The sequence below is a fragment of the Ochotona princeps genome, chromosome 3 (assembly GCF_030435755.1).
Source record: "Ochotona princeps isolate mOchPri1 chromosome 3, mOchPri1.hap1, whole genome shotgun sequence".
In the NCBI taxonomy this organism is placed as follows: Eukaryota; Metazoa; Chordata; class Mammalia; order Lagomorpha; family Ochotonidae; genus Ochotona; species Ochotona princeps.
Genome location: NC_080834.1, coordinates 71,740,981 through 72,029,338, shown reverse-complemented (window position 1 = coordinate 72,029,338; position 288,358 = coordinate 71,740,981). Strand labels below are relative to the sequence as shown.

General features: G+C 37.6%; 1 protein-coding gene across 4 annotated transcripts; it reads left to right on the top strand.

Annotated features, from left to right (window-relative positions):
- The first annotated feature begins 64,159 nt into the window (after positions 1–64,159).
- On the top strand, positions 64,160–260,516 carry CBLB (Cbl proto-oncogene B). 4 transcript variants are annotated; one of them, XM_058661828.1, is made up of 19 exons: positions 64,160–64,358; positions 65,612–65,794; positions 79,347–79,597; positions 150,553–150,699; positions 173,164–173,320; positions 179,490–179,611; positions 184,750–184,887; positions 188,340–188,427; positions 189,468–189,599; positions 209,041–209,244; positions 225,854–226,039; positions 227,101–227,466; positions 237,685–237,779; positions 243,588–243,734; positions 247,881–247,978; positions 248,097–248,228; positions 250,454–250,594; positions 257,108–257,227; positions 259,843–260,516. In XM_058661828.1, the coding sequence occupies exons 2-19, from the start codon at positions 65,627–65,629 to the stop codon at positions 260,100–260,102; spliced, it is 2,952 nt and encodes a 983-aa protein (XP_058517811.1). In that variant the 5' UTR covers positions 64,160–64,358; positions 65,612–65,626; the 3' UTR covers positions 260,103–260,516. The 4 variants fall into 4 exon arrangements, with proteins under 4 accessions (XP_058517811.1, XP_004593273.2, XP_004593274.2 ...); XM_004593216.4 differs by lacking the exon at positions 64,160–64,358 and adding an exon at positions 64,365–64,650; XM_004593217.4 differs by lacking the exons at positions 64,160–64,358; positions 248,097–248,228 and adding an exon at positions 64,518–64,650.
- The last annotated feature ends 27,842 nt before the right edge of the window (positions 260,517–288,358 follow it).

Sequence of the window (288,358 nt, the reverse complement as noted above, 5' to 3'; positions counted from 1 at the left end):
GATATTACTTCAAAGGTCTGCCAGGACTTACAGAGATCACCAGTACCAAACAAGGTTTTCTATTAGGGAGATTTCTTGCCAGTATGTAACATAGATTCTGAGTTATAATCACTCATGAGTCACTTTTTCAACATCCTAGAGCAAAGAGCTTTTGGACAAAGGGAAAAATCCCTGTATTCTATCACAGCCAACTAAGCCTCGTCCATTCCTTGCCCTTTCCTGCACAGAGCTCCATTCCTGCGTCCTGCTACACTCCAGGTCAGGGATTAATCTCAGTTATCCAGATTGCTGAAGCAGCTCTTTGCAACGTGATTTGTGGGCAAAGGAAAATGAATGCTTTCCTTTTGGGATCCTTCATCAACTGTCCCAAAGTTCTGACATCTAGAAGGATAGAGTGGGAGTGCTCTGGCTTCAGGGAGTATTCAAATGAGATTCCTGTGCTGAAGAAACTGGGGAAGATTGTCAAAGCAGAACTGAAAAATAGGAATTCTTGGCCTCCTTAGTTGGAATTGTGACTTAGTATGAGCAGTTGCACTTCTGAACTTAAATTACCCCTGAATATGTACCAGAGGCTTGGGTAATCTCACTAGCCGTAAACTGTGTGTTCCTAACTGTGAAGGAAGACTGGACAGAGACAAGGAACCTAGCCAATGGCTTGTTTTATGGCTACTTTTGGATTGGTACTCTTTTTCACTTAGTGACTATGAGGAAGTACTGGAAGTACTTGTGTGGTATGATTTCCCAATCTTTCAGTGATAAAATTCTATGAAGTCAAACTTTATAATTCATTGTTCTTTGGAAATATCTACACTTGCAATCTGATACTGCTAGAATGAAACACTGGGATAAAAGATCCCAATGAGAAAGAGACATTTCTTAATTGTATGAGTGATTTGAAAGTTTTGAAATCTCACTATGACATTATTTGGGAGAGGCAAGTCTTAATTTATTAACACTCTGATTATAATATATGTGGTAGGCATTTGATCCAAGGATTAAAACATTGCTTGGGTATTCTGATATCGCAGGTACAATTCTCATTCAGCTTCCAATGAATTACCTTCCCTTCCTTGGGAAGATAACAGGTGAGTTCTCAGGTGTTTGGGTTTCTGCCACCCCCATGGGAGCTCCAAACAATATTCTAGGCTCCTGTCTCTGGCATGATCAAGCCCTGGATATTTCAGATATTTGAAAAGTAAAGTAAGAGATGGGAGATCTATCTTTCAAATAAAATAAAACCTGACAAAGAAATTTAAAAGTGTATCAGGTGTGGCTTGAGGAATTTGTCTTCATTCAAAATAATGAAAATGCTTTGCAATTAGATAAAGATAATGATGGTACAACATTGTGAATGTAATAAATACCACTGCACTATTCATTTTATTATATTCTTAGGTTTATTATCATTTTCAAAATGAAAATATTATTGCCTTAGTAACTTTGTATAATAGATGTTCAAAAGTCATTGAAATTAAAATAACAGTAAGCTTCTGCCAGTTTTTTTTAACTTCATGTGGAAAATTTAATATGTAGTAGAGATATCTTCCTAAATCAATGGAGGTAAAAACTAATACACACACACGAAAGAAAGAAAAAAACCTGATACAGTCCAAACCTGCTAAAATACCTTCAAATGGGTGGCACAGGAATTACCCAGCAATTTCCTAATTGATTAAGAGAACACCAACGCTCTAGTATCCACTAGTGCTCAAAGAACCAGGGTAGGTGTAAGGCAGACTGGGCTCAGTCTCAGCACTCACTGAACCATGCAAGAGTTGGGTCTGGGGGTCAGCAAGGGGTGGTTGGGCTATAGCACCCAACAGTCAGAGCCAGAATGGGTGTGGGTCGGTCAGGCAAGGCAGCTGTTTCTGCCAGGACAGGAGGTGGGCCAAGGATCTATGGGCATGCATGGTATCTGCCACTGAGAGGTGACCTGCTAGAGAAGTTTGGGAAACTCCTCTGTCAGTTCACAGTCCATTCGAGTGAGCACAAGAATCAAGACCAGGAGCAGCCCAGACCAGATCAGGTTATAGTACCTAATGGTATACATGCTGGTCAGGTCTGAGAGGCAGGTCATGCTGGGCCAGTTTTTCCAACTGGCAAATCTAAGAACCAGGAAGAGGTGCGGAACAGGTTGGGATGGGCCACAACACCAGCCAGTTCACATTAGGGCTGGCACTGGGGGCTGGCCATACTCAGCTAAACTGTAGCACGCACCAGCATGAGCTGAAACTGGATCAAGCCAGGCCAGGGTATAGCACCTGCTGGCAAATGCTGAGGTGAGGAAGGTCAGGCCAGTCTGTGCCACAGCATCTACCAGCAGGGGCAGGGGCGTTGGGAAGGGAAGCCCAGTATGTGACAATAAAGACTCCCTTGCTGGGCCATTGCTCCTGCTGGTGCATGTGAGAACTGAAACTAGGTACAGAGCAAGCTAAGCAGGAATACAACACCCATTGGCCAGCCTGTGAGCTGGTTTAGGGGAAGAGCCAGGCTGGACTAAGTAACTATCCACTGGTGCTTGCATGAGCCTTAAGTGCAAGCTGGTTCGGCTCTGCTGCAACATCAGCTGCCAAATGCTGGGAATAGGGGCAATTCCTGTCAAGCTAAACTGCAGAACCACCTTGAAAGTACATGATCCAGGGCTGGGGGGTGGGCCTATTAGGGAAACTGTGTGCACCTGTCTGATAAATTGCAGCTCTTATCAGTGAGCATTAGAAACAGGGCTGGAGGTAGACCTGGCTAGACAGGCAGTAACACCTTCCAGCATAAATGTGGGCTGGATAGTGGGGTCGGTTGGACTGAGCTAGGCTGAAACAACCACTGGTGTACAAAAGCTGAATGTGATACAAGACAGACTGGATAAGTCTATTACACATACCATCATGCACAGGAACTGGGACTGAGGGCGGGCCTTGTGGGGATTATTGTGGGTTGCATCAACTGGGCTGTAGTTCCCACTGGTTTACATGAGGGTCAAGCGTGTGGTGCATAGGTTTGAGCTAGGCCACAGCATCTGTTTGTTTGCATAAGAGATGAGGCTAGAGACAGCACTGACCCAGAAACTGCAACCACCAGTGTGTGTATAGCCTGATGTGGGTGACAGAATGAGCCAAACTCCATACTGGCTAGCACACATAGGAGTCAAGTCTGTGTTCATCTCAGGCAAGGTTTCTTTGGAGACTCCTCCACCCCAACTGAACTGCTGGATTCAAAACGCCAACAAAGGGGAGAATTGCAGGATTTGTGGTCTGACCGTGGAATGCATCTGTCAGAACTAGGATTCCTCAGGTGCTTAAGACAGTGTAGTGGATGGCATGCCCAGATGAACATGGGGTATATGTCAGTCCATTGGGACCTGCAGAGAAAAACTAGTGCTGTAGCAGAGAATGGAGAACAGAACAAATTGGACAACTACACCAGCCAAACACTGATAGCAAGTAGCTGGGTGACTTTCGAGTGGACATGTCTGCCAATGATCCTTGAAAAGATATCCTCATCCTTGGAGTGAAGGAATCAACAAAATTTCAGAAATTAAAAAAACAAAATGTGCTACATCGGGGACCCGAGGATGACATCAGGTGGCTGCACCGGCTACTGATGAGGTTAGAATGCTGGGTGCAGCTTTCCCCCTTCTTTTTTCCCTTCTCCCAGACCCATGAAAAAGAACATTGGAAACAATGGTCTCATCCACTTTCCCTATTCTTCAACCCTTGCCACCCAGGTCGGTAGTCCACATGGGCATAAATCCTTCTCAACTATGTAGACATCATCAAAAATAACACCTTTTAAAAAGACAGAGAGAGAGTGATCACAATGGAGAATGTCTTCCTGTAGGTCCTTGCTGTAATAAGGAGGAGTCATGGAACACTTAAAAACCCAGGACACTTATGAAAACCTCAATATCTCTCCTTCTCTCTTTCCAAGAGGCACCTCACCTCATGGCCCTCTACCAGAGGAAACTGCCCCCTCCTTCTTCTTCCCATGTTCACCTTTTCACTTCGCAAATAAAACTGTCTGCAATTGATTCTTGGCTTTTTATTTCTATACTAAGCTAAGGAAAGAACCCACTGAGCATTGCCAGCAACAAAAATGAACTTTCTGGGCAATGATAATGGGACTATAGCCCACACCTTACTTGGGAAAAAAGCCAAATAGACAAAAGATTGAAATGTTTAAAAAAAATAGGAGCACAGCAGCACTAAAAGAAAGCTTTGAGGTCAAGAAACTCTTGCTAACTATGATTCAAACTCCAGGGGCCATTTTAAAAATGATTGACAAATTTCTCATCGCAAAAAATGAAGCTTTTTCTGGAAGGCATATACACACTGTGAACAGGACCAAAAAGGCAGAAGACAAATTGGTGGGATGGGTGGGAGGGCAGAATGCCCATATCTTGTATTACAAATGGCTAATTCCCATAACCTTTAAAGAGTTTCTAGGAGAAAAGATATAAGCCAATAACCTTTGGAAGTATGCAAATGGATCATTCACAAAAATATTAATCCACATGGCCCTTAAGTTATGAAAAGACTCTTAACTTTTCTCATACATAAGGCTAAAATTTGGTACAACTCTTGTGTTCCTTTAATGGTGCTAGTGTAACAGAGTGCCACAGAATGGCTGATTTTGAAAATAAAAATTTATATTCTTACTTTTCTGAAGGCTAGGAACTCTATGGTCAAAACACTAGCAGAACTTGTTTCTTCTAAATCTTCTCTTCTTGGCTTCAGGTGGCCATCATTTCTTCCTTGTTTCTTCACATACTCATCCCTCATCTGTGTCTATGCCCTAAGTTTTCCTCCTTTGAGGACATTACCTCTTAACTACATCTTCAAAGGCCCTCTCTGAAAATAGTCAGATTTTGAGGTGGGGGTTGCAGTTTTAGCACATAGATTTTATGTAACAAATTGAATCCATAGCAACTGTTTTAGAAAAAAATCTAGAAATAACTATCAAAAAGCATTACCTTTAATGTGCAATTTCACTGTGAAAACTATTGTGCAGTTAGTCTTGCCTACACATATGAAATGATTTATGTATGGGGATATTCACTACAGCCTGGCTGGATAAACTGTGATTTATCTATGCAGTGTACTATGGTGCAACTGTAAGAAAGAACAAGAAGCTCTCTATGCACAGCGAAATGGAGATCCCCACGACTTAAGAAGTAAAAAATTGGAAGACATGAAATAGTGTTATCTCCCATTACTTACATAGCATTAATACATTCATATTTGTTTTATATTTGCAAAAGGAATCTCCAAAAGCTGAACAAGTACAAAATAACAACAAAATAAAATTTATTACTAACAGAGGTGTAACAGAGACCCAAAATAGGGGAAGCTGAAGTGGATGTTTCTGTTTTGTAGAGAAGCAAATTTCTCTTTCCATATGCTTAACACTCCATTAGGTAACAACATCAACAAAAGGCAAGCAAAAAACAATAGTAATAATAAAGAGCAGAAAAGCAATAAGTAAACAAAAACCAACACAACTACTATAAAAGGCTTTACACAATAATCAGTTCCCAGAGTGACATTCTTACACCTGTAGATTACAGGTTTGCACTCTGTATACTAATTATCACAGGTTAGGAAAAAAATGATGTTTGAATTTTTTCACACTGGTTTATTTCATCATGCACATGGTTTTCAATTGCATCCACTTATCTGCAAAAAAAAAAAAAAAAACCCAAGATTTCGTTCCTTTTACACCTGAGTGATATTCCATAGCATAAATGTACCACATTTTCTTTATCCAGTCATGCATTGATGAGCATCTGGGTTGATTCCATTTTTTGGCGACTGTGAATTGAGTTACTATAAACATAAGGGTGCAGATTACTCTCTCATTTGCTGATTTCTTTTTCTTTCTTTTGCTTTTTGGATAAATTCCCAGGAATGGGATGGCTGGGCCATATGGTACATCTATATTCAGATATCTGAGGAACCTGGTTACTATTATCCCTAGGTTACATTTGTCTCTACATCCTCACTAACACATTTGGTTTTAGATTTTTGGATGATAGCCATTCTAACTAGGGTGAGGTAGAACCTCATTGTGGTTTTAATTTGCATTTCCTTGACAGCTATTGAATTTGAGCATCGTGTATCTATTCACCATTCAAATTTTATCTTTTGAGAAATGTCTGTTTATGTCTTCTGCCGATTTCTTGACTAGATTATAGGCTTTGTTGTTACTGAGTTTCTTAAAATTTGTGGTTCCTGAATTAATTCTCGATAAATTTGTGGTTCCTAAATTAATCCTCAATTAGTTATATAGTTTGTAAATATTTTCTCCTATTCTGTTGGCTTTCTCTTCACTTTGTTGGTGGTTTCCTTTGTGGTATATGAGTTGTTCATTTTAAAAAGGTTGGTGAAATGGGCAAATTTTACTTTAGTAACAACATATTGGGCCTGGCACAGTTGCCTAGATGCTGAAGTCCTTGCCTTGCAGGTACCGGGATCCCACAAAGGCACCAGTTCTTATCCCGGCAGCGCTGCTTCCCATCCAGCTCCCTGCTGGTGGCCTGGGAAAGCAGTCAAAGATGACCCAAAGTCTTGGGACTCTGCACTCATGTGGGAGACCTGGAAAAGGCTCCTGGCTTCTGGCTTCGGATTAGCTCAGCTTCAGCTGTTGTGACCACTTGGGGAGTGAATCAACAGATGTGGAGTGGTCCTCTCTGTCTCTCCTCCTATCTATATATCTGACTTTCCAATTTCAAAAAAGCATATCAAAAAAACTATTTTTGATATTTATGCTTTTCAGTGTCTTTAATTTTTTCTATAGTTCACCAGTGTTCAGTGTAGAGGGTTATATACTCAACAAGATGTGTGAAAAAGTAGTGTCTAATGTTAAATCCAACCTTAAGCACAACATCTGTCAGTTTGCTTTTCTGAAGAGATTTCTTTGGTATTTTTGCAAACATCATTTTCTGTGTCTCATTTTGAGCCCTAGTTCTTATTGTCACTTTTGTCATTAATCATGCCCATAGGCACCAGCGCAGTCATAGAATTTGCACATTTGTTTTTCCAACACATAGGTCATGGGTTACAGAGGTAAAGAAGAAAAAGATAAGTTTTACATGAAGTAATAAGAGCCAAGAGACTTTATCCAGACATGGTTAACTCAAAATAGACAGGTCCTTAAGCAAATAAGGAATGTCTTCCAAATCAGGAAGACACTGTATGAGTCAGGGCATTTTGGAAGAAAATTACAGGAACTCAATGCAAAGTAGCACTTCAAGGAAGGAGGGCACAGGGGAAGCTGCCTGGGGTAACAGCAGAACTGGTTTTAGTGTCTGTTAGGGCTACACTTGCTACTTCTGTGTTAACTTCAGTTCTGTGTGTGTATGGCTGTTAAATTGAAAACAAAATGTTCTAATATATCTTTTAGCTAGTAAAATGTTGGAGAAACTCTATTGCACATTCAGTTTCAAACCTAATGGCAGCAAAAGAAAATACTGTAATTGACTTAGATGGTATCTCGCTCCCATCCTACGTTCTAAAGTGCAAAGCCTGTGATATGCAGCTTCCAAAGTGAAGACGCAGAAGAAATTCCTTAGGAACAATGGCACTGCTCAAGCTATGCTCAGCACACTCCTATGCTTCCTACACATGGATGTTGGTTGATATTATGGCAGCTCCATTTGTCATTCAACTCCCTAATGGCATAGACAAAGCAGCCAAAGACAGCCCAAGTAGCTGGGCCCCTGTTATTCACATGGAAGATCTAAAGGAGGCTTCTGGTTCCTGGCTGGTGGGTCCTGTCTCCTGGTTCCTGATTTCTGACTTTGCCCTGGCCCAACCTTCACCATTGTGGAAATGAAGCAGATGATAAAAAATGTCTCTCTGTCCTCTTTGTCTCTCTATGTGTTTCTCTTTCAAACAAATAAAATCATTTTAGAAATAAATAGCACGATCTTCAACATCAAACAGGGGTTGCCTCAGACACTAACTCCATACTTCAAGTGCCTTATCTCCTTTGTTTCTTACATCATTTCCAGGAGATAAGCATTGTTTTCACTGCATTATCTCCATTCAAATTCAGGTGATTTTCTATTTGCCATTAGCACCTAGTTCTCATAAGATGGTTTCTCATTTTTGCATTCCCAATTATCAATGCTTTTCCAAGAGGATCTGCTGATTAGAATTCAAAATCCATACATTTCTGATGTAAGAGCAACAGCACTGGAACAATCTCTAGGGCCTTGTGTGTTGTCATATGTCTATTTATATCTCTTTGATTTAATAATAAAGCCACAAACTTCTCTAGTCCTTCTGAGGATCAAAATTGAGAATCTTGGGAACCACTATGATAATCAATTGGTTAATCCTCCACTGGCAAGTGCCTGGATCCCTTAAGGGTGCTAGTTCAAGTCCCAGTTATCCAATTCACATCCAACTCTCTGCTTAAGATAAAACAGTGAAGGATGGCCCAGAACCCTGCAATCCTGTGCCCACATGGGAGACGTGGATGAAAGTCCTGGTTCCTCAACAACCAGGATCCCTGAGCGGTCCGCAGAAACAGAAGAACAGTAAACTTCCTTTGGGACTAGGGAGAGGAGCTTTCTCTGGTCCTTGTCTGCTTCCAATTTTGGGTTCCCACCCTCTCTCGTAATAACCATCAGGAGCGCTCCAGAAACCCCTCAAAACAAACAAACAAACAAACAAAACTAGAATAGATAGAGAACAACTAGGAAAGCTTAGAAACAGACAGGAAACGGTCATTCGGGATGCACTTATAACTCACTGGGTGGGACACAAAGATTAGTTACTCCTCACTGGGGTATGGAAGATTTCTCTGCACACCCCTCCTAAACATGCTCACCTAAACTGTTGACATATATCCTGTTAGAATTATAGAGTTAGACCACCTGAAAAACAGCCAGGTTCAGCAAAATCATGCTTCAATGCTATAAAATGCTAAATACTAACATTAAAATAGACAAGAGACAGCTGAATAACAATCTATAGCCATTTTAAGGTATATAGAACATGGTTGAATATAAGCCAAAATTGAAATGTCTATGAAGAAGTCACAGGTTGTGGATGAGAACCTGCATTTTCCTATTAACATATGGGTTAATCAATACCATGCCAATTAATGCCACAATGTTGTAAATGGTTGTAAATATTTTGTTGGGGCTTTTAATTGATTGGGATGATACTCTGCCGGCTCTACCTTCAGACCACAGATGGTCTCACCAAGAAGCCATTGAACTTACCAGAACAATAAGATGCTGGACTTTATGCTTGGTAAATACCTCCAATGAAAGAATGTCAACTGAATTTGAACTATGGAAATGCAACAAGGTGGAGCAATCCACCGTGTGGGGGGGAGGGTGTGGGGAGGGGCGGGGGGAATCCCAGTGCATACAAAATGTATCACATAATGCAATGAAATTAATTTAAAAAAATGAAATGCAATAAAAATATGTTTAAAAAAATAAAAAAATAACAAACAAACAAAAACAACAACAAAAAAAGAAAATGTAGGGTGTAGGTTCCAATGAAATTAGCAGTCGTCATGATTTGACCTATTAGTATATACTAGCTAATAAACTGGCTAATTGGTGTTTCTCCCTAAAAAAAAAAAGAAAGTCCTGGTTCCTAACTCTGGATGTGCCAGCTATGTTCACTGTAGCCATTTGGGTTTGGGTAAGGTGAACCAGTGGATAAAGATCTTTCTCCAGTTGTCTGTCCTTCCCTCTATTATTCTGACTTTCCAATAAAAACAACTAACCCTTTTTATTATTATATTTTGGCAATATTTACATTGTTAATTAGGGTAAAAAGGTACAAGGGCTATAGAAAAGTGGGTAAGACCACTATTTCCCTATTGTTTCCTTTGTATGTCTGAGGTAAAAGGAATATTGAGGGAGAAGCCCCACCCAGTCCCCCACCCATCCCAGGTCCCGGATGTAGAGCATGCTCTGAGATCCTTGCTCAAGTAGTTTTGATAGTTCACCAGTTACGAATCGCTGCCAGTCTCGCCACTCCAGGCACGATGAGGCTGTGGAAGAATCCACTAATTGACATAGTCCATCATAGAGTCTCCATTTGTCCAGTATTTCACTGCCAACATATAGCTGAGGTGGCTGATTAGCCTGTTCTATCTTCCGTCTTTTCTTGGTTAAGGTTCTGAGTCTGCCATTTCGATTGGGGGGATCCCCAAAGAAACTTTGAGGTGTTCCCAGGCCAGATTCCTATATGTACTAGCAAGTACAGGACCCGGCACAGTCCATCACCCTGATCAGCTGGTTGTTCCAACTGCTGGGTTGGTTCTGTTTTCAGCCCCGACTTCCACTGGAATCAATGGGTGTCGCACCTCTCTCCTCCCTTCAATGAAACAGATCTGAAGAGGGAGAAACCACAAATTTCCTCTGCTAAAAATATCTGCACACCTTGCTTCAATTAAGAGATCATTAAGGTTGGAATCCTTACTGAGAATTTCTATTACTCTTATTTTTTTATAAAATTATATTTACTTGGGCTTGGAGCAATAGCCCAGTAGCTAAAATCCTTGCCTTGCAAGTGCTGGGATCCCGTATGGGCACTGGTCCATATCCCAGCGTCCCACTTCCAATTCAGCTTCCTGCTTGTGGCCTGGGAAAACAGTCAAGGATGGCCCCAAGCTTTGGGACTCTGGCTCCACATGGAGACCTGGAGGAGGTTCTGGGCTCCTGGATTCAGATCAGCGCAGCTCTGGCCATTGTGACCACTTGAGGAGTGAATCAGCAGACAGATGATCTTCCTCTCTGTCTCTCCTCCTCTCTGTATATCTGCCTTTCCAAAAGCAATTAAAGTAAATCTTTAAAACTATTTTTAAAAACTACATTTATGTCTGTCTGCATGTATATATGCATGTATTTAGAAAGTGGAGAAACACAGAAACAAAAAGTGAGAAATCCTTCATCCGCTGGTTCATTCCCAATGACCCTAACAGCCAGTTCTGTGCCAGGCTGAAGCCAGAGCCCCATCCTGTCTTCTACAAGAGTTTCAGGCTCCCAAGTACTTCAGCCATTTTGTACTGCCTTCTCAGGTGCATTTCCTTAAAATTAGATCTGTAGTAAAGGAACTAGTGCTCCATTACTGGATGCTGCTGTTGCAAGCCACAGCCTGCCCAACCCCCTGCACCGTGATGTTGGTCCTTACTCTTTTTCTGCTGCATGTGGAAGCCTGGGGATTAAGCCTACGTAGTGAGTGCATGAGCCTCTGCTGCTTTATTTCATTTTTGGAAGTGGAAGGTAATGACTGTTAAAGGAAGAGGAATGTGAGGAGCCTAAAGACATTAACACTGAACTTTCACTACATAATGATTCTTCCCAAACCTATATCATTCAAGCTTCTTTTCAAAGACTGTATTTTATGTCCATATCCCTCATGTATTCACTGTCTACCTCTATAATGCCAAGCTATGATTACTGAGCCTGTAGTGATGAAGTACCTATCACTTACATAAATTCACACAAATAAACTGTGGGGAATGGATTTTGTTTTCCAATCTATTTCTTGTTAGATGTAAGTCTGAATGAGGTAAAAGGTAATATATTCAGTTACATGTAAGGATCCTAGTAACACTGCCTTCAAATAACTCACATATGTAAACATACACAATCACACACACAATCTATCAACATAGGAGTCAAGTCATAAAAATATTGCATTGATTAATAACACAAAACAATTTTGTGGCACATAATAGCATGGAGTAATGGATTAACTCATATTGTTGTTCTTTTATTAGTTATACAGTGATAGAGGGTTTGGCCCTGTAAATAAAATTTAGTGCTATTTCATAGCCTTAAGGTATAGATTCACATTTCAAAAATTTTACTTACTACCTAAAATATTGACTAACTCTGCTACAAATGGTTGACAGTAGAAATATCAATCAATTAATGTGAGATGCAAAACACAAATTATAATGCAAATTCACTATAGAATAAACATCTTCCACTACAATTTTCAAATAAAAGTTCTACCAAATTATGCATAAAATTTCACTGAATCAGTTGCTCTGTACAGATGGTAGCACATAGCAACTAGCCAAAGTTTCTATTAATCTTTTTTAATTAACTTTTTATTTTTCAATATCTGTTTGTTACTTTTGTACTATTATGAGTCATGTATTAGGGTCAAGTACTTGTTCTGATAGTTAAAATGCCTACAATTTGGGTGATAGTGCCTGAGTTTGAGATCTGGGTGGGCTCCTAGTTCCAGCTTCTTGCAAAGGCACCCCCTGAGAGACAGCAAGTGATGGCCTAATTACTTGGATCCCTGCCAGTTACATGGGAGACCCATATTGAATTTCTGGCTCCCAGATTTGACCTGGCCCTGCACCAGCTACCGAGAGCATTTGGAAAGTGAACTAGGAAATAGGAGCCCTCCATCTGTCTCTTTTCCCGTTTCTGTCTTTGTCTTTCTCCCCGCATCTTTAAGAAGTCATCTAGTAATCTGTAAGTTAGCAATCACTCAATTTGTTTCACCCTCATTTCGACTATGTATTGCAGTCTTATTTGGAACCATGAGATTTTCACAAAACCCACTGTCAAAAAGCCTTGAAGCCTTGTTAATCTGTTTTATTTTGGGTATTTTATTATATACAAAGGTAAAAATTCTAATAAGTATCTGTTTCACACATTACTTTTAAAATATTTATTTATTTTGTTGCATAGTCGGATATACAGAGAGGAGGAGAGACAGAGACGAAGATCTTCTGTCCATTGATTCTCTTCTCAAGTGGCCACAATGGCTAGAGCTGAGCCAATTTGAAGCCAGGAGCTAAGAACCTCTTCTGAGTCTCCCACATGGGTTCAGGGTCCCAAGACAGTGAGCCGTCCCTGACTGTTTTCTCAGGCCACAAGAAGGGAGCTGAATGGGAAGTGGGGTCTCCGGGATATAGACTGATGCCCATATGAGATCTCGACAAGTGCAAGGCGAAGACTTTAGCCACTAGGCCACGGGGCGGGGCCCTCACTGATAAGATGTACTGACACACATTTAAGTTTTCTGTTCTCTGACCATATTTCTCTTCTCTGAATTAGTATTCAAAGTGATACTGGTTAGAATTTATTGAGGAATCTTTGTAAAGTAAATCATCTTCCTTCTGTGTTTCATGATACTGTCATCACCTCTCTACCACAGATAGCATAATAAAGCTAGGGAGGGATTAAGTAACTTGCACAGGGGCCTTCAGATCATAAACAGAACAGCCAGGGTTTTAAACTCTAACAGTCAAACTCATGTTTTCAACATTATATGAAATCATTTGTCAACAGGGGGAAAAAAAAACAGGATTGAGAATGAAAGCTCAAAACAGCTGCATCTTTTCCCAAAACAAGGTATTTATTTTCATTTTTTTTCCAATCCTAACAAAACTTGGCTTATACCACTTTGTTTTCTACGTTAATCTGTAAACATAAGAAATCAGCATTTTGAAACCATAGTGTAGTTTTAGGTCATAGCTTAGCACCTATTCAGCCCACAGGAATATGAAGCTTTATTAGATTTTCAGCCCTTTCCCTTCTCCCTCATTTCTTTGCAATCCAGCAAGACAAATTTTAGCAAAGGAGAAGGCTCAGAATTATCCCCAGGGAAAGCAACCAAAGGTAGGTGAGGAAGGAGGAGAAATGCTTGGGATCATTTTTTATTAGCTTTGAAATCTGAAGAGAAGAAGCAGCAAAATATAGGAGGATGTGTATAATATTAAGAAAAGCAAAAGGCAGATAATTCTGGATATATTAGCCCGTGAAATGCATAAACCACGCAGCTCATGTCAACTTTTTTTTTGGGGGGGTGGGATTTTGCGGTGGGAGAGATGCAACTTGTTCTCCTCCCCTATCACTCATTCTCTCACTTCATCTTGTAAACCATGACTTGTAGCTGGTATTTCTTCTGCAGAATTCATTAAGCAGTACATGGGCGTCTTTGTTGCTACTATTCTTTTGAACCCCTTCACTTGATGTGTCCTACAGCAATGTTTGGTGAAACACCTTCTATCTCTTTAGTAAATAAGAAAACACTGTAAGACTTTACTTGAAATTTTTCTACACTTTGCTCAAATGTTTAAGAGGCATGTTTCAAATCCTTTGTACCAATAAACACCATGCCTTCTACTTTCACTTCTTCACAAACACTCCAGAGTGTTCCATAAAGCTCTTACAAGCACACATTACCTCAGCCTTCATGACTACAGTAATACCTCTTCTTTTTGATTCACCAGAACAATGAGAAGTAGCTAATGAGGGAAAAGCACACTGGAGCCATAACGATTAGTACAAACGCTAGACAGTATTGCATGATTTCTCAGAATTACACTTTAGATAGTCATGTGTAAAATAATCCTATAGTTCTTGTCCCTGGCCTACCTCTTTTTTGGAGTCCCTTACTTGTTGATTTGCATATGTCTCGAACAATTCTGATTTCCCTAGAGTTTTTCCCGCTTCTATTTTCTCTCAAGCTATTAGGTCTCCTGCACTCTATCTTGTTTGCTTATCTTCACCTCCATCTGCTTATCTGACTAACTCTCCAATTTCTCTTGGTTTCTTTACACTCTTATTTCTCTGCTGACAAAACTTAAAAAAAAACAAGCAAGGCTGCATTAATGCTAAAATACACGTCTTTGTTCCTATAGCCAAGCCTTAAGCACCTATACAGAAAATATCACATGTCCCAAACTACTTTCCCAAAATACTTTCTTCTGCACACCATTTCAAATCTCAGGTGGCTCATCTGTGCCAGCAGTTAGAGTTTTTATTTGTCCTTGGACATTTCCCTCTTCCATTTCTATCAATGATCATTTCAGATCCCAGTCTCTCTTAAGTTCCACGATCAATCCCCACAACCTTGTTTTTTAGCAGAAGTTCTTGTTTACAGTTGTACTAAAACTGTTGAAGCGTTCAGCTCAGAGCCTTCTCAGTCTCCAAGCTCCAAGCATGCAAATCTGCTTATACGCAAGCCTGAACTCTTTTTCCCAAGAAACTAAGACTTCAATAGTTTCCCACGTGTTTTAAACCAATCCCTGGACTGTGCCCTCTGTCACCTCCCTTGGATATCTATCTTACCCTGCCTTATCTCTTACTTCTTACATCTTACTTCCAGGTAGAGCAAGTTGCTCCCTCTCAATTTGCTGCCCTCTGAACTCTTAAATAGACTTTTCTTCTCTGTTAGTAACAAATGTCATGTTAATGCAACATCTCTAAGTACCATCTGTATTTCTGCTTTCTCACCCAAACATCTCAAAAGATTAGTTTGTTTCTATTTCTACTGTCATGCATGTAGTCATTCATACATAGTACCAACAATTATTTCCCATCACAACCCAATAAAACCAATCACCGAGACTGCTTTTTCACCATACTTACGCACAAATATTCTCTAGCAAATCAGACTTTTTGTTTTACGTATTCAGTCCATCTTTTTAAAATCAAACAGAGAAACCTAAGAGTTTCGAGTTGATAGGCTTCCTTTGCACTTCATTCCTCAACTTAAACTTCCACATACCTCCTAGTCAATTCCATTCTATCTCATTGAACATTACTCCTCTGATCACTTAAAATTATTCCCAAAAGCTGGGTTGTTGAGTTCATTCTTCACACTCCATGCACTTGTATTGGACCTCATCATACTCATGATTTTAACTACCTAGATATGACTTGATATTGATGCTCCAAAATATCCTTTGGATTTTGAGCTTTTATAGACTACTGGGTGCCAAATACCTCCATTTTGGTGATTTAACACCCTCTCTAAAATTAAGATGTTTTTAACTCACACTATCCTCTGGCTAAATCAACCTATCTTCTCTCTCTGAATGAACTCTTCTAAAATCTTTGATAGAAGTATGGACTCTTCCATCTATTTTGTCACTCACATTGTAAAAAATAATTTCTTCAACCTTACTTTTTGATCTAAAGCATATTCTACATATTCTACTGGCTTGACCAACACAACTTTTCTACCTTCTTTCTTGATTTATGCAAATTTGAAACATACAGTATCTTTAAAATGATTTATTACACAAAGCATCATATCTGGTTCCAAGATTAGCCTCCTCAAGTTCACATTCCATATTACTATTCTTGCTTATAACATCATTGTCTCCTCCTTGCTCATAAGCAAAAGACAAAAATGCAAAATTGGTACACAATGTACTTCATAGCCTGTTTTCTAGCCATTCCTGCTTTTGTTTTTGGACTTCCACTCATGGTTCAGCAATTTTGGTGAAGTGTCCTAGGTATCATTTGTTTTAAGACCCTTTGTCTTCTGAGATCTCTCTTCTTCATTTCAAATGCCTACTACCTTTGCCTGACCCATTTCTGCACAGTACTGTCAAAAATCCTCCTTCTAGGAAGACCTTCCACCTCCATTTCCACATTCTGAATAGAGTTCAGCAAAGAGCCCCCTCATGAAGCCCCCTCCTTGAACTTACTTTGCTGTGAATATCTCCTCTCTGTACCATGCCATTTTGGAGAGAAAGGGCAAGAGTTTCCCAGAACCTATAATGTGGAATAATGGACCCTAAACCAGTATTTTTAGAAATTGGAAAAACAGAAACTTATTATTCCAAGAACAACTTTGATGTATGAAACAACCTAGAAAAATCCTTTATGAATATCTTTCTCTATAGCTGAATTCACTGTGTGGTTTTAGACAAACATATCATTATTCCTGCCGATAATCATCATGGATAATATGAATAGAATTGTGCTGAGACTTTATTCATTTCCTCTGGGAAAGCTGCTTGTTGCAACAGCTGGCACCTATAAAATCAGTGATGGAATTACCTTTTAAGTTAAGTAATATGTAGAAGACTGCACATCAAGTGCTAGTATAGTCATGCAAAGGATTGAGCTGCTTGTGACATTCATTCCCCAAAGTGCCAGCTCCAGTCCTAGCTGTTCCACAGCCTAAGGAGCTTCCTGCTAAAGTGCTTAGCAAGATGCTTAGATCCATACCAGCATGTGGGAGACCAGCATGGAGTTCCTGGCTTGCGGCTTCATTCTGGCCCAAATCTTGCTTTTGCAGCCATTTGGAGACTGAACTAGACAATGTAAACATCTGTCTCACTCTATTTTTCTGATGGTCTGCTTTTAAATAAGTCAATCAATAAATTGTTTTTGAAAAAAAGCACAACTTGGGCCACACCCAGTAGCGTGGTGGCTAAATCCTTGCCTTGCATGTATTGGGATCCCGTATTGGTGTTGGTTAGTATCTCAGCTGCTCTGTTTCCCATCCAGCTCCCTGCTTGTGGCCTGCGAAAGCAGTACAGGATGGTCCAAAGCCTTGGGACACTGCACCCACATGGGAGACCGAGAGCAAGTCCCTGGCTTCAGATCAGCTCAGCTCTGGCTGTTGCAGCTACTTGGGAACTGAACTAGCAGACTAGAAGTTCTTCCTTTTTCTCCTTCTCTTCATAAATCTGACTTTACAATATAAATAAATACACAACTCACTTAAAGGTTAGTTGCTGGGATCTTATAGCTTAATTCTGAACCCAACTTTTTCCTCAAGATTAAACTTCTGATTTAAGTAATTTCCTTCATTTTTTTTTCTTGCCCACTGATGACATTTGGACTATTTCAGATACAATAGTATGAGTAACAAATCACAAACACTGAAATAACTGATGAATCTATAAATTAGCTGTGTGGTATGGAGATACCCTGCCCAGGGATAACATGGATAGAAATCAGACAGTTTATGTCAGTGGCAAAACATTGGATATCCTTTAAATAAAGGCGAAATAGCCACAAAAGACCTCTATGAAATTAATGATGATTGATAGGGGCAGGACCTGAATTTAAAGATTAATAGGTATGTCTCTTGAGTGATGTCAACCTGAGCAATACAAAATCATCAAAATCTGTTTCTTGAACTTAATAGCTGTCTTAAGGTTATTTAAACTTTCAATTTCAATTTTAAATTATAAGACTTCCTCTAGCAGCAAAGACACCTGCACTATTCATTACCAGAAAACTCATAATATTTTAAACAATTAAAATGCTGATTATATAAATAGATAGACATTTCCTCTGGTATTACCACATAGCACACAAGATTCTTGGATTTCACTTTATTTATTGCTTAACAGTGGAAAATCATCTGTAGATTCATTTATCTTTGTCAAATATAAAGCCTACAAAAATATAAGATGAATTAAATTTTATCTGTCCTATAGGTCATGAGACCCAACTATAATTATTTGTCAGGATATAATTTATTTATAAGCATTTTAGAACAGTGCTCTGTACCTTGAGAAAAGTCTAAAAAGTAAGTTGGAGGTAAGGAGCATTCCAAGATTTGAGGATTATTTTTGTCAATCTAGCTGGTAACATTAAAACATTTGAATCTTTATTTGAGGAGTGAAAATCTTTAAGGGACCAGGGCATTTTAGCACCTTGAACTTTCTCTGGCATTTAGAATTTCTCTCAGGAGGAAGGGGGTGGTGGCTTTTATGTTTTACTGTTTCCAAAGGTGCTTGGGATGTCATATGACAAGGGCTCACAAATCCTCAGCTTTCCAGCATTTTGCCTCTGCCTTGACAGATTGTTAAGTACATGAGACTTCATGCACTTCCTTAAAAATATCCCAATATTTATCAACTACTAATTTGCTTTTTGTATCTGTCCTTCCAAAATTTTAAGATGCCCAAATTTTTAAGATGCCTAAACTCATCTGTTCAGTGGTGGTTTTCTTCTATTATCATAGGTTATTAATGAGGATTTAGCTTTTATTATGAAAAAACGAGGCAGAAACAGGTTCTAGAAAATTTTCTAAAGGTTCAGTTGAGACAAATTAGTAGGTAAGTTTCCCTAGTGGCTTTCTAAAAGAATATAAACAAATACTAGTTTACCTGAGAGGTGAATTTAGCATTTTACTTATTGGGTAATGTTTCAGATTTTGGACTTTTCTTTTGTATATTTGCCAGTCAATTTAAACAGCAACAACACATTCGATTGATTTGAATATAGCTAAGCTTAAACAGTAGTAAATTATTTGGCTTTAAAAAAAAAAAAAACAGGGAAACAGCAACCATCCTCTGCTTATAAGTGATTTAAGTGGAAAGAACAAACGATAATGAACTCATTTTAGTATATATTTTTTTAACATGACAAATGTTAGTTTCAAAGCTTCTCTGAGAAAGATTAAGATCACTTTAAACTGAACAGAGGAGAACTACTCCTCAGCGAGCACTCCTGACCTTACAAGGCCATGGGAAATGTGCGGAGGTAAGCCTTTTCCTGAGGTGTCATCTCCTCTGTGGACAGATGGGGAGCGGTTGCCAAGGGACGTTTCCATTCTCATGGTCAGGCCGGCTGTCTGGAAAACTAGTCATGCTCCACTTAGTAATGCCAGCGTTTCTTCCTCTTCCTGTAAATAAAGGGTATACGAGTAGGGAACACTCATTCACAAAAAAGGAATAGAATCTGTATCCTGTGGGAAAAATCCATTTATAGAATTGTCTAAAAATATGTATTTAGGCAGGTCAAATGATATTTTGCAACATGACTGCAGTGACCATTGAGTCTGAATGCTGGCTTTAGGCAAGCATGCCTGAAGCAGGAGTCATTCCCAAGTCCTGGGAAACGGACGGCCAAAGAGATAAATTGCTTAATGGCAATCATTTTTTTGTATTTAATTAAAACTGGTTCTCCCAGGCAGAACTTATGATATCAATGAAACTTTAAAAAGTAATAATCTACTTCATATTCCTCATTGATGACATTATGTCCATGATCTAGGATTTCAGGTAATAGGCATTTTAATTTAGCTTATCACTTCATGACTTATTTAATAGGTCATAAAAGCCACCACACAAGATAAAAACTAGACATTGCAGGAGAAATCCAGGTCATAGAGCTGATTAGACTAAGTTAACTGGAAAACTGACCATTTCTGAGCTCTGATTGTTAACCTGGAGCAGGAAGAAGGTCCCGTCACAGTCAAAAAGGGCCCTGAGAGATTGGGCACAGATGGAGTGTAAGGTTCACATTCGTTAGACGCAAGTGTCAGTTTCACATCATTGCTCTTCATCTCACACTCTCTCACACACACATATACGTGCTGAATGATCTTCAGCAAAATTTAATATGTTTAAACTAAACTTTAAGTTTAAAATTATTAGTAAAAACAACTCTTGAGGGCTTTTTTTTTTTACTATTATTACGAGTTTGGCTCTAGGTTCTGATTCCGTGGATATTATCTTTAGCTCTATCAATTGTGAAGAAAAAATTTTGCTTGTGTTCCAGAGGAAGATTTCCAGGTTCGATCAAGTCATATCGGAACCACAAATTTTCCACAGTTTTATTATCTAAAAATAACAGATCTTTTAGCTCGTGTGTATTTTTAGCTATGTGTCATACAGGAGATCTCATGTTCCATCCCACAGAGAGAACCTACATCTAACTGAAGGGTGGAAATGGAAGTGGCAGACAGTAGCTGCTGTTTCTTCCAAGGAATGACGTCTCTGTGGGGACAGAGGTGTGCTATCAACTCCCCTCTTTACCTCCCCTGAGCTTCATATTCCCAAGGCCTTCCTACTATACAACTGTTTTGTTTTCATTTTTGGTTTCTTTCCTTTTTTTTTTTTTTTAACTAAAATGCTGGTGGAATTTCAGATGATAACAAAGGAAGGAGGGGAAAACTTTATGGTAAATAACATATTTTCAGTGTCCTAATGGAAAACAAAACAGAAATTTATTCTCACAAGGAAGTCCACTTATAAGCATCATCCCAGCCAATACCTGAATTTATTTGGCTTACCCTTCCTGATAAGTATTTTTATTATAATAAAATGCTCTCCAGCAAAGTCTCTTTTGACTAATCCTCTCTCTCTCTCTCTCTCTCTCTCTCTCTCTCTCTCTCTCTCTCTCTCTCTCTCTCTCCCCTCCTTACATACACACACACACACACACACACATATATACATGTACTTTTTTCAGGAAAAATTATTCCACCAAGTTTCTTGGGTATGTTTTTCTTCCACAATGCACTTTCCTAAAAATAAGTCACAAATTCTGAACTCTCGAAAACAATGGATTTCAAGCATGCGATGAAGGAATCTTAACTAATGTTTATAATGACCGTTTTTGAATGGATTGGAAAAAATAAATGCTTTCATGCACAATATAAATCCTTGCTTTTGTCCCAACTCAGAAAAGTGGAGAGATCTTCTGTCAATAGAGAGGTAAGATCCTGCCTTTTCTCACTGTCCTGGTCATTTGGAAGTGTCTGGGTGATGGAGATGAGTGGGAAGGTGATATGTGACAGCAGGCCAAGGAAAGAAGAGCCCCACAATAGCCAGCTTCAGTAGTAGAACACAGGGGCCAACTAGCCACCATGGCAGCTGAGCCAAGGCTTGATTGCAAAGTTCGCTGCAAAGAGTAACTTTGTTGTATAAGGTTTTTCTGTGGTCTAGTGGTGAGGAAGAAGAATACTGAATTTTACCAGCTCTGATTTCTACTTTTGGAACAGATTTTCTGAGGGGGTATAATCTATTTATTCTAGGAGTTTTGTTCTTAATATTTGTGTTGATTATGAGTGTACTTAGATGACAAAATCCTCATTTATCTTCTCTTACGTGCATTTATTGGTGTTTATACTCAATTTGATTGTGGTTTATAGCTTTTGTTTACATCCCTGAGGAACACAGGCCTTTCTACTTACTATATGTACAATTGCTTATTTAGTATAAGATTAAACTTGTGATTGATTATAAAGTAAGTGGGAAGCATATCATTGCAAAATTGCACAGCTGGTTACATTGCCACCATGACATTGACATCCCATATGGGCACTCTATGAGCTTGTTGCAGCCAATTGGTGAGTGAACCAGCAAATGGAACACCTCACTCTCTGTATCTCTAGTTCCATATAACTATCTTTCAAATAAATAAATATATTTTTAAAATATCAAAAGAAAAATTGTAAGAGAGCAGGAGGAAATGTTGAAGGAAGGGTGAAAAGCATCATTATGTTCTTGAAGTTGTGCATATAAAAAAAATTTTTTTTTAATTTATTATTATTGGAAAGCCGGATATACACAGAGGAGGAGAGACAGAGAGGAAGATCTTCCGTCCGATGTTTCACTCCCCAAGTGAGCCGCAATGGGCCAGTGCTGTGCCAATCCGATGCCGGGAACCAGGAACCTCTTCCAGGTCTCCCACACGGGTGCAGGGTCCCAAAGCATTGGGCTGTCCTCAACTGCTTTCCCAGGCCACAAGCAGAGAGCTGGATGGGAAGTGGGGCTGCCGGGATTAGAACCGGCGCCCATATGGGATCCTGGTGCGTTCAAGGCGAGGACTTTAGCCACTAGGCCACGCCGCTGGGCCCATATGAAATTTTTTTAAAGTGTGTTTTTTTTTGTGTAAATAAACAACATTTTAAATTAAACTAAAATAATATAAATGCAGATTTAACTGAACAGGAAAACACTAAATGTAATTATCCCATTTCTATGAGATATCTCCTAACATTCTCCAGTGTAATCCCTAGTTACACTCAAATGTCAACATTTAGTAGCTCTGGCATCGGTATGCCTAAGCAATTGCTTTGCTATATAAAATCTCTTCAGTTATGAGAGTTATTAATTGTTGCTTGAGTGTGATAGTAATATTCCCACTAATTATAGACAAATTTTATACCAACTGACAAAGTAACACAACAGATAGGTAGAGCTAATTCTATGGGACAGTCTGACCAGCAGTTAAGTCCCCAGTTGGGATACCCAAAACCCAGCTCAGATGTGCTGAGTTCCAGTCCTTACTTTGCTGATTATTCTAGCTTCTGGCTAATGTATGCCCTGAGAGGAAGTGTGTGATGGTGTAAGTGACTGGATACTTGTCACCCAGGCAGTGGGCCTGGATTGGGTTCTTTGCTCCTATCTTTTCATTGTAGGCATTTGTGGCTGAGTTAGCAGATAGATCTCACATTGCCTTTCTGTGTTCCATCATTCTTCCTCTCAAGTAAGTTTATTAAAAAAAATTCTCAGTTCTATCTAGTAAAGTAAGGTTTAGAAACCCATTGTCCCTGAGAAAAGAATGTACTGCTTCACATGGGTGAACACTGATGCTAACATTTGGAGAGAGTAAGATCTGCAATCCAGGCACATAGTGAATTATCTGCCTCCCATCTAGCTGCACACAGAGCTCAGGAAGAAAAGCCACCTGTGCTCAATAACCTTGAACATACTGATGTTCCTCCTGAGGGGGAACAGATACAAATCAATGCAAGTTAGATTCCCACATCTACAAGAATAGCATAAATCATTGCCTTTTCCAAGGAAAGGAACAAACAAGAGGTCAGAGAACCGTGGCTGGTCTCTGAAAAATGTTGGGGAGGGCTGAAGTTCCTGTTTTCAGAGCAAAATATAGAAGAGTGAAAAGATGTTGTGCCTTTAAATGATAAACTGATAATATTTGTCAGATTAATCTTCTTTTATACCATGAATTGAATACAATTTTTAAAATTATAATCCTACTTAATCATGGATCTTATTTTACGATCTTAAGAGTGTTGTTCTTTGTTTCTTTCCAGGATGTTTTCATGGGTGATTTATTCCTTTATCTTGACAAACCTAGTTTGACAGATTAAATGCAAAAGTACCCTTGAACAAAGCAAGATATTTCAGAAGGTCAACAAGTATGTAAACCATTTCAATACACAATGGGAAGTGATGAGGTTTCAAGGGGATGGTGATACTTGTGACTAAGCAGTTGCTTAGACACTGAGGTGCCTGGGCTTGAATGCAGGTTCTGCGCCAGAGTCCAACAAGTAGCTCAAGTGCTTGAATTCCCATCACACATGTGGCAAACCCAAATCAAACCTTTTGTTTCAGCCGTTTCAAATATTTAGGCGTGAATCAATCATGGGAGCTCATTTATTTTTCTGCCAGTCTCTGTCAAATAGGTTTAAGAGAAAGAGAGAGCAAGGGGGGGGGGATAGAGAGAGAGAGAGAGAGAGAGAGATTCAAGGGAGGGAGGAGGGGAGGGAACAAGTGAAGAGACAACAAACAACAGAATGGGAGAAAATCTTTCCAAGCTATGCAACAGATAGGGGACTAATATCCAGGATTTACAAAGAGCTTCAGAAATCCAATGACAGTAACACAAACAGCCCTGTAAAGAAATGGAAAAAGAAAATTAGCATGCATTTTTCGAAAGAAGAAATTCAAATGACTAATAATAGACTCATGAAGAACTGCTCAGGCTCTCTAGCTATTACAGAAATACTAATAAAAACCACATTGGGGACCCAGCACAGTAGCCTAGCGGTTAAAGTCCTAGCCTTGAACACGCCAGCCCCACTTCCCATCTATCTCCCTGCTTGCAGCTTGGGAAAGCAGTCAAGGACGGCCCCAAGTCTTGGGACCCTGCACCCGTGTGGAAGATCCAGAAGAAGTTCCTGGCTCCTGACTTCAGATTGGCTCAGCTCCAGCTGTTGCGGCCAATTCGGGAGTGAATCAACGGATGGAAGATCTTCCTCTCTGTCTCTCTTGCCCTCTGTATATCTGATTTTGCAATAAAATTTGTATATCTGACTTTGCAATAAAAATAAAATAAATTCTTAGAAGAAAACACACTAGCATTAGAACTAACTCCAATGAGAATGGTTTACATTCATAAATCTACTAACAACACCCTCTGGAGTGGATGTGGAGAGGAAAGTACCCAACTTCACTATTGATGGCAGTGTACGCTGGTGCAGCCACAATGAAAATCAGTATGGAGAGTGCTTAGAGAACAGAAAATTGATTTCCCATATGACCCAGCTATCTCATTCCTGGGAATACATCCAAAGGAAGTTAAATCTGCTTATGAGAAAGTGACCTGCAATCTTATATTTACAGCAGCTGAATCCACTATAGTGAGACATGGAAACGAGGCAGATGCCTGTCAAAAGAGGACTGGGTAAAAACTGTTTCATCTACTCCGTGGACTATTACACAGCCATTAAAAGGAAAGAAATTCTATCATTTGCAACCAAATGGTCCCAAGTGGACATGATTATGCTCACTGAAATATGCCAATCCCAAAAGGACAAATTTCGTATATTCTTTCTGATATAGCTGAACAAGTATATACATACATATTCTTATTATATATATATATGTAAATATATATATTCACAGGTGAACTATATAATGGAAACTAGCATATCAGGAAGTGAAGATACTCCCAATGAAGCTGTTAAATATACTTCCACAATAGGTTACTCAGTCTTCTACCTTTGTCAATACGTAGAATGCCATGATGCACTTGAAAATGTTGGTCTTGTAACTGCTAATAAAGGACTATTTTGTGATAATATGGGGAGAAATGGTGGGATGATAAAATGGGGAGAGAATCCCTATACCTACAAGACTATATCATGGAGAATAATTAAAACTTCAAAAAACTGTAAAAAAAAAAAAGTATTGAAGGAAGCATAGGTGTTGAACAGACAATCAATAAGAGGAAAAAAAAAAAAAAGAAAACATTCTAGGAAGGTGGAGCCTTTCTACCCACAAGTATGGAAAAGCGACTCTATTTCAGGAAGTTTCCAGTTATACAAATGGTTTGCCTGGAATTTAAGGCACATGGAAAGGATGAATTTCTTCTTCTGCCTCAATTACCACCTTGCCACTTCCTTCCTAGGATAGCACTTCAGACTTACATAACAAATTACTTGTGGAACCCTATTCACCCTCAAGACAAAATTGAAAATGGAAATGAGGCTACAGTTTGCTTTAACATTTTTACTTCACTTCCACCAAAACAAAAACATGCTAGGAGGTTATGATTTACTATTAAGATTCTCCTTTGATGTCTGTCTTTACTAAAAAGATGCTTTGCTTCATATATATCTGCACATGGAGACATCACTGGGAGACACTTGGGCCTGCAAAACAGGCACCTGGTGTCTTAGCCACATCATGCCCAGTTGCATCGAGAGTTCAGGGGAAAAAAAATACAATCAACACCATTTACACTTTCTTGTGTTTAGGTCAGTTTTTCCCATATGCAAAACTGAAATTATTGACTGTTACACTTAACCCTGGATATTGAAAAAGTTGCCCGTAAGAAAATATTTATCCAAGTATGCTAAAAACTCCATGAAATCAAAACAGAAATGTTCTCATTAAGAAAAGCCGATATCATGGATGTACTCTGCCAGAGAATGCAGACTATGTATGGGAAGCAAGACAAAATTGGATAAGAGAAAATCAGGCAAGGTCTTGCTTGTTTGGAGACTTGAACCCTTCACAAATCCTTTGAAGGAAGCAACATCATTATATCTGTGCCTGAAAAAAAAAATCCAAGAGGAACAAAGTTTAAGGGGAAATACCGAGAATACAGAGAATAATTATTAAGTTAGTTTCATATTCACAGAAATACATTGTTGGAACTCTAAACTCAAATTAACAGGAGAGAGGAGGTACAGATTTCATAGAAGTCTAGAGGTCAGTTTGATAGGAGGGTGTTCATAAAGATGGAATAACAGGACAGTAAAGGGGAGAGATTGCTAAGATTAGAAACCCCAATAGTAAAATGGATTGATGAGGTAGGGATTGAGGGAAAACACTGAAATTAATTTTAGGCATTTTTAGAATAAAGTCTCTCTGGAACAGTGAGATCACAGTTCTTTGGAATATTTTCAAAGCTACCAAAAATGTTTTAGGAGTGGATCTGACTTTTCTAAAACTGACAAAATTGTCTTAGAATTGAGGCTGCTTTGTAAAATACATTTGGTGTGTAAAATGCTCTTTCTTTGCCATTTTCTTTTTTAAAAGTATGATGGTAATTCAGTTTTTGTGGAATTTTCTATAATTTTAATATAATTAGTTACTGTCAGCCCATGTTGAGGCAATTTGGTATAAAGTAAAGATTAGGAAAGATGGGAATGCTTAGGCAATCAAAAGCAAGAGTTAGGAAGGCTGAACTCAGAAAATAAAGGGACAAATCCTTAACAGAAGCGTAGACTATTCTATTCAGATAGCTACTTTCTTCTAATTTGCTTGAACAAATGCCGAAGAAATTTTTATTTTGTTAAATCTCAGATAATATTTCCAGTGAAATATTTTTTGATGCTTTAGCATATATTCACAGTGAGATAAAAATTTCCTTATTTAAGATTCATCACCCTTTTTGTAGACTCTAAAATAAAGCTTTAAATTATAGAACTGTGTTGTCTCAAATATATAAATAAGTAAAATAGTTGATCTTTTAATGTTTTATGAGATAATGAATTTTCATGATATTATCCTCAAGAATTGTCTGAAAATTACTAAGAATATTAAATTGTAATTATCTAGATGACTAAATATGGAGTCTTTAAAAATAAGTAATTAAATCTGCTTTAGATTTTTGTTTCATGCAGTCAAGATCAACAATAGCTGAAGTTAAGCTATTCAGATCAAGGAAGCATTGCATTTTTCAAAATAATAAAATTATGCTTCAGGCTTTTTACTTGTTGTTATTTTTTCCATATTGAGCAATCGTTGATATTCCAGGAGGCCTATGTTTTGGTATCACGAGAGATGGAATGAAGTTTATCTAAATGTCAACTAACCTAAAAGCAGAGAACAAGGACCCGGCGGCGTGGCCTAGCAGCTAAAGTCCTTGCCTTAAACGTGCCAGGATCCCATAGGGCGTCTGTTCTAATCCCGGCAGCCCCACTTCCCATCCAGCTCCCTGCTTGTGGCCTGGGAAAGCAGTTGAGGACAGACCAAAGCATTGGGCCCCTGCACCTGTGTGGGAGACCTGGAAGAGGTTCCTGGTTCCCGGCTTTGGATTGGCGCAGCACCGGCCATTGTTGTCACTTGGAGAGTGAATCATCGGATGGAAGATCTTCCTCTCTGTCTCTCCTCCTCTATGTATATCTGACTTTGTAATACAAAATAAATAAATCTTAAAAAAAAAAAAAAGCAGAGAACAAGTAGAAGATACGATATGGGAATCTGGCGTCAAGATTTTTTTAAAAGGTTTATTTACTTATCTGAAAGGTAGAGTTACAGAGGTCTAGGGGAGGAACAGAAAGAAGAGATGGGGAAAGAGAGAGACAGCACAACAAGAGAGCAATCTTTCAGTCACTGGTTCACTCCCAAATGGCTATAGTGGCTGGATTGAACCAAGCTAAATCTGGGATCCTGAGCTTCTTCCATGTCTCCCACATGGGTTCAGGGCCCAGGCATTTGGGCCATTGTCAGCTGCTTTCCAAAGGCTACTCACAGGAAGCTGAATTAGAAGAGAAACAGCCAGGATGCCAGCACTACAGGTGGCAGTTTTACTTTCCATACCATAATTCCTTCTCCCATCTAGCAAAGGTTTAGGACTAGATAAAGATTTCTCCAGAAAAAGAGAATAAATACATATGTTCTCTGTTTTTTTAACTCAATTTTAAGAATATTGGATATTTAGATAAACTTCACCATATCCCTCTCTATAAAATCTTACAATTCTCTTACACACTGAATTTTTATAAATATATTGGAACTAAAAATGGCAGGTAACTTATTCTGAACTCACAGGTTCAAAGTAAAATAATTATTTAGATGTCATATGACAACCATTTGCAAAAGTAGTAAATTTTGCACTGAATATATATATGCATATATACATATAATTTGTTAAAGGCATTTGAATACATATCCTTATGATAATACATAAGAAAAATGTCAAATAAAGGTAAATGACCTACTCATAAAATGGTCTAAATACAAAATAATATATAGAAACAGCTATATATCTATGCACCCACCTACTCTTTTTTTAGCACAAAAGTGAGCACATCATAATTCTATTCAGTAGTTTGTTCCCCTTTAAAGTGTCTTAACATTGTGTTAATGAATAAGGACTATTTTTACTTTTTTGTCATGGAACAAACATGATGCTCCATTTTATGAATGGGTTATTGTTTTAGAAACATGTTTTTCACTAAATATTATACAGGGATTATTAAGAGATATACTAGGTTTTGAAGAATGAAGAGCAGAAAATTCTACCTACTTCCAAGTCAGTCTCAATTCTATTTCACTAATTCAAAGAATTTTATGTGTACCAGAGGATTTCCTCAAATGTGAAGGGGTCTCAGATGCTGTGCCCTACTTCGGGGAGTCTGTATCTTGAGACCTTAAGCCTTTCAAATACCTAGATTTTTGACATCTTAAGTGGAAAAAGTCAGCTTAGTTCAAAAAAGGATATTTGCTCCCTCTTTATATTTAATCCATACTTTAAAATATTTTGTGCTGGACATATATTTACTTGATAATGCCTTCATAAAAGTAGTAATAAAATACAGAGCTTTAAAAGGATTGCAAGGTCAGAGAAAATTCCTGATCAGAGTTAAGTTCCTCTGTGTGACCATTCACACAACTCACAGATACCAGCTCCAGGCCTGTTGCTTAATTATCTGGAATTCTTGAGTCAGGAAGTAAATTCCTCAGATAAATATTCAGTGGGGATTTAATTTGTCCTTCTCAACTTCTTATTTGAAGACCATCGGCAGAAGTTTCCTTACCAAAATGGATCTTGGAGGAAGAACTGATCTCAACATTTGCTCTGCTCATAAGCTAGTATATCATGAATCCAGTCAACACCCACTATGAGAGCTCACAAAACAGTGTGAACAGCAGAGTGTAAATTCTTGCTCTACCCTGGCCTTTCCTGAGAAGGCTCTCAAACTGACTCCGAAGGATCAGACTCCAGAAGCCTGGACGAACATGTAGCCCACACCTAGAAATTAGTAACCTTGGAAGTCTTGCAGGACTTTGTTTTTCTCACACAATGCTTTCCACTTTAGTTCACCTCTCTACTCAGAGAGTTAATCATTTAACAGCATTTTAACTGAAAAATCTCACTAAATCTTTATAGTGTATACTCTGTTTTGAAGGGCTACAGATGGAGAAAATGAATTTAGTGTATCTACCAGTATGCTTTATTTTGAAGAAGAGGATATGCCTAAGCTAATCATGAATCAATATATTTCATGCTGGAAATGGGTTGCCTTCTCATTTAACACAGCCTCCAAACTTATATCTTGTTGCATGTCAATGCTATTGGATATTTTTTTTTTCTTTCCTGAACATGCAGTTACACACTAGAATGGGAGCGTTACATCATGACACCTGAGACAGACCTCAGGTTCGTTACTCTTTCTGTGACTATGCCTTTGATTCACTTCAGTCAGCTCGTACAGAACACTGCAATTGATTATTAAAAATGTGTTCTATTGACCATGATGTTTTGACGTTTAGCATGATGTTTGGTATGAAAAACGTTCCTTAAGGCTTATTTGTCAAATGAGTAAATGTATCAAAGTTGAAGCTGAAGGAGTAAGAACAGTCCCATACAGGGATATATGAGCAGGCAGAGAGTAACAGTCATGTGGGATAGTCGTCAAGATAATTACTCCAAAAATGTGTTTGTATTAGTGGTAGTCTGACGCATAACTGTGAGTGAACCTCTATAGAGTCGCCCGGATGTGACAATGTGATAGATAGTAATTCAGGGAGATGGATTATGAACCAGAAAACAGGATATTTTTGAGAGAAAAAATGTGTTAGAAAGAACAGTTGGAGAAGGAATATAAATGTACTTTATCACAGATTGTTTCACAAGCATTAACATGCAAGATGGTAAGATGATATTTAAAGAATGTATAATCCTATGTGTCATGTGTGTTTCTGAGCTTCTTTTTAAACTAACGGCTTTCCTGGAAAAAAAAAGTATAAAATAACAATGAAATGATAAAAAATCACATACAGAAAAATATGCAAGGAGCGATGGAAGAGAAACATTTCAAAGCAGAAACAGTATATTTGTTGAGAGACTTTAGGGTAATATTTTACACATGTTAGCATTTTCTAAAATTTTATTTAACAAGTATGTATTGCATTAATTATTTGCAAAGCTTTTTTTCTTGCACTTGTAGCACATAGTTCCCATAGCAATTGAATAGGTTACAAATGTGTTTCTTCAACCTTAAACATTGAATTTTAAATACAAGGCTATATAACCTAAAGAATTGTCAATGCCAAAAATCAAATAGAGTATTATATCCTTATGATGACCTAATTATTATATTATCAAACATATGAATTATGTTAAAGTACTAGACAGAAAAGGCTGGCGTTTTTCCATTTATGTGTAACAAATGTCTCTAGAACCTATAAAACAAAAAATGATGACTAAGAGTTCTCATCTATTCTTTTCCATCTACAATTGCACAACACTTACATGTTTCCCTAAACCCAGAACACAGACACACATACTGTTAACACCATGCGTGAATTCAGTGCTAGTTTTGAAAACAGAGAAAGTATATAAATGCTGGTTATTTGGGAAAATAAACTGTTACCCATACCCATACTCTGAGTGGCAGATATTTCTATTAATATATTTATGCGTACATATGCATTCAGGAACTAAAAAATATCATAAAATATATAGTTTTTCTGTTTTTATGAAAAATGTTTAGGACATTAAGATTTTCAGAAGTACCAAAACTTTTGATTTTGTCCATTATAGGAAGCTTTAAATAAAATTCCAAACACTTAAATAAAAGGAATAGCTGTCAGCTCTGGTCATTATACCACAAAATCAGAGATGACTATAATTTTAGGCAAACATAAACTGAAAGATGCCCTAACTGAAACTGATAGAATAGTGCTCATTGCTAAAATACTAGAGCATCAATTAAAAGAATGTTCTTCCTTTGAATTAGTCTTTAATCATTGAGTTTCCATTATGAGCATTTATTTTAAAAAGAATTTAAAATATAATAGCTTCTATAATGTATTCTCTGGTGTCAACCACAAAAATTAATGGAGGTTCACAAAGGAACTTCATCTAAGTAATGTTTTCCAAATGCAAAGAAGAAAGCATGTTTTCAAAAATTTATTTTAGAGATTGGTAAGAAAGTTTGTACATAGCAATATATCCTAAGAAGCCCATAGGAAAAAAAATCACAATTTCCTCTTAGTTTATATGATATGATATGAATTTTATTAAAACACTATTATGATACTTCTTAATACTAGAGTAGTAAATGACAAATGAACTACTGAATTTTAGTTTCTTAACATCATAAAATTTTGTTTCTTACACATGTAATAGTCTTATTCTGGTGTTTGTTGTCACTACATAGGTAGCTTTCCTCTATGTAATGATTCAAGAATTCTTCTATGTCTCTTCATCCCTTAAGATCTTGAGATCATGGTCAATCAGAAAAAAAAGGGCAAAAAGAAGACAAACATCAGTGCTTTGTAAATACAGGTATTTCTATCATGTGAAGAGCCCAACCAACTCTTCTGCTTCAGATAATTTTAACCTAAGAATAAATAAATAAGGAAAGAGTTTACTGTCTTCTTGATAGTCAGGGTTAGAGTAAATGAATGGACTACTCTTAATAATTGAAAAACATATATTGGAATTACTAAAAAATTCAAAAATGATAAAGATACAATATAATCTTTAGAAGATGCTTAAGATAATATGCACATACTAAAACACAATTAATACTTATTGCCCTTTACACATTGTTATCTTTCATTCTATAATTGATGTTTCAATCAAATTAAGTATTTTGATTAAGACAACATGTAGTTTTAATAGCGAACCAACCAGGTTTACATTCTATTGCATTCAACAAACAACACACGCTATTGAAACTTAATGAGTAAGGCTGCCATTTTTTTTCCCACGTAACAAGACGTCTAAGAAAGCAGTTTAGACTGTTGGAGCTCGTATCGTCAATTCTCAAGGCCCCTGTTATTTGTTTCCTCACTAACTGCAACATACAGTCTTTTATTCTCATGGTTGCAAGACTAATCTCATGCCTCTAGTCATCACATCTTGCCTGGGCAAAAAGCAGTGAGACACGCATGTAGTGAAAGTGCTTTGTTTAGCAAGCTGTACATTTTTGAAAGAACATCCTACTTGAGTCTCCTCCTGCATGTCACGGCCCAGATTTGGTTAGATAATTATTTACATACATAATTGCTTCAAACAAAAATCAATCTCCAGGAGAAACAGGATTAACCTAGTAGTGATGTATTTCAGTAGATAAAAACCAAATCTAACATGTTTTCAGCTCCTTTGTAAGTTTCATTTTAGCATTAAGTCACGAGCCTGCAGTAAAGATTCCTGAGTGAGAATAACATGCTTTTCTTTATTCAAATACAGTTGACCTTTACTATGGCATACATTTCACACAAATAAGTTTATTCCCATTTTTAAAGACTTACTTATTTACTTGAAAGGCAGAAACACACAGAGAAGAAGAGGAAGTGATGTCAGAGGCTGGGCCAGACTACAGCCAGGAGCCAGGAACTTCATCTAGGTCTCTCTTATGAGTGCAGGGTCCCTCCCACTTGGGTCTGCTTTTGCTGCTTTTCTCAGGTGCATTATCAGAAAGCTCGATCAGAAGTGGAGCAGCCAGAACGCCACAAAAGGGCGCTGGCAGAGGCTTTACTTGCTGTGTCACAAAGTCAGCCCCTTTATTGTCATTTTTATGCTTTACTGAAAAATCTAAATTAACTCAGATATCACTTTGCTAAATTAAAAGTTTTGGTCCAATGAAACCTTAAGCTTTATTTGTATGTGAAATACTCTATCAATCCTGAACTGAGTTTTACTGCTTTGAATAGTAGTCTTAATTTGATCAAAATGTTTTGATACGTTATATGTGCTAGGCAATCTGCTTTGAAAAATTTCAGTGGTTCTTACTGGAACTTATTTTGGCTCTGATTGCTTTTATTAACTATGTGCCCAAATGTTTACAACATAGTAACTGGCATTAGCATAGAAATATTCATATAAAAAGAAATGCATTATTCCATTTTCACTTTTCTCTTTTCCTTCGTTTTTTACATATACTCCAGGAAATTAGAACAGATTAGTCTTAAATCTCATAGAATTTTCTTTGAAAACTTTCAAAGAAAAAAACATATGTTCTGTCGTACAAATTTGGAAAACAATACTGGGTGAAGATTTTGTTAAACTGTATATGGAAATTAATGAAAAAGATACAGGGTTTTTTTTTTTAGATTTATTTATCTTTATTGGAAAAGTAGATCAGATTTACAGACAGAAGGAGAAATAGAATGATCTTCCATCCACTGGTTCACTCCCCAGATGGACACAACAGCTGGAGCTGAGCTGATTGGGAACCAAAGCCAGGAAACAAGAAATTCTTCCAGGTCTTCTATTTGGATGCAAGGTCCAAAGGCATTGGTTGGCTCATCCTCAACTGTTTTCCCTAGCCATAAACAGGAAGCTGGATTGCAAACCCCGGTCTCCCAAGGATTAACTCCACAGCTTAGCTTGTTTCTCAGAGCATAACAGGATTGGTAATTTTGGCCTGATACATCTAGCCACTGGCTTAACCGCAAGTTCCTGCTTCCTATTTGTCAAGTTATCTGCCAAGGGATTGGATAAAACTCAAGGGATTTAGGGTGGCCACTACAGGGAGGAACTCGAGGATTTAGGGTGGTCCCTTGAGGACTGGATAAACACCGGGAGGAGCTAGGGAGAGTATAAAAGAAAGCCTGGAGTTGCAATAAAGATGAATCTGTCATCGATCGGCATTCGGTGTACTGTGTGTTGTCTTGTGTTGTCTCTCTGCGTTGTCTTGTGTTGTAACCCTAGTCCCTCCGCTCGGCTTGGGGTACGTGGCGACGAGGGCATTGCCAACACTGGATGGGAAGCAGAGCATCCATCATACAAACCAGCACCCATATGAGATTCTGGGACTTGCAACGTGAGGATTTCGCCATTGAGCCATTGCACTCGGCCCAGAAGATACAATTTTGAGATGATTCCTACATTTAGAGTGTAAACACTGACCAACTGTAGCCAGCAGTGTCTGGCTGCTCCACTTCTGATCCAGCTCGCTGCTCACAGGAGAACAGTGGAGAATGTTTTTGTCATTGGGCCTCTATATCTACGAAGGAGAGCTAGAGGAAGCTACAGGCTCCTGACTTTAAATTTGCTTAGCTCTGGCTTTTGCCAGAGAACCATGATGAAAGAGAGAACTGTGGATGGAAGTTCTCTTTTTCTCTCTGTGTCTCTCCTTCTCTCTAAAAGTTTGCTTTGCAAATGAAAACAAAATATAAAAACAAAACAAATTTTATAAAATGGTTTCCCTGGGCAATTACAAAAAAAGTTTTAAAATAAAGCAAGATTTATTTTGACCAGTAAGAGTAATATTTATTCCCTTTTGGTTTTTAGATAAAATTATTTATTCACTGAGAATATACAAACACGTATTAACTAGCTTTAGGTAAAATTTCAGGAAACATTTCATTTTTTATTCATATCTGATTACTCTTATTATAGATGCTGTCAAAAACTTTTCCTTATAAATAATATTTATCATTCTAAATGTGATTAAGTAAGAATCCCAGAATTATGAAACTTGGTCATGAAATCAACTGAAGTTCATCCAGGTTTTGATCGAATATTCATTATTTTAAGTCATTCTGCATATAAACTAGACCATGTACTTATTTGTTAGTCTTCTACATCCATATACCTGAACAATAGTAGCATAATATTAATATTTTTAAAGCATTTTCAATATGCTAATTACCCCCATTTAATCCACAGTACCATTATTTCAGATTAAGTGATCAAGGCTAGGAGAACTAAAACTTGACCACAGCATATAAACAGCATAATCAGGATTTAAACACATGCAGAAAGCCAATAGCACTTCTATTTAGTGTATATAATTTATTAATATAATTCACCTTAGATCAGGAGAGGAGAGTGTTAAGAAATACACCTTGTGATTTCTAAATGTTTTTTTTTCTGTCAAGAAAGAAAAGAGTTCAAACAGAATTATGATCAGAGAAAAGTGATTATTTTTTCAAAGATAGATAGATAATATTCTCACTGGTTATTTGAGATTTTAATCAGAGTTTACACTGTGATGCCTGTATTCTTATAAAAATCAGCAGAGTACATCATAAAAACTGTTCAGAAGATATAAAAGTGTGTTAGTGTAGTCAATAGCTTTTCTAATCGTGTGACTTTGATAGCATTCCAGATTCTGGAGGCAGGATAATAGCATACGGAAGAGAATTAAACAGCACAGGTAAGATGTTTATCAGTTCGACAAGCTAAAGAGAAATCATTTTTTTCCTGGTTCCCAGGAGTCTGGGTCTCACCCTACCAAATTTGAAGATTTGTCCTAAAACATACAGGATCTAGAAGTCACATCAGGTATTCCCATGAGTTTGTGGGGGTTTGTTGCAAAATCCTCTATCATAAGGGGGCCACTTTAGCTGGTACTAAGGCAGCTTATATGCCAATAACTTTTGTTGTAGACCTTGACCTGTAGAAACAATTTTGTAAGGTTGGGTTGTTTTCCCGTGTTACCAAAATGGTGAAAACCTGAATGCTTTGTGTCAAGAGTTGTTTGTTCACTTAGGATCTGTGACATTAAGCTCAATCCCCTTTTGACTTAACTTCATCACTTCTGACTCAGAGTCTTCCAAACTGGTATTTTCTGTCCTGTGAAGGTCAAAACACAAGCAGTAAAATATCAAACAGACATACTGCAGCTGCACCAGACACATTCTATATACATTTGGAACAAGAGAGTTGGGGAGAGACTATCAAAGATGTATGGTAAATTATTTCCCAAAGTGGCTCAAAACTTTGGATTCTTCTTGTGTTGGTTTTTTGTTTGTTTGTTTGTTTGTTGGCAATTTAAAGAGAAATTAAATTCAATAGAAATAGAATAATTAAGGAAAAAGCTCCTTGAAGTAGAATGAGAATGTAAACTTTCTGAGTTCTACTTTGGAATTCACTGGGTTACTTTACTTGAAAAACTGAATTTAAGTTTACTCATTTTAAGAGTTAAGTTCATGTAAAAGTTATTCATAAAATTATTTTTTAAAGATTTATTTATTTTTATTGCAAAGTCAGATATACAGACAGGAAGAGAGACAGAGAGGAAGATCTTCCTTCTGATGATTCACTCCCCAAGTGGCCTAAACAGCCATAGCTATGCTGATCTGAAGCCAGGACTTAGAAGCTTCTTCCAGGTCTCCCACGCGGCTGCCGGGTCCCAAGGCTTTGGGCCATCCTTGACTGCTTTCCCAGGCCACAAGCAGGGAGCTGGATGGGGAGCAGGACCGCCAGGACACAAACGGCACCCACATTGGATGCCAGTGTGTGCAAGGCAAGAACTTTTAGCTGCTAGCCTACCACACTTTGCCCAAAGATTCTATTTTTAAATTGCCTGGAGTGTCAGAGCAATAGTAATGCTCAATAATGGCTACCCTCTCCAGTATAACAGTTATTAGATACAAGTGACTTTCAAGTGTGAATTTCAGTGAATCAAAATTAAGTAAAAGTTCCTGAATTGCATCAGCCACTTTTCCAGTGTGCATTAACCATGAGGCTGTGTCTACCATCACAGAGAGCCAACAAGAGAAATCATTTTCATCCCTGCCAAAATTCCCATAGGACTGATAGAGTGAAAACAGCATGGGATGTAAATTTAGACAGAGCTTAGTCTGTAGCTTCATCTTTGCTTATCAGCTGATTCCTATAACTTAGCCACAATGCAGTTTTTAATATAGAGATAACATTTCCTACTGTGTGTCATTTTTGTTAGGCTTAAATGTTGTGACATTCTTAGCTCAAGGAAAGTCCAGTTTGGAAACACAGCACTGGGAGAAGATCAGAAGCATACGCGCTGGGCTAAGAAGAACCCAGTTGAACCCCAGGTTTATAATTACTAGCTGTGTGATTTTTGGCAAACTGCTTAATTTTCTGAACATCAGTTCCTTTAGGTTGGGATTATAAAACCTAACTCCAAGGAATGTTGTAAATATTAGAGAATTAGCTGAGAAAACACAAGAAAAGTATTTCCTACTACTTATGAATCCATAAACCAGTGCTAGGGAAACTTTTTTTTTTTTTTGCCAAGCACCATTTGGATATTTGCAACATTTACAAACAAAATTATCATAAAAATTAGCCTGATATAGATGAATTGAATTTCAAGATCTGTCAGCAGTTGTCATGATAGAAGCAGACACAACAATTTCAAGGGCCGTACATAACCCCTAGGCTAAACATTCCCTTATCCAAATAAATTTAGCTCATGTTACAACTCAGAGCCTTGAGTCAACCCAAGGCAAATTTGTTACTATAAAATAATTTCCATAAATCAAAATATAGAAACCTTAAAAGACCACCAAATAAATGAATAATGATAGAAATAGCCATAATGGTTATTGTTATTAAGGAATGAGATAGTTGAGCAATTCAATTCAGCTGTTGTCAAAATAAGGTATTTTGCCTCATAATTAAGTGATCCTTATTGTTCACAACACTTTTTAGTAAGTTATCTTAATGGGGCCTAGCACAACCGCTCAGTAGTTGGGTCCTTGCCTTGTATGCGCCACAGGGATCCCATATGGGCACCAGTTTTGTGTCCTAGCTGCTCCATTTCCCATTCAGCTCCCTGCTTGTAGTCTGGGAGAGTGGTTGAGGATCCCGCACCCACGTGGGAGATCCAGAAGCTTTTGGTTCCTGGCTCCAGCTCAGGCTGCTATGGTCACTTGGGTGTGAGGCAGCAGATGGATCTTTCTCTCCCTCTTTTCTTCTCTCTGTAAATCCGTCTTTCCAAGACAAAATAAAAAATGAAATTTTAGAGAAAGATAAATTATCTTAGCGATTGTACACTAAATGAGAATGAATTCATAACTAAATGTCAAATTAATGGTAAAAAAAAAGTTTGATTTGTGTTTTATTTTCACCTTTTAATGAATAATTTTTTTTTTACTATATACCAAAGCATTCATGTGTATTGGGTTATTCCCACCTCACAAGTTTGAGAGATGACATTCATGCTTTCGTTCATGACCATAGAGTCAAACTTTAAAATGTCACAAAGATGGAATTATTTTATTTTTAAACACTTTTATGGATGTACATTATATACTACAGAAAGTATTATAGTGATTTTCAACTCAAGGAGTGTTCAGAGCTAAAAACTTCTAAAAAATATTTGTCTTCATTGATTTATTTTTCAGTTTGCCACCATGATTTTCATATCTATAGATTCTTTATAAGTGAGATTAAAACTTCATATTCTGTACTTCCACATTCTCATTTTAATCTAAAAATAGTTTCTACTTTACACAGTATGAATTTTACTATTCACACTGACATGTGTGTATTGCATAAAAACATTGGCTTGGAGTAATAGAATATAGAAAGAATACTTCATGTGAAGCAGTGAATATTTGTTTAGTAAACAATCTTATTGCAAGGGTTATGGAGAATGAATATTTTAAAAAGGAGATTAATGCTGATTTAAAGATAGAGAAGTATTCCTGTTTGGTCTAGTGCTTAGGAATCAAATTCAGATGCCTGCATCCCACATCAGAGCATCTGTGTCCAAGCCTCATTTCTGCTCTGAATTCTACCTGCTGGTGCACATGCTGGGAGACAGCATGTGATGGCACTCAGGTAAGAGATCCAGCTTCACCTTGGTCCAGGCTCGGCTGTGACAGGAGTCGGGGGAGTGACATAGAGGTCAGGAGCTCTCCGTGCCTGTGTGTCCATCTCTCTTCCTCTCAAACAGGTAAAATAAATAAAGATTATTTAAAAGAATGTGAATGGGCCCGGCGGCGTGGCCTAGCGGCTAAAGTCCTCGCCTTGAAAGCCCCGGGATCCCATATGGGCGCCGGTTCTAATCCCGGCAGCTCCACTTCCCATCCAGCTCCCTGCTTGTGGCCTGGGAAGAAAGTCGAGGACGGCCCGAGGATTTGGGACCCTGCACCCGCGTGGGAGACCTGGAAGGAGGTTCCTGGTTCCCGGCTTCGGATTGGCACAGCACCGGCCCGTTGCAGCCACTTGGGGAGTGAATCATCGGACGGAAGATCTTCCTCTCTGTCTCTCCTCCTCTCTGTATATCTGGCTTTCCAATAATAATAAAATCTTAAAAAAAAAAAGAATGTGAATGATCTTATAATAAAATGTGTACTATTGTAGAGTATATAATTATTAAAGTAATAAAAAGTAATATTAAGAAAAAAATTGTGTTAAAAATTCTAAATTATCATTTTCTTATTGACCACATGGAAGTGTATACCTTAGCACACTGTGTTACTGTAGCTGTACTGCAGCTCTGAAGTGTTATGAACGCTCATGCCCAACAACAGCATTTCCCAAAAAAGCACTGAGATAGAAAAGAATCAGTGCAGCAAAAACCAACTCAAGGCTTTTCAGGTTTATTATTTTCTCTATTTTTAATTTCGATAAAGTTTAACTTTCCTCAGACTCTGATTAGTTTATGGATTGCATATTATTTTCACATATAGGGAAATACAAAATTTTGAGCCCAGCACAGTAGCCTAGTGGCTAAAATCCTTGCCTTACTTGCAGCAGGATCCCATGTGAGCACTGCTTCATATCCCAGCTACACCACTTCCATCCAGCTCCCTGCTTGTGGCCTGAGAAAGCAGTTGAGGACAGTCCAAAGCCTTGGGACCCTGCACCCACATGGAAGACCTAGGGGAGGCTCCGAGCTCCTGGCTTCAGCCTTGGCCGTTGTAGCCACTTGGGGAATGAATCAGCAGGTGGGAGATCTTTCTCTCTGTATCTCTTTCTCCTTGTTTATCTGCTTTTCCAACAACAACAAAAAATTAACAAGTGTTTAGAGTCATCATAATCAGATCATCATTTTAAAATCCTGCTCTCATTGTTTCCATTTTAGAAAGAAAAAAAGTGTAGTATTTCAAAAGACAAAGAATACAGACTTTAATAAATAAATATTATTTGGGGCTAATTTTTTAAAGGATATGAAAGAAGTAAAATAAAATCATATAATATTTAAGGAGACATTCACCCTTCATAGATTAAAGCTACCTAGGAAAATAAAGAAGAAAATGCAGAAAGCAATTTATTAAACACACATATCCAATGCATACCATTTGTGTCCAAAGCCCTGCTGTTAAACATTGTAGTCTACAGAATGATGAGTGAGAGAATTCCACACCTAAGATGGTCTAAAAAAGAAAAAAATATTGTGAATTTCAACAACTATGAAATGCAATATTTGCAAGAGCTGATGTGAGTAAGATATGTCTGGCTGGAAGAATAAAGCAAGATAGTAAAGGCAGGGCCTGGCGCAATAGCGTAGTGGTTAAAGTCCTCGCCTTGCACATCCGGGATCCCATATGGGCGCCGGTTCTAACCTCGGCAGCCCCACTTCCCATCCAGCTCCCTGCTTGTGGCCTGGGAAAGCAGTCAAGGACGGCCCAAAGCCTTGGGACCCTGCACCTGTGTGGCAGACCCAGAAGAGCTCCTAGCTTCAGATTGGCTCAGTTCCAGCTGTTGTGGTCACTTGGGGAGTGAACCATCAGACGGAAGATCTTTCTCTCTGTCTCTCCTCCTCTCTGTATATCTGCCTTTCAATAAAAAAAAGAAATCTTTAAAAAAAATAGTGAAGGCAGTAGAATGTGTGACTTCACAACAAAAAGTATATGCAAAAGTATCACAGAAAAGTCCTCGATGTGTCAAATCAAAGACATGCCTTGCATAACCCAAATATTTCATGTGAACAGAATAGAGATAACTGGGAAAATGTTCACTGAATGAAGAGTCAAGAGAACTTGAATTGTGGATATTACATTATATAGAGTTGGGATTCTATAATCACGGGTAGCAGGAGCAGCAGAAGCAGTGCTTTTGGAAGAGCAGAAGGAAGACTGATTTAGCTGTTAAACCCAGTTGCGTGTTTTTGCTGTGGCCTAAAGATGAAATGTATGGAGGAACCAGCAACAATAACCTTAACAAGGATTATGGGAAATATGCTTCTGGAGTATCTAGCAAATCTTCATGTATTTAGTAATGAACTTAGTACGGAAGACAAATGGAAGCCCTGACGACCTGGCATGTGGGGATTAGAGCTTCTGGTAATACTATCAGGATTAGGAATTCACATAAATGAGTTTGGGAGTGAATTTATGAGACAAAATTAATTTACTTCCACCCTTATAAGATAATACTATTTATTATCTTGAATATTGTTAACATCATTATTTTCTTAAATATTGAGATAAAGTGATATGCTGTTTTGTACTAGAAACTGAGCTCAGTGAGGGGCATAAAATGTTGCCCACAGAGAAAACAAGATCTGCTGAGGCATAGGGGTGTGCTGTTTCATAACAGGGACAAATATGGAACAGATGTGATGAGCTCTGTATATAAAGGGATTTATACTTGAGATAATAATAGAAAAAAAGGGTCCTAAGTGATGCCAACCAAAGGGGCTCTCAAAAGGAAATCGACAGGACAGAGAGCCCAATAGCGGGGAGCAGCCAAAGTCGCAACATGGAGCTTGGTGAATGTGCTACAAACCAACCAACATCTGTACTAGCACACCTTGAGGAAAAGTGAGAAATGGAAAGACGGCTTCATGGCTGAAACAGAAGGAGAGGGAAGAGGAGGATCGTTGAGAAAGGGCGAAAGCACCCAGGGTCATCTCATTTATGATCAAGAGTCTGTTTTTGGTTTTTGTTTTTGTTTTTGTTTTTTTTTAGAAGCAATGGGATAACTCTAACCTTTTAAGTTCAGTCCAGTGTGGTAATAGTGGGAGACAGGAATGAAGTGAAACTGTTTATAAATATTTCAAACGTGAAACTGTGTGTGTGTGAGAACTGGATGTTGCCTATTGGGATAAGGAGAAGGTAGGGTCAGGTAATGTCTAGATTTTGTATTATTCAACAGGATAGATGTAATGAGCATCAATAGCAAAGTTGGACCCCAGTTTGTTCTGCACAAAAGGAGGAAATAATGAGCTCAGGTTGTGCACATATGCTGCTTAAGGTACCTGGAGGATTTTGAAATAGATCGATCCACTGCTATTAAAAACAAAGAATGGAAATTTCTGATATTGATCAAAGGTGGAGACAAATACTTGAAAGTAACTGGTAGAGAAGGGGTAGTTGAGCAGGAATCCTAAGACAAAACGCAGGAAGAGATGAGGGAGAGCAAAGGCAAAACTTGAAGAGATAGCTATGTGAGGAAATAGAAGGAAGATATTTGGGGGATGGAGGCAGGAAAAGAACAAGCACAGAGCTGGCAGAAGCATCTCGTGAACCACCCTGGAGTTTCATGAAGACTTAATGATCTATCCTGTTGAACCATAATCCCTGTTATTCATTTAATGCTATGCCCAGCATAAAGATATACAGACATGTCTTTGGATGTCTTCTGAACTCCCTTTCCCTACCTCACTAATGTGGTGCCTCTCCTTTCTTCTCTCTCTCTCTCGTCCTGTTAGATAGTATAAGGTAAATGGCTATTGAAATTATTCTTTGCAATCCTTAATAATAGGCTTATGTTTCAAATAACAGATTTTTGCTATTGTATTGAGATCTAAAAGAAATAAAAGTAAGTGAAAATTATCTTTGGCATCAAGTGTTAAGAAACGATAACTGTTGTTTGTCTGAACTTATCTTGAGATACATTGGCACGGGGCCAGCTTAACTTTACAATGGACAGTATCAGCAACCATAACAACAAAATCACAGGCTAACTGAAAACTATAAAAGGATATTTGCTGTATTGTTCTTGCCCTTGGAATGCTCCTTCTTTTCCTGTTTTGCTGCAGCCATAGGATGTCAGCTCAGATTTACTGTCATTGTTGTCATCTGGCCAATGAATATCATGAAATGCGGAAGGCGTTTTAACCTTCATTGAGTCCACGGAGCAGGCAGTCAGAAGTCCGGCTCCTCAGAGAGGGTATCAGATTGGCTGAGTGTTCTTGGAATACAAATGGGACCGTGAAGATTGTTGTTTTTCCTACAAGAGAAATGAGCCCATCAAAATAGCTTTGGGTTTCTTAGAAAAGTTATGACCTCAAAGAAATACTGTTTGCTTTCTATAAATTTTCAACATTGTTCTACTTACTTAGGTAACATTCTGAATTTCTGTAAGAAATATTTTTCCCTAAAATAACTAAGTTATTTTACTACAACACATTCTCATTCATTCATGTACATATTATTTATGCTTGCTTTCCTGCTTCAGTAGATGAATCAGTTGGTTCCAACAACAACAACAAAAATATGGCCTGCAAAACCTAAAAAAATTTCTGTTTGGCCTGTCACAGAAAACATTTGCAGACACCTAGCACAGGTTAAGATTACGTGGTCATTTTGAGTTCAACAATTAGAGAACATCATTCTGAAAGATGACATTTAACTGATACTTATCTAGATGGAGTCAAGTGTGAAAAATTGAATGGGAGGAATAAGCAAATGAAAAGATTTAAATAGTGTGGGTAAAGAATAGTAATTACAACAGATGAATTGTGAAACATACATATGATGGGGTGTTTTGTAGGTGATCCTAGAAATGAAAGGTTTTCCTTTAAGTGAGACGTGAAGCTGGGGAAAATTTGAGAGGTTGGTGTGATGTAGTATAAGTTACGTTTTATTGGAACTATTTTTTGCTGCTCTGCTGAGAGCATGGCATAGGAAGGCAAGGGAGATCCATTAAGGGGCTAATGGTTTGTCAATAGTGGGTGGCAGTTTCTTGGGCTCAATGGTTAATAGCAGAGATGGAGACAAAGAATGAAATTGGAATTAGTTTTGCAGGTAGAATTTCCATCATTCTTAAATACCTTTCTTAACTCTTTGCATGGGTCTGTTCACGAAGAATTCCTAAATACCTTTCTCAACTATCTGCATGCATTGCAATTCTGTTCAATAACAGGGAGATCGCACAAGGGAAAGGGCATTTGAAAGTCCGTGGTATCAATGGTAACTGTTTTGGTCCTTTACCATTTATATGGAAACATCAAGTAGAATTTTTAATATATGATTATGCAATTGCTGGAAGGCAGCTGAAAATATTCAGAATAGATCTTTGGATAATATTTAAAGCCAAGAAAAAAATTAATGAGTTATGGAGAAGATCAGGGAGGACTGGATAGTTCCAAGATCACAGATCAACTTCAAGCAGAGAATGCAGAAGATCACAAGAAGGAACAGATGGTGAGACAGAAGCAAAAGAGAAAAAGTGTCTTCCAGGAATTGCGATGTGGTGAAAATAATACTCTAATGTCTACAACTATCTACATTTCAACATCATATGAAATTGAAAATGAATATGGTTGAGTGACTAGTTAAAAGCAATAATCCCTAGAGTGAATGCTAAACTCAGATATTCTTATTCATCTCACATTAAAAAAATCTTGAAATCTGAAATATCTGGAGTAAATAGTTGTTTTTTGGTCTAGTCCTTACCTTTCAGCTCTACAATCATCCATTCAACCTCATGACTCTCATAACTGTGGAATGGAATGATGACACAAGCTACCAAGCTTAACACTTTACTTGAAGTGTTGGATCAGAGAAACTTTACATAGGGGAGATTAGTTGTGAAAGAAAAGTTGAAAAGCTATGACTGCCTCTAGCTACCTTGCTACTGTAGCAGAGAGAGGATCGTTAAATTTAGATTCAATGTGGTGGCAGCATGAAAGATATTTGAGCTATTGGAAATCCATTTGGGCCTGAGGACAAAAACCACAATATTCCATACCTCTCTGCAATTATTTTCTTAAGGTGGGTTTTTTACGATTTGAATTCCAAACTTTCACAGTAAAATATTTTGTTTTAATTGTGTTTTTATACCAGCATAGCATAGTTTCATTGATATATAGACATACAAATATTAAGTGAAATTAAGAAGTATTTAATAACATTCTGATTTTAAATTAAGCAGTTTAACTGTTGTACAAGGAAGAAGTAAAGGTTTTTTTTTTTAAATTTCTCCTCCTATAAAACTCAAAAGATACTTTCTGCAGAAAGCACTTTGGCCAAAATTGTTAACTTTGGAAACATCAGCACTTCTAGAAAATGAATCATTTAATGATTTATTTTTAAGTTAGGATAATTTTGTCTTTGCCTATCCCCTTTATTTTAATATTTTGGTGACTAGAAAGCTAAATACATCAGAACAATATTCTGATATTTGTAGTTTCCTTTCTATATCTAATCTTCAATATTTATTGTAATACTTGACTTTATTCCTTCCCTTGCTACTCCTTGAAATACTACTTAGTCTTTAGTCTAGTTGCTTGGTATAATTCTTTTGTATCATTAGCTTGAAAATAAACTTTTGAACTTATTTTGAAAAGTTACAGTTTTTATGACAATTGAAATAATCAGTGTTCCCTTGTGATAATAAATAATTATTTTGCTCCTGAAAATTTAGCTTCTATTTTTGTTTGCTGTGAGGGAAGATAATTAGAAGTATGATTCCTCTGTTTTGTGGAGGCGGAAGCAGGATTTCCAACTATTCTTCATTTCGCTGAAATCAGAATGATAAATCTGACTTCAGTACCAACTGTAATAGTGTCCATCACCTTACTGACATTTCATTTTTCATTTCCTTTCTGAAATGACTAACACTGTTACTGTGGGAAAATAATCCACTATTTACTGGGATAGCCTTAAAGTCAAAGGTGCTGAATTTTAGCACTTCATACAGTCTTCGGTGCCTGTGATTCAAGCCGCTGAATTGTCTGATTCTTACCTACTATACTATCTTACACATCCAACGTCTCTTTATCTCAGCAACTTTCATGAATCTGGTTTATGGTGCTAAGCAGGATAAGCCCCATTGAAACCCATGACCACTGATTGCTATAGTTAACTTTAGACATTACATCCTTTTTATTACCCCTTCTACTATGTCGTTAGGGAATTTAAAAAATATTTATATATGCATATATTTATAAATATATAAAGACATCTATTTTGTGTCTGAAAGACAGAATAACAGAGAGGGAGAGCTGGATGGGGGAGAGAGAGGGAAAGAATTTTTAGTATGCTGGTTCACTCTCAAGTGGCTGTAATGGCTAGGGTTGGACCAGGCCAAATCCAAAGAGTGAGGTATTTCATTCTAGTCTTCAACATGGGTGACAGTGGCCAAGTACGTGGACAATCTTCTGCTGCTTTCTCAGCCTTATTATCAAAGAGCTGGATCTGATTTGGTGCAGCTTGAACCAGTGTTCATCACAGGCAAAATAAAATAGAATAAAAAGCAAAAACTGTGACACAATACCAGCCCCTGCCGAAAATTGTTATTATTGTAAGTTTCTCTGATTTTTTTCTGACATAATCTGAGCCGGGTTTGTTGTTTTGAGGTATAGAGTTATTCATCACATTTATATGGACATACTGCAGTTTCTTTCCATCTGAGCATTCCTCCTCAATTGTCCACTATTTGGATTGATCTAGCATTTATGGACTACTAATGTTCGCACATGGTGCTTTAATGGCTACATTTCACTCCTTTTCTATTTTTAATGTGAATTTTATGATACAAGCATCATTAAACTCCCATGGGAATGAATTTCACCCTATTTAGTCCATTTCAGACTTCAAGTAAGCATTTTTGTTTCCACAATGATAAGCTTCTTTATCTTATCAAGAATTACGTTTTGGAAGCTGTTATGTATGAAAGATGCAAATCTAAGATATACAAGTTAAACAATGTTCTCAACTCCTGACTCAGCACCTTTTAATGTACATGTTGTACATAAAGTTGTAATGAACTTTTTTCTATTGATTTTTCTATCCCTTATTAAAATTTATCCTTTCATAATACCTTAAGCAATATGTTGAGCCGTTTTTAATAAGCTTATTCATTCCAGGCATTAGCTAAATGCCATCAGATGTGAAAAGAATTTGAAGGGTCTTTCTTTGATCCTAGCAAAAAGATCTTTTAAGGGAAATCTGACAGTTTCTTAGATTTGGGCTTGTTACTATAGTAAATGATTATATATATTACTAAAGTTTTCTTTTATGTGTAGTTGCATGCATACTAACTGTCAGGTAATGAGAAAGTGAGTAACTGCAATTGATCAACAGGCGGGTAAAAAAAAAATCCCTGAATTAACATCTTGGGGGGAATTTACCTAAGTTTAAACAAATAAATGAACCAATGGATAATAACAATGGTATAGGAGGCAGCCTTAATAAACATAGTTTCTAAGTGACCAAATCCAAATATTTACTAGAATTGGACTCCATTTATTAAAATATATATCTGACTATAGTAATTTCTTTGTTTTAATTCTGAAAGTTATATTTAATTATTCTCATTTTATTTGAAAGGCAAAGAGACAGAAACCGATGGAGATAGATGGTTCATCCGCTGGTTCACTTCCCAAATGTCTGCAAATCCCAAGACAGGGTCAGGATGAAGGCATCAGAGCAGCACTGATCCTGGTCTCCCACGTGAGTGGCAGGGCCCAAGTACTTCGGCAATCATCTCCTGGGCACACACTAGCAGGAAGCTGGATTGGAAGCAGAAGAACCAGAGTTCAAACTAGGCACTCAAATAAGGAATTCAAGCATTCCAAGTAGCAATTTAACCGCTATAACAAATTCCCAATGAATCACAAAATTAAAAGAGATACAAACCCATCAGAGGAAAGCCAGAGGAGAAACATCAGAAGGTGAAAGGACAGAAAGCAAGTAACTTGAATACTACCTCAGGAATCTAAGGCTATTTATTCTTAAGAATAGTGTGGTCAAGGAACAACGTGCTGTCATATTAATGTACTGTGAACAGCTTTCTAACAAAAGAAAGATTACATTTTCTTTATAGCACCAAGTTGCAGAATTCAGGTCACTGAAGTACTTCTAAGTACATACATTTTAACCTTTAGTAGGGAAATTTTTTCTTCTCATAATCAGAAGTGCCTAAGATGGAGTGAAATAGTCATAGTATGTTTAAGCAAAGGCTATTTTTGTATCACAAATTGGGGTTTTATTTGGAATCGAAGCAAATCTTGCTAACATAGACATTTTATTGAATCCTAAAATATTTAGCCATATGTCAATAGACATTGTAACGTAAATGAAAGTAAAAAATCCTTGAAAAAGACTTACTTGTAAATCAAAATATTGTCAAACCTAGTTGTATAAAACCTAACAGCCCCAAATCTGTTCTACATCTTGACTTTCCTTCACGACACTGTGCCACTTGGGCATATACTTTCAGTGTGTGCACCTTATGGTGACTAGAATACTTTGTTTTTCAACATAAAACTCTTCCATGAAGCATACTCAAGCATCTTGGTGTAGAGATATGAATTCCAGGTTGGGAAGTTACTTGCTTTTTGACTCTTACTCCCTCTGAAGTACCAATTCAGCTTTGATTCATATTTCTTTTGTTCTCTGAATTAACTTGCCCTTTTGCAGTAACTTGTATATAATGTTATAGAATACCATGTTACCCATCCCAAACACTAATTAATCAAGCCAAATGATTATGTAGGGATATTTCTATGGTATAGACTCTGATCATTATTTAAGAGGTCCAATCTTGACTTCAAAGTGCCTCTATACAGCTCTCTAATAGTTGTACATACAAGTCATGTCATGAAATGCAAACGGATTGTGACAAATTTTATATAATTTTTTCTAGTTCTTTAGGTGCTTAGGTTTTACTATTAGAAGATAAAGATGATTGGGCCCGGCGGCGTGGCCTAGCGGCTAAAGTCCTCGCCTTGAAAGCCCCGGGATCCCATATGGGCGCCAGTTCTAATCCCGGCAGCTCCACTTCCCATCCAGCTCCCTGCTTGTGCTTTGGGACCCTGCACCCGCGTGGGAGACCTGGAAGGGGTTCCTGGTCCCAGCATCGGATCGGCGCATACCGGCCCGTTGCGGCTCACTTGGGGAGTGAAACATCGGATGGAAGATCTTCCTCTCTGTCTCTCCTCCTCTCTGTATATCCGGCTTTCCAATAACAATAAAATCTTTAAAAAAAAAAAAAAGAAGATAAGGATGACCTTAGTGAAGTCATTGTGTATTTATATACTTTGTCTCTCAATAGTTAGCCTACCTTGCTCACCTTGTGAGGGAGTCTGGAATTGCTTGTCATATAAAATAATTCTAGTCCATGAGTTTACAATATTGTAAACTGTGGGCTGGTCCAAGTGCAGTGGTGCTTACAACTAATTGATCACAATATTGTAAACTGTGCTATTTCATTTATTCCATTGCTTAACTTGTACGTTGTTTTTCCATACAATATAATCCATGAATGATTATATTGTGGTTACCATAGTAATGTTACAATATTTCAGATAACTTTGTGCTTCTTCGGCGTTTTTTTTTTTTAAGCACTTCTCATGAAACACCTTACATTATAATGATGAAATGGCTTTTTTTGTCTTGTGAGATTTTTGAAGTGAAATTTATTTAATTTTTGTGCAAATAGTACTATTATACACATTTTGAGTGTCTTACTTGTACTCTATCACATTCCATGCCCTATTTAATTTTTAGTAAACTATTTACTTGTATTTGTGGGTAAAATGAATAGGTGCAGATAAACATAGAAAAACAATTGTTTAATTTTCTTTTTGAATATTCAATTCAATCTAATATGCAGTTATATTCAGTCATACTTAAGACTTTATACATTACGTATCTGATGTCCATCCTTTTAATTTCTTCTCACTACTGGAGTTGTACATTTTTTTCAAATCCTACACTGCTCAAACCTAAACCAGATCAAGAACCTTCTAAAAAGTGCCCTTGATGCTGACTTTTCATTTCTGCATTTTTTAATATTACAAAATGATAATAACAAGTATCACGAATATTGGGTTTTAAATTCACCTTTTCCTTCTATTTTTAATTCACCTTTTCTATCTGTAATCTTTAAAAATTGCCCTTTGACTACAAAATACGCAATTAAATTTTGTAAAGAAAATTCAAACTTTCTTATGATTCAATATTTATTGTTTGTTAAGTTTTGTCACTTTCAGGGTAAACTATCTTAGTATCTTAACAATCTTCTCTTGGAGCAGATAATGTATGATTTATTGTATTTCCTATATGTATTGTATCTGCCAGTTTTTAAATCTTACCTTTGAACTTGCAGTTCCTTTCCTCAATATCCATGAAGTACGACCTTAACTTTCTCGCCCATATTAAACACAGTTTTTCCAACTTATATATTAAGCCCTACAATCATATGTTTAAACTATGCACATGTTGAACAATCTAGTATACCTCGATATTTCTTTTATAATAGAAACTCAATACACAGTAAATTATGTTAATTTTTCTTTACAATATGGTTTACTTTTGCATTTGTAATTATAATTCCCTAACAGCATTTATTTTCAAGAGTATTCAATCCTAAAAAATGCTTGTGAAAATTTTCTTCTCAAATTCATAGGATGGACCAAATACTGCACCATATGCTTTAGCGTTGAAAAGGCTGAGGTCAAGTTATTTAGAGGAATTTAAAAAGATGCTTGCTTGAAGAGGAGTAGCTATGCTGGCATCTCAAACATTTGGTTATTTTTAGTTCTTTCAGGAAATACATCATTTCATGCAAGAAGTACCTTACACCTGACCCAGAGCAACGACTACGTGTCTATTTTTTTCTTATATACACTGATACAATAGTGAGATTGTTTATGCTTTAAAAGGCAAGAAAGGAATAATATAACCAAGTGAAAACGTAGGATATTGAAAAGTTGTGTTTTGTATATTTTTTTGTTGATGCGCTTATTTGTAACTGGAAAAAGACAGTCAAGAAATCTAGCAACAGGGAAGAACTGAAGTGATTATTTTCCACAAAAAAATTGTATGTGCCTTTTCCTTTTCTACTGTTGTTTTAGGTCACTCTTCCTGTGACATTCAGATCAATGACAGTGACATTGACATTCGACATTGACTTTCAAATCAAACAATTCTGTCATTTATCCATTTAATTGCATTAAAGAATCACTGTTCACAATTTTGATTGCTTTCTGAGCAATTTTATTGTAACCTGGGAAAATAATATGGAGAATTGAAAAGGGGTCATCTAGAAAGCAGGCATAGGGGAACAGAAAAGGAGGAAATCAGTTATTTCCCTCACTTTAGTTCCTTTCAAAAGTTCCCTTCCAAACTGTTGTCTTTCATATTCAAATTCATTTTTTTGTTTATATTGAATACAACTAGCTTGTAAGAAAGACATTGACTTACTGTAAGACTGTATTTCTTAGCTGAATATTTATGGATTGTTCTTTTCATTATATGGAAAATGTAAGCTTATTTTTCTCTTGTCACTCTTGTCCAATTTCATTAAATTATGTTTAAAAGATATCTGGTGTGAGTATTTCACATAACGATTAAGACACCACCTGGAATGTCTGTTTTTTTCTCATTCCGGCTCCATGTTTGGTTCCAGTTTCCTGCTAACCTGCACTCTGGGAAGTAGTAGCTAATGGCTCAAGTGGGTAAGTCTTTGCCAGCCATTTATAGAAGATCTGTTTGAGTTGAAGACTTCTGGTTGTGTCCTGGTACAGTCCTGGCTGTTTTGGGATTTGGGGAGTGAGCCACTGGATGGGGACCTATGTCTGTTGAGTTAAATAGTAAGTACAGGGCCCGGTGCCGTGGTCTAGTGGCTAAAGTCCTCACCTTGAAGGTGCTGGGATCCCATAGGAGTGCCAGTTCTAATCCCAGCAGCTCCATTTCCCATTAAGCTCCCTGCTTGTGGCCTGGGAAAGCTGTCGAGGATGGCCCAAAGCTTTGGGACCCTGCTCCCGCGTGGGAGACCTGGAAAGAAGTTCCTGGCTCCTGGCTTCGGATAGGCGCAGCACCGGCCATTGCGGCTCACTTGGGGAGTGAATCATCGGAAGGAATATCTTTCTCTCTGTCTCTCCTCCTCTCTGTATATCTGACTTTGTAATAAAAATAAAATAAATCTAAAAAAAAGTAAGTAAAAAAAATTCCCTATCAATTCCAAAGGTTAATTATCTGTCTGAAACCATTTTGATCTTTCTGCTAACTAAAAATAGACAGTTTGTTCTATTCCATAAGCAAAATGAAAACAGGATATGACGGAGGGCACAGAAACATCTGCATAGTGGACTAAGTGACTTACTATTGAGGAAATATTTGGCTAATTGAGGGTTAATATAATTAAGATGATGAGTCCTACTCAATCCTGCCCCTGACGTGAAATATTACTCAACAAAGACATTCTGTTTCCTCCAACTAAAATGTCAACTGTTTTGGAAAAGAAAACATTTAAACTTTACATGCTTGCTTCTGTGTGAAAATTTATGGCAATACTGCAAGAAGCAGTGGGGGATTAGAAAGAGGAAGGGGCGGCATCAGAGCTTGCCTAGGAACAAAGCAAAAATGGAGCAGCATCTGAATGGGTTGGTGATAGAGTGGGTGAGCTCTGATGCTAAAGAGCATGAAGAGCTCAGAACAAGTTTGAAATCTGCTAGGTGAAGCAGGCTGAGTCATGTCAGCCGTGTGTGTGTGTGTGTGTGTGTGTGTGTCCTGTGGATGTTTTCCTATGGAGCCGTGTAAGGGGCAGCATTATGAAATGAGAAAGGAGTGCTTAGAATGGAAGCCATTTGAAATGAGCAGCTGACTTTTTTCACATCCAGGTCCAGCCTGATATATTGTAGTCAGATTAAACGTCAATTGCAATGTCCTGACTGCTGGAGCAAATTAAAAAAGACTTTTAGATATGAATTTACCATCATTGATTTTTTTTAACTTTTCTCAGTGAATATATAAAATCATATGTTGGGGCCCGGTGGCATGGCCTAGCGGCTAAAGTCCTCGCCTTGAACGCACAGGGATCCCATATGGGCGCTGGTTCTAATCCCGGCAGCTCCACTTCCCATCCAGCTCCCTGCTTGTGGCCTGGGAAAGCAGTTGAGGACGGCCCAATGCATTGGGACCCTGCACCCGCGTGGGAGACCTGGAAGAGGTTCCAGGTTCCCGGCTTCGGATCGGCGCGCATCGCCCCTTTGCGGCTCACTTGGGGAGTGAATCATCGGACGGAAGATCTTCCCCTCTGTCTCTCCTCCTCTCTGTACATCTGACTTTGTAATAAAATGAATAAATCTTTAAAAAAAAAAACCCATATGTTGGACTGAGAAAACTGGGGCTTGACAGTATCATTTTGATACCTCAACATGCAGCATCCAGTATATAATTAAAATAAATTTTACCAATAAACACATACCTTTGGTCACAGATCAAGAAATTAAAATGAGGACTAACTGCTGCTGCCTGCAATGGCATGGACAGAGTTGGAGATATAGGTGACATGCAATTGAGAAAGTAAGAAATGAGACAGACACAGACAAAGGCTAGAAAAGCAGTGGGACAGAGGGAAGGCCCCTCTCTAAGGAGGGAGGCAAATTCAGGTGGCTCGCTGTCTCAACCTTTGATTCACCTGCTTGGAGAATCAGATTACAGGACTAGACATAGCACAAATTTGATAGTTAACCATATTGATATTAACCAGCTTATGTTGGATGAACAGGAAGCAACAGCACTAACCAAACTCAGAAGTAAGCACATGACTGTCTCAGAATGTCTTAAAGAACACAGTTTTGGGTCCCGGTGCAATAGCGTAGTGATTAAAGTCCTTGCCTTTACACGTGCTGGGATCCCATATGGGCACTGGTTCTAATCCCAGCAGCCCCATTTCCCATTCAGCTCCCAGCTTGTGGCCCGGGAAAGCAGTTGGGGATAGCCCAAAGCCTTGGGACCCTGCACCGTGTGGGAGACCTGGAAGAGGTTCCTGGATCCTGGCTTCAGATTGGTTCAGCTCCAGCTATTGTGGTCGTTTGGGGAGTGAGCCATCAGACGAAGATCTTCCTCTCTCCTCCTCTCCTCCTCTCTGTATATCTGCCTTTGCCATTTAAAAAACAAAAACACAGTTTTGTATCCTTGGGCCATTGCGCAACTGTGGACCTTTGCCGTAGGCTTTGACTTTGGTCTGGGACTTTAGCCTACTTGCAGACCATTGTCCACAAACTTTGACCTCAGTCTCAGTAGGTGTTCTGGCTGTTTCATTAAAAAAAAAAAAAGTTTTTCAATTATTATTATTTTATTTTGATGATCTGTACATAGTTGATTAGACCACAGAGGGTCAAGAGCTACAGGAAAATGGGAGACCATTGTCAACCATCCCAGGGTTCCCGATGTGGGTAATGCTCTGAGGTCTCTGCTCAAGTGGTTTTGCTAAGTTTAACAGTTCTGAATTGCTGCCAATCTCACCATTCCAAGAACGATGAAATCTTTACAGAATCCACTGACTGATACAGTTCACCTAAGAGTCTCCATTTGCCTGGATTTTCACTGCCAACGCCTGGCTGCAGTAGTTGGTAAATGTGTTCTGTCCTCTGTCCTCTGTTGAGGTACCAGGTGTTCTGTGCAGGCTCCAATGGACTGCCATATCCTCCGTGTGCACCTGGATATGCTGTTCACTGCTCCTACTGAGCCACTGAGGAGGCTCAGCTTTGACACGTGGATTCAATGGTCAGACCATGGATCTTGCACTTCTCTTCGTGGTTGGGGTTCTTCACTTCTGATACAACACCCTGCTAATGTTCTTGCAGCAGAAGATGGCCCAAGTACTTGGAATACTGCAGAAATCTGGAAGACACTGATGAAGTTTCTCTACTATCTTCTGCTTGACTCTGCCCAGAGTGTTGTGATCATTTGGAGAGAGAATGAATGGGTGAAAGGTCTCTTTGTCTCTCCCTCTCTATAAATCTTTAAAAATAAATAATCTTTTTTTTTAAAAGAAGTTAAAATAGCATTACTAGCCTACAGTGTTGTCCTGTGGATGTCTTGTATTACTAAATGTCATCTTATGAGGTAATATTGATCTTTAGGTTATTACTGCTTCATGTTTTATGAAAGGGAAATGCAAGAGTTAGCTAGCAAATAGGCTATGCAAGTAAAGACAAAATGAAATGCCATCCAGTTTCTTACTTTTGTTAACTTCCTTTTTCTTTTCTGCACCAAACTGTACATCTACAGAGTTACTTGTACCTAATGGTTTTGGGTCTGAGTCTTTCACTCATCTGTAAGAATGTATTCCATGAATATTTTAAATCAATATTTCTTTTGAGCAAGTTTATTTCCCATTTCATATTAGTCTCTAAAAAAGAAAGTTTGCTGTAGAATAAATATACATATCACTGAAATATATCTACCATATGTCCTACATAAAAGTATATTTAATTTCATAAAGTATCACAACTAATAATATAAATTTTTCACACACCCACATGTATGTGAACTCTCATAGACACACAGAACCAAAGAGGATAAATTATTTTTCTGGGTTTACATTATTTTGACATGGTTTTTCAGTGGAAATAACTGCACTCCACTGATTTCCAGTTTATCACATGCTACTGGATTCTGTTTGAATCTGTATTCTGTGTGGTTTGTTTTCCTTGGCATACTGATCCTCAGGGCTCAACTACTATAGAATGAGTTTTTGAGAATTCCTTCTATTTTGGGGGTATTTAAGAAAAAAATTTAAATGTTTGGTGGAATTTAGCAATGAGACATTTGGTACAGGGATCTTCTTTGAGGGGAGTCTGTCTTGATTGATTCTTCTTACTATTTTTTCACAATTCAAGAGTGGTAAAGTACATGTGTCTAGGAATTTGATCACTTTTTTTAGGTTATCACATTCATTACCATATAATTGCTTATAATAATTTCTAACAATTCTTTGTGTTTCTGAGATGTCAATTTTAATGCTTTACCTTTTCATTTCTAATTTTCAATTCTCAATCATCGGAGCTTTGTCTTTCTGAAGAATTGTGTTTTTCTAGTCTGTATCTCATGTATTTCTGGTTTGTGTTCAATTCTTTTTTTTTAATATTTGTTTTTTGTTTTTGTTTTTGTTTTTATTGGAAAGTCAGATGTATAGAGAGGAAGAGAGACAAAGATCTTCCATCCAATGATTCACTCCCCAATTGACCACAGCGGCCAGTGCTATGCCGATCTGAAGACGGGATCCAGGAACCTCTTCCAGGTCTCCCACATGGGTGCAGGGTCCCAAGGCTTTAGGCCATCCTCGACTGCTTTCCCAGGCCACAAGCAGGGAGCTGGATGGGAAGTGGAGCTGCCAGGATTAGAATCAGTGCCCATATGGGATTCCAGGGCATTCAAGAGGAGGACTTTAGCCACTAGGTCATGCCGCCAGGCCCTGAGTTCGATTCTTAGGTCAATTCTCTCCATATCCTAAATAATCTTCCATTGGGGTCCAATTAAGCATCACTCATTTGTCGATTTTGCTAAACCTGTGATACAAGATTTGAATAACCTAATGATAATGCATATCTACTTTTCTAAAAATGCCTTAAATTGTCCTTCTGAAAACAAATCATTTTCTCTGTCCATGTTAGATTTCTTTTCATGTTCTTGTGTTAGTAGCTCAGGCTTTTATCCAGGTGATAAGGATAGATAGAGAATATTTTTGACTCAATCATTTCCAGCACATCTCACATTCCTATAATTAACAGTAACTAATAAATCAAATAATCAGTGGTTCTCCATTTCAGCTGCTAACTCAAACTACCTAGGGAACTTTAAAAGTAATCCAGATCAATTAAAATTTAATGCTTGTCTGCCAATTGGTTACCCTACCTTTGTTAATCTCCCCTAATTCATTATCAATCTGCTCATAAAGTGAACATTTTGAAGAAAAAGTGTTGCAAAGTCATCTCTTTGTCTCCTCTGAGACTTCTTATTGAAAACGGTACTGGGGCCTAATGCGGTCCTCACTTGCATGTGCCAGGATCCCAAATGAGCGCCTGTTCTTATCCCAGCAGCCTCACTTCCCATCCAGCTCCCTGCTTGTGGCCTGGAAAAGCAGTTGAGGACAGTCCAGTCTTGGGACCCTGCAGCCATGTGGGAGACCTTCTTTCTGGAAGAGACTTCTGCCTCCTGGCTCCTGGCTTTGCATCAGCTCAGCCGCAGCAGTTGTGGCCACGTAGATGATTCAATGGAGAGAAGATCTTCCTCTCTGTCTCTCCTCTTCTCTGTATATCTGATTTTTCAATAAAAATAAATATATGTTAAAAACTTTTTAAAAAGAAAATGGGGTTGAATCTAAGATTTTTAGTTGAGCTCATGAGATTTCATTTGAAATTGCTCATCATTTGCTACTTTTTGGCACTTGCTGATCATTCTCTGCTTTCCAAGGACAAAAACCAAGTATTCTTTGTTTTTTTTTGTTTTTATTAATTACATTTCATTATGTGACACAGTTTTATAGGCACTGGGATTCCCTCCACCCCTCCCCACACCCTCCCCCCATGGTGGATTTCTCCACCTTGTTGCATTACCACAATTCAAGTTCACATGAGATTCTTTCATTGAAAGCATATACCAAGCATAGAGTCCAGAATCTTCTTGTCCAGATAAGTTCAACGGCTTGTTGGGGAGACCATTTCTGGTCTGAAGACAGAGCCAGCCGAGTATCATCCCGATCAATTAAAAGCCCCAACATCAGCAACAAGTTATAACGTTATGGAATTAATTGACATAGTATTGCGTAACCAATATGTTTAAAAAAATGCAAGTCCTTTACCACATTCTGTGACTTCTTCATTGACATTTCAATTTTAGTTTATATACAACCGGGTTCTACACACCTTAAAATGGCTTTAGATTACTATTCAGCTATCTCGTGTCTATTTTCATTATAGTGTTTACCATTTTATAGCATTGAAGCATAAGTTTGCTGAACCTGGCAGTTTTTCGGGTAGTTTAGACTGGCTTATAACTCTTAACAAGACATATGTCAACAGTTTAGGTGAACAGTTTTAGGAGGGGTGTGCAGAGAAATCTTCAATACCCTAGTGAGGAGTAACTAATCTTTGTGTCCCACCTAGTAAGGTATAAGTGAATCCACGCTGACCGTTTTATTCTCTGTTCTTACATGCATGTTTTCTTTCTATTACTGGACAGAACGATCAGCTTGTGGCTAGCTGTTAATCATGGATAGCATATATGTCTTCGATTAGTTATTCCTTTTCTTAGGCTGCATTGGCTGCTTAAGTTTCTCACAGTGACTTCTGCCTAGAAAAACCATTGCTTTAACCATTTGAGTTTATAATGATCTCCTTATGTGTCTGCTTTCTCTTTGGGAACAATGACTGGTGCTTAATCATCTTTGTGCTTCCTGCTGTCCAGCATAATGGTTGGCATACATTAGATACACAAAACAGGCTTCTTGTTTAAGTGAATGAATGAGCTGTTAGACATCACAGCTGAAAAATGAAGATTAATGCTTAATAGATTTTGCATCAAGATATAACAGATGCAGATAATTTTTGTATCCTAAGTTTGGGAATTGAAGAGTAGACTGAGTATATTAGATCTACAGCGACATTGTTAAGTTATTCCTGTAGGTAGCTTTCTTCTTTTGATTAGTGAATTAATTTTATAAATTTTTTTATCTTAATTTGACTTCCAGAGTAGAAATATTAATATATATCAGGTCACATTATTATTAGTCTGATTGACAGCTAATGTCTCACACTAAGAAATGGTTTTTACATTGCAAATTAATCCCTTATGAATTTACTACCTATTACTTCCTGTTAAAAGACAGAAAAAAAAGTTGGCTTTTCCAGATATGTTAGATCGAGGAATAGGATAAGTACCAAGATCTCATTCAGCATTAAAAATTCTGAATTTCAAATTTCAATTGAGAAATAAGATTGTAATATTGCATTAATTAGTTATAAAAGTGCTTAAGAACTGTAGTGAAATTGGTCATTAATTCATATTTATCACCTTCACACAAATTTATGAGGAATAAGAAACGTATTTTTCCACATCAAATCATGTCAGGAAAACATGGAAACTGCCCCGTAAATGTGAATAATATGACAGAGGAATGAAGGATTACATAACTAGATCAACGTAGATGGTTTTTTCAGTTTTCAAGTAGCCACATGCAACACTTTGTTATAAAACCTTATTTTTACAAAGAATGGCTACCAAATAAATCATCACATGGAAAAATGCAAAGGAATCAGTTATTCAGAGAAAGAAAATCACAATGAAGTGACTTTGAAAATATCATTAATTGTTTTTAGGTATAATTGTTTAATCTGAAAGAAATGTTAGGATAGAGATCTTATTGGGGATTTCCTAACAATTTTGCTCATTCTACACCAAGTGAAATTGATTGTTTAGAATTACTGAGCACACATGTTGTAAAATTAATAGCATATAATTCATTATACATATACACATATGCATGTGATAAACTTTAGAGGATATGTGTCTAGTAATGGTAGTCACTATTTTTTGCACTAATGATTCTTTAAACCTAGAAGTGAGGATATTATGTAAATCTGATCGAGATTTCTCTAATTGCTCCAAATTTTTATTATTTTATATCATTTGCCTTTGGATCTGTGTTTTTTCTTCCAGGAGTGAACTATTAGTCATAAGGTTAATTCTTGTAATATGATGAGTGTGACAATGTTTGCCAGTTTTTTCCTAGATTTATTCATACTTCTCTCTTGAGATAGAGAAAGAGAGAGAGAGAGAGAGAGAGAGAGAGAGAGAGAGAAACCCTTCAGTTTTTCAGTTGGTTATGTTAGTTCCCAGATTAAAAAGCACATTAACTTTCAAATTTTTGTACCAAATTTGGCCAGGAGTTTGAGTTCTGGCATTGAGCTGTTTCAGAGAAATACTTATGAGAGTTCTCAAGGATCTGTATAAAGAAAATTGACTCAGCTGGAAGTTTGCTTTGCTCTTCTGATTTTCCTCATAGTCTTTAGACTCAAAATCATTGGTGAAGGCTGAAGTGCCAACTGCCATCTTAAAATATGAAACTGCTCTGAGGGTAGATGTGAGTTGTTGGTTTGGCACAGAAGAAATAGAAAATTGGGTACTCAAGCCTCCATGCCTACCTGTAATTCTTCTCTTTACACATCTCCCTCTAGGAAAAATAAGGCTTTGTTTACTTAAAGTCATTGATAATTTTGCTGTTAATGTTAAGCAAGGATTCCAGTTGAGTCTAGGGTTTAGAGATGGTTTATATCTGATGAGTCCATGAGCCAAGCTTCCACAACTGCCAACTACAAGAGTGTGATATTAGGGGTGAATGGAAATGTAGTCCCCTGGATAAATAATGACTTGGTCATCACAGACATGAGTAATTCTTCTTGCTCTATTTTTCTATAACCTGTGAATTTCCTGCCATGTTCTTTCTTGGGAATTAGCATTTTGTATTGCGGTACTCTGTGTGTGTGTGTGTGTGTGTGTTAGAACGGACATTGTAAATCTTCCTGGCATGACTTACATGCAGACTTATTGTAGGAAAAGTAAAATCTCACTTGTAGTTGTGAATGAAATGAATTCAGCACTATGCAGAAACAGGAGCAGGTTCATATTTCCTTACACAGTGAATTCACTCATTCAGTAAACAAATTTTAGCTTTCTGGGGCCAAATAAATTGTGGGAAAACTTTGTTATTAAATCAACTCACGTCCAATATCACTGGGGTCCTTTGTACAGTTGGACAGAGTAGAGGAAAAGAAAAATGAAATAAATCATGGTACAATATTGCTGTCCAAAGAATCATCTTGTTTTCTTTTTTCTTTATCTTTTAAAATTTACTGTGTTTAAAGTCAGTAATATAATCTGCACTTTCTTATATCACACTGGGTTGTTGTATGCACATCAATGCCAAATATTACAAGGGTTCACTGGTGCCTATATAAAATTTCTTAAGTATGCTTGCCATGGAGTCTCCCAGTAGTTACTAGGAGTTCAGAGGGGGCTCTCAAATTTGCGAATGATTTGTTTGCTCACATGGTTCACTTACTGGCCAAGTTGGCAATGCAAGATGTCTTATGTAGGACTCTCACTGTTTTACTCTTCAGAAGCTTGCAGTAGAACACTGCTCCAGTAAGGAAGTCATGAGCAAGTTTTGGCTTGGTTACAAATATTCATCCTTTCAAATTATGCTGAATTTACTTTGTACCATGCTGGAGATTCACTTGCTCTGTAGAGATGAGGAGATCATTTCTTATCCTAGCTTTTCTTAGCTTAAAGTACTATTGCTTATGACTGAGTATCAGAGTATTTCTTATATGCATTTTATTTTTTAGCAATGATTACATGGTTGATTAGGGTGAGAAGGATTGAGGCGTAGGGAAAATTGGGTGAACTCATTGCTTCCAAATTTGCTATTTCTTGTTTTTCCTGGGAGAAGGGGAGAGACAAAGGGGGAAGCCACTCATGACTTTCCACACATCCCAGTACCCAGGGATGAGGAACCACCACCTCATATCAACCCAGAGTGTTCACGCTCTACTAATAGTGCCTCAGCATGGATTGTTTCATTGTACACTATCTTTGGTGTCTCCATTGAAGGAACCTGCATTATGAAGTTTTCACCCCAGGCATTCCTGTTCTTGCTAATAGCTCACAGGTAGGGCCTTGTGCCATTAGTTCATCACACTTAACTAAACTCTTAATCCTAATTTGTGCTCAACTGGGTTCCCTATAACACCAAAACAGAACTTGGTGCCTAGATGTTTTTGACAAAAGTATTAGAGAATGAAACTGTACAAGCTTCAAGGTATTTGCATATAAAAAACGATACAAAACACATACACATATATAACAATACATCAAAAAAACAGGTAAAAATTATGATTCATTTTGATATGCTTAATACATAGGAATATCAGTTGCTTATTAATATTTCTTTCTGTTACAAAAAATGGAGACAGCACATGCTGTAACATGTATTTATTCCACATTGCTCAGATATGAATGACTAACATGTTTCTGTTAAAAACGCTAGGTTATAACATGCTGCAAATCTTCTATATATAGTTTCTGTGTATTTTGATTTATTTAAAAGGTGACCTTGAAAGATTTTTTTCACGTTTCTAGTCTCCCTCTAATACATATAGTTACTATTGCCCTATGAAAGGGAGATACGGATGGGTGGGGGAAGAAGCCTGCTCTTTTGTAGATAAACAGTGTGAACACAAGGAACTAAAATTATTGGCATATGAATAATGACAAGGAAACAAAATTACTTCCTGAATTGCATGTTACCACCTGACTCGTTGCAAACAATATATTTTGTCTGCTACAACAAATGCAATTCTAACCCTCTGAATTTAGGAGCAGAGCATGCTCATAAGAACCTGTTATCTGTAACAGTAATAATCAATGAAATGGTTATTTGCTAGAGAGTGGTTGGGATCATTGCCACATATTTTATCATGTTAAGAAAAAAAAGAGAGACTAGAATACAATTTAAAAAATGATACAAAATACCACATTTAGGAAGCAACAGACTAGCTTATTCAAACTTCTCAACTGTAGTGGAAAGTTGCAAAGTAAAAAATTCAGAACAAATGTTAAATGGGGGGGGGGCTGCTTAAAGTCAACAGAAAGAAAGCATTCATTTAATCCATGATCTTGTTGAAAGAAAGCTCACAACACAGTAGCTTTTTCCATTTAAGATTAGCCAGATGTGGGCCTTTTAATATGGACACGGAGAAGGATTAACATTATTAGGAGAGAATGGTAGGTACAAAAGGCTGCTTTTTAAAAACAGAGACAATTCTAAGCAAAGCGAAGGTGACTCAGACAAAACACAAAAAGCAGGACATATAGTACCAATCCTCATTAATGATGGCGTTTGACCAGCGTTGTCAACCATTTCCATTAGCCTGTCTGAGCTGTAGTTCCTCTAGAAGTGACAGTAAAAGGCAACCGCTCAGAAATTCAAGAAGTTTCTTTTGGCAATCAAGGGTTACCTATAGCTTACTCTAGTATGAGGTCTATACTCTTTCAAGCTCCGTGACTGCTCCTGTACAGCCGAAAGAGCCAACTTCTGAGACCTGTTTGGCCGCTATCCTAGGTAAAAGTTTGGTAGCCCTAGGGAGAAGAATTTCTTCAGCCTCAGAACCGCCCAGAGTCGGGAAGCAACACCCAGTCATCCAGCCACTACTCTGTTGCTATGAAACAAAAGAGGAGGAAGGTGAGCGAAGCAGGAAGTCCCGCCTTGTAGTTCCAGTCAGTTTGGGCTCCCGCTCCTTATGCTCACGCCCACCTGCCCGCCCTTTATTGGTTAGTTCCTAGGTGCCTTTCAGTTCTTCTTCCCTTTCCCTTTCCCACTTTCGTTCCTAGGGCAGTCCAGGCGCTCTTCTCGCCGAGTCCCCTTCGGTCTGGGACCCGCAGCGAGCGGGCCTACCTTCCTTTGGGGCCATTGTGTACTGTGGAAGACGTGGACGGGGCGGTAGCGCGAGGAGGGCGGGCCACGCCCGCCCATTGGCTCCGCCCGCTGTCGGGCTGTGCGCCGTCGCGCGAGATTGGCGGAGAGGCCGGCGGCCCCGCCCCCGGCCCCGCCCCGCGGCTGGGTCTCTGTGTATGCTCCCAGGGGTGGGGTGGCTAGCGAGTGGTGTCCTCCTCCGGCTAGTGCCGCGCCGTCGTCCTGGGGCCTCCCCGAGAGTCGGGCGGGCGGGGAGCGCGCGTGTGGATTTGTCTGGACGGTAACTGTCGTGTCCTCACGTCTCGGTGGCCGGCGCTCCGGACCGCTGCTCTCTTCGGGAGCGTGCTGTTCTACGGGGGTGGTCACACACTCCCTGCCCAAGCGCCCCGGCTGTGTGCGTGGAGAGGGGCGCGCGCACAGGCGCGTGTCGGGACGGCCACGGCGCCCAGAGGCTAGGAGCCAAGGGGGACACCGGGGAGCCTCGCGGGCAGCCAGGCACGGGCCACGGACGGACAGGGAACAGCCCCGGCTTCCAGCTGCTCTTGCCGCCGCCGTCCTCCGCGCCAACTGGGGTATTTAAAGACCGGGACCCGGGCGGGCCGCGAGGGAGGAGGAGGCGGCGAGGGAGGGCAGGAGTGGCGCCGCTGGGATGGAGAGGCAGCCGGGCGCGCAGCTGGACGCTGGGCGCTGCAGCCGCGAGGGAACACTTTGTCCTCGCTTGGTCTGCCGGCCTCCCCCGGCCGCCGATGGAGCGGCCGAGACGGGGCCTGAGCGGGGAGGGGGCGCAGATGTCCTGAAACAAAGCTTGGGCTCGCCCCCGGCTGGGCTGTCGCCGCTGAGCCTCCGGGCACCCAGAGAAGTGAATTCTGCTCTTGTCAGTTTTCCCACCTTCTCTTTTCTAACAGGCTGTTTGTGGGCTTCTTTTGGCTCTTGGGAAATAAGTACTTACAGCGTTGTTAGCAGGAGCTGCATGTTCCTGCACCGTCCTGGGTAGTTTTAACCGGGGGAGGGGATGGTATCTAATCTCCTACGCCGTTGTGGATCACAGACGTGTCCTCTTTGCTAGTGGAAAATAATCTTTATGTTTATATAACTTGGCGAGCCCCAGATGAGTGAAAGGGAGGCTTCCCGGTGAGACTTCCAAATGTATTGTAGGGGTTGCCGTTGTGCCAGTACTTTGAGTTCCGATGAAGGCGGACAGGAGAACAGTGTTGGGAACTAGTAGGAGGAGACCTATTTAAAGTTGTCTTTTTGTTGCAAGTTGGGTGTTAGTTAAGCCTTAGTCTTTGAAATAGGAGGAGGCATCTTTCACTCAGTGTTCTGAAGACCAGGCTAGCATCATTGCACCAAAGTTTACTGTATGTGGAGATGGAGAGTGTTAAATGTACACACTTAACCGATAAGTTGTGTCTGGGACTGTGATCTTGTTCCTTTTGGAGGGGGAAGTGCCGAGTGCAGCTTAGCCTGTGCAGTTTTCCACTGGGTATTTTCCTACCCTACTAACTTTTCTTCTTTTGAATCTGCTTCTCAAAGGACTTGAGATTCCAGATGGCAAATTCTATGAATGGCAGAAACCCTGGCGGTCGCGGAGGAAACCCCCGGAAAGGACGAATTTTGGGCATTATTGATGCCATTCAGGATGCCGTGGGACCCCCTAAGCAAGCGGCTGCAGATCGCAGGACTGTGGAGAAAACTTGGAAGCTGATGGACAAAGTGGTAAGTTCAGCACTGTGCGGCCCGGTCCTCTTCACCCTGAATGTGGTTTCTCTAGATTTCCGCAGTCTGTTAATTATTTAAGTATTGCTCTGGAAACAGTGTTGGGGTTTGTGTTAACCACGTTTTCTTACTTCCACTCTGCTTTGAGAAGTTGGATTTAGATCCCCATTTAACCTTTTGCCTAACTTTTCAAGGTTCGGAGTTCTTTATAAGTCAAGATATGCAAAGTTTTCACCATTGGTTGCTTTTTCTGGGTGTATGGCCCTCATGTAGTTTGGAAGTATTTGTCCTGGCTTATGTGAGATGGTGTTGCCCTTAGATAATAGGAGAAGACAGACAAATCATTTAAGAAATGTCTCAAATATAACACTCGTAACAACCACATGTTTCATGCTGACCCTATTTTCTAGGGGAAAGAACCACATCACCCTTTAGTAAGCAAATAGTATTTCAGAGTTTCCACCTGCATGTTAGAGAATTCATGTTCATTAAAAAACTTTATTGTTGATAGTAGAGCTACAGTGTCTTTTATCTACTATTCCATTTTGAAACAGGAAACCTTTTTGATTGCACATTGTTTATTGTGAAAGGAAAATTTATGCTGGGGGTGCTGGGGCTGAGACTATCAGAAGCTTCTGTGGTTTCTACATGTTGCTTTCAGATTAATTCTAATTTCACAAGAAGAAATCAAGCAGGTTGCCAGTACTCAGAGGAGGCCAGTTAAAAATGGAACATGAGTACCTTCCAATGATCTACTGTAAAACTGTAGCTGTCCATATCAAGGACGGTTATGAAATAAATGTGATTAATGTATAGTCTGTTCTTTGCAAAAGTAGGCACTATTTTGCATATACTGGTAAATCTTTGCAATGTTTTGTGGCTTTATTTCATTGAAATTTGGAGCTCATTATAAATGTAGTCGAGGCTAATTTCTTGGCCTTTGTGTAACTGTAGCAGTGGAAGTTTTGGCAAGTGTTCTGTAAAAGATGGGCCAGGGCCCCAAGAGAACACATGGTAGCGTTCACCTTTGCTTTAGCTTGTTGCTGTGTGCAGAGTACAGGAAGGTGACAAGATTTACTCCTTTCATTTATCTTTATGAAAAGAGCAAAGAGATAAATGATGGGCCTGATATTCCATGGTCAGTGGTATAAGGCCAACATATTTCTGCCAGATAAATATCCTTCCTTAGCTTTTGGCTTCAGTGTGACCTATTTAAGCTTATGCCAGTTTATTCAAATTGTTATGTTCAAGTGCTGCAGACAGAATGATGTCATAGTGTCATAACATTGTAGCTGCTGCTTGGGGTCAGGTTTTGAGTTCAGCACTGGATACTTAGGAATGAGGAGTATGTGATTTGTAAAAGTATGTATGTTTGGCAGGCACAATACTAGCTCTCTGCCTTCTGGAGAGTATGAACTTGAAGGCCATTCTCATTTTTCTAATTCTGAGGTTGGGCTAAGAGAAGGAATTCAGAATTTTTCTTTAATGCATCTACACTATAGCTGGGCAACAAATGGATCAGATTCTACAGAGATGATCTTCCCTTCCATTCCCACTCTTGGAGTCGACAAACATTTTACTTTTATGACAGTGTTAGAAGTTCAAATCAAAATAATTTATATAAGGAAATGGTTAGTGTTATTAGAAAGTCATTATTTTTGCAGCATTAAAAATCTACATGATTTTGGTCTATAATTTGCTATGAATCTAAGTTTTAGCCACTGTTAATGATTTCACCATGAGTTATGGTAAAATGGATGGTTATTCGGTAGTTAAGCTTCTGCCATTATTTATCATATTAATCTTTTTGGAGGTTTGGGTTTAAACTTTCTGGTTGAGAAACTTGACTCACAAAGAAGTCTGTCATGCAGAGTCTCTACTTAGTGGGATGTGGGTGTGGAAGTTGGCAAGGTGCGTTGCTCTGGTGTTTCCTATTTGTCTGCTGTATTTGTCCAGTAATGGAAATGACTGTGTTGTCAGTGCATCTGTAGGCTTTGTGGAGAAAAATCACATAATTATTATAAAAGAGTTCAGCCTGTTTGTTTCTCTATCATATAGTAATGGAAAGGAGTTGGTAATTACTGTTGGCCAAGTCGGTTTTTGCAGCAGCATCCCCCATGTGTTTATCTTTTATTACTTGTCAGTTGTGAAGAAAGTGGTTTGTAATATCAACACTGTCCTGGTGATTACATCATAAAGTTTGTTGTTAGTCTAAAAGTTAACCCCTTGATACATTCCCTGTTTTTGAAAATATTGCAGTGCCTCAGTTTAAATTATGAACAACAGAAAATAACTACTTTCAAGTGTAATTGTTAAGGAAAAGGCTGGGTTAAGTATGTACCAAGCATAGCTTTCTTTAGAAGCCTTTTGGCAAAACAGATCCTCAGATAAAGGGTGAATGAAATCTTCAAGTTCAATATGTCTTAACTACTTACAGGATAAATTATTTTGCAGGACATAATTAAGCAGTCTTAGACTATAAAGGAAATGTAAAGGAAATACCTGGTATATTTGTAATTTCACCATGCATGGCCTCAAGGATTTAAAATGATAAACTGAGAGCGGCAACAACTATTTCTTCCGATTTTGAGGAGCTGGCTGGTTCTGCAGTGTCACTGAGAGTATGGGAGTAACTGCTTAGTGTGTGCTGTCTAAGATGTAGTATGTTTTTTACTGTTAATGCAGCACATATATTGAAAAATGGAATGGTAGCCTATTCTTAGGCATTCCGCTCAGATTTCCTTTGGCCTAACTGTTTATGTCAAAAGTCAGTGGCTGACCCAAGCAATACAATGATGGAACTATTATTAGTGAGCGTAGATCTTGGCTCAGATATAGTTATGATGAAGTATGGAATATGTTTCATAGCTGTTGCAATGGACAAGATTTCTGGATAAGTTTAATAATGCATTTACTAAGCACTACTATGTTCCTAAGTGCTTGATCCTGAAGATGTGTAACTAGACAAAAGGTAACACTGCCTTTGACCTGTCAAGGAGCACAGAGAAAAGCCTTGGAGCCAGGCGTGTAGATAGGTGATGACCAGACAGTATGGAAGGGGCTGGAACGCAGACCCAAAGTACAGTGGAAGCAAAGTAGAGAACACCCACCTTGTGCTTCTGCCACTGCTCAAAGTTCTCTCTGTGAATTAACGTTGGACGTTGCATTTCAGGAACAACATTCTGAAGTTCTTCTTGGAAATACTGAGGTGAGGGTAAGGAAATGACTGCTAATCAGTGTGGTCAGGTTGATAATTTATTGATGTGAGGTTCCTGAGTGTGGTTTTCACCAAGAGAAGAAACAGTCTACCATCTAATAGACGCAAAGTGTACTGAGTATACATGGATGCTTAGGGCATTAGGAAATAATTAACTGACAGTAAAGAGCAAGCAAGTTGAGGACCTGCCTATGTTTTTGTCTTGCTATCCTTGTCATTTAGTTGAACTTACATTACTGAAAGAATTTTAAAAGCATTTAAAAAGGATGATGCCAAATAACTCTTTCCTGCCTATTACCTAAAGTACATTCAGTACACTTGTGAAGCTTGAAGTATAATTCATTCACTAACTTTATAATATCATTGTAAGTATAATGCAGTTAAAGGTCTTTCAATCAAAAAAGCTTGGGTCATATACAACTGTTACAAAAAGAACAGATTTTTAGAAAATTAAATTCTTTTTGTTTCTGAAAAATTTCTGTATGGAGTGCAACTTCGGTTTTGAACTACGTTTGTTCGTATTTGTTGGTTTTGAGACACTCACCTTCTGAGGCCCCTGAAACTGAGAGTATCATTTATTGCAGTTGTTCTTTTCCACATGTTTCTTTTTCTAGTTGAAATTGTTGTGATTAAACAGAATAATAGGCCCTCATGGAATTGGATAAAAAAATACTACTTTAAAAATGTCAAGACAATTTTAATTAGTACTGAATTAAAGATTGGATTTGTGTTGAAACAAATGAAGTATCCTGAAGTTTGGCACTTGTTACTTCTAGGGTAAGATATCTTTTAAACCAAATAACAAAAAATTTAAGGAAATCCTACAGTTACTTTCATTTATTCAGGGGTACTTAATAAAGTTAATGGAAAAGGGAATGAAAAGGTTAGTTTATTTAGGTGCAAAAATGATGTATATAAATGTGGGGAGGCTTCCGAATGTTCATTAAAGCATGTATTATGAAAAAAAAATTTATGCCCAGGTTTCAATTTCTTTTTTTGTTCACAAATAAGCATATTTTATTTCACTTGCAATGAACTTTCTAAAGTTTGCTTGTGTAATGGGAGCTTTCTTTCATCAGCAATATTTTAAGTCTTACACAATTTTTTACTGTGTAGATTTTGAATCAAATTTTTGTTTTTAAAATATTTTACGTGCTGTGTGTTGACTTGGTCATTCATTATTAAATCCCAACAGTAGAAAGGCTTATTTGTAAGTAACAGTGTCACATAGTAGAATGTAATAAATGTTGTAATTTGGTATGAATTAAGTGATATGATACTGTACATGGCGCATGTGAATTTTGCCTGCTAGTAGTGAAAAGCTTGTATAGGCTGAGGAATGGAAGGGGTGCAATCAGACTCTTTAGAGGCAGCTCTGATTCTAGGGATGTGGAGGAAATGTTAGGGTGAAGAGATAATGGGAGATTGTCAGTTGAGGGAGGATTGAGTGAGAGATGGTTAGAGGAGGCCTTTGCTGCTCTGTTGAGCCCTTTGGTGGGCAGACAAATGTTGAAGGCTGTGCTTTACTGTATTTTTCTCGGACACTTGTATGTTGAATTAAAAGTGATCAGTGTAAAAGCAGTAATGCTTATGAAGATGAATTAGAATAGTCTGAGAAATAATGAAAGAATGGTGTGCATCATTGATAACAGGCAGCAAGTGTTGTTTTGAGTGTGGGAGGCATATTGGATTGTAAACTCGCAGGCCTTGGTGACCTTTCAGAGTTAGAGGATGAAGGAGAAGGTGAAGTGAAAGTGACCTTGAGGTTTTAAGCCTGATTGATTCAAAAGGCAGTGATGCCCTTAATGAGATAGGGAACCTAGGAAGGGAAAGAGGAAGCTTGGGGTTTGTGTACGATGTTTGTTTTTGAACTTGCTGACTTCAAACAAGCAGGAGTGATATTGAAGTCAGAAAATTGTGTGTACAGTTCAAGGAGACTTTGATAGGTATGAATTTGGTAGATGTGTTCATCTCAAGTCATCACAAAGCAGAGAGCTAAGAGAAAAAAGAGGATTAGATTTTGGGGGTATAGGGATGTACTTAGATGACAGACAAGGTGAGAGAATTTTGCCATTAATGAGAGAAATAGGAAAAACAATTAGGGAATACTGATTTCCCGGATAGAATGTATTTCCAGTTCTGGTATGACATAATCCAAAGGGAGAAAATCCAGTAAGGTGAAGGTCATTGATTTTAATGATTTCAGAATTTTTTTTTCCATCTGAAAGGCAGAAAGAGGTAGAAAGAAATCTTCTGTGTGCTGTTTCCCTCTCAGCATGCAGTCTCTGGACATAGGGCAGGCTGAAGTCAGGAGCCAGAATGTCCGTCTGTGTCTTCCATGTGGATGGCAGGGACCCGATAAGCCTTCATCTGTTGCCTCTCAGGATGCACATTAACAGAAAGCTGAAATTGGGAGGAAAGCTGGAAGGTGCACCCAGATATTGCTAAGTGGGATGTAGGCATCCCAAATGGTGTCTTAAACTTTTAGATAATCTCTTGACCTTTGCAGAATAGTTTTCACTTGTGATGGGCCTATATTAAAATAGTATACAGATCATGCCAGGTACAGTGGCGCTCAGCTAATCCTTTGCCTCAAGCACTAGGATCCCGTATGAGCTCTGGTTCTAATCCGGCAGCTCTACTTCCCATCCAGCTCCCTGCTTGTGGCCTGGGAAAGCAGTTGAGGACTTGAGGACCACCCAAGGCTTTTGGACCCTGCACGCCTGTGGGAGACCCAGAGGAAGCTCCAGACTCCTGGCTTCGGTTCAGCTCAGATCTTTTTCTCTGTCTCTTCTGCTGTCTGTAAATCTGATTTTCCAACAGAAATGAATACATCTTTTGAAATGGAAAAAAAGAGAAAAATGTATTTGTAGATTACTGTTTTTTCCGCTTGTTAGCAGAAAATGCATGCTTAAAATATGTGGCTACATTTTATAGTCTTAATGTTTTACTACTGAAATAATTATTATCCTTATTTGTGCTATCTTAAATAGAAGTGAAGACAGTTATTAATATTCTACCCATTAAAATATTGGAACCGCCTGTGCCTAAGTCTTCCTGAGAATGTCCTGGGTGTGAAGAAGCCAACAGGTTCTTTGTCAGCTGAAAATGATACTGACCTGTGTTTAGCTTCATTTCTTATCTTCTTGTACAAAGCAGTGCAGACTTTTAGAACTTTATGAGCTAGAAGAACTTTTAAAAAATCACGATTCCCAGCCATGTGGCTGGCACTTCTAGTCTAATTTTCATATCTTTGCAAGCCTTTGGGGGATTTTTCCTGGTTGTGATAGAGTATAAACTATGGAAGAAATACTAGAAGTGCGTGGTGACTGATTTCTTGGCACTGTTCAGAAGATTCTATATTCCCTCTTATAAGAACTGTGGTAACTTAATGAGGTTTCCTGAAGGAAAAACCTGATGAAGACTGGTGATTTACTTGATTCTAGCGTCTACATTCGTAGTATGAAGTGAGCCCAATGCATTGTTCATAGAATGATACTCTGCTTCCCTCCTTCCATGGGAAGTAAATTAAGAGGACATTTCCTTTGTGAATTTGGTACCGTCAAATTCTTATTTCAGTTTTGTATGCATTTTAGGTAGGATTATTCAGTGTAGCTGTGGATACACATTTGTAATATATTCAGTGTGAGAGATTTGTATCCTTATCCTGTTCTCTCTCTTTCCTCTTTATTCTCCCCTCTATCAAATGTGTATTGCCTATCCAGTGGCAGGAAAGCCCTGTGTTAGGTGATGGAGGTATACTAGTGAGGAAGATAAAAAATACACTCACCTTAAAGGAAGTTGCATTGTAATTTTGAGGAACGATAGAAAACAGAGGAATACACAGCTCATGTTTTAAATCAGCTACTTGATGTATTAGTTGTCTTTACATCAGATTGCCAGTGAAAACTGAAGGAATTGGCTGCTTTTTTCAAACTGTATCACAATTAATATACGAGACTTATATAACCAGCTTTATGAGCTTTGTTTTGACTAAATTACATAGTTTTCCATTATTTTATTTTTATATTTTTATACTCATACATTCAATTATTTGCTGAGTTAGAACAGAAAGAACACTAGTAACTCTTACGTGGTTTTTATTATAACGACACACTTTTTTGTAACTGCTATAGGAGATCTGTTCTGACATTCATAGGAGCAGGACTAGGATTTCCATACTATTGTTTAAAATCAGATTTTTTTGATTGTGTAACTTGATTCATATAACTGAATGCTCCACAAAGTGAGTTGTACTTTAGAATGAAAGTCTTTTATAGTATAGGCACGCTTTGTTAATGTTGAAATTGTTACTAATTTTGCTACAACTTCTTTCATATGTTTCAGGGACTGGCTTGAACCTGACTTCCCAGGAATGTTAATCTAATATTTCTTTGGTACCTTTGGCTGGCGATTGTATTTAAGGCAGGGATATTCTAAGAATAGTTAGTTTCTGTGGAAATTTTTGTATAGTAATAGTACATTCCCTTTTTATATTTGTGTCTTTGATGTGCTGGAATATGTGTATTTATGTATATGAATGTATAGTCACATATTTATTAAAATCTGTATATTATGCATATACTAAGCATTTTGAAGAATGTATGTGGATTAATGCAGACTGTATTACCCAGAGAGTCTGCATATGTGCCTTTGTACACATTAAGTAAGTATGAAAGTTGTCCTGTTCTGGTGTGGAAAATGTACCTGATTTTCAGTCTGATGCTTCAGGGATCTGAACAGTTATCCTAACTAGGTGCTGTTAGCGTATTTTCTAATTCATGTATCACATTGAGGAACTTAATCTGGGTGATTTCCAGGGTCCTTGTTGGTACTATAAAATTCTTCAAGTTAGTGGCTGTATTGAAGTTTTTGCCATGATACCAGTACTAAATATTTTCCTTTCAGTCCAAAAGATAATAGTAACATTCCTAATAAACAAAAAACTATAATTGCAATTGGTGCTGCAACATCATGATTATGTAATATAACTACAACGGTTTTCCTTGTGAAAGCTATTTTATATTGGGATAAACTTTGATTCTAGGAAATAACAGATACTTCAAGAAGAGGTGTAAATCATTTGAATCAAACTTGAACCTTGTAGCAAACATGGTATTTGTACTTAATATGCTGTTTTTAGAAAAGCAGCTCTTCTTTTTGTAGCTTTCTTTTGTAGCTCCTTGCACATGGCAGGCATTCAATAAATATTTACTGAATGGAATGAATTTGACCTGTTCAGCAGTTGTGATATTGGTGTAGGGATATTCATTTTTGGTAGGAGCTGTGGTGATTCACAGGGCTTAATAGTAATCAAACTGCTGAGCTGTGCACACCCAGTGGCATGCAGTAATTTATGTGTTTTTTAAAAGATTTATTTATTTTTATTGCAAAGTCAGATATACAGAGAGAAGGATAGACAGAGAGGAAGATTTCCCGTCCAATGATTCACTCCCCAAGTGAACACAACAGCCGGTGCTGCACCGATCCGAAGCCAGGAACCAGGAACCTCTTCCGGGTCTCCCGCGCGGGTGCAGGGTCCCAAAGCATTGGGCCGTCCTCAACTGCTTTCCCAGGCCACAAGCAGGGAGCTGGATGGGAAGTGGAGCTTCCGGGATTAGAACCGGTGCGCATATGGGATTCCGGGGCATTCAAGGCGAGGACTTTAGCTGCTAGGCCATGCTGCCGGGCCCATTACGTTGCAGGTCACGCTTTCCAAATGCAAGTTTAGAAAGCAGTATTGTGTGTCTGTACAGTTTTAATGGAAGGACTCCTCTTGGGTCCTACTGGAATGATTATTTTGCCTCTCTCAGTGCAGTTCAGTCTTTGGGGCCTCTTAAGTCTTCGCATTTCCTTTTCTGTGGAATATTCCTTTTGACAAGTGCAGGTATGTTTTTCTTCTCATTCTATAGGTATGAATGAGCTGCTCCCCCGCCCCAACATTTTGTATTTTCCTCCATCACAACCCTAAATTCTCCTGTCATTTTTTTCCTTAACCACTTATCATTCTCACTCCACAAGTCCTTGAGGGCACGACTATGATTTGTTCCTTTATGTCTTCTTCAAGGCATGAAACTGTCTGAGGCATAAACATTTGTTGAATTAATAAATGGTCTTGGAGTTCACGTAAATTCACAAATGGAATAAAACGAAAAAAATGAGAATGACTTTAGAAGGGATTATTCATTATCTGCTTAATTCTAATTAAATTGAATAGAGTTGAAAAGTGGTTCAGTTGGAGATTGGGATGATGCAGACTCTTGTGTGGGATTAAGGCTTTTTTAATCGTCTCTTAATCTTGTAGCTCTCAGTTTCTTTATCTGGAAGTGGATGGATTGAGTGGGATCCTTACTAAGATTCCCTTAGAGCAGGAATAATTTAGCACATAAGTTAATTATAGGGAATGGTTCTCTGTTGCCAGACATCTTAAGACAAAAAGTGTGGTCTAATCATCTATAACTTCCTAGCACTAAACTCAGTACTTGCGATATAAAAGTTATTGAAATCATTTTACCCAGCACAGCACTAAATTTCCACATGGAATTTTACAGTTTTATTATAAAACAAGTCAGAAGTAGCAGTGAATTTTGGGCCAACATCCTGTTGTAGACTGTTAAGCCCGCTGCCTGTGATGCCTGAATCCAAGTGGGTACTGTTTCCAGTTCTGGATGCTCCACTTCTGAGCCATCTCTTTGCTAATGCACCTTGGAAGGCAGTGGAAGATGGCTCATTAACCTGTGCGCTGGCACCCACAACTCAGTGGAGTTTCAGGCTTCTGGCTCAGCCTGATGTAGGCCTGGCTGTTGCAGATACATGAGAGCGAACTAGCAGATAGAAGATTTAGTGTGCTTTCTCTCTCTCTCTTTGCACACTTCAAATAAATAAAAATGAGTCTTAAAGAAAATAGTGAATTGTTGAAAGTGTTGAGAGCACTTTATGAAAGAACAGTTATTACAAATATCTGAAAAAAACCTGAATTTTGTTTTGGATTTATCAGTTCAAATATTGACTAGCAGAGGAAATGATTTTGAAGTTGTTTGATCATCTAACAACAAGTTAATAATTTATTAGTCTGTAATATGTTTTACCAGCTTTTATGTTGGTGGCATTAAATTGTACATATTTTAGGATATTAGTGGAAATATCCTTGAAATTTCTTTTTAATTGTAATTGTATCTTTTGGTTTAAAGAACTGAAATGCTACATCCTTTTTATTTCAACCAGTATTTGTTAAAACCTTGGCGTGTTTAGAATTTTATTTGTCTTTAGTGTAGAATCAACTTCTGATGATATCATGTATCAAAAAATAAAAAATGTGAAAGGGTCTGTCAGATGTTTGAACTATTCTTTCATAGGGTTTGGTTTAGTTAATGGAGGAGATGCCATTTTGGATTTTCAGTAAATTTTTTGGAGATCAAAATAATATTGTTACATTTAAATTAAACCTATGCCTATGGATTATTAACTGATTGTTTATAGAATTCAATCATGAAAATCAAATGAAACTGCAATCAAATTATTTTAGTAACATTTCATGTGTTTATGTGTTTTTTCCTTCAGAAGCAGGCAATTCATGCATTTATTTATTGATGATATACTATGTGCTTAACAATTCTGTTTAAGCACTGTATAGAAAGAGAAAAATGATATGCTGAAGTCCTGGATTAATATCAGAAGTGAGCGAGTTCCTTATTGTGGCTTAGTGGGTTGAGACGCAGCCTACTGTGTCTGCAGTGTATCTGAGAAGGCAGTGGAAGATGACCTGAGTTAATTCTGCTTAGTCTCCTGGCTTTCACCTCACCCAATGCTAGCTATTGTGAGCTTTTGAGGGAGTGAATTTTAAGGGCTGCTTAAAACAAGTGAGATCCTGAGTCTGAGGGTATGTTTTTTCATTTGTTGTTTGAGTCATTGTGTTTGTTGTACTTGAAATTAGGGTTGTTCAACTGTGTGTTGTGGTCCCTAGTGTTATTAGTGTCTAAGGGGAGATCCGTATTCTATGGAACTTCACCCTTAAGAGATATCACTCTAGAGATAAATAATAAAGAAAAATGCAGATGTAAAAACTAGGTAACAATTTTTTAGAGAAAATTTCACAACATATTGTAATTTGTAAAAGCTGATAAATATGCAAGTATCAGTGAAATATTCTAGAGTCAATTTTGACTGTACATTTTATGCATGTTCTGTCATTCTTATCTGTTTTCTGAGCTGGATCCTGTAAGACACATTGGAATTTTCAGATTAAGTTGAACCTTTAGTACTGTGTGCACTTAAAATACCCTTAAAGATTTTCTTTGTTCAATCATTTTTTTAATTTAAACTTTTAATTTTGTCATTCATTTTCAAATTTTGTGGTACAATTTCATAGGGTCTAGGAATTCCTTACCCTCTCCCCAAATTGCCAACTCCCAACTGATCTTCCCCATATTATTAAAATAGTATAGTCCTTCGTAAGCAGTCATACGTCCATCAGTCTGTTATTCAATGTGCATGACATTGGTGATACAGACATTGCCAGGTAGTCCAGACATATCCAACAGTTTCATTTGGAGTCCATTGTTGATTTGGAAGTAGAGATGCATACTGCATTGTATCTTCATATCTGGATATGATAGTTTCCAATACACCGTCACTGTATTTTCCCTCAAGCGAGAAGCCATGAAACAGATTCAACAACAGGAATGAAGGAATCAAGTTAAAAGAAGAAAATCACAGCAACATGGAGTTAAACAACATGCTACTGAATAACCAATGTATCGATGAAGAAATGAAAACAAAACAAAAGCTTCTTGGGTAAAATGTTGCTACTCTATGATCTCCGAGTCAATGAAGAATTTACTAAGAGAAAATAAACTATTTGGGAGAAATTAATATAAAAACAAAATATCGAAACACATGGGTTGCAGCAAAAATTGTATGGAAAGGGCTTTCGATCAATTTTGAATAAATTAAGCATGTTGCATATTTGAGGCATTTGGATATGCATAAGCAGTGCACCCTAAATTAGCATATTCCATTATCTTCCATTATTGCTTTTTAAAATTCAATCCAATTGTGCGAGGGCATTTTCAGTGTATACACCATTGCTGTTAGCTGTAGTGCTTGTGCTTTGTAGTGGGAGTCTGGACTGGCACCCTTTGACCTTCTTCCCATTTTCTCCATCCCTTTCCCCAGTTTACCATCTTTCTCCTCTCTTGTCTGTTTATGTGACTTACTGTTTTTAGGTCCACGTGTAAGATCATATAGCAGTTTTTGTTCTGTATCTGGTTTATTTCACTTTTAGTGCAACTGCCCATGAAGATTTTGCTATTTACAGAAGTGACCGCATTCCTCACGTTACCTTCCTCTAAATCTATGCTATGTGTGTCTTCAAGTCAACTTCCCATTAATCATGCTGCAGGCATGTCCATTTCTGTGCCTATATCTTGCTCTTAAAAATTTTGTGAACAATAAAGTAAGGATGAAGTTCTTACAGGGCAGGAGGCTGCTCTTTGCCAAGCTGTTTCCATATCCACCTTTTTATACATACTGTGTATGCTGTAGAGTATGGTTCCAAGTGATTAAATTAAAATTAATTTTATGATTCCTTAAAACCAAGTTGAAGGGTTAAATGAGGTAGGCTTTTGCTTTGTGGCTGTTTCATGCTAAACATTAGAAATAGATGCAGTTTAATTATTGCTATTATTATTATTATTAATATTATTGCTAGCAGAAGGTTTTTTCAGTTCTGCAGGCAGCCCTGAACGCCCCAGTGGTTGGCTGGCACCTGACGGTATGACTGAACCGTTAGATCTCACATGTTCATAGGCATGGGAGACTGTGTGGGGGTGGAATTGAAAGGCTGGTTCTGACCTGATACCCATTTACTACTTAATAACTTAGTTATTAAAATTATACCTCTTTGTATTAGTCTCCTGAGGGTAAGGAAAATACATCAAAACATTAATTAAACTCTGAGTTTGATATAGTAAAATAATGTTGAAATGTGAGGAGTAACAAACAGAAAGAGTCCATTTCCTAATTTTTATTAAAGAGAAAATACAGGCAGTGGTGTAGTGTGATTAGTTCCCTGGACTTCTGGTAATCTATGTGCAGATGGATGTTTTAGAACAGAGAATTAAAACTTTAGTGATTTGAAAGTGAGTATGGACATTCCAAACAGAAAAAGGATTCAACTGTGTTAACTGCTTTCCAGTTCTTTGTAAATCGGAGGTAGTACTTTAAGGCCATAATGGAAAATAACGAGATAATATAAAATTTTATAAATTCTTTATCCTCTGTGAAAGAAAGGATTGGAATTCAGATAAACAACTTTATTTTTTTCTTTGTTTGTAGGTGAGACTGTGCCAAAATCCCAAACTTCAGTTGAAAAACAGCCCACCGTATATTCTTGATATTTTGCCTGATACATACCAACATTTGCGACTTATCTTGAGTAAATATGATGACAACCAGAAACTTGCCCAACTCAGTGAGAATGAATATTTTAAAATCTACATTGACAGTCTAATGAAAAAATCAAAACGGGCAATCAGGCTCTTTAAAGAAGGGAAGGAGCGGATGTACGAAGAGCAGTCACAAGACAGGTGAGGATGTTTCTGCCTCTTTTCTTTTCCCTCGGTGTTAAGGTCATTAATGATTCATAGTTAAAGTAAATGTCACCATTATTTTCATGAAAATGTTACTCATTTTGTGTGTTGACTTTTCAAGTTATTTAATTCTTTCATGTATTATTTCTTGATGGCTGTAACTAGTTCATGGAAAATGTTATTTTTAAAATGATTTATTCTAGATTTGCTTTTCTCCCTTTGCAGATTTACTTATTTATTTGTTTGTTTGAAAGAGGGAGGGATATGAAACTGTGTCACATAATACAATGTAATTAATGAATTAAAAATAATAAATAAATAAAAAAATAATCTATACTATCTACAGTTAATGAAATCTTACCCACTCATAGAAAAGTTGATGCATTAACAACACTTTTGATAAATTACTACTATTATTACTGGAGCTAAGAATCTTTTTTGGATAAACTCATCAGGACATATTTTCAGAAAAAAATAATGTTAAAATTTCTTTATTCTTAACATCAAGCAAGGTAGTATATGAATATGGCTACTGATATTAAAAATGTCATTCAAAATTGCAAAAAAAAAAAAAAAGAAAGAAAGAGGGAGGGAAAGAGAGGTGAGACAGAGACAGAGAGAAAGCTGGAACCTGCTGGCTTCCTCCCACCATGACTTTTAATAGCCAGAGCTAGGCCAGGCAGCAGCCAGGAGCTTGGAACTTCATTTGGGGCTCTCACAGCTATGGTAGGAACCAGGTGTCCGGGCCATCTTTAGCTGCAGTCCCAGGCACATTAGCAGGGAGCTGGATCTGAAGCAGAACAACAGGACTCGAAACCATTTCTCATTTGGGGTGCTGCTGTTGAAAGCTGTGGCTTATCCAGCTCCATACGAACATTAAAATCACAGAAAATCACATAGAAACAGTTCCAAATTCTTCTTTTCCAGCTTAAATCTCACCTATTCACATGTTGAAATATCTTACTGTATTTGTTACAGTATATGAATAGTGCTACTGTATTCTGTAGAGCCTGAATCAGATAAGTACATAGATACATGACCACTGTTTATTTGCCATCTTAAATGAACAGTTATAAGGATGTTAATATATTTTGTTGACCGAAGTCACTGTTAGGCTTCAGTCTTTGTATTACCTGATTCTGTGGTTCATACATGCATTACAGTATTGTATAAAATAGCTTCACTCTCCTAAAAATGCATTGGACTCTTTTCTTCTTGAACCACCTTCTGAGAAGTGGAGTCCTGAACTATTATTTTATTTATTTCTGTTTTTAACTGTTGCTATAGTTTTGTCCTTGTTGCATTGTTACATACCTGGATTCATATAATCTGTAGCTTTTTCGAATAAATTTTTTACTTTGCAATATAAATTTAAGATTCTAATTTCACTTTTGATAACTTGTTTCCAAATGCTAATCTATAATACTGCATTGTATGATTGTTCTACAGATTCTTCTTACATAGTGAAGTGTATCTGAATTGCTTCCATTTTTGGTAGTTATGTATAAAGCTGCTATAAATACTCAGGTGCAGGTTTTGTGTGGACTTAATCTTTCAGCTTGTATGAGTAAATACCTAGGACTATGGTTGCTGGATTACATGATGTACTCGGGTTTAGCTTTGTATGGAAGTCCTGGACTATCTTCCAAAATGATTATACCATTTTTTATTCCCGTCAGTGACGGATGGGAAGTTTTGGTGCTTCGCATCTAAACTAAGATTTAGTGTTCCATACAGTGACTGTGAGGATTGTAGACCAGGATAGGCAATGTACCTTTTATCCCCATACTTTGTTAAGTAGGAATTGGAGGGGAGTAACACAGCTTGAAGTAATACCAGCTGAGTCTGCATTTGAGAGCCGGGATTCTTGTTTTAGACTGGTTAATGTTATTTCGCTGTATAAATATTAAGCACCGTGATCTGTCTTAAAAAACAAAGATGATAGTTTTCCATTCATGAGCTGTTTATATTCTAAAAATATAATCTACATATTCAGATATTCAATAAATATAACATGTTTGTTCATTGACAGTGGCAATATGAATACATATTCATAAGAATATTCATGAATAACACTGTATTCCTTGAATATATTGCATATACTCTATTAAGTGTATTCAATGAATAAATATATTGGCTGACAGTCTATTTCATAAGGTAATTAGACATTTAGACATTAGACATTTAATGGCATAATGTAGTAGTTATATTGAATTTTAGATTAATACATTTCCCTGGATTTTAGTTTCCTCCTATGTAGGAAAGCCTCTTAGGAAAGCATTGTTTCAGGTAGGAAGAGCAAGCCACCTTTAGTCCAGCATAAGTTATAGCATAGAAAACTCAGTTTACCAGGCATGTATACATTCTAAAATTGTTTGTAAATACTGCTCAAATATTCAGAGCATAAATAGCCATCATGTTTATGAGAAATCCTAACATACTTCTAGAAGTTTAACCAGTTAATATAACTTTTAGCTTATCATTTAATGTTTTTGAACCACAGTTTATAGCTCTTAAAGATGGAGAACCTTCTGCTTGCCATTTAATTTTAAGGCACTAAAACTCTGAAACTCCCAGCTGGAATTTGGATTGTCCTAATTTACTAGAAGTAAGGTAGGAAAGTGTAATAGTGATTATTTAGTCTTACAGACTTTTCCAGAATAGCGGACATGTTGATGTTACAACTATATATTCCACTTTGTAGTTCTGCGATTGATGTAGTAAAACTAAGTTGCTTTACAGATGTCTTTATAATTCTAATTAAATTTAGTAGGCCTGAAATTCCTCCTGATCCAACTAGGTCATTCATTAATTTTCAGGTTTTTTTTTTTTTAGGCCATGAGGACATTGACAAGGTGTATGACTTCTTAGTATGAAGATTTGAGTGCATACCGAGTTTTATTTCAGTGTAGTAATATGTGGTGTGGCAGATTTCTGCTTTACATTTTCAATAGAAAATGAATACATTGTAACTTGGTAGATGTTTTGTGATTATTTCATTTAGTTAATTTTGCCTTTTGGTGAGGAAGCATTTCCCAGAAAACTAGCATTCGTTTTGGTTCTGATAATAATAAGAGTCCCTAAGTCTGGACTAATGCAGGCTTATCACAAGTGAGGCACCTCGCTACCTTCTTTATGTTCTCTTCTGCGTTGCAAATTTGAAAGTAAATTTTATTCAATCTCCTAAATTCAATCTTAAAACAGAACTTATTTGGTTGTACAGCATATCATCTGTGTCCAACTGTAGGGTATTGGCCAGCTGTGTTTTTGCACAATTTAAGTCTGATAAATGTCTAATTGTAATTGGTGATACCCGTCTTGGTACACCGTAATAAAAATACATACTTTCATTATATTTTCTCTAGTAGTAATATATTTTTTACACATTGGCTTCTAAGTTACATTAGATTTCTAAGCCTAAAGTATACTGTTAGGCATGGAACTCTGGGGCAGTTTGCTCTGTAGAACGTGAAAGAACTTCCTAAGTGTTTTCATGATAGCTATACAGTGTAGTATAGGTTCTGTAAAATGACTCCACTGCATATATGTGACGTCTTGATTATTGAAGCTACCTCAAGTTGTTGAAGATAATACAGTCTTTGGTCCTGCAAATAGGTCATCAGGGATCTTGGTATTATTATTAGCTTTAAATTGAAGTACATTGGTAGTAGAAGTAGTTGGTTGGAATACATTGACTAAACCAGTGCTGCTTACACTGATTCTGTACTTTATTAAAGAAAATTGCTGTATGAGTACAAAGAGCAAAATGTTTAAGTTTTCCTGCATTTCTGTTCTGTTGAAATAACTTCTTTGTGGGTTTTTTTTAATGTAGTAGTAAATGAGGAAAATGTTTAGGTATTCTGTGATATCTGAAACGTTGACTGTTTTGGTTGAGAAAGAATGAGTGGCTTGGACTTGTAAAGTAATTTTGCATAAATGTAGCAAGTATTCCAATTAGTAGAAAAATTAAAAAATAAATGACGATGCATATTTAGTTGCTTAGAACTTGTGTGTGAAGAGGAGAGAGACATTATAATTAGATTTACTCACTAAGAAGATACCCAGAGTGAAGGAAATGCCTCTTGCTTTGAGAATGCATAGAGTAATGATTTCCAGGGGAAGAAAGGCATTAGGCAACTGCATGCCTGCGTTGTAAACCTTCTCTTGTGTCACTCTTTCTAAGGTTTTTTTTTTTTTTCCCTTCTGTTTTTCGTTGTTCTCTACAAACAGTTGGACCTCACACTGACTCAAATACTTCTCCAACTGTGTATCCAAACCATTCTAAGTTGTCAATTTTGGGTAGATAAATTGAGTGAGTTCTGGTAGGGAGAAAGTTCACATGTCATTGTATGGGGAGTGATCAGAAGACAGTTTGAAGCACAGAGAAAAGGAAACACAGTATGTCACTTTGCATAAAGTCACAGGGGCAGAAGGAAAAATGAAGTAATTACTGCTGGAAAGTATACTGGGGGAAGGTGTCTTTGTTCTGTTATTTGGCATTGTTTTCAGCTGACCATTTTACTAGTAAAATAATTCTACTGTTGGAAGAGTATGTATTAATCAGAGGCCTGTGGAAGGCCTGGTGGTGATGGAGAGTGTTTCCTAGAAGAGCCAGAAATGCAGGCCTAATAATATTCAGGTTTTCCCCATTTCTGTGAGCGGGGTACTACTTCCCATCTTGCCTTCCCACAGTCCGCTTTACTGCCACTGAAAGCAAACCAGAAGTAAACATGGGAAAAATAATAAATCTGTAATAGACAATCTGTGAATAGACATTAAAAATAAATCCAAAAGACAGATGTTGTCTTATCAGTGTCATTTCACAGCATCCGGATTGTTTTTGCTACACCATTGTTACTAAAAACGAATCAGTACATAGATTGAGATGTGTGTATGTGTATGTTGTGTGGTGTAGGGCTGAATGGCGTTCACATTTCATATGGTCTTACATACATTGATTAAGTTGTAATGCAAAAGTGTTTCAAAGTATAAAAACATATCGCAGAAGAGGATAGCTGTTATTTGATATTCAGAAACATTAGGCAAACAAGTTGTTCTCTGTTGATTTGAATGAACAAAGGAGAATGTACAATCTCTCACATTAATAAGCTATGTTTCATTTTATATAATAATAATAGATAACTTGGCTTGTTAATATTTAGGTGTGTTAATAGTGTACCAAGAATATTTTGGAATGATATAACAAAGATACATAGTTCAGTTGAAAGTTGAATTACAAAGGGTAGTAACTACAAAAATAATGAATAAAGGGTAATATGGTACTTTATACTTCTATGCATAATTTTATGGAAATACAAATGCATGTTGAGTCCGTGGTCATCTGTAGTTTTAAAGATTCTCATAGGAATTTCAGTCAGCCTGTGCGAATATGTATAATTTGTGAATTTATTTTTTATTTGTTTTTTTAAAGATTTATCTATTTTCATTGGAAAGGCAGATCCACAGAGAGGAGAGACAAAAGAGAAATATCTTCCATCTTTTGGTTCACTCCCCAAATGGCCGTATGGCCGGAGTGGAGTTGATCTGAAGGCAGGAGCCAGGAGCTTCAAATGGGTCTCTCACATGAGTGCAGGATCCCAAGGAAGGCCACAAGCAGGGAGCAGGATGGGAATTGGAGCATTTGGGATAGGAACTGGCACCGACATGGGATGGGAAGTAGAGAATTAACCAGTTGGGCTGTTGTAGCAGCCCTTTAATTTGTGGTTTTAAACATTTTAAACAGAGTTACAGGGAAACACAGAAAGAGAGAGAGAGAGAAATAGAAATAGAGTGGCGGTATCTTTCATCTGTTAGTCCATTTTCCAAAGGCCATAAGTCTGAAGCCAGGAGCTGTGATCTTTTGGGTCTCGTGTGTGGGTGCAGGACTCCAGGATTTGGTCCAACCTCTGTTGCTTTACCAGGTATGTGGGCAGGGAGCTGGTTTAGAAGTGGAGCAGCCCTTACTCAGACCATTGCCCATTTGGGATGCCAGCAGTGCCTGTGGCAGCTTTGTTTACTATGCTGCAACATTAGCCTCTAAGCAGTAGTTTTAATAATGATGGACCACACAGGTTATTGGAGTTGTTTTAAGCACTGTTAGTATTTATACCACATTTTCTCATTGGTGGTTCTGTAATTCTGAGAAAAGTAAATGCAGAAAACAGTGATGTTTAACTCTGTACAATAGTCTGGTACCATTTCTGTTCATGGTGTTCTTTGTGATAGTGATTAGTTTCTTGACTCCAATCTCTGTTTTTTATTTTAAAAATATTTTCGGATATTTAATATTTCAAACAGTTCTTTCTGTGCCTCATTTTTCTGTTTACAAATAGGGAAAATTACATTTGTTTTGAAGATGCAAAACAAATTGAAAATAGGAAATAAAATATTTTACTGATTTCCTTTGAAAATGAGTTTTTTAGTATGAATATTTTCAGTTGTTACTGTTTTGTTTTATAATTTCTGGGTTATGAGTTTTTTCATATTAAATGGAAAATTAAAGAGATTAAAGAACTACTTTTTGATATTTTAAAATGATTTGTAACTTGGATTTCAAAAGTCTAATCTTGTATAGAAATGTATCTGCCAGGTAGAAATTTTTCCTCAGATAGGTTTACAACCAATTAATAAAGTTTATTTAGTTGTGATAAGAATATTGCATATATTTTCAAGCATCTGAGATGTGAATACACTTAGGAAATTATGGGTCTTGTGTCTTTAACACACCATGAAAGAAGAGGCCACAAGAAAGTTACTGAAACAAATGTTTTCCAAGTTAAACAAAGGAAGTCTGTTAGAGTGGGCAGGTGAGAGCTTGCAGAGACTGTTAAGGACTTTATGGCCCCATGGTTTTGGCCAGCTGTGCTCCTGCTGCTTTGCTATCTGGATACAAAGTAATGTGCTGGTTGATTTTCCTTTAAGTGAAAAGTGAAAGGATTTTTTTCTCCCAACAATTTCCTCTAAGGGTACATTTTTCAAAATACAAAAAGAAATGATTTAGTTGTAATTTTAAGTGAGTTATACTATTTGTTTGAAGGCAGAATTTAAAGTGATAATAAGATGTTTGTATATATTCCATTTACTTTAACTTTTCTCCAGCCCCTGGTTGATTTCATTCAGTCTGTAATTCCTGATTTCTCTGTTAACTGAAATTTTATTACATGTCATTTTAATGTGTTCCAACTCCAATTACATATTACATGCAAATGCTGTTTGGAATTTAAAGTGGGAGAGTTTTTTTCCCCTTATTAGAGTTTATTAAATCTAAATAAATCCCTGAATATAACCATTGTTATAATAAGATAGTAAGCAAACTCAGGACTCAAGTGAGCCTGGCCTTATGGTTGACTACCTTGTATGTTTTCAGTCTTAAGGCAGCTTATTAAAATTGATGTTTTTCTTTCAGTAAATATCTGGTGACATTCAGATTTGATAATTAAAATCCAGAGGCACTTAAGAAAGAATGCCTTTTTTTACTTTCATAATAATACCTCCTCCAAGAAGGTTGATGAATGATGTCTTTCAAGTGGCAGTTTTGTTATTTAGTTAGAAAGAGCTCTTTTGGCAGTTTCTTACAAAAATAAATTAAAGTCTGTTTATAAAACAGACAAGCTACAGTGATAATCCTATAGCCTGAGGAGTGTTTGAAAATCTAGGCCAAGGAAAGTTTTGTTTTATAGTGATTTAGCAAAGAAGTGGAGTTTCCAGGAATCTGAACAGATTAGTATTCAGTGCTAATTGTGGAGGGTGTAAGAGGGCATTGAAGTGTGATTGTTTTGGAGTACTTTGTGAATATTCAGCTGTCTAAATCCATTTTTATATTAAATTTTTTATCTCATTAAACTCATTGAACATGAATTCTTATTTGAATAAACATTTGCACATTGTTTTTATACATATGATAATTATAGTAGGATATCCATATGATGTTGCTATAAAAACATACCCTCTGTAGTATAAAATAATAGAAATTTGAGACTAGCTTGTTGATAGAACCATTGATGGGTAGATTAAAGTGATAGTATAGCAGTATTATTGAAATGACATTACTTTGAACTGTGATAATGTGATTATATTATACTACTTCTATACTCTATCACAGAAGTATGGCTGTATTAATTTCCTCAGGCTGCCATGATGTACAAAAACTTGAAGCTTCAATAACGGCATGTTATTTTCTCATGGTTCCTGAGGCTAGATGTCTGAAATCCAGGTACCGGTAGACTGTGCTTCCAGGAGAAGAGGCTGTGGTGCCTCTTTGAGGCTCTTGGAGACCAGGGGTTTTCGTGACTGATGGCAGCCAGACCCCCATCCCCACATCTGTTTTCACATGGAGATTCCCTGCCAGGGTCTCAATGTGTGTCAGTATTCAGGCTGGTGTCCAGGTTTTGCTTATTCCTGGAACTCAGCTGTGCTGAATGAGGGTTTTGCCCTGGAGAGCCCTTCTTAACTGCATCACATCTGTGAAGACACCACTTTCAAATGAAGTCCCCTCACAGGTTTGGGGTTACTTTATGAGTATTTTTGGGCAACACAGTTCAGCTCATAACGATGACAAGTATGAAGTGTAAGCTCTTTGGTAAGGATGGCATGACATTTGAAATTTATAAGAGCAGATGCCATGAAAGGATGGAATATGGAGAGAGTTTTGAATGTTAGATGAAACTTTACTTAACCTAGTTTTTGCAGGGGATCTAGATCAAACCATTTTTGTTTCTTTTTTCAGGTTTATGATAAGATATCTAATAAAATTACTAATTTTTGCACATACATTGAAAGATGGCATTTTGACATTCTTCATTATGAATGATCAAGTATTATGAATGAATAAATTTGTAAATACTGTTATGACATTCTTAATTATTTTAGTGTGTAAAATCCTATCTCCCTTTAGAAATTATTAATACTACAAATGTGTGTTTAATTAAAAGTCATAATTTCAATAAATGTATCATTTGATTAAAGAATGACCATTTTGTTACTTCATTTGGTTATATATATATATATATAGTTACTTTTGACTTACATCATCATCATCATCATCATCATCATTACCGGTCTGTTTACAGAGTTTTCTTTATTGCAGAAAATAATGGAGGATGTATTTTCCATTTTGGCGGCACAGAGAAGGCTATACCACATTCACTTTGTAATACTAAAATATGATATACTACAATGTGATCTAAAATCAGATTTTAGGAATTCTGTTTAGTAATTTTACTTTAAACAAGTGTAAATGTTTCTACAAGTGGCATCCTAAGTGTCAGCATGATAGTAAAATATTTTTGACTTAGCCAGATGGTGAATTCAGCCTTTGGAGTCAAAAGGCATGGAGCTTTTAAGTTAACTGGCATGGCTGAGTTCTGAAAAAACATTTACAAAATGTGTCTAGGCTAAATTTGGCCTGTGGGCCATAATTTTCCAACGCTAGGCTTAAATACTAATCTAATTATTGCACAGTGGAAAATTAAAACTGTCTTATCAGCATAGACTTTACGTGTAAGTTGCAGCAATACCTAGGAGTATGGATGTTGGGGTGTATGTTTTCCAGCAGTGATTTTAGAGACCTGGGCTTTTTCCAAGCTTGTAATTAACATACCCTACGCTGTACTCTCCTCACCTCTGTGCAGTTTCTGCTGCAGCTGCATTTCCGTAGGCCGCGTCTTTGGTTGCATCAAAAAGCTGTCCCAAACCCTTCTACCTACAACTCCTCCAGCAGATTTCTCTTGTATCTCCTTGAAGAAAACAGTTATGCCTCCAAAATAAAAGGAAAGGGGCTCAGAAAGGTGTTTAGTTCTTCTACAATATCTGTTAAAACGGAAAAGCAGATATATAGGCAAATTTATTTAAACCTATGTTACAGTGTAACTTGGCTATAAAGGCTCTTTAATAGCATAATTAGAAACTGAAGAATCTGAAGTTTATCTGCAATATTTTCATAGATGCTGTCATTTGGCATAAGAATCTTTGATCAGGGAAAAAAATGTTAGTCTCAATGAAGGCTGTGGGCATGGGTGTTGTCATTGTAACAGGATAGAATACCTGTATGATAGAACACCTGAATAACATTTGTGTGCATTCCAGAAGAACCTCAAACCTTAGGAACCTGAAAAGAGACTTCGTTGTTATTATGGTCAACATACTTCTCGTTGTTTCAAAGGGAAACGCTATATTACACTGCCTGTTTGCTGTACTTCCCTGTGCCGAGTCCTGCAGGAGCACAGCGTCTGAAGTGGCAAGGTACACAGAAGTGTGAGACCACCCGAAGAATTGTGCATAAAAACTTATGTGATCTTTAGAAACTATTATGCCTTCATTCTTACATTTTGAATGTTATTCAAGACTAAAGAGATGATGCTATTTTATATTGTTAGTGAGATGAAAATGTTAAGCCATGTCATTTTTTAAATTTATGATTATGTATAATAGTGGGAAAATTAATGCAAGCCTTTTCTGTTCTTTTTGCCTTTTTGAGAAAAGATATAATAATTAAGGGATAAATACACACTAAGATTGTTCATGTTAAACTTGTTATCCCTTAAAATAGAAGACTATTCTGTTTTCCTGTTTTATTTTTAAATACTTCATTCTTTTTTGTTTTTGAAGTGTTAATTGGAGAAATCAGTGGCTCAGTACGTAAAGCGAGTTGAAATTATGTGTTAGAATAATGACATAATTATCATTGTTATGAATGTCTGTTCCTCAGAAGTCCAATTCTGTTTTCTATGAGGAGAAGGTAAATGGGCTGGGATTACAAGGCTCAACAGGAGGTGTGTGTGAATGTGTTGCTAAATGATGTCTCGATGCCAGTTGGCATGTCTGAGTCTGCAGCTGTTGGCTTGTGAAGGATGTCAAGAGTGTAGTGCTTTTTTTCAACTTTGTTCCAGGAGACGTTTAAACAGTTAGCACATTTCTACATTGTGAAAGTGAGCTATATTTCAGCCTTCATTAAACCATTGTTAGTATTGTGTATCAGCTAGTTGGTCAGTACAGCCTTTTTATTTGTTTAATAGGAAGGCATGTATTCATTAATGAAATTGAGAAAGACTGTTTAAAGTTTCATTTCACGCATACTCTTCCTTGCAGTCTCCCCAGCCTGTGTGTGGGTGTATGTGTGTGCAGATGTCTACTTAGACTGTCTTCTGCTGATACAACAAGATCTAATGACTGGGTAACTTATAAAGGCATAGAGCTTTATTTTAGCTCGTGGATTTGGAGTCTGGAAGTCCAGAATTGGAACTTGATCCTGGGAAAGGCCTCGTGCTGTCCAATACTGCATGAGGAAGGTGGACGGTAAAACTGACTTTGCCAAGGCAGGACAGGAAGGTAGCCTCACTCGATAGCAATCTGCCCTTATAACTAATTCAGTATCAGCTAGAAAGATATTAATTCCTATTAATGAATTAATCACCTTTTAAAGATCCTATCTCCTAATACCACCAAAAAAGGCACTTCAATATGAATTTCAGAGGGGACATCCGTATTCAGATCATAGCTGTGTGCATGTGTATGTGGCCTGTGACTTTTTAAGCAGGCAGAGCTGGGAATCAGGCTACATGGTCACATATTTTCTCCTTTTAGGATTGAGAAAGGTTACCAAAAGTATTATACTAATGAAAACAGACTATCAGACCATTCTATAAATTCTGAATACTCTACATTTTGTAGTAAATGCTAATTTATCTATTAAAAAAGGTTTGTGTGAATTCAAGTACTAATACATAGCAAATAGGAAATTATCCTTACCAAGTGTTGTGTAAAGTTCTTACCTGTATCAATCTAATTTTAAGTCTGTTCTCCTCATAAATATACAACTAAAATTTTGGTTTTGATAAAGCAATTGAAGTCTTGAGGTTGGTTATTTATCATAGTACTTTTTCCCATGATACCAGCATTTGGTGAATTGTGGTCTGTGGGCCCAACCTAACCTGTATTTCTTTAAGCAAGTTTTCAGTGGCACATGGCCAAGACAGTTCATTTGGCTACAGTGAGTGCTCCTAGTGACAATATGGCCCACAAAGGTGAAAACACTGAGCTTTCTGAGTTTTCTGAGCTTTTATTAGAAAAATTTGCTGACTCCTGTCCTTTGGATACACTCTGCTGTTGCCATTTTTAGCTTTAAATATTTTCTTTTTATTTTCTGTATAATGATCATTATGATATTAAAGAGTAATAACATGTTAAGAGTAGGCAGTCAGTGACTGAAAGCAGAAGTGTTATTAGACAGACAATAATTTAAAAAAAAATTGGGGACATTATTTAGCCACCTCCTGCCTGCGTGTTTCCTTCCCTGTATTCCTCTTTCCCTGCCTGTTGCCTTCCCTCCCTTACTCCCTCAGAGTGTGCCACTACTGTCTGACAGGCATTTTAAGCTAATGTCTGCAGATCTATTTTAATCCTCTGAAATGATTTCAGAACAAAACTTTAGACATTATAATACCTGCTGAATTTACTGATTGGGATTGGAGTGTCTGTTTTTCAAACTATATATTTTTAAAGCACCTAGCTATTTCTTTTTTCTTGGTTCCTCTTAGAATCTCCAATGAGTCAAATCATCATGTTTTGGGTGTAATGTTACCAGTAGAATTCTGGGTCTGTTCAGAACTATTTTGACTTTACCAGGTGACCTTTATCACCACTGTAGGAATACCATCCGAATCATCAGTAACCTACAGGATCCCCAAGAAGGTAAATTTCCATAAAACCTTTCAAAGAGTATGATTGAAAAAGATTGGTTACAATTCTCTTTCAAGTCCTTCTCAGATTCACCTCATCACTCTCTTTAGCGTTTGCCTTTGCATGCTGGCCTTTCCCCTGACATTTCCCCTTCAGTTTCCTGTCGCTCCCCTTTATGAAGGTTTTTTTTCTAGTTTTTGCAGAAAGTTCCTACTCTGCCCTCATGCTGACTTTGTTTTAGCATATTCTGATTACTTTATTCAAAGGTTTTTCATGGCAGTACTTGCATATCATATCGAAAATTTCTGTCATAAAAATAAGAAGACATACAGTCTCAAGTCATTCTAAATTTATTTTTTATTAAAATATTTTAAAATAAAATTTACTTGGTGCAACTTGGAAAGCAGAGTATGGCTCAAGCATTTAGGCCCCTTTATTTATGTTGCAGACCTGAGTAGAGGTCTTGGCTCATTGCTGCAGTGTGGCCCAGCTCGGGCCATGTGGGCATTTAGGTAATGAACCAGTGCATGGGAAATCCTTATAGTTCTGCTTCTTCCTCCCTTTCTCTGTCAATTTGCCTTTCAGTCAAACTGATGAATCTTTAAAACATTAGTTGAGAGATAGACAGCTCCCATCTGCTGGTTCACCCCCATATGTTCTTAATTGGTAGGATAGGGCTGAAGGTTGAGCCAGAAGCTATTAGCATGAGCCATCACCCCCTCCTCCTAGGATCTAAAATGACAGGAAGTGTATCAGCAGCCAGAGCTGGGAATTGAACCCAGGCACAATGATCTGGAACATGAGTTTTAACATACTAGGCTGTTAGTCCCTCATTACAAATATTTAAAAAGCAAAAATCACGTTTCTGTATATTTACTTTTGTATGCAGAGCGGTGCTTCTTGCTTGGAAACAGTGATAGTGTGTAATTGTTACTGTGGAATTACTGTCAGATTACTTGAAAATACTGGCTTCTTGATTTTGAACTACTAGGGCCTATGCAGAAAGGAAAGGGAAATTTTTTCATTGGAAGTTGGCAAAATGTCGAAAGATAGCTTTTAGAGTTTTCGGGTTAATTCTGAAGCTTTTTCAGATTTGGCAATGGGTATCGTGTTTTCAGAATAAAAATTAGTAATAGCAGTATTATTTATTATGGAGTAATTGAAACTTAAAGAAACTTTTCCTTTATGTATATAAAATGCCTTTAATATATTAACATTCTTGGGCAAAGTTCGTGAAATCACTAGAGTAACAGCATTCTTTATTGAAGGAGCTGTATTTAGTACTTGTAAGATTAACCCTTAAACAATGCATCACTTTGCCATTCTGTGTCCTCTTACAAAATATACATAGCACTGAGCTTATTACTTAACTTTTCTATTTACTAATTAGTTTTCTGAACTCCTACATATGTTTTCACTTCCTCTTATTTCAACATTTCTTCAAAAACTATTTTGTTTCTGTACTGTGTTGTATCAGCAGCTGGGGAATCCTCCAAAAATCTATGCTTTCGACATGAATGCTCCAGTTTCCTTTGGTATGTGTTATTGATAGAACTACGTCATCTGCTTTATAAGTCACTGTGCAACAGATGGTTATTACATCATCTGAAACTCTTGAGAATGCACAAACACACATGCAAAAGTAAGAAGTTTTGTTTGAGGAAATGCCCTGTATTTTTGCTGATGGAGTCCCTTTGTAAAAATAAGGAGTTTTAAATTTGAGTGTTTTCACATTTTAACTCAGGTGTTTTTTGTATGTATGCATTCACTTAGCTTCTTACCTATTATTTCTCCTTTTTTTTTGCTCTTCAAAAGCAATGTTGAAGGAAGAGGTGCCTTGATTTTGTTTTTCTGTCTCTTCATGTGAGCAGATAAATTGTGAAGGACATCTGAGACTCTTCAATATGTAGAGAGGGCTTTTAGAGAACCGAGTTGCTGTTTTCTTCTATCAACCGGATATAAATGGACTTGAGAGAACAGAGGCATGTATGTTCTCATTTTGTGTTATTGTTGCGCCCCCTCACATAGTTGTTAGGATTTGTCAGCAGTTTGTTTTGACTCACTGTACCAGGGTGGGCGTGGTTTTGTGTGTTTTTGTAAGTTAACTAGTGTGGGATGCCTGTAATGTCTACTTTACCATTTTAGTTAGCTGTGATGATCCATTCATGCAGGAAACAATTGCACTGGGTCTATTTCTCAGGTCATATTTTTGGTACTGAAACTGTTCCATAAGTATTTGCCGAACAGGTTTTCTTTCATGACTCCAGTGCCTGAACCCAATATTTAAGACCTTATTTTTTTTGTTGCATATTATCACTATGGTATTTTCATGGTACTTTCCAAAACTAAGTTGAAAATCCACGTGAATTGTCCTGTCTTGGTAGTTCCTCAGATAATAACAAATTTTAATTTACTTTATTACTGTGAGAGTGGGTACACTCCCAACTCCACGTTTCACTTCATGGGACGTGATTTTACTTACAGATAACCTCATTTGATTATTTTCATCCAAATGAGGAAGTCTGCAGTTACTGTGTCAGGAAGAGAGAAAGGGAGGCCTGGACTTGATGAGAGGCTCTCTTGGTATGACAGGCCTTTACTGAAGAGAGGATGTGCTAGACAGATTTGTCTTCATCTTTTTTACTGTTCCCTCAGAGAAGTGGCACTCCTGGGAGTTGTGCAGCATGATAGTTTTCCTGCTACTTTGTCAAAAAATGAAGGTCAAGAAGAGCTTTGTAGCTGAGACACAGAATGCAAACTATTTATCTCTAATCATCCAAGATAGCTATAATATTTAAGGATCCCTGTCAGTGTCCTGTGTCCCAGATAACTTTCCATTATCTGACTGTGTTTACTCTTTAGCTGTATTTGTGCCGTCTTTGAAATAGCAAGTTTAATTTTTCTCTATATGCATTTATTGTAAACTGTCATTTATACGGTCTTAAAATAACTAGACAACCTAGATAACTAAAATTCTTTCAGCAGTTTTATGCCTGACATTTAAGAGAGAGACAGATGACAAACAAGGTGAGCACAGGATTTTATTTGCTGTAGTACAATCTCAAACTACTGTAAAGAATTTTAATTAGATGTTATTTTAGGAAGTTTCCAGTTCACTACAGGTCACTGAAGCTTGGAGGCAGAATGTAAACCAACCATTTTAATGTATTTACAGTTTACTGCACTTTGTTGATTGTGAACTGGTAGGCTCTTGTTTTTAAGAGGGTAAACATTTAACTGAATCTCACTGTGTCCCTGAAGTAAATCTTCTGTTTCCTACTTAATTTTAAATAACACTATTTTAAGTTTCTGGTTGGGGTTCTGAATAAACTTACTTGAGCTTTAAGATTAAAAAAAAGAAGTTCTCCTGTTGCCTCATCCTTTCCTCCCTCCTGAACTCGCTTCCCTTTTTCTTTACAGTAGTTAGTTCTAATTCCCTGCAACTTCATTGAGCATTTCACAGCGTTCTGTGAAATAGCTGATTAATATCATCGAAATTTAATTATTTAATTAAAAAAAATTCCTCCTGTTTAATAACACAGTGATTTTTTCAAATTGAAGCTAGTTTTAAAAACCAGTTGTTGATATAGAGGAAAATACATCCACATATGAAGTCTTCTTGAGTTATTTATTGTAAAATTATATCTCTTTTAAACAGTATAAACAATCTTGAGGAATTTGGAAAAGCAGTTTCTTTCAGTGTCAAAAGAAAAACCAAAAACCAAACAACACACAGTCTTGAACAATGGTCTGTGTGATAGTCAAGGAGGTTAGCAAGTAATATATGAAAGGTAGATTGTCCTGCAGTTGTAAAGTGTTTATGCATTTCATCAGCTCCAGAATAGAAGGTGGTCATGGTTAAGTGGCAAGGAAAAATAGCAGTTAGTGCTGTTTAACTGGTACCTACTGTGCACAGATACAACTTCTTGGGTTCTGAATGAAAGCTCAGTATACTAGAATTCTTTAGAATTGTTTCTCCTAATGAAGTCAATAAGGAAAAAACAGTGTTGCTAGAACTTTCCTGTGTAATGTGTACTGTGTTTTAAGTATTGGAATCTATCTGTAGATCTGCCTTCCAAAAAAAAAAAAAAAAAGAGAGAATCTTTAAAATAAAAGTGAAACGTACTACTACATTGTGAAATTTGCATGACAGTAAAGCTTTTAATTATAAGAAAATACAAATGTGAGACATCTTTTCAAATCACTAAATCAAACATTTATACTTATAATAACTGAATACATATAATAAAGCTTAACAGCATTTTGTACAGAAAAATGAAACTGATTTCTAAAGAAATCCAAATGAAAGCCAAGTTGTGAAATGTAAAAATCACTAATGTTTGGTTAATGTTAAGGACTTTAATTTTGTGCAGTTTTCACTGGCCATGGAAATTAATGCACCTGTTTCAGAGGAAGCTATTCTGTCTAGTTTCACTATACTGCTTGAGGTAAGACTATGAAATGTCCCCTATAACCAGCATACTGAATGAGTTGTGATTATATGTTACAGATTGAGTTTGATTATTTACTATCCTTAAACCCTTCCTGATTATTCAGGATCATGTTTGAAATACTCTGATGTCTACAACCTAAACACATACGCACAAAAAAACAAAAACCACATGGTTACATGATTTATTCGTGTGAAGGCGTATTCCTTATTTTTTCTCTTTACGTTTACTTCTTCACCCATCTAAAGACTTGCTCAGGTGTTGCCACTCCAGCCACTCAGTGTTTTTCAGTTTTCAGATCTTCAGGACCTCCAAATCTGCAGCTTCCCCAGCCTGGCATGGTTTCAGCTACCTAGTTCTCAACACTCCTTCAGATTATAGCTTAAATGTCAGCTACTCAGACCTTCCTTGACCAAAAGTCATTCTAAATTTTTCCACACATTAATGTCTGACGGTACTGAGCTCTGTTCATCCCCAAACCTGTCACTTCTTTTCTTTAACATTCTCATCCTGGTGCTTGGCACAGTTCCTGTAAATAACAAGTATCAGTTTTTATGAAGTGAAGGAATTGGGGTGCTTATGCAGTAGTCTCAAACTGTGTCCTGTTTATAAAGGACACATTGGAGGCATGAATCCCTTGCTTGGGCAGAACATTTATGATGGTAGTAGAGTATTATTAGTAAGCCTGTTAGTCTATAAATCAGTCCATTTTGTACTGTAAAAGCAGAATGTGTAGGAGCAGCTAATTTATTAAGAAAGATGATTTATTTAAATGACAGATCTTAAAATGTAAGATGAAGTGATTACATCTGCTTGGCTTCTGTTAAGGGGCTCTTGATGCTGATTGCACAGCAAATGAGCTGAGGATCAAGCAGGTGTAGTATGTGGTAGAATTTGCCTGGTATAGAAAGCTGAGGCAGCTTCACGTCATTTGTATCAGTCTGACCTTGCAGGAGCGAACTCAGTCGCACAGAGCTGAAACACATTCTCTCAATAGTGCATTAGTTTAGGGGCTAACACTCTTGCTGTGATGAAGCCGTCCCGTACAGATGCTGGTTGAAGTCCCAGCTGCTTCACCTTCCAATCCAGCCCCCTTCTAATGTGCCTGGGAAAGCAGTGAAAGATGGCCCAAGTGCATGCTTTCCTGGGAGACCTGGATGAATTTGCTGACTCTGGACCAGCCCAGCTTTGGCTACTGGAAACATGGGGAGTGAAGCAGCAGATGGACCATTAATTTCTGTCTCTCATTCACTATCATTCTGCTTTTCAAAAACAGTAAAATTAAAGTGCACGAGCTTAATATGGCTCTGCCCCCTGAACCACAAACCTCCTTCCAGGCCCTACTTCTCAACTCTGCTACATTGAGGAATTAGTTTTCAACCTAAGCCCAGACCATTGCAGGAGATGTTTTTGACTTGTATTTATTTATTAGCTTTTGTTCTCCTTCTGTTTGTGCAAGGACAAATTTAACTAAAATTCAGTTATTAATATGATATGATCCAGAGGTATTTCTTTTAATCAGTTATGGATTATATTTTCATATGATACTTTAGAAAAGGAAGAAAAAAAGCTTTGTAGCCACATACATTACTCTGGCCTGCTGATCCATAGTTAGGACCAGTGTCTAGAGTCTTTTTTGCATAGAATGGAAACCTCAGGATTACAAGTAAAATTATTTTCCACATACTAAATTATTTGTTATATGTTTACTGCTCCAAATTATCATCGTTTAAAGTTTTCCTGAGAAATAAGAAGTTTGAACCCGATGTAGGCATGTTGTATTCTTCTTTGTGAAAATTAAAAATTTCAGAATCCTTACAACAAGGAATTTTTAAATGATTGTTAACAGTAAGTTAATGAGCATACTGTGGAAGCACAGGAATTTTTGTGTGGTCTACATCTCTTCATGAAGGAAGTGAATGTTAGGCAATGCCTTCTGCTTTCTTGAAAGAATTATCATCACTGCTTTAATAAACATACCATCCCAACTTATTTTTATAAAGGTCTTTAATGGTTCTTTGTAATTCTGCGATTTGTAACATCTTTGACTAGCTTTTTGGCTTCAGCCTAATTTTTCTTTACTAGTCCTTCTACTTCTGTTGAGTTACTCAGTAACCCCCTGAGAGAGTTTCTGTCCCTGTAGCCTTGTTTATTTGTTTCTCCACATTAGAAATAATGAAAGCAAAATATTCTATTCTCATGCTTACTCATGAATAAAATTTCAGCTTCAGCCTCATTTGTCTAATTTCACTTCCTGGATTGTGCCAAATTGTTTGCTAGCTTGTTGCCTCTTCACGTTTCTACTCTTTCCTGAGGGTTCTTTGATTTTACTGTAGACATTAGGGAAGGAGCTACGTGTAAAGATCACCTCCTTGGATGGGTGTTTGACCACGCTAATTCAGTCAGCTTGTCACAGGATTACAAATATTCCCTGATTGTTTTTTTTTTTTTCTTTCTACCTTAACAGTCATCTTTAATGGTGTAATTGAAGTTTTTATTTTGAACCATTTTCTGAATAATCAGGTACTAGGAGGTCTTTTTTATTTACAGCTTTTTTTTTTCATTTAACTCCAATTTAATATGATAACAGAAACATAGCCTTAATATATGTTCTGAGTAGAGAAGCCATACCTTGTAGTTGAAATGTTAGACCATGTCTCTGTAGTTTGATGTTAAAATCTGGTCTGATGCTTATCAAAGTTAAGAAGAAGCTAAGAAAATTTCATATAATGTGATGTTTTGAAGCAGTATCTTAGTTCAAATGTTATGTTGAATATTCATCTTAATTATTCATATCTATTTATCTCAGTGATTAATACATTTCAGATTTCAGTATGCATTTGAAAAAGTTTCTTATAACAGGGAATGTTAAATATCACTTGACCCCCAAGATGGCACAGGTATGCTAGAGCAGTTAAGAGGAAGATTTCTATAGAAATGTGCTGTACTTCTGATGTTTGAGTCATTTGTATAGTGCCTATTTACAAATTAATTTTTTTTTATTAATTATTTTGCATTATGTGACAGTTTCATAGGCTCTGGGAATCCCCCCCCCCCCCCCGGTGGATTCCTCCACCTTGATGCAGTATTACAGTTCAAATTCAATCAAGATTCTTTCCTTGCAAACATATACCAAGCATAGAGTCCAGCTACTTATTGTCCAGATGGGTTGAACAGTTTTTTGGGGAGACCATTTCTGGTCCGAAGTTAGAGCTGGTAGAATATCATCCCAGTCAATTAAGAGTCCCAATATAACATCAACAGCAATTTGCAATATAATATTTACAGCTTTTAACACTTGTTGAAATCTTGTAGTCAGCAAGGTAGAAACAGTGTTCTTTCTTGACCTTTCCAATTTCCATGCCTAGCTAAAATTGTGGGCCTCAGGAGTTACCTAGGCCATCCTAGGAATCTGGGAAGACATCTAGCTAAGGAAATATATATGAAGGTAAATGTGTGAGTAGCAGAGAGTTGGGACAAGGATGTCATGAAAGTATTTTAAGGGACTGGGAAATAATGCCCTGAGCTCAGAGGGGTTTGAAAACTTGTGAGGGTCTTGTGGTTTTAGTTGTCACCACAGAGTAGTAGGTGGGGGATTTTTGGTTTCCTTTGTATGCTTTTATTCTCCCGCTCTGTCTCTCTCCTTTTTTTTTTTTTTGTGGCTTCTCAGCCCTAAGCATTGTTATGTTTATTATCTGCTGCAGACTTAGTGTATATTGAAAAAAAGTAAGAGAAGAAAGGCAGTTGCTCTGACGGTATATGACACAATTTCAGTTTTAAGTAATAAAATTTTACATTTTGGGCGTTTCACATGGCAGCTTTTTCTCATCAGTTAAATCCTAGTCATTTTGAAATTTGGTGTTTTCAGTATTTTGATGGTTGTCATATTTAACCTTGTAGTAAACCATGTTGTACTGTATGTACAACATGCAATCAGTTGACAGCTGAATATGGGAATTGGCCTACTCGGGAGCAGAGTATAAATTGTAAATTTGACTATTTCAGTGCCCTAATTGATGTTGCTGTAGATTGCTTCACGTTAGGCTACTCGTGAGGTAGGCTTTCAGTCACTGTGGGTGTGTCCTTGTCTTGGAAATATAGAATCAGAGGTTTTACTATTAGGCAGTTTTTGAAGTTATTCTTTCTGGTTTTTGATTGGTCAATGTATTTATTTATGCTTTAGAAGTAGATTTCCAAACCAAAAAATATCCTAGTACACTTTTCTTCTGTGTCTCACAGCTAATTAGGATCTTTCTTGTTGCGTGATAATTTATAAATTTATAATTTACACGTGATCCTGTATGAAGGCTACTAACACTTCCTGAAACAGAAGAAAAACATTTATATCCTTGTAAAGCTGAGTCAGGGGAAAGTAATATGTATAGTGGAGGAAAACTCTTTAATAGGAAGTATTACTTCTCTAGAAAATTAAGTATGAGCATCAATATGTCTGTCATAAACAGTAGGCAACATGTTAGCTTTTGAGCTCCTTTTCAGTGGCTTGATGTGAGAGGCTTTTCCCATCATGATTTATAGGTTTTATAAGATAATAATATCATATGAAAAGTTTTCCTGCTGACTGTAATGCCTTATTGTGGGGAGACTGAGAGGTAAAAAAAATGCAATTGTAACTATGCATTTTCTCTCTTTTTTTGCTTTTCTGATGTGTTTGTTAAGATATAAGGCATGTAGAGTTCTCTGGAGTTCCTGTTAGAGGAAACAATTAAAATATTCTTGATAGCTGGGGTTCCTAGGCTAGCAGATGAACTAATTACATATAAAGTGAGATGCCCATTTAAATGTAAACATCTGTGTGAATACACCTTTTTAAGGGTTGGTTAGAGTTAATAACAGGTTTGATTCCTGGCTTTGGCTCTTCACATCAGATTCTCAGCAGTGGAGACTCTGAGGGTCAGCAGTGATAATCCAGGTAGCTGGCCTCTCCCCACCCACTGGGAGACCCCCAGCCATGCCCCAGCTGCAGCTTTTTTGAACATTTGGGGAGTGAACCAGTGATGGGAGCTCTAACTCTTGCCATCTCTCTACCTCTCAAAGAAAAGATAATGAAAATTCCAGTTATTTACATTTCTTGTAATAGTTTTGGTAGCAGGAATTTTAAAATTAACAGTAAATGTGAATGAATGTCTCAAATATTTTCTTTTTAGGATTTTGCAATTTTCTAAAGTACAGGATTGTGGCATTTTAAAATAAATGCTAACAAACTTTGAAAGAATTTTCTCTTTAGAAGTGTGGTCTTCGTAAAGATAATTGTGACACCAGTAAAGGGAAAGAAGCAGAGGAATTTTTAAAAAAGTTTGTTTAAAACTTTTGGTAAACATGAAGTACTTGCACATCGTTATGGAATCAGATGCAGTATTTAAGTAGAAATGTGTTGTGTGAACCAATCAAGCCAGGCAACTAGCCTTTGTATTTCCTCATCTTTGTGTCTAGAAGCCTACCAGCTTCTATTATTCTTATTATTAGGCAATAGCAAAATGGGGACTTGTTGCCTAAAAATGAAGAAGAGAAAGCTACTAAGCATTGATTTTTTTTTTTTTTTTTTTATTATTACTGAAAAGCCGGATATACAGAGAGGAGGAGAGACAGAGAGGAAGATCTTCCATCCGATGATTCACTCCCCAAGTGAGCCGCAACGGGCCGGTACGTGCCAAACCGATGCCGGGACCAGGAACCTCTTCCAGGTCTCCCACGCGGGTGCAGGGTCCCAAAGCATTGGGCCGTCCTCTCCTGCTTTCCCAGGCCACAAGCAGGGAGCTGGATGGGAAGTGGAGCTGCCGGGATTAGAACCGGCGCCCATATGGGATCCCGGGGCTTTCAAGGCGAGGACTTTAGCCGCTAGGCCACGCCGCCGGGCCCCTAAGCATTGATTTTTAGAAAACACTTTCTTCAGATCAGAAAGACAGCTCTGTGTGGAAGAGTATCTTCTGCCTTCACTTGACAAAACGTTTTCACAAGAAGTTAGCAGTATTCATTACTCTTGTTTTACCTGTGTAGTTAATACTGAAGTGCTCATTTTGACCCACGCTACAAAGCCAGAACAGGAAAGTAGCCTGCATTTCCTACATTGGTGTGTATTACAAAAGTTATGTAGACATGCTTTTTTTTTCATTGCATTAGGAAATATCTCTGTAGCAGTTACTAATAGGGAAAAAGAAGATAAATCGATTCTTAATAAAATTGCTTTTTATGTTTGGGAAGACTGTAACTTAAAAAGATCTCCTGTATGTTATGTTTGTTAAGTTTGCTGATCTAGAAATGAGGCATAGAAGTCCCTAGAAGCTTCTTTTCCACTGTGGTTGAAATGTTTTCTCACCTTCTTGAACTGCCTCATTACTGCTGAGGTAGGTGATATGTTGAAATGTCCCCAGAGAAAGTTGTGTAAAGCTTCCTTTGACCTTTCTGGAGTCACAACTAAACTACAATATACCTACACATAGTTTTTAAAAATCAGTAGGTTGTAATTCAAAAAAGAAAATGCATTGGCAAAAGTAATTTATCTTTTATAGATAAACATCTTATAAATTTGTGTATATTTGTTGTTAGCTTTTAAAAAATGAATATTTCTCTTAAGATATCTTAATGTCTGAGATATCTTAGGATATCTTAAGATATCTTAATGTCTGCAAAATCAGGATCTCCTGCTTAATCTGTTGAAAAAATTTAATATCGTAAGAAAATTATTTTATAGTTTTCATTAGCATTGGATTAAAGATTACCAGTTGTTTTAAAAATGATTTTTTCTGTTTTCTCTCATATTATCCCATTTAAAAAGATTATTTTTATTGGAGAGGCAGATTTACAGAGAGAAGAATATTACTTCCACTGTGGCCTCAATGCTGGAACTGTGCCAATGCAAAGCCAGGAGCCAGGAACTAGGAGCTTCTTCTGAGTCTGTAATGTGGATGCAGGGTCCCAAGGCTTTGAGTCATCCTCTACTGTTTTGCCAGGCTGCGAGCAGGAAGCTGGATGGGAAATGGAGCAGTCAGGACGACCAACATTCATGTGGGTCCTGGTGCTTGCCACTGAGCCATCACGCTGGACCTAACGTTAGGCCATCTTTTTGTGTACATAATAAAGACAGTAGTTGCTGACTTAGTATTGAGGTGATCTAATTTGAGGAACTATTATAGGTGCTGACCAATTTGATATAAATGGAAGCGAGGTGTGTATTGTTGGTCCCTGCCTTTAAGGACAGACAACATACCTTCCCCCTCCCCTTTTCCTGCTCCCTGCTGGCTAGACCAGTGAAGAGGGTTGTTAGTCATCTCAACCACGTGGAGCAGGGTAATAATGGCTTAAGAAGGTACAAAGGTCAGAGGAACTGAAGGTGTAAAGTAGACTGTCTTTGATGAACTCATAGACAGAGCCCTATGCTTTTACAAGAAGGAAAGGGACATCCATATAAACCAGTATTTCTCTGTGTCCTCCTGCACAGCAGAAACTGCATTCCAAACCTGTCATCTTGATGACTGTATTTACCATATCTACTCCAAGTTTTTAAGGTGAAGTTTCAAACATCGCTACTAATTTGTGAAGGCATTGTCATTTACTAACCTCACTTTGCTAAAAGCATGTACTGAATTCGTGCTAATAATAATATTTAATATTATATGATAATTTTGTAATTTACAGTATAGAGTTATTTGTGTTAAGCTGTGTTATAGCTGTGTTGATTTTACTGTCATTTATGATTGATAGGATATAGTAAAGCATGTTATAATTTGATGGTCCCAGTTTCCTGGTTTAGTCTTTGTGTGAGTCTTTCTCTGTGTTCTTTTCCCATGTGTTTCTGCTCTTCTACCTTTGCCTGGAATGTGCCTTTGAACTCTGCCTGGCTGGCTTCCCCACTCACAGACCCTCATCTGTACTAGTTGCCTGACGTTTGTCTTGGACATGCACACAAGGTGCAGCTCAGTTATTTGTTTGGAGAGTCTGTGGCTTATATCATAATGGATGGGAAAGTGGCCTGTGCTTTGCAACCTTTTAAAGTAAGTAATACCACTTACAAGAAATTGTGAATGCTGTGGGAACTGACTTCTATGTGGGATACGAGTACTAGAAAAAATGTTTCATAGTGATGTATAAGAAATTTTCAGAAAGCATTGTTTGGTTTGTCATTTTCAGTATAAAAGGCAACTTACACAGTCACAGTGGGGACCGGATATAACTTCAGTGAATGACAGCATTTGATTCCAAGTTATTTAGGTGTAATATTGAAGTACCTGTGTTCTTAGCGGAATCATTGTAAGTTGTGAGTGAAACCCTAAGTGGGGGGAAGTTGAATGGAGGTCTGTCTGACATTTTACCAAGGTTACTCATACTGTTCCATCAATATCTTTTTGAAAGCTGTATATTTGTGGCTTGTTATTTTCTGTCATATTCTGTATGCTAAGCTATGAGGGCATCTTATATTTAAAAAAAGAGAGTGAACTGTTGTAGCTGTCTTTGTAACTCATTAAGATTTCAAAACTCTTTGTACATGGAAGTGAGGGAGGTAGAAGAGGCATTTCCTTTCATTTCAGCATAGAAAACCCTCTAATCCTTTTGATCAAGGAAGCAGTGTTAGGATCCTCTCAGTTCATTGTGTACCGTTGCTCTACTCCTGTTTGTTTTTTGAAGGCTCTCTCAGTGGCTTCCATGACGGTTATTCCATTAACATGTGCATCCCTGTAGATGTCAGTGTGAGGCCTCACAGCCAGCTCCAACATTTGATGGACATGTTTTTCTACATTCTTTTTCTACTGTTACATTCAAGTAGCTCCTATACTAGGAAGTTCACCATTATTCTACTCAGCTTTATGCTGGAGGGTCATGTTATGTTGTTTTACTTACAAAGAGGATGTGTGTTTTTATAAATGTCTCTTTTACTTATTCCAAAGACAGTGATACCCAGAGGTGGGGCGGGACCAGATAGATTGAGAGAGAGAGAGACAGATACAAAGAGACAGAAAGAAGTATCTTTCACCTCCTGGTTCATTCTCCTAATGGTGTCAAAGGTCAGGGTAGAGCCAGATCAAATCTAGGAGCAGGACCCAAGCATTTAGGCCATTTTCCACTATCTTCCCCAGCCATTATCCAGGAGCTGGATCTGAAAAGAAGCAGTTGGAATTTGAACTCATGCCAGCATTACAGAAGCTTTACCCGCAATGCCACAATGCTGGCTCCAAAAAGGATAGAAACATAGAAATTTCTCACATAATTCACATAATTTGTGGAGTTTTATATCAGTACCCATTTTGTCCTGGAATTAGACTGCTTCCTCTTATATGTATAATAGACTCTGTATTTTACTTTATTCTTTGCATTCCCCTTCTCTCTTCTTTGCTTTCTCTTTCCACTCCAGCTCCATCTAAGGTGGGTGGTACTTGGCATGAAAGATTGATTCAAGCAAACTGTTTGTACATCCTGGGATTGATGTGGCATGAATTGCTGAACTGGAAGAGATCACTGTGACCAGACGGATTCTTTCATCCTCATTATCTAATGAGAGTCCTTGTTGTGTGGGTGCATTTTAGACGCAAGGGATGTAGTGATGAGCACCTCAGATACAACTCCAGTCCTTAGGAATGGATCTGCAAAAATTTGTGGAAAAAGTACATTATGAAAAGTTACATATGATTTTCAAAATTTTTGGCACCAGAATAAGTACTTACTAATTTTTTTTTTGCCTATGAATATTTTGATGAATCCTCAGGCATTCTAGTAGAGGAAGTAGAGTGTGATTACATCAGTTGCTGATAAGTTCTAGAAAGGAGAGTGACTGGTGGAGAGGATTGACAGGAAAATGCCTTTACAGTAATACTCTAGGTATGATTTTGATTGCATTTTAAGGTGTGTGCATGGGTCTGTCATTTTCCAGCAGTTTTATAAGTCATCTTCATGCTTCCTGCAGGTCAAAATCTAAAGGAGAGGAGGTAGGACAGTGAAATTTCACTCTGAGGCTGGAGTAAAGATGAGGAAAGTAGGAGATTGTGTTGCCCTGCAAGTCCTTGTAGTCTCTAAAAGGTTCCTGCATGAAGCTGTTGGTTTCCTCTTGCAAATGTTATGTCTACGACCTGGAATTCCATAGTTGATGGAGAATGATATGTGTTAACTTTTAAAGCCATATGTCAATATGGAAGTTGGCCAATTAGAGATTGGCACAAAGAGGAAACGGAGAGATTGGAGTTGCTGAAGAAAGGCTGATTGTGCTGCCCAGGTTTCCTGAGCTTAGGTTGTGCTTGATGTCTTCTTGTGTGACATCAAAAACATAGCTTTTGATTCAAGTTCATTGTCTGTGTGTGCTGACTTAAATCTCCCTGTTTGTGTGACACAACATGAACATGTAGTTCATGATACGTGCATAATTAGGGGAAATGTTTGACATTTTATTTTTATTTCCATGGTGCCACCTTCAAAAATAATATTCCTTACAATGTTATTAAGCACTTGCTAGAGCTGTTGAAAAAAAAAAAGCAGGATCAATCTCTCCTCCTCGTCCTTGCCCCATGTAGATCCCTGAGGCGTGTGCAGGGTTACTGAAGCAGCTCTGGTGATCTGACCACCTGGTAGTCCTGGAGTTGGGGGAATTCTGAGGAGGAAGACTGCAGTAGGCCTACATTGAGGATGTTTTCTTAACTGCCTCCTCCGGAAGACTGATGATGGAGGCGAGGTCTTCAGCAGGCATGATGATTGTGTGGGGAAAATATAAACGATCTTATCTGGGGTTTTGAAAAGAAGACATGGAACACAGTGGTGAGCTCTGGGTCAGCTCTTGAGAATTAACACTGGGGCTAGGATTGGGGGTGGAGTGGAGGCATAGAGTAGAGAGAGTGGGGAGCAAAGGAGAAACCCTGAGAAAGGAAACTGCGGAGAACATGTAGGGTTCTTGGTACACTGGGTAGAAGGTGCAGATTTCAGGGGATTCTTAAACATTGTAACTAGAACAAAGTGAGTATTATGTCCCTGACAGTAAAGCATCATTTTTCCAAAGTTCAAGTTTGCAGAGGTGCATGACTCAGTCCATGTTTGGTAGGTTTATGAAAGGGTGTAGGTTCCTGAATCAGGGATTGGTTTGGGATAGGTAGGTTGTTTAGGAAGTAGGTCTTGTTGACCAAATATTATAAAATCTCGTATCTGTATGAACCTAAGATTTTCTTGTAAGATTTTAAAAATAGTTTGTGTGTCTGAAAATGTCTGTGCTGAACTGCTGAAATGTGGCCCTGAGTGGGAAGGAATGTAACAAGAGACTTTTAAATCCTGTTCTGGCGGGGGAGTTCTGTCTCAGAGGGAGGAGATCTCTTTACCCTATCTCTAGATTACTTGTGTGGGTGGTAGGGCTGCAAGAGGAGCAGGGATTAGATGACAGGCCAGAGAACCTTGTGTTTCAGGCCTGCCCCTTCTGTGTGGTTTTGTCTGTTGGTGGCATTGAGCATAGCCAGAAACAACTGTTGGACTGCAGCTCAAACTTGCCATGTGTTTTTGGTAGATGGAGCAATGGCAAAGGTAAAGTTTGAGTTTTAAGGCCTTTGGTAAGGGCCTGAGTTAACACTGCTTAGACCTCCTGTCCTCTGTCATTTCAGTTATCAAATTCAAGCACAGCCTTTTCATTTCAGCACACTTAACTTCAGGGATGAATAGGGCGTTGAATAGATTTTATAAACAAGCACTTTTCTGAGCCATAAACAGGAATGAAAGCTGCACTAAGATAGCATGTCAGCAAAGCAGGGGTGTGATGAGAAAGGCAAGACTCCAGAGCTTTCTCTCTCCTTCAGATCTAGGGAAGCTACTGAACCTTTTTTAGTTTGAAGAGCAATGGTGTTGTAAATAACAGAAAATGCTGATGGGTTCTAAAGGCCATCAGTCAGTTCTATTGTCAGTTTACACTAACACAGAAAGGCAAAATAAAATGGAAAGAATTGTTTGGAAATGATTAGTAGTAGCAGGGGAGACTGATAATTTTCACAAGAGGTGGGTTTTCCCATCCTTCACCTGACAGAATCCTGACATTACACCTTCACTCTATTTTAACTTGTTGTTTGGTTCTCAGTGTGCCTGAACAGATACTAATCACCCTCTCCCCCCCAGCAGCATTAACTGAATAGGAACAGTATTTCAGTTCAGTGCAAAAAGAGGAGATCCAATTCACAATAGTGAAAATAGTGAACACCAGTCAGGTCCAGAATTGAGCAGCCATAAAAAGACGGAAACTCTGTCTTTTAGGAATGGGATGCAAGCTCATCTAGAGAAGTGAGAGACCAGTAGGTCTGAGATCTGTTGGAGTCTTTTATTCCTTTCACATTGACCAGTTTTTCTCCAGTAGTTTTCCCATGCTTTCTTGGATTTAGAAATATTTAAACAGGTTATTTCGTTCAAAAGTATAATTTGTCCTTAAACAGCTTACATTCTGTTATGATGAGTGAATACAACCGTATGATATATGTTCATAAATATGAATAATTATAAATTGAAATCTAAAATTGTACAGTAGTAAATGATAGAGAATTAAATCATAAAATGGAGCAGAAGTAGTAATGGAAAGAAAAAGCAATGTGGAACTTTGTAAGTGAAGTGAGCATTTTGGCTCCCAGGAATGTTAATTCCCAGGTACTGGGACAGATCCTTCTTTTTCTGTATGTACTTGTTGTGGCTTAAAGTCTTTGTTTCTTTTGTACTCTTTGAGTTTTTATAGTTGTGTCTACATGTGTGTTTGGAGTTTGTACAACTTCATTATGGAAGAGAATGAAAACAAATGGCTAGGCTTTCTCTATTCTCGAACAGGCTATTTATTAATTTATTGTCACCATAAGAACAAAGAAGGAATGAAGGTGGTTTGGTAGAACTCCTGCTTGAAGAACATGAGCTTTATCACTCTAACTTCTCTCTTGATTTGTGTATTTTAAATTTCTTCTGCCAAATTGAAGTTAATAACCTTCTGCTACTACCTTCTGCCTCACTTCTGCTGCTAGTACTTTGTGCTTTCTATTGGAGAATTCTTTCTAAACCCTGAAACACCTAGATCATATGTGATTTCACCTATATATTTTAGGGGTATTTTTTTTTCTGTGTCATAATAATAAAATGTTGTACCAGTGAATTTTGAAATCACTGGTGATTCTATTTGTGGAATGAGTACAGTTAAAGGGAGAGGTGGCATCTATTGAAAGAATTGCGCTCTACATAAATGTGTATAAAGTTCTGCTAAGCTGTATTTCTAGGAATTAGTATAGAAACTTTTCAGGTCACGGCACAAATAAATACAAAAGAAATAAAACATCAAAAGACAGTGTAACTTCTATTATTTTTGACCAGAATTTGTTTGTGTGTATCCTGCTTTCCCCTCGCTCTGTATTTCAGATAAACCTCCTCTAACTTTAATACTTATATGCATTGGCTTCTTCTCAAGTTATTTTTAGAATGATCATATTTAGTTGACATATGAAGCTTGACTCAGGCAGTTCTATCCACTCTTTTACCAAGTACGGAAAGCACAGAACCGTTCACGTATAACTGTCTTAATACAAGAATTTCTCTTTTGCAGACTGACTGGTGCAGTTGCAAGGTTAAGTCAGAGATACTTGAGTTGGAACTAGTTGTTTTTATTGCATTCTTGTTGACAGTCATAGCCAATTTTCTCTAAGAATCTTTTGCAAATCAGTAGCTAGGGCTTAGTGTTTCTGTACCTTACACTTCTTGAACTACTAAACATACTAACTAAATAACTGTGTGGCATGTTTGCTTAAATAAAAACATCCTTTGCAGTTATTGGTTTTCTAAATTTCTATAAAATTTTCATATTTTCTACTTTTTGTTGAAAAATTCTTGGTTTCTTTAGTGTAGAACTATTTTATTAGAGGATTTTACCTCTCTACATTGTATTATAACTGACTAGTAGGTTTCAGGATAATTACGGGATAATTGTTGTCTAAAGTTTCTTTAGAATAGTTTTTCTAACTTAATGAAACTTGACTTATTTAGAAAAAGCCACTTTAGTATTATTGCAATGTAATTGAAAGCAAGCATGGTTTTTAGAAACTAGAGTATTTTTGAGAAAGGTATGATCGGGATGATACTCTGCTGGCTCTGCCTTCAAACCAGAGAGGGTCTTCCTAAGAAGCCATTGAACTTGACTGGACAATAAGATGCTGGACTCTATGTTTGGTATACGCTTGCAATGGGGGAATCTCAACTGAACTTGAACTGTGGTTATGCAACAAGGTGGAGGAATCCACCATGGGGGGAGGGTTTGGGGAGGGGTGGGGAGAATCCCAGTACCTATGAAACTGTGTCACATAATACAATGTAATTAATGAATAAATTAAAATAAATAAATAAATAAATTGAACAACAAAAAAAGACAAAAAAAAAACTTTTCCAAAAAAGTTTTTTAATTTCAGAAGTGCATTTTATTCCACAGAACAAATTTCCACATAATTACTTAAAATGACAAAGTGACATAGCTTAAAATTTCATTAGGCAAATTTTTGTTGGTTATTACAGTATGCCTTTCTCTTACATATGTATATAGTATCTCAGATACCCAAATTGCTGAATAAAAACCACCATTTCTTTCATGCCAGCCTGAAAACTTGTAATGTTCAGTTTTCTGTCTGATTTTATTACCAAATTGGTGTTGTCCACCACTCTAACTGGAATAGTGTTTGTTATTTTTTTCGTTTCTTTCTTCCTAATTTTGTTTTGGTGTTTTGGAATTCTCTGTGTGCAAGCTAGGAAGGCTCCCTTTTACCTTCTTTTATGTCACTGTTCAACCAGGGGCCTGGCCCCGGCTGTGCCTGTCACTGACCTGAAATACTACCCTCGCATTTAGTAAGGCTACCTGTCTTCCTTCTTCAGGATGCTGCTTCTGCAGGTTCTCCAAAATGCCAGTCTATGTTCCCCAAAACTGTTCTGTTAGTGTCAGTAGGGCTCAGGCATCTTCTTTTTTTATCTTTGTCGTCTCCCCACCCCTCCTTTTTAATAGTTATTGTTGCCCTTTCTTGGCCCCCCTATTCTTATAACTTGGTTAGGTCATTTCTGCCCGACTCATAGCGAGACTGCTGTTAATGTCGGGCCTTCCAGTATCTTATTCCTTCATGTACTAAAGAAGCCTTCTTTAACACTTTAATATCGTGAGCATTTTCTTTTGTTATAAAGTATTAAATTGCACATTTCATTTCTTACTATTGCAGACTTGTTTTTTTATCTTTTCATTCCTTCATAATCCTAAAAACATGTCTTGCTAATGGTTATCTCCATGCCTTTGGTCTTGATTGCTTTCCACTTTTTGAAATTTACCCATCTCACCTGCTCAGATACTATTCTGTTTCATCCTTAAGACTTTAGGCTTTACTGACTTCTCCTTCTCCTGAATCTTGTATCTCTTAAGAGCGTGGAGAACATAGCCAAGATATACTTGATTCATACTATGCTTGTTCCCTGTTATTCATGGTTTTTTATTTCTTGAGGTTTCAGTTACTTATGGTCAAGTGTTTACAAAAATAGTAAACAGAAAATTCCAGAAATAGTTCATGTGTTTTAAATTGCATGCTGTTCTAAATAATGTGATCAAATCTCCTGACACCCAGCCTTCCCCACCTGGGATGTGAGTCATGCTTCTGTCCAGTGTGTGCACACTGTATTCTTGTAGATACGTTGGCTATCAGATATAATGGTTTGTCCTGGTATTGTAGCATTGGTGTAGTAGTAACTCTTATTTTAGTTAATTATAGCTCACAGTACAATAGTACTGATCTGGCATTTTCGATATGCCAAAGAGAAGCCCCAGTGTTTCTTTTATGTGAAGAAAAGTATTCCGTCTAATAAGGAAAGAAAAATTGTGTGGGAAGCTTGATAAAATCTATAGTTAGAACGAAATGTGTGTAGTCTTTGGTACTGTCAGTAGTTCAGGATATGTTATGGGGATCTTGGAACATACCATAAGTAAGAGGAATCACCTTCAGTTTGAATTGTGATAGGTTTATAATTTCCGTTGATTCATAGGTCCTTTTTGTAGAGAACATAATGTTGTAGTATCTACCACAGTATTTCTGGGTTCTGTTTGGATGCTCAGAAAATCTGATGGTTGACTGAGTGGATTAAGGAGGTGATACTTAAGCTTTCATAACAAATTTGCTTCTGAATAACATTTATATTTACCTTGGTGAATAACCTATAACTAGTTTAGGAAAAAAAATGACAAATTGGTTTTCAAGTTACTTTGAGGCAGTGAAATGATTAATTTTAAACTAATAAGGACGTTTTCACTCTTACTAATTTCTTGATCTTGCAAAGTAAAAATTAGGTTTAATTAGATGGTACCATAAAATACATTCCATCGGAACTGGCAAGTTGCTGTTGTACTATATTACAGTGTGTATTAAGGTTTTTGCTGCTCATCTTATGAAGGAAATGAATGCTTAATCTGTCCTTTCATCACTTCATTGCTGTTATCATTTGTTCAATAAATGTATAAAGCATTCTCCCTACACTCCCTCTAATTAGACCTCGGTTTTCTCTGAAGGGATTCACAGATTCGGGAAATAATATTGATATACAAAACGTAGTGTAATTTTGCAGTGCAGTGCGCTTGAACATGCTTTCAGGAGAATATAAACCCTACTGAATGGAATCAGATTTCTTGTGCCATAGTGGATTAAAGACAGAATTTTGTGGAAGAGCTAGCATTTGTGTCCATTTCTGAAATGGTTAAGATATTAGTGGGTTGAGGATGGGAGTTGATGAGGCTGTACACAGAAGACATAGGGGAAGGAAACAAAGTTGTGCGGTTGTGATGGTTACAATGTAAGCAGGGGTTAGATATTTTGGCTTTGAAGGAAGGAAATATAAGAACCTAGAAATATTCTAATCTTTTTTTTTATAATTTATTTTTCATGATATGGCTCCATAGGCACAGGATCTCCCCTTCAACCTCCAGCTTTCCCCTTACCCTCCTCATTGTTATTCCCTCATATTATTACAATAGTATAGTCCTTCAGTAACAGTCACAAGTCTAACATTCTGCTGTGTAAGTGTATTGTGGCATTGTAGGTATAGACAATGGTAGAAAGTTTCGTATCCTATTGTCAAGATAATATTTAACAGCTTCCTTGGGATTTCTTTTATTTGGAAGTAGAAATGCATAGTGCAGTGTGTGTATATCTTCACTTCCTGTATCTAATTTTCACTTTGAATCTTTAAGAAGGAGGAGTGTTTTCCTATCTTAGGGCATGAGGAATCATTGGAAAGTGTTAACGTGACAAGAGATATGTTTATAAAATTGACACTTTGATTAAAGCTTGATATCATTGGTAATGGAGATGCTCTGAATGAAGTGGTTGTGACCATATAATAAAGAAATGTATGAAAGCCAAACATAACATTGCAACAGCAGAACTCAGAAATAAGGAATGGGCACAATAGGGGTTTCAGAAGAGTCTGGGCTGTCCTCGACTGCTTTCCCAGGCCACAAGCAGGGAGCTGGATGGGAAGCAGGGCTGCTGGGATTAGAACCCGCGCCCATATGGGATCCTGGCGCGTTCAAGGCGAGAACTTTAGCCACTAGGCCACGCCGCTGGGCCCAAGAGTCACCAATCTTGTAATAATCTGTTTTATCATTTTTGTGGCATATGTCTATTATATAATTCTGATGTAGTCAGTGGTGAAAGGATATTGAAATATTCTAATTGTATCATCAAATTGTGTTTTCTTTCATAACAAATGTATTAAATCATTTGTTACAGAATTTAAATATAGTTAAATATAACATTTTCATGCAGTATACAGAAGGAAAACAGTGGTCTCTTAGTCACAGTAATGCTGTTTAATCAATTTTGATATGATGACAGATCCTCATATCTGTGTTCAGTTTGGTAAGTTTTATTTTCCATCATTATATATTTTTTCTTGTTATCTTTGGTTTTCATCCATACATAAAATATATAAATCTTGAGCTAGGAAAATGTGGTTTTCATCTTAAGTCCTACACGAATTTGGGAATCATTCTTGATTTTTCAAATTCTGGTGCTTAAGTGCTTGGGCATAAAAGCAAGATGAGCTCTCTTTTCATTTTCATTTGTGAGATCCAAAAAAAGATTAAACTGCTGAACTGAACTGTATTAGAAGCAAAGCTGCACGGTTGCTTTCAGTGCCATTCACATTCTCTTCCCGTCCTGTGGTCTTGTCTTCACGGGGGTGTCTTCAGTGGCCTTGCCAGCATAGAACATGACTGATTTTTGTCACTGAAACACTGCCTACGATGAAAAGAAAAGCAGATTTCCCAAACGTGGGGAAGACACGAAAGCAGTCCGTTTTCTAAAGGTAGATAGGCTTTTTGGTGTGGGCATACCAATAATCTTGAAGCTTAAGTTCCATAGATGGAGCAGCTTACTTTTACCCCTGTATGAGGGTTCCTTCACAAAAATATTATTTATGTGATAAATTTTAAATTATTGTTTCTGGTCCTTGGGAACATACGTTTACAAACATTAAAAGACTAGTTTTGTTTTGATTTTTAAAGATTTTATTTATTTATTTATTTTTATTGGAAAGTCAGATATACAGAGAAGAGGAGACACAGTGAGGAAGATCTTCTATCTGTTGATTCACTGCCAAGTGGCCACAATGGCTAGAGCCGAGCCGATCCAAAGCCAGGAGTCAGGAGCTTCTTCCAAGTCTCCCCTGTGTGTACAGGGTCCCAAGACTTTCGACAGTCTTCTGCTTTCCCAGGCCATCAGCAGGGAGCTGGAAGGGGAATGGAGCAGCTTGGGTATGAAACAGCACCCATATGGGATCCTGGCATGCAAGGCAAGGAGTTTAGCCAGTAGACTACTGTGCCGAGGCCCTGTGGTTTCTTTTATAGCAGAGCTTTTACCTATACTTAGTTCCACATGGAGTTGTCATTTTTACCCTTTAGTGTCAATAACTCCTTTCTTCAGATTTGAGTTCTTCAGCAAAAGCTTCCAGATTTCAGTAGGATACAATGCTTTGAATGGCTCTTGGCAGACTTTGAGGGTTACTTCTATTTGTAGAGCGGTTTGAAGCTCACTTTTCTCCCACTGACCTGGAGATTTTCTACTGGTTGCAATGCCTGTAGGTGTAGAACTGTTTTTATTTTCTGTTGTGTTTGCAGTGACTTCCAGAGCCATTGAAATAAAAAAAGTGTACCATCAGTATTTGTTGGATGAGTAGATGAGCTGAAGAAGCGTCTGTGCTTGACATTGGCATCAGTAACTCAACATTTAAACACAACCTATCGTGTATTACTTCTGCGGGGATCTGCTTGACTCCTGCTGCTGTTGGGTATTACTAGCACCAAAGAAGTGATGTGAATATTATTGATAGGCTTAAATCATTGCATGAAATTGAAAGAAGCAAAATATGAAAGGGAGTGGAAGAAAGGGTAGGAGACAATCAACTAAAGTAGGAAGTGATTTTTTAGATAATTTCAAGCTGGATTTATTTAGGTAGAATTCTCTATTTTACATAAAATTATTTAACTTTGAAATTTTACCCGGTCTCTCCTAGTGTGAGCAGCTGTAGCAAAAAAGCGAGAGCAGAAAATTGAGGCTGTTACAATACACAGATCATTAAGAACATACATGCCACCCAGTGTCTGTGCGCATACGCTAGTTATTTTTACGATGAGAAAATGGAAGTGTGTAGAATTGCTTCAGTGAGTTGCTGTAAAATCACCAAGCAATGATTCTGCCCACGAGCTATGAGTTCTATTAATTTCTACAACTGTAGAGATTGCTCATTCGCATTAATGCCAGAATTAAAATAATCTTCCTGTGCTGAAATGTATTATCTGTGCCTCTTAGCTAGCCATCTTCTTACTGACTCAGAAAATTTAGTTTTACCAACTTGGATCCATGTCAAAATTGGACTGGGAGCCCCACTCTTGTTTTGCCCAGAAGGAGTTCTCTCCTATTCAGGGGAAGATATAATTAAGTTTTCCTGAAACTACTCCTTAATCACTTGGACTAAAATAGGAAAGAAATGTTTTAATCACTTACATATCTACTAATGATTTTTTTGGTATTTAATTGCTTTGATTATAAAAAAGTAGTAGTAAGAATAGAAACTTAATGGATTTAAGCTTGTAGTTTCTCAACTGTATGCATTAAAGAATATAAATATTAGTTCATTTAGTAATACTTTAAACTTACATGTGTGAGGTACTTATGTTTTCAAATTGATCGGTAGGCGATGTTGTTTAGTATTTCCTGGAAGTAGGGAACTCTTAATCAAAAGAAGCAGCATAAAGAAATTAATATTGAGTTTGATTTGGTACTGGAATTTATAAATAATCATAATGTTTTGGTTGTAATTATGTAAGTTTTTAATCCTTTGCATTTTGTAGTTAGAGAAAAATGACTAATCGTAAAATGTTTTCTCAAACTATATAGTATCAGTGATTGGGTTAGTTAAGTCCTTTAGCCTTTAGCATTATCAGTATTTTATATAAATATTCTCTTTCAATTTTGAGATTTAAAAATTAAGTTTTCTGATTATTGGCTATTATTCTTGTAGTGGTTCAAAAAGCAATTACTTAGTTTTTATGATTTTACTATCATAAGTTATAGAAGATAGATAATGTTTTTTTTTTAAAAAAAACTCTTAAGGAACTTTTTAAACATATGAAAGTGAGAGTTACAGCAAGAGGAAATGACAGAAGGAGACAGAGGAAATATCAATTTTCTATGTGCTGAACTAGGCTAAAGCTAGTAATCACGGAGTTCTTCGGGGTCTCCCACATGGGTGCAGAGACCCAACTGCTGCTTTCCCACACACATTGGCTGGGAGCTGGAGCAGATGCCGAACAGCCAGAACTGGAACAGGAGCCTAGAGGAGGTGTCAGGGTCACAGGTGGTGTACTGGTCCTGGGGAATCCTAGGACTATAAAATTTCTTTAAATATCTGATTCCCTAAATTTGATTCTTGGAGTGGATGGTTAACTTTGCAGTTTGATGCCTATGTCCCATATTGGTATCTCTTGATTTGATACCTAGCTCTGGTTCCTGACTCCAGCTTCCTGCTAATGGAAACTGTGGGAGGCCAATAGTAATTGGGTTAATAGGACCAAGGGTAAGCTTGGTTGTGCTTTTGTGTTTATCTGTGGAGTGAAGGAGTAGATAGAGGTTCTATGTCTTATGACATCTCTTTGTCTCTGAAATTATATTTTAAAACATTAAAAAAGATAATTCCAAATATTTTAATTTTACTTTTTATTTTTATATGGAAAAATAATAATGATGTGGGGCCAAGAAACTTTGTTATAATAATAGAACCTACTATGATGAGTATGATGGAAATACAGTTGATTTTGTTGAATAAAATGTGGAAAGAACATTTTATAATCAGAAATCTTCTTGAGAGGTTTCATGCCAGTTGATTTTAAACAACATAAATTCATAGCAGCCAGTTTACCTTAATTATAGAGCCCCTAACAAGAGCTTACTGCATCTTGTTAGGTATATGCTTTCTGTATATCCTAGGGTGTTAGGTCATCATATTTCTTTAAGTGAATGGAGGATTTTAAAGTTTCTTTTCTTTTTTTTTTTTCCTTCTAATGACCACAGGTAATTCCTTGAGGAATTTAGGTTTGGTGCACCACTTTGTTCTTTGTTATTAGGGAGTACTGAGTTTGTGTTTTTAAATACACCATCTTCTCTCCATATCTGTTCTTGGCACAAGCATGAGAGGAGGCCATGAAAACAACCTGTTTGGTGTACAGTTGTTTTATTGTTTTGAAACTTGTTGAACAGTGTGTGACCTTTGTCCCATCTGAGCCCTCATCTGTGAACTAATCAGAGAAAGCGGTGGGAATAGTGTTTGACAGTTTGCTGCACCAGCCTGGGACTGGGCTGCATTCCTTCAGTCCATTCTTCAAATTTATGATTCTCACAAATGTAAGCAAGAGTGAGCATAAAGTAGGCCTTTCATAAGACACAATGGGATTAAAAAAGAGAAGCAGTGGTAGTGAGGTTATTCTTTTGTATGTTATTCTTGACAGACTATATACATACTTGAAACGTCAGAAGAACTCCTGAGTTCAGTCTGTAAGTTCATAGGAGGCTGTGTGGCAGATGCATGCTTCTGAGTGGGGTTTGTTGCGGGAATATTTCCTGAGCATCACATTCTAGGCTTTGTATCTATGTAAGATAAGAATTCAGTGCAGATGTAGGTAAAATGGAAGAATGGGAGTAGAATTTATTTAGAGAATGAGTTTATCTTCAGATGTGCCTGCAGCAATCCCATAGGGAGAGAGACTTGCCTTGGGGGGAATACACCGTGGTGAGGAGAGAGGCAGAAAGAACTCTTTCTGCACCCCATTCAGTGATCCCCTTTATTGTGTAGGAGTGGAACCCTAAATGAATGTGGTGGAGGTTTCCTGAGGTTCATTGTGTATGTAATGTCATCTGGGAACATTTTCCTGGCATTTCCACATAGGGCTCAGTGTACACCTGCTTGACCTGGCATCAGCTTCATGATGAGAGGAAACTTACGGCCGCCATGGGAAAGGGGATGTACTGAAATAGTACACAGTGGGGTGTGGATAGATGCCGGCTCTTCTGTTCTCTAACTCCTACCTGTCCTGTGTCAGTTGTAGGTCTCCTGTCATTCAGCTTTCAGACTTCCAGAGATACTAGGTAACTTTACGTTACCAGTTTGTTTTTTTTTAAGTTGGGATATTCCCTTCATGTCTTTCAGTTGAACTCCAGGAATTCTCTTCTGTGATTAAATTCAAACATTACATAGTACATGTTTCTAGTGCTTCTTGTGGGTGAACTGAGTGTTGTTTATACAGTTGGCATTCCGGTAACATTTCTGATTTTATTCTAGCAAGCTGTAGTATAGCAAAACCAAAGTTATTGCTTTTCACTGTTTCAGGTCAAATATAACAAAGTCACAATTATCTTTTTGCATATTTATGTTATGTGTATATTTGTCTTCTGACTCTATGTATTTGGAAGGCAGTTACAATGAGAGAGGGAGCGATGGAGAAAGAGAATATTAATCTTCTATCTGTTGGTTCATCCTCAAAATAGCTACAACAGGCAGGGCTGGACCAGTCATAAACCAGGAACCTGGAACTCCATCATGGTCGCACATAGACGCAGCTGGCACCATTGATTCTGATCTTAACTACGTCACTTGCTCTTAAAAATGTATTTTATTTCAGTGCTCCTAGTTAATGAATATAGTTTTTCCTTTTACTGATGTTCAAATTGTTTTAAAAATCGTCACTGGGAAACATTTGGATCAATACTCACCAGCTGCTATAAACAAAATAATCCGATCAGATAAATTAAGAGTAGTTTTGTGCTTTGGAAAATATTGGCAGTGACTAGCTGCAAGAGTCTTTGCTTCCTCAATGTACTTTAACTTGAATGTGTATTATTGATGGGGGCTCTGAGACTTGAGTTTTTATTCATAGATTTTGTTGTGTTTTAAGAGCAATCATTTTATCTTCAGTATGTAGAGAGTATAAGGGATGAAACAAAAGCAATAGAAGATGTGATGCCTTCCCTCAGAAAGCTCAAGAGTACAGTTGTCTAAAAACAGTGTAATGATCTTACAAACTTGATGATGCACCGTGAAACTTACATGAAGTTAATGTTATGAAAGCACAGTTTTGCTCTGATGGGTTTTGAATACTTGAGCACCTTGTCTCTAATTTAATGAATGTGAAACAAATGCATGTTTGTCTTTAGAGAAACAGATATTACCAAAATATGTGGGATACGGCTTGGGTATGATACCATTTTGGGGAGCGAGACTAAAATTGTTTTCCCTTAGTCATTTATATCACTAATGCTAAACTAAGGCTTGAAAATTTCATTTTTAAGGCTATTATATATTTTAGAAAAATACCATTTTACATGAGACACAGCTAGTTTTTCAAAGGCAGAAAATGAACATTAAGATTTCTGTAGCAGACTGGCTTTAGAAAGCTCATTTAAGGAAAGAGCTTAGTATCAAAGCTTAAATTGTAAAGATGGTCAGATCACCAGAACATCAAGAGCATATTTTAGCAAAAGTTCTATAAATGTATAGATTTTTTTCTTGGTGGCTTGTTGTCTGGTTCAGTTGTGTAGATCACTGACATGTTTATTACTTACCCAGTGATAGTAGAAATGGTTGAGTACTGATAGAAGTTGTCTGAAGATTCCAGTTCCGGTTGGATGACGTCAGGCAAGTCTCCTGGGTCTCTTATCTGAAAATTCTTGAAAGTCCACCACATTCTATATTTGGTCCTTCTCAGCTCTGCATTGATTTTACTTTCAAAATAGTAATTTTGAACATTTTTTGTGCTAACAGCATAAATTTGGGGATTCATATTTTTGTTTTGTGTTACTAATTCTGGTTTAAACTTTGCAATATATATGTGTATATATTTCTCTTTCGGAAATGAAACTAAGTTTGACCTTTGGGTTTGTGAACAGTATATAATTTCATAATTGTAAATATATACTGAACTATTGAAAAGACTTGGTGGGCCCCTATTCTCAGGTTCTTTTCGAAACTGCATGAATAGTTAATGTAATAATTTCGTTGCTGATATTGGAAATTATCATTGTTATTTTAGCATGCCTATAGAAAATTAACTGATCAGTACTTTATGAAAGTTTTATCTTACAAAAATCACTTCAATGATTTTTGGTGTTCTGCTGGATGCTTGTATTATGTAGTGTTCTAAGTGCTAAGGTACTTAAGTAATTTATTTGTTGTTCATTAAAACTAATTAATTGCTCTATTTAGGTAGCGAGTAAGCCTAGAAAGAATTTTCTTCCTTTTCCCTGAAATGCTAAATAACAGTAGCCTAGAAAATCACATGGTTCCGTTTTTATGTTTGTAAGAAAACATGAGTTGCTTGAAACAATTTTTTTTTAACTTTGAAAGCAATGGTGGATATTACACACAAATTGCCTTCAATTATGTTTTTTTTAATTTCTAGAAAATTTCTATTTTTCTAACCATTCTGTATTACTGATCAATGTTTTAAAACGAATTTGCAGATTTTTTTTTTAATGTGTGTCTTTTTTTGAAATGTACCCACTTTTGAAGTTCAAAAAAATAAAACTGACCAGATAAAGCACATGCTGCTTCCTGTGGCAAATCTTATTGAGGGCTGAAGTCTCACCTTATCTCTGTGACCTTTAAAAAGAATATCCGCTTGCTGGTAACAGCTTGCACTTAACGTTTCTGTCTTTTTGGAGAAGTTTGGATAAGTCAGTTAATTAATTCATATTAACTAACAAATTCTGTTTTTGCTTTGAAATGATGTTTCGTGTATATTTGAGGATATAGGCAGCTTCCCAATGAGTAATGTTCATCCTTCTGAGATTTCATTTGCATAATGGCTATGGTTAGGTTTGTTGAACTCTCTAGACATTCCCTGAGAAGGTACACATTGATTTTCTTCATTCATTCCTAACTTTAACATATGCCATATGTATGACACATTAAAGCAGCAATTAAAAATCTGAGTTCTGAATTTTTAAAATTAGAAAATTTCATTCACCTGGTCCTGCATTTAAGGAACATTTATCCTGTTAGATCTTTGCTGTGTGCAGATCATGGATATGTAGTTGTTTGTATGTGAGCATAACTTTAAAAAAATGCTATCACATTACTACTGGCAGAGTGGAATTTGGGTCTCAGAGAACAGTGCTTAACTGCAATATGAGGGATTAGAGAGAATTTTATTAAGAGATGCATGAGATTTTGACAGGCAGCCACGTGAAGAAAAGGTCTTGATATTTGAGCAATAGCACGTGTCAAGCTAGAGCATTTTTTATGTAAGTGGCACTGGAGGAAAAAAATTAGCTTAAGAAGTTACATGTTTTATAGAGAGATATGTTCAAGAATGTGGCTAACATATTCAGGTCAGGCTAGAGAGGAAGAATGTCTTGCTTGGATGTATGGACTGTTGTGAGATAAATGGTGTGATCTGGCCTGTGATTGGTAAGAATGATTGTGGGAGAATATGGAAAATGTGTCAGAGGTGATAGTTTGGAGTGAGGGGAACATCCCCTGAGTGCTGGTGGTGATTATTGGATGAGAGACAGTGAGAGCGAGACATGTGGAATGCAGTGGTTGTGGTCGTGGATGTGAAAGATGCTGTGCAGTGACGGGGGGCGGGTAGATGAATGTAGCTTTACTTTTTATTATTACTATTATTTTGAAATGCTTGTGTACAGGAATCTACTAGGGATGGGATGCTTCCTGACTGTAGGAATGAGAGTGAATAAGGCTGTCTTATTTTAAGGGAATGTTAATGTGGATTCAGAGCACTTAAAGGCGAGGAATACTATAAAGAAACCAAAACAAATCAATAGATAAAACGGAAGATGGAAGCTGATGATCTCAAAGGACAGTCCTGTCTAACTGAAGCATACTGCAAGTATATATAATTTAAATTATCTAGTAGTTTTGCTAAAAGAAAAAAAGATGAAAGAAGAAAGCAAATGAAATTAACTTTAATAACATTTTATTAAACCTAAAAGGGGTGACTTTATTTCAACATTATCAATGTGACACATCCTTCTTAACTAAATTTCTGATTTTTTTTTTCCATATGAAGGATTTGGAATCTAATTTGTGTTTTTAAACACAGATGATGTCATTTTAGATCAGTCCCAGCTCAGCTTTAGGAAATCACTTTTTCAAAGCCATCTATGGTTTGTATTTATTGAAAATGTTGAATTTAGGCAATAGGTTATAACTACTAACTTCACAGAAGAAAACAATTTGAGACAAATACTCAGACTCCTGAATCAATACAAGAACATTTTTACATTCTCCTAAAAAACATGTCTTGTTGTTTCTGTTAATCATTCCTAGTTTCAAAAATTTTGTGAATACCAATACTTTTTGAAAGGATAGCATAATTAAAAAAATAAGTAAAACAATGAAAAGATAAGTAAATCTTTCAAGGAGTGTAATATAACAAACAAATATGTTTCACTATCTCAGAGAACACAAATTCAGCTTTATTTACTGTCATATTAGGCAATTTCTACATTGTTGAATTTGATTTTCCACTAAGAATGAGCTGTCTCCCAGCCTCCCACTCCCATTTGGGGTAATAGAAAAAAAAGTAACTGAAATTATGACTTGCACAAACTTCAGGGCACAGACCAGCCTGCTAAGGAACTGCAAGGAGCTGACCTTGAATTTCAACCTGACCAGGACAGAAGGTCTGACAGCTTGGTTTGAAGTCTGCTTTTCTTTGAGAAGATGGTCAACTCCAGGAAAATGAACTCTGAATACATCTCTGATAGCTTGAGCCGGTTTTAACATGAGATGGCAATAACCAGTGGAGAAGCTGAAACTTATCAAATGTCATACAGAGATTTATCTGTAGGAACATGGTGGGTGGAGAAAAGGGTGGAAAGGCCCCATGAATTCTCTCTTCTTAGAAAATACTAAGCCGATGGGCCCGGCGGCAGCATGGCCTTGCGGCTAAAGTCCTCACCTTGAATGCACCAGGATCCCATGTGGGTGCTGGTTCTAATCCCGGCAGCTCCACTTCCCATCCAGCTCCCTGCTTGTGGCCTGGGAAAGCAGTTGAGGACGGCCCAATGCATTGGGACCCTGCACCCGCGTGGGAGACCTAGAGGAGGTTCCAGGTTCCCGGCTCCGGAATGGCGTAGCACCGGCCCGTTGCGGCTCACTTGGGGAGTGAAACATCGGATGGAAGATCTTCCTCTCTGTCTCTCCTCTCTGTATACCCGACTTTGTAATAAAAATAAATAAATCTTAAAAAAAAAAAAAGGAAATACTAAGGCGAAAGAAATAGAGGTGCTATAATCATTCCACAAATTGTGTGTTCTAAATCTCTTAGGTAATTATCATAACTAAAATTTATACATTACCGCGATCACAACTTGCAAATTACCTGGAATTGATAGCTCAGTGAGTATCTTTTAGGAACCAAATCTTGTACATAAAATGATTATGCATGAGAACTATTTATAATGGAATATTTGTTAGCCTTGGCTGGCATGAAGACACATTGATTTCTCTAACTTCATTTACATCAACGCTGCATGTTTAAGGGTTATCTATTTCAGTATTGAAACTAAAGAATTATCTTACTCTTACAGTGCAGCAGCTACATAGTATATACACTATGAAATACTGCAAAAATATACATATATTCCATATACAGTATGAAGTACAAATTGGAATACTGCATCAAACTATCTGCATTCATCTGTATAAATTCCAAGGGAATGCTTACTCAACTGTTGATTCTTTTGCTGATATCGTTAGAACCCTTTTCATTATTAAATCAAAATCTGTCTTCTAAATGTTTAGGGAATAGTGAACCTCATAGTGGAATCCACTGCTGATTAAAACATATCTGAACCATTTCAGTAATACTGGCTTCCTCTGGTCCTGTTTGAGGTTGTATCTAGATGGGATCAAGTATACATGTTCCACTTCCCTTTGTAAGCTTCTCTGTCCAGGTAAATGGGCCAGTAAAGGACTGTTGAAGGCAGATAAGTGCTTTTAGAATGTGACCACTTTGACGATCGTTTGGTTCAGGCTTTGGCTCACTTAGGAACTCTCTAGGACCTGCATTGGTTGTGAAGCATTAGTATGACTTGATATTTGGCATGCATGCAAATTTCATTTCTGTTTTCTCTTGATGCCTCTGGAAAACACTCATTCCTAAACAACTTTGGCTCAGACACATTTAACACTCTGTCAGAGGCATATGGATTATTTTTATCAGAATAATGTTCGTGATCACCTGAAATAAGTTTGCCTAACGCTGAAGAGGTGTTAGTGAGATAAGCAGCAACCTCAGCAAAATCCAGGAGGAGGGGCCTAGATGTAGGGAGGAGCAACGGTGTGTTATGGAGTGATTGCTCCTTCACCTCTCCTTGAATACTCTTCGCCCACACTAGATCCTAATTCAGCCAGGATATTCGATACAGATGAGTCCAATTAGTCTTTTTAGGTACAAGCCCAGTTCCTGTTCCTGCTCATCCCAATGAGCACTAATTAACTCCTTAACTCACAACACTTAGGTATTCACTTCTGCCCACCTGTGACTCACCTATCAACTGAGAGGGGATGGTATTGGGTTGTTGTGTAACCACGCCCCCTCACAAGCCCCTTTAAAAGGCCCTTGAAGCAGGGGCTCTCTCTCTGTCTGGTCAGGTGTTTCTGTTACTCTGGCACCTCGACTCTTGGTTGATCCAGGACAGGTAATCCCCTGATCATGGTCCCTGTGTACTGCTTAGATGGGACAATGGATATATTAACATTGTTTCTGGTTTGTGTGCTGTCAGGAGTTCCAGGAGAGGTGAGGCCTAGCAGTAGTGGAATGTGGGCAAAGAAGCCAAGGAAGGGTGAATGCCTGCAGCTTTGTAAGTGTGTCCAGGTTATTCGTTGCATGTCTTTTAGGATAATTTATATTGCTGGGGAAGCTGGGACATAGGTCTTCAGCTTAACGGATGGACTTAAGGGTAATGACCATTTGTTCCCCTTCGGATTATGGACTTGTGATCTGCTATTTTAGTATGTATTATTATCACCAAGCTTGGTTAATAAAGACTGCTTCATAAAACCTTAGACATGCCTGGTGTGATTTCGCTCGCACCCTGTAACAGAACCACTGTGCATGGTAGGAAACTGCAGTCGCTATCCTGTGCCGGAGCATGGTGGTAAGGGGCTAAGGAGTGAGGAAGAGGACTTTGACAGCCAGTGGGATATGGGTGCATGTGGATGTTGTGAGCCTCTCCCTGAGAAATTTTACTTTTATGGTCACAGTCCTGGATAACTCATGAGATTGCTTCGAAACTTGTGTAACAAATTGTGGTAGTTGTTTTGATGAATTATATATTCCTTCATATTTTAATTTATATTTTTGAAAGGTCATTTTCAGTCCCTCTTAGTCTCTAAGCAGTTTCCTGCTCTTCTCCCAGTATGTCCCAGAATACTAGGACTTTTTCTAGGTTGCAAGCGGAGGTGTCGGGTTAACGGGTGGAGTCTTGAGCCTGTCACCGTTTCTGAAGCATGTCTTTGAGTACATCCTGTCATTCTATGTCTTGATCCTGAGGAATGTTAGCAGGCTTTGGTTGTTAGTGGCAGGTTAGCTTCGAGTTGTAACTCACCCATGTGAGGATGATGATGAGACATCAGAATGGGCAAGGAATGTGCTGTTTGCTTTGAGAAGTCCCGGTGGGCCGTTACTGGTGGCCGCCGGGTACACCAAGAGGACCTGTGTCTGTAAATAGGCTCAGCGATATTGTCAAGCACATCAGAATTCTTTGTGAAGAGAACTTTAAAATTGCTCAGACCTGTCTTAATTCCTCATGCTGTGATAAAAGAGGGTAAATGACTAGTTTTACTAGTTAACTTTTAGAGGATTATTTATTTTAACGTTTGAGTTCACAATACTTTAAGCAGCTAAAAGCTTTTAGAATGAGTTTTATATTAAATATTTAAGATATTATATTCTATCTCATGAAAAAGTCTTTACCACTTTTATAAATATGAGGTTTAATGCACTTCAGTTTACTACACTGAGTTTTGCGAGCTATTAAAATTATAAACTAGGGCCAACATAATGGCTCAACTAGCTAATCTTCTGGCTCTAAGCGCCAAATCCCATATGAGTGCTGGTTTGGGTCCTGGCTGCTCCATTTCCTTTACAGCTCCCTGCTTATTGGCCTGGGAAAGCAGCAAAAGATGGCTCGGAGGGCTTTGGGACCTTGTTGCCCATGTGATAGACCGAGAGGAGGGTTCTGGCTTCCGATCAGCTCAGCTGTGGCTGTGGCTGTTGCTGCCATCTGAGGAGTGAACCAGTGGATGGAAGATCTTTCTGTCTGTCCTATTCTCTGTAAATCTGCCTTTCCAGTAGAAGTGAATCTTTAAAAAAAAAAATTAAGTTGTAAACCACTTGTTATAAGTAATGGCTTCTGTGGCTTTCTATGCTAAGTTTTCTGAGTGCCATACATTTTTATTTTTTATTTTTATATTTATTTTTACTAACAAGCCAATATTTCAGCCCAAAGAGAAGGTGAATTCTCTCTGCCATTTTTGTTTCAGCACCATGTTGCCAAGTCCCCAAAAGCATAATTCTCATCCCCAGAATGTTTTTTGTATTTTTTGTATTTTTTTTTTACCAGAACATAATGCATTTTTTGTGAAAATGTGTACTTAAGTATATGAGCTGTACTAGTAAGATTATGGTCATTGGCTGTTCAGTCAGGAATTATTTTATCTGTTTTAATAGTGGACTACAAAAATTCATGGCTGGGTAATCATCATCTTTAGTGTGATACAAGAGAAACTTGGAGGTTGAAACCAGAAGCATCTGTGTCTCCTGTAACTTATTCATACATTTTAGAAATAAATCAGGCAAAGAAAGCAACCCAGATAGAATTCTATTAGGCTGGGCTAATGTATATCCTTATTTCCTCCACCAAGAGTTTCAGTATGTATGTATAAGATGGTCTATGCCCTAGACAAGGTTGCCTGGACCTGTGTTTACAATTACAATGACAGTAAATGTTCTGAAGTCCACGTTATTAGAAAAATTAGTAGTAAAAGGAGAAATTAGACCACTGCTTGACAGTACTATTTTCAAAATGGCTTCATGTGCTTGATTGCCTGCCACCTGCCAGGGCTGCTGGCTTCTGCCTGGTTCAGCATAGGCTGTTATTTGGGAAGTGTGACAGTAGATGGAGGAGCTGTTTCTGTTTTTGCCTTTGTCTCCTTCATAAATGATTTTAAAAACAAGTATTTGTTTAATGAATGAAGTTAAGTGTAAACTTTTATGGCAGTGGTTTTCAAATGTGATCTATAGTTTAGCCAACTCGGTGGCATAAATCCTGGGAAACCGCAGATATTATCATTTTTTAAAAATTTATCTATTTTCATTGAAAAGGACATGTACAGAGCGTAAGAAAGAAAGACCTTCTATCCAATGTTTCACTCGCCGAATGGCCACAGTGTCCAGAGCTGAGCCTGTCTGAAGCCAGCAGCCAGAAACCTTTTCTGGGCTCTCCCATGCAGGAGCTGCAGATATTATTGCAGTATTTAGCATTTAGTGCCTGTATCGGTTTGCTTTTATAGCACTGTGAATTTAGTTGCTTACAAAAACAATTGCTTACTCTTTTTAAAAACTCTTGGATTTGGTTGGGTAGTTTTTGTGGTCTGGGCTGCCGGGCTGTGGCAGGGGCCCAGATGGTCTCACTCAGTATGTCTGGGGCCTCACCTGGTTGGTTGGAGCTTCTGTCCGTGGATCTTTCTCATAGGAGGATGGGCCTGGACACTCTCCCATTACTGGCAGCAGGAGAGCTGACGCAGAAGTGTACTTTGCCGCTTATCTTCTGTTGTTGCTCCTGAGGACTCATTAGCCTGAAAAGTTACAAAACCTGAGCCTTGAATCAAGATGTGGAGCATTTAGCTCTGTTGATGGGGGATTAATCTGTGGCTACTTTACACTTTATATATATTTGTTGATGGATTGCTGTTTGTTTATTCTTCAAAGAATAGCAGTGACCTAAATATGTAAAACATCATTGAGAATTAAGTGAACAATGTTATGAAGTTTACCATGGTGATAATTCACCAGCACCTTTGAAAAAAACATTTGTTTGTAGGTTCATATATTTATTTTATTTGAAAAATTACAGAGAAAAAGAAATCTTCCTTTAAAAAAAGATTTACTTATTTCTCCTAAAGTCAGATTTACAGAGAAGGAGAGACAAAGGCCACTCCCTAAGTGGCTACAATGGCTGGAGCTGAGCCGATCCAAAGGCAGGAACCAGGAGCTTCTTCTGCGTCTCCCATGCAGGTGCAGGGTCCCAAGGCTTTCGGCTGTCCTGGACTGCTTTCTCAGACTGCAAGAAGGGAGCTGGATTGAAAGCAGAGCAGTTAGAACACTAACAGGCACTCATGTGGGATCCTGGTGCATGCAAGGCGAGGACGTTAGCTGCTAGGCAACAGTGCTGCACCTGAAATCTTTTTTTTTTTTCTTTCTCTCTCTCACTCTCTCGCATTCTCTCTTACGCACACACCTTCTGTTTCAGCCACTCTTGATTTTCAAAAAGAAAAAAAGAAATAGAATTTTTTAAATTCTATAATAATTAAGTGCAGTGGTATTTTTTTAAGCTGTATTTACCTCAGACCTCACACTGAAATTTTTTAAATGTTTAAAAAGGTTTTTATTCTTTCCTGGATTATAGGGTGAATAGATACTCATTATAAAAATTTTGGAGATACTGAAGTATATAAAATAAATAAAAATTGTATGTAATCTTACCGTTCATATTTGATAGCATAAACATTTCTGAACCAAATTTTGAACTGCTTTTTATTGCTTGTGATCATGGTCTTTTAGTAATGAATGATACCAGTCTGTATATAAAAGCTGTTAAAACGAACCTCATGGTGCAGCTATTGCCTCATCTGTGTAACAAATGTGAGCTAATTTTGGTTATTTATATAGTTAAAAACAGGAAAACAGTCAAAGGGTAGCTTTTCCATTCTTAAGTGTTCTGTTCAGTAACTTTTGCATAAAACTTTGTTTTTCCCCTTTATCTTATCCGTTAATTTGCTTTGTTAATCCTTCTTGCTACTTTCCTTCACTTTATCTATTGTAGGGACTTCTTTTGTTCCTTACTCATTGTATGAAGCAAATGTTCTCCCTCCCCATCACCCTCCTTGCTTTTCCTTTCTTTATTTGTATCTTTATTATTCTGGTCATATTTATTTGTTTTATTTGTTTTGCCTATTCTATACATGATGTTAGAGTTTACCATTAGTAACTGATTAGTGCCTTTGGAGTCTTATTACCTTAGATACTGCTCTTTCTTTTAAAAGGAAGGAGACCTCTCCGTTGCCATTCTGAGCAGTTCCGCCTAATCATGGATTACCCTTGATGCATTGCTGTCCAAATCAACAGCACCAGGAATCCCACCCAAAGTCCAGCACCCACTCCCACACACATCCACTGGCAGACCGTTAGGCTTTTGACATTTAGGCTGCAGGTTTTCATTTCAAATCTTGGTGTGTTTGCATAAACGCATGTCACTCAGAATAAGCAGTAAGAGGGAGAAAGGGCAGTTTTGGTTTTTGAAAGAGGAAGTTTTCTCCCTCCCCCCCCCCCCATCTCAATGTTTAACATCTGGTTTTGACTACACATGGGAGAAAAATACCGACTTAAATCTCCAGTCAACCTGTTCTCACTCAGTTAGATCTCTGATAGTGTTTCTATTTTTATTTTGTTCTGTAGGGTTACATGTTTTTGTTGATGGTTTGTAAGAGGAGATCTAAAGGTTGTGCTTAGCACCTTCTATTTTCCTGTGTGGTTATAATGGAGCATGCTAGCATTTAAAATCTGTAAATAGGGCTTAGATGGGATTAGTCTTTAATGAAACTTCAAATGGAATACATTATTGTTGAATTCCAAGTGTTGTCTTTTTAAGGAGAGCAAGCAAAAGCAGAAATCTTAATTTTTCTTAGTCTATTTAAGGTTTTTTTTTTTTTTTTTTGCTTTGAAATAAGTAATTAATTGACAGGGTAGAAAAAAATTTAAGCATCATTATGTAATAGCTTTGCTAACTTTAACAATTTTAACCAGAACTTTATATTTCTTTGGGTAGCAAAGCAGTTGAAAAGTAGCATTTTTGAAATCTAGATATGCTTTGTGGTTTGTTGAGATTATTTTGTAAATTAGCTCGTGTTTTATGAAACTTGTAATAAATATCCACTTAAAGTCTGGATTTAGTCACATTAATTGGTGTGGTTCTGCTCCTCAGAAGGCTCCTGAGTGCAGTTCAGTAGTTGACTCTTGGAGTGTTTGACTCTTGCAATGGATATACCTACCACTTTGCTCGTGATCCTGAACAGATTAAGAAGGACAGAATTTCCATTTTCTATTCATCTCTGTGGAATATGCAGGGTTGTTAAACTGACAGAAGAGAAATCCATACCAATCTAAACCCATTATATCAAATGATCCTAATGTCTGAATGAAATTAAAAATTTGTACTTATGTATATAAGAATTTTGTAAGCCTGAGATTGGAAAACTGCATTTTCTTTGAAATTCACTCAGTTTCCCATGTGAACTTAGTTGTTGCATCTTTTCGATGGAAAGAAGATAGATTGAAAATGTATAAAGACAAAGCATAGTATTAATGCTATCCACAGTGTAGTCTAGGAGAATGGAGAAACATAGGTAAAATTTTATACATATTTATATCCATTAACATAGGCTAATCTGTAAAAGACTCTTGTCAGAGAAATTATTTTTCTTTTGCTGGATAACAGTGTCAAGAAGTGTAACAAAATATTCACAATTAGTTCTAGTAAAATTTTGCTGTTCAAATCATTTATTACTCAGGAGTTTTAAGAGATTGCTTTATAGTCCAGGTCTGCATTCTTCCATGGTTGGAGCATGTGGAGGTGTTGAAGGGCAGGGAACCTCACTGTCTCCAAAGGACTCTATGCTGTCCTGGCAGCAGGTCCTTAGTGCCCATCCGTCCCTGAACCTGCAAGGTGCAATGGGCATTTCAGTGAGACATCAAGTAAAATTTGTCTAGATTTTTAAAGAATGAATGCTGCATAGAGTATAGGTTTTGTGTCAGTGCCTTTATTATCAGTGAAACAAATGCAAGTCCTATGTTAATGTCTCCTGTTTTTATTAAATATCTTAGAATCTTTTATTTAAAAGTCTCTGGAAACCAGTGGCTTACAGAACTCCTTCCCTCATTTTGTATTGAAAGACTTTTCTTTTCTGTGTGGCAATTTCCAGACCCCTTTGTTCAATTACCCGTGATTTATCACCGCATGCTAGCAAGGCTGTGCCTCTGTGCTTTGCCAACAGTCTCTTTCTGCCCTCCTGTCACTTCTCTCAAAGAAGGGTGGTCATGTGCTTCAGGCTTTGCCCTCCCCTGACCTTTTGTTCCTCTGCATTTCATGGGTTGTGTGATGATCTTCCTTTGTTTGCTTAGAGGTTCTCATGACAAAAGAAGCTAGCAGGGCTGATTGTCATTTTCCAAAGATAATCATGCTGGAGCCATGGGCCCTGAGCCCTCCCCCCCATTGCTCTTTTTATTATTATTATTAATTACGTTGCATTATGTGACACAGTTTCATAGGCTCTGAGATTCCCCCAACCCCTTCCCATGTCCTCCCCCACCTTGTTGCAGTATTACAGTTCAAATTCAGTCAGGATTCTTTCTTTGCAAACATATACCAAGCACAGAGTCCAGCATCTTATTGTCCAGATAAATTCAACGGTTTCTTGGGGAGACCATCTCTGGTCTGTAGGCAGAGCTGGCAGAATATCATCCCGATCAATTAAAAGCCTCAACACAACAACAGTTTACAACATTATGAAATTAATTGACTTGGTATTGAGATTGCTCTTTAATTACTGAGTTTCAGGGAGATGTGTATGAATGAGGCGATTTAGGCCTAGTGGAAATCACTTTCCCATTGCATTTGAAAAAGGTGGTTTTCCTGCTTAACAGGTCATGCCTTTTTTGGTATGTGTACCCTCTAACCTTAGTTCATCTTAAGGATAAAACCAGTCATAGTAGATGAATTGCTTACATTTAGGAATCTCAGTGGTTAATGGTGATTGATAGAGATTCTTGAGGGGAGAATTAATTTGCTCCTTTATCAGATTAGAGCAGGGAAGCCACATGTATACTGAACTAGTGATGCGGGTGGTCATCTATTTCCTGCAGTAGGGGGAAGCAAGGAAACACCAGCCCTCGCTCGAACCTCTCTCTGCTTCCACTGCCAGAGGAATTTAATTTTTCTCCCAGGATGAAAACGTGGGGTTTATTTGGGGTGTGGTGAGGAGGTGACTATTTATCTAATGTTGATATTCACAAATGTAGAAAAGTACAGACTGTCCTCAGACTATCTCCTCAAGGATTATGGCTAAGTCCTCTAGGGCTGTTGAGCAAGAGACATGAGAAATGACAGGTCCCGGGAAGTAATTGCCCTTAAGGGCTGAGCTGAAAGAGAAGTTAAATCACTAGAAAACGATCATGTCCTGATCTTGGTGACTAGCAGCCTCCTAGCATGTTGAGTGTCACAGGAAGGACAGATAGCTGTGTGGTGTGGGAAAAGAGAGTGGAATCTTTCATAAAACTCTGTGCAGATACTTGGGTCTTGAAAATGCTGTCCATGCAGATTTACACATCTCAAGGCAGAACAATGAAAAGCATAGCCTTTTTGGAGATTTCTGTGAAACCAGAACTTTTTGAAATTTAAACATGTGTGCAACTCACTTGATGGTCCTGTTAAAATGCATGTTCTGATGCACTAGCCAGTCCATGCATGGAGTCAGATTGTGCATTCCTAAAAAAATTTCATTTCTTAATCTGACAGAGTCAGAGATACGAAGACAGACACAAAGACAGCTCTTGTCTAGTATTTTTTTTTTTCTCTACAAATGGCTATCACATCTGGGCCAGAATAGGCAAAAATGGGGAGCTAAGACCTAATCACTGTATTTTCATATGAGTGAGAAGGGACCCCAGTACTTGTATCATCCTCTGCTGCCTCACAGAGTGCATACTGCAAGAAGCTGGAGTCTGGAGAGAAGCTGGGACTCAGGATGGGCTCTGTGTGTCTTCCTCGGCCAGACACCTAGTCTAAGATTCTACATTTTTAAAAGTCTCTGAGTTGATATGTATGCTTATGACCTAAGGGCCAAATTTTGTGTATCTTTGTTAGACATTTATTTAAACAAATATATCACATGTACGTTGGCATTCTTTTTTTCCATCTTTATACTTGAGTATAATTGTACTTGAGTACAATGAAGAAAATTATATTTTATTATGCTCTAAATGTATATGTGTAGGTATAGTATGGTTGTATTATGGGGAAAGTAGAGACAAAATGTTAGGTATTAATAGCAGACAAATTAGCTCCACCAAATACAGTGGAAATTCCTTCTGATCAGAAACTAGATACTGGGGCATTTATCTGCAGCTTATTGACCAGTTAGGATACCCGTATAACCTGAGTGGTAGATTCAAGTCTCAGCTCTGGACCTGCTTCTAGCTACCTGCTATTACAAACCTTAGAAACAACAGGTGCTGCGTCAGATAGCTGGGTCCCTGCCACCTCCATGGAAGGCCTTGAGTAGGTGCCTAACTTTTGGCTTTGGCTGGGTCCAACGCTGGTTATTATGGGAACTTGGGAGATAAACCAACAAACAGGAGCTCCTATCTTTTTCCCTCTCTGTGTCTGTCTTTCTTATAATAAAAAAGGAAACCACCAATCTATATAGTGCCATCCTCACATGTCTGTGACACCAAACAAATACCTATAAAACAGGTTTTTGTGACTGATTTTGATGTAGAAAAATATATCCAGTCTAAATAAAACTTAATTTTAGAATATAGTGCTTACTGAGAGTTCATTTTTCAAGGATCCTATCGTAGTTTATTTTATAGAATGAAGTAGAGTTTGTTTTGTAAGCACCAGTGAATGTCTCTACCCAGAAAATTCTCAGAAAATGGCAGCTGGTGGTATAGTGTCTGATGGGATCTTAATAATGTGTATTTGAGTTGGTCATATTAAGTTCAGTGTTCTCTTTTCAATTATGAAGAAAGGACACATTTCTTAGCTACATAAATATTTATGTGGTGAGTCAGTTCTGGAAGTGAGGGAATTACTGTGGTATTTCAAAATGGAAACACTTCTTTTCAGAAGTCATCAGCAGTGTGATCTCAGAGTCTGTTTCAGTGGTAACGCACCAGAGCTGAAATCTGCCAGTGTTGAACATCTGCCTCTAGGGCCTTGACTTCTGGAACATTCCTCTCTATGCACAAGTGTTTTTTCTTGCTTGCTTTCTTAATTTGTTGCATCTCTACTACATTCCTTCAAGGACACAGGGAAGAAGTGCTCTAAATTTATTGTCTTACAGGAGAGAAATCTTTTTCTCATATTTGGATCTAAATTTGTGGATTCAATTGTTAGATTATACTTGTGATCAGATGGTTTGAGCGTGACTTTGTCTTTTCAAACGCCTCTGAGTCTCCCAGCCTCTCTTCCCCTCTCCATGCCATTGTCCCTGCAGAGTCCTGGCTGCTTATGGAACCCTGTGCCTCCCTGAGCACCAATGATAGATGGTTGTGCCTGTGCTGGTGAAATGAATATGCCTGATAAGAAGGGAGCTCTCTGTGGAGTGGACCTATTAACCTTTCAGCCTCTTCCAACAGTGCCCACCTCTTCTGGATGTGCAATCTGTCTTATACCCAGTCTGATCTACCCGGCATTCGTTCATCTGCCAGTCTTGCTGCTTTTACCCGGTCCGTTTTCTCTACCTTTTCTGTAATTCTCAAGTTTTTTTTTTCTTTTTTAGAGATCTGTCTACAAATTTTATCCATTTGTCCCCTTAGTGCCAGCCTACAGCAGCAAGTTTAATGTACCTCAGTTGCATAATCGTGGTTTTTTTTGTTTTTTGTTTTTTTTTTTTTTTTTTGTCTAAGTACCTCCTAGATTGTAGACACCACAGCACCAGGGAATCATCTATTTTCAAACAGTATGTACTGAGTAAATAAACTTTACTTAAACTTACTAAAAATGCGTATGTGTAGATGCAAATTTCCATGCAGATGAAAGTATTTTGAAGACAGAAGAGTCCATTGTATAGGTAATTTAGAGTATTAAATAAGAAGTGAGCCAGGTGGGCAGATAAAGCTGCTTTTTAGCCAAATACAAGTTCAGATCTGAGTTACTTAGTCTTAAATGATGGCTTAATTTCGTTGGCTCCTGCCATTATGCAGGAGTTATTCTGGTGGAGTTCTTGGCTTTCCGCTTTGGCCTAACCTAGATGTTGTGGACACATGCTGTGGGAATCTGAGGATGAACTCCGTCTCTCCCCTCTCTGTCGTTCTGCTTTTCAAACAGAAAAGATGAGGAAATGTGGACGATGGCATGCCATGCCCTGTCATGATTAAGTGAAAAAAAAGAGAAAATACATATTGCTGCTACTTTAAAGCCTGATAATTGTGCATTATTTGTAGCTTTTTTGCCTCTTTTAATGTTTAGTTACTTAATAAATACTTAGGCAGGAAATGATTAACAAGAAAGAAAATGTTAATACATTTGTCAATTATTCCCCCAATGTAAATATTCTAGAAGGGTTAAGCTTTGCTAAGCTTTATACAAACCGTATAAAAAGGAGGAAAATGATGATGGATTTTACATATAAACTCTCAAATGAGAAATTCCCAAAACAATTCGGAAATTTTAGATTTTGCAGCATTAGGAGTAGGATGATGAAATCTTGAGATTTCTTTTTCATGGGACATGCATCTTGTTTTATCCAGTTTATCCCTGTTTAGTCACTTTGTAGCTATCCCCAGGATTGCAGTATGTATATTAAAATAAACCCTATTTTACTTAGAAATAGTCCCAAACGACAAGCATAACGATACAGGTAGTTTTTTTTTTTTTAAGATTTTCTTGTTATTGGAAAGCCGGATATACAGAGAGGAGGAGAGACAGAGAGGAAGATCTTCCGTCCTATAATTCATTCCCCAAGTGCGCAGCAACGGGCCGATGCGCACCGATCCGAAGCTGGGAACCAGGAACCTCTTCCAGGTCTCCCATGCAGGTGCAGGGCCCCAAAGCTTTGGGCTGTCCTCAACTGCTTTCCCAGGCCACAAGCAGGGAGCTGGATGGGAAGTGGAGCTGCTGGCATTAGAACCGGCGCCTATAAGGGATCCCGGGGCATTCAAGGCGAGGACTTTAGCCGCTAGGCCACGCCGCCGGGCCCTGGTAGTGTTTTTTCTAAATGAAAAGCTGAATATTCTAAACCTAATCAGAAAAATCATGGTAAATGCAAGAATTTGTTGTTTTCCCAAGTTTCATGCACCCCTTATTGATAAGGGAAGACAGTTACGATAATGGTAAATTGGTAGCACTAATAGTAGGAACAACAATTAACGTTTACCAAATGCTTACTATGTGTGAATATCCAAAGCCAGTTGTCCACTGCTTTATAGGAAATGACTTTCAAGTATAGTGGCTTGATTGAGCATATGTTGCTGCTGTTTTGTGAGTGGCTGATTGGGTCATCTGTTTTGTATCATATTGCTTGAGGTCCTAATTCAGTTGAAAGGTCCAGTGCACTCACATGCCCAGGATTTGAACTCCCTGGGCTTCTTCCCAGTGTGGCAGCTAAATCCATGACTACTCACAGAGGCAAAGGCAGAAAGTGTACTTTTTCTGAGGTGTAGCTTCAGAATTTACAAGCATCATTTACACGACCTTCTGTTGATGAAAGTAAATCTCTGACTATTCAGATCAGACAGCAGGGGAAATGGACTGTAGTTCACATTGGCAAACTAGTTCACATGGCAAAAAGATTTTATACATGTTTAATCCTGTACAAAATCTATGAACTAACTACAGTTGCAGTTCGTATGTTTTTAGTTAATGTAGTGCACATAGTCATACTGTTTTTAGTAGTTTAAGCTTTGATTTTAGGTCCAGTTTTGATTCTAGAGCTAGAGCTTTTGGAAATTGCAATACATGGGCTCAGCGGCATGGCCTAGCGGCTAAAGTCCTTGCCTTGAAAGCCCCGGATCCCATATGGGCGCCGGTTCTAATCCCGGCAGCTCCACTTCCCATCCAGCTCCCTGCTTGTGGCCTGGGAAAGCAGTCGAGGACGGCCCAATGCATTGGGACCCTGCACCCGCGTGGGAGACCCGGAGGAGGTTCCAGGTTCCAGGCTTCGGATCGGTGCAGCACCGGCCCGTTGCGGTGCACTTGGGGAGTGAATTAGAGGACGGAAGATCTTCCTCTCTGTGTCTCCTCCTCTCTGTATATCTGGCTGTAATAAAATGAATAAATCTTAAAAAAAAATTGCAATACATATGTTGCTTTTAGTGGTCTAGGTGGCTTAGATGTTTGTCTTTGTACTCTAAAGCCAGTATGTGCGATAGTTTTATTGATGTATAGTGAGTTATTCTGTTGGTATTCCAGGCTATCACTGTGACTAAGGCACATTTTTTTAAGATTGATTTATTTGAAAGGCAGAGATTTACAGTGAGAGATTCCCTAGTTCACTGGATTGAAAACAAGACTGCCAGGACTTGAACAAAGACTTATATTAGATACTAGCATTGCAAGCAGAGGCTTAATCTGATGTACCAGAACACAGGCCCCTGGAACAATTAATTGAGCAGTCTTCATGGGATACAAATAGTAGAAGTCTCTCCACGTTTGGTTATGTGGGAATTGTTGAGCAAGACTAAAGGATAAAAGCAACAGACCTACTGTACCTGCTACGTATATTAGCAGACTTCCTCACCAAGATCAAGTAAAATCAACTTACCTACGGACATATTCTGTTGTACTTTGGTCTGTGTCTATTTCTTCATATGGTTTTAATATTTTTATGTTTACTGTTCATTAACATGAAGCATGGAAATTTAATTGCCTTTTTGTGTTTCTGCTGCTTTGTGGTTTTCTTTGTTGCGAAATTTAAGTTTATTGGTGGAAGTTTCTTTGGTGGAAAAGGAGAAAAAGACATGCCAGTGATGCCTATGATGATAGAGGATAAAATAAAAACCAAGGCTTTCAAATATGTAGATGAAAGTCTGTATATTTGCTGTGATTTCAGATTTCCGTGACAGATTGTTAGTGTTCTTACTTTAGAATTCCTGCAGTGCAGGCACTGTGTCTGTGAAAGGACGTCTGTAATTTGAAATCATATTATAATTCCTTACTGGGTGTAAGCTGTGATATGGATGCATTTTTGCCTGTAGAGTATAGAATTTTTAGCATTGGAGCTACCTAGTCCTACCTTACCAAAATTGGAGTGACAATAGCCACATAGAAGGATATGGGATGTTAGAACTTACCTGCCACAAACCCTTCATCTCTCCAGGGAAGCAACTTTGGGCAAAGACAATTCAAGCTCTGCGTGAAAACTTAGGTACCTGCCTCTTGGTTTCCTCTATTGTATCTCTGTTTAACTTTGCCAATTTGAGTCTTAGATGTTCTCCTTTCTTCCGTTCATTTTCTTTCTGTCTTCTCCTTCTACTCCATCTACTCCCTACTGCTGCTCTTCTGTCCATTCAGCACCCTAACTTGCTCTTCCTTTTCTTCCTAGCAAACAGTGTTGATTTAGAACACAAGAGATACTAATGTTGTGGTCCAGGGAAACTGCACTGCTAAAAATTGGATGATAATTCACCCATGTTCTAGGATTGTTTTACCTTTCTAGTTTTCATTTTGAAACAAATTAAAAAGAAGAAAAACATGTCCAGCTTGTAGCCACTGCTTTAAATAAGAGAGGACATTTCTCTGTGAGGCTATCAGCACCTGAATTAGTCATCTTTTCAATTTTCTCATGCTTCTGTAATACACCCAGTGAATGGAAGAAAAATGTGGTTATGAATCATCTGGTCCTATATATTTTATTTTCAATCTTCTGTGACAAAGAGTACATGTGAAGACAAAAGCACTTGGACCCAACTCCTTTGCTTTCCAAGGCACTCTAGCAGAGGGCGGGATGGAAGATGGAGTGTCTGGCATGTAACTTGCACCCTGCAGGACACAAGTTTTGCTTTACCTGCTAAACCACATCACTGACCCCCCCAAAAAAGCATAATATTTCTACCATCCAGGTGTTGCAACTGTCATAGTCTTTTTGTATATATATCCTGCAGCGGTTTTATTTCTGCTTATACATTATCAATGATATGCCCTTAGAAATGGAATTATATTATGCTGGGTATGTTATTTATTATCCTGCTACTTACACTGTGCACATTTTGCCGACTCTGCAACACACACATACACACAAAGTGGAGATGTGATATCAGAATCAGATTATACATAAAATGAATTATTTGGCAAGGTTTATTTGTTTTGATTTTTGTATCTGCACCAACTATTTTAATAAAACCAGTTTTCGCCTCTGGGGAAGAGAGAGAGTAACTCATGAGTTTAACTTTCTTTGGTCGTCTCTGCTGCTGGTGAGCAGCAGATGAGCTCTTTGCTCCTGCTGTGATTCATGTCTCTATTACTTGCTCCATTCCATGAGAGCAGAGTTGAAGTGAGACAAAGGTGTTAATCAGGCAGATTTCCAGAGTCACAAGGAGCAAAGAAGTCTCAGGGAACAGTTAGTGGATGGAAACTGTTTTACTTCCTCAGAAAGAGTGACAAATGTGTCCCATTAACTTGAGTTCCTGGAACATACACACCAGGGATACAGCATTAGTTTCTTTTGTCTTGCTAGTGTTCTGTTTTTCCATTCATGAGGGAGAAAAACAATGGAGAGAAAAAAGGAAAGATGGCATAACTCACAGAGGATGGTTTTCGACTTCTAAAATTTCTATTAAAATGGCTTTTGGTAAAAATTCCTTTTCACAAAGGTTTAGAAATTTGATGTCTTAATAGATAGTGTTTATGTAAACTATTCTGATGCTTGTCAGATTATTGGCATTATTTTGGGGTCACAAAATCCTGTCTTATTTACAATTTTTAAAAAGTATGTTCTTTGAAAGTTTTTATTCAGTTTATTATATACAGAAGATAAATTTATGTGTTTATGTATTTCATACATCCTGTTTTAAGCTGAAATTGAAATGAACTTTTTGAACCTAGCGTGAGGCCTAGAGGCTAAAGTCCTCGCCTTGAACGCACCAGGATCCCATAAGGGTACCGGTTCTAATCCCAGCAGTTCCACTTACTATCCAGCTCCCTGTTTGTGGCCTGGGAAAGCAGTTGAGGACGGCCCAAAGCCTTGGGACCCTGCACCCACATGGGAGATCCGGAAGAAGTTCCTGGCTCCTGACTTGGGATCGGTGCGGCACTGGCCATTGTGATCACCTGGGGAGTGAATTAGAGGATGGAAGATCTTTGTCTCTGCCTCTCCTTCTCTCTGTGTATCTGACTTTCCAATAAAAATAAATAAATCTTTAAAATTTTTTAAAGAAATTAACCTTTTTGTTTTGCTGCTGTGCATAGGAAACTGTTAGAGGAGAAACAATCTATTACTCCTCTAACAAAACCGTACGCTCTAATGGCAGTGATATGTAGTATGTGTATGAAGTAACTATGGTGTCTTGCAGTGGAATATTTATGTTGTGGCAGGTCAGGTGACATGACATGTAATAACCCGGTAAGTGTCACATGAGGCAAAACAGGGAAATGAGTCCATTGCAGTATTTTGAAAGAAAACTGGTGCATCTAAGAATCCTAGAGGCTGAGACACACGAACGTGAAGTCATAGAGGAAGGAGGGGAAGGCCTAACCTAGTACATTGATCAGACAAATGATGGTAGCTTTCATATTGCCTGGTGAGATCGTGTGAGAACATGGCAACATGTAGTAAGGAAAAGTATAAAGGCAAGTTTCTATTGGACATCCTAGAAGAAATGACTAGTTTAGGAGAATTTTTTTTAACTAGATTCTAATTGAGTAAAGGCAAAAGAGAAGCCATCCTTGGTAAATACCAAAGGTGATAAGAAATAAAATTGAATATGCCAGAAGAAGGGATCTAAAATATTAAAAAAAAAAATCAGAATTTCCTTTCTGTGTTTCAGGTAAGATTTGGAAAAATGCTTAACAATTATCTTTTTGACTGGTATCTTTCAAATTAAGAACATCAAAAGCAATAAATTAGAAATTGGTATGTCACTATGATTTTTTTTTTTAATGTTAGACTTGGAATAAAAGGAACAAGTGAATTTAGATTTAAATAAAATTGTTGCTGTTTCTAAGTTTCAAGATGAGCTTTTATTTCTTGATGAGACTATTCTGTTCTTTTATCACATTATCCCAGATCAGAAAAATGTAATTCAAATTTCTAATTTTTTTTTTAAAAGAAGGAAGCAAAGCGTTCCATGCTCTGGTTGTGTCCATATGAATCTCAAGCCATCAAACGTTTTCATTTTATAGACGTTGGATGACATTTTATCTTAATTGAATGACAGAGAGGGTTTTCCCCACACACTGCCACTGCCTAAATTAATAGACTAGTCTACATTTTCAATATTTGTTTTACAAAAGGATTCTTGTTATACATCAGGTTTAATCAAAAGAAGGTCAACATGAAGGACAAAAGAGTTTTCTTTATTGAAGTAGATATTAAGCTTCTAAAACAGATGAAAGTGTGAGTGATCATATCATTCAGTAGTAGGTTTTCATAATAAATTTTCCAGATGAAACGATTTGTCAAAATCAAAGAGATGTTGTTAATCCTACTTTTTCATTGCTATAGAGTTAAAATGACTGGCAAAAAAATCATTTGAGAAACTTCTTGTGATATGTGGGGATGTCATTTATTTTTGTCCTTATCTTCAAGCAAAATACTATTTAAATACCTGAGCATTTCAGACCTTGTGATGACCCACACCGTGTGTGCCTGGATCTAATTCCTGGCCAAATTATCTTCCCTCCTCTGAAACGTCCCATTGCAGGGCTATGTGCTGGTAAGAACTACATCACCCCAGAAATTATAAAATCCTCTTATTAATTTCCACCTTTATTATGGTTGGATCACAGGCTTATTTCCATTGCATCTTTCTGTAACGTTGGGGATCTGTGAATTCCTGAGGTTCCGTTACAGTTGGTCTGTCATCTTCCTCTTTGTATTAACAATGCCTAGACCAAACTTAGCATGTCATGAATTTGTAGACTCTATGCCTGATGGGATTCATCAAATATTGACCAGTTGTTTACTGCCGATGAAATTATATGAGAAACTATTATGAGGTCTACTGCTCTTAAGTGAAAAATGATGGTTCTCACCTTTCCTAGATGGCCAGTAGTTTAATGGATGCTGTTACCAGGAAAAAAAAAATTAGTATGCTAACTATTCACAAGATTAAGCAGAAGTGGTCAATAGATTTCAAAATAGTAAACAACCTGTTTTTTGTATTTTCTTAAGCTATATTGTTGAACTCTTACCTGCAAAACTTTTATTTACAGGCATTTGTTTATAGGCATTGATCTTAGAAATGAGGAGCCTAATTTTGAGAGGTTATATTAACTGTTCAAGCCTTAGAAGTAATAATATGAAACCAGTACTCAGAGTTTAGGAACAGGATATTTTATATGGGATGGTTGAAAGATTAATAAGTGTATCTTGAATACATCATGATATCTTCTCAAAGGGTGCAATATTCCAGGCAGGTGTTGTGGTGCACCAGCTGCAGCATCATTATCCCAGATGGGCACTGGTTGGAGTCTGACTGCTCCACTTCCAATCCAGCTCTCTGCTAATGTGCTTGGGAAGGCAGCAGAAGGTGGCCTGAATACCTGGATTACTGCTGACCATGTGAGAGACCCAAATAGGGCTCCTGGCTTCAGCCTGCCCCTTCTCTGACCATTGCAGCCATTTATTAGGGGAGTGAACAAGCAGCAGGTGGAAAATTTCTCATTTTTTACCTGCTCTGTCTCACTCACCTACTTCTCTCTCTCCCTGACACACCCCCTCTCCATCCTCTCATCTATTTTCCTTTCTCCCTTTTTTTTTTCCAGGTGTTCTAATTTTGAAAAATATTTTTTAAAAAGATACTATATTTGTATATAATAAGCCTGTTTCATGTTTGAGTTTAACCAAAAGATTGCATTTGTAAATTGTTCATGCAAAACATCTCTATTTTGGAGTGGCAGACATTTTGGCACAGTGGTTAAGCTGCTGGGTGGACTGTATGCATACCATATCAGAGTGCTTGGATTCCTAGCTCCAGTGCTGATTTCCGGCTTCCTGTGGGTGCAGAACTCAAGTGGTTAGGTGCCATGGTTAGGTCCCTTTCACCCAAATGGGAGATTGGGCTTGTGTTCTGGCTCCTCCTGGCTTTGACCTGGATTTTGAGGTCATGTTGGGGTGAATGGATAGAGGATCTCCTGTTTGTCCCCTCTGTTTCTCTCTCCTTTCAATTAAATAAGTAAATAAAACTATTTGCTTTTTTTTTCTTTTTAAGGATTTATTTATTTGTATTGGAAAGGCAGATTACAGAGAGGAGGAGAGACAGAGAGGAATATCTTCCGTCCGATGGTTCACTCCCCAAGTGAACCCAACGGCTGGAGCTATGCCAATCCGAAGCCAGGAGCCAGGACTCTTCCTGGTCTCCCACGGGGGTGCAGGGTCCCAAGGCTTTGGGCCATCTGCAACTGCTTTCCCAGGTTACAAGCAAGGAGCTGGATAGTAAGTAGAGCTGCTGGGATTAGAACTGGTGCCCATATGGGATCCTGGGTGCATGCAAGTCCAGGACTTTAACCACTACCTCTTGCCCTGGGCCCAGCTATTTGCTTTTGAAATAAGATAACATTCGCCTGTTATACAGCATCTTTATTCTGAGGAATAGCTTTCTCTTAGTCCATTGTAGATATGCAAAAGAATACTTAAGAAATCAAATTCCCAAAGCTCAGCTTTCTTAGCCAGAGTTTTTGGTTTGGGCTCCTTGTCCATGCTAGCATGGATGATGTATTCTTGAGCAAAGAAAGGTAAAGATCTTTTTGTTGCTTAATTCTGGGCAAGATTTTTTTTTTCTTTTTGATTGTGTTTACTCAATTCCTGTAAAGTTTGCGATTAGGGTTGTAAGAGGTAAAATACAATAGGTTGAACTACAGTGCTGGCCTGTGTTTCTGGTTAAGTTACGGCTGCACATAATCCTGCTCATGACTTGGGAATAAACTCCAGATCATTTGGATTTCAGTCCCCTTAAGATAAGAATCTGGTTTAATACAAGGTTCTCAGGACCCATCCTAATCATAGTCACAATTCCCCAAAGCCTAGTTTCCTTAGTTTTCCCAAGGTCAAAAGCAGTGTGAAGTAACTCCAAGCCCATATTGGCGGGTACTTCAAATATAACTGTAAAAAATTGCTCTTTAATTGAACCTGAGACTCATTTTAAGATGTTTTTATTCTTTACGTCTTGCCATTGTATGTTGAATTTGTTTCATCTTGTAAAGATTAAGATCATGTTATAGCTTTTAAATGTGAGAGTTGAATTATTAATAGTTTTTAGGTTAAAAAAATGAATTTGTTTCCTGTAGGAAAATCATTATGTTCCTCCAAACTTTAAAAGACACTTCATTTCTATTACATCTAAAGTTTTTTTAATCAATTAATAATGCAAACTGTTACCAGAAATGCCTGGTGGGTTCTTTCCTCAGCTTAGTATAGAAATAAAAAGCCGGGAATCTGTTGCAGACAGAAAAGTTTATTTGCGAAGGGACCCAGGTGAGCAGGGAAGGGAGAGGAAGGGGAAAGCACTTCCGAAAATCCGGGAGGTGGGGTGCCTCTGGAAAGGGGAGGGAGAGAGACACCAGAGATTTGAGGAAGGGTCTTGGGATTTTATGCCTTCCCTGACCCCTCCTTGTTGGGTGGGGAACCTACAGGTAAGATGTTCTCCATTGGTGGTCTCTTAATTATAAAATGGGTGGGCAATGCTGGTGCCGCCCACCTAAAGGTGTGGCCAAGACCTCAGAAGACCTGGATGGTCTCACAAACATCTTAATTTGCTGCTTAATATGACACAGTTTCTTCAGTAGAGCAAATGCGAGGACTACATGCAGTCTAATCAAGTTATACTTGGTGTGCCTCCTGCATTTATTTGAGATTGTTACTATTTGAATCTTGGTATATTTCATCCAGTTTTCATCTTCAATTCAGCAAATCGTGATGCAAAAATTAGCATATGCTATAATCACCACAATGTATTGTAATGGCTTTCTTAGGTCATTTTCTGTCATACTATGTGATAAGTTCATTGAGGGTAAGATTGTGCAGCCCTCTGTCGATCTATATATCTACAGAATCCTTCTGTTGTTATCTGTAGACACTTTAAACTGAAAACTTCACTGAAAAATAGTGAAGCTGCCTTCCCTAAAACTGTCATGATGCTAATTCACTCTACTGTAGTCCCTATAATGTATCTTGATTTTGGGAGTAATTGATTCATATTCTTTTAAGCAACAAGTATAGGTGACTGAACCCAGTATAAAGGAATATAGCTTGTTGCTTAGTTGATATTCTTGAGGTTGCAGATGCAGATGTCATGTGAACATTTTTAGAAATTTACAAATATTGACATATACTTTTTATTATCTGGCATTTCGAAATACTTCATGCTTTAGTTTTTTAAGCAAAATCCCACACAAAACAAGTTAAAAAGCATCTCAGCAAAAGATAATGTTGCAAAATTCCAGTAAAGTTAATTAGCACTATATAAGATTATTGTCTTTGTGGGAAAACTTTAGTTTCTTTGAAGTAGGAATTATACTGATAGAAAAACTCTTAATTTCTAAACATCAAATCATTTATGAACAGTTGTCAGTTTAGTTTTAGGATGATAGCCAGTTTTCCTTTCTATCTGATTTTCTAAGTGTGGAAATCAGAATAATAGGAAATAGCTTTCCACTTACAAAGATGTGTCATTGTTCCCTTTTTGTGCTAACACCAGCATGGTTGAATATAATTTTATTCTTGGACCTAGAGCCAAAATTTCAGATTATATTTACAAAATCAATATTTAAGGTTGTACAGTAGAATATGTAATTGAAGAAAACACATACTAAAGTATAATATGCAAAGACAATAGAATCATATAAACCCTATTTGCTACAATAATAAATTTAAATGCCTTGTAATAGATTTACCTGTCAGTTTTCTATGTTGGTATGGATTACATGAATGAATTTTCAGAATGGTCATTTATATATACATGAAAGGTTTGTACGCACATCTGTGAAGGTGTATACGTATAAATGTATCTTAAATCATATAAGGCAACAGAAACTAATACATTGAAATATGTTTTTGCCATGAGTTTATTTTAGGAATTAAGGCAAAAATTAATATATATTGTCTTATTTTGTGCAAAAAATAAAAAATGTAGTCCAACTTTAGGAGCAAGGAAAAGGAACTTTAAGTACATTTTACGATAAACCTGTGATTGTTTATATTGATACTAGTGTTTATATTGATACTAGTGAATACTGCATATTCTGGACGGTAATTATAAAATGTCACTGTTTCCATTTTAATGTTTAGTGCTTATCTGGCCAGTGGGTCATATGTGCACGATGGGAAATGATTGTCTCAATGCTTCAGAACTCAGATCTAACAATTGAAAATGAAAAGCATTTGGGTGTAATTCAAAGAACAAAGAAACAAGGGGATGAAGAGCAACCAGTTCAGAACATAAGGAACAGTTGGTCTAGCTTAATTATAACCGTCTTGGTTCCTTTTTTTCCTTCCATATGTATCACTTAGAAGTTTGGTAACTTAACCCATTTAGCCTAATTACAAAAATAAATTCATTACACGTTTTTGTGGGGACTTTTCCTTCCCTTAAACTCACATCTTAAATTCATTTATATTGGTGTTGTGTAAATCTGCTTTTTGATGTAGCATAGCAGTTTACTTTTTGCTGAAGCCTGAACAGCTTTTACTATTTACTATTAACCATCACTTAAGTGCGATGGTGTTGACATGAAAGAAAATCTTATCTGTGTCAAAGATTGAGCTGATGAACATGTTTTACTCTTGGGTTGACTCCTGCAGAAGTGCACTAAATCAAAGAAAATGATGGATTCTTTGTGTAAAAGTCCTATAGGTTTTACTTTACAATGCAAGTTACAGAAACAGGTAATAATTTTTGAGAATGGAGATGAATTTATACAAAATAGATAAGAAAATCTTAATTCTACTGCTTTCTCTTGATTTTTTGCTTTTCCCATATTTTTGCATCTCATTTTGTTTGTTACCAGTGTTTATGTTACAAAGAATGACTGTATGATGGACATTTATCACCTGTTGGTTGCTAGCAAACATCCCCCCCCCATTATAAACATCTCAGAGTCACTGAATGTGGGTTTAAGAATAAGACAGAGTGTTAATTTCAAATGACACCTAGCTGTTTACAGATTATGATAGAATATGTCCAAATTCAGTAGCTTCCTTCAATTTTGCTGTGTAATTTCTTTGATTCTTTTTTTTTAAAGATTTATTTTTTTTATTACAAAGTCAGATATACAGAGAGGAGGAGAGACAGAGAGGAAGATCTTCCGTCCGATGATTCACTCCCCAAGTGAGCTGCAATGGCCGGTGCGTGCCGATCCGAAGCCAGGAACCAGGAACCTCTTCCAGGTCTCCTGTGCTGGTGCAGTGTCCCAAATCCTTGGGCCGTCCTCCACTGCTTTCCCAGGCCACAAGCAGGGAGCTGGATGGGAAGTGGAGCTGCTGGGATTAGAACCGGCGCCCATATGGGATCCTGGAGCGTTCTAAGCGAGGACTTTAGCCGCTAGGCCATGCCGCCGGGCCCAATTTCTTTGACTCTTAAAGCATTTCCTGTCTTCTCACTCCTCAACACACACACACACACACACTGAATCTTCAGAATGAAGGTATATAATAGGGTGCTTCCAAAAGTCCATGCAGCAATGAAGTTAAAAAAGAATGTGAATTTTCTATGTGGTATTGTTGTCTATGCACTTACTTAATTATGATGACTCTTCGTAAAGATGAATGTAAAGAAATAAGGTCAGTTTGAAACTGAACATTATTTAAACATTTTATATTATAGCTGTTCCCTTAATATGTAGCATTCCATTTCTGAGCCAATTTAGTAATGTATGTTGTAAAATTAAGAGATAGGAAAGATACTATTGTAAGGATAGTCATTTTGCAGTTTGAAACACTTAATGGTATCAGAATCCGCAGAACTTAGCATGGAGGTAGAATCTGGTGACCCACGAGTGTTTGAATCACATACTGAACTGCTTTTTTCCTAATATTTCCCTCTAAAACAGAAGTTCATCTAAGATTTTTTTCATCCATTTTGATTGCTTGCTCTTTATAACTAACAACCAGTGAAGAGAGCATTTTAGAATCTCAGAAGAAATTTCTGAAATTAATTACAGTCAAAGAAATACAATGAAGTAAAATAAGGATATTCATATTTAGAATGCGTCATCAGAAAAATCTTATGTATTTAGTAGTAGCAGATGTATTTGACAAAACATGGCCTGTTCATTGAAATGCCCATTTATGTCTCATATTAACGGCATTTTTGCTCATCCTGTCTCCATTTATATGATTGTTTCGGGTATGCTAAACATAGATATCCAAATACTTTGTTCAGTTTCATACAGTATATATCAGTAAATGGTATTCCTAAAAGACCTATTCCTTCTAGTTTTCCTCTCTTTCATTTTGCAGTTTTATCTGTCAAAAGCACAGCATCTTCCTAGATTTTGCTATAATGGGAAATGTTTTTGCTTCCCCAGGTAAAGATAACTCTGTCTAATGTGTTTAGCATTTACATGTGATTCTGATTTTTCAGATGTATTCCATTTTTTTTTCATTAAACTCTGTGTTCTGTGGAATAATTTACCTTACTTGTGAATGATAGAGTGTAGAGACCTAAATTAATGTGCACACGTTTTTGTAATTAAAAAGAAAAAGAGTGAGAAAAGAGAATGAGAGAAGAGAAAATGAGTGGAGAGGAAACACACTCCCACCTACTGCTTCGGTCCTCAAATAATTGCAGTGACTAGAACTGTGCCAGGTGGAATCCAAGAGCCTGGAGGTAGGCCCAGACCTCCTGGGTAGTTGCCAGCAGCTCAGTTATGTGAGTCATCATGTGCTTCTCCCAGGGTTGGCACTGGCAGGAAGCCGGGCTTAGGGGAAGGAGCAGGGAATTGAACCCAAACACTCCAATTGCAAAATGACTAGTCCGAGCACCTGCTGTGATATGTACTTAATTTTGTCTGTCTTAATATGAATTCTCTTTCAGACTTAAAAGTTGTGTATATTTATTTTTGTCTTCTTTTCCTCCTGTTTCTGCAGACGAAATCTCACGAAACTGTCGCTCATCTTCAGTCACATGCTGGCAGAAATCAAGGCAATCTTTCCCAATGGTCAGTTCCAGGGGGATAACTTTCGTATCACAAAAGCAGATGCTGCTGAATTCTGGAGGAAGTTTTTTGGAGATAAGTAAGTAAAAATTGTTCATATATGTTGGATCCATTTCTTAAGTGTAATGTTGTCTAATCTTTAGCTGCACGTTTTATTAGATGTTCTGAGAATGTGTTTTTGATAAGTGTTTTCTTTGACTGTTAACTTATCTGGGATATCCCAAAAAGCATGTCTTGATGATGTGACAGTTTTTAGCCTTTTTATTTGAAAGACTGACAGAGGAGAGGAGAAAAACAATGGGATACCAGGTAGTATGGAGGTAAAGGGAGATTGGTTAATTGATAGATTTTACAACTGTTGATTCTCTTCCCAAGTGGCTGCAACCGCAGATGTGGGCCATGCAGAAACTAGGAGTCAGAAATTCCATATCCTACATGAATTTCAGGGCCACAAATACTTGAGCAATCTAATGCATTTCCAGGAGTATTAACAGCAAGCCAAAAGCTAGATATGAAACTCAAGCCAAACTCAAACTCAAACCGGTGCTCTGTTACTGGATGCACCAGTTTGTGCCACAACAACTTCTGGGAGATATATATATATATATATATATATATATATATATATATACATATATATATGAAATATACTTTTATATAGTATATAATAGAATACATGTCCTATTACTCTTATATTCTATATTCTAATATATCTATTCCAGAATATATATATATAAATCTAAATTTTATTTTAGATTTTTAAAACATTTAAAAAAATTTATTATTATTTTGGAGTAAATATTGGATCTCATGAGGGTACTTTATAAAAGTCATGGGAAATACTTACTTTGGTGCAGAAAAACTTTGAAACCCATGCAGAAGTTTGTATAATACACATTTTCTCTCCAAAATGTCCTATTTATAGCTTTATAATTAGAATATACTTAATTGGAGTAGTGTACATTTTGTTAGAATATAATTTGAATTATTTTCAGACAGTAGTGGAGAACAAGCTATTATTCTTATCAATATAGTCCCAATTTTGAAAATATCATGTTTAATGTTTGATTCACAAATGATAAATTCAGGAAGAAAAATTCATACTTCTAGAGTAGCAGCCAGGAGTGTGCTTGTATTTGTGATTACTAGAAAGCAGAAAGACATGATTGGATCCCGGGAGGAAGAACAGATCGGTTTCCTGCCGTTATCCCTCCATTTTTTCTTTAAACACTGTAAGCCTTATGCAGGCAGATTACTTGTGGTATGTTTTCAAAAAGTAACATTTCTGTTGAGCTGTCAAATTGATTCTTATAGGGACAGTAAAACAATGGTAAAGTTATATGTTTTTAAACAGAAGAGTTTGCTTTACTTGCATCTCTAGCCTGAGAGAACAGAGCGTCACTGACATCTCTGTCTGCCTGCATTTGTGGCACATACATCATGGGATGAAATTTCTGTTCATCTGCTACGGGAGTGAAATCTTCACTGCAGCATATGGGTTGGATATTTGAATATTGTTTAGATATTAGACTTACCTCATAAATTGTTTTACTTTCGTCTTCTATTTTCTCTGACTAAACTTCATTATTTTTCCTCCCTCCCTCCCTCCTTCCTTCCTTCCTTCCTTCCTCTCTCACTCTCTTTCTGTTTTGTTGTTTGTTGTTGTTGTTGTTGTTGTTGGGGGAGGTTAGGGAAGGGTTGTGAGCCTAATTTTCAGCTACTTCTGGAACTTCCATATGTTTATAGTGTCATCTAAGTAAGTAAGTAATTTCTTTACCACATAATTGGTGAAATGATAAATTCTCAATGTGCTCTTATTTTGTAGTTTCACAATATTTTATTCAGTGAATGAACACATGAAAGAACGATGTAACCTTTCAAAGAGTTGAATTCTTTTATCTTGATTACACTGTAATACTCAGGTGTATTTCCCCATAACTTCATTCTTACATTGAAGTGTTTCTCTCATTTCTCTTATTACATTTTGACGTGGGACAACCTTTTCAACCAGTACCTTTGAACTTGAGAACAGCATCATTTATAGAAACAGCAACCTTAAGAATATGGTTGTAAAAATACCAAGATTATGATTTTTATAATGAAGCTTTAACTTAAATAGAATGATTGTGACTTTTCAGAAATAACAAAGTCAACTAGAACAAAATGTAAGATTGAGTTAATGTTGGTGGAAGCTAGTCTTAGGACTTTGTCAAATGAATAAGGGGCCACTTTAGGACACCTGTCATAAAAAACAGGTAGACAAGAACATTCAGAACGTATAGGTCTAATGCTTGATTTTTGTGTCCCCCAACCTTTTGAAAGTCATGCCAGGAGTGACCTTTCTCACATCCCAAACTGTTAGCCAAGGAGTTTTTGATGCTTGAGGTCCATGAAGTTCAGTGAAACCTAATGTTCATGGAAACTGCTTTTGAAAGCCTGCATTTGTTAGGTTTTTATTCAGATGTATTTAATACTTTAGAAACTAAGTCCTACTACTGCTTTCTTGATTGTTTGCCTAGGTGATAGTAGAAATATATAGGGAGAGAGAAGTGATAGTATTGAATAAATGTCTGTAAGAAAGTTCTGATGAGTGAAATAATGCCAAAGTAAATCTTTACTCTTGGAAGTACTAGTTTATAATTCAGATACCTTAAACATTATGCTCAAAGAATGTATAACTACCTCTTGGGAAGAAAGAAAAACATTATTGTGATTGCACTCTGGCTGCAGTCATTTTCCTAAGAAAGTCAGGTTGCAGTTCCCAGGCTACTCATGCTTGGAACTACTTGATCTTGAGACTTAGATATACATTTCCAAACAAATTATAATTCAGCAAGAACATTGGGTTCTAACTCCTATTGCTTCTATGCATTTTATTTCCTCCTCACATTTCATTCGACTTTTTTTCAAGTTGACTGTCCTATGAGTTACTGGAACAGACTTTTGATTGGTTTATTGTCAATAGCAGCCGATCTAATTGTCCTTCTTAGTCATATCTCTAAAAATAAAGCTAATCCTTCCAATGTTTATCTCAGCCATTCCCATGAATATTGATTCTGTTGTCAAGTCTAAAATTCCGTTAGCATGAGAAGCTTTAGGAACTATTTCTTCCTATTTTATTTCTGTACCCTGCACATCTACAAAGAAGCCAGCTACTCAGCATTTTTATTTTTTGATACACCTTATCCCTAGTTCTTCATCCTTATTTGTCTAGATTACACCTCTGGTTTGGGTAGCCTGTCAGTGCATGGACTTCACTGTGTTGCTACTTGGGCAGCTTTTCTGGACTACTCTAATCCAAAATAGACATCCTGACTCTGTGCTGCTGGATACCTGGGCTCACATCCATCATCCCTGCTTGCAGTAAAATCGCTGATATGTGTGCATTTCCTAATTGAGAGGATTCCAAAAGGCTATAAAGATTCTTCAAAAGCAAAGACTGTGTTGCTGCTATGTTTGTTTTTCAGAGCCTGATGCACTTCCTGGAATGTGTAGGTGCAGATCATTAACATTCTGTTTCAGTAATCGCATGGATGACTGGTATCTATTCCCTTTTCTCAATTTGCAATGACTTTAATCATCTATAAATCAATCTTTTTGCAAAAAATCACCAGTTCAACTGGTGCTATTCTCTAGATGCCTAGCTTTCATCTTCTTTTTCTGTATCATCCCAGAATTTTGATAACTTCAAGTTCAGTTCAGAATTACTGTTTCCTAGTTTTTCCTCAGTCACACATGACAGGCTTCAAAAATTTATGGAAAAATAGAATTTGAAGTATATGAATTTTACATGAACTCTTTGAATCCCACTCCTACATCTTCCCATGTAATCAACTTTATTCCATTCTTTTGTGCTTTAAATATGTGTGTATTACTGAATGTTGGTTTAGTATGTCTATCTTCCTGTTTCATTTGGAGGCTTCTTGGGAACTTTTAATGCAATAATTAGCAAATACACAGATTCATTTATTAGTCAGGAATCTAAATTTATGTTTTAGATATGTGTCAGACTATATCCTATCCTTTCACAAGTGCTAGTTTCATTTTCCATCTAATCTTTAACTGCTTTTTAAATTGCTATTGATTGAGTTCTTGGGTGGTAAAGTATGTATTACAGGGAATGCAGTATGGATACAGAGAGTAATATGAGCAACAGGGACCTATGATTGCAGTTACAGAGAAGGGTCACACAGCCAGTTTGACTGCAGAACATATATAAAGGAAGCTGATTAAACTATGGCCATTTGAATATTTCCATAATGTCTGACATAGAAATTTATTACTGATCCCTCAAAAATTCAACTAAGTCAGTTTCCCACTGAGTATTACTAGGTTATCTAATGCATTGACTGTTTTTATTATCCTAATTATCTTACTTCTTATTAAATTATAAACTTCTTGAAATCAGGTTTGTTTATTCATCTTTATATAACTGAAGTAGCCTTATACAGTGGCATTCATATATGTAAAAGAAGTACTGTAAGTTTTGGCTCAAATGAATTGAGAAATAGAGGAATGTGCCTGAGCATGTGTTTGTGAGATAAGGAGACAGAGCTTGCTTTCTTGCCTAATTTGGAGCCAGTGTGCTTAGGGTCAGGCATTCAGGCTGTGGAGCCATAAAGTCTGAACATGTTCTGGCTGCAACACTTACTAGTTGTTAGATTACAAAAGCTATTTGGTTTCTGCATGCATCTGTTCTCTAATTTATAGAGTGTGGGTGACACTAATAATACCCACTGTCTAGGGCTGTTCATAAGGCTAAAAAGACAAAACTGGGTGGCATATCTTAAGTACTCTATTGTAGAGCAACTAATGAAGGTAAACCTTTAATCTTGCTCCAAGTGGCGTGAGCATAATGTTCAATTGTTTAATTCTACAATAAATATATTAACTTTTAAAAGTTCCATATTTGTGTTCTGAAAACCTGAAAACATAAATGTATGCTAATATTATCTGTATACCTTTATGCAACGCATTGAAGATAGATAATAAATTGCCTTGGTTACCAAGGAAACAAATGATCTATTAGAGCTCTTTTTACCGCTTCTACCTTTGATTTCCTGAGGAAGTGCTGTGGGGCTTTTTTGGTTGTCTGCATTTTCCTTGCACTTTTAATAAGAAACCAAGGCAAATCATTTCCTTCTTTCTCCACCAAGACATGTGTTCTTTTAGCATATTAATTACATTAATTTTCCCCTTCTAGTTAATGAAAGGAAATTTAATTATTTAATTAAGAATGCAGATACTTAACAAACTAAGGAGTTTTTAGTTCAGTTGTATAGCACAAACTCTAGGAAGAATGAAAAGATAAAGCACTGAAGTAGAAATGAAAAGAATTGTAAGTCAATATTCCACAATATTCCATCATTGTGCATTTTTTTATTAAGTTTATTCATTACATTGTGTTGTGATTTCGTAGGAACTGGGATTCTCCCCACACCTCCCCACACCCTCCCCACATGGTGGGTTCCACCACCTTGTTGCTTAATCATAGTACAAGTTCAGTTGAGATTCCCTCTTTGCAAGCATATGCCGAGCATAGAGTCCAGCATCTTATAGTCCAGTCAAGTCCAACTACTTATTGGGGAGACCCTCTCTGGTCTGATGGCAGAGCCAGCAGAGTATCATCCCGATCAAATAAAAGCACTAACATACCATCAACAACAATTGACATCATTATGGAATTAATTGACATAGTATTGAGCAGCCAACATGTTAAAAATAAATGCGATTTCTTAACCAAATTCTGTGACCCCCCACATTCACATTTCAATTTTAGTTTATATACGATATATGACATAACATCCATAACATAGCATGTTATGCATTACATCATATCATCTTAAATTAAGGCAAACATGTGGTATCTAACCTTTTGGGATTAGCTCATTTCCCTTAGCATTATGGTTTCCAGTTTGGCCAATTTGGCCACAAAGAACTGCATTTTGTTTTTTTTAATAGCTGAGTAGTATTCCATGGAGTAGATGAACCATAGCTTTCTTATCCAATCCTCTGCTGATGGGCATTTTGGCTGCTTCCATGTTTTTGCAATTACTGATTGTGCTGCTATGAGCATAGGGGTGTATGTTGGCTTCTCGTAAAACAGGCGTTGTGGATATATTCCTAGGAGTGCTATTGCTGGATCATATGGTATGTCGATTTTGAGTTGTTTGAATATTCTCCATACTGATTTCCATAGAGGCTGTACCAACCTGCAGCCCCACCAGCAGTGGATTAGGGTTGCCTTTTCCCCTCAACCTCGCCAACAAGTGTTGGTGGTGTTTTTCATGTGGGCCACTCTTACTGGCGTCAGGTGGTACCTCACTGATGTTTCAATTTGGATTTCCCGTATTGCCAGGGAGCTTGAACATTTTTTCATATGTTTATTTGCCATTTGGGATTGTTCCTTTGTGAAATGTCTGCCCATTTCCCATGTCCATTTCTTGAGTGTTTTGTTTGTTTTGGTGTTTTGGTTGTTTTGTAGTTCTTTGTATATTCTGGAGACTAGCCCTCTATCACCTATGTCGTGCGCAAAGATCTTCTCCCATTCTGTGGGTTGCTTTTTTACTTTGTTGATTGTTTCCTTTGCTGTACAGAAGCTTCTTAGTTTGATGAGGTCCCATTTGTTTATTTTGGTCTTGATTGCTAATGCTTTTGGTGTCCTTTTTAGGAAGTAAGGACCTACCCCTAGATCTTGCAGAGTGTGTTTCCAACATTTTCTTCCAAAAGTTTGAAGGTTTCTGGGTGTAGGTTTAGATCTTTTATCCATTTAGATTTGATCTTAGTGTATGGTGAGAGATGTGGGTCTATCTTTTTGTTTCTGCAGGCTATCAACCAGTTGTCCCAACAGCATTTATTGAACAGAACTTCCCATTTGCCTGGATTATCGTTTGTCCTTTTGTCAAAGATTATTTGGCTGTATCTGTGTGGGTTCTTTTCTGGTGTTTCTATTCTGCTCCATTGATCTTCCTCTCTATCTTTGTGCCAGTACCAGGCTGTTTTGATAACCACTGCCCTATAGTATGTCCAGAGGTCTGGAACTGTGATTCCTCCTGCTAACTTCCTGTTCTTCAGAATGGTTCTAGCTATCCGTGGTTTTTTGTGTTTCCAGATGAACCTTTGGATCATTGTTTCCAGTTCCATGAAGAATGTTTTGGGCAATTTGATTGGGATTGTGTTGAATGTATATATTGCTTTTGGCAATATAGACATTTTAATGATATTGATTTTACCTATCCAGGAGCCTGGGATGTTACTCCATCTTTTGAGGTCTTGTTCAATTTCTTTAAGTAGTTTGTAGTTTTCTTCAAATAGGTCTCCTACATTTTTGGTTAGGTTTATTCCCAGATATTTCATACTTTTCTCTGTTGTTTTGAATGGTATCTTGCTGGTTAGATCTTTTTCCAACTTAGGGCTGTTCGCATACACTATGGCTGTTGATTTTTGTTCATTAATTTTGTACCCTGCCACTCTACCGAACTCTCGTATAAGTTCTAGGAGTCTCTGTGTTGAGCCTCTTGGCTCTTCTATATAAAGAATCATGTTATCTGCATATAGTGAAAGCTTGACTTCTTCATTTCCTATTTGGATTCCTTTGATTTCTTTTTTTCTTGTCTTATGGCTTCAGCGAGTACCTCTAGGACTATGTTGAATAGTAGTGGAGAAAGTGGACATCCCTGTCTTGTTCCAGATCTCAGTGGGAAGGGTTCCAGTTTTTTTCCATTCAGTATGATGCTGGCATTGGGTTTTTCATAAATTGCTTTGATTATGTTGTGGATTTTTCCATCTATGCCTACCTTGGTTTGGGTTTTTAGTAGGAAGTTGTGTTGAAAGCTTTTTCTGCGTATAGTGATACTATCATGTGCTTCTTGTTTTTCAGTTTTTGAATGTGGTGTATCACATTTATGGATTTCCGGATGTTGAACCATCCCTGCATTCTAGGGATGAATCCTACTTGATCCAGATGAATGATCTGTCCGATGTGTTTTTGGATTCTATTGGCTAGGATTTTGTTGAGTATCTTAGCATCGATGTTCATCAGAGAGATAGGTCTGTAGTTTTCCTCTCTGTTGGTTCTCTGTCCGGTTTTGGGATTAAGGTAATGTTGGCTTCATAGAATGAGTTTGGAAGGGTTGCTTCCTTTTCTATTGTTTTGAAGAGTTTGTAGAGGAGTGGAGTTAGTTCTGTTTAGAATGTTTTGTAAAATTCTGTAGTGAACCCGTCTGGGGTAGGTCCCTACTTCCTAAAAAGGACTCCAAAAGCAATAGAAATCAAGACCAGGATAAACAAATGGGACCTTATCAAACTAAGAATCTTCTGTACAGCAAAGGAAACAATCAATATTCCATCATTGTGCATTTTTAAAACCAAAGTGTTTTCTTGTCATTAAGGGAAATTAAGACTTAATTATTTAGGTGTGTTTTGTCAAACTGATTGTAGAAAGATCTCAGATACAAAACCAAAACAAAATAATACATAAAATGCACACAAAAGAAACAAATACTACATTGTAGTGTAAGTAGTATGTGGTCAGTTTTGGGGAGGTAGGGTCTCAGATGATGAATTCTTAAGATAAGCACCAATTAGAAAAGTACTTAAGGGGATTTTGTGTAAAGCTTCTGCCTGTAATGTTAGCATTCTAAAGGGATTCCGTTTCTGTCCTGGCTGCTCCACTTCTGATCTAGCTCCCTGCTAAAAGTCTAGAAAAAGTAACAGAAGATGACCCAAGTGTTTGGACCCATGCCATCCATAAGAGGCCTGGAGGAAGCCCTGGCCATCAGTCAACTAAAGAGTGATTCAGCAGATGGAGGATCACTCCCTGTAACTTTGCCTTTCAAATGAAAAAATAAGCATCCAAAGGTTGGAGGGATTAGGGAAGATAGGGCAGTAAAAGCAAAAAAAAAAAAAAGTGCCCAAGGAGTGTAACAAAGAATTGATAGAAGTTTTTTGTTTGTTTTTAGGAGACTGCATATATCTTATTAAGGGCTTATTTGTTTGTAAGGAATGCCATGAATTGGATGGAATTCTTCAGGTTTCCACAGACCTAGAAAGGAATGTACACAGTAACTCTGAGGTTGTACAAATACACTCATTTTCTTCTTTCTCTTGTTTTTGTTCAGCTTTTTTTTCTTTGTCCTGTAGACTCTGCTACCCTAAGTCACATTTAACTGTGAAATGACCATACTTAAGTCTTTGTTTCTCATTCTTGAAACTTGATTTTTTAAAAAAAAAAACGAGAATGTGTATATTGTGTGTGTGTTTAATTAATTAAAATATTTATTGATTTTGAAAGTCAATTATAGAGGGAGAGACAAGGAGAGAAAGATAGAGATCTTCCATTCATTGGTTCAAGTCCCAGATGGCCACAGTGGGTAATAGAGGCCCAAGTGCTTGGACATCCTCCAGTGCCCTTCCCAGGCCATTAGTGGGGAACTGGATAATAAGTATACAACAACCAGGTCTCAAGCTATGGCCCGTACATATTAGCGTCCTTAGCAGTGCCTTTCCTCTCTATGCAAAAATGCTTTAAAGAGTATGCATAGAGAATGGATGCAAGTTAACTAAACTCTCAAAGTCATCTGTCACTCAGACTCATAGTTTTATTAGTTTATAATTTCTGCCACAGAAATAAGAATTCTTGTGCCACTGTGAATGAATTATGTGAGCCATATTATATGCAGAACGTTCCTTGGTGTACATGGACTCCAACTAAAACATGGTGGCTTGTGAACCACATTTTGCAATGCAGGGCTTCTCCTAGGAAACTGCTGGTGTTTTCTCCTGATTTGTGTTTCAGCTCTGTTCCCTTTTTGTTCTTTGAATTTTACTGCTCATATGCAAGCGGTATGGCTCAATAGGCTAATCCTCCACCTGTAATGGCCAACATCCCATGTGGGCACCTATTCATGTTCTACCTGCTTCACTTCACATCCATCTTTTTGTCTAAAGCATTGGGACCCTGCACCTGCATGGAAACCCTGAAGAAGTTTCTGGCTGCTTGCTTTGGATCTGCTCAGCTTCAACCATTGTGGCTGTTTGAGGAACGAACAAGCAGATGGAAGATCTTACCTAGAAAAAAAAGGTTATCTAGACCTCTGCTCATTTATATTAAATGCTTCTATTAAATGAAGTATACTCACAGATAATCTAGGAAATTTTGGAGGAGTCCCTAAAAAGTTAGAGAAAAAAACCTGGAGGAATGTGGTGTTGAAGAAACCAAAGTAAGATGGGATTTAAAGAAAGATGGAGCTGATCCATGGAATGTTAAATTATGATCTTGTCGCAAACATTGATTTTACCCCTTTGTTAATAATGTATCCTTTTTCTGTTTCTCCCATTTCCCCAGTTCTCTCTCTCAATATCCTGTGCTAAATGAGAAAAATATTTAAATTGAATTTGCTGAGACCACTAGTAGTATTTCCTGAGTATTTCTCAGTGATGAACAATTCACTAAAACTTCTTTTAAAAACTGTCTGGTACAGAGCCTTATTATTTTTAAAGTCACACTTTACTCTTTGTTTTTTAGTTCTAGTTATCAGGACAGTTCTGACAATTCATTAAAATGATTTTATGATACTTATTAGCCTAAGAAGTTCATGTGTTGTACATTATGACTGAACATTTCTGAATTTTAATATAATGATCCATTACCTTATTTTAAAGCTAGACTTGGTTCAGCATAATTTAAAGTGAAATTATATTGCAGATAAATTATATTGTATTTTATAAATGAGATCCCATATGAAGACGTTTGAAGAAAGATTTATTTGCTTGTGAATTATTTAACAATGTGCCCTGGATTCAAAGGGGGTCCTGATTCTTCACCCCTCTGCATATTTATTCTCTACTCCTGGCAAGGAAAGAGGAAATATTCTTCCTTCTTGAGTAAAGAGTGTTTTTGCTTGCACTCTTGAGAAATAGATAGTGTGTTTCTGCTCAAATCAAAAGACACTGATGTTTATTACCCATTCTAAAAGATTTGGGCTCCTTAAGTTTTAGGTTCTACACTGTAACTATATATTTGGGCTCCTTAAGTTCCAGGTGCTACACTGTAATATGTATATGTTTGGGCTCCTTAAGTTCCATGTTCTACACTGTAACATGTATATATTTGGGCTCCTTAAGTTCTAGGTTCTACACTGTAACATGTATATACTTGTCACCTGACCCTCTTTGTGTTGCTGTAGGGAACTAGATCACAGAGAACAGTTAAAATGCAAATATTCCTCTGTCCACTTTTCTCGCTGTAACAGACTACTTTGTATTGGACTCAGAAACCCTATGTCTTCCTACAGTATTCATGAACTGTGATAGACTGGCTTGTTAGCGTCAAGAAGGATACAGTCATAGGATTAACAGGCTGGAGGAGGAAACGGTTTTAATAGAAAGGAAAAACGGTTTTAATAGAAAGGTAAATTTATATGAATGGTTTATTTTTAAGAGACCTTACAAAGATTTGCCTGAAAATTCTTCCTTCTTTTGAATATGATTTTTACTAGAAAACACAATAATGATTTTCTTCTTTTAGTCTTTGCCTTTATTATTTTGATAGATATTCAGAATATTAGTATGTCTTATTAAAATAACTTCTTTTGCTGAAAGGACTTTTGGAAATGTAACTGACACAAATAACTATGTGTAGTTACTCTTATCAGAATTTTAGAAATGTTGGAAGCTACTATATCCATTAGGCTTCATTCATTTCCTGTTAATTTAATTGGCTTATGCTGAGAGATTTCTGAAGGATTTTGTTTTATTACTGATTTTTTGTTTATATTGAGCTCCTATGATTAAAGTTGCAATCATTTTAGAGCCTACTTTGCTCTTCTGTAGCAGGACTTTCTATTTATACAGTACATAATTTTCCAATTTTATTTAGTCTGACCCCAGCACATCAAAGGCTGCTGACTATGACCCTTGAACCATTGTAGCTCAAGAACTTACTAAATACTACTCAGCTGTTAGAGAAAGCATAGTTAACAATACTTTCGCTCTAGAAAGAAAAAAAATCCCATTGTTTTCTGGCCAGATTCTTTTTGTTAATTGATTCCTATTAAATGGAAAGATTTAAAATGCAGTTTTTATATTCTATGGATTACAGTTGTAGTTCCTGTTGCAAAGGTTTTATGATGATTTAAATGATTTATTTATTTTTATTGGAAAGTCAAGATACACAGAGAAGAGAGATAGAAAGATCTTTGGTCTGCTGATGCACTCCCCAAGTGGCTGCAGTGGCTGGAGCCGAACTGGTCCAAAGTCAGGAGCTAGGAGCTTCTTCCGGTCTCCCACATAGGTGCAAGATTCCAAGACTTTGGGCTGTCCTCCACTGCTCTTCTAGGCCATAAACAGGGGATAGGTAGTGGGCCCACTGGGACATGACAAGGCACCCATGTAGGGTATGCAAGGTGAGGACTTCAGCCACTAGGCTACCGTGCCAGGCCCTTTGGTGCCACTGTTAAAGTTGATTTTTAAAGCCAGAAAATAAGTACAAATCATTTAAAGTGATTTCATAATGGTAAATTTATTTTTTTTGTGTATTCAAAAGTTAGGATGCGAGACCAGTAATAAAAAGCATCAAATCTATAATATGAAAATTATTGAGAAAATCAAGAGTAAGACTATACAAGCTAGTTTCTTTTATGTGTGTGTGTGTGTGTGTGTCTATTAGTGATTGTAGATTTACATTTCAAAATAAAAAATTAAGAATATTTGCCCACTCCTACAGATAAGTTTGTGTATTTGCTCTGGAGGCAAGTGTTAGGAGCTTTTTTGGTAAAGGAAAGAAATACGTCACATATAGCCAGCATCTGTGTTCTTTTCTAGGAGAGCTAGGATTTTTGTGTCTGAGGAAAGGTGGCTAGATGTAATTATGAATGTCTGTGGTAATCTTGTAATCACAAATGAGTTGTTGTCTAGAAACTCTTGGCCCAGGCTCTTTCTGTGGATTGCTTGAAAACAATTATTTTTTTCTTATTGATAACACAATCATAGGAGTAATAGCGTGATAAGGATCTCTTTCCATAGCCTGTAAGAAACAGTCATGAAAAGTTGGATTGAAGTTAAAGTAACAACTACAAACAAAATGTCACCAGACAGGAATTACAATCTAAGAAGTTTCATCTTCATAAAAGAATCAAAAATCAAATATCTTAGAAATATCTCTTCATAATGAAACTATCCCTTATTTTAAAATAGTGTTGACACTCAGCATGTCTTTGTTGATTGAAGTGAAATTTCAGGTAAGAGTCATGTGACCTCAAGGTAGGGATAGCTTAATAGGGCAAAAATGGTTTTACTAGGGCCCGGCGGCATGGCCTAGTGGCTAAAGTCCTCGCCTTGAAAGCCCCGGGATCCCATATGGGCGCCGGTTCTAATCCCGGCAGCTCCGCTTCCCATCCAGTTCCCTGCTTGTGGCCTGGGAAAGCAGTTGAGGATGGCCCAATGCATTGGGACCCTGCACCCGCGTGGGAGACCCGGAAGAGGTTCCTGGTTCCTGGCTTCGGATCGGCACGCATCGGGCCCGTTGTGGCTCACTTGGGGAGTGAAACATCGGATGGAAGATCTTCCTCTGTCTCTCCTCCTCTCTGTATATCCGGCTTTCTAATAATAATAAAATCTTTAAAAAAAAATTGTTTTACTAGCTGAAAACTCAAGATCATAATATATATAGACATAGATTTGACATAGATATTTCTGAACTTGTTATTACAGATGTTTCTGAACTAGAATGTTTTTCAAGTGAGTATCACCATTAGTCCCCTCATCCCCACTCAGCACAACCAAGAAAACAACCACCAAACAAATATGTTGTGTTGCTTCATTATATTGTGGCAATTAACTTTGCTCAGCCCCACAATTTCTTTTCTTTCTTTTTAACCTTGGGTTTTTAACATAATATTTTTAAAAATTGAAATCGACAATTTAAAGTTCAGTTGGCATAAACCAAAGTGCCTGAACCCTAGATGCAGGATGAGGAGTTTTCACAAAGTGAACACACAAATCTAAGTATTACCCAACTCATACGGGGGTATACAAAGGTCACCTGACACCCCGATGTTTCTTCCCTCAACGTCATAGCAAGTCCCATAAAAGCATTACTGCCAACAGTCTTCCAACTTGATATGCACTGAAGTAGTAATAATCTTAAAAAAACATGTGGTTTTTATGTGATGCAACCATCTTCTTGTATGTTGCATTATGTCTTTTGCTCTACTTGCTTTGTTGTACTGGCTCTACCACAGTTTATCTGTTAATTTTATTGATGCGTATGTTGAGCTCATAATCCTTTGAATTATTATTGACAGTGCTGCAATGAATATTTCTGGGTGCAAGAGTTCCTGGGTGTGTGTGTGTGTGTGTGTGTGTGTGTGTCTGAGTGTTTAATGTGGTTTCAGTTTCAATAGCTTTATGAACAGTTGTTAACAATTAGTTATCAGTGAATTTTCTTGTCTTGTCTTCCCTATCGCTTTATGTTATCTTTTATCATCTGGTATGTATTCTGTTGAGGTAAAAATGGATTTTCATTGTGTTATTTCCCTGAGGGCTAAAAAAGTCTAGCGTATTTTTTCATGTTTACTGAACATTTTTTCTTTATTATTGCCTATTATGAAAACTGATCAATTTTTACCATGTAAAACATGTATTACTGATGTATCTATTTGTAATTTATTGATTATCAGATCATTGATTATTATTGATTATCAGAAACCTATGTGTATTGATAGGTGAATAGCTGCGAACACAAGGTGACATCTTTAATTTTTTAAAGATTTATTTATTTTTATTGGAAAGTCAGATATACAGAGAGTAGGAGAGACAGAGAAAGATCTTCTGTCCGATGATTCACTTCCCAAGTGAACATAATGGCCGGTGCTGCGCCAATCCGAAGCCAGGAGCCAGGAACATCTTACGGGTAGTAAGAAAAATAACTAAATCTTTAAAAAAAAGAAAAAAAGAAAAATTTATTTCACAAGACAGCCATGATGTATAAATAGGAGGACATTTTAGAAAATAGCCAGCGGACATCATATATAATATATAAAGCCTCTCCTAGGTGTTTCAGAGTTCACATAATATGAATTGTGAACATTTTTACTTAAAGATGGATTAATTAATACTAAATCCTACAGTGTCTATATTTAATTATTTTGTTGATTATCTGTATGCAGATGATTTCAAAATATGCCCTTTTCATATTGTTAATAATATCTTCTTATGCAAGCAATTTTTAACCTACCTTTCCCTTTAGATTCTGATAGTTTTGCCTTCTCCAAAGTAATGCAGATAATTTCCTATGTTCCTTCTAAATCTTAGTTCCCACTTAGCTTTAACATTAATTTAAAAGTAATTCATGTACATTTTGAGATAAAAGTGAAGATTCAGTTTTATACACACACTCTCTCACACACACACATCCATTTGCCGCAGCATTATTTCTTTTTTCAAAAAAAAAAAAAATTTATTTTATGGGCAAGTCAGATTTGTAGAGAGGAGAGACAGAGGAAATACCTTTCGTCTGCTAGTTCACGGCCACAATGGGTGGTGCCGAGCCGATTGGAAGCCAGGAGCCAGGAGCTTCTTCTGGTCACCCACACGGATGCAGGATCCCAAGGCTTTGGGCCGTCTTCTGCTGCCTTCCCAGGTCACAAGCAGGGAGCTGGATGGGAAGTGGAACAGCTGGGGCATGAACCAGCACTCATGTCGGATAGCAGCATGTGGAAGGGAAGGACTTTTAGCCACTAGGCTACCACACCTGGCCCCCAGCAATGTTTCTCAAATACTTCACCTTTTCCCAGGTACTCTTCATATATAATTGATGCTAAGTATCAGGTTTTCTTATATGAGTACATTTGTTTCGATAACTTATTCTCTTTTATCCATTTGTCTTTCCTTGTACCAGTATCATAGTCTTAATTTGCACAAAGAGCATAAATTTGTTAATATCCTTATTGACATGTGTTTTGTTAAATATTGTTTGATATTCCTTCCTAAAGTTTAGAATAACTATCAGTTCCAGCTATAAAATGCATCCTGGAATTTTTTGATTCAAATAGATGTAATTTATTTGAAAGGCAATAAAAGTAATGAGAGAACAGAAATCCTCCATGTGTTAGGTCATTCCCTAAATGCCTACAAGAGCTAGGGTTGAGCCAGACCAAAGCAAGGAGCTCCAGTGTGTTCCGTGTTGGTGGCAGAGAACGAAACGTTTGAGTCACCACCTAATGCTTCTCAGGGTGCACGCAGCAAGAAGCTGGAGTGGAGGCAGAAGCCTCGGGAGCCAAACCAGTTACTTCCAAATGGGATTTCAGCGTCCAAAACGGCAAATTACCTGCTGCTGCAAACACATTGTGTTGCTTCCTCTAATTTTTTATTAGAGTCATGTTATTTTGTTAATAACTTTAGGGAGAATTGACATCTTTGTAGTACTGTGTTTGCCAGTCTGATAAATGTTATATCCCTTTATCTTCTGTGTCTCTGTGTATGTTTATGTTCTGGGCATGCTTATCTTATGTCAGTTTATTCCTACTTATTTGAGCTATCAAAAAGCAATGTAAAATCAAGTTTACAGTTTTTTTTTTTTTTTGAAGATTCATTTATTTTTATTGGAAAGGCAGATACACAAAAAGAGAGAGAAGGGAAAATCTTAGTCTGCTGGTTCACTCCCCAATAGGCTGCAGTGACCAGAGCTGACCCGATCCGAAGCCTGGAGCTGCTTCTGGGTCTCCTGCGCTGGTGCAGGGTCCCAAGGTTTTAGGTGGTCCTCAACTGCTTTCCCAGGCGACAGACTGGGAGCTGGATGGGAAGTGGGACCAACGCGATTAGAACTGGCTCCCATATGGGTTCCCTGTACATGAGAGGTGAGGACTTTAGCTGCTAGGCTACTGCACTGGGCCCAAATTTAAATTTTTATATCCTAGTTCTATGTTACTAATATATGAAGCAACTGTAATCGATTCTCTTAGTTCTTCTGTATTTTTTCATGTTAGGCAAATACTATTTACCTTTTTAGTTGATTCTTTCAATGATTACATTTTTTAAAAGAAAGTTTAAGCATATATTTTTCTCTCTTTAATGCATTAGGGCTTATTAGAAAAGTTTTATGTTAGGAGTTGGTGTTGAGACACAGCTGATTAAAATGTGGCCTATGACCCCAGCGTCCATTGTGAGCACCGGATCAAGTTCAGGAGACTCTGATTCCCTTCCAACTTCCTAGTAATGCTCCTGAAAAGCAGCAGATGGCCTGAGTACCTGTGCCTTGCCACTCCCGTAGGAGACCTGGATGGAGTTCTGGGCTCCTGGCTGTGGCTGTTTTGGGGGTGAACCAGCAAATGGAAGATCTCTTGATCTCTCTTCCCATCTCCTTCCTCTCTTCCTTCTTTTCTGCTTTCCTCTGCCTTTTCTGTCTTCTGTGTACCTGTGAAAGACTGCCTTTCAAATATTTATTAAAAACCAAAAAGAAAAGCGAAGTACCAGTTGTTAAAATCAAACAAACCTAGGAAACAAAAAAACCCAATCACTTGTAATTCTTCCATATTCCTGTTGTCATTTGTGAATGTTTGTGATCATCATTCTTGATATTATAGTTTGTAACTTTGGATAACAGACATGTTGCAGTTTTGAAATTAATGTTCTCATTTAACAACATGCTGTCATTACAGCAAATATTTCACTACATAAAGGAAATAGCTTTGTTAATATTTTCTGAATTTATTATACTGTTACTATTAAACAGTTATTTTTTGCTATTTATAAGCATCATTGCTATTATAATTAATACTTATGAATGATGATCTTATATACATACTATCTGAATGTGACTTCCTTAAGTGAAATTCTGTATCGATAGGCTTTTAGGTCAAACTATACAGACCTTTGAAGCTTGTTGCCAAGTTGCCTGCTAGAAGTTGTGTGTAAATTCTCATTCAAAATTTGGAAGTTTTCTGTTTCCCAACACTCAATCTAGCTTTCATTGAGCGATTCATACCTTTGGTCTGGGGAATATTTTCTTTCTTGTCTGTTTTACATAAAATCTGTAGTATATTAGTAGTTTTAAGCAATTATTTTCTGTTTCCTTAGAGAAAGAATAGAAATCACTGCTTTCATGTTGTTGCAGTTTAAAGGTGTGAAAATTCTATCTCCCCAGCCCTGTCCTCCCCTTGTCATCATGAAAGAATGTGATGGCCATTTGCAGTATTTTTTGGAAAGCTTGAATTTGGTCTGCAGTTTTTGTTAAACAAGATTTTTTGTTTAGTTCTTTTTTATTAATTACATTGCATTATGTGACACAGTTTTATAGGTACTGGGATTGCCCCCACCCCTTCCCAAACCCTCCCCCCATGGTGGATTCCTCCACCTTGTTGCATTACCGCAATTCAAGTTTACATGAGATTCTTTTATTGCAAGCATATACCAAGCATAGAGTCCAGCATCTCCTTGTTCAGGTAAGTTCAACGGCTTGTTGGGGAGACCATTTCTGGTCTGAAGGTAGAGCCGGCACAGTATCATCCCGATCAATTAATAGCCCCAACATCAGCAACAATTTATAACGTTATGGAATTAATTGATATAGTATTGAGTAACCAATATGTTTAAAAAAAATGCAAGTTCTTTACCATATCCTGTGGCTTCTTCATTGACATTTCAATTTTAGTTTATATACAACCGGGTTCTATACACCTTAAAATGGCTATAGATTACTATTCAGCTATCTCGTGTCTATTTTCATTATAGTATTTAGCATGTTATAGCATTGAAGCATAATTTTGCTGAACCTGGCAGTTTTTTGGGTAGTCTAGACTGGCTTATAACTCTAACAAGACATATGTCAACAGCTTAGATCAGAACAGTTTTAGGAGGGGTGTGCAGAGAAATCTTCAATACCCTAGTGAGGAGTAACTAATCTTTGTGTCCCACCTAGTAAGGTGTAAGTGAATCCACGCTGTTTCCTTTCTGATTCTAAGCTTTCCTTGTTGTTCTCTCTCTATTCTAGATTTTTTGTTTGTTTTGAGGGGTTTCCGGAGCGATCCTTGATGGTCATTGCCAGAGAGGGTGGGGACCCAAAGTTGGAACCAAGCAAGGACCAGAGAGAGCTCCCCTCCCTAGTCCCAAAGGAAGTTTACTGTTTTTCTGTTTCTGCGGACTGCTCAGGGCTCCTGGCTGTTCTGATGCCATTGGATCCTACGAGGAAGGATTTGGATTTCTTTCATCCCATGTGGTAGATCCAAGTGGGAGTGGATGACCTCAGAGTTTTTGGCCTCCAAAGGCACTCCAGTTCCCCGTGGTCTCTTTGGTAGTTGGGATGTAGTCCTCGGTGTTCATACTGATAGTCCTTGGTGAGGATCCAGGAGTCTTCAGAGTTGGGATACAAGCCTGCTATTGTTGCTCCCCTGCTCCGCTCTGGGGTCCCCCCCTGCTCTTTGCATATGACCTCCTGTTAAGAGGTTGTCAGGATCGCTCTTGATTCCCCCATATGTCTTTGTAGTTTAAGTATTGTCTAATGCTGATTTGAGTCTGTTGTCTATGAGTTACCAGTTATGATCCTGGTAGGTTATATTTTATGTTTTCCTTACACATTCTAGGAAGATGGAAGATTTCTCTGCTCTCCCGCCCCATTACGGAATAACATAGGGTATTAAAAGTATATTAGGTTTTACAGTTCTTTGATGTAGATCATAAGGAAATCAGTGTGGAGAACACTCAGACAACTCAAAATCTGCATACCGTATGATCCACAGATAGCACTCCTAGGGATATATCCAAAACCCCTGTTACACGAGAAACCAACATGCACCCCTATGTTCATAGCACAATCAGTAATTGCAAAAAAATGGAAGCAACCAAAATGCCCATCAGCAGATGATTGGATAAGAAAACTATGGTTCATTTACTCCATGGAATACTACTCAGCTGTTAAAAAAACCAAAATGCAGTTCTTCCTTTATTTCTAATTTTAAAGTCATATTTATTCTCTATCTATTCTTCACTCAGGGACTCCCCTTCTACAAATCCTGTCCACTGGAAACATACCTTCTACATATATGGTGTTTTGCTGACCTGAACATAGGATAGGTGTGTGTAGATTTGAAATATGAGAAATTAATGAAATATTGTCTTGGTTTGTTTTTCTGTGTTGCTACTATTAATTTCAATGAATGAGTTCCTTTGAATGAGTACCTGTTTGGACATTGATTTTATCACTAGTGAACTGTAACCATCTCTTTTACACAAGTACACTGGAAACACAGTTTTACTGGTTATAAAATATTATTCAGAAATGGTGTCTAAAATTGTGAACATTTGTAGGCACATTGTATAATTTTCTTTGGAGAAATCACTGGGTACTCAAAAGGAATTATTAGATTCTGCATAACCATTAATGATAGATGAGTAGGCTTTTTTATGATAAGGTATTAACTTGTATATTTCTCCAGGTTTTTCTTTTTATTATTTCCAATTCATCATGCATAAAAGTGATGTTGATGTTTGAGCCATGTATTTATGATTTGTTGAACTTATGAAGTTGGTTTGCCAGGATTAGAACTGGCACCTATATAGAATCCCAGCACAGGTGAGGACTTTGGCCTCTAGGCTATCACTCTGACCCTATGGTTTGTACTTTTTACACAAAGCGAAAACATGTATATAGATGTATAACCTTTCTAGACCCAAAGATAGTATTGGTGACACTTTTCACCCATTAGGTCTTTGATGAGCTTTCTTTATTCTGAGTGTAATGGTTCATGCCGCTTGAACATGTTCAGTAGTTTGCATTTCCATTTGGAGAAGACAAATGTCCTTCTCCGGCACTGCTTCCCTGGTAGCTATAATGAAGCTAGATGTAATTCTGTGTTTATACATCACTGTGAATCAATAGCTTTCTAATGTTATTAGATTTTTCCTTGTTCTAAAATGTAGCATTTTGTTAACCTTAATCAGAGCCTGACGTAGGTTTCTTCTAAATGGCGTCTGATGTGGTGTGTCTCTTCAGTCCTCTGTGGTTTCCTGTTTTCTTCATACATAGAGAAAAGAGTTCCGAGATATCAAGCCTCATATTTTTTTTCTTTTGATGGTACGTTAAACCTAAACTTTCTTGTAAATACAGCCTGGTAATAATGTAAGCTGTTCTCATGATTCATTGGTGCCACTTCCCAGATGCTTTTTCTAGATTCTTCTAGATTCTTCCAGGCTTTCCTGTTTTGTGCATTTCCTTTTTATTCTTCATATCAATAACATTTCCTGATATTCCTCTTCTACATATTTTTTTGCATTAAAAATGTTGTGTTTTCCGTAACTGTTTGTGTTCCTTATGGACAAAGGTTGTGTCTTGTATTTCTGTGGTCATATTTTCACAGCACTGCCTTTCCTTAGCTATTAATTTATCAGTGATTCTCAAAGGGCCTTAGACTGGCAACAGTTCTAGTCTGGGCTGCTCCACTGCTCGTCCAGCTCCCTGCGGATGGCCTGGGAAAGCAGAATAGAATGACCCAAAGTCTTGGGACCCTGTACACTTATGGGAGACCTGTAAGAAGCTCCTGGCTTCTGGCTTCAGATCAGCTGAGCTCTGACTTTTGTGGCTACTTGAGGAGTAAAGCAGTGGATGCAAGATCTTGCTCTCTGTCTCTCCTTCTCTCTGTAAATCTTGCTTTCCAATAAAAATAAATAAATCCTTTTTAAAAATGAATCATGCTCTATTTAGAAAATGATTTCCTTTGTTTAGGCATAGACCTTTCTAACCTTTTCTGTATATTCTGAAAGAAACGTTTTAACTAAAAGATATATATATCATATATATATATATATATATGATGTTACTCATTTTATAGTGTTGAGGAGTGTAGATGAATCCTGGGAAATGATCAGATAGAGAGTGGGTCAGGAGAGAGACCTTTATTTGGAGTATTTAAGACTCTTCTGAGGCTTTTTTCAGTCATGTGCCTGCATTAACTATTAAAGGTTTTCACATATATTTAATAAAAATAAGTTTGAGCGTATTTTGGATAAAATAATGAGATAGCCATTTCAGTTAGCTTTAAAAACTAAGGTTTCTCTTTGCATTAGTATGAAAGCCTAAGTTGTGTATTGTTCAGTTCTGAGAAAGCTTCAGGGTAATAGGTGTAATATTTCGAAGACTTCTAAACTTAGCTTTCTTGAGATAGCAGATACACATTGTGATTTTATGCAGTGAATGAAGATTCCTATTATGCGAATCTTATCTTGCTTGGAACTTTTTGAGAAAATAGGGAGAATTTAACTGTAACTCATAGTTAAACAACTTATGTACAAAAAGAAAGATGTCAAGATATGTTAAATTTTGATCGTTATTTTAATAGTAATAATTCTTTGTGATGTATTTCTAGAGTTATCTTAATAGTAATTGTTAGCCCTGCTGATTTCATGTGATCTGAATTATGAGCATTCTTCTCAACTATTTATCTTTAACACAAATGCAGTTACACTCCTTTTATGATTGAATTGTTCTGTTTCACTGGCAGGTACATCCTAAGTGACACATGACTCAGTTACTCATTTTTTTTCCTTTGCACAGAACTATCGTACCGTGGAAAGTGTTCAGACAGTGCCTTCATGAGGTTCATCAGATTAGCTCTGGCTTGGAAGCAATGGCTTTAAAATCAACAATTGATTTAACTTGCAATGATTATATTTCAGTTTTTGAATTTGACATTTTTACCAGACTATTTCAGGTAAGTTTCGTTTTCTCACATGTCGTGTGTGTGTGTGTGTGTGTGTGTGGTGGCTTTGTGTGTATTTCTTTCCCCCTCACTTGCACACACATGCAGATTAACAGATTGAGAACAATCTGATTGGTAGCATTTAATCTCATTGTTGTCAGATGGTTGGCACTTGCAATAGGCTTACGATTCTTTGGTGTACATTTGGAGTGTCAGCTTTTTGTTTATTAGTTTGTGAATTATGCAAAGATGCCGAGTTCTACATTGCTTATTTCAGCCATTTTGTTTCTCATTTTGCTTTGTAGATCTTAAAAGATCTAAAGCCCAGAGACTTGATAACTTGCAGCATTGAAATTGGATATTTGCCAGAGATGTATTCCACCTTCAAATATCCACCTTCTCCTTGTGCCTTCTGCATTTTGTATGTGAGAAGGAAGCTAGCCAACTTGTATAGTAACACACCGGGGTGTGTACTCTTTTTGCAGATTGGTTGTATACATTCTACCGTATTTCATAAGCATTTTCCCACATCAATAAATATTCTTCAGTGGTATGATTTTCCAATTTTTAGTTTCAATTATTGCTTCCAATATAAAATTCCTATTCAATAAAAACTATGCCAGATTAATTTCACAAAACTCTTTTTGAAGATTTGGACTTTTTTTTGTTTTGCTAGCATAAATAACTTTGAGGTGAATATTTTTGTTCAATGTACTATTCACTTTTTATTTTTAATTTTTATCTTCATAGTTTTATTTATCTGAAAGACCTATTAATAGAAATAGAAAGAAGGAAATGGCGAAAAAAGCAAAGAGTGTTCAGATATTCATGTGTTATTTTATTCCCCCAAATACCCGCAGTAACTGGGTGGGCTGGGATATTTCTGCGATCCCTACACTTGCTAAGATATCCCATATGAGTAACAAGACCAAGTCATTGAACCATTGTCTACTTCCTCTTACAGTGCTCATTACCAAAAGACTGAATGGGAACAAAGCTGAAACTTGAAGCCAGTCTGATGAGGAATGCCTTTTTTGTTAAGATTAATTCATTCTTTTGAAAGGCAGAATTAGAGAGAGAGAGTGAGAGCTCTCCCATCTGCTGGGTCACAACCCAAATCCCTGCAGTAACAGGAGCCAACACCAGCATGCAGGGGTTTCTAGTGGATGTCCCATGTGTCGGCAGGGACCCAAGCATTTGGGCCATCTTACACCACCTTCAGACCATTAACAAGCACCTGGATAGCAAGTTAAACAGCCTGCCAGGCCTCAAACTGGTGCCCATATGGGATTCTGGCTTTGAAAGTGGCAACTTAACTCACTGTGCCACAATACCCACCCCTTCAGAGCAGTGTGTTTTTAAACTGTTTATCTTGCCATTAGCATATGTTTGTTTCCTCTATAAGAATATTAAGGTGTCTTCAGAAGTAGGTAACCTTATAAGGATGTTGTTTTTGTTTTACATGATTTAATTAATTGAATGACGCTGAATATGGATGCTTGAAATTTGTGTTTGGAATCTGCATGTGCAACTGACATATGGACTTAGTTATTCAATGAAAGGGTTTTGCTTCCAAATTGCATGATTCTAGTAATGCAAATTATATAGAAGGTGAGATAAATTGATCAGAAATCTGGGTTACTTATATGCTGATAGTTTTTATTATTTTCATTTCAAGTTTATTTTTCTTGAAACATGCTTCCAATAGATGGTAGAGTATAATGTAGGTTTTCTGTTTCTCCATATAATGTGAATTTTACTTCTCCGAATTATGATTTTGCTTGTCGCTTGTCATTTTGAAATCATGATTCTACCTCATAGGATAAAAAATTAGATAAGTTAGTACAGGAAGTATGCTTCTTTTTGTAAATTTATAGTAGTTGCATATGATAATTCTCTTGCTGAACATAGGTTGTGAGTTGAAGATCAAAGATTTTGAGGTGCATTTAAAAAAATTATTACTTTATAATAATCATTCTATATCAGAAACCCTCTGTAAGATTTCTCATAAATTTAGAGTACACACTTCATTTTTTTTTAACATGATAGAAGACATTGTAATAGTAAGAGCTTTGTTCCAAAGCTTGTGAATCAGGATTGCAAAAGTAATTTTCATATATTAAAACAACCTGTTCATTTTAGGAAGTATGGATTTTTGTAAGATGCCAGGATGACTATGTAGTATAGGTATTAACTGCTAAAATGCCTTGGAGTTGCATATTGAAAATATGGAAGTGACTTAATATTGGTTAAATACTTACCTAAACAGCTGCTTAATATGTGCTCATATTTCCCTATAAACAGCCCAAGAAATGTTAATACTCAAGATTATGGATATCATTTCTGTTGACTATGGTGAGAGAAGGGACCTTGAAATAGTGTTCCTGTGGAAAGGCTCAGATGACAACACCAAACCATCACATGGCTAAAAGGCCTAGTCATTTTTAAAACAGGGAGTTTCAGAAATTGCTGAAGAAACTTATTTATCTCTATTTTTTTTCTGGGATTCATCACTTCTTTTTATTTCTATGCTGATTATTCAGATGCTTGCACCATAATCACACATAATGAGATCGATTCTGTTTTACACTTTTCATAAATTTATTAAATTTTTATATTTCCTATATAAAAAATGTTTAGCTGATATTGTAACTTCATAAGTGTATATTCTGCTATAGCATGATACTGATGACTAGTTGGCAGTAAATTCCTCTAATGCTAAGTTGTGGGTGGTGTTGAGTTTTTATCATATTGAATCTGACAGTGGATGTAGTACATTTCATGGAGGAAGAGAACTTCTCAGAAAGGTTTGGAGATGGATTCCATAGCTTAGATGTGGCGAAACTTGGATAGAGAATGAAAGAGTAGTAAAGGATCCCTCCTCTCTTCCGTTGTCCGTTTCCAAGTCGAACAAATGCCAGGTCGTCATTGCAATGCTGTTGCTATAGTTATATGAACACTTTCTTCATTTCGTCCTTTTTAATTCTGCCTTTAATCTTTTTTTAATCCTTTCCAGAGACTTGAAAGATGCTAGAATTAGCCTGTGCTAAAGTCCTAGAAAGCAAACTAAGGATTTTTGCTTTTATTTTGTTTTTTTATTATTTTTTTGTATGTCTGTACAGCGAGTGCTCCCATTTTTTTCAAGTTCTACCACTATTGAAAAAAAGAGTTGTCCAGAAGTGGGCAGTATTGGAAGAACATCAGGAGTATTTGGAGGAATATCCTAATGACTGTGGGATAGATAGCATTGGAAGAATAAGGAAAAAATAAAATAGGGAGAAAATAATCAATTATGGAAAATAATTAATGAAAATATCTGGGCAAGCCAGTCCAGGCTCTTATTCCAAATTAAGCTGTAAGTCACTAATTGTCTCTTGAAAACAAATTTTGAGAGAGAGAAGAGACTTCATTTCTTTAATTCATTAATCTCTTCACTCATTTGAAAATTTCCAAATTTTGTGTTCATGTGTGGAGAAAATAATTCCTTTAAGATGCAAATGATGAATATAGTTCTTATTCTCTAAAGCACTGTTTTATCTTCTTTAAATTTTCATTTGCAAGATACTTTAACAAGAAAAAAAAAACTGCAAAAATACCACATGTTTCTGACTGTTCTGAGGGGGTTGTCATTGCAAGAAAAACACACAGACTCACTCTGATACATAAATATTTTTGACAATTAGGTGCCAGCTTTCTGGTTTATATGCTATGCAGTGGTTGCTTAATACTATAGCAGTTGACTTTAAACTCCAGTTTCTTTTTTTTTAAAGATTTATTTTTATTGCAAAGTCAGATATACAGAGAGGAGGAGAAACAGAGAGCAAGATCTCCTGTCCAGTGATTCACTCCCCAAGTGGCCGCAGTGGCTGGAGCTGAGCTGATCCAAAGCCAGGAGCCTGGAGCTTCTTCCGGGTCTCCCAGGCGGGTGCAGGGTCCCAAGGCTTTGGGTTGTCCTCAACTGCTTTCCCAGGCCACAATCTGGGAGCTTGATGGGAAGTGGGGCCGCCGGGACTAAAACTGGTGCTCATATGGGATCCTGGCTTGTGCACGGTGAGGATTTTAGCCACTAGGCCACTGCGCTGGACCCTCCAGTTTCATTTTTTTTACACTAGTGTTTTAATCTGTGCCTTGGCTCTCTTTTTGCCGTGTTCAGCATTTTGTTGTCGTTGTTATTGTTTTTAACAGCTCTTCTATTAATTTATATAAAAGAGACCCAAATATTTGTTTTATGTTCGTTTCATCTCTATCCTTTGTATTAGTAGAAACAAAAAAAAAATGCAGTGCCTATATTAGCAATTATTTCTCAGTTTTTGGTGTACACTTCCAAGTATTTTTATGTAATATTTAGTCATGCCTGAAGAGGAAAATTAAAAACAGAATTTTTTTGAGTGCATAAACAGAATTTCTTATTAGCTTCCCCAGATTTTTTTAACCCAAGTAGATGTTTCTGTGTTATGAGATAATACCCTGATATTTTTTTGTAGCCTAAAAAAGGCAAAGTAATAAAATAAAAATAATCTTCTTTATTGCTAAACTATTTTTTTCTCTTATTATCTTGATCTCAAGAGACGTGACTCTTGAAGAATTCTGACTTGTAAATTTGAGGCTTGCCCAACAATGAGGAACAAGTCCCAAAACAAAGACTGAAACTCTTTAGCAATACTCATGGTGAAGATGAGTATTTCAACACGTTGAACTTCTCAGCGTAATTTGTTTTTCATTTTTGTACATTTAAGTGAAGAATCTGGCACATCAGACAGAGTGTGCTGCTAATTCCTGGGAATCAGTGTAGCTTCATACTGAAAACCCTTCGCAGAAACTCACTCACACCTCTCAGGCTCAGTTGGCTCTCATTGCTAGCCTTTTCCTTTGCCTCCATTGCAGCTGAGGAGAAAACAAGTTAAATCAAAGTGAGACTCATACTTTGATGTAATCCAAACGTTTCTGAAAGGTTTCTCACATAATCTGTTTTAAAATCCTAAAAAGAAGTTTTCCTAATTTTATGATTTCGTAAAGATAAGCCATATGTCAGTACAGTTGCTTTTTCCCATGGCAATCACTGGAAGAACTTTTCAAACATGGTTCTCTCTCCCTGATTGCTTTATACCTGATGATGTGACAAGGTCCTGGAGCCCCTGGGCTTGTGCAAAATAGGCATATTTTTCTCTTTAGTTATCTGTGGGCTATTGTGCAACCTTTACCCGAGATGAGTAAACTCACTCATTGTTTGTTTCCCTCTCAGTGTATTTGGTGAGGCTCCTGAAGGTGCAGCTGTGAGCACAGTAGACACATGTGGAGACGAGGAGCGTGACAAGAAGCGACGTAGACTGGAGCTTATTGAAGGAATGTCCCTTGGAAAGAGAAATTGCCTGTAGTTAGGGAGAGGGAATTCAGACAGAGGCAAAGGCATGGAAGTGGGAGGGGGCATTTGTGTTCAAACCAACAGTGAACAGCTTGGCTGCAGAAAGTGCTCCGAGTTGGAGCCACTAGAACCTAGAGACTAAAAGAGAAATAGTCAAACCCTAAGCCAAGTGGTGAATTCTTCGTCTTCAAAAGAATTTACTTCCATTAAAAATAGATGATTTTGAACAAAAGGGGTATACGTGTTTCAAAATGATGGCAAGTTCTGTGTTGAGAATAGAATATATGCAGAAGAGAATGTGCAAATTTTCTTTTTGCTGTTTTTCCTCTAAAAATTTTCTTTTCTTCCTGTCTTAGTCCATTTTCAATTGCTATACTGGGAAACCTGAGATTGGATAATTATTTTTAAAAAGAGGGTTATCTTGGCTATGAAGTGCAAGAGTGTAGCAGAGACATCTGTTTGGCTTTACATAAGGGCATTTTGCTAGAGCAAAAAGGCAAAAGAGGAGAGGTCACTGCTCTGTAACAGCCTTCACTGGTGCAAGGAGAGTCCACTGGCTTCATCGCCTCAGAAGGGTTCTAGTCCAGTCCATAACCAAAATGCCTTCTACCTTGCCCGCACTTACCAGTGTTAAAATATTCATCTTCAACGTAAATATCACTAGGGACAAGCCATGGCACTGCCTATTCACATTTTTCACACACACACAAAACTGTTGCGCTTGATATCCAAGGTTCAGTAAATTATTAAATGTTGTGTTGGTATGTAATTGACAGTGGATGTTTTATAGATAATGGGATTTAAAATTTGTGTTTTCAGCCTTGGGGTTCTATTCTGCGGAATTGGAATTTCTTAGCTGTCACACATCCCGGTTACATGGCGTTTCTCACGTATGATGAAGTCAAAGCACGGCTACAGAAATACAGCACCAAACCTGGAAGGTAAGACGTTTAAGCAGTGAGATTATGTGCTGTATCTGAAGATGTAATCCCCTATGGCTCATTCCTGAGTAAATCAATTGATGTTGCTGATTGGGTGTATGGAAAAGGTTAACAGTGTTTTTTAATGGAACACTTTAAATTGATTCACTGTGCTTCTTCTGAAACTTTGTGTTTATAATGCAAAAGAGGGTATGCTGTTATGCAATTTGATAAATTTAAGAGAAAAGTTAATGCTCAATTTTGCTTTTTTTTTTTGAGCTTTTATTTTTCTCTCACCATTCCCCTCCTCTCCCTCCTCTCCCATTCCCCGCCACCCCAAACTGATTTCTTCTAAGAGTTTTGCTTCTTAAAAAGGATTTAGGCATGTAGACTATTTTTGTGATATCTGTATTTGTATAAAAAATTCTGTGTAGCTATTTGAATACTTGTGTATGCTAGTTCAGATAGGAAAATATATCAATTTATATATTCTTTCAGGAAATTTTTGAGACATTCAATTAGAATTTTGGATAAATATATGTAAGAACATTTTAAATCCTATGAACACATACCATTAGGCCTGTTGTTATATGATAGATACATACAAACATGTAAATGTATATCATTCCATCATTACAATCTATACTGATTTCAGGGCCTTGAAAATGTCTTTGCAGAAACAGAATATTTCATAGTTTCACGAAAAAACTGAGCAACTCATAGAGGTGGACTGGTTAGTTCTTATGGTTTTGTTTGAGGATAACAGCACATCTGGGATCAGAAGATCTGGGTTGTGGTTCAGATCCTTTCCCCCGTGTTCCATCAAGAAATGGATTAGACACATGGGAGATACTGATAGCAGAGGACCAAGGAGATAGAAACTGCCAAGCCTCCACATTGTAGTAGGAGATACAGTTCAATGGCGATTGACTATACTGATTTTTCTTTAGAAATTATTTCACGTTAGGGATTAATTTAGTTGTTTTCCTTTTTCAGTTTTTTTTTTTAAATTTGATTGTAGCATATTTGGCATTTACCTTAACAGTTAAGTTTTTTAGTATAAGCTAGTAGTTTTGATTTCTTTGGCTCTGCCATAATACAAATTTCCATGTTTTTTTTTTTCCTTTTTGAGAATTAAAGTAGTCTATGCAAAGAAGCCAGTGGGTACAAAAATGAATTAGGGTCCATCTGAAGTCTTCCATTTAGATGTAGTAGTTTTCATTTTTACCAGGACCATGTGAACAGGCCATATAATTGGTACTTTGGCAGTAACTTAGAAGAATTACTTTGTTTCATTCAGGGATATTTTTCCATAGTCTATACTGATTTGATGTAAATCTATAAAATGTGTTGAGGAAAACTATTACAGTAAACAAATAATTTTCGTAACTATTTACTTTGTAGAGTATCTGGTTTTAACTGATCCTTTCTCTTAAGAATCTTTTTACCTCCTTGACTTAACAGTAAAGAAAGCAATTGAGTCTGTTGCATGAATAAATTTATCATTTAGCTTGTGGAACTCTTTGGGTTTCAGCTAACAAAACCCTAGTTACCTGGTGAAGTTGCGTTTGAAAATCTAAATGAAGTATCTACCATGTGACTCTTAGTGTTAAAGATTGGCCTTGAATCCTAAACCACTCTGTCAACATGAAACAGATCCATTTGTTATGTCACTTTAGAGCAGAAATGCCAGAAATAAATGTTTTCTTCATAAGGTTGATCAAAATGTCAGCAATAAAATCTTTTTTTTTAAAGATTTATTTATTTTCATTACAAAGTCAGATATACAGAGAGGAGGAGAGACAGAGAGGAAAATCTTTCATCCAATGGCTCACTGCCCAAGTGAGCACAATGGCTGGTGCTGTGCTGATCCAAAGCCAGGAGCCAGGAACCTCCTCCTAGATCTCCCATGCGGGTGCAGGATCCCAAGGCACTGGGCCATCCTCAACTGCCTTCCCAGGCCACAAGCAGGGAGCTGGATGGGAAGTGGAGCTGCCGAGACTAGAACTGGCGACCATATGGGATCTTGGGGCATTCAAGGCGAGGACTTTAGCCACTAGGCCACCGAGCCGGGCCCCAGTCAGCAACAAAATCTTATAAACATGTTGGGCCGCTGAAATGAATAAGAAAAGCAGTATATGAATATGCTTGGAATTATTTTTTTGGTTTTTCTTTTCCTTTTTTTTTTTGAGACAGTTGATTTGAGAAATGACCAGGTGAACGGGGAGAAGAGGGATGGGAGAAGCACCTCCCAGGGAAGACGGGAGCTGGGGTGCCTCTTGAAAGGAAGGAGGGAAAGACACCTACTTGGAATTACTTTTATTTTTTTTTAATTTTTCATTTTTTTAATTTCTTTTGTTTTATTTTATTTTATGACACATTTTCATAGGCTCTGGGATTCCCCCAACCGCTCCCCATTCCCTACCCCCCCGTGTTGGATTCCTCCACATTGTTATAGTAGTACGGTTCATATCCAGTCATGATTCCTTCATTGCCGGCATGTACCATGCAGAGAGTCCAGCATCTTATTGTCCAGGTAACTTGAACAGTTTCCTTGGGAGACCATCCCTGGTCTGAAAGTAGAGCTGGCAGAATATCATCCCCTCCATTGAAAAGCCACTACACAACTTCAACAACAATTTACAACATCATGAAGTTAATTGACATGGTATTGAGTGACCAGTATGTTAGAAAATGCAAGTTCTTGACCACATCCTATAACTACTTCATTGATGTTTCAAAATTTTAGTTTATACACAACTGGCAGTTATACACCTTAGAATGGTTATCGGGTACTACTCCATTGTCTCATGTCTATTTTTGTTTTTATATTTAGCAGCTTATAGTATTCAAGTGTGAATTTTACTGAACTTCGCGAATTTTAGGATAGTCCAAACGGGCTTATAACTCTAACATGCCATATGTTAACGATTAAAGTGCAGAACAGTTTTTGGGGGGAGGTGCAGAGAAATCTTAAATACCTTAGTGAGGAGTAACTATTCTTGTGTCCTACTGAGTAAGGTATATGGTAGTCCAAGCTGACTTTTTCCTGTCTGTTCTAAGCTTTCTTTATTGGTCTCTGTCTGTCTAATCTAATTTGGGGGTTGGGGCTCCAGAGTGACCCTGAGGGTCATTGCAAGAGAGGGTGAGGAGCCAAAGTTGGAACTAAGTAAGGACCAGAGAAAGCTCCTCTCCCAAGTCCCAAAAGAAGTTTACTGTTCTTCTGTTTGTGAGGACCGCTCAGGGCTGCTGACTATTACGATGACATTGGATCCTATAAGGAAGGATCTGAGCTGCTTCCATCCCGTGTGGGACATCTGATAGGTAATGGTTGACTTACTAAAAATACAAATCTGTGGATACTTTCACCATTTTCATATAATACTCTGCAGGTTTCAAGATACATGATAAATACATCTGTGTAATATTTTAAATTTGACTTTTCCTTTGAAAGAATCTTAATTTTTAATTTAGTAGTTTCATAATGATCTCCCAAATTATCATTATAACGACCTTCTAGAAATTTGGACAATTCTTACAACACCACAGCCATTAATTTATTTGAAATTATTTTTTTCTGATTCTGGTTGATGATGCCAGTAATTAAAGTCAATATTCTATTTTTACCCAATGTAGGGGAATAAATTCTTTTTTTATTTAATGTTTTTTTAAATATATATTTATTTTTATGGGAAAGTCAGATTTGCAGAGAGGAAGATTTTTCATCTGCTGGTTCACTCCCCAAATGACCGCAACAGCCAGAAATAAGTTGATCTGAAGCCAGGAGCTTCCTCCAGGTCTCTCATGTGGCTGCAGATCCCAAGGGTTTGGGCCATTCTCAACTGCTTTTCCAGGCCCCAAGCATGGAACTGGATGGGAAGTGGGGCAGCTGGGATATGAACTGGCGCCCATATGGGATCCTGGTGCATGCAAGGCGAGGACATAGCCAGAAGAATATCATGCCGGGCCCTGGAATAAAGTCTTATGCTTCCTTAAAAATACCTTTTACAAAGGTTATTTTATCAGTATGAAATTCTTTGATAAAAATTGTGCAACCTTTTTTAAAAATCTAATTTTCTTGGAATATGAAATCATTTTTTTATTACTAAATAAAGTTTATGAAATCTCATGACTCTATAGCCATTATATATGCTTAATAATCTTTTGCAATTTTCTACAGGTGCTTGATTTGTCAGTTACTAAAGTATGTTAAGCAGAAGTACTTATTTCTTCCAAAAACATACAGCATCTCAAATCTAGCCAAGATATTTCAGTTGACTGACTTTTGGTTTGACAAATTGAGTACAAATCCAGACATAAATGCTGTGAATGCAAGGTTGAAAATAATTAAAGAGAAATGATTCAAAGTGAAATAAGCAGATAGATAAATAAATGAATAAATGTGTTTTAATAATGAATTTAAAGCAAAGTTAAAGTCTCTCTTGCTTGAGGTTGATGTTAAGGAATTTATTGTTTATTTGATTCTGTGGTAAGATACTGAACTTGGATGGCAACCATAAAATCATCTATCTTGCTTTTTCCTTAATGCAGCTCAATTCTTTTGAGATTTTTTTTACTTTAAAATTAATTGCTGGAATGCCTAATATGCAAAGTATTACTTTTAAATTAAGTTACTTCACAATAAATTTCATAATTTTGTTTAAATTACAAGGCAACATATTAAACTCCTCAGAAGGAAACTCTTCAGTTTCTTTCTGAAGTAGATAAATGATTAGGTGTATGTACCTTTCCCTTTTTAAAAACGTATTTTCTATATTTTACTTATGTTTTTATGTGAAGAAAACCGCTTTTATATACACAATTTTAGCCCATAATGATACTTCCCACATGAGCACTTCATGCTACCAGCATGTTCATACCCGGCATCGCTGATTAGTGATGATTGCAAATCACTTAATAATTTACAATTTATTTTCTCATAAATGATTGAAGACATTTAAATGAAAAGATTATTAGTATTACTTGCACAGACTATAAATGGGAAAAGAACAATGGTGGTAAAAATGAATGGTAAAAATTTGTATCAGAAATTTTAAATGATTCTCTTTTTTTTCCTCCAGACAGCTAAAGGTAAATGAATTGTTTAGGAGGTGACTTAAGTTGAATGTGAATTAACATAATTTTACCTTATTTTACAGCTACATTTTCCGGTTAAGCTGTACACGATTGGGACAGTGGGCCATTGGCTATGTGACTGGGGATGGCAATATCTTACAGACAATACCTCATAACAAGCCCTTATTTCAAGCCCTGATTGATGGCAGCAGGGAAGGATTGTAAGTATGAGAAATGGAAGCAAGGGTGTTTATGATTCATAACTGTAAAAATAGATTGCTTTACTTTAGAAATGGGTAGGATGGCTGGTGATCTGGCTGTTGGAGCTTTCTCTCAAGACTAAGAAATGGGTGCTCAGTGGTTTTCATTTTTCATTGGTTTGAGTAGCCATCTTAAAGTAAGCTAATTTTTTAAATCTAATTATGCTACAGCAGATACATTCCAACATCAAATTACGGCATGATTATTTTATGTATTATAGGAGTAGAAGTTTATCGACATATAGGTGTAATGTAAATTGGTTAATATAGTGCAGTAAATTCTTGGAAATCATTGATTGCAGCTCCTTCATATAATCCTTACTTTGCAACTTTGACATTTAATTTTTTAAGTTAATTTAATTTTAACTGGAATGCTGTGTTTTGTTTTTCCCTTTTTCCATCTGTTTCCTTCCTATTCTATTTTTATACCATGTTAAAATTTGTACTAGTAATGAATTTATATAAAAGAATGCTGTGTCAAACTAAGCTTGGTTTCTCGCAAGTTGCCCTTCCTGCAAATTTAAACAATTCTTTTTGTTTAGATTAATAATGAGTCCCCCATGTCACATACACCCATGAGTTGGACAATCTGCTAATCATTTCTTGATAAATACATGAGATTAACACATTCTGTAATGCCAATCACTGCTTCCATTTCTTGTCAGTGTCCGTTCATCATGCTAACTTCTCTTGCTGTTTCCTTTGCTTAGTTACTTACACAACCGGGAACCTATGTTGCTGCAAGATGGACTTTGCTAGAAAACTTACCCAGAGGAGTCTATTGAGTTAGCAAAAAGCAAATGATTTCCATTTCTTGTTTTACCTAGTGAAAGCGTGGTGGGATGTATATGTAAACATCCGAGTACCAGTTCTAGTCCTGACTGCTACATGTCTGATCCATCTGCCTGCTAATAATCTGGGGAAAATAGTACATGATGGCCCAAGGGCTTAGATCCCTACAACCAAATGGAACCCCTGCATGAAACTCCGTGTTCCTGGATTAAATGGGGCCAGCTCTGGCTCCTAAAATCATTTGAGGAGTGAACCCCCATGTTGAAGATCTCGCTCTCCCACTTTCTCTATAGCTCTAATTTCCAAGTAAATGAATAAAAATCTTCTTAAAAAGCTTAAAAAAATTTAGCCTTATAATATTTACTTTTAGCAAGTCATGTTATCAAATATGGAGTTAGCTTTTTTGATTTTTAATTCTCATAAATTCACTATTCATTGTCATTTATACCTAATGTGGAACATCAGTGATTCATGGATTATGGTTTGATATTCACTATGACTGAAATTTTTAAATCAGATATAAGGAAATGCAGTATGATGTTGTAGTTTGTAAATATATTAGTGGGAAAATCTGTAGAAAGAGTCTTTTTGATATAGCTCTTTTCTGTTGTTTCATGCCTTCTATCCATTATTCAAAAGTCAATCATAAGAAAACAGATAACAGTCTCTGTAAGAGCAGTTCTTAGGAGCTACCCTGCAGATTTACTGGTACATGTGTCCATGTACCTTCCAAGAGCCTTGGACAAAAAAACCTTAAATATCTCCCAGCTCTACCTTCAGACCAGAGAAGGTCTTCGCAAGACCTTAAGACAATAAGATGCTGATCTCTATGCTTGGTATATGGTTGCAACAAAAGAATCTTGAATTAATCTGAACTATAATACTGCAACTAGGTGGAGGAATCCACCATGGGGGGAGGGCGTAGGGAGGAGATGGGGGAATCCCAGAACCTATGAAACTGTGACACATAATGCAACGTAATTAATAAAAAAAGAAGTGCAGAAAAGATGAAATTATATTTATTGCATTAATTTGAGAGTAATTTTCAAGATAAATGCAAACTCAGAATATCATATGATGCTACAGTTGATAGGGTCAGTGCATTTTGTTCCCTGCAAGGAAACCAGTATCGTATGACACAGATGGTGGAGAAGGTTATTTTGGTAACACACAGATTGTCTGCTCCTCCTGCCCCTTAAGGAATTAAGGGATCATCTGCAACACTATGTCAGCATACCATGAAGGGAAGTGATCAAATCCTCCCTACAGTTGCCCTGAATAGAGCCAGTGAACATTCTCTCCATCAACTCTGGTTTCATTTCTGAAGTTGTTATAGCATTTTGAAATTTTTTGATGTGATATAATGTGATATGAATTTTTAATTAGTCATTCAGACTATAAGAGTAGTTACCTATCGTCTTTGCTTGTCTTTAGAGATTTAATGTGTAGAAATGTGCCAGCCTTTGCCCTTTATATCAGAAAATGTAACTTACTTTGAGAGTCTTAAGATAAACAAATTCCTTTTCTTAAACCTTACCCATTCATCTCACTGCCCTGTACCCTCAAATGTAAGAATTGTCCTTTCATTTCTGTTTCTGGTTTTTCTGGGTAAATTCTAGCCACTGCTTGGCAAAGTTTATGCCCTTTGATTTATTGAGAATTTTTGTTACCCTACAAAAGGATTTTTATATACTTTTGCTTTTCACAATATCTACTAATGTAGTGTTCTTTTTCATTCAAATAATCTAGTGTTGAAAACTATTAAATTAATAGTTGATAAAATCAAACAGTAATACTGTTTTGGAAATATTTACAAACACAGTAAATGTAATTTTTATAATTTTTTGTTCTCAAATATATATATATATGAGAGAGATACACACAAGGATTTTTCATGCTCAGGTTCACTCCCCTGATGCTCACTGTTGTCATGGTATGACTTACCTGAGCTGAAAACTCAGAACTAAGTTCAAATTTCTAACACGAATATAGGGATCTGAACAGTTGAGCCATTATGTGTTGCCTCCCAGAGTGTGTATTAGCAGGAAGCTGAATCATATGTAGAGGAACTGGTATTGGAACTAGGCACTGGGATATGGGATATGACCTTCCTTAACAGCTACTTTAGGCCAAATGTTTGCCCTATTGAGCTTAATGAATTTCTGAACGAGAATTATGAAATCTGATTTTATTACAAACTCTCCATGTGGTATTAAGCACGGTCCAAAATGGTATCGTTAACATTATCTGTGCTTCATATGAAAGAAGTAAAAGAAATAATTGGTAAAAGGTACATGTTCGAAGTATTTTGGAACAGAAAAAAAAATTGGTGCATAAAAAGAAATTTAAAATTATATAAAGGCCATATGAAATACATTCTTACTGAAAGTGGTTACTTAGTAATTTAGTTCATATTTATTGTGCACTTACTACTTGAAAATTAATTCTATATTTTAAATGTTCTAAAATTAGTAAGATTACTAAAACAATGAAAGCTTCTGTATTGGCATAATATATGAAAAGGAAATATGTGTTATTTCAGCATAAAAATCTGGTAATATAACTTAAGTGCAATTAAAACATATATATTTAAGGTAAATAAAGTTTCTCTTTAAATTCAGTTATCTTTATCCTGATGGGAGGAGTTATAATCCTGATTTAACTGGACTATGTGAACCCACACCCCATGATCATATAAAAGTTACACAGGTAAGAGCAAATTCTGGAAAATATAATTAATAAGTATTTGCAAAACTTTATAAATACACAATTGTTTTGGTATAATTAAAATTATGGACAGATATTTAATACAAAAGAGACTTAATACAAGACACTTAAGGAAGCCCAAGACTGTTTAAAACAGTCGTATTACTTTGTATTAGGATTATCTATCTGCCTTACTACGGTTGCTTGCAATATGGCATTGCTAGATGGGACCATAGTAGAAAGAGATGGGTGATTGGTCATAACTTATTTGCAGGTTTCTAAATTTCAGTCCTGTTTTCAAACAATCTTATGTGAAACAATTTAAATTACATGTTCACTTTGTGGGTATATGTGAATGACGTTAAGTCATTTAGTGATTCTGATGTCCTAATGGACAGATTAATACACTTGTGAGAAATAATCCATCTTTTTAGAAAGCCATTATTTAAGTATAAACTTGTTAATCCTCAGGTTTTTTTTTTTTTTTAATCATTGATAATCTTGCTTTAGAGACCATCTCAAGCAGTAATGGTGGCCATAGTATAAGACATGCATGGCCGGAAAATGTTGTTTTTTGTTTTTGTTTTTGCTTTTTGTTTGCTTTTTCTATTCTGGAATTTCTAAACCTGTTTTTGAGATAATGTTCTGGGAGAATCATAGTTGTTTCTTTTTTCTCCCAATTTGACATCAGATTAGATAAGCATGAAAAATTTATAAAGAATGAAAAACATTTATATTACTGTTTTAAAGCAATAGTTTGTCTTCTGAATAATGATGACGATTGAACCAAGTACTTCCCAAAAGGAATAGCACAAAGCATTAAACAGAAATATTAGAAGGCTTCTAAAATTGCCCATAAGTGCTCAGTTCTTCTCAAAATAGATTCTATAGACCAAATCATGATTATCAAATTAGAATAGGCCTCAATATACTTCTGATGATATCAAGTGTGAGATTTACTGTAAGTTATTGTACTTTAGAAAAATCAGTATTAACAGTTTAGGCTAATAATCTAACAATACCTCTTCTATTTTAAATTACAGGAACAATATGAATTATATTGTGAAATGGGCTCCACTTTTCAACTCTGTAAAATTTGTGCAGAGAATGACAAAGATGTCAAGATTGAGCCATGTGGGCATTTGATGTGTACCTCTTGTCTTACAGCATGGCAGGTATAATTAAGGGGTAATTGGCAACAAGGATGGCTTCTTTCGATTTCCTCTTGGTATTTCTCTTTTCAGTTTTTTTTTAAATATGTGCTTTAATGAGTTGCAAAATAATGTTGATAACTGATTTACCTGAAATGTTCTTTTAAAAATCTCACATCTTATACTTTGATTTTTTTTTTGCATATAACTTAATTTTTATGTGATTAGTTGTTCTACTTCAATAATACCATTGATTTCAAAATGAAATTAAAAATGTTGGCAGAGAACCAGTTTAGAATTTACTGTAGTTCTCTTACTAGCTATAGTCAGATTGTGAAACATAGTCAGTTCTGGCAGATAAATCTCATGCTGAAATGTTCTTTTTTTTTTAAGATTTATTTTTATTGGAAAGGCAGATATACAGAGAGGAAGATCTCCCGTCCAATGGTTCACTCCCCAAGCAGCCACAGTGGCTGGAGCTGAGCCAATCCGAAGCCAGGAGCTTCTTCCAGGTCTCCCACGCGGGTGCAGGGTCCCAAAGCTTTGGGCCGTCCTTGACTGCTTTCCCAGGCCAGAAGCAGGGAGCTGGATGGGAAGTGGGGCTGCCGGGATTAGAACCGGTGCCCATATGGGATCCCGGTGCATGCAAAGTGAGGATTTTAACCACTACTCTATCACGCCGGGCCCAAAATGTTCAAGTAAGCATGTTTTTCCTAGCTAGGTTTGGCTGCTAACTCACGTACAACTAGGAGTGCTCTGCAGGGAGAGTCACATAGGAAGTGTCGCCCGAATGCTTGCAGTTCCCACCAAAACAGGCGTTGAGTTTTCCGGTTCATAAAAGTGAAATCTAAGAAAAATCTTAATGGTGTTTAGACATTTTATTAAATAAATTTCTTTACTAGCCTATTTTAAAAATGCATCCTTCAATATGCAGTTGATGTCTCTACCCTATTCTTGGGCCCTTCCTGGTCTGATCTCTTTTCTAGAACCTTGAATCTACGGTAGAAGAGGAAGAAGGGACCTGGAGATGAACAAAAGGGTGAACAGAATTGGAGTGCTAAATACAAAATATAATGATTTTCATAGCCTTATGGAAAGTACTTTCATATTGTTAGGTACATTTTAAAATCTGATGAGGTACATTTTAAAATCTGATGAGGAAAACAAAAATTTGGTTATGTTTTCTCAAGTCATTTTACCTATTCATGTTTGTCACTTGAATCACATTGTTCAAGTGTTCCTACTTCTTTCCTTACATACACATTTCGTTTACATTTCGCTTTAGATTTTTTGATCACTGTTTTAAAAAATATTTACTTATTTGTGTGAAGATGAGAGTTACGCTGAGAGAGACAAGAGGGAGACCTTATATCTGTTCAGTCTCTAAATGGCAGCGGTGACTGGGCTGTGCCGGGCTGAAGCCAGGGATTTCATACATGTCTCCTATATGGGTGGCAAGAGCCCAAGCAGTGTGGCTGTTCTCCACTGCTTCCCCGGCACATTAGCACTGAACTGGATGGGAACTAGAGCAGCGGGTTCATGCACTGGTGATAGGGTTGACAGTATTGAAGTGGCAGATTTACTCACTGTACCATGCCAGCCCCACTTTTGTTTTTTTTGTTGTTGTTGTTTTATTCTGACTCTTATTTTTACCTCCTTGTGATATTGTGTGAGTTTTTGGCAGTTCAGGGAGATACTGGAGAAAGAACGATGCTCAATTTGGCATCAGCAGAAATTTTCAGCCTGTGTGTTGCTGATTAATACTTCGGCTATGTCATTAGTGATACTCTTCTGAACTTAACAAGACCTTTTTAAAAATGGCTTTAAATTTAGGTATGCTGGTAAAAGACAAAAATCATGGTTTTGCAAGTAATTTTGAATCTGTCAGTAGAAGATATTATAGAGATGTTGCTGAATCCAGGACAAACATTTAGGAAAGACTCACGTGTCTGGTGGGATAGTGTGGTTCTTATGGGTGTGACTCAGTCAAATCTTAGCATTTCTCCCTAAAGAATGTTGGAATTTTAGGCTGGTTATAAATTGTTTATATTCTGCCTCCATATGACATCTTGTATTTCTGTTAGTTTTTTGAAGCTTGCACTCTTGAAGCACAAATATCTGCATATATTGTAAAACTTTTAATCTTTTGTTTTAAGGATTTATTTTATTACAAAGTCTGATATACAGAGAGGAGGAGAGACAGAGAGGAAGATCTTCCATCTGACGTTTCACTCCCCAAGTGAGCCGCAACAGCCGGTGCTGCGCAGATCTGAAGCCGGGAACCAGGAACCTCTTCCTGGTCTCCCATGCAGGTGCAGGGCCCCAAAGCTTTGGGCCGTCCTCAACTGCTTTCCCAGGCCACAAGCAGGGAGCTGGATGGGAAGTGGAGCTGCCAGGATTAGAACTGGCACCCATAGGGGATCCTGGGATGTTCAAGGTGAGGACTTTAGCCACTAGGCCACGCCGCCAGGCCCAAAACTTTTAATCTTTAACTTTGTAGTTTGCTTGGTTATTGGAAGCTTTAAATGAGTTACAGAATCCCTTATTAGTTTGGCAAAACACATTTATTAGTAAAATTTACTGTATAAAATATTTTACATGGGTAGTTTTTGTAGCCTAGGCTGAGAGTATCACTCAGTGTAAAAGAAAACAAGTTCTGTTTGTTTTACTCTCTGTATACTTCTTCAGTGAAACCTTATGTTTAAAGAAAAAATATTCAAAGGCAGTACTGTTATTTGTCAAGATATTTAACATTTTGCAATGGATTATTTATTTAATTTGGGATTCCTCCCCCCAAGCCCCCACCTCCCTACAGGTTTTCCCCACATAGCTACAATAGAATAGTCCTTCATAAGGACTCGTAATTCCATCAGTCCCTTATTTAAGTGTGCCCCAACATTGGTGGTACATTGTCAGACAGTCTGGCATCCCATTGTCTACACATTTCCAACAGTTTCATTGGGAGTAATTCTTTTGTTTGGAAGCAAGAATGCATATACCCCCACATCTGGATATGATAGACCCCAGTACTCCATAACTGTACATTTCCATAAATTAGAAGCCATGAAAGAAGGCTAACAACTGGTATGAATTAGAACAATAGCCACAACAACAACAACAACAACAACAAATTACAGCACCATGAAAAAAACAAAAAAAACCCCAACACATGGGTGACAAAAAGGAAACACAAAAGTCTCTTGTGAAAAATGATGCCACCATGTAATTCATGAGCTATTGATGAAATTTGACAAGAGAAAAGAACGTATTTGAAATAAATGAAACAAATAAAAAACGTCAAAACACATGGGATGCAGCCAGAAAAAAAACATGAATCGCATTATTGAAGTTACACTTCCGATGATGGTTTCCTTATATTAGAGAGAACATACGGTATTTGTTCTTTTGTGATTGACTCATTTCACTGAGCAAAATGGTCTCTTGTCTTTTACCACCTAGTTGTAAAAGACATAATTTCATTCTTCTTAATAGCTAAATAATACTCCATGGAATAGATGTCTCACGGTTTCTTTAACCACTCTTCTTTGGATGTTCATCTGGTTTGTTTCCGTGTTTTTGCTAGTGTAGATTGAGCTGCTGCAAATATAGGATTACGGATCCCTTTCTCATATTCAGATTTCATTTCTATTGGATATATTCCTAGGAGCAGGATAGCTGGGTCATATGGCAGGTTTATTTGCAATTCTCCAAGCACTCTCCATGCTGTTTTCCACAGTGGTTGTACTGGCGTACACTCCCACCATCAGTGAAGGAGGGTACCTTTCTCCCCACATCCACGCCAGCAGGTATTACTTGAGTTCTGAATGTAGGCCTGTCTCACTGGAGTTAGGTGGTACCTCAACATGGTTTTCATTTGTATGTCTCTGATGGTTAGGGAGCCTGAGCATCTTTTTATTATGTCTGCTAGCCATTTGAATCTGTTCTTTTGACAAATCTCTGTTCATTTCTTTTGCCCATTTTTTCACTGGGTTGTTTTTTGTTTGTTTGGTTTTTTGTTTTGCTGTTCCTGGGTTTCTGAAGCTTTTTGTATATCCTGGATAGTAGTCCCCTATCACTTAGTTAGCTTAGTTCTTAGGTATTTAAGATGATTCTCCTCTATTTTTAAAGGGAACTGTTTTCCTGGGATTGTTTGTGTACACTAGTGCCATTGACTTGTGTTCATTAATTTTGTATCCTGCTACTCTGCAAAGTCTCTGAGATCCAGTAGTCTCTTGACTGAGTCTTTTGGATCTCCTATGTAGAGAATCATGTCATCTGCAAATAGAGATAATTTCATTTCCTCTTTTCCAATTTGGATTCCTTTGAGTCTTTTTTCTTGCCTAAATATCTCTGGCAAGGACTTCCAATATTATATTGAGGGGTAGTGGTGACAGTGGACATCCCTGTCTAGTTTCAGATTTTAGTGGAAAGGCTTGCAATCTTTCCCCATTTAGTTTGATGCTGGCATTGGGTTTTGCACAAATTGCTTTGATTGTGTTGTAGAATGTTCCTTCTATGCCTATCTTAGGGTTTTCAGCATGAAGTAGTGTTAGATTTTATCAAATGCCTTCTATGCATTTATTAAGAGGATCATGTAGCTTTTTTTTCAATTTGTTGATGTGATATATCACCTTTATTGATTTGCAAATGTTGAACCATCCCTACATGCCTGGGATGAATCCCATCTGGTCTGGGTGAATGATCTGCCTGATGTACTGTTGTATCCTGTTGGCTAGTATTTTGTTGAGAATCTTTGCATTTATGTTCATCAAGAATATTGGTCTGTAGTTATCTTTTTCTGTTTCTCTATTTGATTTTGGTATTAAGGTTGTATTGGCTTCATAGAGTTTGGAAGGATTGCCTCTCTTTCTATTGTTTGGAAAAGCTTGTGTGGATTTGGGGTAAGTTCCTCTTGAAATGTTTGGTAAAACTCATCAGTGAAACCATCTGGTTCAGGACTCTTGTTTGTTGGCAGGGTTTTGATTACTGGTTCAATCTCAGTGCATGTTATAGGTCTATTTAAATGGTTAATTGCTTCTTGATTGAATTTTGGTGGGTTGTATTTGTCCAAAAATCTATCCATGTCTTCTAGGTCTTCTGAACTGTTTGCATATAGTTGCTTGTAATAGTTCCTGATGATTCTTTGTATTTCCGAGGTATCTGTTGTTATATCTCCTTTCTCATCTCTGATGCTATTGATGCATATTTTTCCCTCCTTTTTTTGATTAGTTGGGCTAGTGAGGAGTCTATTTTGTTGATTTTCTCAAGGAACCAGCTCTTTGATTCGTTGATCTTATGTATAGCTCTCTTGGTCTCTATTTGGTTTATTTCCTCCCGTACTTTGATGATTTCTTTTTTCCTACTAATCTTGAGATTGCTTTGCTGTTTTTCTAATTCCTTCAGCTGTAGTGTTAGTTGATTTACTTGGTGCTTTTCTAGTTTCTTGACATAAGCACTGGATGAAATGAACTTTCCTCTCAGCACCGCCTTGATTGTGACCCATAAGTTTTGATACGTTGTGTTGATGCCTTTGTTTGTTTCAAGCAATTTTTTAATTTCCCCTTTGATTTCCTTCCTAACCTATTGCTCATTTAGTAACATATTATTCAGTCTTCATGTGTTTGCAAGTTTTCCTTGGTGTTTTGACTTCTTGGTCTGTTGCTTTATCCCTTGATGGTCTGAGAAAACCCCTGGTATGATTTTGACTTTTTAAAATTTGCTGAGGCTTGTTTTGTGTCCTGTAACATGGTCAGTTCTGGAGGAGGTTCCATGTACTAATGAAAAAAAGTGTATTCTCTGTAGGATGAAAGGTTTGAAAAATGTCAACTTATTCCATTCGCTCTAGAGTTTGGGTGAGTTCTGTTGTTTCTTTGCTGAGTTTCGTTTTGATCAGGCCATTGATGTTAATGAGGTCTTAAGGTCCCCCACTATGGCTGTATTGGAATCTATTTCTCCCTTTAACCATTAATGTTTGTTTCATGTAGCTAAATGCTTTGACATTTGATGCATATACATTTATTATGGTGATCTCTTCTTGCTAAATGCATCCTTTAATCATTATGTGATGTCATTCTCTATCTCTCTTGAGATTCTCAACATTAAAGTCTGTATCATCTGATATAAGAATCGCTACTCCTGCATATTTTTCCTTCCCATTTGCTTGGAATATCTTTTTCCATCCTTTCACTTTCAATTTCCCCTGATCTTTGTTGGTGAGATGTGTCTCCTGTAAGCAGCAGATAGATGGGTTTTGTTTTTTGATCCAGTCCTGTAATTTATGGCATTTGCCTGATGAGTTTAAGCCGTTTACATTCAGAGTTATTATGGATAAGGGGCAGTTTGTTCCTGTCATTTTAACGATGTGTTGTTCCATGATTGAGTCTTCCTTTAGTCTTTCAGTGGGATGTTCTCCACATTGGCCTTTGCTTTTGCAATTTGCTATTCCTATTTTCTTTCATGGGAACATCTTTGAGTATCATTTGTAGGGCAGGTTAGAAGAAGTTAGAAGAGGCAAATTCTTGAAGTTTTTCTTTATTGGGGAAGCATTTTATTTCATTTTCAAAGACAAAGGAGAGCTTTACATGGTATGTAATTCTGGGCTGGAAATGTTTCTCTTTTAGGATCCAGAATATGTCACTCAATTTTCTTCTAGCCTATATTGTTTTCTCTGAGAGGTTAGCTGTGAGTTTGATTGGGGCTCCTCTATACGTCACTCAATTTTTTTCATCTGCACATATAAGTATTTTTTCTTTTTGTTTAGCTGAAGAGAGCTTGCTTATCATGTACCATGGTGAAGTTCATTTTTTCTCAACCCTATTGGGTGTTCCGTGGCCTTCCTGTATATTGTTTTCAATTCTTTCTCCAGATTAGGGAAGTTCTCATTATTATTTCATTGAATACACGTTTAATCCTAATTTCTCTTTGTGCACCTCTGAAGCTCCCATAACTCTTAGGTTGGGCCTTTTAATCATATCTTTTAATTCTTGGATACTTTTTTTAGCTCGACCTAGCTTTGCTTCCAGCCTTTTGTTTCTTCATGGTGATAGGAAATATCTTCCAATTCTGAAATTCTTTCTTCTGCTTCATTCTTTCTATTTTTGAGACTCTCCACTGTATTTTAAATTTGCTCCACTGTGTTTTTAATTTCTGAGATATAAGCCTTCATTTGATTCATTACTGCTATTTCCTGTGTAATGTATTCCTTAAATTCTTTGAACTCTTGTATGTGCTTCTTATTGTTGATCAGAAGCTTTATAATGAGTTTTCTGAATTCTGTGTCCCCCATTTTCTCAATTTCTTCCTCAGTTAACTCTGAGGGTGGTGGAGGTTTTGATTCCTTTGCTGGAGAGTCTTCAGTAATATTCGTAGTGCCTCTGTTCTTTTCTTTTACCTTTTGTCGTTGCCATTCTGGTTGGCAGATTCTTCTCCTTAGTGCAGATTTCTAAGATGTATTACCTGCAGGTCTGCCAGTTGATTTATATGTTCAGTGTCCTGTATTAGGAAAGCACTAGTTGTCCTGAATGATTGCTTTTCCAGTGGCACTGATCTTGTTGGCTGCACTGATCTTGTCGACACCTGCTGGCCTATATGTCTGCATCCCTCCTGGAGTTATTTTGGATGGAGTTGCTGGCATGCCTTGACGGGGCTGTTTTTCTGCGGAGCTTGTGCAATGTTCTAAGGTAGAGGTGATTTTGTTCCCACCTTGGCACTTTGGCAGCTCAGCTGTTCCCCCTTCATTCTGACTGTGCCTGGTCCCATGACCCTGACTTCTGAGCACTACTGATTTAGCGCATGTGCAGTTTACCACTGCTCCTGCAGTTATCAATGCTCTGAGCCTTTGCCTGTCTGTGAAGGATGGCTCCTGTAGGGGCACCAACATAGATCTGGGCTGTCGGCTGTAAGCTCCAGGGATCACACAACCTGGCACGATGCAAGGCTGGCGCTGCTTTCTCTGTGGGCTCTGTTCAGTGCAATTAACTAGAAACTATCCCACTCTGAGCCTTGAAATCTACACTTGTTACCCTGCTGTACAAGATGGTGCCCGGAAGGGTGCTGCTGGAGAATTGGGGCTGCTGGCTTTCAGCTCCAAGGACCACACAGACCCTGCAGGGAGCAAAGCTGGTGCTACCACCCTGCTGAATCAGTTGGGTGTGATCAGCCAGAAACGAGCCCCCTCTGGGCTGTTCCATGAAATCTGTATTCCGCTTTTTCACACAAGTGGCACCTGGAGTCCCTTGCTTTTTCTCTGCCTGTGGCTGGCCCAAGCTATTCAGTAAGGTTGGCAGGTCACAGACTGCATTTGCCTCCTGAGCTCCCTGTGTGAACCCAAGCTCCCACATGGCTGCCACCAGAGCCGAGCTGGGGCCACTACTAGATGTCTGGCTTTTGCTGGAGCCAGCATTACCGGAGTATGGATTGCCACTTGCTGATTGCTGGTGGGTTTTTCTGTCCACTGCAACACTGCTCTGCCCCACTGCTGCTTTGCTGCGTCCAGGGGGTCTCTCGGGACCCCCCCTTCCTACTTTCTGACTCCTATTTTTTCTCTGTAATCTACTTCTTGTGCTTCACCCTATCAAAGGATTCTCTTTCACACCAAATGTTCTCCCCTAAGCTGCGATCTTGCCTACCAGATTTTTTGTCTCTTCCTCTGTCCCTCTGCCTTTCAAAAAACCCAATAGGTTCATTTTGAATTAAAGTTACTATCAGCATGTGGCAAATCAGGTCCTTGATTCACTCCATGATTTTTTATGAGCTTGTGTTGAATAAGATTGTTGACTTCTGTTATTTCTCTTTTATATTCTGAAATACTTTTTAATCTCACTTAGAGTAAATGTGCAAATTCAGAAATTCTTAAGCACTGAAAAATAGTTTGGATAGCATTTCAAAAGAAGCTGAGTTAAGAGTTATATGGAAGTGTAATTATCTAAGTAAACAGTAACCAAAACCCAACAAATTCAGATATATTGCAGTCATGAAAATGATATATTGTCATACTCAGTGCCACTAATATCCTAAAATTGCACCATGATGTTTTACATTTAGGTTAATGGAAAATATACAAAGACTAAAAATTCTCTCTTAGAATGTTCTCTATTAGTAAATATTCTCATGAAACATTTCATGTATGTCTCTAAGTGCTTGCTTCAATTTATATGTATTGCAAATGTTTATCTGTACATTTTTTCTATGTCTACACATTGTTACATAACTACTCAATAAATTATAAGTTTTCTGCTACGTGAATGATTTGGAAGAAATTTAAGATTTCATTTAATTTAAAACAATTTCAACAAATAGTGAAAAACCTTTATGTCTTTTATCACTTTTTATATACCACTTATCATGATAGAGATCTGATATTGAGTCATAAGAATTTTAAGCATTAGATCGATTTATCCTATACAGTACCTATTATCAGTTCCTTCAATTTTTAAGATTTTGACTTTTCTATTTATCTTTTAACCACATTTGTTGTTTGAAATACTAACAGTACCAACTCAAAATCAGTAAGACTGAATTTCTCTTTTATACCAAGAAGAATGGTACAGTGATTTCTAGTTCAGTCTTTCTTACCCCTGAATAAAATTGTTTTTTGGTCAAGGTTTGTGATTTTTTTTCTTTCATTCTTTCTTCATATAAAGTGAGCTAATTCCACCTGTGTCCTGTTGCATATTTAGGAGCGTGGTGATACTTCCAACCGTATGCCGCTCTCACTTTGGCTTGTATTTCCCACCCACACTCTTCTTTTTTTCTTTCTAAGTGTTTCAGTGCATAAATTCATGTCTCTTTGCAATTACAGGCTTAAAACTCAGTTAGATGACAACATCAACAAATAGCGTATAGAAAAAGTGAAACTCTACCTCAGGAATATAGAGAAGGCTGTAAACAGTAATAACTAATCAAAAACAAACAAAAAATGTTCAGCACCTTAATTGTCGACAAATGTCTTGTTAGAGTTACAAGTCAGTCTAGATTACCCTAAAATCTGCCAAGATCAGCAAAATTATACTTCAACACAACAAATGGCTAAATACTAAAAAGAAATAGACACGAGACAGCTGAATGGTACCTTATAGCCATTTTAAGGTATATAGCGGTCGGTTCTGTATATAAAACTAAAACTGAAATGTCAACGGGCTAATCATAGGTTGTGGTTAAGAACTTGCTCTCTCTTTTTTTTTTTTTTTGTAACACACTGGTTACTCACAACCATGTCAATTCCATAATGTTGCAAATTGCTGTTGATGTTATGTCTGGACTCTTGGTTGAATGGGATGATATTCTGCCAGCTCTAACAACGTACCAGAAATGGTCTCCCCAAGAGACTGTTCAACCCATCTGGACAATAAATAGCTGGACTTTATACTTGGTATATGTTTGCAAGAAAGGAATCTTGATTGAATTTGAACTGTAATACTGCATCAAGGTGGAGGAATCCACCAGGGGGGAGGGGTGTGGGGGGGATTCCCAGAGCCTATGAAACTGTAACATAATGCAAAATAATTAATAAAAAATAAACAGTAATAACTAATCAAATCTAAAAATTTCAGTTTCCTCATCTAGATAACATTTGTGTTTTTTTTTTTTTTTTGACGGGTTGTTTGTTTTTACTTTGGGTGTGAGTTACCACACGTCAAGCAAATTGTTTTGTTTTTGTTTTTTGTTAAAATTTTACTTTCTATTAGAAAGGCAGATCAGACTTATGGAGAGGAAGAGAGGCAGAAAGAAAGAGCCTCCATGTGCTGGTTCATACTACAATGGCCTCAATGGCTGGAGCTGAGCCAATCCAAAGTCAGAAATCAAGAGCTTCTTCCAGGTCTCCCATACGAGTGCAGGATCCCAAAGCTTGGGACCATCCTCCACTGCTTTTCCTGGCCATAAAGAGGGAACTGAATGAGAAGCTAAGCAGCTGGTTCAGAAAAAGGTACCCATATGGGATTTTGGTGCTTACAAGGTGAGGATTTAGCCGTTGAGCAATTGTGATGGGCCCAGGGAAAACATTTGATACTTGTGTTTGGGGGATTGGTTTATTTTTTTTTTAATATTTATTATTATTGGAAAGCCAGATATACAGAGAGGAGGAGAGACAGAGAGGAAGATCTTCCATCTGCTGTTTCACTCCCCAAGTGAGCCGCAACAGGCCGGTGCTGCGCTGATCCGATGTCGGGAACCAGGAACCTCTTCCGGGTCTCCCATGCAGGTGCAGGGTCTCAATGCATTGGGCCGTCCTTGACTGCTTTCCCAGGCCACAAGCAGGGAGCTGGATGGGAAGTGGGGCTGCCGGGATTAGAACCGGCACCCATATGGGATTCCGGAGCTTTCAAGGCGAGGACTTTAGCTGCCAGGCCCGATTGGGTTATTTCTATAAGCATTACAGTTTCCAATTGTAACCACTTGTTTGCAAAGAGGAAACTTTCTTTTTTTTTTTTAAGAGTATGTGATGCTGAAGCAAGCAAGCACCATTTTCAGTTGTCTTTTTTTTTCCAATATATCTCAGTCATATTCCATTCTGTGTATATACCACATTTCCTTTATCCTGTCAACAGTTGGTGGACGTCTTGGTTGATTCCATCTTAGCTGTTGTGAATTGATCTACAATAAATATCAGTGTAGAAATAACACTCTCATGCACTGATTTAATTCTTTTGGTAAATTATCGGGATTGGGATGGCTGTGCCATTTGGTATGTTAATGTTCAGATTTCTGAGAAGTATCTGTACTGTCTTCCTTAGTCATTGTACTAGTTTACCTTGCCAGCAGCACTGGATAAAGGTATTGTTTTGGCTACATTCTCAGCAGCATCTGTAATTTTCTGATTTTCAGATGCTAGTCAATCTGACTCGGAAGAGGTGGACCCTCGTAGTTTTTCTGTGCATTTCCCTCATGGCTACTAAGCCTGGTATTGCAGTTTCTGTACTTGTGTGGCAGTGGGTTCTTACTAGTCAAACGAAGTTTCTCTTTGAACAAATCCCCATTTATGTATAGATTGCTTCCTGCCCACTGCCACACTTCCTTAGGCAGCATTCATGTTGTATAGACACTATTTGGTGATCATTTGATCATGTTATGGTAAAGTACCCCTATTTAGCAAAAATAAATCATAATATTTATTCAATTGGCAGATATTTGTAAAATATGAGATGTAGTATTGAAAACTCATAGGTGGCCGCGGTAGTTATTCATTGGGCTGATCCTAGTTGATAGTGAATATATAAAAGAAAGCACACAGTTTTCAAATATTTGTATGCCATGTCTCACATGGCATCTGAATTTGTAGATATGATAGGAAACATTCTAGGAGTATTAGGTCTCTGAACTGGGATGCAAGTAGTAAAACATATCATCTTTTTTTTTTTATTCATTAATTACATTGTATTATGTGACACAGTTTCATAGGTACTGGAATTCTCCCCACTCCTCCCCAAAACCCTCCCACTATGGTGGATTCCTCCACCTTGTTGCATAACCATAGTTCAAGTTCAGTTGAGATTCCCTCATTGCAAGCATATACCATACATAGAGTCCAGCATCTTATTGTCCAGTCAAGTTCAATGGCTTCTTAGGTATACCCTCTCTGGTTTGAAGACAGAGCCAGCAGCGTATCATCCTGATCAATTAAAAGCTCCAGCATACCATCAGTAAAAATTTACATCATTATGGAATTGACATAGTAATGAGTAGCCAATTTGTTAAAAGTAAATGCGAGTTCTTAACCACCTTCTGTGACCACCTCATTGACATTTCAATTTTAGTTTATACATAACATATCATCTTAAATTAAGGCAAACATGTGGTATTTAAACTTTTTTCTTAATTCAAAAGTGGTCAAGGGCTTAAATCCATGTCCTTTCACTTTTATGCCAGTATATTTGTTTACATTTTGTAGATGGTTTTTATATATCAGAAAGAAAGGCTAGATTTTCAGTTAGCTCTGCCCAAATGTAGTTAGCAATAGTGATTCCCTTCTTTCAGTTGAAGCTGTATTGGATTGTTTCAACACTCTTCTTCCAAAATCTTAAATCCATTTGTTTATTTACATATGTATGTACTATTTTTCTATGAAACACTACTTGAGCAGTTTTTTGTCCCAAGTTCTCGTCTCCAAACTAGCACTAAGTCACTATCCCTACTGTCAAGATTTTAAAATTAAATCTGAATCTAATAGATGGACATGGTGTTATTACCTGAAATGAATATCCTGCTAGTTTTCAAATTTAATTAAGAATGCTAGACTTTTGTTTGTGTTGTTACTTTCTAATACTTTGGTTGAATCTGCTTCTCTGAAAATGATTTTGAAGGCTGCACGTCTGCCAGGAAAGTGTTTTAAATCAGTCAGATTCCAAATAGGAAATATTATACCCTAGCCATAAAACATAATGTGTTCAGCAAGCGTGCATTTTGAGCAAGTCATTCTTCATGAAAGTTTCCTGCCATTTGTTGCTCTACTTCAGTTTAATTGAAATTCATTAGAGACTTAAATTTTATGTAATTAACGGAAAACCCAAGAAATGCTGGATAGCAGTGTCAAATCGTTGTAATAGGCTGAAAGTGGTTACTCTTTAATTGCTGTCATAATGGCCTATTAGTCATGCCTCCAAAGAGGTGTCAGATGCGTTTTCCTTCTTCTGAAACATCTGTGTTATTTAATAAATTGAATAAGCAAGGTGAAATTTACACAGAATACCTAAATAACTTGATATCACCTCACTAGAGGTGGTTTTTGAAGCCCTGTCAGTCCAGGTGCAGAATTTCTGTTCTGCCCTTGGCAGTAAAGCATATGGAGGGTTTTCTTTCACTTCCACAAGTTAGTAGAATAACACATTTATCTTCTCAACCTTGATCTTCACATCTTCTTTCCTGTCAAAATGTTATATAGCAGAAATTGAGCAGAATTACTACACAGAGTATAAATTAAGAACATGTTTTTATTTAATACCTTTATCAGGAATCTAGAAAAGGTTTTTTGAGCAGTGTAGCACAAAGTGTAACTGTATGCTTCCAGCTTCTTTACAAAATTAAAAATATATTTTTGTCCACCGGATGTGCAACTGTGTTGTGATTAACTGTCGAAGACATTAATACAGAGTAAAATTATTCTTTTTTCTTTGATTATACTCCTTGTATGTTGTTTTGAAATATTTCAAAGAGATGTTAGGGTGTTCAAAACAGTAACACACACAAAAAAAGTAGCTGAAAATCCAGACATTCTGATTTTAATAGGACATTATTATAATGATTTATCAATATCCTAAATATAGAGAGCATTTTTGGTGTGAAAATGATAGTTGTGGGAGAGATAAGGAGCAAGACTTAAAACAGCATGTTGAAGGCAATGAGAAATAGTGAAAAATATTGTTTGGTCTTCCTTTAAAAGCAACAGCAACCCTCAATTTTCTAGCCTCCATGAAATTTTGTGAAATTTGTACCATAAATAAGAAAACAATATTTGCCTTCAATAATGTACTTAAATCATTTCTCTCTGATTACATGTCATGTTTTTCTGGGTAAATGTGGCAAAATAAAAGATTTTTGGAATAATGCAGAGCTACCAAAGTTGTCCAAAATATTGCACTGATATGAATTATGGTGATACTGTAGGAGAAAATAAGATCTTAGAGTCAAATAAGGTAAGAAAATAAAGTCTTGTAGAGAAAATATTTGACTCTCACTCTTATGACTAAATCAGGTGAATGCTTATTGTGTTGCCATGTGTCTGGACAGTAGTAGATATTGATCCTCTGAAAATACTTGCAGTTGATTTTGACGTAGATTTTTTTCTATATATATTTTAGGTGTTTTAAAGCGATTCCATGAAATTGAAGGCCTTGACAACTCAAACTCTCAAACTGCACACATTCACAACTCTTTTGAGCTTTTCCACATCTGCAGATCAGCTAACAGTAATTTTCTGTTCTATGTTGAAAATGGACCACTAGACATTGTCTTAACAGCTATGATTTTTTAATTACAAAACTCTGAGCTTATAATACTATATTGTGGTAAAGAAGTGCTTAGATTCATAAAGCACACTTAGTTTGTGGTGATTCTTATTCAGTATTGCTTATCTGTATGACTTTTATGAAATTACATAAACTTTCCATTTTCTTGCTAATAAGATCACATGAGTTAGTTTATAGTGTTTCCAACAGTTCCTTAAATTTTCATTTTTCCTAATATTTTAACTAATAGTTGAACTTGGATGGTGTCTTCTGTTTCCAAGTGCAGTTAATGTATGAATTCTTACAGTTACTCAATTTTCGAATTTTATTCATGGCAGTACACAGCATGATTGCCTCGAAAATAGGAGATCAGATGATAACATGCTTCCTCAGTTTCTTTACTATATTTCTTCATTCTTGAGATTGTTTTCATTTTAATTTTTCCACTGAAGTTTGCATATAACATTTTATACTTAGAAATAAGGGATATTTTACATATTAAGTGAGAAATTAATTTTTGAATTATTTGATTACATCCTACAACAAATTGTTTAGTGTCACATGGCAATAACAGGAGGAAGTGAAAGTCCAGTCCAATGTCCTAATTTAGAATTTCTGTGCTTCTTTACTGGTTAACTGCATAAATCTTTATAGGTCTCCTAGATGAAAACCGTGAGAGTCTGCTTTCTGTAATGTTTCTTTATTCACCATAAAACAATCAAAACAAAAAAAAAATCTTTCCTACTTGGTGCATTTAGTTTAAGTTTACTATTAAGTATTCTCATTTATTCTTTTATTCATTCTTTGAACAAGTTAATCTTATTGCAAATACTGTTCTATGAACATAGTTGGTATGTACTCAGCCACCTGTTAGTTTACTCACTTATATATAGTTAACACAAATTGCTAGGGAATAAAGATATATGGCAGTTTCACAACTACATGAAAATACAGCAAACTAGTGCAAATTTGAAGTTACTGATGATGGAAAAAGTCACACATAAATATAGATACAGCAATTGAATGGTTTGTAAAGCAAGTCTAATGAGAGCTAATGTATGCCAATATATACTCTTATGCTTATAAGAGAGTATTCCTCTAGACTATATGTGTTTATCTGAGCAATATTTAAACAGTATTAGAATGTGTTCGATCCATGGTGATGATAACAATGTTGTAATGGTAGTAAAATATTTATTTGGATTTTCATGTAAGGTGTTTGTAAGAAACACAGACTTTGCATATTTTGAATGTTTTCTGTTAAATTATTCTAGGGCTTCCTCATATTGTATACCTTGTAGTAATAATGGACTTAATGAAAAGTCTGAGTAAGGCTTTAGATCTATGTAGTATTTGTTGAAAATTTCTGTTTCAAAGTTTTTATTTGAGGAAATGAAATCTACTGAGTCAGAATAGATGGAGTCCTGAATACTTCCTCTTAGCATTCATACAAAATGAATGTGTTGAGAACTTAAAAAAGGAAGGTTTTTTTTTTTTCTTTTGGTCTTTCTGTGTTTACTGATGGTCTGATATATTAAGTGTATGTTAACAGAAACATTTTCAAATCATTTTAACTACTATGGTACAATGCTAATGAGTTGCTGTCTAAATTCAGTATTCTTTATGTGTATTCAGTCAACTGCATCAGAGAAACTAGGGCAGAGTAACTGTGGTACCACTTGAGAACCTGTGGTTATATTGAATGTGCATGTGATAATAGTAAGTTTATAAAGAAAAACTGATGAGTGAAGTTAGATTAGAAAAAAGCCTTTAAGCAGAGGCAGTTACTGTGATCTATCTGAAAATGAAAATGGTTGTTCATAGAAGCTACTTTGTTGATGTAACAGGGATTGTCATTTTTCAATAATACTGATCAAAAATCCTATTTTGTAGTAACTACACTTACAACTTGGCTGTTTGATAAGCATCCACAATTTTTTATAGCAAAAATAAACATTTCCAGATGGGATACATAGAGAAAAACAAATTCAGTCTTGCATAAACCATTTCCAGTCTTTTTCTAGTATTATTTAGACGCTGTTGTTTGCTTTCATTTCCTTCTTCCAAGATCAGGCGCGTTCAGGGTGGTATGGCTGTAGACGACAACTACTCATTTCCTTCTTCCAAACACTATCTTTTTAGTAAAACTTTTTGAAGAATAGATCAAAATGGAAGTTATCAGTTAGTGGTTATGAGGAAATTGATCCAAACTGAAAGCCATCCTTACCCAGAGCAGCATGTAAATTGTCCTGGATGTTTCTAAGAGAAACGTCTGTAACTTAACAGGATGATTTGTACAATCCACTGGTTTCAAAAATAAAGTGAATTTAATGATTTAGATTGAGTGGGATAATGTTTAATTAAGATATCTGGTTTCTAGTTTCGTGGAATAAAATATTTATGGGTGAATCTTTGACTTGAAATATGTACCTCACAATAAAGAACGAAGATAGCAAGTGAATGTACAGATGAAACTTGATTGGGGCATGAGTTGAAAATTGGTGTAGGGATGAAATTGCACAGAAACTTGTTACACTTTTCTCTAATTGTACATGTATTTGAAATTTTATATAATAATTTATTTAAATCTGGGAGTAAAATGTGTTCTTTAGGCTCAGAGTATAGCTTTCTTTTTTTCATGCATAAAAGGCACAGAAAACAACTGGTCCACATAGGTTAGTTTTACCTATGAGGACTCTCATTTTTCTTTATATATAAATATTTATGTATTCAGTTTAAATAATGATAAAAAAGGGAGAGGGAAAAATATAGACTTCCTTTCGTTGTTTGACTCCCCACATACCTGTAGAAGCCAGATCTGGGCCTAATGAAGTTTAAGGTTCAGAAACTCCATCGGCTGAAACTCCATCTGGTTCTCCCATGTAGAAAGCTGGAGTTTTAAGAGTTTGTTCCATCTTCTGCCCTCAGAGATGTGCTCGCAGGGATCTGGGTCAGAGGTGGAACACCCAAGGCTCCAACTGACTGCAGTATAGAATGCTTTTTTTTTTTTCAGAATGACATGAAGTAAAATCTGCCACGCAAATAATATGGATCTGTTTTGACTATTGTAGTAGGAAATTTTTCCCCAGGTGATAAAATAAGGTATACTCTTAAATTTAATGATCTTGATACTGAAAGGTGAAAATGTATGTCTTCTCAAATATTTAGCCTTGTGTTTCAAAAGTTATATGAACTAGAAAAAAATATTGTTAGTCTCATTGTTTTTTTAAACAATGGAGAGAATATTTAAAGTGTTAGATGTCTACCAGTCTTGAGCATGCATGGTTGGATGAGTAAGCAGTGTTAGTTTCTTTTCAGTAAGTAAGCCAGAGTGATTGTTGTTGTTATTGTTGACAGTTTACTGGACAAATAAAATATTCAGTTTATTAATCTGAGTGTAGTTTAGGTAAAATATGCTACATGGTATACAATCTGCCTCAAAGTACACACATGGTAACTGTCTCCCAAGAGAATTGTTCTGCCGTTGATGTGTGACCCTTTAAGGCAAGTAGATCTCCCATTTAAACAAGTGGGTGGGTTACCTGAGTTATTTATTGGACAGTTTCAGTATTATTACTATTTACATCCTGTTTTATCTCCACAGTGCTGCTGATTTATCTGATTCTGCCCTAAAATGATTTCATAGTTTTGACTAGTTTTAAAATAGTGTACTATTAAAATCATAGTGTAATACAAAAACAGGGTGGTGAATATTTTAAAACATGTTACCTCTCCAGGGCAAGAAAATATACTTGCTCTATTTCCTTTCCAGTTTTGAATTCTTAATGCAATTAATTCTGAGAAACTAATTTGGGATGCTTTCAACAAAACCTCTTATAATTATGAATAGATGATTTGTAGCCCAAACGTTTTTGAACCAATCTTTTGGCAGTATCTAATTTGAAAGCAAGATTATGAGCAAAACTTAGTATCTCACAAAGTACTGTATTCTAAATGAGCTGTGTCAGATGTGACAGGTTTTTGATTACTCAATGTAATGAATTTGCTTTCTTTTCCCCTCATATCCCTTACAAATCAAGATTTTTAAAAGCCTTGCATTTAAAATGATACTATTTAGCAATAGTTATATCCACAGGAACCCTTCCAGATTTTGAAATGGATTCTTCTTATTGATAACATAGCTTTATTTGTTAATTTGTCAAATGTCCTTGTTATAGTTAGTTCTCTAAGCATTTTATTGAAGGGAATTATGATTCAATATCTAGTTTCTTCTTGATAACATTAGAATTAGAAGCAAACATTTAGGAAAATAAATAGGCTCAATTTCCCTGCCAAATCAGTCTTAATAAAAGAATTATTCTTGAGAAATACAAAACACTGCATATGTATCATGCAATTTGTTCCCTCCCTCTAATGCTTCTGCTGCGTTGTCCAAGCTAATCGTTCCTGCCACTGACCCAGAAACCTCTTTTTGACTTTTTTGGTAGGTAAAGGAAAAATTGTACTTTTCGTTATGTTTTCTTTTTAAACAAATACCAATGGTTGTGTTTCCTGTGTTTCCTCAGGAGTCTGATGGCCAGGGATGCCCCTTCTGTCGTTGTGAAATAAAAGGAACTGAGCCCATAATCGTGGACCCCTTCGATCCTAGAGATGAAGGCTCTAGGTGCTGCAGCATAATTGACCCCTTTGGCATGCCAATGCTCGACTTGGATGACGATGATGACCGAGAGGAGTCCTTGATGATGAACCGATTGGCAAATGTTCGAAAGGTAAGACTGAGTTGAATGTGTGTTCAGTTAGAGGAGCATGAGGATATAAAAAAGTAATGCTGCCGCCACAGAGCAAATGTGGGCATACTTGAGTTTGGGAAAGGACTCTAGATTCTGAGAAAAGAAAGATGCCAATATGAGTAATGTTGATAGATTAATACAATGGAGAGATAACTAAACTCTGCCCAAATAAATAACTAGACTCACGAATTTTAGATTTTAAGATGAGAAATATAAGTGATAGGATTATTATAGAATTTAACATCTTCAGGACAATAATCTGAAGAACAGTGTTAGAGAAGAAATTGTTAAAGTGAAGAAACATTTGATAAAATCGTTTAACAGGGATGCATTCTAGCTGTTTTGTTTCTAAATAGTCATACAGGGCTTATCGCTGAATTTAGCATTGACTGGGGTTTGTTCATCACTATGGCCAACTGAGAGAATTGCCCTTGTGCAGTCATGGAGAATGGATGTTTTAGTCTACAGTTTATATAACCAGTTCACTAAAGACTGTTTAGTGTAGCAGAATGCCGAGTGATTGAATTTTAAAACATAAATGCAGTGATCAGGAGTGCAAAACTCCAAGACATCAACCTTCTGTCTGATTACTGATACGTGAAACTGAAATTTTACTCAGAATTTCGTGTGTTCTCACATTGAGAGAAATGGGAGCAAATGCTGTAGAAGTTCTGCAGAGGTGTCACCTTTTTCCTGATTCATGGCCCGCATCTCTACCAAGTTAAAATAACCTACAGGGGCCAACATGGTGGCATATCCACCTGTGGCACCAGCATCCCATATGGGCTTGGATTTGAACACGACTGCTCCACTTCTAATCCAGCTTTTTGCTTATGACTTGAAAAGGATGACCCAAGTTCTCAGCCCCTGAACTCACGTAGGGGACCTGGCTTCTACTTCAGACCAGCCCAATTTTGGCTGTTGTATCCATTTAGGGAGTAAAGCAGAGAGCAGAAGATCTTTTTTCTCTAGCTCTCCTTGTCTAACTCTGCCTTTCCAATGAAAGAAAAAAAATCTTAAAAAAAAATCTTTAAGAAAAAAGGATAAACTTATAAAGCCTTGTCAACATAGACATTAGAATCCTATATATTTTTAGATTTTGACAATTACTGGGGCAGTTACTTGCCGTCTAAGTAGAATGATGGCACTGTATAATTGCATCAAATATTAATGCATGTTGTGCCCTTTCTCTGTAGCAATGAAACACTTGATGAAGATAACAAATGAGGCATTTCATTGGGGTTGTGTCCGAGTTTGCCCCTTGGAAAACCTCTGGCTTTTCTCGATTCCCTTGGCCCATGCTGTCAAATGACATTCCCTTGGGATTTTCTATATGAAGCTTATGTTAGCATTACCAGTATCACGATTCAAAGTTTAATTTGGTCAGGATATTGTTATTGACTTCATTGTTTTTGAATCAATTTTGCACTTTAACTGAAACGTTATCTAACTTTACCCTTTAATTTCCACCAATGGTGATTAGTCTTTAGTTTTCATTGATGTGATCTCTTACACACAGAAATCATTTCCAGGAACACTAGCAGGTATTTCTCAACAGTGAGGAAAAAAAAAACCCCATCAAATTGAAAGAGAAAATTCAGATTATCCTGAAGACAATCAAAAATTTGATTTTAGGAAGACTTGAAAATACCTGTTTTTAGCAGTAGTGTAGGGGAATCCTAGGAACTGACTTAATTCCTTTCTCATCAGTTTCCTCCTTCATAAAACAGAGCGGAAACAGTACCTTCTCTGTTGGGTGTTACGATGATTAAATGAAATCAAAGATTTAACATCCTGGACCAATATCAGGTCATTGAAATCATAAATATTGACTTACTGATATTCATTGTCTTATAAACGTGCTAAGATATCCTTGGTAATAGGAGTTAGTGAATTGATTTCATCTGCGTGTGAGAACACTGCTTGGGGTGTCAGATAATGCTTGCTCTTATCCAAAAGGTTTTGAGATGCTGATTCTGTAATCTGTAAATTAATATTTAATAAGCCAAGTTCTTTGTCTACTCTGTGCCTCCTGTCATTCTGGAAAGTGATAAAAATAGCACCCTTACAAGTTATTGAGATAACACAGTTTTTACATATTATTTATTAATTTTGACTCTGTTTATTGGCCTTTTTATTGTGAGTTAAAGATGTTTTCACATTTATATGATTTAAATTTAAGTGTAAATATATTGAACATATATTTGAAGATGTATTTTTAACTATAAAATATTGTAAGTATGTAATTTCCTTGATTTTATATTTTTTATTCATAATCTAAAATACTTACTGTCTAATCATTGAAGAAAAAGTTTGCTGTCCCAGTTGTGGAATGCAGTTAGCCTTTAACAAATGTGCATTGAACCATGCCCTCCTATGAGGCACTCCCAGTGGCTCAAGGAGTTAAAGTGACTCAGATAATTGTGTTTTCTAGTCATGAGAACAGGATCTAAATTCACATTATTAAATTGACTCTTCTGAAAAGTAATTTTCTTAAGAGCAGTCCTTTTTTCTTAAAACATTCCTTACTTCTTAGGGAAATAGAGCCTATATGAGTTCAGGAGAAGTTGTATTTTTATGCTGTGTTCCATTGAATCGGGGTAGAGTTTGAACCTCTTTTAGGTTCTGGCTTTCAGAGCCCAAGGAAGTGCTTAACATAATCAGTGAGAATCAGAATGTCCTGAACTTGATTCTGCCGGTTTTACTGATCTTTGGCACTCCCACACCTATGCACGGTATGTTCCTTCTGGCGTGCTGTACTCTTCTGTCTAGAAGCTGACAGAATTCTGCATTGATCCTTTGTGATGGAAAACTCTGACATTATTGTCCCAAAAATGACACTTTGGTGACTTACTTAGCAATCAGCAGGGTCATTTAATAAAGCTTTCGCTATAGTCAGCACTGTACTTGCGTATGTTGATATGCTAAACAAACAGTTTGTTTTGAATTGTAGAATCATGGTCAACAAAAATAAAGTGATATGCCTGTCACTGTTTAAGCACATGGTGAATTTTATTCTATTTCATAAGTCCTTATTGCTTTATTTTCAGTAAAACCTACATTTTGGTATATAGCCAAGCATGAAACCTTTAGGAATCACTGGGGAGAAAATGGCTTGACAGAATTTCTCCATAGTATTTTATTGAAACTTGTCTTTTAAGAATTGCACTGAATTGTTCTGTTTTATTTAGAGGACTCTGCTTCATTAAACTATTACTTTATAAAGCCGTGGACGTTATCTTTCCTGGCACTTAACCATATTCAGTAAATATTTACTGATTGAAATAAATTGTGGACACACATGCACACATGTTTCTTGTGGACAATTGCCTGACCTTGTGCATTTTCTAATCTTTGCCAATCTGCAGACTAGATGTGTGCAAAATGTCATACAAATATTTTATTCAATTCTGTCTTACATGAGGATATAAATAAGTATCAGATGGCTGTCTTGAAAGAGAATATCTTTTCTGTGCATATTTTCTTTATAAAAATCATTTGGCTGTTTTATTTAGGAATTTATTCATTCATTTTTAAAATGTTGCTCAACTCCAAGAGTGACTGTCAGTCATTTTCAACTAAATGACTCAGTTTTTTTCTGTTATTTCAAGTGTTCATCTTTCTCCTCTTGTTTGAGCAAGTTCATGACTAACAATATTGTGAAATTGCTTCTGCCTGTCTTAAGCATATTGCATTCTTTAAATTAGTAATGCTTTCATCATAGCCTAGATAACTGAGTTGCTTGAATATTCCTATGACTGTAGCAATATTCCACAGCTGGAGTGGATAAACAGCGGCATACTGAACATATGTAATGTGTTTTTAGTTATTTCTTTTGTCAGTTAATAATATTTCTTAATGTTGTTACATGCAGGGGCAAAGAGAAAGTAGTTTACAATTTAAACTAGAAGATGTTTTTGATACTGCCTTAATCTACATTGTGGAGTTCTGAACATGCAGGTTTGCAGTGTAATTTGATCTGGTACGAATTCTCAAGAGAAGTGCAGGCTGTGATTGGTGTGAAAATCACAAACTTCTGCTTGGTTTCAGTCAGATTGCAGCCAAGAAAAATGGACCTGTCACTCCTTAGAAAGTTGTTTTCTTTTGCCAAAGATGTAAGAGAAGTTTATTAGCTGTGATATTGATAGAACGCATAAATGACAAAGTCCATAAAATTACATACGAATAAATGCGATTTCTTAACCACATTCTGTGACCACCTCATTGACATTTCAATTTTAGTTTATACACAACATATAACATAATATACATAACATAACATGTTTTATATAACATCATATCATCTTAAATTAAGGCAAACATGTGGTATCTAACCTTTTGGGATTTGCTCATTTCCCTTAGCATTATGGTTTCCAGTTTGGCCCATTTGGCCACAAAGAACTGCATTTTGTTTTTTTTAATAGCTGAGTAGTATTCCATGGAGTAGATGAACCATAGCTTTCTTATCCACTCCTCTGCTGATGGACATTTTGGTTGCTTCCATGTTTTTGCAATTACTGATTGTGCTGCTGTGAACATAGGGGTGCCTGTTGGTTTCTCATGAAACAGGTGTTTTGGATATATTCCTAGGAGTGCTATTGCTGGATCTTAGGGTATGCAGATTTTGAGTTGTATGAATGTTCTCCATACTGATTTCCATAGAGGCTGTACCAGCCTGCAGCCCCACCAGCAGTGGAGTAGGGTTGATTTTTCCCCGCAACCTCGCCAACAAGTGTTGGTGGTGCTTTTTTTTCATGTAGGCCACTCTTACTGGCGTCAGGTGGTACCTCATTGATTTTTAACATATTGGTTACTCAATACTATGTGAATTAATTCCATAGTAATGTAAATTTTTGCTGATGGTATGTTGGAGCTTTTAATTGATCAGGATGATACTCTGCTGGCTATGCCTTCAGACCAGAGAGGGTCTCCCTAAGAAGCCATTGAACTTGACTGGACAATAAGATGCTGGACTCTATGTATGGTATATGCTTGCAATGAGGGAATCTCAACTGAACTTGAACTATGGTTATGCAACAAGATGGAGGAATCCACCATGGTGGGAGAGTTTGGGGAGGGGTGGGGAGAATCCCAGTACCTATGAAACTGTGTCACATAATACAATGTAATTAATGAATAAATTTTAAAAAATTACATATGAATTAAGTTCAGTGACAGAATGAGATACTAAATGAACTATTAATTCCTGTGCTTCTATCCATTCCATAATTTTAGTAGATATGTTAAAATCAAGTTTTAAAAAGATTTATTTATTTACTTTATTGGTAAGGCAGATTCACAGAGAGAGAGAGAGGAAGATCTTCTGTCCACTGGTCCACTCCCCAAGTGGGCACTGGGCCAGAGCTGAGCTGATCCGAAGTCAGGAGCCAGGAGCCTCTAAAGGGTCTTAAGTTAGTACTGAGCCCCAAGGTTTTAGCCGTCCTCCACCATGGCCTTCCCAGGCCACAAGCAGGGATGGATGGGCAGTGGGGCATGTGGAGCATGAACCAGAGCCCTAATGGGATCCTGGCACATGCAAGGCGAGGACACAGTCATAAGGCCACCATACCAGGCCCAAGAAGTTTGAAAATATTAATGAGGGAATATATTAGGATGGAAACTTTTTTCATCAGTGATCTTGGAAACTAATCTTTTTTATATGTTCTCATGTTGCCTTCAACAAATTGAATACCTATCACTAACTAAAAACTCTATTATGTAATCATTTCTTTTCCCTAGTAAGTGTAGAGAAATGTTCTATAGTGTTCCTGATTAGGAGATAAGATTTATGTGTTCAAATCAATGTTTTTGCATTATTTATAGAAATGTTTTGTTTTTTACTTAAATTCTACCCTCAGGAATAGTGTCAAGTGTTGAAGGGGAAAAAAAATGAAACACAAAAAGAGAATTAGATACCCAGTGTGGTAGGATGAGATTTCAACCTGTCAGTTCTACTTACTGAGTGCATTCAGAAATGAGACCATTTTTGTACTTCACAATAACATGGCTGCTACTGCTAGCACTGAGTGACAGGGCCCGGGGTGCTAACCCTGTTGTGACCCACCCTGGAAGAATTACTCTGAGCACAGTGCCAGTGTCCCTCACCTTTCCCTCAACATGAAGCACGAGTCATATGTGACAATACCAGTTCAGAGGCACAAATTTGTGCTTGAATTGAGTTCTTATTAGTTGTAATGACCTGAATGTACAATAGTCATATTTGTAGGTGAATAAAGGAAACAGCTGCCTTTTCAGGTATTGTTGATGTTATTGAGGGCCTTGTATACATGGGTAAATAGTCCTCAAAACTGGTTTGAATTCGTAGTACAAGAGAAGCAAGTACTTGAATGGCTGCATTCGGCATGAGCTCCACCTCCTGAAAAGACATCAGCTCATGAGGGGCAGTGGCTGTGCGTTCTTTTTGCGTGCTTGGCTTCACATGGTCCTTAGGCCGCAAGCGCCGGACAGTCTCTGCCCGTGAAGTGTGTCCACCGGTGCAGTTCTACTCCAAAGCAGAATTTCATTGCCAGGAGTCAGTTGGTCTGAGTTTATGTAATAGCTGTATCAGTTGGTCTGTATGTGACTTATAATGTTGAACCCTTCCTGTTAACTCCCACACTCCATCAGCACTACCTGGCTCATGTTACCCATCCTATTACGGTTAGTATCGAATGAGTAATGCATTTAAAACTGTTAGAACTCTACAGGCATCTGGTAATGGCAAATATTAGTTATAACTCGTATTTATATATTGTGTTAAAATCCATGAATTATCACTGTATTTTAGTAAATCAATATATTTCAGATATTGGTGGAAATATCCTTCTTTTAGGTAGAAATTTTCCTATTTAGGAAGAATTAGTAAAATTGTATTGTTTTAATAAGCATGTGGTTGTATTTCATGTATATTTATGTAGTATTAACTATATTTTATAACATTACTACTATTTAGTATTATATAAATACAATTTCTTTATATGGCAGTATTAAAATCATTTACTGTTATGCCATGTTTTATGTTTGTAACTCATAGAAAATACAGAGGGGAGGGGAGGGAGAAGGGAAACCCCTGTGTCTGTTAAACTGTACCATACAACAATCAAAAAAATACAAAATTGTCAGCATGTCAGATGAAATATTTTATGATAAATAATGTAGAGAAGCTTAAAACTTTGTTATTTTCTGAATAACCAAATTGGCAATAATTCAGTGTTTTGAAAAGCAGGGTGAGGGATTGCAGTATGTAGATTGCAGGTTCTTTATGGCATCACTGTTCAGAACAGTGAGGATTTCTCATAAAGGTCTTTTGAGCCTCTAAAATTTCTTTTGTTCTCAAATGTTCTTATTTAGCAACCATTTCTATGATAATATTTATAAATTATGTGTCGCCCTTTGCTGCCCTGTCAAAATTGGTGACACAGCTTGAGTGAACCAAATGGCCTGAGAAGATAGCACAACTTACTGCCGAAACGTACATTTTACTATAAGATTTAAGGGTGAGATATGTGAATAAAGGAGAACCATAAATTTAAATTAAAATCACAGCCTGTATTTAGTTGAGGATGCAAAAATCTTATTAGTGTTTAAAGTGTGAAACTTCAAAGAGACATGAAGATTTAGGAGTCCAGTCATAGGCCAAGAGATTATGCCTCCTCTCTTAAGAAGTGACTTCAGGGAGAAGCAGTGCTGCTGCTGTAGTCAGCAAAGTTTACTGTTTTGAAAGAGCACATCGGAGTCTGTCTGTACTACTTTAAAGTAGACCCTATTGGCAAAGTCTTTGACGCACCTCCCTGGCAGGTCTCAAAGAAAAAGGCAGTCTAGTGTCTTTCTCTTTATTGATTCTAATTTATAGTATCTGATAATTTTTAGTAAATATTAGTGGGGCATAGATAATAATTCAGCTATTCAATTATTGAACATTACTTTGCACACTGATCAGACAGCCACTTTTTTTAGGTATCAGTTACTTCTATAAAAAGAAATGCAGTAAGATGTTTATCTTCCTATATTGCTTTTCTACTCAACATTCCTTGTATGAACTTTTATTTTCTGAAAAGGGCCTATGAGAGAGATACTCCAAAGTAAATAACAAAATTCATTTTTACTTAAGCCATGGTGTTCATATGTATATTAGGTTGTGTGTGTGTGTGTGTGTGTGTGTGTGTGTACAAATGGTTTTGGTAATGTCTGCTTTCTGAATATTATATAGCGGTACCTTTTTAAAATAGATTTGATTTTAAGTTCACAAGGTAATATGAGAAAAAAAGGAAGAGGAATACTTCGCAGAAAGGAAGATACACTGAGATTGTGGTAATAAGTTTTATTTATATCCTGTATTAACTTTCATGCAGTTAGACAGAAACTGATGGTCAAGCTTTCCCATTATTGTCTCTGTAATACATATATCTGCAATGACAAGATGTGAAAATTCATTAAGTAAAAATCAGAAGTACCATCAAGTTGTCTTTGATTATCTCTAAAATAAGAAACCTTATTTTATTAGTAATTGAAGGGATTTTTCTCTTCTCCTGTTTTTGTAATAACCTGACTGGGCTTGAAGCTTCTTACCACGTGTTTTCCCATTTCCATTATAATGGATTTTATTAGAAAGCTTTTACAAAATCATTCTTGAAATCTGGCTGAAACCGAAGAGTGACAGAAATAACATGATCCATGATTATTAGTAATTGTTCAGCCTGCTGAAATAGGCTTCTGAGTATTTCGTTGGCTTTTTCTGCCAGGATTGTCTGGTAAAATTGCAAGTGAGGATTTCTCTATTCTTTATAGTAGTTTTTAGCATCACATTCTAAGGGCTAAAGAATTCTGTAAATTTTGTGCCAGATACGAAGAATAGTATTTATCATTTTGAAAAACAAAGGACTTAGAAAAATTTTTCAGTCTGTAGAATCTAGTATAGTCTTAAGTTTATAGAATTTAAGGATTCCAACCAATAAAAGATGTGCTCATTAGCCACCAGGATTAAAGCGTTTAAAAGAAATGATTAGTTATACAAATATGCTAGTATGATAATACAGGCCAGAATCAAGGTAGGTCCCATTCTTTGGATTGAAAAGAGCCAAAGTGAAATAATATAATTCATTCTAATGTTCTGAAATGACATGTAATGCCAGATAAAAATGAGACATACCTAATATCAAGATAAAGGAATGATCCAATCTTCATGGTTACCGCTATGCAAATGTTATTGGATCCTGCACAACAGATAATTTAGAGTAAATTTCACATCCTACTGCTGAACCTGTTTGTTAATCTTTCATTTACTTGTATTTGTTCTAACTTAGGCACGGACAGTTAGCCATAAAGAAGTCACAAAGGAAGCAGTTTGTTTAAGCAGTGTGCAAAGGAAATGATTCTTTCGTTAATTAGGGAATGAAAACTAGAATGGCAGTGATGCAGTTTCTATCATGAAAATAGTAGAAAGCAGTCTACATTGGAAAAAAAAATAGTGACAATGCACTGAAGAAATATTGACTCCCAATATGCAAAAACCCAAATAGTAAGAGGCAATAAAATGACATCATAATATGGGAACAAAGATATAAAAAGCCTGTTACTCAATGTGACGATACTCATGCCCAAAAGTTTTGCAGTTTTTTTTAATTGCATGTCTAGAAAGTTCAGATTTAAGCATTTTTATAGGCCATTTAAAAATTCTGAACAAGTGACCAAGTAGAAAACATATGTCTGAATTTTGTGTAATGATAATTATTACTCACAGCTGGTGGGAGAATAAATTGGTATTACCATCTGTACAGGAAGAAGCTTAAGAGCGTTCATAAAATGATACAGACCATTAAAATGATATAGACTGTTTGAAACTATGTATTTATTATCCTTTTTTCAGAAAAGTCTGATTTTTTGCTTTTAAACATATTCAATCGTATATATGATTGAATACTTCTCTACGATAATATTTTGGAATAGAGAAAATATCAGAACCTAAATATTCAAAGCAAGGTAGTGGCCATGTAAATGTCAGTTACATACATATAATACACTCTCCTAAAATGTGTTTCATGGACCCAGCGCAGTACCATAGTGGCTAAAGTCCTCACCTTGCATGCGCCAGGATCTCATACGGGTGCCAGTTCAGATCCTGGCTGCTCCACTTCCTTTCCAGCTCTCTGCTTGTGGCATGGGAAACTGGTAGATGGTCCAAAGCTTTGGTGATCCTGCACCCATGTGGGAGACCTGGAAGAAGCTCCTGGCTCCTGGCTTTGTATCAGCTCAGCTCTGGTCATTGCAGCCACTTGGGGAGTGAACCAGCAAGTGTAAGATCTTTCACTTTGTATCTCCTTCACTGTAATAAATCTGCCTTTCAAATAAAAATAAATAAATCTTAAAAAAAAAAAAAACCTTGGGCCCGGCAGCGTGGCCTAGCGGCTAAAGTCCTCGCCTTGAAAGCCCCGGGATCCCATATGGGCGCCGGTTCTAAACCCGGCAGCTCCACTTCCCATCCAGCTCCCTCCTTGTGGCCTGGGAAAGCAGCCGAGGACGGCCCAAAGCTTTGGGACCCTGCACCCGCATGGGAGATCCGGAAGAGGTTCCTGGTTCCTGGCTTCGGATCGGCGCGCACCGGCCCGTTGCGGCTCACTTGGGGAGTGAAACATCGGATGGAAGATCTTCCTCTCTGTCTCTCCTCCTCTGTGTATATCTGGCTGTAATAAAATGAATAAATCTTTAAAAAAAAAAAGCCTTGGTTCATAAAGAATATGTAATGGAGACTAAAATTCTTCTGGTTTATTGCTAACGAATGTAGACCATTTAAAATTTGTTTACATGAATAAGAACCATCAATTCCTCTATGTAGATATGTACAAAATATCTTCTTTTCTGTTAATTCCAAAATTATAGTAACATTTTTTTAACATTTTATTATCATTTTATGATACAATTCCATAGGCTCCTGGCATTTCCCTTATCCCCTCCCCATTTCCCTCCCCCCCACCTTGTTCCTCTGTATCATTACTAACGTACAGTTCTTCACACGCAGTCATATGTCCGTCATTGCGGGCATGAACAATGGCAGAGAGTCCAGCATCCTATTGTCAAGATATAGTGAACAATTTCATTGTAAGTCCATCCTTGTCTGGAAGCAGAAATGCATGGTACTGTACATCCCCTCAAATGAAAAGTCATAATACAAAATCAATAATAGAAAGAAAAATAGAAATTTACAATGCCATGAAGTTAAATGACATGTTACTAGATATGACAGTCTCCATTACACAGCTACTATACATCCCCTTAAATGAAAAACCACAAAACAAAATCAACATCAGAGGGAAAGAAGAAATTAACAACACCATGAAGTTAAATAACATGCTCCTAAATGACTAACGTGTAGCTGAAGAAATCAAATCAAGAACCTTCTTGAAGAAAATGATGGTACTGCATGATCTGAGTCACTGAATGATTTAATCAGAAGAAAGTGTTTTGAAGAGATGAAACTAACAGAAAACAACACCCATGCGATATAGTTTCCTCTGATTTTTTTTGAAGTTTGTCTCCTCCAGACAATAAGCAGATGGATTTTGTTTTTGAATCCAGTCTACTAATCCATGACGTTTGATTTAGCTTAAGCCATTGACATTCAGGTTTAATATGTATGGATGGTATTTTGGTCCTGTCATTTTAGGAATGGGTTGTTCGTTGGTTTAGTCTTCTGTTGTCATTTTACTGGAATGTTCTTCCCATTTGCTATTCCTCTTCTCTGTCAAGAGAACATTTTGAAGTATCATTTGTAGGGCAGGTTTGGAAGAGGCGAATTCTTTTAACTTTTCTTTGTTGTGGAAGAATTTTATTGCATTTTCAAAGACAAAGCTTTGCTGGATATGTTATCCTAGGCCGACAGTTTTTTTCTTTTAGGATCTGGAATATGTCACTCCATTCTCTTCTTGCCTGTAGAGTTTCCTGTGAGAGATCTCCTGTGAGTTTAATTGGCATTCCTTTATATGTCAATTGATTTTTTTCGCGTGCACATTTAAGGATCTTTTCCTTATGTTCAATTGAAGAGAACTTGATGATCATATGTCGTGATGAAGATCGCTTTTGATCAAGCCTGTTGGGAGTTCTGTGCCCCTCCTGGATCTTGTTTCCCAATTCTTTCTCTAGATTAGGGAAATTTTCCTTTATTATCTCATTAAATATTTTTGCAAACTCAGCTTTTCTTTCTGCACCTTCCAGGACTCCCATAACTCTTAGATTCAGCCTCTTAATGGTGTCTTTCAATTCTTGAATACTTTTTATTGCCTGATCCAGCTTTTTGTTTGCTTCCCCCTAATGACAGAAAATATCTTCTAATTCTGAGATTCTTTGTTCTGCTTGCTTCATTCTATTTTGGAGACTCTCCATTGTACTTTTAATTTGCTCTACTGTGTTCTTAATTTCTGATATATCAGCCTTGATTTGCTTTTATTGTTTCCTTAAATTCTTTGAACTCTTGTATGTGCTTCTCATTGTTGATCAGAAGCTTTAAAATGAGTTTTCTGAATTCTGTGTGCCCCATTTTCTTGATGTCTTCCTCAGTTAACTCTGAGGTTGGCATAGGGTTTTGCTCCTTTACAGGGGAGTTTTCAGTAATATTCTTTGTGCTTTTGCCTCTTCTTTTGCTCTTGGTCATTGTACTTCTGGTTAACAGAGTCTTCTCCTTGGGGCAGGTTTCTAAGCTGTGTCACCCACAGGTCTACAATGCAGTTTTACTTATTGCAGTTGGTACACAACTCTTTGCTTGCATCCACTTGTGCCACAACCTCCAGCGAGTTCCAGGTCTGGGTTCTTATGTTAGATTTCCACCGTGGTCTCTACAGCCCCAGCTCCTGGCTCACCACTCTCCACCTCCTGTGATACCGTGCTGAGGCTGCACTGTTGTCTCTGCAAGCTTTCTCCCACTTTCAGTTGGAGCAGGTCCCAGGATTAGAGAGAGACACCAGGTGTCCTATATAATTAGATTGTTGGTGGCACTGATCTTGTCGGAACCTGTTGGACTTTAGGTCTGGGTGCCGTCAGACCTATTTTGACCCGTACGATGTCACAGTCGGTATTATTTTCCTGTGGGACCAGTGCAATTCGCTGAACTCAGTGAGCTCTCGCAAGCTCAGCACATGCACATTTCACTGTTGTCCCCTGCAGTCCTAAAGCTATTACCACAGTGTGCAAAATGGCACCTGATGTACCACTACTAGAATTCTTGATCTGCTGGCCGTCAGGTCTTAGGGCTACCCAGACCTGTCTTGGGTGGAACCTGTAGAATGCCACGTTGCTGCAGTTCACTGAATCAGAAATGAGTTCACTCCCAGCTCAGCGTATGCTCAGTTCTTTCCCTTGCCTTTGCCGCCTTACACAAAATGGCGCCCATTTCAGCTCTAGGGGGCTGACTGGGCTGTGAAATCCACCCTGTTCTCGCACTGCCTGTATGTGATCTGCTGCTCTGTCTCTGCTCCTGGTCAAATCAAATGGACCAGCAGGATGGACAGTTCTTTGTCTGGGTTCACCACCCAAGCTCTCAGTGAAAGTCCCTTCCCACCTGATTGCTGGTGGAGTCCCAGCTGCTGGTGGAGTTCAGATCGCCATTTGCTGAATGCAACACCACACAGTTGTGTCTGCTGCTTTCCTGTGTCTGTCAGTCTCTAGGTACCCCTCTGCTGTTGTTCTGTCCTTTCCTATTTCCTGGAATATGTCCTCTCGGCTTCATCCTGATTAGATATTTTTCCGTCCGTTTAAACGTGTCCTTACCCTATTCTGCCATCTTGATTCAACCATAGCATTGTATTTTAATTGTGAAGTAGAAAAGGAAAATTACTTTTCCTTTTACGATTTGTTATTTCCATGTTCAAGTCATTTGTTCGTGTAAGAAGAAAAATAAAACTGATTGTAAAGTCAATTCTAAATTTGTTTTCCTATTTCTCATTTTAAATAACAAAATAAACGTTGAGACATTTCTTTTTTAGGATTTGTTCATTTTAATTTGAATGGTATTTACAGATGAAGAAGAAGCAGAGAGAAATCTTCATTCACTGGTTCACTCTCCAGTTTCATTGGCTGGAGCCTAGGCGATTGGGAGGCAGGAGCCTCTTTAAGGTCTTCCAAATGGTTGCAGCACTCCAAGAACCTAAGTCATGCTCTGCTGCTTTCCTTGGCCACAAGTGGAGACCAGGATTGGAAGCAGAGCAGCGTAGACTAGAACCACTGTGCACGGGGGATTCAGGTGCTCTGGGTGGAGGATTAGCTTGTTGAGCCAATGTGGTGGTCCCAGGACATTTCTGTTTGACTTTTGAATATGACTTTAGTTAGTTCTTTAGATGTTGAATTTTGCTGTGGTTGGCTTTGTTTAAACAAATTACAGGAATTATTGAGTCCAAGCTATGAGGTAGCAAGGACAGGGCATTTGTTTGAAGATCTCTGTGTTGGAATTTTATCTTTTGATGTTGAAGAAAAAGACTTTGGCTGAAACTGGAGATTATGTGATAGATTTATTTTGCCCATTCTCTTAATCATATCATTCCTAACTGTATCATCCAAATAATAAATGCTTTACAAACGATTTTATTTTATAATTCTCCTTTAATTTTACTAACTCCTAATCTGCCATGCTATGGACTAAACTGGCCCTGATTTCTGCAGGTAGCAGTAATAATAGGTGGTGAATTTTCCAGTGATACATTGCATTCTGATTTTATCTTACCTTTTAAGTACTTTACATCGAAAATTTGTATTGATGTTACCATACGTGTTTACTACCTGTTTTTTTCCAAAAGAATATTTGTTCTTTGTGATTAATTTCCATAAAGGTTAAGTTTGAAAGTTAACCACAAGTGAAATTCATAATTTTCCTGTAAACAAAATACTACCTGTTTAAATAATAGAGATAAATGCTGTTTACAGGTACAAATTATATAGAATTAAGAATTAAGTTGTTTAACATGGATAATTAAGTCATGTAAAATAACAAGACATAAATATTACATAAAGCAGGTGACAAAAATGGTACTTCAAAAAGTTTATGCAGTCATAAAATTACATACCTAGTTTTTACAATAATACACAGTTTGCATGGATTTCTATGTTTTCAACGCTCACACACATGGGTTGCAATATTTTTTAATTCAGTTTTTTCACAAACCTTGCAAAGTCCCCTTGTGCAATAAAGGAGAAAAAATTGGTTTCTCTCTCTCTCTCTCTCTCTTTTGTAATGTATTTATTTATATGCAGAGACTAAGGGAAAAAATACTCTCTGCCCTTCTACTGGTTCACTCTTCATTTGCTTGAAGTAACTAGAACATGGCCAGGACAAAAGCAAATAATTGCGAACAAAAATTAGGTGTCTCAAGCGAGTGTCAGAAAATTAGTTACTGGTTAGAAAACAGCAATAACAAGAAGCTGAAGTTTTAATGCTATATTTGCAGAATTGTTCATTGAAATAGGAAAAAGTTCAGAAGAAAGGAATGCATTTCTATAAAATGTGGAAATTTCTTCTATCATTTTGAGAACCCAGGAAAATGAATAAATTAGAATGGATTTGGTACATATAATCAATAAAGATGAAATGCTCTTGTCCCTTCACATAGTAATATACAACTGCCATGAAGTCTTTCTTAGAAAGTCACTTCGCAGCTACTGTATTGCTTCAAAATCTGTAAGGTTTTCAGCAGTACTTGATAATCTTTAAAGCACAGTATGAATTTTACTGAGCAATTTGCTTTCACTTGCAGTCACAAGGTTGCAGAATACACAAGAGTCTTAAACATTTGAGCTAACACTTCACCACACACATTGTGTTGGATACTGTTCTGAGGATTCTCAATGTTGTTTCAGTATCAAAGCTCCTCACCTGCTTCAAATCAAATCCATTTCATTAGTTAGACACGCTGGCAATGTGGTAATTGCTTAAGTATTAGTCATTATTCCAGCTTGAGTGAAAGTAAAGTTCTAAACCGTGATGACAGACTTTTGGCTCCCTTACAGTTCTGTGCCATGTTTCAGGTAATCAGGGAAGTGGGAAAATATTTGCAGAAGCAAAGCTCTTGAGGAACATGGATCTTGTTCAGCAGGTGTTGCAGCTTACCCCTGCTAATACTGAGAAATAGCTCATGATGCTAACTCAAAGGCTGAGCATTCTCAGCATAGGTGTGTGTTTCTTGGCTTAAGAAAAAGCAAGCTTCTAAGTTTCAGAATATCCAAAGCCCTAAGGAAAGTTTATAATACAGATAAGTGAAAACAATTTGTACTGCTGATTTTTTTTCTGGATTGCTCATACAATATAGCACATTTCTTGAAAAATCTCCTTCACTTTATTGTCAACACTTCTGCTAATTTTTCTTAGGCACTTTTTGCAGTAGGTAAAGCAAGCCTATTCAATCTATTCCTTACATCATACTGACCCTGAGGTGTAAAGTTTGTGCTCTTTGCATGTACTAATCAGAGGAATCTAAAGTATGTAAGGTGTATTTACTTTAGCAAATATACAATGGCAAACACTTCCTCCAAACTAAATGCCTTCCACAAACACTGAAAGACTCACACTACCCAGTGAATAAACAAGAGTATCACTCTCACTTTTCTGTTCTAGTGCACAGACAGGCAGAACTCACCAGTCACATCACCTGGGTCCTCTCCCCTTGCCCAGAGAAGAAAGCCGCAGGCAGATCCTCTCCAAATCCCTCATCTCAGCCTGCCACCAGTGCCTCCTCGCCTGGATCTGATTCAGAAAGGCATAGCCCGATCACCCTGTGGCAGCCCAACTGGTTCGCCAAAAGTAAGTTGTTCAGTTAGAAACAAAGATCACCCTGATCTCTATTATTAATCATCATGGTTCCTTTAAACTCATTGTTCCAGTCTCTTGTTTGCTTATTTAATTGTGAAAACTCCAGTGGGTTTCTTATTTTGTTTGTGGTTAACTCAGTGCTACATTCCTGGTTTTCTTGCCAGAAACGTTACACAATTATTCAGACACAGCCCACGACTATAGCCCCTAATTTGCCAAAGTAGTAGCAGAATCACTTCTGTAAAATGGATTTAAAAGGTCATTATGTGCATTAAAATAATTTGTGTGCTGTTATCAAACAGTATTTTACTCTCATTTTCATAAAGTCATTGAAAGAAAAATGTGATTGGAGTATATTTGCATAAGAAGTTAAGCTACGATAAATTATCACCTATGTTTCAAGGTGACTCAGAAGAGGAAATTATATGTACTTTTTATACATGGTAGAATTAAGTACCACAAATTACATTATTTGCAAAGTAACTACATTACTGTTTAATATTGAAGACATAATTCTAACTGTAAATTAAGCCCACAGTTTATTTTAGTTCCATGTGGCTTTTTTTTTCAAATTTGAGATGGCATATATTACTTTATTAAGATTTTAGCAAATATTGCCATTTTTAGATGCTTTTATGGTCAAAAATTGATTGGAAGCACTATATTTGAATAATATTTATCTTATGTTTTAAAAGCATTCAAGAATTTTTGGTTAGAGAATATTATTTAGAAATATGTAAGCACAGCAGTGCTTTTGACATTTTTAATATTAAATCCCAAATCGTTCATTTCTGTAGTTACTATATCGCAATATCTGGATTTACTTTTTAATTTCTACAAAAAGCCCAACTATAAGATATTTATATGACTTGTTCATTAAAGTTCAAACATTTTCATTATATGATGGTGAAAACAAAGTTGTTAAAATGTGACATAGAAATCTAAACTCTCCTGTATGGTTTAGCAAACAAAAATGTTAACATTACTAGTCTAGAAATTATTACTTCCATGAAGTAATCTTCAGGATTTTTTTTTCTCTTATGTCTTTTTAGTCTTCTCCTTGTATGGTGAGAAAACAAGATAAACCACTCCCAGCACCACCTCCTCCCTTAAGAGATCCTCCTCCACCTCCACCAGAAAGACCTCCGCCAATCCCACCTGACAATAGACTGAGCAGACACTTCCATCATGTAGAAAGTGTGCCTTGTAGAGACCAGCCTATGCCTCTTGAAGCCTGGTGTCCTCGAGATGTGTTTGGGACTAATCAGTTGGTGGGATGTCGCATCCTAGGGGATGGTTCTCCAAAGCCTGGAATCACAGCTAGTTCAAATGTTAATGGAAGACACAGTAGAGTGGGCTCTGACCCAGTGCTGCTGCGGAAACACAGACGCCATGATTTGCCTGTAGAGGGAGCCAAGGTAAGATTTAAAGCAGAATCTAAAAGACTTGCTTGTACACTCATTGGAGGCAGATTAAAAGGATCGGCAGTGTTTTCATTTCTTGGGTGTTTTTTCCTAGTGTGGCACTTTCCTGCCAGTCTTTAATTATCTCCAAGTTCTAAATAATCAGAAGCTCATTAAAACTTGAAATTAAAAGAAGTCAGGAAGAAGATCCTGACTAATGATTTCCTTTTCAGGTGAAGACAGTAGACAGTTTGCCAAAGATTTATTTCTCTCTCCCTGGTTTCCTTTGCCAAAATTTTCTCTCAATAGCTTGCTGATGTTAGAACCAGCTGGTTCTTAGTTTTTTTGACTCTCCAAGTTATGTCATCTTTTGGGGGGAGGTATATGATTATACATATGATAATTCATTGTTGCATTAGTGGATTTTTCCTGGGATAATACATTTTAGGCACCCAGAAAAAAATGAGATTTTCACATTTTTAAAAACACCAGACTTAATTCAGTCTTACAAAGCAAGCTGTTTGCCCATAAAACTGAGAGATTCTTAGACTTGTTGAGTCTCACTTGAAAAGGTATCACCACTATCATGTATATACTGAAGAATCCAAGTAATACAAGGAACTGATGAGACAGCTACAGAATACATTGTGCTTAGTTGTGGGGAGCCAGGTGCTGAAGCTGCTCCCCAGAATAGAAAAGCTGCTCCTGGGACTGGGAGGGGCCGTTGCAAGATGGCGGCTGGCCCAGGGCCAAGAGGCGGAGCTGGTCTCGCCAGCAGGTAAGGAATTCACAGGGATAGGCTAGTTTCCCCACGGTGATTACTGGCCTATCACGTAGCGCCAAGTGGACCCACTGGGAGAAGTGATTGGTGGAGAACGATATAAAAGTAGCCGGTAAAAGCTAGGTGGGGACAACGACAGACCGGACAGACTACAGACGGACGGAGAAATACGGGACGAGGGAGAAGAAGGGGCGGGAGGAAGGTTGCCCGAGAGAAAGTAGAGAAGAGGGATACAGACAGAAGCAGTAACAAGAATGGAGAAATGCAACAGAAAGTATGGGAAGAAATATGGGAAGAAGGGTGGTGGAAAGAGGGCTGGAGAAGCGGGGAGGAAAGCTTAGACCAGTGGGGACCAGAGCGGCAGAGAGAAGGTTTTAAACGCAGCCGCTTTTGGCAGCGAGGGGTCCGGTGGCAGTTCCGGCTTTTCCCGGACCCTCAAGAGCGTGCCTCGTCGTTTTAGTGTTGCCGCTGCTGGTCGGCGACGACACTTAGTATTCTTGTTAGTGCCTTTTCAGAGCTGTAGTGTGATAATTTCTTGTGTTTGATTCCATGATGTTTTGGGTTCTCAGATCAAAGCCCTGTCATCTTATTTATTTGAAAGGCAGAGTTAGAGAGATCAGTATTATATCTACTGCTTCACTCCCCAGTGACAACAGTCAAGCTTGTGTCAGGCTGAAGCTACAAACCAGGTATTTCATCTGAACTCTCACGTAGTTTCAGGGATCCAAACACTCGAGCCATCTTCCTCTCTTTCCCTGGCACTTTTATAGGGAGCTGGGTAAAAAGTGGGGCTGCCAAGACTCGAACTCTTGCCCTTTATGTGATGCTGGTGTCGGAGATGACAGTTAGACCTGCTACACCACACTGCAAACCGCAGACTCATTTTCAAGGAGTGCCATTTCTGTTCATCTTCAATGTTCTTTTAGGGGAATAGACTTCAAAATAATGGTTTGTAGTTGCTTAGCTTATGTGGTATTCAGATAGCAAGGAAGAAATGGGAAGTGTCACTCATGTGAATATGTACATTAGCACATGTGTGAAGGTAACAGTGATAATGAGAATCTTGGATTACAATATTTTATTTTACTTGTAAGGAAAAGAGTGCTAGAAATTTAGCACTCTCATCTGCTTGATTCCTCCCCAAGTACAGTTTCCAGAAATTCTTAGGCCAAAGTTGTGGACTAACTCAATAAAAAGTTTCCACATGAGTGCTCACGTACCTCCCAGGGTCTGCATTAGTTGGAAGCTGGAGTCCAGGTCTGGAAATTGAACAAGGTTTCTAATGTGGGACGCAGCCATCCCTAGTGCTGTCTTAAGCCCTTGGCCTAATGCCTGTTTGTATGTAATAATACTTGGCCACAGTGGTAAAGGAAAAAAAAATCATCTAATACAGTCTTAAAGGGAATGATTGGTTCTCTCCTGGGGCCTCCATTCTCATGTGTTGTAACTAGGAGTCTCCAAAGACACCCTAAAGTCATCTATGCATAGTGTAGTGTGAGAGCACTTATGAAAACGATTTGTGATGTTCTCTTAAAATGGAGAGCTTATCCTCAGAAACATTTTTTTAAAGATTTATTTATTTTTATTACAAAGTCAGATATACAGAGAGGAGGAGAGACAGAGAGGAAGATCTTCTGTCCGATGATTCACTCCCCAAGTGAGCCGCAATGGCCGGTGCTTCGCCGATCCGATGCTGGGAACCAGGAACCTCTTCTGGGTCTCCCATGCTGGTGCAGGGTCCCAAAGCATTGGACCGTCCTCAACTGCTTTCCCAGGCCACAAGCAGGGAGCTGGATAGGAAGTGGAGCTGCCAGGATTGGAACCAGTGCCCATATGGGATCCCGGGGCGTTCCAAGGCAAGGACTTTAGCCACTAGGCCATGCCACCGGACCCCCTCAGAAACATTTTTTCTGCAACCTAGAATCCCATGTCAAAGTATTTGCTTTACTTTTCTGTTTCCTTTGTTTCAGCGATGATTTTTTTTTCTTTTTTGTCATAAGGGACTTCTGAGAAAAGCACTCAAACACCCCACATCATTGATCATGTTTCAGTGAAATTATGTTCTGAATGGAATTCACAAATACTTAAAATAATAACCAGAACAGTTCATTGAAGCAGTCTGTTTCTGGGTTCTTTTAGGTATTATGTTGTGTAGTTTTAGCACTAATAGAATCTTAACCTTAGCTCTAGGACACTGGCTATTCTTTTTTTTAGAAAATTTAGAATATATGTGTATATTATATTTTGTTTGAGAAGCATGGGAAGACAGACAGGATTCTTCCCTCCCCTAGTTCACTCCCCAGATGACCACAGTAGCATGTACTGTAACCCAATGCTAATGCTTACAGCTGCATCCAGTTCTCCCAAATAGGTGGCAGATTATTTGGACCATCAGGTGCTGTGTCCCAGAGGTAGAAAGTAGACAGCATTCCAGAAGCTCCATCAACCAAGCGAAATCCGTCCAAGAATACCCACAAAGTTGGGCAACCAGTGGAATCTTTAGCCTTCCAAACTGAGGCATAGCCCGCTACCGGGCAGAATCTTTAGCCCTCCAGCCAGGCGTGGGCCTCACCCAGATTTTACCTGAGGTCTTCAGGTCCCTGTTCAAGGTGCCAGTTGTCAGGAATTCCTGACCAGCAGGCCCCCGAAACCACCGAGGGGTGAGGTGATGGTGTTCTGCTGCAGAACCACCGGGAACAAACTGGTAAAGGATGTACGTTTATTAGGTAAAATTACAGATGTATATTGAGTAAAAAGGGGGAAGGCAGAAGGATGGTCCTGACATTATTTCCACCCAACAATCATTGTGACTGACTACTAGGCATGCCTGTCTCTCTGGACCATCCAATCACAGATCACAATCTGCTCACAGGGGTGGAAGCTGTGCCTCAGCCACTGGCAGATAAGCTTCACCTGAACACAGAGGGCAGCACCTGGGCTGAAGGATATGCCTTGGGGAATATTTATCACAGGTGGCTGGTGAACACAATGTGGTTCGCGTTTAACTTCCTATAGTTAGTTATCAGGGAAGTCCAAGCACAGTTCATCCAAAGACAGAGAAGAGAGGCAGCAGTATAGCCCACTGCTCATGCTGCATGGCCAGTGAACGAACCAGGTTGAGGTCTCAGGTAAAACCTTCGTGTCACGTGATTCCCCCCTCCCCATTTCCACATGGTGTACCGTGTTCCTAAGGCCTCCCAGGCAGGCTAAGCAGGTAGAGATCCAGGGGCTAAGGCCCACAAAAATATGTCTCTTAAACCTAGATTGTATTCTTGTGTATTTCTATCTAAATAATTGTCATTAGTATTTTTTAGGTCTAATCTCATATATTGTGTGTATCAATTCAGTACTGCCTATATTCTCAAAGTTAATTTCGTGTTACAACCTGAATTGGTTTTAACAAATTAAACCAGGATTTCTAATTTCAACTAGCAGATCAGAAAGATCTTGTTTAAAAAAAAAAAATTTAACCCCCTTTAGGAGAGTATTAGCTTTAAACTGGTAGATCTCGGAAGAAAAAGTAGTTAGAAGATAGTGATGATTATAATTTTTTTTAATAAGATTGATATTTGCAATGAAAATAATAAATATTAACAGTGTCTTTTTATACCTAGCATACCATTTTGTTTTGTTTCATGGTAAGCACACATGATATGTAAATTTAAGTCTTTGGAGAATGATTTTCTCTTTACTAAACCTCAGTCCCTAAATATGAGCTGATTAACATTTTTTTGGTCAAATGGTAACAGCTGTCATTTAGAGAGGTAAGTGCTTTCAGTAGAGGTGATGCTTCCAATTAATCACAGTCTTCCCATGTGGAAGATAAGGAAGTGTAGACAAGAACTAAAAGGTTCCTTAAAGATTAAAAGCACCTAGAGAACGCCTCAGGTTCAAGGGAAGCGCTTGAGAAAAGACTCACTCCCTCCACTCCTTCATGGATGCTTGTCAACAGGGCCCTTTCCCACTGTCCAAGGAGATCATTTGCCTTTTGTGTTTGTGCCTTCACAGGGTGACTGGTGAAGGACCAGGAATAATTTCAATGCTAATTACCCCATTTACTAATTGTGTAGAGTTCTAAAAGGAAAAAAAAAAACTGTTTCATGGTAAAACTGAAGTGTGAGAATTTCCTCCACATTCATTCAGTCGCTTTGGTCCCCTCTTTCTTTGCTGATACAGTCAAGTGCAAGGACACTTTGCTATTAGTATGAATCTGTAAGCTACAACTTGCTAAATCTACTTATCTTGTATTAATGATGAGAGATAATTTTCCTGTAGCACCACTGCTATTCTCTCAAAGTCTGATTGCAACCCCAGTTTAAATCCAGTCTTTTTGGCTAATAAGTAATTCTAATTTTGTTTTGTTTTGTTTTGTGTTTTGGAGTTGTTGTTTGTGTGTGTGTGTGTTTTAATTATCAGTTATGAAAATCCTTGCATTAAAATATGTTCAATTATCAAAATATTTCAAAACCTTCCTCTTAATTCTAGATATGATCATGTACCTAACTGTCATAATTGGTTCCACTCAAGAGATTAGGAACTTCTGTCTCTTAGATGATAAAAGCTATCTTGTCATGTTGTTCACAGTGACATTGCTCTAAAGATGCCATGAGGTGTAATAATCTTTTGGAGCTGTTGCTAGGTAATTATATAAAATGATCCCTCGTTTTGAGAGTGTGCCAGTCTGCATGTTTGGTGAAGAGGCTCATGTTCATATAATTGGCCCTGCCTCATTTGTAAATAGCAAGGTTATCTTTTAGAAAATACATCCTTTCGGCGTGCTGGTTTTCAATCATTTTCAGTCTGATACTGAAGCACAGAATACATGAATAGTTTAGGGGTAGCACTTGAAAGTGTAGCAAAAAGTAATACATTTGTGTTTGGGAAATTGTGTAAAAATTTTAAAAATGTGTTTTTAATTGCGCTAAAATTTTCACAGGCACAAAAATTTTCTTTATATTTCAAGTGTATTAGCCTTCAGGTTTTAGACAATATTTGAGTCATTTGACAAAACTTTATCTGAGAAGGCATGGATGTGTGTGAGATTTTGGCATAGTTCATTGAAACCAGTGAAGAGACAGAATTGTTAACACCTGATAGACTAGGCAGGCATCTCAGTGAACTGCTGAGTGAGGCCCAGCCGGGGAGGGTGAGAGGCAACCCAGGAGGAGGCTGAGAAAGGTGGCCGATGAGATGTACCTGCAGAGTGCAGCCCCTCCTCAGCTAAGCAGCAAGTATGGGTTCACCAAGATCAAGAGGAGCGTGTAGCACTCTAGCACCAAAGAAGGCACATTCTTTCGTCCCACCAAACCACACCTTTTCAGCCCCCTAATAAAAACAATCCCTCTTGTCTCCCGGGTGTAACTTTTTCCCTGGCCTGCTCTCTGTACTGGATCAGTTAACCTCACTCTGGAGCGTTCCCAGTGAAGCTAGTTTTAAGCTGAACTTTATTCTGTGTGGATGTCTAGTTCTGAACATGAACTCGAGCCTTACAAACTGAGAGCCCAAAAATGGGTTTCAGGGGATAATACTTTAGATAAGACCTTGTGGCATGTAGGAAAAAAGTCTATCTTTATAGACCTAAAATAAATTTTATAGTGTAGGTTATGTTTCTTCCAAAGATTAAATTACCATTGATACATTCATATCCCTTACTCCTAATTCACTGCCATTGAGTTCTTATAATGCTCAAATGCTACTGGCACCTTGGAAGTGAATAAACATAGTCAAAAAAGAGGAAACATATATAGGAATAAGAGAACGTTTGATAGTCTTCCTATTTTCTACTTACTGTTCTCTAATGTAGCATTATGCCTGTTATTATAAATTGAAAACATAATTACAAAAATCAAAAGGAAAAGGAAATGAAGAAAGGGTAGTGAATATCATCATGTGCTTAAAATTGTACATATGAAATGCACAAAATCTGGTCTCATAACTAATGGGAAAATGATAGCGTAAGAAGTATCCACCAAATACATAACATCCTCAAGAAGGATACAGAAATCTGTGATGCTGAGTGAAAAATGGGACAAAGAAAGCTCCTTGAGCGTTAATGTCAATAAATATTAAAAGATTGGTAGCTTGGATAGAAATATTGCATGTGTAAAAGAAGGGCAGGTAATGTAAAATGCAGCAAGTTAGATTGAAGAAATTAGAGTTTATTAGATTATTATGTTTTTTTCAAATATGTATATTAAAAAGTGAAGAGATTTTATAATATTTCATACATGTAAATTAAATATATGATACTACCCATTCTTCCTCCCGCAATTTTCTTTTTTTTCTACTAATGCTTGTTACAACATACTTTGATAAAGAGAGTTTCAAGAATTTGTTTTTGTTTTGTCTTGTTTTTAGTAGAGGAAGGACAGAATTAGAATTGTGGATTTAGGTGACTTAAGTCAATAGTCTTTCAATGGAATTATGGTAGTATGGGGAGTGACTATTGACTGGGAAGGCCAAGGACATAAAGGTGATTCTTGGGTCCAGTTCAGTGAAATAGCAGCCTGTGTCTGGGCTGCCCGACTGCTGATCCTCCTACTTATGGCCTGGAAAAGCCACAGAGGATAGCTCAAGTTCTTGGGCCTGGGTACCCATATGGGAAACCTGAAGAAGTTTATGGCCAAGGACAAAAGGTGTTTCCCTAATGGAGGGTTAATGAAATTTGAATGTATCTGCCTTATATGGTAAGATCACTCTGTATCATTTGAGGAACTGTTGCTTTTTATTATTTACAAACTGATTTTTCAGATTTCAGTAGAATGTAAAATGTTTACTTTCTGGCTCAAAAAGTAATTTATTGCACTTCCTCAGATAGTGGCAGCTAAAATTTTCTCTAGTGTAATGAAAATACTGGTTGGGAACATAGAATTCAGAATGACATATGTTTAATCATTCTAACTAGTATCAAGAATTGCAGTCACTTTAGATGACTAGAAATATTAACAGTTTTTTGCACAGTTAGGTCTTTCACAGTTCACACGTTTGTATAGTCAATTAAATGACAGTAAAGAATTCTGCGTTTAGTAGTAGACATATTGTTAATTCTTAGAATATGTTTTCAGAGAGTTTACTGAAAGATCATCCGGTAAACAGAGCAGATACACTTTCTGAGTGCTTCTGTGAACTGTTCTGTTTCTTCTCTCAGTATCAAAATTTCTCCAATAATAATGTCAATCTAAGTCAATCAGCAGATGATATTCACTTAAGTCCTACCATGTGTAAAATGCTAGTGGGAAAGAACTATATAATGATGGAGAAATAAAAGATCCTTCACTCTGAAATGAAATCAGTGTGGCATGGCTTCTCCACAGAACAAGTAGAAACCTCAGCAGATGCCAAGCAGCAGATGAAAGGTTCAGAAGAGATTCCATCCAGGCCGTTACAGAGAAACAGAGCTATCCGTTACTGTGTTAACAATCCTGTTCATAAAGCAGTTGGAGAAAAGCACTATTTGCAATTTTAAGCATGTTAATTGCTTCACAAAATTAGGAGCAAGTTTTGCTAGGCTATTAACACTCCGGGAGAATAAGTTACCTTATTTACTGTACCTTGTCATTTATCAGTGGTAGACATCATTACCTGTGCAACTTATTTTCATGAAGTATAAGAGTAGTACATAAAAATGTTCGGTGAGTTCTGTTATAGTCTCATTACTCTGATGCACAAAAAGCATATTCTGTATCAGTAAACATTTATATATATATTGCATTATTTTTCAGGTTTGCTTTTTGCATAGATAATAAAATCATGGTTGGTTTTTGACAAATTAGGGTTAAGACAAAGACTGTCATTTCCATTACACCTCTTATTATTTTGCTAAAATTTATTAAGTAGTTTCATAAGTTGATACTTTATCATGAACTATCAAACTAATACATATAAAAATCCATGTTACTTTTCCAAAATAAAATTTAAATGTGTTTATGATGGAAACTTGAAAGAGTTTTTCTTACAAAAATTATAAATCTACATCTGTTCTAGCAGGAAGCAAAAATCTCTGATTAAGAGTGACCTCGAACGGTCATTCTTACAGTGGGTAATTTTAGCTTGATACAGGTATGTTTGTTAAAAGATACTCTTTTACGGTAAAGGATTTTGTTCTATTGTGCAGTGATTAATAAGTATTTCTTCTTTCTAGCCAACTTCAGAAAATCTCACCTATAGTCAAAAACCTATGATAAAATCATCTCATTTAAACATAGATTTAATGCAGTATGTTAAATCTATCGGGAAGATGTGAACAAGGTAGTTGGAACTAATGCATAGAACCTAGTGTTTAGTTTGAAATTTTATTGCTGTAAAATTAGATTTTGTAGCTCTGACATGCAAGCATTGGTAAGTTTCAGATGCTTTCTTCAGACTTCTTTTTTTCTTATTTCTCATTGATAGATGTGTTACGGCCTTTTTAGTTTTGTGTTCTTAGGAATATGAAGGAGGAAAAAGTGATTAGTGCTCTTCGGATTATCTTGGGCTATTCATGTGATTTATACATTTCACCCTAGCATCAGTCTACCGTTTCAATATAGATAGAGTTGGCAAAAAAATAAATAAATAAATAACTGGAATGATAAACCTAAAGTCTACTTAAAGGTTGCAAAACATATGTAATACTTTCTTGTGTGTATATCTTTACTGAATTACTTGTCGCTATCTTTTCAAGCAAAGAGAACTGTCCAGGCAGCCTCTTTCTTGTGACTGAGATACCTGAAGTTTCCTAACTTTGAGTGTTTAAACACCTGCAGTATATGGACCCTCATGAACAGTTAACAATTGTGTGTGGTACTCACATGCTGAAAATTATGCTGCATGACAGCTAAGACAGGTCTCTAGTTACAAGTTTCAACCTTGAAAGAACAAAGATACTTCTGATTTGATTCATATGCTGTTATAACAGGAAGCTTGTGACTATTATGTTAATCCCAGAAAGATACAATAATTTAGAACATATTTATTTAGAACAAATTAAGATAATAGTTGCAGGGGCCAGTGCTGCAGCTTAGTTTGCTAAGCCTCTGCATACAGCACTGGCATTGTTTATGGGCACTGATGCGTTTCCTGGCTGTGCCACTTCCAGCCCAGCTTCCTGTTGGTGGCCTGGAAAAGCAGTAGAGACTGGGGCAAAGACCTTGGACCCCTGCACCCCATGGGAGATCCAGAAGGAGCTGCTAGCTCCTGGCTTCAGATTGGCTCCGCCTCAGCCATTGTGACTACTTGGGAGCATAATCCAGCCAATGGAAGACTACTCTCTGTGTAACTGTGCTTTTCAAATAAATTAAACATTTTTTAAAAGCTAAGAATTATATCAGTGCTGGTTTTTTAGAATGATATTTTACCTGTTTAAATAAACTGAAATTAGGTGTCTTCAAAACTAAATTTTCTAAGAACTGTATTGGCTCAAAACCCCCCAAGACGTGGAATTCTTTGACTGCAGCCATTTGATTTGTTTTCAGGTCTTCTCCAATGGTCACCTTGGAAACGAAGAATATGACGTTCCTCCTCGGCTCTCACCTCCTCCACCAGTTACCACCCTTCTCCCTAACATAAAGTGAGTTTCAGTGAATTCGTAGGTGATTGGTCCATGCATAAAAATATGGTAGATACGGTTAATGTTTCTGATTTACTCAAACAGAAAATCTGGTATGAATAGAGAGGCATTGATTAAAAAATAAATAAAAATCCAGTCAGATAATGAACCAGTAGAGTAGAAACCCAAGATCTTTCCAGTCTTTGCTGTTAACTGTGGCTTCCATGAAAATTAACCTTTCTTGAGATCATACATTGAGCAACAGAGAGAAAAAGCTAAATATTCCTTGCATCCAAGAAGAGGGTAGGGTAGCACAATGAGTTCTCCCTTCCAATTTGAAATTCTGAACGGTATCATGTTTTATCCCAACTACCTACTTTGACAACATAACAGTCCTTGATTCCTCCAGTTTTTCTGTTTCTCATACCCATTTAGCTATAAAGTCCTGTTGACTATTCTTTTGAATTTATATAAAATGAGTAACATTTTTTGAGATATTCTTAGCATTCTAATCTACACCATTGCTCTAGCTTTACCTCATAGCTAGACAACTAAAATATCCTTCCCTCTTACTGTATAAAGATTAGTATATGTGCCTTAAAGGCAAACATAAATCGATTAACCTGGGTATCACATTGGAAAATGGGAACCAAGCAGCACCGGGTGGTTAAGTCTTAGCCCACCTGGGTGTAACACCAGGTGTCCCAGTCTTTGTTTTCTGATTTCATATATGAAGTCAAGCCTGCAGGTCTTTGTGTCTTGTTCACTGCAGTTGAGTTCATTAATTTACATTCTGCCTTTCCTGGTTACATTCTTAGATTCGTTTTCTTTTACCGGAAAATATCAGGAACTAACCAAATTATGAAGATAAGACATATATTTAACCTAAAGTCCTAATGGTCCATGTCTGATGTTCATTTACTTCAATGACTTCTTCAGTTATAATGATTAAAACTGATTTTCTTTCCTTGCGCTAGTTTGTTTTCTGTTTACTGTGTGATGATTTTTCAAAAAGTGAATGGTACAATTGAATTGAAAGGTGATGCACATTTTCTGTGAACTTTTGATGTACATTGATTGCTGTTTCCTAATTTTAATATGGCTGTCTGGAGTAGATTAATTAGGTTTTGAAGCCAAAACCAACTTTCTTCTATGATTCTCCTGTAGCACCTTATTGTATTTGATATATAACAGGCATAGCTAGGATATGTAGTTACTTAGGTGACTGATTTTAATTTTATCTGCCAAGGTCGTCATTTTCAGTTATGTCATAGGACTTCTTATTTCTTCCTATACAGGGCACTCAGCCCCCACTGAATCTATGAATGTTCAAGAAGGTTAAGTTAGATCCCAAACCACACATCTATTTAGAAAATTAAATTAGTTTAGCATGAAATCCATAGAGAATACTACATGGCATATTATCTAATACTAACTTTGTTTTATATGCAGTTGGAGGGCTGTGGAATCTCTCGTTCTTGGTAAATTAAAGTTTTTCGTGAAGTATAAAAAATATCCTAAGTCAGGGGATTATCACATTTGGGAAAGACAGGGAAAAAATGTAAGAATATAACATTTGATATTACACAGGCACAATATGAAACTGAGTCCAATGGGCCATTCTACAATGCTAGCTTTTCTTGGAACTTGCAAATTGATGACAGATATAAAAGTTTGAAATAATAACACACTTGGTATACTGGCTGCTAAATTAAGTAAAAACATACAAAGGTGTTCTAAACTCAGATGAATTCTGGTTATGTGCATATGTAATAAAACATCCAAATCTAATTGCCTATAAATGTAATCTTGGTCTTTAGAGATTAAATTTACACTTCTGCTCATTAAATATATTGGCAAGTAGCATTCAAAGAAGAATCTGTAGTGATTTTATTTATATTTAATGTTAAGTACCCGCTTCTGTAAATAAAGCAAAAAATACATTCAAGGTACAGTGTTTGATAATATTTTTTAAATTTGAAAATATATTTAAAATTAACCAGGATTATGTTTGCACTCCATTGACTCCTGATTTTTCTCCCAGAAACACCACAGTTGTTTTAATTATACCAGAAATATGTTAACAATGTATGCTTGGCAGAAAATTATTTTTTGTATTTTTCATGCTACAAGTTAGCCGTATTTAACAATGTGTTAAAGAGTTGAATGGCATATTTTTTCTGCAGAATTTCTTTTCGTGTTTATTGTGAACATAAAAGAAAGAATACTTTTTATACCTAACAACCCAAGCACAAAGAGTAAATATCAGTGTCCATAGTTTTAATCCCAGACATTTTATTGAGAATGTTTACATAATTTAGATTGTATTGTCTCCTTAGTCACCTAATATTGTCATAAGTCTCTTATGTATTGTGTTTATTATTAAATAATTAGGAAATTTTAAAAGATAAGTGAAATAAAATCAGACTAGGTTTCAATATTTTTCTTATATTTAAATTACTTTCTAGAGCCTATTTTTGCCATCTGGTAATTGAGAGAATTAGCTCAAATTAAAGTCTCTAAATTATTTAGAGCTTCAGCATTTTAGAATTCATACAATTTTTTAAAGATTATTTTTCTTTTGTATCAATTATATGTGAAATTTTGACACTTGCATGTTTCTTTAAGTTGATTGGTGATATTCCATTATTAAAACCATGTGGTTCAGATTATTGACCTAATAATAATTGATATAACTATTGCTGTTATTATTGATCGATTTTGCTCTCATGACGTTGTTCAACCAGGGTACAATGAGTGTAGAACAAAGATCTTAATAAAATGTCAGTTATTGAAATAAGGATATTTTATTTTCTAATGCATGTTTCAAAATCAGGCCAAAACCAGAAGTAAGTTACTGTTAAACATAAATCTTCCCAGATCTCAGAAACATGGAGTTAAATTCACGAATATCAAAGCTAGAATTTGTTCTGTTATTTTAAGTATTTATTGGAATGCCATTACTCTGATTCCCATTTGTTTGATTTTAGAAAGTTCTGTGATAATGTTTCTTTTTTTTTTATAAAACCATATCTGTTTACAGTGATAAGATTTTCGTTGTATAATTCTTGTTGAGACTCGGATAAGTATAGAATTTGTTTCTACAAGTAAGCTGAAACTGTAACTATATAAATACTTAATTTTTCTGAAAGAATTTTTTTCTCCTTCATACCATTAGCATACTTATCTATGAATATAAAACTTTAAGTAAATACTTAAAACATGGGCAATTATTGCTTCTAGGGAGAAAATAAAATTATTTGCTAAATTGTTAAGCCTACAGCGGTAGAGCTAAGACGTGAACTCACGTCCTCTGATGTTGAGTGTGGGTGCTTTAACTGCCACATTGTCCTTCCGTCCCCACCTGGTGCATTTCTTCCTTTGGAAAAAGAAAAGTATTTCTTTAATTGTTAGAAGTAGAATTGTTGACTAGTGTAATATGTTTTCATGAAGTGCTAGTGTTTTAAATTTCATGAATGGAGTATCCAGATTTCATCTGTTTCCATCCTGGGATTCAACATAAAGAAGATAAATCCTTGCCTTACATGGAGTTCATGCTATTGTGGAGAACAGAAAGCAAAACATGACTATATTATCTGTTGCAGCTAGTGATAAATGATTGAAGGGAAAATAGGTTGGAAGTGAATAAGCAATGGATAAATGACTTTTGCTTTAGATGAGAACCTTGACAAAAACCTCTGAGCGGATTATGCTGAAATAGAATCTGAAGGAAGTAAGAAAGCATGTGTACGAAGAGCAGGGAAGCTAGACAGCACACAGGTGCACACTGACTTCAGAGCGCTTGAAAAACAGTCATGGAAATGTGCGGAATTCAGGCTTATCTTGAAGCCTACTAGCATGCCATACTGATTATTCTTGGTATCATGAAGATGCTTTTAAATTTAGTAGTGTATTATAAAACTCATTTGGAAAAATTTGTTTATGGCACATGTGCAGTAATGGTTTCAAAACAGCTATATTTTGCTTTAAATCTCTGGCTGTGATTTTTCTGAGTGGCAGCATGTGAGGACATAGAAATGATGTATATAATTCTTACTTCATTTGAAAGGCGAACCCATTCTGACTCTTGTGTTGCTTACTTGACGTTTTTGTTTACCATATTTTATGGCAAATTAATATTTTCAATCCCTTACATGAGATTACCATTTTGTAGTCCATATACTTACGTATTTTGTGGTCCTTATACTAGTTTTCAGTTGGGAAATAAATCCTCCACAGTTAAGCCGTAGAATGTGTAAAGACATTATTGATAAGGTTCTTAGCTTTGGTTCTCGGCTTTGACATTGAACCTTCTACCACAGCACCACTTTATCTCACCATACACTGCCACTTAAATTCCATGGTAGCTTACACAAGTAAGAATTCAGTGATCGGTATTGAAAAACTCTTCAAAGACAGGTAAAAATGCACTTTTCTAAAATGTTAGAAAAAATTTTCGTTTGATCTCTAAACTTCCTAGAGACTTATAAATGTGGTAGATACCTGAAAACCTTTGCGTTTTTTCAGACTGTCATCTACTGATGGGCACAGAGAAACGCACAGAGAAAATTGTTTCTGTTTTGACTACAGGTTAAGCTTCTCTAATTTGGAAATGCAAAAATCCAAAATCCAAAACAGTATTCTCATATTGTGTTCAAAAAGTGTTTGTATTAGGCGCATGTTAGAGTTCAGATTTTCAGATTAGGAACACTCAAACCAATAAATCATATAAATAGTCCAAAAATCTGAAAAAAAGAAAATAAGAAATTTGACATGTAATTAGTGCCAAACATTTTGGACAAGGGTTACTCAACTTGCAATAAGGAAAAAATCAAAAGGAAAAACTTGTTTAAGATTTGATAGCACCGTATGCCAAGGCCTATTGCACCCTCTACAGAGGTGCTTCAAAACTGCAGTCACTTAGTTGTGACAAGTTAGAGTGTTTTTTGAAATGAAAAGCATTTTCATGGGGGTTATGATGTCTGCAAAGTTCTGCTCTAGCGGTTTTCTTTGTCATCAGCAAGGAGTAAGTAAAACCTCAGCAGCAACTATTGTGAAAAATGGGTTTCTTTGTGCTTGCTTATTTGCATCTGTTTTATTTTATTGATTGGGCTGTACCAATAAGTAAAACGGTTGGAAATTTATTTTAGCAATAGGGGATGGTTTTACCCGTTTGAGTTGTCTTCCATTTAGCACAAGAGTACGAGCCATAAATACAGTGAACTCTGCTGCAAAGACTCGAAGTCTCCTTTTGTCTGCTTCTAATTTTCGATTTGTTCAGTTCATTTTTACTTCTCAGCTGTTTTAGGCAAAACAAGGAGCAAATTATAATTTCACAGATGAGTTTACATTTCATTGAATTTAACAAGATGGTTTTTCAGCTACAAATAAAATTCCCAAAAGACAAAAAATTGAAGCCTCTCTAAAGACTTCATTTTTAGTGACTGAATTTATTTTTATCCTATTTTACTAATTTAAGTTGGAACAAATGCTACTATATTAATAACGGTTTGAATTATTTTATTCATTTGTCTCTATCAAAGCCAGCTTGTTTTTATTTTCTTTGGCAGGGTATTAGTTTTCATATTGTACCATTTAGAATTAGAGATTTAAAATTTTTATAACTGTCAAGAACGTCTGCACAAAATATTGAAAATCCTTTCCGTTTGTATTTGATGTAAAAAATGGCTCGTCATTTGTAACCCTGTAATTAATTGGAAAACGAACATAAGTGACAATGTAGCATTGTTGATTTGAATATATCTTGACAGAAGTTCCTGTTTTGATTATTCTACTCAAACTGGATTGGATTTTTTTCTCCCCTGATAGGTGTACTGGTCCGTTAGCAAATTCTCTTTCAGAGAAAACAAAAGACATGGTAGAAGATGATGATGATGAGTACAAGATTCCTTCATCCCATCCTGTTTCCCTGAATTCACAATCACCTCATTGTCATAACGTAAAAGCTCCTGTTCGGTAAGACTGTGGGCAGCCTTTTCCCACCTCACATCTGCATAAGCATTGTCATTTATAATGGTGTGTTACAGTTAACTCATACCCATTTAATTAAAAATCTTTGGTTTCCTGCCCAAAGCCTCTTCCCTTTACTGTTTCATATTACTTTTAAAGAAAGCTTAGTGCTTTCTAAGATTTTTCCTCACTCTCCTATTGCCAAAAATTATACGCCACCCCCTCCATTTTTTCTAGACATTTCATATGGTCTCAGTTAACTCATGTTTTCCTGAAACTGTTATAATTTTATCAATTCTAAGCACATATTTAACGAAGCAAATACTTAGAAATTAGTATTATGCCAATCTTCTTGAACTTTCTTTTTTTTTAAGATTTATTTATTTTTATTGGAAAGTCAGATATACAGAGAGGAGGAGAGACAGAGAGGAAGATCTTCCCTCCAATGATTCACTCCCCAAGTGAGCTGCAACAGCCGGTGCTGCGCCAATCCGAAGCCAGGAGCCAGGGTCTCCCACACGGGTGCAGGGTCCCAAAGCATTGGGCCGTCCTCGACTGCTTTCCCAGGCCACAAGTAGGGAGCTGGATGGGAAGTGGAGCTGCCGGGATTAGAACCGGCGCCCATATGGGATCCCGGTGCGTTCAAGGCGAGGACTTTAGCCACTAGGCCACACCGCCAAGTCCGAACTTTCTTGTTTAAGTAAAGAGCTCTACCTTCAGACCAGAGATGGTCTCCCCAAGAAACCATTGAATTTATCTGGACAATAAGATGCTGGACTCTATGCTTGGTATATGCTTGCAATGGAAAGAATCTTGACTGAATTTGAACTACAATATTGCAACAAGGTGGAGGAATCCACTATGGGGGAAGGGCATGGGGAGGGGTTGGGGGAATCCCAGAGCCTATGAAACTGTGTCACGTAATGCCATGTAATTAATTAAAAAAAAAAAAGGAAAAAATGGCTCTTCCTTGTTGCAATTTGTAGTTTTTATTTTTTGTTTGTTTCAGTTCCATTTATTTTTGCTGTGATCTTTATCCTCTCTTGCTTCCTGTGTATTTCTTCATAATAAGTCCTCCTTAAGATGCATCGTTAGTTCATTTATTTGAGATATTTCAATTGTTTATAAGCATCTGATATTATGTCCCTTTCAATACTGTTTTTGCTACATCTCGTGGGTATTGATATTTTTGTTTTTAATTTCCTTAAAAAACTATTTTCCTATTAATTTCTTCAGTGACACATAGCTCATACAGTAGTGTGCTATTCAATTTCATGTTGTAAATTTTCTATTTTTCTTCCTCTTGTTTATGGGTTTCATTTAAGGCAGTATAGTAACTGGGTAATAGAGACTATCTTATCTAGAGGGGAAGATACAATGCAGTATGCCATTCTACTTTCAAATCAAAGATGAACTCTCAATGAAACTGATAAATATGTCTTGACAACTGGATGTTGGACTCTGCCATTGTCCATACCTAGAATGTCAGGATACACTTATATAGCAGAATGATGGATTTAGTACACTTTGTGGAGGACTATACTATCGCAATAACATTGGGAAAATCTGTGGAGAGGGGATTTGGGAAGGGAGAGAAGGGAAATCCTTTTGAAACTGTATTATGAAATAATTAATTCAATAAAATTAAGTATAAAAGAAAAAGAAGACTAGTATACTGAGATTCATTTCACTTTTGGACGTGTTACCTGTTTCATTTCATATGCTTAACAAGTAAATATTTCCCCTGATCTTCATCAGATACTGTTTTAACTTGGCTTAGATCAGGTAAAAATGTGAGGAATAATAGTCCTGTTTGCCTCCATTGTGCTGTTTTATTCTCACTACAACGGAAATTTCCTTGATATGTGTCAGCAACAGTCATATAAAGCTCATAGATAATGCATGTTATCAAAATGCATGTAATCATTTTAAAAAATTTACCAAAATAAGCTTATTTTTTTAATTTTCATTTACTTAAAAAGCAGAGAAGGAGAGCACATGATAGGGAAAGAGAGAACAACAACTTCATCAGCTCTCTGTTTCACTCCCCAAATGCTTACAGTGCCCAGACAGGGAACCAGAGCCTGGGGCCTCTTCCACTCTCCCAGATGCGCTAGCGGGGAGTTGTATCAGAGGTGGAACAGCTGAGACTCCAACATTGCGAGTGGGGGCTTCTTAACATGCACCACAGATTTTATTTTTCCTTCAACTTGCAAAAGTACTTTTATATTAGAATTGTTCATAATGAAGCGTGTGTATGAAATGTTAATTTATTTTATGTAAAAATAAATCATTCTGGGACTCTGCGCTGTGGTCTAGCAGCTAAAGTCCTCGCTTTGCATGTACCAGGATCCAATATAGGCACCAGTTCTAATCCCGGCAGCCCCTTCCCATCCAGCTCCTTGCTTCTGGCCTCGGAAAGCAGTCAAGGTCAGCCAAAAGCCTTGGGACCCTGCACCCGCGTGGGAGAGCTGGAAGAGGCTCCAGGCTCCTGGCTTCGGATCAGCACAGCTCTGGCCGTTGCAGCCACTTGGGGAGTGAATCAGTGAATTGAAAGTCTTCCTCTCTCTCTGTCTCTCCTTCTCTCTGTATATCTGACTTTGCAATAAAAATAAATAAAACTTTTTTTAAAAAAAACATTCTGTAATTAGATTAGTAAAGCGCTGTGTGTGTGTGTGCGTGTGCGTCATCTGTGAGGTACTCAGTAATTAGATGCAGTTTCAGATCTACTCTCTCAGCTAGTTTCTTTTGTATCTCACTCCTGGAGCTGCACTTGGCACACAGAGAAGAGCTCAGTTCCTTTTAGTTAGTTGCCTGTTCAGCATTTGCCATTTGTGCCTTCTCTATTATGGTTCCATTTCCTTTTGAGGTCAAGTCAATAAATTTAAAGTAACTTATGAGTAGAATATTTCTTCCCATTTGAAAAAGCTGATATTTTAATGTGTTTCTTCAGGTTTCTGAGATTGAAAAAAAATGCAGTTTTGGGGGAACAAGCTAATCCCCACTTTAACCATAGGCCTGTCTTAATAATTGATCCTGGTCAGAATTATCAGTGTTCTGCAAAATTATTAACTGGAATTAGCAGCACTGTACGGTCCAAGGCTTCATTTTTCAAAGAAAGAACCAAAACATTTCTTTTTAATTGCTACTGTTTAAGACATTCATTGATAAAATAGTGTCATTGGAAAAACAAAGTGATAACTGAGAAGCAATTTATTATATCAGAAGAACCAGGTGTCTACTAATCTATTAGAGAAAAAAGTTTCTCCTCATCAAATACAAATTGTTATAATCCTAAGATCCATTGATTACTATAAATATGTAGTCATTTTAAACTGAAATAGGGTGAGACGTTTATTCACCTTGGAAGTCTTTTTTTTCCCCATTGCTGGAGAAGTGGGGAATATAATTTTAATATGTTTTAATTGTATTGTCATATTTTTTTGAGATTTCTGGTGGCAACCTTCCCAAAATCCTGAAAATAAACTTGAATTATAACCATCATTACTACCTTTCTACTGGTATAGAGAAGTAATAAATGTTTCTAATTCCTAATCTTAATTGGAGTGAATTCTTTATCTGGTGTGTTCCAGCGAGCTGACGAATGAAGCTGGGCTCCATCTCATCTCCTCCCCAGAGCTCTCAGGAAGCTCAGTGGTTCCTTCCCCATGTCACTTCTTCAGGAGTATCAGAAGTGAACTGTCAGCATGCACAAAAAGTGAAACAGTGAAGGAATAATTAAACTTAATCTCGGGGAAAAAAAAAGCTGTCATGTTATGAAAATCCAACACGTCATCACCTATTCTTAAATGAACCACTTCTCGTCCCTTAAGTAAGAGAAGTGGCCACCAGAGAATAGAAATGAATTTCAAATGAAGCACTCCTGTAATACCTGTTTAAACATCCAGTGTCTTCTCACTATGAATGTATTTTTACTGTAAGAATTCAGAGTAAATCAGAGAAGTCAAATATGAACTCTAAAGTAAGGGTACTGATACCTAGATACTATTACCGGTGCTTTTTCTGGGAAAGGAAATTAAATATATTTTAAAGCTATTTGATGAATATGGATACTGATTTCCTCTATCTCCCAGATGACTTAAGTTGAAAGTTATTTTCCTTGCATGATCTTTGCCCTGTTTTCTGTTTCAGGTCATGTGATAATGGTCATTGTATATTGAATGGAACACATGGTACATCATCAGAAATAAAGAAATCAACCATTTCTGAATTAGGCATCTATTTAAAAGGTGTGTATAAAGTGTATTTTCTTTGGTGGTCTCTTATCTTACTAGTCAGCATTTAAAGGCAAAATTCCTTTCCCATGCTGTACTGAAAAATACATTAAGGTTTTGTGTTATCCTCTAGGAGATGTTTTTGATTCAGCCTCTGAGCCAGTGCCATTACCACCTGCCAGGCCTCCAACCCGGGACAGTCCAAAGCATGGTTCTGCACTCAACAGGACGCCCTCTGATTATGATCTTCTCATCCCTCCATTAGGTTAAAAACTTAAACATCTTTTTTTTTTTTTTACACAAACCACCTCTGGCTTTTCTTCGTATCTGAGAATGTTCCTCACATTAGCATGAGTTCTGCAGATGATGGTGGTAATCAAGCTCCTATACGCTTTCTCCCTCTAAATGATTAAGCGACTGTCGCTGGGGGTATTGTTCAGGTTGTTTCTTCTGTACTTCATACAGTGTGAAAAGACGTGAGTGCTTTTTTCCCCCTCAAAGCCCCAGTGTTCTTCTAGGGTTTTTTGTTTGTTTTTCAACTAACGGATTGATGCATTGGGATTTAGCAGTTGTTCATAAACATGAACATATTTTCCAGCATGAAGTGATCCAGTTTTACTTAATTATAAAAAACAATCATGCATTTGTGCAAATAAGAAATTGTGTAAAATATATTCTATATTGTGAGCTATGATTTGATGGTGCTGTCCTTACTATGCATTTCAGTACTTCCAGGCAGGGAGCTTCTCAACCATTTTTCGATGCTGACAGAGTCTCCATGCACCTAAGACTTCTTATAACAACTATTCTTAACATGAAATAATGTCTGATGAGGTTCCATTCTATTAGTTTTTCTGTATTTACAACTAGCCTTCCAGATAAATTAAAGAACTTTTCAGATTTATCACACACACTATTGGCCAATGGTTTGAGATACACAACATTATTTACAAGAGTTTCTGCTAAGTTCCTTTCACCTGGACTTTTTCTTCCTTCTACCACACTCTATACACTGGTTCTTGACTTGCTATCAAAGTCTTCATGACCTTGATGAGCCCTGTTTCCTGGGTCTTTCTGTGGAATGTGAAGGACGTGTATATTTGTGTATGGTTAAGTGTGATTGTGGAGCTGATATTTTGTTAATTTAAGTTTAAACAGCTGTATATAAATAGTGACCACATTATTGGACAAGCCACATTGGTGTCCTGCATTATCTTTTGAACATCAGAAGCTTTCTTTGTTGATCTCATTCATTCTCTATGGAAAAAAATATATTGTTGCATTTGAGAAATAAATATTTTTTACCCCTTTGATATGTTAAGCCTTCCCGTTTTTTCAGCACTATCCTGAATGCGCTTGTCTGCGTTACTCCTCCCTGTTTCAGGACACTTATTTCATATGGGAGCAGTCTGCTGCTTCCACATGTAAGTCATGCCTATTTGTGAAAATCTTCAGCTATTCCAATGGAATCCGAGCTTTTTTCAGTCAGTCCCTTGTCATTTTGGACTTCATACCACTTGTGATTTTGGGCTTGTTTCTGTCTTGTAGGGGTTGAAAATAGGTTTGAGTAAATACAATGTAGTTGATAATGGCAGCTTAGAATGATAGCAAAGCTCCCCTGTATCTTCATATTTTTTAATTTAAAAAATGTATGAGGATTAGGGAAATATTCTTTTTTATAAGGCAAGTTCAATGAATGGTAAAGCAAATTTCTTTAAATACGCCTTCGTATTTAGGTCACAAAACTGCATATGAATTGTTTTTACTGAAGTATGTAGGTGTGTACATATAGCCTGTTCTATTCACAAGGTATTTAAGAGAGCTTGCAAAAATTTGTATACAGCATTTTTATTAAACATTGAGGTAAAAAAAAAAAAACTATGAGTAAAATACCAAGGTGTGGTAGGGGAAACAGGAAAGTGTGCTGTAATAGTTAACAGTACTTAGCTACAAGTGCAAGTTACTAATTTGGGGAACTACACAAAAAAGTTCACTATCCTTTAGAGGTAATCAGATAAGTAGAAAAGTTTCATATTCCTCTGCTTTAGGTGCATTTTGTTTGTATATTTTGTCAATAAATTAAATCACATAACATTGGCTTACATTGGTTTTAAAATCAGTGGACAAACATGAATCCAAGATATTTTGATGGCGTGAGTTACAGTAATTTTTAGTTCAAACATCAAGTTCCTAATGTTGTAAATATTACTAGTGAATCGTGAGTGGTTTCCTAACCTTAGTTCTCCATTTTGTGGAGAGACAGAAAAAATAGACCTGCTTGTGCGTGTGTGCGTATGCGTGTGGGTGTGTGTGTATACGCTTCTCCCAAATAATTCCTTCCTGTTATCAAAGTTGCTGAACTGCTGGATAAACCCCAATGATTAAGTTCTTTATAAACAGCATGAAAAAATCCATCCTTGATTTTGCTTGCTGCAATGTGTTTTGCTTCATGAAGTTCTGCTCTTGACATGGACCTTTCTTCAAATGCAGGTGAAGATGCTTTTGAAGCCCTTCCCCCATCGCTGCCACCTCCCCCTCCACCAGCAAGGCATAGTCTCATGGAACCTTCAAAACCTCCTGGCTCTGGTAGCCGACCATCCTCAGGACACGACCTTTTCCTTCTTCCTTCAGGTAGGAGGAGAAAAAGCAAAAAATAGCTTCAACTTAAAGCCGAACTATTTCTAAGATCATATTATCAGATAGCAATTGCTTCATTGTGCTCTACCTTCCTATTAGAAAAACCCTTGGATAGTGAGAGTTGCAGCTGTGTGTGCGGGAGCGGGAGAGGGGAAGTTGTAGATTGATTTAATCTCACAGGGGTTATAAAAGTGACAGAGCAGTAAGGAATGACAGAGTTTAGAAATAGTGTGTGGAAATTATCCAGTCCTTATAACATACCCTGATGCTACCAGAGGCATCACTGAGAACTACAGTCACAAATGTTTGGAATAATATCAATGGGGACAAAATACAGACTCTGTCTCTTAATTCCCAATTTAGCATGTTTCTTTATAATGATAGGTTTTTAGGTATGAGTTATGGTCATAATTAGGTATAAATCATAATATTTTGGTAGATTACATAGTTATAGCATGAATAGAAACATTTCTTCTGAAATATCTGCTTTGTTCTGTTTGGCTACAATTTTTTGTCTCCAATATCTTAAAGGATCTACTCCAAATGACTGTTCTTCAACGAGAGCACCCTTTTGACATGAATATATTTAAGAAAAGAAATGAAAAGGGTGAGATTTATTAACACCCCTGAAAAATCCCCCCTTACATTAAATAAAAAGAGACATATTTAAAACATTTTAATGTCATTCAGCAAGTTTGCTTTTTTGTTTGCTTGTCTGCTAGGGATCTCAACATTCATTACCCAAGTGTAGGGCTTCAGTTGGGCCAAAATAATATCCTCAACCTAATGCTCCTTTTGACCCCGTTTTAATATCAAAGTATTCTATTTTCAATACTGTTGTCATAACATTTGTAATACATACTTTTATTGAAATACAGCGTTTTGTTTCTGGTCTTTCATATTAATGTGGAAAGCATCTACCGTGATACCAGATCCATTATGGCCTCCATTGTCATAATTATTTTTGTTCATTTTAAAGGTTTTTCAAGAGAAGTTAATTCTATTACATAAGAGACTGAAAGTCTCTTTTGAGTCCTAAATAAACCTTTACTCCCATTTTTCAAAGTGTCTAATACATTGGATTATCTAGGGAAATGCAGTGAAAAAGTCATGAGAGGTTCTTCACCCTAAGGTTTGAACTTGCTGAAAGTTTTTCTATAGATTTAATAAAGTTCGGCTCAGTAATTTTAGAATTCAAAAAGGTGAACAGAGCTGGATAATAGGTGAATAAATGTCTGTGTGGATGTTACTGCTTCTTTTTTCACTGAATTTTCTTCTGTGAAACCTGTGTCTTATGTGAACCTTTTCTAAACATTGTTAAGACATTTACTTGAGAGGATATGTATCCCTAAATGAGGACAAAGGACAGATGTAGAAAAAGAGGTTGGATTTTGTCATGATATTACGTGAAATGCTTAATCAGAACCGCCCCTTTATTCCAACATTCTGTATCTTGTGCAGTTGAGTCATATCCAGCTTTTGAAATGGGTAGCGGATGGATTTCTAAAGAGTAGTGATTTTCAAATTACAGAGTCCTCTGTTTTTAAGGAACCTTGGGACTCCTGTAGGTCAAACAGGGAAGCAAAGTGGAGACATTACTCTGCTTCTCCTTTTATCTTTTTCTGTTTTCAGTCTTTCATGTAAGACATCATTCTTGGGCGAAATGTAGTGCCTGCTGTTGTCCATGACCCATGTCTTCTGGACAGGCCTCTTGTAGGACAATTGATTGAATATACGTAACAGTGATACTATCAGGCAAGGGTGTGGAAACAATGGATGGGTTCCACAGACAGCCTATGGAAACTCCCATAATCTCAAGTCAGCTCCTGTTATTGATGTGTAAACTCATCAGTGCATCCTCCCTTATCCGATGTGACCCTCAGTTTGTAAAAGCCTGATGCCACTAGTAAACTTCAGCTGTTGACTATCAGTCATGTATGATTGAACAGCCTCTCACATCTGAACAAAACCTCGAAGCCTATGCAAGAGCCCATTTCCAAAGCTAAAGCTACTGCTAGTGTATGTGTGTGTGTGTGTGTGTGTGTGTGTGTGTTCCATTTCCCATCCTGCTCCCTGCCTATGGCCTAGGAAAGCATAGAGGGTGGCCCAAAGCTTTTGGACCCTGTACCTGCCTGGAAGGCCTGGAAGAAGATCCTGGTTTCAGACTGGCTCAACTGCGGCTTGTTGCAGCCGTTTGGGAAATAAACCAATGGTTGGAAGACCTTTGTCTTTCCTTCTCTGTATAAATCTGATCGCCTTTTAATAAAAATAAATAAATCTTTTAAAATATTTACTGAGGCTGTAACAGCAAATCTTCAAATATTGAATGCTCAACACCAAAAGGTTCTTTTGATCTTGAAATTAATGAAAGCAATTAAGTAGCCTTGAAATATTTTAGAGCAAAATTTTGAAATCTGTACATATTTATTTTCGTAATAGCCATTTTCCATGACAATTTTGAATACTCTTGGCCTATCAACAGTGAAAAAATATATTTTGTCCCTTTAGTTCCATTTGTAAATATATTTAGAAGTAGCAAATTAGTCTTATCTGTGACTCCTATTTTACTGTATTTCACATGTACCCTCTTAATGAGGGTATTTTTTTTTTAAAAATCACATTTTACTATGTATGTTTTAATATGCCATATTTTAACAATCAAGTTGTACTCAGTGAGACAACTAACAGTGATATCTAGTATAAGATGCCTAATCTAGTTGGACTAATAGTTAAAAAGCTTAGGTACAGAAGATGTTACATGAGTGAATTCGTTTAATCCTGAAAAATACCAACCTTAGGACCTCTCTTTGCAGATTTTTATCTGCCTAATGCTTAAATAGATGTAAATGATTTGATAACACTCTTATCGGCAGGAAGGTAAACAGATTTTTTTCCATTTTCTTATTACATTTTTGATAATCTTTACGTAGTTAATTAGGGTAGAAAGGTTCAAGGGCTGCAGGAAAATGGGTAAGACTAATAGTTCCATATTGTTTCCTTCATATATCTGACGTAAAGGGGGATTTTAAGAGAGAAGTCCCACCCAGTCTCCCACCCGCCCCAGGTCCCTGATGTGGGGCGTGCTCCAAGGGTCTTGCTCAAGTGGTTTTGCTAGTTCAACAGTTATGAATTGCTGCCAGTCTCGCCACTCCAAGCACGACGAAGTCTTTGAAGAATCCACTGATTGACATAGTCCATCATAGAGTCTTCATTTGCCCAGTATTTTGCTGCCAACATATAGCTGAGGTGGTTGATTGACTTGTTCTTTCTTCTGTCTCTTCTTGGTTAGGGTTCTGAGTCCAGCATTTTGATTGGGGAGATCCCCAAAGAAACTTTGAGGTGTTCCCAGACCAGATTCTTGTATGTACTAGCAAGTACAGGGCCCGGCACAGTCCATCGCCCTGATCAGCTGGTGGTTGCAACTGCTGGGTTGGTTCTGTTTCCATCCCTGTCTTCCACTGGAACCAATGGGTGTTGCAATCCAGCCTGGTTCTGCCCAGTACATACTAGGCCCTCACATAAACCAGTGGGAGCTACAGCCTAGTCAGACCAACCCACAATAACCCCACCAGACCCTCCCCCTCCCTGGTTTGCCAGTATGTGTAACAGACTTGTCCAGTATGTCCCACATCCCATCCGGCAAGTGTACATGTCAGTGGGTATAGAAGCTTAGTTCCATCTAACCAGCTCAACTATCCAGCCCTCATGGATGTTGTTGGGTATCTCTCTGTCTAGCCACCCCAGCCCCTGTTCTAGTTTTCATGCCCTCCCATGGGAGTGGTAACCCAAGAAGGAGAAGCCCACTATTTCCCTCCCAGGCCATTCCCACTCCCAGATTATGCACTGTCCAGGTGATTCTGTAGTTTGACTTGGCAGAATTAGCCCCCAGTGACAGCTTCTGCCAGCTGATGCTGTGGCTAAGCCCAAATAACCCTCATCCACTCTAATTGTAGATTGCACCAGTAGGAACAATCAGCCCAGTCTGGCTTTTCCCTCATCTAGTCCACTTGAGGCACACAGGTGTTGTAGCCCTGCCTAGTCTGGTCTGCCCCCATCCCAGCTCACATTCTCCAGCAACAGAACCAACCCCTTATTCTCCCTGCTGGCTCCGCCCCCTTCCTTCCTGGTTCTCACTCACGTGTGCTGATTGGGAGCTGCAGTCACTTCCGGTACAGGCAACCTCACCTTGGCATTCCGTATTGTGCACTGGTTTTTGTTGCGACCAATCCTGGCTCGACCCACACTCTGTTCTGGTGCTCGGATTTGCCAGTGGAGGACGTGAACTGATTCAGCCTGGTCTGCTCCTGACCCTTGCCAAATGTATGCCAGTGGGAAACTTTCCATGGACTATTCTGGGCTGTTTCCTGTCATGCTTCTTGTGCTTACCTGCAGGGACTGTGTCCTGCTAGAGGAGTTGCCCAGGCTTCTCCATCAGAACTCCTCTCAATGCCAGATTTCACGCATACCACTGGATCCATGAGCCAGCACTACTCAGTTCACCTCCTGTCCTAGCAAGAACAGTGACTTTTCCTGACTGGCCTTCAACCCAGTCTGGTTCTTGCTGTTGGATGTTTCAACCCAGCCATGGCTCATCCATACCCACATACAGCTCATACATGGCTCAGTAGGGGTTGAGACCTTGCCTAGTCTGTCCCACATCTGTCCTGGTCCTCCAGAACACCAGAAGGTGTTGGAGTCTGGCCCGGCTTGGTGCGTCCAGTCCCAGTCCACACTTGTGCCGGGGGAGACTACAACTGTATCCTGTTCAGAACGCAACCCCCATTCTAGCCCATGTGCTCCTTGGTGGAAACCTCAACCCAGCTAGAGTGTGCCCTTAGCTCCCCAACCAGGCCTTTTTCCAGCCATAGATCACACACATGCCAGTGGTTGCTCTGACTCAGCTTTGCACAGCCCCTCACCTGTCTTGGCCCCTGCCTTAGACACTGTGGCTTAGCGTCCCTGGCTCATGCAGACCAGTTGGTGCAAGAACCAAGCCCTGTGCTCCATCCTGGTTTCTAATTTTACTTATGGGCTAAGGTTTGCTCAGTCCTGCCCAATATGCCCCGTTCCTTTACAATTTCACACATTGGCCAGCCGTTGGAGCTACTTTGCCCAGCTTGTCCGACCCCCAGGTCTGGACCACATGTTCACCAGCAGGAGCTATGACTCGCCAGGGGAGTTTCCCAAGTTCCTCCACTTGATCCACTTTCAGACCCAGTTCTCATACATGCCATTGGGTTTTAGGCCAGTACCTGGCGTAGTCTGGCCATCCCTTTGGCTTTGCATGAGCTGGTGAACGTTGCAGCCCGGCCCACCCCACACCCTATTCAGGATGTACATTCAGGTGCTGCTGCCTTGACCAGTCCAGACTGTTGTGGGTTCCTTAACCTGTGATTGATGGCAGGCTGCTTGGTCACAACTAGCTTAGTACATCACCACCCCATCTCTTGAACTAACCCATGGGGCTAGAATTTCCACAGGGTTTGGCCCGCACATCCCTCAGAGAATCTTTCCCCGGATATGGTTCTCTAGTATGCTAGTTAATGTTGTGGCCCTGCCTAATGTGACCGGTCTCCTGACCCACCATCATGTCAGATAATAGGATATGCTCCTGCTAGACAAGCCCCGAGTCTTAGGTTTCGCATGGACCAGTGTCCAGTGGTCAGCATTGTTCAGTGATTACAAGCTTTTCAAAGGAAAAGTTACTCTGTGGTTGGCAATCTGTAGGATTGATTCACATCCCAGAAGCACATTGGGTTCTACGTGAAGCTACCTAAGCAGTGATTCAAAGAACCAAAACCCCAGAGTTGCCTGGCCGGGCAGCCAGCAGGCAGAGCCTGGCACCAAATGGCACACTGGCTGCATGGGGACAGCTCACCACGTGCACACCGTGGTTGGAGTCAGGATCTGAGCATGAAGATGCCCCGGCCTGAGACCCACCAGCAGCCAGCAGGCTGCTGGAAGTTTCAGCTCCCAGGCCCAAGGTCGCAACCCTCCCCAATGCCATCCCCCACCGAATGATGGTGGCAGGTGGGCCCTGTGCCTGCCCGGGCACCCGAGACTCCCCCACTTGGTGTACTCACCCCAAAGGGAGCAGCCCCTGGAGCCCAGGCAAGCCCGTGGACAGCTCACCACGTGTACATGGTGGCTGGAGTCAGGCGGTAAACAGATCTCTTTTTTTCACTTTTACTTTAGAACAACTTGGATTCATCATGTAGGATGGATTGAGACAGAAAATCAAAATTACAAACCTTTTAATGAAAACTCTTACAATTAAATTAAAAATATGAAAAATATATAAAATCAATGAATTTATTATCTAGAAAGAAATGCAAATAACATTGAAAGAAATAAATCAGGAAATATGCAGGATACAAAGATGGTTATTATTAGTAATAGCATTAATTTAGGGATTTACTTTTGGAACCTGTAATCTTTATAGAAACTTTCTGTAATGTAGTCTTTAGAGATCATCGTTTTTAGTTGAAAATTATCTTTATTTTTAAGATCCATTTTTTGATCCATCAAGTGGCCAAGTTCCCTTGCCTCCTGCCAGGAGATTACCAGGTGAAAATGTCAAATCCAACAGAACATCACAGGACTGTGACCAGCTTCCTTCATCTTCAGGTGAGTGGCTGCCACCGCTTAGTGCTTTTTCTTTTCTTCACATAATCCAAAGAGCACTTTCTGCCTAAGAAAGCACTTCTAGAATATTTGTTATTTTGTGCGTATGTATTATGAAACTAGTGCTTCTTCATGGAAATAGTGAGGATCATAATTAATATTTTCAATCAATAAAGTCATGTTCTTTTCCAAATTTATTCATTCTTGGGAGTGGCTTTTGGTCTAACATTTAAGACACTGATTAAGGTTTTTTCATACTTGATGCTACATGTGGGGGATACAGAATTGCTTCTGCTTTGTGTATTTAGTTCTGACGTATAGTTCAAAGAAAAAAATTTTCATGTCAGCAGAGAATATTCTTTTCTTTAAAGTTTACTTATTTTTATTGGAAAGTCAGATATACAGATAAAGGAAAGCCAGGAGAATCTTCTGTCCACTGATTCACTCCCCAAGTGGTCGCAATGGCCTAAGCTGAGCCAATCCGAAGCCAGGAACCAGGAGCGGGTGCAGGGTCCCAAGGTTTTGGGCCGTCCTCGACTGCTTTCCCAGACCACAAGCAGGGAGCTGGATGGGAAGCTGGATTGTCGGGATTAGAACCTGTAGATTTCGGCATGTGCAAGTGAAGGACTTTAGCCACTAGGCAACAGCACTGGGCCCACAAAGAAAAATCTTATTAACCTTTTCAAGTTTTGGTTCTCTTATCTGTGTTTCTTATCATTTGAGGATTACAGTTGCATTAATGGATAACCTACAGAGCTAGAGGTACAGATTTGGTGACAAAAATGTGGAAATCAAGGGGATAGACAGTGTATGCCAGCTTGTATGTGGCATAAGGAAGCAAGTTCTTTAAGGACATAATGTTAAAATACAACTACAAGGAAGAAGAAATACAACTACAAGGAATACAAGGAACAAAGTATTCTGTGAGAATACTTTGATATGCATTATCTATATTTTAATGGACATAAGACTTATCCTGTTTAATAATGGAAATAAATATTTTTATACCAGAGGTTTTACTTTTATGTATGTTAAAATGACATTTTCAAAGTTTGTATACAATATCTTTTAGATCTTTTTGCATGGAAAAATATACTTCTTTCAACTTAAAAATATAAAATATTAATTTTTTTCAATTTAAATTTGCTAATGATTCCGAGTTTCATTATACCATATCTCCTGAAGCTCTCGCAGAATTGGTGACACAGGAAGGACAGGAGACAGGGGATCAGGAGGTGAATACTAGGCATTGGACTTCAAGCTTCCCTTCACCATCAGCCATCTCCTGAATTAGCACTTGGCACTTGGCAATGACGCAGATGGAAAGTCCTGAATGAATGCAGCTGTCCAGATAACCTTAAATTCATAAATATGCTTACTAGAACAGATTGCATTTGAAGTTATTTCTTCCCTTTATTTTATTTACAATTCACACATAAAAATTGTATATAAATTGTGATGTTTCCTTACAAGAAAGCGTGTGATGGCTGCATCAGAGTTATTAATATATCCTTTACCTTCAGCAGTTAAACTTTTTTGTACGGAGCTCATTCAGAAACTTCTTCTAGTTTATTGGTGATACACGTTACGTGATTGTTAACTCTGGTTCTCTGTATAGCAAAAGAATACCAGAAGATATCCCCTGTCCTACTGTAACATCCCTTGCCTCTTCTGACTGCCTTCTCTCTACCCTCTATGGCATTTTTATTTTAATTTTTAATACCAACTTTCGAAATGTAGCACTGTGAATAGGTAAGTGGAAATCTGTGATGAAATTGTCCTGCAAAGCTAGCCCATGCTCTAAAGATCTGTGTAAGACCTAACCCATAATTACTTTTCAGTTTTTTAAGAGTGCCATGTATTCATGAATAAAATAGCATTTGATTGACTTTAACAAACTTATTAGAAGACTAATCTAGAATGCTTTCTCCACTGCTAATGGAATATTGGCTTCATTTTTTCTCAAGCAAATCTTTTTACTATGGCATCTGGATAAGGTTTTGAAACCTAGCATTTAGTTTACTTCTCTTTAGCCTGTTAACAGTACAGTCATAGAACCCACAAGTTTTGTTTCCTTGTTTCCACCTTAGCATCAATAAAGCAGCAGTATTACATTGTTAAAAAGTAAGCATAGGAAGAGACCACACAAAGCTCATTTTCATAGCAGGGGCAGAGGCACCGTTGGAGGAGGCTCATGAAGGTCCACGAGTTGCCCAGAGTAAGCTGCCTCTGCTACGAAGCTGCCTAGCTTGTCCCTTTGGATTCAAGCAACCGCCACTGTCCTCTAGGAACGGTGGGATACGGTGTTACCTAACAGAGTTCTTTTTCACACTGTTTTAATTTTTTTCTCCTACATGGCTTCAAGAGTAAACTGTTCAGTCATAAATAAAATGTGTTAATATCTCATTCAATTAACAATACATTTCACCTCTATCATCTAATGTTTGAAATGGAAAATGATATTGCCTATCCCAAAATAGTGGGAGCAAAGGGTAGATTTGTAAACATAACTAAAAACAGCATTGTAACAGACACTAATCAGCTGATACTAGCGTTTTGTGGTGTCTACATGTTTGTCTCAGTATTTAAATGGTATCTCTTTTTAAAAACCTTCACAGATGGCTCACAAGCGCCAGCCAGACCCCCCAAACCACGGCCCCGCAGGACTGCACCGGAAATTCACCACAGAAAACCCCATGGGCCTGAGGCAGCAATGGAAAGTGTTGATGCAAAAATTGCAAAACTCATGGGAGAGGGTTATGCCTTTGAAGAGGTGAAGAGAGCCTTGGAGATTGCCCAGAATAACGTGGAAGTGGCCCGCAGCATCCTCCGAGAATTCGCCTTCCCTCCTCCAGTCTCCCCACGTCTCAATCTGTAGCAGCCAGGAGTGGAGTCACCAAAATGAAAAGCAATTGACAGATAATTCCTGGAGTATGGAACAGAGAGGATCGAGATGGAGTTCAAGTGTGAAGGTGTGCATGCGCACAGCACCAGGGGCGTGCTCCTGCTTGGAGTGGAACTTCGCAGAGCCCAGCTGTTTGCTCAGGACGTCCATGGCCGCTGCAGCTTCCTTGTTTTTGCTAGCCATACTTTGAAATCAGGGTTGAACTGACAAATAATTTAGAAACGTTTACTTCCCTTGAACTTTGAATCTGTGAAATGCTTTTCCTTGTTTACAAGTTAGCAGAGTTGCAGTTTGTGTGTGGTTTTGTTTTCTGATGCCTGTACTGTGTCCTGGACAAGCCTTTTGTAGAATAGTCAGGTCTGCTGTAACATCATCCGCCAGCCCCCTCACTCTGCTGTTTGTTCCCTGCCACTCATGCCCCCATCCCGGGTCCAGTTCCATTTCTGTCATTTATAAAATGCTTTAAGGTTCTGATTTTCAACATATCAAACTAATGCAAAAAAAAAAAAAAAAAAAAGAAAGAAAGCCAACCCAGAAGTGTGTGTTCTTCACTACTGAGACTTTTCCTTGGAAACCATCATGAGAGATGGGAAAATCTGATTGTATAAAACATTTATTTGTCAATAAACTGCCTTTTATGAGGGGATTTTACATAACATAGAGGAGCTTCCCTTTAAAGTGTGAGCTTCATGACCTTAAATCTTCCCTGTTCTCATTGCTGTCATCCTAGGGATATAAAAACCTAAAATGTAAGACAGCAACTATTGCAGATGATGGAGACATAAACTCACTCTCATAGGACAGTGCTACCGTGGCATTGCATAATGAGATCTCACAGCCTGTGTGCCTGTGTTACGTCGAGGCGAGCAGAACAGGAAGGCCATCCCCAGACACATATTAATAACTTCTAGATAAAATCATGGACATGGTGTCCCAGCGTGCACTAGAGTTCACTTCCTGTTTCAGTAATTACACTCTGATCCCCAAGAGCTGCATGAACAGTTCCTGTTGCAGTAGAAGTGTTAAATCTGCACCAAGTGTCAGAGCACTTCAGAGTTCTTAGTAATTTTCCCTCTGGTGAAGTCAGGGTTCATATTTAATGTGTAGAGTGTCTCACTCATTGCCTAAGAGGGTAGTCATTATTGTGAAAAAAGGATTTGCCAGGAATCTTGTCACTGTTTAAATGAATCTATAAATGTTTTTGGGCAAAAGTTGTGTGCTTGGCACTGTGAAGCCCTGTATTTTAAGGCACAATTTCTCCTAAGCCATTTTATTCTTTGTCTTTTTGATGACAAAATTCTGCTGCCTAAAACCTTACCGATTTCCACAATAGCTTTAGGATTTTCCAGAACTCTGCTTCTTTTGTACCTGAAAAATGATTGGAAACCTAAAACAGACTGTCTTAGTAAAAGGTAGGAATCCAGGTTTTATAAATACGGAATAACTGGGTATGTGCCACATTTTTTTAACGGATTTATTTATTCATTTGTTTGAAAGAGTGTATGTGGGAGAGAGTGTGTGAGACAGAGATGTGCACTGGAAGTGGCAAGGACCCATGTGGTTGACCTCTGGCCTCCCAGGATGCTGTGCAGCAGGAAGCTCATCGGAGGCAAAGGCAGTGTTGGATCCTCGACACTCCAGTGTAGGATGTGGTTAAACAGTAGCTGCTTAACCACTGCCATGCAAGGCCTTCCTCAAATACACGTTTAACTTAATACGCAGTGTCACAAAAAGGATGCATCAGCCCCTGAATCTCCCTGGAAAAGCACAACCATACATCTGATAAATGCCATAGAAGTTAATGTTCTTCAAAGGTTATGCAGATGGCCAAGTTGCCCTCAGAAAGAGGAACTAGCACATTCCAATGCAAGTGATACATGCCCTTTCTTAAAGCCTGGCTTCCATAGTATGAGCTATAAGAAGTCTTGGGCCTCAGACTGTGCTCTTGCATATGAATTTCATGTCACTCTTAGCTGACTCTTTAAGAGGAGTTTCTTATTTACCATAGTTATTCTTCCTGTGAGTAGTTACGTGAATAGATTTTTTTCTACTTAAAATTGGTTGGCTTATTCTTTTGCTTTATGAACTCTGTTATATTCTGATGTTTGTATATCTTGTGAATTTCTGATGTCGCATTGGAATAGCAGTGCATGTTGGGCCTTTTGAGGACTCACTGACAGTCCACAAGCCAGAGGTACAATTTTCTGTGTGATACATTGATAGAGCATTCTTCACTGACTGGAGAATGATGTAAAATTAGAACGTTAGGAAACATAGTTTGTTTTCATTTAGTTTTCAAATAGCCAAGTGAAGATTTCCAATGAGAATTTAAAAAGACAAGACAGGGGAAGATATAATAAATTTGGACCTAAAATTTTTGGCACTACCTGTTCGGCAAACAAAGCTTACCCATGTTACTCAAACCCTCTCTGTTGTCTTATACATAGCCAATAGAAATTATTGGTTTTATCATTTTTTAAAAAGTAAATCAACTCATATGGAGTGGATTGGAAACAACTTGTTCTATAAAACACTTAAATGAGAAAAAAATTGCTACTGATTGCCCATGCTATCATACTCAAAAAGACATGAGGAAGTAATTAAACCAAAATGCTTTTTCAGGGTAAATGTAATGCCTGTAAATGTTTAGAAATAGCCCCGAACCTTATGATCAAAAAAGTTAAATATTCATCTCATTTCTCAAGATTCGGAAATATTTTTGTGCCAGTGTTTCATATAGAGGAAGAGGAGGTAAATCATAGCTGTCGTCAACCCGTCCCTGTCCAAACACGTCTCAGAAGATCATACTCGGTGATGTTCTAGTGGTAGTGTCTTCATGAGCTGCCGTGGTCTCCTGATAGCTGATCCAGGCTAGCCGAGCTTCATAGAATTAAATCAAAGAAGTTGACACTTAACTCGAACTCCCTTCTACACACAAAACCTGCAGCTCTTTCTGTCTGTTTTCCCTTGCCCACATGCGAACAGTCTTTATCAGAGATTCTTAAATACAAGTGCGTAGGCTCTCTTTGTTATCTCTGTGTTTCACACCAAAAACACTTAACAAGATTTTTCATAATGTGAATTTTTACATTTTCAGTTATAGAAGCATTTCCTACAGTTTGGACATTCTTCCTCTAGGTTTTTCAACCTGAAGCTTTATTTTGCACTGACTTTTCTAACCTGAATAAATTTTTAATTTCTGTATTAACTGACAGATATGGAAGCAACTCACGGCCTGATTTAAATGATGAAAGATGCCTGTTAAATGCCTGGAATTTAGTGCTCCTAGAAACAGTGTCCAGAAAACACAGCAACAGAGTGAAGGGTTTTCTTCTCAATTACTATTTTATTGTGTGTTTTTTAATGAATTTTTTAAACTTGTTTAATGTGGAAAAAAATAGTTATGTGTTCCATTAATTTATATTTTGTTCATTCTTTTTCAGTTCTGGTTATTATGTAACCTCAAGTACTTTATCAGTTCTTTTAAAATATTTTATAAAATGATTGTTAAAATACGGAGTTGGTACTTTATTTTTTTAAATGAACACAACCGTTTCACAGCATTTCTCTGTTGTAATTTATCTTCTTGGTGTTGAGAAAAAGACATTTGATTTGTGAGCCAGTTGGACAGAGTGGCACCAAGGCACTCATCCTAGCTGATTCATTTGTCAAATACTAAAACTATAATTTTACACAATAGTGTAATAGATAAAATTCTCTTGTCATAGAACTGAATGCCCAAGTTACATTAGGGTGACAAGTTAGAAAATGGGACCTTAGGCTAAAGGCCCTAAGTACAATGTTTTTCGTCATAATTGTTACAGCTAACCAGTAGTAACAATTCCTCATTTTCCTATTCCTTTCTTACTGGCCAGTGTATAGTGGGAAGCTACTGAAATTTTTGGTTTTTTTTTTTTTTTTTAGTTTCCTTTTACACCACAAACAGAATGTTCTAGAATTAATTGATACATGCAAGTTATATGCGCAGAGATAGTAACTATTCCTGGGAAGCACAGGAATAAAATGGAATTGGAGCTACATTTCAGCAAGTGACTCCAGTGCAATAAATACTGCAAGTGACCACATTGTACTAGAATGATATGTATGGTAAGTGCTTAAGAACTAATTACTAGATTTGTACTATGTGCAAGGAACTTAATTTTGAAGCATTTAATATTTTCTATACCCCTGCTTCTTCCAGGGCTTTGGAAGTTAGGATGAATAGCTCCCTTGGGAAATTTGACATGTCCTAGTGTTGAATCATTAACACTTTGTCAACCTAAAAGAGAAGCACAATTCTTCAGGTTAGGAAGGAACTCCAGGGAGGAATCCCTTTCAAAAAAAAATGTGATTGTTTGGGCAAAGGCAAGTGGTGGTGGAGCCTCCAGGTGAGGGACTGGACGTGGCAGCCCAGAGTATGGAACCACAAGATTGTGGATCACAAGATCAGAGGCTGACAGCCGTCAACGTGAACAATCACCTTTGAATCCAGAAGAATCAAATTGTGCCAGCAGATTGCCATGTCAATTGCAACCAAGCAGGGTGGAAAGAAATTTAATTTCCATTCTTTATGTTTCTTTGATTTGGGTTTTCAAGAGAAACTAAGATATTTTTTTTTCTCGTTACAATATTTTGCTTTCTTTTTTAATGAGTCTGTTTAGTTTAAACCCCAGAGACAAACAGAAACAGAGCTTCCATGCACTAGTTAACTCGACAAAAGCCTGTAACAGCCAGAACTGTGCCAGGCAGAAGCCAGGAATTCCACCTCAGTCTCCCCTGAGGAATTTAGAGAGTATTTGTCAGAATGCACATTACAACGGCACAGTATCAGCGGTGGAAGGGGAACTTGATCCGAGCCATTGCATTATAGGAGGTGAATGTAAGTGATGGCTTCCTAGGCTGCACCACAACAGGCACTCCAGCAAAATTAACTATCTTATTTTGTTTCTTCAATGTGTACTACCATTTTTTGAGTGTGAATTGTGACTACTAAGGTTTTTTGGATAACCGCTATACAGCCTCCATGGCACTTGTGAAATATCTGGAATTCAGATCGGATCGTTCCTCTGGGTAAGGTGCCTTAGTTGGCTGGCTGTGGCAGTAATTCCTTTTGCACAGGTCTTTCTACCTTCTAGCCGCGATTCCTCTTTACTCTGCCAAGCTTGTGGTTGCTGAATGTATCCCATATCTTTGCACATTATTCTTTCCTCTCCATTCACTCTGGCCAACTCTTCATCTTGAAAATGAACTCAAGCATTGCTTCTTGAAGCATATTCTCTTATCCTGCAAGGTGAGTTTAGTGAGTGTATCATCTATGTGTTTCACATAACTTAGCTTGCACAGGGAGGAAGTGTGTCTAATGGTGTCTGTGTCCCAAATTAATGGAGAGTCCAGCATATTACACACTAAGTGTGCGGAGCAGGGTGCTAAAGCAGCTCCTGGGACTGGGAGGGGCCATTGCAAGATGGCGGCTGGCCCAGGGCCAGGAGGCGGAGCTGGTCTCCTCAGCAGGTAAACAGGATAGGCTAGTTTCCCCGCGGTGATTACTGGCCTATCATGTAGCGCCAAGTGGACCCACGGGGAGAAGTGATTGGTGGAGAACTATATAAAAGCGGGTAAAAGCTAGTGGGAGGACAGACGAAGACGGACAGAGGGCAGGGGCAGATGGAACAAACGACGAAGAAGAAGAAAGACTGGGGAGTGATGAGGAGACAGACTGGGTGCGACGAGGAGACTGGGGGGCGACAAGGAAAAAGACTGGGGAATGAAGTAGAGAGTACAGGAAGAAATGTGGGAAGAAGGGTGGCAGAAGAAGCAGAAAGGAAAGCTTAGACAAACCGGAACAGGCGCAGCGGAGAGAAGGATTTAAACGCAGCCGCTTTTGGCAGTGAGAGGTCCAGTTGCCAGCTTTTCCCGGACCCTCAAGTATGCCTTGGCGTTTTAGTGTTGCCGCTGCTGGGTGGCGGCGACAACTAAGTATTTCAAATATAAAATTGCATTTCTCAGTAGCCAGCAGTTGGAAAAATGCTGAGTTCTAGTCCAAGTTCTGCTGCAGGTGAGCTATGTGGAAAGACATATCTTTGCTTTGGTCTTTTTTAACTTGGGTTGTTATGTAAAACAATTTATTAAAGCGATCACTAACGACATTGGGTCCCATTCACTATACCAAGAATAAAAGTATGAAATAACTACAAGAAACCAGGTTCACCAAGTGAAAGCTAGGATTGTTTTCTTCTCATGTGTTTTTTAGTTACTAGAGAAGCTAAGAGAATACTTCCTCATGAAGTGATTATGATGGGTATCTGTTCAAGAGAATACTCCCCAGAAATTTCCATGGCAATTGAACAATGGTTATAGCTACAGGCTCTGAAGCCAGATTGAATCAGTTCCCACTACTGTCACTTCCTAACTAGGCCTATAATTTTAGAAATGTGTTCTGGTGTTGCCTATGTAAACAGCAACCTACCTACAGTGAAGATTAAACAGTGCCTGGTAGTTAATGGGCAGTTAGTAAGTACAGGACATTTAAACTATACTGCATCTCAGAATCCCCAGGTAGACAGCAAAGTAAAATGTGTGATTTGTTCTGAGCTCATATAGCAAGGGGTTGTTCTAGCAGCCTTTACACATCTGGAACAAGAGTATTTCAGGTCTTGAAGAGTAATAAGCCTCCACAATACCAGCTATTGTTGAGTGGAATTTGAGCTCGAAGCTATACCCTCATTCTGTGCTTGCTCCTTAAAGCCCCAATGTAAAAGAGGCAGAAAATAGTGATGGTGAGCTAACAGGAATGGCAAGGTCAGCCCACATTCAAGAGTTGTTTGCTTTCACCTGGAGCAAATATTGAAAGCACTCTAACTTTGCAGGAGATATAAAGTTCCTGTCTTATTTTAGTTTAAAAGTATTCATGCGCAAGAAATCATTTTATCTTTGGGGTATGGAGAGAAGGAACATAGCCAGCAACTTGATTCTCACGTAGTAGTACCATGATGATGAAGAAAGCTGGAAACCATACATGTTAACCATGTGCTTTCAACTTCTCAAAAAGGTACAATGAGAGGGCAATGATAAGGGAATGGATTGGGTCTACTTCTCCCTGTCCAAATTATGATACCTCCAGGAGACCGTCCAAAAGACATTTTATTCGTTGGATTCTGTTCAGACACATATGATCCTGCCATCTCCGAGCAGAGTGAAGCCACACTGTACAAAGCAGTTAGCAGGAAATCAACGTTCCAACCTGTAATTTAAGAACATGCAAGTGACCTTCATGACAAGGCTCATGTGGGGATTTATCACACACCTTTAAAATCAAAATCTAGATTTTTGAATGTAGGCCAATCTCACTGGAGGTAGGTGGAACCTCAATGTGATTTTTATTTGTGTTTCGCTAATAGCTAGGGAGCCTGAGTGCTTTTTCATATGTCAATTAGCCATTTGAATTTGTTCTTTTGAAAAATGCCTCTTCATTAAATCACACTGAGGAATCCACCTACCTGTAGTATGATTGGCCTACATTCAGAAATTTGATAACACCTGGCATGGATTTGGGGGAAAACTGTTGGTGAGAATGTAGGCTAGTGCAGCCACTGTGGAAGTTAGTACGGAGAGTGCTAAGATAACTGAACCTTGATCTACCATTTGACCCAGCTGTCTCATTCCAGGGAATACATCCAGAGAAGGTGAAATCTGCATATAATAAGTGACATGCAATCCAGTATTTATAACTCAATCCACAATAGTAAAGAGATGTTAACAAACCAAATGCCGTTTATGGGGAATGGACTAAAAGAGAAAAAAACAAAACAAAGCAAAAAAACACACTGGTACATGTACTCCATAAAATACTTGTCAGTCACATAAAAAGAATGAAATTCCACCATTTACAACAAAGATGTCCCAACTAGAGACCAATGTGTTCAGTGATATAACTCAATCCCAAAAGGACAAATGTAAGTTCTCTCTGATACAAGGCAACCTTTGTGCAAAACACAAAGCAAATAGATATATAGGTAAACATGTATATATACATACAATGGAGACTAGCCTACCAGGAAGTAAAGATACATTGTAGTATGCATCTCTTCTCCCACATAAAAGGAGGATTCCCAGTGAAACTAATAAACCTTGACCATATGATACTAGACTTTCTTCCATTGCCTATACCTACATTGCCATGATACAGTTAAATAGCAGAATGTTGGACTTGTGACTCTTGCTAAAGGACTATACTATTGTAGTAACATAGGGAAAAAACAGTGGGGGGAGGTAAACGGGGGGATGATGGGGAGAGAGGAAGAGGAGGTAGGGAGGGGATCCTTCAAAACCATTTCATGGAAAATAATAACAATAAGAAATACAAAAAATCAAAAGCTAAAAATGCACTGCAATTGAAACGCTGGAGGAAAAGGAATGTTGTTCCTTTCCTTCAACACTTCTGGTCCTAGTCTCACTGGTCCCAGTCCTGATGAAGCAGAAGCATATGAGCAAAGAGAAGCAGTTAAAAGGAGTACAACCTGCTGCTGTGCTCACTTGGTCAGACTGGGAAACTACGGACTGAAGAAGAATGCAGGTGACTGGGTGAAGACTCAACAGCGGCAGGGATTGAAGGCAAGGCATCAGTGTCTGATATGGACAGCCATCAGTTACAGATGTTCGAACAACTGCCATTTTATTTTGAATGAACATTTGTGGTGCTGACTCAAATAATCAGAGTCTGGTTGGAGAATCAAAGTTAGAAGCTGTTCAGCATTTAGAGGACAGAAGCTTGGTGAAATGGCTGCTTCGCCAGCTTCTGTTGGGTCACAGATTTTATATGTTTCTGGTGACATAAATAGGTACATTGAATTAAGCTTCAACAAGACAAGTGTATGTGTGGTTAACAACCTATGTAAAAGATCAAGAATGCAGGGGACCCAAATGGGAAACGAAGAAGTCAAGCTCTCACTATACGCAGATGATATGATTCTTTATGTAGAAGAGCCAAGAGACTCAATACAGAGACTGCTAGAACTTGTACGAGAGTTTGGTAGAGTGGCAGGGTACAAAATTAATGAACAAAAATCAACAGCCATAGTGTATGCGAACAGCCCTAAGTTGGAAAAAGATCTAACCAGCAAGATACCATTCAAAACAACAGAGAAAAATATGAAATATCTGGGAATAAATCTAACCAAAAATGTAAGAGACTTATTTGAAGAAAACTACAAACTACTTAAAAAAGAAATTGAACAAGACCTCAAAAGATGGAGTAACATCCCATGCTCCTGGATAGGTAAAATCAATATCATTAAAATGTCTATACTGCCAAAAGCAATATATACATTCAACGCAATCCCAATCAAATTGCCCAAAACATTCTTCATGGAACTGGAAACAATGATCCAAAGGTTCATCTGGAAACACAAAAAACCACAGATAGCTAGAACCATCCTGAAGAACAGGAAGTTAGCAGGGGGAATCACAGTTCCAGACCTCTGGACATACTATAGGGCAGTGGTTATCAAAACAGCGTGGTACTGGCACAAAGATAGAGAGGAAGATCAATGGAGCAGAATAGAAACACCAGAAGGAAACCCAAACAGGTACAGCCAAATAATCTTTGACAAAAAGACAAACGACAATCCAGGCAAATGGGAAGGTCTGTTCAATAAATGCTGTTGGGACAACTGGTTAATAGCCTGCAGAAACAAAAAGATAGATCCACATCTCTCACCATACACTAACATCAGATCTAAATGGATAACAGATCTAAACCTACATCCAGAAACCTTCAAACTTTTGGAAGAAAATGTTGGAAACACACTGCAACACTTAGGGGTAGGCCCTCACTTCCTAAAAAAGACTCCAAAAGCAGTAGAAATCAAGACCAAAATAAACAATTGGGACCTCATCAAACTAAGAAGCTTCTGTACAGCTAGAGAAACAATCAACAAAGTAAAAAGGCAACCCACAGAATGGGAGAAGATCTTCGCACACGACATAGGTGATATAGGGCTAATCTCCAAAATACACAAAGAGCTACAAAACAACCAAAATGTCAAAACAAACAAGCCACTCAAGAAATGGACATGGGAAATGGGCAAACACTTCACAAAGGAACAAACCCAAATGGCAAATAAACATATGAAAAAATGCTCAAGTTCCCTGGCAATAAGGGAAATCCAAATTAAAACATCAATGAGGTACCACCTAACGCCAGTAAGACTGGCCCACATGAATAAAAGCACCAACAACACTTGTTGGCGAGGTTGCGGGGAAAAGGGAACCCTACTCCACTGCTGGTGGGGCTGCAGGTTGGTACAGCCTCTATGGAAATCAGTATGGAGAATATTCAAACAACTCAAAATCAACATACCGTATGATCCAGCAATAGCACTCCTAGGAATATATCCAGAACAATCGTTTTATGAGAAACCAACATGCACTCCTATGTTCATAGCAGCACAATCAGTAATTGCAAAAACATGGAAGCAACCAAAATGCCCATCAGCAGAGGATTGGATAAGAAAGCTATGGTTCATCTACTCCATGGAATACTACTCAGCTATTAAAAAAAAACAAAATGCAGTTCTTTGTGGCCAAATGGGCCAAACTGGAAACCATAATGCTAAGGGAAATGAGCCAATCCCAAAAGGTTAAATACCACATGTTTGCCTTAATTTAAGATAATATGATGTTATGTATAACATGTTATGTTTTGAATGTTATATGTTGTGTATAAACTAAAATTGAAATGTAAGTGAGGTGGTCACAGAAGATGGCTAGAAACTCGCATTTACTTTTAACATATTGGTTACTCATTACTATGTCAATTAATTCCATACTCATGTAAATTTTTGCTGATGGTATGTTGGAGCTTTCAATTGACTGGGATAATACTCTGCTGGCTCTGTCTTCAGACCAGAGAGGGTATACCTAAGAAGCCGTTGAACTTGACTGGACAATAAGATGCTGGACTCTATGGTTGGTATACGCTTGCAATGGGGGAATCTCAACTGAACTTGAGCTGTGGTTATGCAACAAGGTGGAGGAATCCACCATGGTGGGAGGGTTTGGGGAGGGGTGGGGAGAACCCAAGTATCTATAAAACTGTGTCACATAATACAATGTAATTAATGAATTAAAAATAATAAATAAATTTTAAAAAAAGATCAAGAATGGTACTAGGTAATGCCTATGATCTTAGTTATTGATTAAACCATATGTTAAATTCCTTGTTATCTTTATGCAGGGAAACGTTGGAACAATGATGCCATTAATTATTCAGACAATGGGATAGCTGATATTGTTTTTCTTCTATGACAGACCAGAAGTGTAAAGCTCCCCTCTTCTTAAGCTACAGCAGCTATTTCCTAAGTCACAGGGTTTCTTGCAAAGTCCTGTTGCCCATGGATGGGATCGCCTTTTGTCTTCATTGATTAGGTTGTGTCCTGGCTGAGTGGTAGTGGCAGTTACCAGTCTATTAAAGCTACAGTGATTCCCATGGCTTAAAAAACAAAAGTGCCAAAATACAACAGCTATCACTAGACGATCCTTTTATAGCAGATGCTTGAGTTGGACAGATTCACTTCATTTCTCTGGAAATACTTCCTGACTGCAAATTAGTTCTCTCTGGATATCATGCTGCAAACTATAGCAAATGCCTCCTCTGAATCTCCTTTTTCACCCATCAGGGCAGGGCCCAACCCCATCCCCCGAATTCCTCCATTGCAGGCATTCTGTCTGCCTCAGCAAACTCTTCAGACCTTGTTGGTTCATGTGAAGTATGTGAAATATGAAATGAAACATATGCCAGTAACTTACTTCAACAAGCAAGACTTTTCTGAAATATTCCTCAAAAAGAACCTGCATCTCACTAAAGAGCTGTTTTCACTGTAAGATGTGAAATATCTTTTTAAACAACTAAACATAAGCACAAGGGTCCAGGCACAGGCTATTCAGACAAGAATCATGTGAGTCAAAAAAACGGCAGCTTCGAGGCACTTACTTGTATAAATGTCTAATCAAAAGCAATGCACAGTGTCTATTTATTTGGAATTTCCCTCAAAATAAGGAATAATAGATGACCAAAAGCAAAAAAAAAATATCTGTTCTGGGCATTTAGATCAGTACTAATATAATTAAACATTGAAATAGCACTTTGAGTTTGAGAGAGCATTCCAGCTTATTTTTAAAGTGTACTTCTCAAAACCTCTTGTGCAGTAGGTCTGTTATGTGTGAAAACCTCTCTGAACATAAAATGTATAAGGCAGAGAAAAAATGACTTTCCCTGAATCGCTCATCATTTAATAAAAGCGGGAATTTTCCTCTATCAATGCTATTTCACCTACTAGCTGTTAAAAACAGGCCTAAAAACAGACATTCCCTTCATGGGAAAGAAAGGAAATTTGAAATAAACAAGTAACTTTTACTTACTATCTTACTGCAGTAAACATAAGCCAAAAAGATAAGTATATCTCTTAAGTTTATAAAATAACATGCTTTCTTTTTAAGAAGAGTTTATTAATTGGTCAGCACTGTATCCCTACGTAGTAGACAGAATCATATTCTTGAAGCTAAGCCATGCACTGTAAATTTTGCAAAATGATAAGCAATTTAAAAGTACAAGAGAGTTAAGCAATCTTCATGAACATTTGCTTAGCACATGCTTTTTCCTCGGGTAGCCGTTTTCAATATGTATAAATAACTACATGTAATCAATAAACTAATGAATTTGGAAAGCAGTGATTTTGAGAGAAAGGGCGAGACAGAGGCAGAGCAATCTTCAATGTACTGGTTTTACTCCCCAAATGATTATTACCACCGGGACTGGATCAGGATCATGGCAGGAGCCAGGAAGTCCATTCTTTTCTCCCACATGGGCACCAGAGGCCCAGGTACTGCAGACATTTGCTAACTTCTGTGATGTATTCGCAGGAAACTGGATGAGAAGCACGGGAACAGGCATTCAGATTTGAGATAGTGGCAATTCAAGCACACTGACCCCTAAATACTCATTTTTAAAATTAATTTGCTGGTTTATTGAAACAGCAAGAGAAAAAAAATACATCACACCTTCTTTTTTACAGCCAAAGAAGTTCAGTGTAATTGCTTGATTCAGTGAAAAGCTAGCAAACAGAAGAGAACAAATAAATATTCTCACAGGTTAAATAGAAACTAATCTGTGTCATTTGTGAAGCTCTAGAGTGTAGGCACAGAAACACTTTGGCAGTCATGTTATTAAGCTCTAAGAGGCTATAAACTTGTCATGGTAAGGACACTGCAAATTCGGTTTGGAAATACTTTGCTTTTCAGACTAATGACATGTAAGGACACTTACGCCTCCCATCATCACTCCAGTGCCTTGAGAAGACCAATGTTCTTGTTCTCATCTCAGAGGACCACCACCACTTCAGTGCGTGAGTTGTCAATCCTTTGTGGGATTAACCTTCAATTAAACTCAGTTGGAGTTGAAGGTGAGAACAAGAGCACTTCCTTCCTTTAAAGATCACGCTCTTTCATTACACCCGGAAACCCAGAAGTATTCAAACTCTCTACTTTGATTCAAATCAGTTCAAATATCAACACATACATCCAAACGTCACTTTCTTTAGAAAAGTGGCTATAGTATGTGATAAGACTGCAGAGAAAACGCTAAATCACAAAATAGACTTGACAGTGTTCACTGCTCTTGATAATGTTAAACTCAATAATCTGGCTTGATGGGTGTCCAGTTGTTTGTGCAGGAAAATAAGAGCTAATATATGCTTCAAAAATTGTGTAGAAAACACATGAGTTTAAAAGAGTTAAAATTAGCTCCATAGATACACTCAATGTTTTCATAAACTACATTTTAGATTCATCATATTTGTTACCAAGGCCAGGAGCAAGAGCCATATCCATAAATGGTTTGCAGGCTCATTCCCCCCATTTCTCTAAAAAAAAACTATTTGTACACACAGTTTTATCTCATCTAGGTTCTTAGAAGGAGGATTCAAATATTTGGTTGTTGCCACAGAAGTCCCCCACAGTGTCTCACCTATCATAACTTCAGAAGTCACAAGTCTATACAATTCATTCTACTATTAACTCAAACTCATGAGGCACTCATATATATGTACTTGGTGAATAAGAATCAGTGACTACCATTTTTATTGTTTAAAACCATGTAAGTAAATGCTGTCATCTCTCTAAAATCCATCCAACCTGTCAATTTTTAAAAGCATTTTCCTGTTGGTTTTTTCCAATCTAGATCTTCAGGGGAAAAAGTTCCATGTCAAAATAATCCCTTGATCAAACGTTGTCTTTTCTTAATGTCAGAAACTTTTATTTCCTGTCCACTGGAGGAGCTGTAGGATGAGCCTATTGACACGAGCAGTAAACACCCAGTTCTGACTGTTGTTACTGCTGCCACTGATAATCTAGGAGCTCTGGAAGTGAATCTTTCTAGACAACTTCAGCGATGCAGGAATTTGGAAGCCAACATGATTTAAAGCAGACTTCGTGAGAGACCTCAAGAAAACTTTCAGCTCATGACACTGCTGACTTCCGTACATTATTAGGGAGATTAACTTTAAGCACTTTACTGATTTAGTTCTGAGCAAGATGAGTGACCTTTTATTTCCACCAAGGCACTGGGCTTCCTATAAATCCCTCAGTGTTAAATTCTGGGAACCTAGAGATTAGCAGCCACTGAGGGCTTTGCATTCTCTCAGTTATCTGAAGATACTCCTAGGATTTACTATTAAACCTATCTGCTTGAAGAAACCCTTGCAGTACATGTGCTATATGAACTTATTTGAGGCATTATTGCTGAACTATTTTCTTTGATGGATACACCTTGAAGGGTCCTCAAAGATTATCTTGCTCAACTGCCTGACGTCATTGCTTTGTCTTTCGCATTTTCAGGAAAATACACTATGGACAATCCAGACCCAAGCCTGTCTTGGATTTCAGGGATTATCTCTTCCTAGTCAATTTAATAGCATTCCTCCCAGCTTCATATGGGAGGTTAAAGCACAATCATTTTACTAGTTAGGAAAATAAAACGGACTCATTATTGACACATTGAAAGATTATCCAACAGTGTACTCTTGTCCAATTTTTTAAAATCTCAATTTAATCAATTTAAAAATACTCAAAAATGAATCTCCGTTCAGATACAATCACATTTTCAATATTAAAATGTATGTTTTTGTTACGTCTAATTCAAATAGTATCGCAGTGTGTTTCAACATAAGCTATTTGTACAACATCATGCCAGTCACAGTCCCATGCTTCATTATTGTAAATACAACAGGTACTTCAGAGGATCACTCATGCAATAGCTTCACTCATGAGTGTCTGCTTGGGTCTCACTATTTCATGAGTAGAAAACACACATTAGACCAAAGAAACTCTATACAAGTCCTTTATTGCCAAGCATTGCTATCATTAATAAAAAATAACAAATATCTCCATATCTTTATTAATCTTTGCATTGATTAACTCTTTGTGTGAGGATGTATTGAGAGATGACTCTGCTCCTTGCTGCCAAACTGTATCAGTACCCAGAGATAGGAGGCAGTCATTTGATGACATCTTAAGGACCCTCATGTGGGGAAGAGTGTTCCAAGGGTTATACTTGAGTCATTTTGATTGTTTGGAGAAGTTGTTGGCTTTGTTGCTCCAGGGTTGAGAAAATCTTTTCAAAGTCTATTTGCATACAAAGTCGACCTTAGTGCCTCCACAGACCCAGGAACATGTTGCAAAGATTGGCAAGGAGAATTGCCCAACCTGTTCTGATTTCCATCCTCTGACAAGGCGGGGATGAGCTGGCTGTCATGTCTCCCATTTGCATCTGTTCATGTTCTCCACAGCACCAGCATCAGCAGCTGAGGCCATGAATTCTGATACATACACTTCAAGGTCGACCACATATCCTTGATTTTCCCTGCTTCCAGGGTCTGAGTCCAGTGGTCTTGTTGGGGAGTCCCCCAAGCAACCTCACTTTGGTGACCTAAGACTTTGATGCTTGTGTGCACCAGCCAGTGCAAGAGAAGGTTCAGTCTGTCACCTGCACCCACCAGTGTATATCACCTGTTAATGCAGCTGCCTGGTCAGTTCTGTTCCAGTCCCATATCTCACGCAAACCCAAAGATGCTGAAGCCCAGCCCAGCCGGATTACCACAGATCTGATCCTCACCCATATCACTGGGTGACATAGCCTAGTCAGATCGACCACCAATAATCCCCACCAGGCCTGCTCCCAGCCCAGATTTGTGTGCATGCCAGCCTCTACTGCACCCTAACCTGGCATAACACATATCACATCCAGCTCCTGTTCATACCCATGGGTGCTATGGCTTAATTCAGCCCACCCTGCCCCCATGCCTGGCCCTCACTTACACTGACAGGTATCACTGCCTTGTCCAACCTGGCCAGCTCAAGTCCTGGTTCTTGTGATCACCAGCAATAGGTAGAGCCTAGCAGGAGACTGCTCAGAATTCTCCTGCCAGGCATATTCCCAGCCCTGAAATTGCATCTGCTAGGGGTATTGTAGTCCAGCCTAACAGGACTCACACCCAGTTATGCCACTTCCTCGCTGGTGCTGTGTTCTAACCCAGCTGATTCACGCCCGTTTTTGTTATTGTGTGTGCCAGCGTGTGCTATAGTCTTGACCAGCCTCGTCCTCCCACAGTCCTGGTTCTTGTATTCACCAGTGGAAGCACCAGTCCAACAAGGGAGTCCCTGCACTTCCTCTACAATGCTCGCTCGCAACCCAGGTCTTGAATGGGCCAGCAGGTGCTGCAGCCCAGTTTTGGCATTTACCAGCAGGTGCTATAGCCTGGCTCAGCCTGTCCCTCCCTCCGCATCCGAACCCTCACCAACAGGTGCAACAACCTAGCCCAGCCTGGCCCACCACCAGCCCTCGTGTGAACTGGTAGGTATTGTGATCCAATCCACCCTGGGACCCAGCCTGGCTCTCACCCATTGCCAGTGTGTGTTGTGGACTGACCCTGCCAAGCCTGCCCCAAACCTGGTTCAAAAGTATTACAAGAGGTGCTGCAGCCCAGCCTAGACTAGCCTGCACCCAGTCCCAACTCGTCTGATCATCAGCATAAGCTGTACATAGCAGGGAGGTCCCTAAGTTCTCTTACGTGGCCCACTCCCAGCAACAGATCTTGCATGCCATTGGGAGCCGCTACCCAGAATGATATGATCAGTGGGTACTGTGGCCTAGCCCAACTGGCCCACACACATTCCAGCTCACACTGATGGATACTACAGCCTAGCCCACCCTGCCTACTCCCAGACCTGGTTCTCACTTGAGCCACAAAGTCCCACAGTCTAGCCCCATCTGCTCCATACCTATTGCGGCTCTTGTGATTGCCAGTGGGTGCTGGAACTTGCCTAGTCTGGCCTACTCCAAACCTAGCCAACACACATACTGATGGGTGCTGCAGCCTTGACCAGCCTGGTCTGCCCATAGCAACAAGTTTCATATTCACCAGTGGGAGCTGCAACCCAGCAGGGCAGTCCTCAGAGTTCCCCTACCAAGTCTTTTCCCAGGCCTGGTTCTTGCACATGCTGGCAGGTGCTTCAACCCAGACTGGCAATCTCAGCTCTCACTGGTAGGTGTTACAGCGTAGCCTAACTGGGCATGGTCCACACCCTGTTCTGGCTGTTGTAAGTGCCAGCAGGTGCTACAGCCTGGTCCAACGTTGCTTGTCCCCAGACCTGGCCCAACCAAATGCTGATGAGTGCTTCAGACTTGCCTGGTCTGACCCACACTCAGCCTTGGCTCTTGTGCTCTCCAGAGGGAGTTGAGGCATAGTGGGCGAGTTCCCAAGTTTCCTACCAGGCCTGCTGTCAGCTCTGAATCTCATGCATTTCAGCAGGAACAGTGGCCCTACTTGGTACTCTGCTTGGCACAGTCTGCCCTCAATCCTGAGCCACGCATCCTGGTCCCACCTGGCTTTCTCCCAGACCCAACTCTAGCTCCTAGAAGTGTCAGGTGGATTCCTGTCAGTGAGTCCACTGGTCCTTCCTGGCTTGGACAGTCACCATCTCAGCTCTCCACATAAACTGGTAGGTGCTACTGCTCCACAGAGTTGATCCCACAATTCCTCTACAGATTCTGCTTCCAGATCCAGTTCTCTTGCAGTCTGACGGGTGCTGGGTCCAGCCTGACATGACACACCCCCTGCTCTGACAGTCACAGGTGGGTACTGTAGCCTAGCCCAGCCAGGCATGCTCTCCAGCCCCAGCTCTGGTGTGTACCAGTAAGCAACAGACAATGCTATTTAGCCCAGCCCAGATCTTCCACATCAATAGGTTCCTTGGCCTGACCCAGACAGGCCTTCAATTTCCCCCCTCTAAACTATTCCATCTCAGTTCCTTTGCCTGTCTGAGAGTGCAGGAGCCTGGTCATTGGAATACCCCAGAACCCATTCCTCCCCCAGTCAAATATGTTCTCAGCTGCTCCCATTCTGATACGTTCCCAGAACCCCCTTCCCCAGACAAGCTGCAGTACCCCACCACCGGGGACGGGGTGGCATGTCCAAGTCTGGAGTTCCTCACTTTCCCCACCTGTCTTTAAAAGAAGAAAAAGAGAGAGAGAATTAGCAACTACGCTGGTGTACTGATATAATTAATACAAATTGGCATTAACCAGGTGCAGAATGCCCGCCAGCTTCTGACTGCCTTTCTCCCAGCAGTGCAACACTTGCCTAGGTACAAGGCAACCTAGGCAGTTACCTACAGCATGGGGCAAAATTATTTAAAGAAAAACAATCTGCAATTCAAGTCTTTCATCAAGAATTCTTTACAGTGACAGCAAAGAAGCTAATTGGACTATTTGTGACCTAATTTTTTTCCTATATGGAAAAAACAGCAGTATACGCTTTGAGTTTAAAAGAACTTAAGAAAAAAAAAATAAAACAAGCATTATCTTTAGAAGTTCTGAAACCAATTCCAAAACCAATTAAGCATATTGAAAAATACATTGCTTTCATCACTGTGAATGAATATTCCAGGGTATGATTAGTGATTCTGTCTTTAAAGAAGAAAAGGGGGAATTTTGGGAGAGATAATCGCTTCCACATTGGAGGCACCTTCCCAGTTAATCAGTTCACAGTGAATATGCTCAGTAGTCAGTGTTATAATTGTGGTGGCCTGCTGTGCCTGCCTTCTTTTCACAGCAATTACAGCTTGAGAATAAGATACCATCAATCACTTGATGCTGAATCAGTAGCAAGTGCCCCAAAAAGGGAGTTAAATCAGAGGTAATGGAGGAGAAAGTCAGGAAGAGAACCATATAAAGAGGAAGGGTGCAGCAGAATGCAAGGAACAGAGGTAGAACAGCACCTGAGAGGAGATGAAAGACTAAACCAACATTGCAAGATGGCCCCACACCACCTGGCCACCGGAAGCCAAACCCAGAGCCTACCATGGTGGCAGGGCTACAGGGAAGGGGCTTTGGGGATGTGTGGGAGTGGGGTCCACAGAGGGAGTATTTGACCTATGTGAAACGACTTTTGGAGGATTCCATGGACCAGGCTGCTGCACTTATAGGTAAATAAGGGAGTTAGATGGTGTAGCTTAGAAAGAGGAAATGGGAGGTCATGTCTGGTTCACATCCAAGCACTCACTTGGGAGACCTGGGCTTGAATAAGTAGTATCATCTACTGCCCACCAGCATACATGGCAGCTAAGGCTATTGGGCTCGGCCTGGCAAAGCTAAACCACAGTATCCACCAGCAAGTGCGAGTGCAGGAGGTAGGCCATATCAGACTGGGCCATGGCCTTAACCAGCATGTGAGAAAACTGGGTCTGGGAGCCAATTCAGTGGGGGGAATTGTGTGCTCATCCCGTGGGACTAAAGTGCCTGCCAGTTTGCACAAGAGCTGAGGGTGATTTTGACTGAGCCAGGCAAGACCATTGTACTCACTGATACTCACTGGAGCTGGGGTTGGGAGTGGCCTGGGCTAGACCAGGTTGCAGCACCTGCTGACATGCATGAGATCTGGGTTTGAGAGTGGGCCTGGTAGGGGAACTTGGTAAACTCTCCTGCTTCCAATGGTGAACATGAGAACAATGGCTGTGGGAAGGCCAGGTCATCCTAGGCCACAACACTTCTTGGCATGTGTGTGGGCTGGGCTTGAGGCTAGCCAGGTCATACTACCCGCTGGCATATGTGGCAGCCAGAACAGGGTGTGGGCTGTACCAGGCTCAGCTGCTGCACCATCTTGTAAACATAAGAACCATGGCTGGGAAGGGTATGATTGGGGAGCTTAAGAAACTCCCGTTAGGCTACATTCCAACTAGACAACTGGACTCAAACCCTGGCCCCAGGGAAAATCATAGCATGTGTGGTCTCACCTTGGCCTATGCATATTGGGACTGGACCTCCTCCGTTGCTGATGCTGGTGCAGCAGAGACGATGCACAGATGCACAGAAAACATGACAGTCAGCTTATCTAGGCCAGCAGAAGATATTGAGTGCCTTGTCAGAAGAAAGCAAGCAGAACAGGCTGGACCATTGACCTGGCTATGGTTTGTAACATGTTTGTGACATGGTTTGTAACATGTAGCCTGTGGATACACTGGGGTGGACTTGATTGGCCAACAGAAGATTTTCTCAGCCCTGGAGCAATGAAGCCAAGAACTTCTCCAAACAATCAAAACAACTCAAGTATCACCCTTGGAACTCTTCCCCACATGGGGGTCCCTAAGATGTCATCAAATGACAGTTCCTCATCCCAGGTGCTGATGTGGTCTGGGTGGTGCTCTGCACAAACCCATCTTCTTCCCATCCCTTACACTAGAACTGCTTTTAGTCCTATTCGTTTGATAATGCCATGTGCCCGAATTTTCCCTTTCTAGATAGGTTCTGATGCCCAAGAATTTTCTGGCAATATCTGCAGAAGCACTGCTCTTTCCACACTCACTTCTGGTAAAAAAAAAAAAGTGTCACTAATACAACCTAGTAATTAAACATGTATACACTGAAGTCACATAACACATGATTAAGTTACTAGAATGCATTTTAATACTTTTATGATCTTTCTCAATTCACTCATCTCTCTTGGTTTTATTAAGTAAGAATAAAAATTAACCTGATGTATTATGAGACTATGATATTAGATGCAAACAAATTTGGGTTGTAAAAAGTTACTATTGAATTGACTTTCTTTATCATGAAAAATTTCTATGTTGAGTAATTTTTTTCTTAAAATATCTGTCATGCATTAATAAATGATATTTACTTTTTGAATATTGTATTCATTGTATATGATGCTTTCATATTTTTATCCACTTATTTATTTTAAATTTTTATTTATTTATTTGAAAGTGCTACAAAGAGAAAGAGAGAGACAAAGACCTTTGTTAACTAGTTCACTTCCCAAAAGGCTGTGAAGGCTGGAGCTGAGAAGGTCTGAATAACTGGTGCCAGGAATAACTGTTTTTGGATCTCCATGTCAACACAGGGCTGAAGCACTTGGGCCGTCCTCTGCCTCTATCCCAGACACATTAGCAGAGCGCTGGATGAGAAGCAGTATGCCCAAAACTTGAACTGGTGTCCATTGGGTTGCTGGTGCTGTCATATCACAGTGCCTAGCCCTCTTTTAAAATATATTCTTTTATATGCACAATAATATACTTACATTGTTAGCCATATATTGAACTCTGTCTTTCATTATTATTCCTGTACTTGGACTTAAGCCTCCTCTATTGGTATTTGTTTTTATTTCGTTTTGTTTATGTGCTGGTTTCTTGCATTTCTTTGTAAATAATCAAGCTCAGCAATGTTCAATTATTTTCTGTGTCACCACCATTTTATTAAAAGTCTTTCATTATGCTCTTTGTAGTTTTAGTAGTAATTCAGAGATTAAAATACACACCCTTGATGACTGATGCTTTAGAATTCTATTTCTGTTTGATCGCTTGTATAAATTCCAAGTATATCATGAAACTTGGTAGATAGTCTCCATGTTCTTGAATATATTAATTATATTAATATTAACATACTCTTATGGGAATACAAATATCTAAATCATCTGTATCTCTTGTTATAGAGTAATAATTTGATTTCTTCCTTTCTTATGGTTTAAAGTTCAATTTCTAATTGGAAGCTAAGTATTGTGAACAAAAAATTTTGGAGGCTCTTGATGATATTTTGTTTCTCCAGATCCAGAAAACACTAAAATATTATTAGGAACGTGTTTTTTCTTCCTTCATCCCTCCCTCCCTCCTTTCCTTCCTTCCTTCCTTCTTTCCTTCCTTCCCTCTCTCTTCCTTACTTCCTTTCTCTCTCTCTCTTCCTTCCTTCCTTTTGTTCTCTCTCTTTCACTTTTATTGCTTGCTATTTTCCTTCTTAAAAGGAAGAGAGAGATCAATCTTCAATTTACAGGAGATCATATGCCCTGTGTTCAGAAAAGTGTGAAGTGAAACAAAGCATGAATAAATGAACTGGGAAGAGGGTAACAAGTTGGTATGTACATAGAAAATTCATGTCGAGCAAAAGTCATAAATTCAATTAAAAATTTATGAGTGAGTTCTCTCAGTTCTGTGTTAGAACAGTGGAACTGAAAAAATTGTTTATTTTGCAGTATTTTACTTTCATGGATTTATAACATTTTTGAGGTAAAAATAAACATATTGGAAAATCACAAATTAAAATTTAAGCACTCTAAAGCATTTTGGAGTAGCAATAAGATTCCTGAAGGAGATACAAACAGCATGTATATGTTAAGCTATTTGACTACATTTGAAATAAGGTCAAATGAATAGTATGAATAAGCAGGACAATGAGTTCTAATTATCAACAGTATAACTTTTTTTTTTTTTTTTTTTTTTTTTTTTTTTTTTTTACTATTTCCTTTTATGACACAGTTTCATAGGCTCTGGGATTCCCCTAACCCCTCCCCATTCCCTACCCACCGTGTTGGATTCCTCCACATTGTTGCAGTATTATAGTTCATATCTAGTCATGATTCCTTCATTGTGAGCATGTACCATGCAGAGAGTCCAGCATCTTATTGTCCAGAAAACTTGAACAGTTTCACTGGGAGACCATCCCTGGTCCAAAAGTAGAGCTGGCAAAATATCATCCCCTTCAATGGAAAGCCACAACACAACTTCAACAACAATTTACAACATCATGAAGTTAAGTGACATGGTATTGAGTAACCAATATGTTAGAAAGTGCAAATTCTTAACCACATCCTGTGACTACTTCATTGACATTTCAATTTTAGTTTATACACAACTGGCAGTTATACACCTTAGAATGGTTATAGGGAACTATTCCATTGTCTCATGTCTATTTTCGTTTTTATATTTAGCAGCTTATAGTATTCAAGTGTGAATTTTACTGAACTTCGCGAATTTTAGGATAGTCCAAATAGGCTTATAACTCAAGCAAGGCATAGAACAGTTCTGGAGGGAGGTGCAGAGAAATCTTCAATACCTTAGTGAGGAGTAACTAATCTTTGTGTCCTACCTAGTAAGGTATATGTGAGTCCAGGATAAAATTTTAAAATTTCTGCACCTTCAAAAAACTGAATGGATTCAGTTATCATTTTTTCTATATAAGGAGATAGGACAGAAAACTATTTTGCATGTCCTAAATAAAAATGTTGTGGCTCAAATGAGTTTTCTGGTTCCACTTTTGCTGATTTTCACATTCTAGATTTAACTTGATCCTACGTAGCAATATTTTAGACTTGATGAGGCACGGTACTGCTTTAGTCCATGACGGTTTCAGGACATGTTATTTGAAGTAGGATTAATGCTTAATTCTATTTATACATGGCCACACACCAGATTTACTAAATCACAATCCCAAATTAGTTTTACCAAGATCTAAAAATGTTTCTGACTTAGAGTCAGGTTTCCAAGCTACTGTTTTACACTAAAATTTGATAATCACTCATTAGTTTGCAAGGTGATATTCAGTAACTGAACAAAGAACACCCTTGCCTATTTAAGCTGAATAAGATAGCTTAGTAATTAAAAGGTATTATGAATATTTTCCTTCAGAAATCAACCTCAACATAATTGTGAAGACAGCAAAGGGTTTGAAAATCTTTCTGACCACTTTGTCTCATATTTATATAGGATTCATATTGAGGAAAAGTTTTCATTTTTGATTCTTTAGAAAGTAATATGGTTTCTTTTTTAAAATATTAATTTATTGTTATTTGAAAGGCAGATTTTTTAGACAGAGAAGGTGAGATAGAGAAAGATGTCTTCCACCAGGTGCTTCATTTCCCAAATCGCTGTAACAGACTGGGTTGATCCAAAGCCAGGAGCCAGAACAGGTTCTTCCTCTGGGTCTGCCACACGGGTGCAGAGGCCCAAGGACATGAGACTTCCTCCCAGGACATAAGCTGGAGCTAGATCTGAAATGGTACTACTGGGATATGAACTAGGGACCATATGGGATGCTGACACATGCAGACAGAGTATTAGGTTGCTCTGCCACCATGCTAGCCCCCATATAGCATTTCTAATTAGATAAACAATTGTCTATGAAACTGAAACATCTTATCCTGTAAGTAGATAAAATGCTGAATATAGTGGGACAAAACTAGTTTTGAATGTGTTTACAAGAGTGAAAAGAGAAACGCACAGTGCAAGAACAAATACAGAACTAAAAAAAAAAAAAAAAAACCACAAGAGTAATAAACCTGTGAACGTATTTTGTGACTGCCCAACGGCATGCTGTTCCACATAATGAAAGGATTGGTTTTGAGTTGGGAAACTCACAGAAGGAGATAGGTGGGGTTGTGGGCACATGCAGAGTAGGAATAACGTTGAGGTTCATATGAAGTTGGGACCTCAGTGGTTAGAATCCATGCAAAATGAGCATTAGGGGAAAACCTGCAAGTACATCCAAGGACTTGAACTGCAAGCTCACCTATCTCTACATAGATACTGGAAAGCCAACATGCATCCCTTGAAAGATTAAAGAGCTGTTATGAAAGTCCTGTTCATTTAGACCTTGAAACTACAACACTGCAGAGTCCTTGAAGCTTTAGATCAATAAATTTATAGCATGTGATTCATGACAAGCAGCACTTTTGTAAATCCTGATTGAGACTTTAAACTCCTCAAACCAGAGCACTCATCCTTTATCCTAAAAATAATTCTACATTATACATAAAAATATTATAAAATTCATGATGAAGAAAACACATTAAGAGGAAGATTCAGAGCTGCAGCTAATCTGAGGATTCTATAATTGAGCAATTGAATAGATTGACAATCATCTCAAAAGCATCAAAAATAAATACAAATCATATAATTATCCTGTTGAAGAAAAATGAATGTTGTGAAGATTAAAAAATAGCAATTAAAAGGGCTTAAATTAAGACTAGGTAGGATTACAAATTATCATAGCATTTCAGAAACTCGTGCAAAAAGTAATTAAAAGATAAATTAATTTGAATGCAAATAAATTTTGAAATGATTCATACTTTCTTTTATAATATATATTTTCCTTGATTTTATTTGTTTGCAATTCTCATATAGAGATTAAGGGGAAGACAGATTTAAAGAATTCAATTAAAATGCCAGAAAAATGAATAATATAATTAAAAAGACCAATACAAACAAAAAGGAGCACTGAAAATATTTGTACAAAACCAATATTGAAAATACAAGCAAAAGCATGAAAATATAACATGAACAGTAACATAGCTGGAACTTAGATCTGAGGAGCATCAAAATTCCAAAGCAGGATAAGTAAGACTAAGTCCATATCTCAATATATACCATAGAGAAATTTCTGATGACCATAGATGAGAGTTGACAAGAAAATAAAACAGAAAGATCACATGCAAATGTAAGTAACTGATAAGAATGTTCTGAATAAAAGAACAGTTCTGAAGAATCAACTCTGCTTTTGGTGATGAAGACATCACAAAAGTAAAACTTAACCTACACATGCAAAACTCAGGAAATTTTGAAAAATGTTAACAAATATTTGAAAAGTAACTGTTTTCAGATATTGGGCAACAAATGATTTCCAGTGTGTGAGCAGAAGGAAACAGAGCCTCTACTTGGAGAATGGCCGACGTACCCCTAGGACAACTGAACATCAGTGGTAGAGGAGCTCAGCAAGAAGGAAATGTGTGTGGAGTTCTAAAAGAACCAGGGAGTAACGCAGGAGAGATGTTCTAAGTGGCTGCATTGGCTTCAAAGGGTTATGTCACACGTATATGGTGTAAAGCTATAACAGATAGAATAAGGAATGGCCAGGATGTGACAGGGAGAACAATACCAGAGCTTGTAGTGAGCAGGGGTTCAGCTGGAGCTAGGAAGCAGCAGAACAGTGCAAAGTCTCCAGTGTCCGGCAAGCCACAGCAGATGCTCAGCTGCATCTTGTCTGAACGGTAGGCAGAAACTTCCTCAGGTGTACAGCACTGCAGTCCACCTGACAAAACAAAAATCAGAGCTCAGAGGGTTCACCTAATCTCTAAATAACTTAATTCCTTCTTGAAAGAAATCCCTATATTCTTTAAGGATAGATAATAAAATTCAAATCTTCATTAAAGCACTCACCATCATGTGCAACATCCTGTCAAAATAATTAGACATGCCAAGAAGAATGAGAATATAACTCACAACCAGGAGAAAATTTAAATAATACAAACAGATTAAGAAATGTCAGATTATTCTACAGCATAAAATATAATACTACGTATTATAATTTTTGATATGTGGATTCATAGTTCACAATATAGATATATTGAATATAGAAATTTTAATATTTTAAAAAGAAGGAAATGGAACTTCTAAATATGAGAAAAAAGTAAATTTTCACTAAATTGGTTTAAAAGCAAATTAAATACATTATTTGAAGTCATGTTAATGTCATATATCCAAATGGAATATTCTGAGAGAAACTAAAAAAAGGAACCTGTGACCTGTTTTGTACTTTAAGTTGTTCTAAGATACATACAATTGGAGACTAAAAGGAGAGGGGTGGGAAACGTAGAATTTGCATGTGAAAAAGTATGGAAAGTTTGTAATTTGATGTAAACTATAGAGAAACTGATCTAACAAATCATAAGAAGGATAAATACTAGGAAAATCACACCAAGACACAGAAATTCCAGTTCTTGAAAAAATATTCAAAGATAATGCTCTTTAAGAATTTTCACTGCTCTACATAAATATTACATACCAACACATAGCATGTACTTCAATGAAAAGAAAATACTATTTCAGTCAAAGAATAGCTAAGAGAGTTCACTATATGCTCAAAATGACTAGGAAAATATGAGCTTCAACAAGAAATTCCAGAGACTGGAAGAAACTCTAGTTTTCTGGATTAAGACCATTTCTTGCTCTGAAGAAGATGACTTTATGTCAGAGTTGGGTTATATACTTAAAGCTTTGGAATCAGAGGAGCAATGTAGTCTACTCACCAACTGATACCTAATTTTGCATTTTGAAAAAAAAGTATGTAAATTGCTGTTGCACACAATAAAAGTTTTAGTTGGAGTAAGCAGAAACGTAAAGGTGAGAAATAAAACTAGATACTTGCCACAGTACAAGTTAAAATACACCAGAATGATGGTAAGGAAGGCAAAAAGGTGAATGAGAAAACAAATTTAGGTATACAGTAATGTTTAAGAAAAAGAACAATTTAATCAACAACAAAAGACAAAAGGAAACATTTACCACATGTTGGCTATGTCCCTAACACTTCGCTAAGTTTTTCTATTTTCTCATTTACTTCAACAACCAATGCCTAAAAGAAAACTGAGATGCTGGGAAGCTCAACATTTCGCCCAAGATTATACAACTAATAAAGGATCAAAGTGGCTTTTCCCCCAAGATTGTCTGGGGGGAAAACCTCATGCCCCGTTCACTGTGTTATAAGAGAGAAGCACCGTAATTTCCTGGTTGGTTGGTCCTAATGTAATTTCCTTGAAATTCTCATTTCGAGCTCACACTTTGTAATGTACAGCTCGGTGGCACTGAATCAGGAGCTGACATGTGATTGGTCAGACCCGGGCCCTCTTTGCCCCTGTCCAAGTGCAGCTTGGCCGTCTCTTGCTAAAAACCTGCCAGGACAGGCCCCACAGGCAGTGGTATTTCAGCTGTGGGTGAGCTGATTCTTAGATGTGTGCTTTCTAATCCATTTATAAAGTGCTCTGGGATTGCTCTGGATGAAATGTGTCCTATAAATGTAATTTGCAGTTTCATTTGCCCTATAGTCTGGAGCTGCCTGGTCATTCAGTTCTCAGTGC

Coding starts and splice junctions, on each gene's coding strand:
- CBLB (XM_058661828.1), top strand. CDS start 65,627: ATGGCAAATTCTATGAATGGCAGAAACCCTGGCGGTCGCGGAGGAAAC. Junction 189,600..209,040: donor CTTGTCTTACAGCATGGCAG/GTATAATTAAGG, acceptor GTGTTTCCTCAG/GAGTCTGATGGCCAGGGATG. Junction 243,735..247,880: donor AACGTAAAAGCTCCTGTTCG/GTAAGACTGTGG, acceptor TTTCTGTTTCAG/GTCATGTGATAATGGTCATT.